This window comes from Hippoglossus hippoglossus, chromosome 10 (genome assembly GCF_009819705.1).
Source record: "Hippoglossus hippoglossus isolate fHipHip1 chromosome 10, fHipHip1.pri, whole genome shotgun sequence".
Classification (NCBI taxonomy): Eukaryota; Metazoa; Chordata; class Actinopteri; order Pleuronectiformes; family Pleuronectidae; genus Hippoglossus; species Hippoglossus hippoglossus.
In genome coordinates, this window is record NC_047160.1 from 9,481,909 (window position 1) to 9,770,266 (window position 288,358).

Sequence of the window (288,358 nt, forward strand, 5' to 3'; positions counted from 1 at the left end):
TTTCTATTTCTTGCTGTTTATTTGCGTCACCGTTGATGCGCTAAGGCCTTAAGAGTTTAGTAAAGCACAGCAGCAGCAGACTGAGCTAAATGCTAACATCAGTATCCTAACAAACTTACATTGATAACTCTAACACGCTGATAATTTGTTTTCTATTTAAATTAACATGTTAAATGCGGCTCCACAACAGTCACATAGCAGCCACACACACACACACACACACACTCACACACACTCACACAGACGCGCACAAGCCATGACACCATGTCTAAGTGATTCTCCACAAGATGCCAGCCTGAGCCGAGTCCTCCTCGCTTAAGCATCACATGCTCTGGCCGACATCACTGATCACAGCTGACTGGCTGGGTTGGCTTACTGCTCAAGCCGAAATCTCATGTTTCTCATCGAAACACGCTGGCTGATATCAAAGCCGGGGCAACCACGTGAAGACATGGCCCCACATCAATGAGACTTCCAAAGGCCGCACCACCATCCTCTCCTTTTTCTCCAAGAGGTCAGGGTTGAGAGAAACAGAGTGTGGGCTGACGTGGTGAAGATGAAGGAAGGATGGATAGATGCTGCTGCCAGGACCTGTCAGCGGTGACAAATGGATGTCGCAAAGATGAAGCAAGTAAGACATTAGAGAACAGTGATGTGGTGAATCACGGGTATGAGCGTGTGTGTGTGTGTGTGTGCGTGCGCGTGTGTGTTTTATGTACCTGTCTGTGTGCTTTACTGACTGTAGGGGTGAAAGCGGGAGAAAGTGTGTGCGTTTGCAGAAAGGTGTGTCTGGAGCTGCAAGGGGCCAGGCCTGACAGCGGCCCTCCGAGATGGGAGAGTGCTGGGAAATTGATTTAGGTGCTGTCTGAGGGCGACAGAGATGAATCTGTGTGTCTGATTACAGGAGAGAAATAGCAAACACCATGAGATAGGAATGGCAGGTCAAATAATACCGGGAGGGAAGGGTGGTGAAAGGCAAAGACAGGGAGGGAGAGAAGAAGGCACAATTCTCCACGTGTGCAAATAGACAAATGGATGAGGAAAACGTTAAAAAACAATCTTTGTTGGTCAGGAACATATTACTTATCTGCAAAGTAATCGGATTACTTGTTCCAATAACTTACTTAACTTCCAATCATTATTGTTGATACAAGAATACTATCTTGTGGATTTTTATTCATATTTCAGCTTAAGACTTGACTCCCCCATTGCAACACTTTAGATAAATGCTTTATACATGATTATTAATGTCATTTTCATTAATATCGCATTTTATTTATATCCTCCACAGCATCTGTTTTACTTCACTCTGTCATATATGGTGATGGTGGTGGGCTATGCATGTACATAAAAAACTGAAATTGCATCCAGATAATATACATATATATAATATGATCAATAAATATATACAAAAATGTATAAACAAATAAATACATATATTGTGCCTTTGTTTGTATACAGAATACAACACTACTGCTGTGCAATTTGCTGTGTTTTGTCATTCACAGTGATAGACAGTGGATAGTATACATGAGAGGGTTTCTTGATGCGTATCAGTGAAAAGAGAAAAGAGAGAGAAGACTACAACTTCCCTATCAGTAATCTCTGCTCTTATCGGAGTCTTGTAGGAAAAGTAAACGATCACATATCTGTCACTTTGTGGTATCTCCATGACGCAACTTGGAAAACAAGGCTCTTACTGAAACACTATCTTTCTAGTCCTGCAATACGTTAAGTGTTGTTATCTCGTGCAACAGTAGTGAGGTGATTTCGATATAACCTGTTCTGGTCAGTGATTTTAATCCAGTCCAGAGAGTGGATGTGGGATTTTTTTTTACAAACTCCCTAGTATCTATTTACATACAGAAGTTTTCAGGCATCTTCCTGTAATCTACATCCCGTCTAGAGCAATAGGATATAATTCTCATATTTATGTTATAGTAACTGTAATGCCCCTAAAATGAAAACCAGTGTTTTTGTTACATAGAATGAGCCTGTTTACATGTACCGCTGGTCTAGTTCCCATGGACATTGCCATGTTGCTACAGCAGCCCAGATCGGACAAACCAGTTAGAGATGGCGTTTCGTGTTTGTATATGGTTGCAGTAGCATGAATTCGCCAGAAGAAGAAGAACGTCGTCCCTAAAAAACCACAGAAGAAAAAGTCAGACCTGTAGGTTGGTATTAAAAGCAGAACAGAAATTACACTAAATGGAGGATCATACATGTTCTTGTTGAGTTGTGAGTAATGAAAAGTGATGTAACGTAAAGAGTACTGTGAAATGAAAAGGTTTTTCATAGATTATAAAAAATTTAAAAAATGATTTCCGTCCGGCATCTTGTCAGTGCATGCTTCCCCCCCCCCACACACATACAGTATAAGCAATGTCTCTCCAGAGAAGTGCACGTCTATGAATATTAATACAATTCCACTGCGGGATAAGCCTCCTCCTCTGCTTGTGTGGACACATATGACAAGCATTAAAATGATTTATCCAATAATTAAGGGTGCTAAGAGAGTGAAATGAAAGATGTCCGCTCCCTAATGTTATCACACTGTTGACTCTGACAGGCAATTTCGACCATCTGAGTTTGGCTTTGTTGTGAGCACCCGCTCGTTGGTCAATATTCGCTCTTCCTCTTTTATCCCGTTCCCTTATCATCACTTACTGTCGCTCTCGTTCAATCACTCTCTCTCTCTCTGTAGTCTCATGCATTTTTAAGTGGATCTGACTAATCATCTCTTATTAAGTCCATCACTTACAGTAAACCATATTTAAATCAGGATTGACTTCTGGCTTGGTATTTGTAACCATTTCCTATTAAGCACTAACATTTTCCTCTGCATGAACACACCACTGGAAATCCTGGGGGGGCAGTGTGGCCTATAGTTTCAGCGTGCGGACCATATGACACGAGGAAGAAATTCCAACAATGGCGGAACTTTGGTATGAAAGAGTGGAAGAGTTGGTATGAAACTACAGGCTACTACACAGAAACAGAACTATATGATGTTTCTTCACCCAAACACAGGGACAAGGACTTAAGAGGCACATTAACATATCCCTCTCCGACATCGCCATATTTGTTATTGTCAGAATCTCCCAACTCTGCGCCCCCCTCTAGTGGATGAATTGGAGTCTGTGGGGAGTAACCGTTACATGGATTGAAATGGACATCTCCCATCGAGCAAAAATAAACTTGAATCAGTGCAAAACAAATGTCATTATAGATTTGTTGTGAAATAGATTTGAGTAGATAAGAGTTTTACTTAGGTCGTATTAAAGTTCAATAAAACTTCCAATCCCCGGTGCATTGCCAAAATAAAGTTCTCAGATACTTTATTCATTATTCATCAAGGTTAGATTTACTTCCACACCAGCCACCATCACCTAATAATATAGGACCCTATTTGTTTATTCAAGAGAGGCACAAAGTTATTTTTCCTTGTTTTCTTAAATGGGGGGGTGTCACTTTGCCACATTTATCATGTTGATTACACACGCATGATGAATCTCTTGCTCAGTTTTGCAGTCTGCCCAGCCAAAACTGCATCTCTTTCCTTCCCCAGCCTCAGGCAACCCATCTGGGGAGCGCTGCTGTCAGCTGTGGGGTCTGTTCGGATCAGCCAGGGCTCCTCCAGATACAAACACAGAGTGTGTGTCCTCAAACTGTCTGCACCACATGTTCCTTACATGTGTGTGTGCACCAGTTTGAAAATATCAGCCCACATTTGAAAACCCTTTGCTTAAGATTTATTTAAAGCTATGGTACATTTATATATTTTTTTATAAATATACATTTCTACACATCGTCTTGCCTGATACACAGCAATGGACGTTTAAGCTTGTACCTGTGCTGATCAAACACCTTTAATTTGATCCACTGAATGTAGCAACATAAAAACAGAAACAGGGAAAGGGCTCGAGATTGAGACATAATTTGTTTTCAGTACAGAAAGGCTCCTCCTGGCCATGACATTTATCGACCTTTAAATGTATTTGCACTCCGGGATCAAAGCTGTAGGCTGATCTGAGCAAAGCCAGCTGTTTAATGCCACTAGCACATCCGCAGTTTGACAAAGTCACACTCAACCCCCGAGACGAGCCAAGAAAGTGGACAACACAAGTTAACACATGTAAAACCGAGCTCCAGCAACCATTTATAATTATATGTAAAGCTCGTCATATCACTAATAATGCAGATTTGACAGCTGTGAAAATTATATTACAAACCACATTCACCAGGAAATATGACATGTAAGAATGTGGCCCACAGGCATTAGTTCATATCAAGAACTCGAAGTGCCAGCAACTTGTGAAAAGGCCTACACATCGCAGCAAAGGTCACGGCTTCCCTGAATACACATATAATACCATGACCCCAAAAATTAACAAAGAAATTGTTTGTCCAAGCTGAAGAGGGGAGAGATGATATAAGGCAGCTCAAGGCCTACATTCTTTTTATTAACATGAAAATGAAGACCAAGCCTTGCATTTGTGCTTGTGCCACTCAACACATTAGAAAAGAGGGCACATCAGATTATTTCTAAGAGCCCAAAGCTGGAAAATAAAAAGCCACTTAATTTGGAAAGAGAGGAAGAAAGGAAATAGACAGAAAGTCACAGGTCTTTGACATGAGCATCAGCATTAAGACCCACCCAGTCTGTCAAACCAGTCACCATTATGAAACTGCTACAGACGAACTGTATGGATACGTGTGACTTTGTTCCCGTCATTGATACAGATACACAAATTAAGTGCAGAGAAAAGTCAAGGAAAAAAGACAGTTAAAGATAGAACATGGCAAATATGATTCTGGGATCCGATGCAGATAGCTAAACTAGGGAGACAAAAATTTACAATATCGATAAGAACTGTCACTTTTTTTTTCGAAAACATTCATTGAGACGGGGGGGGGGGGGGGAAGGTTCATCATCAAAGTGTAGTGATCGCTTCGAATTCAAAATATAAAGTCTGGATGCCAATCAGACCTTCTCGCGATCCGGGGGTTGCATCAGCTTGCCCTATTTCATTTGCTAAGAAAATGGAGGATACCAGCAAGCAAAGCTTCCCTTAATGGACAATTTCGCCAAAGCACCTGAGAAGAAGAGTGTGGAAATATGTTAGTTTCAGCACTGAAGAAGGTAACGAGCATGGTGAGACTTTGTCGTCTTTGTGAGAAGCAGCTGTCCTACTCTTTACAACAACAAATCTGCAGGCTCACCTGTCAGCTTTCCTTCCAACTGAGGCAGCGGGGGAGGTGCCACAGACGAGCAAAGCAACGTCAAGTGTTCCACCTCATCTGAATGACTGGCACGTGGGGGTGGAGGCTGGTGGTATTCCCAAGTCAAATTCATTTGGACTTGATTTGCTAAGCCCTAATACTAAAACTTTAAAAAGAACAATTGTCACTTATTCCTGAGCTGTTGTTATCGAAACCTTATAACAAAGAAATGTACTGACTGATATTTGATGGTTTAACCTTTATTACAACTTTATGTAAATGTATATATTAATAATATGATATTATGCAAATATGAAAGAAAAAAAATGTATCTGCTTATTTGTTCTATAAAATATATGTATTCATATTGTCTGATATCAGCAAACATAAACGCAGATACTGATATATCTCTGAAAGGCTCATATCAGCTGATTCTTTTCAGCCAACCGTAAATTGGTCGAGTATTTACAGAATGAGTGTGTTGACATTGCTGAGCATTAAGTTTGTGTATTAATATAAGGGTTTCAAAGGCCAAACTAACATTTAGATGCAGATTTATCTTGGAGTTTTGATTCTGGGGTTTGTCTTGATTTTAATTTGATTATTCACTTTTCCTTCTGTGGGTCTAAATGAACATACACTCCCCCTCGCTGCTCCTCTTTGACCTGAACTTAACATTAATACACTATTGTTTCTTATTTCTCACACAAACAGCTTCTCTTTAATAATCAGCGGTGTAAACACTCATAGCTGATACCATCCACAGGATTCAGCCAGTGCAGTTTCAGGCTACATACATTTTTGTCTAGACTCATATGAGGTCACTGCGAACTTTGACCACTGAGATCTTATCAATTTATCTTTGAGTGTGAGGGATGAGTTCAAAATTTGAAGAAATTCCCTCAAAGCAGACTTGATGTATCAAAAACATGTTTTATGAGGCATCTGTGACCTTTACCTACCAAATATAATCCGTTAATCCTTGAGTCTAAATTTATATTGAAAGGATTCTCTCCAGACATAAGATGACATATTCACAATGCAAAAAGAGGCTTTCTGAGGTCAGAGTGGCCGTGACCTTCAAGTAAAAAAATTATTTTCCGCATGAAATGAAAGTCTCTAGGGGTGTCACTGATATATCACATTCAGAGAACACAAGGTAACAGTGACATTGAACTTTGAGCACCAAAATCTTATAATTTCCTCTATGCATCCAAGTTAAACTTTGAATCAAGTTTGAAGAAATTCTCTGGAGGTATTCTTGAGATATTGTGTTCACAAGAATGGGACGGACGGACAGATCTGTGTACCGATGTACCCAAAATGTACCTAAATACCTTCAGCTACTGGCTACCCCTTGCACTGGGGCATAAAATATATAAAGCCAGCAGCTGCATTCACTATTATATTCTGAATTTTTTACTAGTGTGCAGTAAAATGAATTACTGCACATCCTAATTTGTATATAAGTGAGGCTCATTTATATTATTTCATTTATATTTAAATCAGAAAAGATGAGCAAGTATATTTTCCGCAAGCTCTGTAATGACTATTTGCGTTGTGACTTTGACATCTTGACTTCATTGTTCACAAACTGCTCCGGCCCTTTGTATTTATAGTGTCCTGCCTCTCTCTTTCTCTTTCTCTTTATCTCCCTCTCTCTCTCTGGAGTGTCTTCATTATGCTGCCAAGAAGCATATGGCTATATGCTGACATAGTAATTATGCATGTTTCCAACCCCATCTTTTATTTTCACTCCCTGCTTCTTTTTATCCATTGATTTGAATGTAATGCACCATGAAGAGTATTCATGTTGCAACAGGGAAGCGTCAAAAACATTAACGCAATCTGCAAATTCTTCAGACACATGGCTTCAGGGAGTGTTGCAGCCAATCAAGACGGATATACACTGATCTGTTTTCTATGAGCCTAATACTCGTATAGCAAATTAAAAGAAAGCAGGAGAAAGCGGATCATTTTGAATTGTCAATATAGAGTTTTGTTGTTTTCGTGTATCCAGTATCCTTGGAGGAAAAGGTAATACATTCCAATTGTCAAGGTTAAAAGTGATAGCATATGCAAGTAGAAATTGGGATGACATTTTTGTGATTAAAACTTCACATGGGAAATCTTCAAAACAACCACTTTGTTTTTGCTCATTTGTTTTTTAAATGTAATCCGCTCTCGACATCCGTTCGTAGTCTTTTCAGAGGAAACTTCTCCTTTTTGAGAAGGAATAAGTATCCGGACGCGTCGTTCTATATGTCGACAGGAATGCTTGAATAAGTAGAGACTTTGTTACATCTGATCCATCCAGAAGGTGGTGAATTATTCACCGTTCTGTTGGCAGGAGGCCTGGGCAGGGATGAAAGGCCTGGCTTCCGCCCCAGGAAGGCTGAGGGGTGGGAGGGAAAACAGCTCGAGGTGCCTGCCCTCCACCACTTCCAAGCTCTGAGCTAGCTTAGCATAGTTGGAGGCCTAACAGCAGTTTGTTCATTAATGCTCCCTCGCCGGTTGACAACATCCAGTCAGTGTCAATTAGACGGTAGTGGCTGAACAGGTGGGACTGGGACTGCTGGGAGGAGAAGAATCATTTGGGTTGATTTTAATTATTTCAGCTCTGTTTGTGTGAAATTATATGCGGTTATTTGTTGTTGTTGTTTGTTTGTTTGTTTGTTTGTTTGTTTCACCACCCCGGTATGGAGCGGGGCTGTAAATCATATCTTACACATGAGCCTCAGCTACAGTTGCTGTGGAGAAGAAGTCAGCTGGTGACCCAAAATCCAAAGTTCATTTATACTACAGACTTTTTGGGCAACTTCAACCAACATCCATGTGTTTGTTATATTCTTTATATTTGATCCAGTTAGTTTTAGCTTCAAGTTGTAATTTAGGGCGAGCACTTAAGACTTTTGCATGACGCATGTACGTTCTGTCGTCATTATCTACGTGGGCTGCATCTAACTATACTTGACATTGGTTGGTTTGCAGACAGGCGTGCGTCTGACATTGGCAAGTGGTCGGTTCACTAACTTTTTTGAATAAAGTGCGTAGAGAAAATGTCGTCTTTCTTTTGAACTTTCTTTTCAAGTGAATGAACTGGTTCACATTGTTAAATTCCTCCCCAGTGTAATATCATTATAGCATTACTACCAGCAGCATCAACATCCTCATTATTAAACATGATATCGGTGGAGGCAAAGACTACAAGCAACCCTGTGAGCCGCTTCCTGGATTATACATAAAAGTCTGAAAGTCCAGACCAAACAAGGTAGTTGTGAAAGCTCCATAAAAATCATTGGGCTAAGGTTAGGATCAAATGCACCTTTGGAGTTGTAGTTAAATTATCCTGGTTTGTTTTTTTGTACTCAAGGTTTCTAGTTTCCTTTTTTTTTACCCATTGCCTAATATTTTGAGCTGACTGTCCAACTAGTAGCATTTCATGCCCATTTAAACCATGCAAGTACTCCAACTGCAGGAGGAGAGAGATAACGAACGTTTCCTTTCCTTTTCCAGCCACAAACAACTACCACAGTGATGAGCCATTGATATGTACTGTATGGAAATTGGCTTTTGAAGAAGCTATTTTCAAACCAACAGTTACATTTCCTTATATTCCGATGAGTGTCAAATATTTGTAATTCCCCTAAAACAATATTGTATAGCTCTAAAATGTTTGAGAAGGAGCACATCCTGGACTCTAAGTGAGTTAGTTTGATACATGTGGATACAAAATTACAAAAAAACTCCAAGCACTCTCTTTGTAGATATTAAAATACTGTTATTGTCATTGCATGGGCATGTAACAAAGCTTCAACACGTTTCGGCATGTAATTTCGGCACCAATTCCTTACATCATCTTTTCATGGTGGTTCCAGAGAAGTAAGAAACTGTAAATGGTGCCGTGCACATAGTATTGTTCCTCTATATTGTTTTAACCCGCTCACGTTTGCTTGTAATGTATGTGCATGCATCAAAAGAGAGCTCAGTGGAATATACTTAATGATCTGAGGATGTGCACTTGCAGGGAAACAGCAACAGCTGGATGAACACGGTGTCTGTCAGCGCTGACAGCTGTTCTCTTGCTAATGGCAGAAAGTGGTGCATCCAACAGTTTACCAGTTTAATTATACCGTGTATAAAGTCCCCTCCACATCGCTCTCTCTATGTGTATGTGTATGTGTGGGTGTGTGTGTGTGTGTGTGTGTGTTTGACGTGCATGTAGGTAAATGGGAAAGCTCGCTGAAGAAAAGTGGATTATGCTGTACTGTGCTCTATGCTTTTCAATGGATGGTGGATCCAGGAAATGTTTTACTTTCTTTAACATTACGTAATAGTTTTTTTCTTTACATTATCAACAATTTACCAAGGAATAGTTTCCGTGTCTGGACTGATATCAATGAATGTGTACAATTGAATGCAACCTTTGGGCCTTGGTGGAGGCATGTGCTGTTGAGTGCTTTCCTGGTTTTATATTTTCTCACAGAATGTATCTATTTAGCCCAATTTCGAATCATGCAACTCTTTTTAAAATGTGGTGACTGTGGTATTTTTCAGTAAAAACTCTGTAGCGAATAAAAAATGGGAGTCTTGACTGTGGGTCACAGTTTAACCTTCAGCGCAGTCTTTAAACAAACAGCTGAAGACAAACATGTGTATCTTACAACACCCAGGTCAAACGCTCATGCACTCTAACTTGTACATTTAAACTAAACACACTCAAAGCCTTAACCCCCACAGAGAATCTAATCATTATCAGTCGAAACATGTAGTTCACCTCCTTTGGGTAAGAGACAACCTCCCCAAGTAAGAATGCCTCCATAATGAGATTTTTTTTCTGATGGGTCTTTCACGTTGAGACTGACCTTGTTCAGCACCTTACCCTCATTTAAACCACAAAATTCATCTGCGCGATCAAAACGGAAGATTTTTAATTAAAAGTGTGATAGCAAAATTGGAATACTTATCTCAGTATATATTTTTTTCATTTTCCCCTTTGAGCTTAAATTCCATTATCTCTGTCTCGAGAACTGACAACGCATCAAGATTTCACCTCATGCGACAGCACTTTAATGCTCTCTTTAGAGAGGCTGACTGCTGCTAAGTTGAGGAAATGAAATGCTCCGAACATCACGCTGTGATCCCAAAAGTGTATCGAGAGAGACAGAGTCAAATAAACTGCTCCTCTCTGCACTCGCAGGGGCACTGTTTTTTATGAACCAGAAAGAAAGCACGAGTATGACATTTTCTACATAGTTAACAAGCTTGGCTACATGTCATCGCCTTTGGTGGGAAATGTCCTTTATGTCGACAGAAGGCAGTCCAAGGCCTATGTATTGTACATCCGCTCCTAATATAACCATTAATTCAGAGCTAGAGGGGGATAATGTTACTGATGTTTGCATGATGACCAACATTTCCGTTACATAAAGGAGGACCTTTTTATTTCTTAAAATATTTTACGTAGAAATAATGTTTGAATTAGGCACTTATGTAAATATGCTCAATTTAACCCTTGCCTTTTCCCCACTTTACTTATGATTTTGCTTGTTGCACCAGTCCATGCAACAGAGGGAATATGTAATTGTATATATGTATATATTTATAAATTATCTAATGATGATGAACGCCAGTGAGTCTCCACATTCTCCCATCCTCACCACTCCTCCTGTAGCCCGCTGTCCTTCAGAGCATGTAAATCTCACCAGTAAATATTTCATCAGGGTTGTTCAGAGGTTCCCCCCCTTCTCCGTGCTAAGGTTAATAGAATTCGGAGCATGTCTTAACCATCAGGATCGGTCTAATTAAATCTGGGGGTAGGGTGGCGGTGGGGAAGGGGTGCCTGCGGTGAGCACTTGCTTACCTGCTGCCATACTTTCCAAAGATACTGGAGGAGAAGACAAAGAGGGGCTGCCGTGATAACTGATGGGACAGGGTATCTGGGTAGATTTAAGGCTGTTTTGCCCCTGAGAACATTATTAATTGAGCGAATCTCGAACAATGGCTGAAAGTAGTCGTTTCGACGAGATGTCTACCTGGGTTACAAATTCAGTTGTGTTATTTTAAAATAATGGTGCTAGAGTTTTATAGTTTCCCTGTCCCCTCAAACCTATCAATGGTTTGGTCATCCGTTATCAAGGCTACTAAAGGTTAGGGAAATGAGCGGAGTGAAGGAGGAAATACTTCAGGGAATAATCAAACTGCTTTATTTTAGTAGGAATAATCCAAGCGAGACGGTTTTAATTTCCAAATTCCCCACAGCGGTGACCCAAAATTAATTGTTCCTTTTGCTACAGAGGGAGACCCCTTGAGACAGACAGAGGAACATAGAAAAAGAAAATCCTAGGTAATTACACAAGTGTAGAGCACTTTTCTATAGAGTGGGAACCTCAGTGGCTGTAGATTATGTGAGTTTAATGGAAGCGGGAGTCAACCTGAGGCTGAGCAGGAGAGAATTAGTGAGCTGACATGAAAGAGTGCTGAGGCTGAGGGGGCTGTCACAAATCAGGGGTGGCAGCGGCCCAGAAAAACTCTGCCTGTTTGTCACAATGAAACATGGCTCATGGGTGGAGTATACGTGTTGTGACGGTGTTGAAACTGTTGAACTTTATTTTGTTTTAAACAGAATAAAGGTGCCAGGGACCCTCGGAACCCATTATACCCCTGAAGTTGGTTGAAGCACGCAATTTATTATATTTATTTGAACTAGTTTGCAAAAAATGACCTATGTGGACGTTTGTCAGTGTTTACTGTGGTGCTGTAAATTGACCTGCTGCAACTGAATCTGTGCTAATCTGTGATAATCACTTTAAAGGGAAATCTGGCTGAGGTATTATGAAGGAAAACCACACTGCTAGCTATTTGTATTGGTCACTCGTAATGGATGATGATTATTCATTGTCGTTTACAACAGTAAAGCGCAAACGCACCGGGCAACCGAGTGACCAAAGACGATTGTGGGACAAGAACTGGTGGTGAAGGCAACAAGTCCCATGATCCCATGCTGCTTCACGACATCATCAGACTCTGCCTTTGTTATTGTTTTGATTATGAGATCCCTAGCGGCAGAAGTTACATATTTGACGTTTAACTGTTAAATTCTTTTGTTACACCTATGGCTAAAATATGCTATTTTCAAATGCTTTGAAATGTTATACAATTTCTGGAAGTCATCTTGCAACCCCCCTCTTACCACGACCCCCTGTTTTGGGAACCACTGAGCTAGAGGGGTCCAATGCACAACACCAGTGTTAAGTTCAATCCCAAGGCTCAGGTGGAGCACTCTCGAGCTCAACCACAGTGATTTTTTTATGCAGGTGCCTGGCAGAGGTATCTCTCAAAACAAGACTATTAACTGCAGGAACTTTTCCAGGAGCTCAGCAACCAGTTTAGGATCTCAGGAGCCTTACTCAACTTTAAAGCGGAGGAAGCGAGGTCTAAATTTAGAGCGTCAGCCTCGGTTCCTGGTGCCAGCATAGAGCTGACATACTGTAAACAGAAGTAGAAACAACCGCAGAACACTAAGGGGGATCATAAGCATCACATGCTCGGGAGTTATCAGTCTCCCTCCACTTCTGCATTTCTCCCTTTGCTTCCATTCATTACATCTATTCAAACATTATATTACAGTAAACAGTAAACAACAAAGGACAACTCATCGCTATGTTGTTGTTTCACTGTTTGTGAAACTGCATCTCAAACAGTCCTGTTGTTTTTAGGCTCCGTGTGCCTGTAATCCTCTCAGTGGCTCAGATGTACTGGGAATAAAAACTAGAATGTGAAAAAGGGATTTTGAGTCATGAGTTCAGTCCCTTAGAAACTGAAACTATTCGGTCAAAAAGAGGCAAATGGTTCATTTTAAGGACACACGCATTTCTAACATCCATAGAATTCTTGTTTCTATGAAGGGACCTCTGATTGAATCACATTTTTTCAGTCACGTTTCAGTCCCAGGTATTTAAAAGGTGTGTTACTAAGACTGAATAAGCTTCTAAACACTGTTAGCAGTGGTGAAAGCTATTTATTCCCCTGTATTGTGCCATAATTGTTAAATAGGAATATTTCACAGTATTATTTTAGCCAACGTGCAACAAGAGGTAAAGAATATTATCTGCATTACAGCTCATCATATGGATTTTGGGGGGCTGATGCCGATAGTGATTTACTGAAATTTCAATACTGATAGTATAACTAAGGCTTGATAATTTACAGTTCACCCATAAACCATTGAACTCACCAATCCAGAAGTCCTAAATGCAAATGTTCATCTGTCAATGCAGGAAGCAGCGACAGCATCCTCTAAGTATCAAGGGGAAAAGGATCCTGTCACACACCTGCAAATAACATTCACCTTAAACACTCACAATTATCTTCCCCTTACCTCCACCAATAGATTCTACATGTGATGCAGAATCTGGAGACAAGCGTTATGAGCTGGGAGTCTCCTGGGTTCTGTTTCTAGTTTGACCAATCACGTTAGAGCAGCCTTTGGTTGCCTGCAGGTAAACAGTCCATGTGGAGAACAAAGGAGGAACACATTGACTGATATGCATCGGCTCTCGGCTTTTTGATTTAACTGCATTCATATGCAGATAGACGTTACTAGAGATTAGCCAACACCTACAAAAGGTATGTGTTTCTTTTTGTGTGGAGAAAAATTCAACCAGAATGATAAAAGAGTGTAAACTGTGTACGGTAAACGGAAGACTGAGTCTTGGACCAGATATCCACTGTCTGCACCGGAAGGTATGAAATGATTGGCTGTTGTAAAATGGTCTCCGAGATTCATCTTCCCCTCACTTCATCCAAGTGCTTTATCTTCCTAGACTGGACCATCTGGCTCATTAGTCACAACTGCAAACTTTCCCTAACCACACTTTATCACTGTTGCCATGTGTAGATGGCAAGAATAAATAAAAAAACATTGACATGGGACATAAAAAGTAAAATGTAATCTCAGATTTTGCAGATTCTCTAATCATCAATTCTATTGTGTAGTCTGGGTTGTAACGAATCACACAAACAGTTCATTAGTCCAGTCCATTAGTAAGACTAATGGACTGCATGGGGACCACCGACATTTTATCTTGTGGGAATGTTGTATTGCTTCTGTTGATTGTCTGGTAGCCGAGCTTAAACTTCAGCTGTTAGAGTGCATCGCAATATATCAACAGCATATACATGGGGTCTGATTATATAGCGAACCTGCGACTAACAATGAAAGAGCATTAAATCTAACTTTATGCACTATTGTGAGACGTGAAAGGGGGGAAATCATGGTGAGATTTAAAAATTTTACATGGTACCACTTATCTGATTACAGGTTGATTTTTGTTATCATTTCATAGAAAATAATTATTGAATTGATAATAAATCCATGCAGCATTCAAAAGAAGATGATAACACCCACAGCAGCTCTCTACACTGAGACATCATAGCTCTGACAAATGACAGTAATTCCTGATCATCCGTCATATCTGATTAGCAATCAGGGAGGCTTCAGCTGTATTTAATTCACACACTGCTCTTTCTTCTCGCTGCGGTGCAGGGAGCCTGAGTGGAAACTGAACGGGAACATAGTAGTCATCCTCTCTTCCTCTTATTGCTCCGGTGATGAAATTTCCTATCACTGGAAAAACGGATGGCCCCCCATTTCACATACGCACACACACCCTGCTTCATTCGATTTACTGTGCCATTAGCTTCCACAGGCAGCTACTGTGGGGCCATTGAGGAGTGATTTTCTATGTGTGTGTGAGCATGCATGTGTGTGCGTGAAAGATTTAGAGTTGGCTGGGGACCCTATGCTTACTGCTTCTGAGTATTACTCTTTTTAAGGAGGCCTCCTGGAGACTGGAATGTGCTATTGATTTGTTTAGTTAATATTATTCCTCTTCCTTCTCATCTTTCTTATTTCAAGATGTTGCCGTAGTCCCGCCTGTCTCCAGCTGGGAGCAACAAAAAACACTTTGACAAAGACGTGAAAAATTGTTGAAATCTTTTTTTTTTTTTTTAAATCAGGGTGCAATCTGGTGAGCAGTCTCACTCTTCATGCATTTCAGCAGGAAAAAAATCGTCATCCTCTGGTGCTGTATAATCAAGTCACATTCCCTTAGTCTCCAGTGAGTGACAATCTATGTTGAAGATGGTTGTACTAGCTCACCTATCATGTCTTAGCTTCAGGGCTTTGGAGACAATCTGTTGTCATTTAGAAATTTCTAAAAGACGGCTCAATCACACACACCCCAGTCAATCCCGTCTCCCCTGTGGTGACATGATGTAAGAAAAAGGTTGCGCCTGTGTTAATAGCTCACGAATCTCTGTCTCCAAACATTAAAATGAAATAACGTCGATTAGTAGACGTCACTGGAATGTGCGGATTTCCTCAGGATTTCCTCTATGAGCTATTTTTAATCTATCAGGTCAGAGTGTGACAGAGTTGGAGCGAGAACAGTGGACTGTAACAATAATCCTTAGATAACAAGTTAGTAGCAGTGACACACCATTAATCCAATGAGAACTCATTACCACACATATCTCCATGTGCATCTGCATTATACTGCACCAATTAGGGGAACAAAGAGATTCTGCCACATCCAAACCACGACAAAAGAATTAAGATCATCTGATTACACTGAAGCGTGTATAAACGTGTACTGTCAGGCTTCCAATGAAATGAATACCCAGCGTTAGTGCAGCCGTATGAGCTGTGGCTCTGTAATTCTAGAGTCACTAATAGAGAAATGAAGCTCCACCACTGCACAATATGACAAAGATAAATTGCATAATAAAAGACTGTGTAGGCAACTACCATCCACACATTAGTTTTATTGATAATCAAATCTATGTGTTTAGTCTGCAAAACATACGATCTTGTCACTTGCCAAGATGTATTTTACTTGTAATTAAATGAGCTAAAATCAAAGCTGAGATTTTTGCACTTCCTTGTATTATGTATGTATTAAACTATACATACAACTATACGACTTGTTCGTCGCCTTCACACCACGTGATCAAGCTCCATTGGATTGTAATCTGATCACCGAAAACACATTTTAATAACAGGTGTAAATGAGGTAAATACAGTATGTTAGGAAACCTTTAGTTGAATCCAGGCAGTCAGTGGCTGAAGAAGTATATCGAAGACAAAAAAATATTATGATAAATGCTGAAAAAATGTTATTGTACTGTACATACCTGAACCTGTGGCAGATTTAGATCTTCAAGAAACAACTCTCATGTCTTGTTGTCACATTTGTAGCCTCACTCCAGATCCCCTCTACTCCCAACAGCTCCACCCAGATAAATGCAAAGTGAAAGCTAAAGTAAAAACTTCTCATTCATTTCATAGTGTCTCGACTCATCAGGATCAAGTTTAGGACTTCCCCCGGTGGCTGCGGCTCAAATGAAACTGATAGGCTAATGTGAGGTGGGGGGGGGTCATCGCAGAGCCTTCAAGGAGGCCTGTCTGAGGGGTTGAGGAGGAGTGAAGAGGGTATCGGGGCAGGTGAGAGCCCAGTGGAAGTAGCCACGAGTGTGGAGTGGCCCACTGACCTTCATTAACGTGTCTCAGCGAGCTATGCCTATAGCAGCTGAGCGCTGTGGGATTGGAGGGGGTGGGGGTGTCGGGGGGTTAGACGGTGACAGATTACACGGAGAAACAGAGATAAGACTGTTATTAAAGCTGTTAGAATCAAAAGTGGGAAAAATAGACAAACGAGAGAAGAAGATAATTGTCTCGGAAAACATGGAGAAACTGACAGTGATGCATCTACCATCTGCCTCATTAAGAGGTGATGTGAAGGGTTAGTGTAACATTAAGACTTCCATTGTTAAATTGTCAAACTACAAAACATTTACATGAGAAAACTAATTCCATTTAATGTTAAGGTACATTTGTGTGTGTGTGTGTGTGTGTGTGTGTGTGTGTGTGTGTGTGTATGCATGTACTCATTTTTGGTACCTCATTGGGACCTTTTCCAGTAGACCCCATTGTGGGACAAACATGTGACAAAACATCATTTCTGAGGTTACGGTTAGGTATGAATTGGTCAGGGTTAAGGTTAAGCTGTCCACATTGAATGGAAGTCAATGCAAAGAACAAGGATAGCTGTCCATGCAGACTCTCTGTGTGTGTGTGTGTGTGTGTGTGTGTGTGTGTGTGTGTGTGTGTACTCTGGAGACTCCATTGGAGCAATGAGGTGTGGGTAGGAATCCAACTTCATTAGGTCCACAGGCAGTGAGCCTTGTGGCAGCCAAACAGGCGACACAGTAAAATGGAATCGAAATAATCCACAGAAAACTTGATTCTCTCCCAAAATCATTCACTGTGACCCCAACCTTGTGAAACTTTATCTCGGTGATAACTGCAGCATTTGCAATTTTGATTAGGAACGCATTCTCGCAATTTGTCAACTGTCACTATCATTTCTTTCACTGAGTGAATTGTGCTTCATGTGCTTCAGACTCTATTTATATTTTGTCAATTATTGTCTCATATTACATAGTACAAGCATGAGCTACATAGAAGGAGACAGCAGTGCATCAGTGGACTGTTAAAATAGCAGCATCTTCTGTGATGTCTCCTGTATGTTGCTGGTATTGCTTGAGTGCATTAGATTGTTTTTAGCACTTGCTGCCATCCTCACAGTTACTGGAGCCATGAGGTCCATGAGGTCTAATTATAGTCAAATATGGGGCTACCTGGTCACTATCCTGTCTATCATGATAACTGTGTTTTACAGTGTATGGTATCCCGTCTTTTGGACAAGAAGTGAGGCCTGTGAGAAGATGAAAAGCCAAGAGGAAGCAAGCTTTAAAGGTTTCACACTGATGATCCTCGACTCATCAAGCAAAGGGATGGGTTGAAATCCAGGATTCACAAACCAACCTGCAGGTTGCCCAGGTAGAGCTGCATGACTTCAAAACAGAGTGCGTATACATAGGGATGCTGCCGGCTGACGTTATGAGAGATTTCTTCTCTATGAAGGAAATCATCAACAACTGTCAACTCAAAGTAAAGATGACTACCTGGAGAATCAATTCAGGAGAAACATCATTGGTATGGATGGTATTCCCAAAACAGTCAATAAGCAACTGGCTGAAGCATAAGAAAAATTCAGGAAAATCATCGGAGACAAAATGACTAAAGATAAGCAACAGAGCTAGAACCATCACATAGAAAAGGGTAGCAAGGTTGAAAAAGCCCAATTTACGGCAAAAGGGGAAGCAACCAGGAAAAGGCAAAGTCCCTGGAGGGGACCAACGGCTTCATAAATGAGGACTACTCTGAGACTGGGAAAGGAATAAAGACCTTAAACCAGAGATGGGAGCTGCACGAAGGGGGAAGTATTGCCTGTCTGCGAATTGACAGGCTTATAGTGCATGATCCTACAACTCGCAAGACACCAATAAACAGAGACAGCCTCGGTTGTCTATTGCTATTGGCTTTCTGTAATTCACATTTCTTCCAATACTGCTGTTCATCCACAGTGCATGGAACCAGTTCACCTTTCAGCATTACAATGACCCAAAGCACAACACAGAGGAAAAAGCTGGAGCAGTTTCAGGAGAAGAGTCTGACTGATCTCGAGTGGTCCAGCCAAAGCCCTCAGTTAAACATGCCAGTGGAGAGACCTGAAGATGGCAGTTCACCAACACTTCCCATCCAATCTGAGCTGGGAAGGATCAGCCAGGAAGAACAAGATAAACTGCCCGAATCCAGGTGTGCAGAGCTTGTAGAGACTTGTGCCCTGTCCACATTAATGCAGATATTTTGAAAATCTAACTTTTTTCTCCACGTTTGGGCCTCGTGTTTTCAGTCTCTAAAACTGAGATTTTTTACATATGCATTCCAAAAGTGCAGTTTTTCAAAAACTCTATTTTCTGTGTATCTGTACTTGTAAAAGGAATCATTTGGGTAATGATGACATCACCATTTACTTAACAACAACAATGGTGGCTATATACCGGTTTCTCTAAGTTTGGTTAGCACTGCTACGTTACCTGCATTTACAGCTGTCTACTTCAACTACTATAACCCGGACTGCATCATTCTTTGTTTTTTGCCTGATAGTTACACACTTTATTGCCACCTACCGGCCCGGGGTGTTTTTTTTAAGGAGGGGAAAATATCTGTTCAAAAGTATTGGTCGTCAAAAAGACTTGAAGCTGCAATTGTTGCCAGGGACTTAAGGATCTGAATATTATTGTAAATGAGGGATTTCAGTTTCAAAATTTAACTCATTTCCACATGATTCTAAAAAAATACATTTTCCAATTGTCCTCATGGACTATTGTTATGTTCATCGATTTATGATTAAATCTACATCACATTAAAGGATGCGAGAAGTGATAGGCTCTGAATATTTTCTGAAGCTGCTACATATTCATGCATGAGAGCTGCAGAAAACCTCTCCTGTCGATGAGAGGCAAAGAGACATGTGCTGAGACTGAGCCAGTACCCAACACAAGCTTTCTGATGGAGTCTTGCCCACAGCCTTGGTTTGCCCTCAGCCTTTCTGACAGACGCCAGAACTCTGATCAGAGGCTTTGAGCAGAGAAACAAACAGATGTCTTCAACCAATTATGGGTGTGTAGTTTTTCTTTTCATGTCAAATTCTCATCGGACTGAGTTGCATTCCTTTGGGTATTAACTCCGACAAGGCAATCTCTTTTTATTAGTCGCAGGATGCTTACTCTCTCGACTCTGAACAACAATTTGAAGCTTTAACTTTTTAATACATAGCATGCAAGTGCTGTGGCAGTCTGACTGCCAACAGACCCATTTGGAAAAAAATGCACATCCAGAGCAATACACGTAATTCCACCTCCTCACTACCATTGATCTGTCAACGGAGTCAGCATATCATGTTAAGTATCTCTCCCCATTAAGAAATCATGAACCATCTGCCTGCTCAGCTGACACTGAACATGATGTGAGGGATGCCTATCATGTTATGCTTAATTAATGAGGCATTGTATGCTTGCCAAGGAATCACACCGCAACAAAGAAATAATATTATGCAAATGTCCCCTGTATCTGTGAAACGGGAACTTCGCAGCAGGTTTGCACGGACTGGCTCAAGACTCGAGCAGAAATGTTGAAAGGGCAGAGCTGAAATGGTGTCCAAAAAGCAGAGAAGGTGTTATGTGGCGATATTCCATAGAAATATCAGTTTGACTGATGATACAGCTAAAGGATGCAGCACTCAAACCTGCAAGGGTCTGTGGTTTCCAAGAAACCAGAGAAACTGGCCAGGAAAAACACGGGTGTACACAAAATCCACAAATCAATCAAAAGTAGCACATTCAATGAAGTGTAATGACTTATTACTAAAGAGAAAGTATCAAAGGAGGAAATTTGGCTTTTAATTTTGTAGCTGAAACAATTGGTAATACTGGTTTATATGAACCAAGGTAACTGCTAAGAGTATGACTTGCTTACCACTCGTGCTTATTCCCACATTGGACCTATTTTTGCTGGCCAGGTTCCAGAAGGGTCAATACATAAAAATGGGGGGGAAGTGGTGACGCAGTCAGATAGGTTGTAAACAAGCTGAGAGTTTACTTCAGATTAGCTGCGAGGTGCAATATCTATTTTTTGAGCATAAACCGATAGCACTGAATGCTACAGAAATAGAACCCCAGGTATCTCCTTTGTAAAGAGGTAAAAGCAAAAAGTGAGAACACCCAGAGTATTGCATAAAACCTCAGACTGCACAGGAGAACTAAGATCAATCGGTCAAAGTTAACCCAGGAGGATAAAAGATAGCTGGGTTGTACTTTTACTCTTCGCCTTTATTGTCCTCTGTAAAAGAAATCTGAAAAATAATGGGTGTGTTTGAACATCTGACTATAACTGTTTAAGTATCACTATTATTATTTTCATCACAACAACCAGTCTGACAGAGCTTAACTATGACGGTTACACAAATGTTCCATGGTCTGTCTTCTGTCCCCCTGAAAAAGTAGCCAAGTTTGCCTTTAATCTTCTCAAACATTCTACAGTAAAAATCTTCTGAAAACTTGACATTCAGACAGTGGGGGTCACCATGAACAAGAGTGAGGTGAAATATCTGTGTCACCGCTCAAGGATTCTTTAACAAAATATCTAATATGAGCAAGTTATGAGTGCCGTAATGAAAAAGTAGACCACTTTGCTTTTAATTTTCTGAAAAAAGCTACGGTAAAATGTTATGAATGTTGAAATACAGACAGTGGGAGTCACCATGAACAAGAGTGAGGTGAAAAAGCCAGGCTTTCCATGTCTCTCTGGCTGAGCACTGTGTGCGTGTGCAGTGAGAACACGGGTGTGAACATGCAGGCAGGTTAATGACAGACTGCGAGGCCAACTAATAATTTAATTTGGACCAAATAAAATGACATTTTCTTTTTTCATACAACTTCATTTAATTCAATTGATGGCTAGTGGCACATGAAGAGGATTTCAATAAAGAAGATTGTTTCAGAATCAAATTATTAACCCTACCTTTAAAAAGGAGTTGTTTTTTCTCCCTCCACTGCCGCCAAGTGCTTCTACTCTTCGGGAACTGTTGGGTTTCTCTATAATATTTTCTCGACCACGATGTAAAGTGCCTTGAGATAATGTATTTGGGGATTTGGCCCCATACAAATAAAATTGAATTGAACATTTTAATTGAACATAAGATAAGAGCAATGTCGCAAAGAACATAGACTGCCTGACCCTTTTGAAACTTCAAAAGGATGACAGTGGAACAAATACACCGAAGAATTATAGGCAGCTAATGTTCTCACTCCGAGTAGACCTATGATTAAACAAGACAAGTCTATAGCTCCAGGCTATAGCAGCTCACTGATGCTGGAATGGCTCAAATTCAAATATTAAGACAATCCACAGTGCCTGCTTTGCATGAGTTGAAACCATGGTGTCAAGATGAAAAACCAAAAAAATCACACATGCCCACTACCATAATCCACAGAGCAAGAGGCAGAAACGGGTAGGTTATAATATATAGATGATATAAAGCAAACAGGCAACAACATTTTACTTCTTTTTCAAGAGAAAGCCAAATAACAAAGTTTTCAGGGCAACTGTAATAGACAAGTTCAAGGAAATAACTTCTTCTCCCACATGCGCTCAGTAAATAGAGAATTCAGTGACAGACAATCAGATTCCCTCCCGCCCCCGCACACACACGTGCTCACACACATCAAGTTAATGCAGACTGCGATGAGCCTCTCAGGAAGGAAATAGTCAGCTTGGTGAGAAGCGATTAAAGCTCCCTTTGGTCGCCATGGTGTTACCGATGATTGATGTGATTAATAAAGCTGTTGTCATGGCGCCCTCTATGCTTCTGAATGTAGGCCAAAAGACATGGAGAGCCAGAGCGAAAGAGAAATAGGTAGAGATAGAGACTCCAAAGGCACTCATGTTTCTAACAACTGTGATTTATCTTTTCACAGCTCTGGGACAAACTGCTCTCATCAGATTATTATTTTACTCAGCACATCACCCACTCTTAACAGGGCTTAGCTACAGCTGTCTTCACAGTGCGGTCACAAGTCTTTCACCGATGACTCTGGGAAATCAAGTCAAGCAATTTGGTTCATCAATTAATTCATTGGATATTTACTTGTGTCAGTGACGAATCCTCCACATTATTCAGGCGAGAGGTGGAGCAGCCGGGTGCAGCAGGCAGAGGCAGGACGTGACGTACTGCGCTGCGGAGATCACATGATCACACACAGACGGTGTCAGCTCTAATCACCACAAACTCTCTTGACATCTTCTGTCTTCTGCGCACATGACACCACTTTTTCACCGGGAGATATTTGTTTTGTTTTTGTATTTTTCATCTTTGCATCTGTTGCACGTTTGAAGTGTCATCGACCCGCCCACTCGCTCGCGGTGAATCCAGCGGGGGGATCCCCTGCTGTGTTCACACATCGACTTCTCCTGGATTTCTACAGACTAAACTTATGCTAGGAGGCCAGGTGGAGAAAGTTCGCAGAGACTGTGGAGGATCTCACTTGGACATTTGCGAGTTTGGCAGAGACAGCTTTACTTCACTTTTACTCTTTACATTATCCAACAGGCAGTAAAGAATAACCACACCTCAACATAGAGTAATGCCTCACTTTGGTTTCCACTAATACATGTCTGAGTGCAAGAAATAGGCTAATGGGCTTGGTCAGGATTCCTGTCTAGGCATGTATAATTTTCACTGCGTAGCTCTCTTGCACAGTGCTGCAGTCCACCATTTATTTATACATTTTTTATTTATAAACACTTAGGTTAGAGTACCTCAAAAGTGCCATAGTAAAAAACGAAAGTCAACTCTGACCCAGGTGCTTTTATATGAAAGCACCTCACTATATACAAGAGTGGATTTTCTAAAGACATGAAAATACGATGAAAAATAAGCAGCTACTAGATGTTTACCTATTTTTTTTTACATATATTAGGCTACTTGAAAACTCTTAACACATCTATAAACCCAATATGAACATACTACCTCTTTATGGAGGTGTAATACACACTATTTGTTAGCTCAGCTTTGGTCTCCACCATATCTGGCTTTGGTGCTCACCAGCTAGTCAGTAACTGTGTCTTTGTGCTGGGCAGGTAGCGTACAGAGGGTTAAGATTCTGAGCTTTTTCACTCAAAACATCTGCCGGCTGCATTTGGCAAAAATAGTGATGGCAGCAGTGACAGTGAATCAGAGGAGAAAAGTTGCAGTTGGTAAAACCCAAACGAAAGAGTGAAAATAGAAATCCCTCGAGGTGACCGAAGCGGAAAGGAACATTTCACATGGTCATCTTCAGCTGCATCAAACGATAATACGTTTGTTACCAAAAGAAATGACACCTTCCATAATAATGAATGAAGTTAAAGCTCAACTAGACTGGAGATGCTCTGCCAGCGTCAAGGAGATTCAGTGGAAAAGTACTGAATGCTTTATTTCACAAAAGCAGGAGTTAAAGATGAAGAATGTGCATTTATACTCGCTTTGTTCTATTTACAGTCGCTATAGCCACGACCTTCTGCTATTGATCTTCTCATAGCTTTTAGCAAGAGAAGGAAATATGTGTATTTCCCTGTTAAACAATTCTCTCTCAACGCATGATGGCCTGGGGCCTCTAGGAAATGCGGTTCTCTAAAATGCCTGATTGTTTACATTACCATCTTTGTCTAGATGCACAGAATAAAGCACAATAAACAACATGCTGTTGTGTGCGGTTGCTTCATTAAAAAGTCAATGTGGTTTTAAATGAATTTTTCTTACACCTGGAATTTTAACCTGGAAGTATTGGTCTTAATTCAACTCTTTATAGAAAGCCCAACCATCGGTGAGATTGTTCCTCATACCTCTGCACTAGTTTACATGATATATTGATTGCGATGCCGCTCCTAACGCCTCTGAGGGGCTTTTGTTGCAGGTACTGTTTTAATGGAAAAAAAGATACAAACCTTCAATAAAGAAAAAAAGAGTAAATAGAAAGTCTTACTTGACTGAGCAGGATGAATTGGAAAGGGTTTTTAATTTGGTTCGTATGTTCTTTGACATTTCAAAAAAACTGGATACCTTTTTTTTTTCCTCAGATGCATTTCAAACGTCTGAGGAGACCTTTTCCTGTTCCCTTTTTTTTTTTCAAGCATCTCTCCGCTGAATTTTACAACACAACGTTTTGATTGATGCAAGTTTGCCTCTGTGTATCAACAGCACAGAGGCGAGGGAGATAACGTCATTACGCTTCATAAATGGTGGCACGCGGTGTAATTAGGGGGGATATTACCCAGAGGTCAGCTCACACCTGGCGGAGCTGAATGGCTGAGATAACGGTGGGCTTGTTTTAGCTTTAATCTCTGCTGCCTGTTCGACACTATCCCCCACCCCCCTCTGTGCGATTTTGGGTTAAACTGAGAGGAAACAACGACATCTCGCTCCCATTTGGAGCCTGAGAGTCGGCTTTTTGGATTCACCGAGCCAAGATAATTTCCATGTAGTTTATCTGTGACGTGAGTTTTTCCTCAAGGTTCATGAAGGATCGCTCAATAGACAAAGAGTTTATTTTACTCACAGCTGAAAGGTTTCCATTATACCTCTTCTATTGAACGTCCTCCCTCCAATTCATTAGGGTTTCTTTTTTTTTAAGGTTTTTTGAAACATAGAAATCGAGAAAAGCTTGGACGCATTCATTTGAAACCACACTGGAGATGACTGTGTGACAAGCTGGGAAATGAACAAACAAAAGACACAGTGTGGGTGGATATGACGCGTCTTTCTCTCACCAAATCGAAAGACAAATATCCTCTACAATGTACGACAACCTGGAAAGACTCAACAAGATGTGAAAATCTTCTCTGTTCCCCCCCCAAAAAAAACTGAATCCATTTAAGCTCAAATTACACTGACGGTGAGAAGAGATGTTTTCGTGGTATTACCATGGCAATGATATCTCACCGCGGGGAATCGAGGCGGACAGAAATATTGTAGCTGGTCCGGTTGTGACACAAAACCAATGAGGCATAGCCCTGGAGGGGGTGAGGTTGTCAAGCCCGAGGTCCACCTGGCTGTAAATGTGGGCCACTGGGTGAGAAGGAGGGAAATTCTCCTCCTCCTCCTCCTCCTCCTCCTCCTCCCGTGCTCGGAAGTAGAGCTAACCATCAGTGATTATTGTAGGCAGCGTGGTGGGCTCTGCTCCTCTGCTCCGACATGTTAATATTACATGAAACTGTTAAGGATGACAATGTGCCTGGGGCGAGAGGGAGACGTTGAGATTTTTCTTTTCCCTCTGAAAGATTTGCCTGTTTCTTTTTACCCCACCATCCATCCCAGTGATTTTAAATAACCAATGACCTCATTATCCAACACAGAGGGGGGAGTATAATTCATTAGATTTGTTTGTATTTATTTAATATCCTGTTTTGTTTTGCTATATACACCGATTGTTTCCATTGCACTTTCGAACAGTGTCCCTGAAGTGTTTCTAAGAAATGTGCAGTGTTTACTGGCAAAAGCACTTGAGCCAGATGCCAACTTTGCACATTCAGCATCTCCATTTTTACAAACGGCAGAAAAGGCAGATGAATGACATCATCTGTCTGCTTTTTGTTCCAAAGGAGGAAATGAGAGATCATTTGTCACAAAAAGAGACAGTTTTATTGTGGGTCTAAACAACTAAACTGCGAGGTGTTGTGAAGGAGGGGACGTGGAGGTACAGACCTGAGGCAAGAGGGACAGGTGTATAGTGGTGTTCAAAATTAAATCAACATGGCAGCGGGTGAGAACTAAAGTATGTGTTTTTGGGGGGGAGAAAAGACAAATAAGACAATTGTGCAGTATTTGCTAACACCTAAATAAGCTTTTAAGAAAGGATTTGTTTTATTGTGAAAGCCATATGACACCACCATTGACTTGGAGCGCATAATGAGTCAGGTCCGATGCACTTTGGTGCAGTTGCAGGTTTGCAATAGAGGACGCGTGACTCTTTATTGGAGGAAGAGGAAACGTCCATAGATCCAAACAGAAATCAAGGAAACACCGGAGTTTGCCTGTGAATGTATTTTTCATGCAGTATCAATGTGTTCTAGAGATAGTTGTCTTTGCATCCATTAATTATGTAATTATAAACTGCCAACAGCTAATTCAGCTTATTTTCCTCTGGTGCCAGTTTGTGATGTCACCGTGATTTTGTGCGAGTGCAGGTCCACAGTGTCAGACTTTGAAAAAACCTCGGGTAAACACCTCAGAGAATCCGATCAATTCAAAACCACTTCTAATGAATTGATGTTTGCTCAGTATCCCTTAGAATCTACAAACTGTTGCATAAACAAGTGGCTTCCTTTGTTTCTATCCAACAATTCTCACTTTAAACCACCTCTCAGCTGTGTATCTCCGGCATGATATCCACCAACTCCTCCACCTTCCCCCCCTCACTTTTTTCTCTCTGTTCATTTCTCCAAGGACACATGCACCGGGTCATTATCTTCGTCCCGGCTTCCAAACACACACACTGAAAATGCTTACTTGGCCGAGGGCATGCATTTGATGAAGTCAAGCAGGGCCAAATTGATGGTCTTTTTTTCTCTCTCCGAGCCCGCGCCGCTGTTTCACAAAATTGCGAGTGTGTACAAACATGTCATTTTCGCCACGCCGTCCACCTGAGATTTCCCCGCATCTCCGAGGCAGCGCCACAAAAGCCCGCTCACAGTTGAAGAGGGGCGAGCAGAAGGCATCGAGGAGGTGGCTTATGACAACGAAACAAAAGCAGCAGTGTTTAGTGAAGGAGGTTGTATCCTACATTAGGTTGCTGCATCGGCCTGCCACTGAGCTGAGGTAACCATGGCAACAGGCTGCTGGGAGACAGAGGAGCGAGAGTCAGCAGGCTGGAGTCAGTGGGCCTTCAGCTTTTGAACACCAATAGAGATTAGCTCAGAGCAAAACCCTAAACCTCACGCTACATGCAGCTCTGTGACGGGCATTGATGTTGGAGGAAGAGGAAAGTACACAAAGTTTTTTTTCTGGCAAGGATCCAAACAAATAGTTTACATCAAAGCCCTTTTGCAAGTGCATCCTCTTGAACCCAGAACTCATGTCAGCATGAAATGTAGAAATTATGCAGAGAGCTGCGAGCAGCTGAGAGCATAGATAGTGAAGCAATGAAGATAAAATATCCGATGAAGTGTCTGCAATCAGTACATATTGCATGATTTGTGAGCAGCGGATCAATCCAGGAGACTGACTGTACTGTTAGGGGTTGTAAAACCTGTCGCCGTGATGTCAGCAGCAGATCGCCATGGCAATAGAAAACAATGAGCGCGAGGCAGATGAAAAGGAGGCGAGCTGCGCTTATGTAACGAACCAAGGGCAAGACATGAGAAGGCTGGACGAGCTGCAGAGAGAGAGAGAGAGAGAGAGAGAGAGAGAGAGAGAGAGAGAGAGAGAAGAGTGAGAGGGCTGGAGGAACAAGGAGAAATAAATCGATAGGAAGAAATCTAGACGGGAGGTAGAGAAGAGACAGGAGATGAAGACAGATATGGGAAATGTACAGAAGTAAAAACAAGCCATAGACCGACTGATATCTAATCTTCAGAGAGCTTTTAGCCCAGCCCGAGAGGTCAGGGATAAAATATGATGAGATCTGTAGAACAGGAGCACGAGGCAGACCGGGCAGGATGTTGTGCTGGTAAACGCTGGAGCAGAGACTATTTACTGAAGAATTGTGCCATGAAATAAATATGAGGAATCATCAGAGGGGCTCGCTTCACACTCCTTCTTAATCCACCTACTCAAGTAGGACAAGACACCCCCCCTTTTCGTTTGTGTATTCTACTGGGAATAAACTGAGACTCTGTCCACACTAATGAAGAAAAAACTAAAAACACTGTTTACATGTGCAAAGTTTTCAGGCCACAATTAGTGCAAGTTTTGAGACTATTTTTGAAAAGAAGTCTTCCACTCCAAAACAGAAGAGAAATATAGTTAAATATCATCCTTACATCGAGTTGCTGTTGGCAAATAAAATGCTGCCTCATGTCCCCATCTGTCACCTGATTCCTGTGACCTCACCTCTTCTTTGAAAGGATTTGCATCGCAGTGTGTCATGTTATTCCTCAAGTGCTTTTCCAAGACTAACACTCTCACCATATTGAAGTTCACTTGATCTCTCACAGGTGCTGAGAATACACGGAGACATGTGTACGGTGGGCCAGAGAAATAAACACACTGCGACTTAATACAAGCCAATAGATTAAAAACACATTTACTGTATACATACAATAAACATTATAAAATGTAGAAACATGAATGGGAACACAACCAAATAGATAAAGACAACAAACAACACAAACAAATGCAAAAATGCAGAGTAACCAAGTTTGCTTTTCAAATTTCTAGAACGTAGAGCAGGAGATTTTGTGGATGAGACACTCTGTTCTCAGTTTTTTTTTTCATTTTGCATCCATCACATGTTTGGAACATCATCAACTCGCCCGCTCACGTGCTGTGAATTGTTCGGACATTTTCCTGGTGTATTCTTACATGGTCTCACTTTGACAGTTTCCTGACATTGTACCAGGGGGCTGGCAGGAATAGGTCCACAAAACGTCTCGGGGGCAACTGACTCAGACATTTGCGTTTTCACATACAGTCCCTCCAGGAAATTTCAGGAAAATGTCCAGAGTTCAATGCGTGTCTGAAAACAGCTTTAGCGACACAGACAATAATGGAACCATTGACTGGGGACACAATAAAACGATGAACCTGGCTGGGTTGCTGACATTTGAACAAATTTTCCAACACACCTTTAGTCATAAACTGAACAACAGCCGTGTCTGAATTTAAGGGCAGCATCCTTCGGAGGACCCGGTCTACGCAACAGATATCGGCCACGTCGGCTAAATCAGTAGATTGTCCCGCCTTAACAGCCGTCACCTAGTAACAGAGCTGCGCCGGAAAAGGGTCTTTGGTTGATTAAAAAAATACATTTTTGTCTACCGTGAGCTGTTCGGTTGAGTACTAACATTTTAAAATGAATTCCTCGAACGTTTTCACCTCGTTTGCTGCCGCCGTTACCTCTTCGAAAAACAGTTTGTCACAGAAGTGGAATGAATCATGGGATGTGTTGGGCCGGGAAGGATCGACCTGGTGGAGCCTCCGTTGCTGGGGTGGAAGGACGCATTTGTTGGCCGCATTTGAAGGAGCCTTCTAATTGGGGTAGTCTAGTCGGGCAGCTGTGACGCAATCGGTCTTCAAATGCAGCCACTGAAGGATGCGGCCCCAGAGTTGAGACACAGCTAACAAGCGTGTCCCAGCCGGCTCATCACTTCCCTGTTTCCCCTGGAGACACTTCTGTCGTCTTGTTTTATTTGGTGGCGTTGTAAGTATTTGCAGTGCATGTGTTCTTGTCAACTAATAAGGATGTTTTCTTAATGTGTTAGCTTCAGCGGGGCCTCTGTTTGTATTGTGGATTGTCTTCTGATGTGATACAGTCGGAATAAAATTGTAGGTCTGTTCGGCCGGTCCTCTTTGGTCCACAATGAAATATCAACTGGATGGATTGACTTTAGATTCTGTTCAGACAATTGTGTCGATTAATTGTAATGAAGCTATAAGTTAAAGTTTAGTCAGTAAGACAGTCTTCTCGTGAATGCCTCCCAAGTCACATGCACCTTTTCCTTCACCTCTCATCTCTCCAGCTCCACCAGCTCAGTCTCCCTTTTCTCCCAATCCCAACCTGACTCGCTCGCCTTTAGCCAGTCGCCCATAAGCTGACAGAGTAGAAAATGTTCTCTCTCGCTCATCCAGCTGTCAGATCAGTACAGTGATTACTGAGTAAACCACCTTTAACCTGCACCACCTCAACTCTGGATACCTGGACGTCTCCCTTCAAACCATCCCACCAGAAACCTCCATTCCTCAGCACCACCACCAGTGTCTAGGTCTCCTTCATAATGGTGGCCCATCACGATGTTCTACTTCATGATGGGTCTGGAGCTAAAGTGTATTTTGTTCATTGTAAATTTTTTTTCCATTTTCATTCTAATTTATTCATTCTCATTTGTGTCTCTAAAAGTCTTTGCAGATTGAAATGACTTTGGTGACCTGATTCTTTTTATCTGTCATCACTTCCAACTTTGAACTTGTAAAGAGTGAAGAGGTATTGTGTGAACACTCATGTGTTATTGTATTAACTTTAACTTTTTAAGTGATTAAGATTAATACAATGCAATTATATATGAACAAACTTAAAATTTGTATTAATATTTTACCATTCCACGAATATCACCAAGCAATATTTATGTCCTGCAACCTTTTTCAACTTCTTTGTTGTTTGCAGTTGAGACGGGCAGAACAGTGGGACAACATTGTAGTTAAAAATACATGCGCTCTGATTTATCTTCGTCGGTGGTATATAAATTACTTGTGCGCCAACAACTAATCTGCTGAGATTGTTTGTGATAGATGACGGCGATGAGGCATTTTATTAAAAAAAATAAAGAACAAATGGCTGCAGGTAGCTGTGCAGTGTGCATACAGCCAAAGAATGAGGAATCGCTTTGATTATAGTAAACATGTGGCTGCACGCACACACACACACGTACACACATTATCAGTACCTTTGAGGTTCACTCTAGTGGGGGTGCCAGAGGCTTTACCTACCTGCAGGCATCAGAATTAGAGGAAGGTAGAGTCTATGGCCTGGAGCTGTTTTCATGATGCTACCTGCTCCTCCCAAACTCATGTAGAGAGGGAATATCATATTTACCATCTTTCCAAAATAATTTAAACTACAAACACCATCAGAGTACATTTCCTCAGAATTAAATGTGAGGTTTCAAGAATAAATAAGAAAGTACGTAAACAAAAAGCCAGAGCCACACATGCATCTTTCCACAAGGTAATTACTTTTGCAGATTTCTTAATTGCTGTCCAACGTATTGATTACTGAATTCATAATTGGCTTTGCTAATGGCCCTTCATTTCCCCACTCTTTCTCTGCCCAAATCTAGCCGAGACATTTTTTAATTGCAAGGTTTTTTGTAGGGTTTTTTTTGCAAACTCTAGTCGAGCCCGGCCCCAAAGGAGCTGTGCTTTCCTTTCCCCAAATATCAATCACTTCAATGAGATTGTCCCATTAAAAGAGCTTTAATGGGCCTAATCACTGAGGCGGGAGCTGAATGGTGAATCACTTAAAGAGATTTGTGAGAGAGGAGTGACAGTGTGACTTCAGGTTTCATACATGGACTCTCTTAAAGATGATTGGCAGGCCTTTGTTTACCGGTGAGAGGTTTTGGGATGTGTCTGCTCGACGGCTAATAACCCTATGGGCACAGATTACGCAACAATGTTGTGAGTAGTAATTTGGTTAAAAGCAGTGTGAGAGGATACAAGTGCATTAAACAGCCAGGTAGAGTCATTATAGCCGAGTGTCTGCGTGTGTTAACAGAAGTTCAGAACGATTTCTCGCTCCCTTTCTCATACTTTGCAATTTAAATCTCTTCGCTGACCCCTGACTTGCTGCAATTAACCCGCCTCACTCATTACACCGAGCTGCCTCCCGTCTCTATGGTAATACAAACTGGTCAAGTCACACTTAATTGTAGGCTACAGATAATAGGGAGGGAGGACACTTCTCAGGTGGTTGCCTCCTTTTATAAGCTGCACCTTCTTATACAGTGAACCAATGTCACTGGCCTTCCCAAAAACCCGCTGTCTTCTATTATCAGTGAAAATAATGATACTGTTTTGATTTTTCAAGCTTGGTGGCTACAGTAGAACAGTAAAAGTACAACTAATTGTCAGAGTGGAACAAGGAAAGTGGACAATTACATTTCAGTCCTCTGTAGGAACTCTGAAGAAATTGGGTCAGAACTGTAACAATTTGAACTTTTTCAAATCCATGTTGGATTAAATGTTCAGCATCAATCTGTCCCTTGAACAGTCGCTTGACAAAAACAATCACTGCTCAACGTCAGCTTACTTTCTTTTTCTGAAGGTTTTAACAATTTCCATCGAAATGTATTTCTCACTGTATTGTTATTCCATCGCTACATTCATAAATAAGTTCTTAAAAATTGTAGGTGAGGTAAGAGATCCGTGGCACTTAAAGAATGCACGGCTGTCTGTGTAGTTTTCTGCTTGACCACGGGTGAAAAGGGGGAGGACAGAGAAACAGGGGGAGTGGAGACAGCTGATGCATATTTCATCAAGGTGCTGTGGACACTGCAAGAAGCCTGCTGAGAGAGGGGGGGTGGGGAAGACACGGACAATGTGAGGGCTCTCCATATTAGTGCTTTTCTTATTCATCACTAACCTCAGTGGAATTCCATAAGTGGATTTGCTTTCTCTAATTCCAGCCCACATTACTAACCAAAACAGACCTTAGTTTCACAGATTCACGCAAACAACAGCTCATATCAAACACACCAGCAAAAAAAACCTGTTCTGTGTGTCGGCAGGGAGACGGGCTGCAAATGTCAGAACCACACACGACATTATGAATTATACAGCAGTGATCTCGTCACCAGGTGAGGGAAGTGGAATGTGTGTTTGAGTAAGACGACCCAATATGGCTCCATACATCATCAGATACTATGATAAAGGTTGAGTAAACTAGAAACAATGTGATTAACAATGCTTTTTGAATTTCTAACCAGAGACAGATACACTACTTCTCTACTGGTAGAAGCTATTGACAACTCAATCAATCAACCAACCAAAGAAATCATATCATTGATATAGCACTTTTCATACAAACAAAATGTAACACAAAGTGCTTCACACACACACACACACACACACACACTGGAAACAATCTCTAAACTGTTACAATAAGTATTACAATATGTCTTAAAAAGCAATAACAATTTCAAGATGTGTGAAATAGTGTTTAAAGAGACTTCTGGTGCCCCCAGGCAAAAGGAACCTGAGGGACCATACATTGAACCAAACCAACTATTCCCAAAGAAAGTTACACATGATACCAAACCATATCTTTCCAAACTACAAAAAAAATTTCTATTATCAAAATTATCAAAAAATTACAAACTGTGCATACACATAAATAACATTTGAGTAGTAAATTAACTAAGATTTTAAAGCTTTTGACAGCAAGGTAGTGACATGGGGCCTCGTTAGGAGGTTTTCAACCATGGTGTCCTTGTACATAGCCGATCATGGAATTGAATGAGGTTCTCACAAAATGTTCATTGCTGTGGACTAATGACATGAACCTCAGAGGCCCCCGCTCAGCTTGCTTTGCGCATCCTGCAATGGAAGCAATTGCATGATAAATGAGGAATAAATTACAGAACAATGTCGGAACAGTATGGGGTTGCAAACACTGTCCGACCAACACAGACTTAGTTTCAGGCCCACTAAGGTCTTTGGTCATATTTAGTCATGTTGCGGTTTTCTCATCTGACCATAGCGTGACCTCTGTGGCCTCAGATACCGATAGTGACGTTGCCAAGTGGTAAACAAACATCCAACCTTCGAATCTCCCTCAGGAAACCTCCATGGTGGCCTTGAGATACCACACACAGGGGGTTTTTTTTCGGTTTGTGCTCACAGTCTAATTTTATTTACCGCTTAAGTGGCCTTTGTATTTGCCGGGCAGAGCACTCTTCCGCAAGTGGACCTTTGGCATTTCTCAGCGCTGTACAAGGCGCCACTGAGCAGCAGAAAGCCTCTGTTCCGGTTCACATCCTCCGTCCCCTGCTCCTCGGGGGGATTATGATCGCTCTGCGAGATGTCAACAGGAGTTAATGAATATCCCCTTTCACAAAGCCTGGGTAATCCTGCCAACAAAAGGCCCCCCCTCATTGATAAGATCTGCCATAATACCAGGAGGGAGACCACTGGCATCCAGCTCTCAACCACAGAGGGATTTTTCACGCTTTGATGCCTAAGCTGCACTCCTTTATTTCTTTATTTCGCAACACTCTGATGAAATTGGGTGCAGTTATTATTTGGGGATTTGTTGCTGGTGGTGGCAATGAAACAGTCTACCTCCTGCTTAATCTACCCTCAGTCTATCAGCACTGTTTCTGTCTCATTTATCAGCTCTCTCTCTCTCTCTCTCTCTCTCTCTCTCTCTCTCTCTCTACACCCGTCACTCTCCACTGTTCTCTCTCTCTCTCTGGTCCTCATCTCCTCTGAGGTGTGAACACGTAATTGTCAAATCTCCGTCATATAATCCCTTTGTGGTGGGAAAATGCATTCTTTTCAACATTTCATAATAAAAACCCGACATTTGCATATTAAAACACGGTCTTCATTTCCCCAAGACGTCGAGAGAACAGGATCATTCACTCGACAGTGGATCTTCAGATTAATTGACCTCTGCCCCCTCAGGTCCGTGCATGATTTATCCCAAAGTGTTCAAATCAACCACATCTCAATCGGTCAGGCTACTGGAATCACTCTGTGTCCACCTGTTTGTTAGAGACAGGCATTCAAACAAAAATCCACATTCACAAACTCATTCACAAACCAGTTTTTTACATGACACTTAATGAGAGCATGTCATGGAGCATTTACTTTGAAAACAGCTTATCAGCTACAGTTTACAGCTGCAGGCAAATTCAAGCACACTGTAAAACACAGATACTTCTTACTACTAATGAATAAGGACCAGAATTAGTATTCATTAAAGTGACACTCAATTGAGCCAGTGGGCCAACGTCACATCACTGGTGAAGTTTCTGCCTAAATGTTAAACTAATTTAACCCAGTTTTGAAAATTAATGTAAAACTTGGAAAAGAAAATGTATGAATAAATTTGCTACTGCTATGTGAAAATTGGCAGTTTGCTTTCATTGATTCATTGACACTTTTTGCACATTTTCAAATGCACAAATTGAAAATGCACACAATACCAGGTGGGTGAAATCTGCTTGCTTTCTTGTGATCTTAAAGCAGCTTTTGTTTCAAATGACAATACCAAATAGGAGTGCACCTCATGATTATTGCTATTATTGATCAATCTGGTCAATTGAGTAGTTCAAGTCACAGATGTTCAATTTACAATGATACAGCCTGAGGGAAATGGCCACTTCTCACATTTGAGAGGCTAAAACAGTAAATGTTTGACATATGCTGTCATAAATGATGAACAACATCTTTGACGATGATTTTCTTGTCACTGCACTAACAGACTGATTGACTGTCACAAATGCCAATATTCAAAGCATTTATCACAGTGCCATGGGATTTATAAGTTGATTTTGCTGCAGATAAAGTTTGGGACTCTTTACTTTAACGTAAATATTGTCTGTCACTGTTCAAACAGCCACATTCTCCTTCCTTTTGAAAAAAAAGCTGCTGTTGTGAAACATATCACTTCCTGTGTGCCACATGCTCCTCCCACAGATATGTGGATTTTATCCAATATTGTCCAAATGGAAAATCTTTGTTGAACTGACGTCGACTATTAACACCACTCGTTTAAAGACCATCCTGTCCAGCTCGGTGTGCCTTCTCGTGTGTCATTAAGCAAAAGGCTTGACCCTCCTTCAGTTCACTTCATCATGTGGATGGGAATCTGGTTAACGTGAGCAGCAGTGACTCTCCAGCTCTGCCATATTGATCCCAGCTCTAATTTTGTCATTTAAGTGTCCCTTCGTCAATTAAATCACTGTTGGAGCAGACACTAATGTCCATGATACTAGATCAATTCTAGTCATTGACATTTTGTATTGGTTCTCTGCAAGTCGTAAAATAAATTAATGCAGCTTTTAGACTCTAGATAGGAAGTGTAGTTCCTCTGAGACACTGGGTGAAAGGGTAATTAGTCCACTTTCTTTAGGACACGTTATCACAGGTTCAGACTTGCTACGGTGCTTTTGTCTCCCTCTTCTGGCAGTGAGAGTATTACACAAACACGGCCTGATACACTGACATTTCTAGTTCCAAGATAGGAATTCATTATTTAGGTAGAGTAAATGCAATAGCTAAATAGCCAACTCCAAATATTTTAACGTGTCGAAGAGCAGTAAGGGGTCATCAGTCCCTCCTCTTCTGTCAGGGAATCTGTGTTGGTCCTAGCCGTTGTTCACTTCCAGTAATTCTTACTCTGAACGCAGTTTGTTTTCTGAATTATTACAAACATTTTCTTGTATGCTTGGTTTCTGTGAGGCATCCCTGTCAGCTCACTCCCATTGGTTATTGTGTGTTTCTGCTAGCTGACCCAATTCTTCATATAGACAAATCTCCCCGATTGTGACATTCGTTAACATGTAAAAGTCCTGCAACCCAGCTTCAATCAGGTGAAATGATGTTGTCGTTTACATGTGGCATGCAAACAGTCAACCACGTGTTGTTAAATTACATGCAGCGAGAGCAACAGAGAGGTGTTTTGTTTTTCAGATAAGTGACATCTCCTCTAAATTAACAGTCTGTCTCATTTGATGAAGTCTCCAGATTGTAGGTTGCGTTTCATTGAACATAATTTCGGCTCCATTGTTTTGTTTTGAGAGATGCCTGGCCATTTACTGTTTTTAGCACCGAATCAGTAATGTGTAATTAGTGTAATCAATATTAGTGAAATGAATCCTCCCCATGTGGGGCCTCTGGGCTCCCCGCACAAAGGGTAGAAAAACAACATAATGCTTTACCAGTCCCACACTGACGTACATAGAAAATAACATTCTCAGTTTTAGTGAAGTTTAAAAGACTCCAGTTATTAATCCTCTTTAGTTTTTCCATCAAATCAGCTCTGACTCTTAACTATTTTTGCACAATGTACACTCCGCTACCCTGTGAGCTTTCCTCCTTATCCTAAATGGGACAAAAGCTTGTTATATTTAAAAGGCGCTTGTCATTGCTCTGTGCTTCCTGCCACCGCTGATGCCACAGTGGGAGTGATCTGAGTTTGAGCATTGTCTGATCTGGCGTAGGCTGGTTTCCATCTATCAGTAATAGCGCATGATCAGAGAGAAATTTCAAGTCTCTCCCTCACCCTTGACGTCAAGTGCTAATTCATTGGCAATTTGCTTCTAAACATCTCGGAACAAATTGTTTGCTTGCTTGTAGTTTTAGCCCTCTGCGTTCTTGCTTTCAAAATGTCAAAGAAATTTGCTCTGCATTAGACGAGAAGACATTTCCTCTCTGCATGTTTTCTTAACCTTGTTTGCTTCTGTTGCTGCAGTTCAAGGATACTTAGAAGAGAATGGAGTGAGTGAAGTGCTGGGGCGATATAAAAACACCCCCTGTGGGCTAAGACCTGTGGTAAATAGATTTGACTGTGTTTTATTAAATTTTTTTGGGGGGGTGGGGGGGGGGGCATTTAGTAACCGCCGGTAATCCAAAGAGAAAAGGAAATCAAACGGAAAGCTAAAGAAGACAGAATGGTGTTAAATGTAAGGCAAATGAAAGTTTTTAGATTAGAATTTTAGATATGTATATTCTATTTTAAATCTTAAATTTTGATTGAGCATTGTTATAAGAGAGCCTGTGACCCAAGCATTTCATTGCAAGCGACTGCTTAATGTTATCGTTGTGCATATGACAATAAACTCTTGAATCTTTAATCTTGTTGGACAGATACCATATCTCAGTGGGTTTTACCAAGGTGTGGAATGTGCTTAGCAAATGCCTACCTCCACATCTCCCCTCGAATCGGTCACACCCTGACTGACAACTGCAGACGTCTCCTGCTCCTGTTCCTCATGTACCAGTAAGAGTTGCCCGCCCTGCTGCTCTGGCAGCAAAGAGCCGCTGAGGCAATCTGAGCAAAGGCATGTTATACTCTTATCTGTCAGCACGGGCCAGAGACAGGCGACACTTTCCTAACACGGAACCAACTGATTGCAACAACTCTTTATCTCCTGCAGCCCCACAGCCACAGAGATCCAGACAGCAGAACCAGAGCCCCTGCCCTCCCTCATCCCCCCCAGGCAGAAACCAAAACCCCATAGTTGGATTTTGATAGATCTGGTCCTCGGCCTTGGGCGAAAGCAGCGATGATTCCTCCAAGCGCTCATGTCAGATATATATGGGAGTTTGGGCTCTTAGTCACAAGAGTAAAGTGAGTACAGTGGATACAAATGTGCACACAGACACATGCACGCTCCTGTATAGATGTATAGATCTACAAACACCAATACAGTGGAAGGTTTTCTCCCCGTTTTTCAATAAAAAGCACCACTGGATATAAACTGTGGAATCTGGACCAGCCAGACTAACTGGCTCGTTTCATATCAAATAAAGATGGGGATCTAGCATTAGCACCTCTCTTCCATAGGTCCAGTGAGGATGTTTGTTACAGCCACTTCATTACATGTCCTTGTTTGGTAAAGTGTGTTATTATGACGTGCTTTGTATACGCAAATATTCAGTCAATGTATGTTTGAATGGTGGACTATGCTAAATTATGTTTCTATCATTGTTTTAATGTGTTAGAATACATTGAAATTGTTGCAGCTTATAACAGGTGATGTGCTGTAATTGAGTTTGGTGCACATGGGTTAAAGGTTTTGTGATTGAGAGGTCAGCGAAGGTTACGATCGATACAGATTTTTGATGATGTGATATTTAAAAGGATATAGCGCCAAGTAATAGAACATTAAATCAAACCCTTGTTCAAGTGTTTCTGCCTTAAACTAGAGTACACTGGGTTTTCACAAGAAAGTTGACTTTAATTTACTGGAACAACAACAAGACACGAAGTGGACCAATAGGAGCTGGGATCATAATAAACAGCCAACACCACTTATCCTTTGAGGGTCCCATGGGACTAAGGCCAATCCCAGCTGACAAGAGGCGGGGTTCACCAGTATATCACAGGGCCAACATACGTAGACAAATAACCATCTCTGCTCACATTCACACCTCCGGGAGGAAGCCGGAGTACCTGGAGGACACCAACACAGACACCAGGTGACCATCAAAGTAATAAGCCAGTTTCTGCCAGACGTACAGATCATAGACGAGACTGAAATGCTGTTTCTCCCAGACGGCGGCGTAAACATACAAATATACAAGCAACACAACGGATAAGAGCTAAAGCGAAGCACACAAAAGAAATACACAAGCAAAAAAAAAACTGTAGGCACAGGTGAGATGCTGATAGCAGCTGCAGTGAATAATTACAATGCAAATGGGATAAATTGTGCAAATACAGCTTAATGCATGGGTTTGCAAGTTATGTATATCCACAGGATGAATAATTAGCAGGAGATGTATTGAGTCTTGAAAGTGACAACTCCACACATGCACAACCACCTTGCGCGTTATAGATTGGAACTATTACTCTGAATCACAGAGCAGCACAGCCTCAAATGACAATGGCATGGCTAACAACATCTGTCCCCCAGCTGTTACCTGTCTGCGTGAGCAATTTGAGGCAAAAATACACTTTCAGCGCAGTTGAACTGACACCGTCATTTATTATCCAAGAGAGATATTAAGCTGAGCCTTTAATAAACTGCAGGTTTACTTCATAAAAAAAATCATTAAAGGTTAAAATGAGTGCAGGTCTCATTCACACAACAGCTTAAACAACCAAAGCATTTTTCAGCGAGATTGTATTTCCTCCCACCCACATTTGTTTCTGATGAGGGAATTTTAAGGAAAACTCAAATCGATTCATTCCCACACATGGAGCTCCTCGTGCGTCAGTTCATAATTTACAACCTGCCTCTAAAAGAGAGTATTATTGTACAGAGAGAAGGAAACAGTCCCGATCTTTCTGTCACCGCGTGTTTGTCTCTAAACGCACATGTAGTAAAATAATACAAATACGACTGAGTGTGTTTTGACAGAGCTATAACTGGACTGGAGATATTAAACCTGTGTGTATTCTCCTCAGGTGGATGTGGTGACACGCCGTGTTTTCTTTCTTGAAAGCTGGAAGCATGCAGAGGCGTCTGGACCAGCGGTGTGACATCTATCACCATATTTCATTAGCTGCTGGCTGTGTTTGTATAACCCCACAGCTAAATGCAAGCAGAGGAGTCGGCGGTGAAAACAAACCTTGCACAGATGGCCGACAGGGAAGGGAAGGAAAAATAGCTTTCAGGATGTTGCTGACAAAGCAGACATAATTCATTAATACGTATCGTGTACTCTTTCCTCTCAGTTTCTTTCTCCTGACACACACATGGCGGTAGTGGAGGGGGGGGGGGGGGGGGAGGGGGGGGGGGGGGGGGGGGGGGAGACACAAACATTTGTCTTTGAACCCAGTGATCAATTAATTTAGACAATACAGCTTTCATTAAAAAAAAAAGCTGGCCAGACTACTTTATTTTATTTTTTCTGTCTGTATAATAGCTAAAGTGCTCTTTGGCTTGTTTGTCGGTTTGTGGAAGAATGAAAAAAATAATAAACATAATAATAATGTTCTAAGAGCTCTTTGTTTAATTTGGTTTGAGGATGAAGGTGACTGCAGGGCTACAACTCATGATAGTCACTTTTAATATGCTATTTGGAAACAGACAAGCAATTAAGAGTTTAATTGTTTTTACCTGATGAGAGCAAAAGACAAATGATACGGTCCAACAGTGAATACATGGTACGTGATTTATTTTTTGTCTTATGAGGCAGTGATAAGCACAGGCAGATAAGTACTTTGACCGGTACCAGGGAGTACATGGGAAATATTTGAATGGTGCAATTAATTTGACAAAAAAAAGAAAATGATTTAATTGAAAAATATGTTAGCTGTAATACCTGAACTCTGTGCCAGGGTTGCGGCCTGTCCTTATTTGAAAGGTTGGTGGTTCGTGACTGATAGACAAAGCCGTGGATTTTGTTTTTCTGTTTGTTTAGTTGTGAGTTATCAGGATTACGCAAAACCTACAGGGCAGATTACCACAGAACTTGGTGGAAGGATGTGGTATAGATCAGAGAAGACCCCAATCAACTTTGGTGCCGACCTGGATCCTGGATCAGGAGGCAGATCCAGGAATTTTCTTTTACTGTCTTCAACTTAGGGGATTTTTCAATATTTGCGTTGATTTCTCAAAGAATAAATAATGGATCTTGATGAAAATCAGGCATGTCTATGGGACTGAGATTTTGTGCAGATCCAAAAATCACATCCATGGATATGTGGACACCTGTGTATTTTTTGCATGACACTTTTTTTTTTATGTTTTGTGTTTCTGTGCAAAGGACCATCTTGAAAATTAGATTCACCTCAAGGTGTTTATCTTACTAGTAAATAGAAATTGAACACATTACTTTTAGAGAACTATGACTGACATGATGCAAACAGAGAAGAGCTGCACACATTAACAACAAACCAAAATGGTGTGTTTACACTTTTTGTTTGATTGATCTGTTTCCAGCACCTCAGTGTCAAGGCTGGAGCACTTTCAGTTTCTTATCTCTCTGGTTTACATCGTCACTCCACCTCGCACCTCCTTTTATTTCCCATCCGGTGATTTCGGAGTCACTAAACTCTTGGGTTTTTATTAGCCGCAGAAGCTTTTTCTACGATCTCATTCCATTTGCTCCATCACCACTATCTTCGTCTGTTCCACCTCTGCTCTATAGCTCTCCCCCCCGCTTCTCCATCACTCCCCTGCCTCCCCCTCCCTCTATCTGTATGAAGCTGTTCCAGTATGTGATCAAAGCACAGTGTGCTAGAGTTCTTTCCTCCTTCTGTCAGAAGCAAAGAGACATGGGAAACAAAGGATCCACAGTAGTCTGCCACAAATAACCTCTTCCCAGCACAACACTCACTCACTCACACACTCACACACACACACACACACACACACACACAGACACACACACGCAAAAACGTACATACCACTCAGCCAAAGTGGCAGCAGCAAAAAAAGTGAGTAAGGCAGATCAGTTTGAAAGCAGCAAGTGCACGCTGCCACTTGTTGGGTCTCTATAGTGATCCCCGGCATAAAAGGATGCAGCTTCTAATTATCTCCTATTCACACCAAACTGACACGACACACAAAGAATGACTCGCCTGGTAGGGGAATCGCCCGCTGCTTTGTGCTGCAGAACGGGAGTTTAAAATCTGTTGCAGCCTAAATAAGAACATGAGGAAATTAGAATACAAGAATATGCGGTTGTGTTCAGACTACTCTATTATCATTGTCCATGGGTTGGGTTTTTTCCACGAGGTCTGCTGTCATTTGACCATCTATTTTCTGAGAGCCAATCAGGAGAACTCTGAATGATGTTCCAATTTCCCCTTGAGCCAGGTCCCATCGAGCCTGTGGGTAAGATCTTTAAAGCAGCTACACTGCAAAACCACAATGTTTGCATCCCTTTTCTGCCTTCCTCCCTCTGCACTCACATCCAGCAGCACTCCACTTGCCCTCCATGAAACTCTCCAAGCTCCCCCTTCACACTTACATACCACGTTATGCAACGTTTTTTGCATTAATCAGAAGCCAAGTTAAGTCTTTCAGATCAGATGCCTCGTTTTTAAATGAGACCTGCAGGTCCAACAAACCCCGTGACTGATGTTAGATCTGAACAGAGCATCAGAGAGGAGGCAGCGGGACACTTTGATATTACTTGTCAAAGTAATATCAGAGTTTAATGAGAAATGTCTGTTGTCCTGTGTGGATGCTCGTAGATCCGGTGGCCAACAATGAGGGTTACTGCAGCCAATCTCTGGGAGAGCAATGCAGGGACTAGACTGTGTAACTATGGTGAACAAAAAAAGTTGTGTTATGATAAAGAGGTCTAAGTGAGACGCTCATAACCAGAGTCATCATATAAAAGCACTTTATAGGGATGAAAAACAACTCACATCATCCACATTCTCCTTTTCACATCTTTCTTTGCTGTTTCTTTTTTTTCGTCTGTATCGACGGAGGGTTGTCAGGGATTGCGGCACCGGGACTCTCCAGTTACCAAGTCCCTGCTCCATGTCTGCTAGGCAGCGGGGGAAACTGTGTGGCTCATTATCCTCCATTAGGGTTTTTGGCTCAATCAGCGTGGAGGCAGCTCTGGGACGGATAATGAGAGTGGCTGAAATCACAGAGGAAAGGCTGCAGCTAACAGCCTCACAGAGCAGGTGCCGCTCGAACACAAACCACACTGTGCCCAGTGCATCTCCGCCAGGACTGCAGCGTACAGTGACACAGACATGCACATATACAGTATGCGTGCTATATGCCCACTCATGCACATCTCTGCACACACAAACAAAAGCAACGCGCCTACACACAAATCGATGTCGTCGTTCAAAGAAGAAAAGCAAAACAAACTCCCTCTGACAGTAATGAACAGAGCCAGGCTCAGTAATGAGGCTGATGCTAGTTGACATATTGTGTGAGGACTGTCGTCTATGCACTTTTCTCTAGAGCAACACTGTCGCCACAGAGATCTCACTTGCCCCCACTTAAACACTTGTGTCACGTATTAAAGGTAACAAGGCTTTCACTCATACACAAAGTTCATCCATCTTGATTTCTGACTCTTCCATCGAGTTTCTGCTTCACAGGCAAGAGGCTACGCTCGAGTTGTTCTTCAGGGCCACTCTGGTACGTCTGGAGTGACACTGACACGTGTTTACTGTGTAGCTCAGAAACGAATGTAAAAGCAGTTGTTTCTCTGTCCCTCTCATTCTGTATCTCTCTCTGCAGATGGGCCTATTGCCTCCAAATATACATGGGTGACAACAGCGAATAGTCCTATCGCACAATTTCACACCTTCAACGGTGGAGATTATGCTCCATTAACCTTCTCAGATTTTGAAATGTTATCAGTAAATTGTTTTCATGCTATGGATTAATCTGCCCTTTTTGTTCATAATTGGTGTCTTGTCGCCCATTTTCTGTTTGAACAGATATTTGGATGCGTCCACAGATATTGTTTGTACATCAGCTCTTCATTTGGATGAAACACTGCAGTTACAGTGTTTGAACTACAAACATAATTGCCTGGGGAACAACAGATTGACCGTTGACAAAATGTTTTACCGCAACAACCTATTGTCCAAGCACAGTTTAGCAACCATCATTAGGCACCGCATAGCTGTCGAGCTGTGGTGGTCTCAACAAGCTGGAGCAGCCTCTGGTAACAGCGAATCACATATAAAGTGAGTTTCTTTCTTTCCCTCCAAAACTTATCAGAGCAACAGTGAAAAGGAATGAATAAAACAGTGTGTTTGTCTGCAAAGCTTAATTAGATAACCAGCCAGAGGTGATCATCAATCCATCAATCCATCCATCATTTATAACACTTATCCTTTAATGCAGCACTCACACGTAAGTGTTGGAAGCTTCAGTAGATACGCTGCACATTCACTTTGAATGACGTCTTGCATTGCGGTTGCATTGCTTTGCTTTGCCTGTGCTGTTGTGCAGTTAATGTTGGACAAAGCTCCACTTTTCAAGCGGCAGCCCCAGTAGCAGCCAACCCATTAGCATTGCATTGACAGCTAGCAGGAAAGCCGGCTATGTTGTGTGTCCCGAGCAGGATACTATAAGTATTGTCGTCATGACGATCACGCCAGTGCCAAGCATGGAGCAGGCCCACCATCCCTCTGTAAGGGTTGCATGGGGTAGACGCTAATCCCAGCTGACATTGGGGTAAAGGCGGGTGTAGATGACAGGCCACCAACCCCATCACAGGGCTGACGTATAGAAACAACATGATCAATTTAACATGTCTTTAAACTGTGGGAGAAAGCCAGAGTAAACCAGACACACACAGAACATGCAAACTCAAATTACTTATGTCACTTCAAATTTTGATTGGTAATCTGTGCTCATCATCACTGTAAAGTGCCTCGTGAGATCAGAAAGCTTGACATACAGTAATCAAGGAGGATGGGGATGAGCCAACAGTCTGTTGTGTATTTTCTTGCTGCAACAGGCAAAATGGCTTTTCTTTAAGTCATTGAAGTTGTCAGGACTAAGTGCTCTACTGCCACAAGCACAGATATGTACGGTTCACATGATACACGGAACATTTCGTGTCAGTGGACTCTACATCCCCTTCGTTTCTGAAGCCACCACAGCCGATCGCCACACGGCTTCTTCACTGTGGAAGAAAACCCATCATCCGCCGCGATACCTCCCTCTCTTTGTTGGCTGCGGGCTCACAGACTGAGTCAGAGTCTGAGGCTGCACTCTGTGGAGGGCTTAGGCTGAGATCTGCTCACTAGCTCAGCCATCTAAGCGCTACAAATGACCCACAATATGCTAGAGTGCCCACAGGGGAAATAAAGCTTCCAGACATGAGACTCCATCACCACTGCGCTCAAGTGCGGGAAGTGGAGGGGCAGAAAGCGTTTAACCATGCTTGCTTCACTGGCCTCCCGCGTCTTGTTAAAGGCCTATGGCCACTTATGACAGAAGGGATAGGCGAGATGATGAAATGCAATGGGCCAAGAGGAAAGGGTCTCGGCTGAAGAGGTCTGGGAAGTGAGGGGGAAGAGGATCTGAGAGCAGATGGGAGATTTGAATGGTCTTAATAAAGACAGGGAAAGTTATGCTGCTGCCCACACGCAGCTTGTGTGTGTACGTGTGTGTTACACACTGGAGCCTGAGGGGCTTTGTTCTGGGGTGGAAGGAAAAACATCAGGGCACTTACTTTACCTGTTGCACTGTTGTACCAAAAGTGATTCAGCACTTATGTTGCTGTAGATATCAGATCAACTTTCAATTACATTCCCCTCCTACCAAAAACTACTCATCTACTCACCAGCAGCTTCATGTTTATTGTTGTGGGGAAACATAAATCCAGTCTCTCTGTGCTTAGCTCCACCAACAATAGCAAGTTATGAATAACAAAAGTATCTGTGGTGCAATTTTCAGGTTGTAGAGATAATAACTTCTGTGCTAGATGTGCTTTTATGATAACTCTTAATAATGAGAAAAGCCCAAGTGTCACGAACAAGATTTACAATGACTGACTTATATTCATGGCTCCTAGTAAGTCATGACAGGGTGACAGTGAGCCGACATCATGCCAAGATCTGGAAACTGAAGCAGATAAATTGTGTTGATCTATCAGCCAGTTTATTATTAATAGAACGGATTTACACGAAACTTGGTGGAGGCATAGACCCTATATGCATAAGATGGACGACATGACGGCTCACCAAGGTGAAGCCAAAGCATCTCGATCCCCACGTGGTATCTGGCTGCAGTATAGGTCACAAATTTCTGCGAGAATAATTCATGGATCATGATGAAAAGTCAAGCACATCAGGACTGATATCTATGAGTATGTGCAAATTGGTGCAGGCTTGATTCAATTTAAGGGGACTGTTGGACCTTGGCGAAGCTATGTGATCTACCGTGTGCCATTCTAGATTACTCTTGTACCATTCCTGTTGTGACTTCAAAATGGCCCATATTACCAAAACTGGCAACCTCACTGCGCCTAGCAGACAATGGGAGCCTGTTGTTAGTCCTAAAACTCCATTTTATTCTGCAATTTACAATAACAACCCTGACTGTTTCCTGTACCTTTTTTTATAATAGAGTGCTCATTTCAGGCAGAACTGGCTCCCAGTGAGTTTCGAATGGGTTCCATGCAGTCAGACTGTCAGGATACACATGTTGGCAGAGCCTCGTTGGTCGTCACCCTGCTGTGAGAAGGTCAGCGCCACGCTGATACAGAGAGCCACGCTGCCTCCCCTGGAACCACTCCCACCCTTATCAACGTGCATGACGGCTACCATTTGTGACAGGATGATTTACCACTCGTGCCATGCTGACCAGAGAAATATAAGATCCAGATTTTCCCCTACCTGAATTTACTGCCGGTACTGTTGTTGTTCTTTAGGAATCAAAATCCTCTCCAGTTTATGGAACGAGGCAAAAGACCCATTTGTGTGTGAAGTGGCTGGGGCAATAACGACACACAAAGATGAGGCCTGCACCAAATTGCATACGAGTTTAAACACCTTTGAGTACTCACAACTGCACTGTATCTTTTAACATGCTGCCCCTGTGTCCTCACTCATCCTCCACCATGACCAGTGCTCAGGCATCCAGAGGAAATTACATTCTTGCAGCAGGAGATGTCCTCTAGCGAACCATCTTCTCGTCAGCCTTTGGCCTTAGCTGTGTTATTCTCCCAGGAAAAGATGAGGAAGTCTTATCGCTGCGTTTCTCGAGTGAAATGCTCGCAGCGTATGTCCAGGATTAGGATGATGGGAAAAAAAAGTGCCACCATCTCCCCTGAACTTATTTTGAAGACATGTTTCTGCAACTAAAAGTCAATTTAAGATGTTTGAGGCTTGGAGTAAATTCAGCCATTCCCTCGATGAGATGTTCATTATTGTGAAAATAAGATACAATCAGGCAGAAGACTTTCTTGTCTCGGTCAATTAGTTCTTATAGAGGCTGATGTAAATTAGCTTGGAGATCTGAGCTCTGTTAACTAAACATGTAGCAACCCATTAAGAAGCCGATGCTCGACTGTTAAATGCAGCAATTGACAATTGCATGTCGTCGTGGGCCCCGTCTGGAAGAAATAAAATCACTTTATTAACAAAACTGATGTCATACTGTCCACGTGTGATCTGGAGATTCAGTTAAGTGTCATTTTAAAATAAGATAACAGCAGAGAGTGCAACTGGAAGAATGTGATTTGACAGGTCACAAGAATGAGAGACTCTCCGAGAACAAAAGCACGTTTAAATATGACAGATAATTTGAACCTTGAGATCAGAGCATTCATCAGAATTTGTCTTTGTTCTAGTTTTTTTAATCGAATACATTCGCTCATTACAGACCATGTGAAGTAAATGACTTGTTAAATTTCAGCCGTGACTTATATGTTGAGATTTTAGATTTCTACCGTGTTTCATTAAGTATTTTCTGGGGAAATGTTGGATTATTAAAGTCAAGCTAATGATCTGTTAATATGCCATCCTGTTATGGCTTAATGCAGGGGCACATGACGAATAACTATGGCTGTAATGATGAGTTGATTTATTAAGACAGAGTATTAGGGCCATTTAAGGGGGGAAACATTTTTTGTCCCAAGAATAAAGTTATAATTTTAGTCAACATGTCATTTTACAGGAATATCATGTTGCCTGTGTTAAAATGAGGAACTTGGCACTTCTTGATAAGTTTTAGTCTTAACTCTGCAGCATTATCAGTAGTACCAGGACTCTGAAAAGAAAGAAAATGTTTGGTAGTGGTCGTCTGGTGGTTACATCGTGCTATTTAAAGGGGTTTCGTAATTACTTAAGAAACAATGCGGTTTAGTAATCCAGATTTTGGATCTGGGGTGGGGGAACTAAAGTGAGCTGTTCTCCTTGCTGTTCTCCTTCTTGAAGTATTATAACTTTTTTTTCTCATTAACTCCCAATTTTCTTTTCTTCAATATGATCGATTTTTCAAGCAAAAGCTGCCAAATAGATGATGGTTCGGATTCTCAAATGTGAGGCTCTCACTGCTTTGCTTGTTTGTGTTTTCTGATATTAAGACAGTTTATTTGTCGACCAAATGATTCATCGGGAGAGAGAGAATAATCATTAGTCGCAGCCCTACTACTGACAGACAACAAAACAGCTATTATACAGTAATCCTAAATCCCAGTTTCAACACATCATCCACAGTGACGCATCCACAGGAGGAGTGTTTGAGTGCAGTGGATTAGAGGTGATTCAGTGATGTCAGTTTGTCGGAGGTGTTTGGAGGAGGCAGGCAGAGCGGGGACAGCGGTGCAGCAAAGAGATCACGAGTCCTGACCACAAAATGAACAAGTGAGACCTGTGCTTCTCAAACAGAGGAGAACCCAGGCATGGATGATGTCAGTCTACATACAGAGATCACTGTACTTAATAAACATCCATAGAGCATAACAATGACTGCCCACTTTTAGAACAGCTCTGGTTCCTGAAGTACATTTTCCCATTCATTTTCTCCATTGACGTTTCAGAAAATCCTTATATAAAGAGTTTAATACCTGGAATGAGGCCGACCAGCTACGAGATGATTCACGACCATAAAAGACTTGATTCTGGGCAAAAGAGAAAAGATTGGAAAATGGAAAAAAGGCAAAGGTAGAAGACTGTACATCATTAGTTCAATAGTGAAGAAGCTACGTGGTTGCTCTGTGGTATACGTATTCAATAACATGATTTTTGCGGTTGTGCTAAACATTTCCATTTTCCGCGAGCTCAATCAATGCTTTGATGTAAGGCAGGCCTTGTTTATGCCTCTTTATTTTTCACAGCTTTTATTCTCAACGTCTACACTTGTATGGCCTGCAGATGAAAATTAGCCTCTGTGGCTAACTCTGTCATATTTCAGAAATGTTATTAAGGTGCATTGTCAGATAAATCAATAAAGTAAAGTAAATTCTCGGACTTGTTGCTTCCGACATTGTTTCCCTATCGAGTTGCTCTACCTCGGATGATTGAAATATAATGGCGGATAATCAAAATCTCTATTCAGAAAATGAATGGGATTTATTCCTCCACCATCACGCTGTTGAGCTCTATTGTCGAATGGTTCTCAATTCAATCAACGACTTTTACCTTGTTCTTCTGCTCTGTGACTCAAAGCCTTTCCTACCAGCTGTTAATAGAGAGCTGGTCTATAAAAGCAATTACATGACTCGCATCATTCCTGATGATGCTTTACATCATCGTGACTCCGTATGGATGTAAACTGATTCATGCATTAAGCGTTACAGATTTATCATTCGGGCTCTTTGATGTTTCTTAAAATAAGAATGTGTGTTATGCTGTTGCCTCCACCTCTGTTCCTGGCTCCAGTGCCACCTCCTACCCTGTTCGCCTCAGGGGGATTTATGCCATCCTCCGGTTTGAGGAGAGAGCTCGGGGACTCATAATCTGTGTTCAGCTGTCAAGATGATTTATCCAGCCAGCTGCAAACATATGGCCCTGTGTGTGTGTGTGTGTGTGTGTGTGTGTGTGTGTGTGTGTGTGTGTATTACATGTATATTTGTGTGCAGCGTTGTGTGCTTGTAAGCATATGTCAGTGCAAAAAAAGAGGGAGACGGAAGAAAAAAGAGAAGCTGGTGCTGGTGAATGTGCTCATCCAAAATACTTTCACTTCACATGAGCATGATTGTAATTTCAAGCCTCTCAGGGAGTCATCATGTGGCGCATTGACTGGAGGAAGATAACTGGCCGAGGCAGCCTTACACATCCGTGTTCTATTCTATCTACACATAGAGCCCACTGCTCCCGTTTCGGTGTGCGTGTGTGTGTGTGTTGTCTATAACAAGAGGAGCTTATTGCTGCAAATGTTTTATGCACTGCACATAATGACTCTGTGTCATATCTCTCCCCCCTACTGGATACCTGCTGTCACATCTTCAGCGGGTGTGCACACAGATACCTGCCGTCCCTGCAGCGAAGTCCGCTAAGCCAGCTGCACTTGCTCGCAAAGATAAACCGCTAAACCTTGAATGACACATCGAGCGCTTTGGCGTGCGGACACACACACAACCTCATCCACGCAGGTTTGCACAGCTATCCTTAATAGGACTATGCATCAACTTCAATTCATTGTGGACAACCTAACCAAAAGTTTATGCCTGACCTCTACTACAGTATAACCAGTTCATGTCTAACCCTCACCTTAAAGGTTCAGAGTGTAAGATTTAGGTGAAGGAGATCTATTGGCAGAAATTGAATATAAAATAATCTTAGTGATGCTTTCACTAGTGTGTTTCATCTAGATTGTACCTATTGTTGTTTTCTTTACCCGAGAATGGGCCCTTTATGTTTAAATACTTTATATTTACATCAGGAGCGTGTCCCCTCTATGGAGGCTGCCATGATTTTTACAGTAGCCCAAACTGGACAAACTACACATCAGTTTTTATGACAACTGAAGCGAGGTGAGGGGTATTCAGCTGCAACATGCAACTTCACCACTAGTTGTCACTAAATTCTTCACACTGAACCTCCTACTTACCCTTAAACTTAACCAAGAGCTCAGAGATGACCTTTTGCCTCATTGACATCAGGCTTTGGTCCTCATGAATGAGGTCTAGTTGTCCTGAGAAGTTCATTGTTTATGCTGGAAAAAGTCCCAAAGAGGAAACAAAAGTAAGAACACATACTCTCTCCCTTTCATCTGTCATTTTCTATCTCTTTTTTCATCTTTCAATGACTCACTTTTGTCTCAGCTGGGCCACTTCTAATTCTTCTAATGCAACAGAAGCATAGCTCTCATTTTGTCAAAGCAATTGTTTACAGATTATTGCCATAGTCGTAGCAACTGGAGTTTTCCCTCACATGTAAATTGCACAATCAAAAATCGTCAATGTTGATAGATACGTCAAACTTGTCTCAAAACTGTTGTCTGCAGGATGGCAAGGATAAGAGGCTGCAGTGATTACAGCTGGAAACACACAGCTGATGAAACAGTGGGAGATATAGCAGAGAGGAGATGAATGGGGTGAGTGAAGCAGACCTGAGCCTCTAAGAGAATTTTCAAATATGCAGACGTGTGTAGGCGAATAACAGTGATCAATATACAGGGTTAGGAATCGTGTAAACATTTAAAAAAATGTATCATTTGACATTATTTCCATATTTTCTATGGGCAATAAAGTTTCATTGCCATCTGCAACATACGATACAGGCGATTCAAGTGATTTCATCATGTGCTGTACAGTTCATATGTCATATAAACCACAAAATCCTGAACGAGAGAGTAAAAAAGGTACATGACAGGAGGTTTGTTATTATATATATACCATCAACAGGGCTACGTTTTGTTGAAGTCAACATCAAATGTTTGTTTCAACACCAATAGTAGAAGCGAGTTAGAAAATAAACATGCGGCTCCCACATGTAGGAAACTGAAGCAAACAGCAGCTGGTTGATGAGATCAGGACGAATCCACGTGGGAGTCAAGCAAAACTCCAAACAAGAGCAATAACTTGTGTTTTCCTTCTCTTCACACACGACCACATGATCTCAGTCTGCCGAGATTAAGCATGAAAAAGGAGCATCAAGCCATCGCTTAAATACTACAGCAGTAAACGGCCGTGACAATGGCAGCTCAAGATGTTTGCCTTCAAGGATGGCTTCTGCATACGGAGCAGGTTGGAGTGGATGACTGTGTTGACTTAGTATTTTCAGATATCTTTGGTTTATTTAGATTTTTCAGTTTTGATTTGTGCGATATATAATCAGGTTGCATTTCTGCCAGAAAGCCTGGAAGGCAAACGTCTCGCATGTGCCATAGAAAAGATCCTCTGACATCTCCACCCTCGTGGTTTCACAACAATTCGCACCTCCATTCATGTGGATCTGATGACTCTGTTACATTACTCCCACGTGAGCGCAACAACTCTCATGTGACACTGAGCAGCAAATCAGTCATTTAAATGATCACCCGTTGTTCAGTCAATAGAACTGCACTGGCCCTCTCACTGAATCGTATTACATGATCTGTGGGACATGTACAATTTGTCTTCTGGCATCTGGAATGTCTTTTAAATAACCTAACTAGGTTTACATGGACAGCAATATTCAGACTATTGACTTTATTAAGAATAAGACATTACTCAATGATATTTACGTGTGCTGCTAATATGAAAATCCATTCATATTTATAATCATATAATTTTTTTTCTATCTTTATTCGAGAGTTTGTTTCTTTTAGTTTAAGAGTAGTTGCTCTGCTTGTGCTAATACTGTGCGTTACACTCAGATATTTTGATATAAAGAAAGGGTAAAAAAAAACGTGCATATTCCCGTTTACATGTTACATAAACATTACGGCCACTACATCATATGTCCAATGTTCCTGCCAGCACGTTAAAACCACAGCCTGAAACAGCTTCTTGGTGTTTTCTTTCAAATTTTATAAAAAGGCCTCAGCACCTTGTTATTGTTTACACTTGAACCCAGGGCATATGTTGTCAATCAGTTGGTAACTGCTGTATGACGATGTCGCAAAATACTGTGAAAACGCCAATAGGACGTTATAATGTGATTAAGATACATAATCTGGTCTCCTCATACATAATGAGGTCAGAACACTCCACATCTCTTAATTTGATTATTGCTCATTCTGGGTATGACCTTATTCAGGTTCAGGTCATCAGAAAATGCTGTTTGCATGTCAGTATCTAATTCATATTGTCTCAATTAGGTTACTATCAGAATATTGGTGTCCATGTAAATGTATTTGTCAAATTAAAAAAAATAAAGATGAAGGAGAAGTTGCTAAAGCGACGAATAAGAAGATGATTGAGGCTTCTGTAAGTTAAGCAACATAACTGGCAGTGGAAGCATTGAATCACTGACAAAACAAACTGTCCAGGGCTGCAATGATTATTTTCATCATGGATTCATCTAACCCTAACCCCTGACTCTAACAGAAAAAACACCAGAATTTAAGAGCCCACAAAAAAATTTGCTTCAATACAAGTAAACAGAAGATGTGATTTCTTAAAACTTTGATCCTGTGAGTGAGTCAGTGTGTCAGAGGAGGAAGGGGGGGGATGCAGGAGACCTGGGGGGGTGGATAGGTGAGCCACGCTGTGGGTCAAGCATGGAATCACACCCTGTAGCACTGGCTACTGTGGCTAGAGAAAACACTGCTAATCTGATCAGAGTAGGTCAGGACACATATATGCGCACACTCACAGGCAAGTACACTCCAGCAGTCACATGCGCACGCACACACACACACACACACACGCACACAACCACACACACTCTCTACACTCGTAGCTTTGGCAGAAGCGCACAGGCTCCTCAGAGTGTGAGCAAAATGACATTCAGTGGCGTGAAAGAGAGGGAGAGATGAAGGGAGGTTATCAACGGTCCATTTGGAAACATCTGGGTCCACACTCAGTATCTCCCTCCCTCTAATAAACTTCCTCTGCATCCTAATTTTCCCTCCATCCTGTCTTTTCCATCTTTCTCCAGCAGCAAATCTCTCCTCTCCATGTCACCATCCATCCTTCCTCCCCTCTCTTCCTCCTTTCCCCCCCCCTCTATCACTGCCCCCAGAGGCCCATATACCCCTCTGGTTCTGCTGTAATGGCAGCAAATGCAGAAGCACAGCGCTCCAAAACACAACAGGTACACACAAGTGCACACACGCATGCACACGGTTTGATGTGAGGTTGGTTTCTAATGCCATCGTCATGGTAACACTCCCTCGCTCGCGCAGACGAACACAGCGCATATCCCAGGAATCTGTGTGGATTCTTATGTAACTACATAAACCCCACGCACATTCGCAGAGACAGACAGACAGAGAGACCGACTGACGGACAGATAGATGGGAGTGAGTCAATGCAGCACAACATAGTGAGAGCATCTGTCATCAATGTTATACCTTTGACAAGAACAGTATGTACCACTGTTTTACTTCAGCCTCATTATAAGACACACTCCAGCACACACACGCACCCACCCACCCACCCACACATGCACATAAAAGAGGCTTCTTCAGCGCTCCACTACGTAGTGAGAGGTGGAAATAGCTGTTTAACTAGTTGTGGCAACACCACAGGTTCATGTATCAGCATAGTAATTAGTACTTGTCCTCCCTGAAGGCGATGTACATGGAGATGGGGTTGCCTAAGTGAGGGAGCGGGGGAATGGAGAAATGAGAGCGGGGTCAGTAGAGGCATCACTATGGATATAATAAAGTGAATGGTAATTTCTGGTTTTAGAGCAACATGGGAGTCATGGAGGAAACAAATGCGGAGATAAAGACTCTCTCTGGCCTATTAATATGCATTGTATGGGTTTAAGTGCAAAGGAATGAGCAAAAGTGCAGGTGTGAACGTGCATAAGTGAGACTGTTTGGGGGAAAAGGGAAAACTCCTGGACGCTGCTCTCCACCTCCTCGACTGCAGGCACAGAACATTTGTATGTGTGTTTGGTGATGCTTTGTTCTCCCCAGTGCACAATAAGACCAGATGCCTGGCGCGTGATTTATTGATTTATGAATAAAAACAGGACGCCAAAGGGGTGAACATGGTTTGATCCATGCCTCGTCTTCATTGAGTCCGAATTTTTCCGCCAGGATGACCTAAGAGGACGAAGGTCAGCCGTTTATGTACACAAGTTAACGTCTGCACAGGCTCCACATTTAGCAGCCTGCAGAGTTCCCTCAAGAGGGAGCTGCTCAGTCATTGATCAGACAAGCTCTACACCTGTAACACCTGTGGGAGAGGAGAGTGACAGCAGCAGCTGTTTAGACCTGCAGCTATAAGGCAGGTTTAAAGCTGTGGCTTTAGGGGATACAGACCTGGTGTTTCTCCTCAAAAATGTAGCTTCACATCAGGGCCACTGTGGCTACAGGGGGGGGGGCTGTGATTGGTCAGCATGGACTTCCTGTGATTTCTCTTATTCTATCAATTCTATTATTATCAAAATTATATTCAAAGTTAATACTGTGCACACACATAAATAACAGTAAAGTTGTGAAATTTAAGTGCAAACCTCCACATCCATCCCAGGCCCATTGAAAATGTTAACGTTTCAACCAAACATAGCCAATTGTAGAATTTAAGGGGGTTCTCACAAAACTGTCATTGCTGTGCACTCACAAACAATTCCCTCTTTGGCCTGCCCTGTTTCAATACTCCTAACTTCGCAGGTAACAAAACAATCTCCACCACAGCAACAGCTCTCTGTGGTGAGTTAAAAATGAAATGCGCTGGCACAATGAATCAGTGCAGACCATCCCACCACTGAAAGTATACAAACAGTTCCTGATGGGAATTAAATGAAAGAACTATTTTATGAAGCATCTCTCCTGTGTCAAGGTGGACAAATCCAACGCTCAGCTATAGATCAGAGTTTACAATACTCCCATTCCCCCCTCAAATCTACCAGTAAGGAATAAGTATGCCAGTGTCACCACCTACAGGTAAACATTTTACAACTACTGTTATTTTCATTATGTGTCTGTGATTGATATTTTAGGCAATTTATTTTATACAATCTGAAGCGAAGTAACTGTGTGAAACTATCGTCAAATTCATGTGAAATAATCAAACAAATCTGATGTAGAGTCTTTGAAATATCGGGCTTTAAAGAATTTTGAAAACTTACTTCGCTCTCTAATACCACAGGGCTGTTTTTTTTTTATTCAAAATTTGAACTTTTTATTAATAATGATCTCACCAAAGTTTTAAAATGAAGTGCAGCAGACTGTGTCTTGTTCTCTGATGGGGGCCTGTCTGTAAAATGCACTGTCACTCTGTTTTTGTTGCCCTATCGGAAAATTAGGAAAGTCCTTCATGCAAATAAACGAGAAAAGACACGATGATTGGAAAAAATCGTGACACCAAAACCACGTGTGTGGACTGAACATCATATCGTGGAGAATGAATAATAATATCTGACAGAAGCGTAATCAAAATAACAAAAATGAAATCAGTTCGATTTGTCAGAACCACGTCAATTCTACAACGTACTTTGGGATGAGGTTCAAATTGAATTATTCAAACTTTGGCAAAATAATACTTTTTTCTGTCTTAATATCACATAATTGCTGAAAGTATTTACCGGAGACTCCCTCTGTTCTAACTGGCGAGTGTGTTTTCTTATTGTCAGCGAACGAGCAGTTCAGTATCTGCAGTTTTTATCTCAAGTTGCTTGAAGGAGGTGAGGTGAGGAGGAATGCTAATCAGCGGCCAGTGGCTCTGTCACAACTGGCTCCTCTAAATCATCATGTTTGCTTCCCAGAGGAGCTGTGGGCCAATCATCCCCCCCCCCCCCCCCATCACTCCAAGAAAGAGTGTGTGTGTTTTGTGGCACAGCCTATGGTGCATGAAATCTGACTGTCAGGGTCTGCTGACTCACCTGCCTGCAGACACGTAGAGACGCATTTGCGCGCGCACGCGCGCGCACACACGCACACACACACACACACACACACACACACACACACACACACACACACACACACACACACACACACACACACACACACACACACACACACACACAGAAGCTGGTAATTGGGCTCATGAAGCCAAAAGGACAAGAACGGCAAAAAAAATCTCACTTCCCCGTCTTTGTGTAAGTGTGTGTGTTGAGGGTGAGAGTGCTTTTTTCTGTGTTTCAGTTCAAAATGCCCTGGCATACGCTCGCCCTCCTAAAACCAGACAATTTCCTGTGAAGCCATCGGAGTGTGACAGCGGCAGGTGCCTAATGGGCAAAGCTTTAGGAAACAGGGCATTACCCAAATCCAGCAAACTCAATTGTATTAATCCTCGGGATTAGGAGCTTTAATTCTCAACACGTTTCCAGTTTAAAAGTCTTATTTCCTCTCTGAAAATGGAAGCCGCATGTGAGGTGAATATTCAAATGTTTCAAGTGCGGCAGAAGAGTTTTTCTTCTTGTTTTTAGTTAGTAAAAAGAATGTTGAAACTTTGGGCCATGACAGCACATTATATATTTCCTGGAGAAAAAGCAGAAGCACAAGTCTGGGAAGTCAGGACGTCGTTTTTCAACATGTCCCCTCAAATCTCTGGTCCAGCTGTCAGTTTCGTGACGACCATGGTTCTGGCTAATTAACCCTGCGATCAATCCCTCGTTGATACTAAAGACCCATTATCGTAACCCCACTCTGCAAAATAACCCTCAGACTACTGAAAACTGTCAGAATTAATCTACCTTTCTGCCTTCCGCCTGTCTCTCTTACACACACACACACACACACACACACACACACACACACACACACACACACACACACACACACACACACACACACACACACACAGCTTTCAAATAACGGATTTAGATTACAGTGAGCAGCCCGAGCGTCATGACGATAAAGTGTGTGTGTGCTCCGAGGGCGAGCCTTATTGGAATTCATATGATGTTTGTTGACTCCCTTCATATAAACAGGTGGCTGTGTGGAGATAACGTGCAGCATTTTGTGCCGACAATGATGCAGCCGCACGCACGCACGCACGCACACACACACACGGTGTTGTGTATGTTTTTTAATCCTAAAGCAGTGACAGGGAGTTGTTTTTTTAATCTCTCTATTTCAGAAGAGAGAGAGCGCCGAAGCCTTTCAGGTGCATGAGCAGGGATTCCTGAACAGATGTCACCTTGTATCCACCCGGTGTGGAGCTGCAACGGCAAAACAAAACCAGGTTTGTTTTTGTTGCCGCCGCTGCAGAAAAAGGTGAATAATAAACGGCTCCGTCGCTCTGTTCTCCGTCGCCTGCCTCCTGCGTCTCCACAGACTTACGTTCGGTTAACTGTCGTGGCTCGATTTCACCTATTTAGACAACTCCCCAGGTCGCATGAGTGGACAGGAGGCCCCTAAACAAAGAAGAACACATTGTTTTGAAAAAGAAGAGGGAGTGAGCAAGGTGGAATTGTGTGCATGTGGTGTCTTCTTTTGTTTTTTTCAAACCTGAATACATTCAAACACACACACACACACGCGCATCCTTTATTCAACTCCTCATTGTCAAGGTAACAAGAACCCAGGCATCATCTTATTGATCCACAGCTCCCTTTGAATTGAGGATGAGAACAAGACAGAAGCCCAGAGAGCGTGTGCGTTTCTGCTGAAAGTGTGTGTGAGCGCGTGTGTTACTTTACTTTCCCTGTGTGTTATTTCACTGTTATTCTACCTCTGTGTATGAACTGTGCTTTATAAATAAAATTGCCTTGCCTTGCCTAAATCAAACAGACTTTCAGACGGCGCTGGAATGATTTAGAACCCTTGTTAACGCTGCTTTATATAAGTCTGTGTTTTTTCTATTTATTTTACCGGGGCTGCGGTTCACTATCTATAACTGTTGCATAAATATGTATTTTCTCTTCGGATGATAAAGTCAGGTCTCCAATTAGTCTCCTCCCTGGTTCTATTTCTGTCCAACATGACCTGTTCCAGAGACGTGAAGACGTGGCACTTTCTCGCTCACCGCTCTAGACGTTTTAGACAGTTCGGTTATAAATGACCAGATGCCCTCGCTTTTGAAAAGCCAGTGTGACTCACACGGCCCACACTGCCTTTATGTAAAGTTACAGTAAACCACTAATAGCCCTCTTGCTGTATAAGTTCACGAAGGACTACATGATCGCTAGCCATTGACAGATCGATGGTGTACGGCAGAGAAGCATGAAGTACTTTGAGCTTAACGAAGGACTTCAAAGCAAAGGCCTCAGCTTGTGTCTGCGTCATCACAACTGTCAGACTCCGAAATAACAAGGAAACTGATTGAGCTGGAAGACCGGTCAATACCAGTTGCATGGCAGAGATTGTGAGACTTGACTCTCGCTGCTATGGAAGTTTTCTGGAAGCTGGTGAAAGGAGAACCCAGGCAGCAACTGATGTCTTATGCAGAAGATTTTAATGTAGACTTGATGCATCAAGGAGACCAGAAGGTGGAACAATATACAAACGCTAACAGAGTAACATGAGCAATTGTCACCTCCAAGTCTGAAGATGTCTCCCACAGCATCCCAGTATATCTCCCTCACCCTGCGTCACCCATTCCAACAGCACATCCATGAAAGGCTGATGTTACATGTAGGTGTTGGCATCCTATTGGATAGTTAAGCCTAAAGTCTGTATTCCTAAATCACATTGTGTCCTTACGTCTTGCCACTGGTGAAATACACAAAAGAGTGGGAGTTGGTGCCTCTCTGTCTGGGAATCTGAGTTAGATATGAAAGTCCATTAGCGTAGACACTACAATGTTCTGTTGGTTGGTCCTTTATCTGTAACCTGACCTTGGGTACTGCTTGGAGAGAGAAAGGAGCATGTGTGGAACCAGGAAGGCCCCCACTCTCCTTATGGTGTACAGATGTAAATTGTAATATACATAATATATCGTGGTATATACAGTATGTGTGAGGATGGTAAATATTCCTCATCACACACTTCTCCCCCGAGGTGAGAGCAGAGGGACCCTTTAAGACGACAGTGATGTGTTAAAGCACGATGACGATCAGCTGCTGAGCATTATCCCATCTGTGTTTCTCTATAGGACATAAAGACATCCTCAAAACAAAAAGATTTGCTGCAGAAAAGTCCTGACACACGAGTGCTGTTTTAGCATTTATAAGCCCGTTGGATTGTGGCACCGTCCTGGCAGGAAACAGCAAAGAAACTTTGTTTGACGACTGCAAATGGACTCAGGTTGATACGAGCAGCTGGCTTGTGTTCATTTTGTTTTAAACTTTAATGGGCATTTGGGTGGATTTTTAATGTTTCTGCAGCATGCCTTTGGCCGGAGGTTTAAAAAAAAATGTATTGCACAAGCGAGACTTAAGTTACACGGTATTAAACATTCATGTGCTGAGCGGTTTTTACGATCCCAGGTGAATTAAGCAGAAGCTGTGCACAGCGTTTTAAAGCTGAATACAAAGTGTTGGCCGGTGCTTGCTCCCGGCTAGTTTAGCCTGCAACGCTATCCCACCATCCCCAAAGTCACGTCTCTGTTACCATAACCAACTCTGAATCATTCATTGTGTATTTGTACTTCATACACTACTATGTAAATGTTGAAGTTTGCAACTGTTTAAAATGGAAAGCAGTGGGCCTGTGCTCATTATCAACAATGAATGATGGCTACTAGCAAAAGCACCGAGAAAGACAAATGAAGGATACTAAAAAGCTATGGGCTGACAGCTGGAGAGGTGTTTGATATCCAATGTGTATTTCCCTGCACTTGATGTGTCCATGTGCTCAAATACCACCAGACCTGCTCCACATTCGCCCACCCTACTTCCTTTACACTCGCGGTAATCTATTACTATGTCTGTGATCATTTATTACCTACGCCAAGGAGGTTATGTTTTTGTATGCATTTGGTTTTTTGTCTGTCTGCTAGTAAATACAAATCCGGATCTAGTGAATTTAAATGTGGTTTCATTCAGGGACTGTTGGGTGTAAGCAGAAGTTAGCTCCCTACTGAGTGACGTTCTACTTTCTAGCTATTTTCCTCTTTTCCATTGCCAACATGTTTATTACTATGTATTACAGATGATCAGTGTTAGATCAGTGTGTCATTCTATTCTACTCTTCCTGCTGTTGTGTTACGAGCTGCTGTTAAATTGTGTCATTTCAGCTCCCTCTACTGTTCATTTGCATGTCCTTGTACTTTTGGATTTATGTTTGACAGGCCTGTAGATGTCAGAGCGTTGGAGTTACAGTCTGCCAACACGACTGCACCAAATGAGACAAGCTTGCTACACTGTGTGAGGTTTGGTGGATGTAACCCAAAATCTGATATTCAGACATACATTGAAAGGGAGAATTTAGAAATTTTGGAAATATTTCATGAACAATAATCACAGAACAAATGTAAGATTTTATCTGGAAAACAAATCCCGACTCAACACAGACATAGCTGACATCAGATCCTGAAGAGAGACACTGACCAGCCACTGTCTGGACATTAAGAGACAAATCCAGAGAAGGTCCCTTTTACAGCAGCAGAGACTAAAACTGAGACATAAAACTAATGCTGCAAAATACAAAGAAGAAAATAGAACTGAAATGATGGAACAAGCAAAACTGTACAACACTCCCACAGTGTCTTAACTTAGAGGATTTGCAGGTTTGCTATGAAGGTCGTCTGGCTTTGGACAAAATGGGACATTTAAAACTTCACCTTGTGCCTTTGGAAAAAAGTGATCAGTATTCTCCCCCAAATTCCTAAAATGTCACTGATCAAATTGAAAAATTAAGAGGTTAATCTGTGATGAAATTAACTGTTAGTGGCAGAACGAGCAGATATTTGTAAAACACAAGTTGTGTGAAATAAATTAAACTAAACTAACTTAGGCTGGACTGATGTTGATCTACACTGCAACATGCACGGCCTTAAACTTAAGGACATCATTTGAACCCATCCTCAACACTCTGTTGCTTTTTTTTTACTAACTTCTTACTGTAACAACTTACCACACTCAGTTTTGTTCTCCTCAAGGCAAGAGATCACTTTTCATACTGCTTTTGGGTTTGGTTTGAACAAACGAGAGAATCTGTTTGTCTTGCACCTCGTTTGCTCATTTAATTAAAAGAAGCAGGGATTTAAAGGACTGATCATTTGCGTAATCCTTTCAGGCCCTCACTTGTGCACGAGCTTAATGTATGGCAATTTATCCCTGAGAGAAAGAGTAGGAAACACCAGAGGAAGGAGAGGAGGGAGGGATGCTGTTGAGACAAGATGTATGGAGGATATTTACTCTGATGTGTTGAGATTCGCAAACAAAGCCCTAAACACACACACACACACACATTACTCTCTGATACCTGATAAGATGCATCACAAACATGTTTTGTATTTATAGCAGCGCTCTAATCTTCCATCTATGTCTCCCTCTCTCTCGCTCCCTCGTCCCTCATCTCAGTCTCCATCTCCTCTCCTCCCTCTCCGCCGCTTCTGTCCTCCTCTTTTCATCTCTGTCACTGTCCTCCAGCTGGCTAGGTGAGATAACTCCTCCACGCCGATATACCTGCTGCTCATTGGCCTGCTGATAGAACACGGGGCACCAATCAAAAACTGCATCATTAGTCGTGGAGAGATCATGAACGGAGGGAGTGTTCTTATCTGGTCTTGTGCACTTTCCTAACCCATCTTACACAGGGGGAGAAGTTAGCCTTCTTCCTTTCTGCTGGTTTAAGGCAACTCTCCTAAAAAACCGACTCCACTGTTCGTCTGCTCCATTTTTCTGAACAGCTAATTCTTCCGTGAATACAGACTAATCAGATTCATTTGAGAGATAAGTCAGCACTCTTACTATAAGTGACAAAGTAAAAAGACACATTCTCTCAGGCCTCTGCATATCAGAGTTAGACGTCTTCCATTCTGTTGGTTTAAGGCTGATTAAAAGTGCCGGGCAGGATTTAATTTGTGTGAATGTGGTGGGTAATTACACTTCAGCCACAAGTTCTACTTGTGGAATAACAATGTCTCGTAGCCCACTCTAGTGCAAACACTTCAACTCATCTTCTGTCAATTTGGATAATGGAAAGTAACTTAAGCTGATGGAAAGTGAGCCTTGAGATGTGTCTAAGCCTGTTAACAGTTCACGAGTTTCCCTTATAGAGCACAGCCAACGCTCTGTATCCAATGAGGGAAACTAGAATAGCACATACCTCCATCATGGCCCAACAGTCCATTAATGAAACCACATTTAAATTCACTAGATCTAGATTTTTATTTGGACCTGCACCCAATTGCCCACACTCATAAATATCAGTCAGATTCTTTCATCAGGATCCATGAATTATTCTCTGAGAAATAAACAAAAATGTGGGAAAACGCCCTACCTCGCAATGTGAAAGAAAGTGAAAAATAGCCCTGGATCCGCCCCCTGATGCACACCACCGTGGTATCCCGACCAGTAGTTTTTGCATAACCTTGTTTACAAACCAACAAACAAACAGACAGGGGTAAAAACCTCCTTTGCAGAGGTACAAATTAAAGAAAGAGGATAATTGATTGTTGAAGGAATAGTTTGACATTTTGGCCGCAGTCGCTTCCTTGACCAGAGTGAAATGGAAACACTGATACAACTCCCATGTGTGAACACTATGAAGCTGCAGCCATTTAGCGGATTAGCTTAGCATATCTTATCATAAAGACTGGACACAAGAAGAGCCTGCCACTGCCCAAAAGGTCACAAAATCCTTCTCCCAGCACCAACGGAGACAAAGAACTGACACATTATCTAGATTTTGAAAAGGGGGAGTCGTGGTTTCACAGGCATTTATTTAATTGTCTATTTCTTGAGAGTGTGTTATTCTATAAATTAAGCGTCCACATATACAGTATGTTTATCCATGTAGGGAAAAAGCAGACCATTTTCATAAGTAAAAACCATGTTAAATCCAAGTTATCCATGTTGACAAGAACATGCAATAATAGACTAATAACATCAAGGTGATAGTGTAGGTTACACTGAAGAGGACACATTATTAATTAGACACAAGATCCTAAATCATGAGCACGATTGTGACTCCTCCTGGGCTCAACAAAGCACCTGGCAATAAATCCATACATTTATAAATTAACCTATTAAAGCACATTTCCCAAAATGTCAAACTATTCAATTAAACCTCCACACTGGCCAATGTGCATTAAACACAAACCCCACAGAGACCTGCGCCTGAATATTAAACATGGTGTGAACTTATTTAGTCACTTTATAAATGTAGAAAGAGAATCCTCATATCCTCTGTAACCTGTTAATTTTTAACATGAATTAAAAAGTATAGAGAAAACGTGCCAACAGATCAAAGCCACGAGTGCGGTGCAAGAAGGACACTGCAGGTTTAGTTTCCATATGAACAACAATAAATGTTCATTTACTTGAAACAACAATATCTGGATCTCTTTGCCCAGTTATTTGAAATACAGGAACATGACATTAGGATTCAAGCTGTTACAGGCAGTTATGATGATATACTGGGGAATGAGCTCGCCCTGGTGGTCACTTAGAGACTGTTCACCTCATTGCGGCGCTCAACCAGAAAAAGTAAAATAGTCCTGTGCTGCCATCCAGTGTTTACACCACATGTGAGCATGACTCTTTACTGTGCACTAACAAAGCCTCCATAACATTTAATGACTATAACAATCATCCATGCATCTTTAGAAACATCTTAGACTGCAAAGTGCTGCCATCCTGCGGCTGACAGCGCCTCAAAGTGTGCGGTCGTTCTTGACACCACTGTTACTCTCCACACTGTCAAACAGCACAGATACTTGATCCCAGGAAAAGGTTTACTGGTCGATTGCCATCCGCTGACAAGCAGCAGGCCGGAAGATTTTTTCCGACAGGTCATTTGGCTGCAGAGTTTGACCTTTGTTGCCGTGCGTCTCCTCTCCGAGCCTCAGATATGCTAACATTCCCAACAGAAAGGTTAATAGGAGGGCTCGGCTCAAATTTAGAGAAGGTCAAAGATTTTCTCCCCCCCTCCTCCCCACATCCCCACAACATTACAAAGAAACAAACCGCTCAAAGGAGACGGGTCTGAAAGGCTGAGTCAGTGAGTGATTTGGAGAGCGCTGAAATATAATTAGCTCCACTGGGCCGACACATATAGGTTAGCCCGGATGATTAGGTGTTGTGTGTAGCATTTAGCGAACCTTTTGTCGAGTTCAAGTGTAACAAGGCAGCATGTGATTATTCATCTTGTTTGTGAGGCCCACGTGCTCAATGGCCGCTTCTCAATGAAGCAGTTCCACACTTCAGCCAGCAGGTGGCGATGCAGGCTTCTTTGCAGAGCACTCACAAGAACGAATGACCTCATCATGACGTGGGGTGTAGTCCAGTAAAACCCAAAGTCATCCAGGAATAAGAAGCAACACATTAACACAGGGATTAATGGGCACCCACTTGCTTGGCTCACTGGATCATTTCAGAGGTTGATGTCATGTTGACTCATCATCTCTATTCTGAGATGAGCCGTCTGCTGTGAGATGCATGTCCTCAGTGGGTTGGCATCAGCAGCCTGTAACTGCACCTCTGAGGGAGACTAAAGAGGGAAGACCAGCAGGCTTCATGATGTCAGGGACGGACCAGGAGCTCCACACATCACATCTTTATTAGAGCCTGATGTAATCAAGAGCCGCTTGATCAGTATGTGACAAATTAATGCTAAAACCACGGTCACACACACTATTAACAGCTAAAATGTTGCCAAATGTTTGTATTGTTCATTTGTTAAATCTTTAATTCTGTGTTTAATCAAATTGTGTTTTTTTTTCTTTATTTCTGTGTCAATGTTAACTATAGCAAAGTAAGAATTTCATTGTGTGGTGTACATTTGACAATAAAATAAATATAATGCAATAACTGTTGTTTAATTATTACTGATAGTGTATATAATACTTATATTGTAATAGGTGGCGATAGAGCTGCAACTATCATTTACTTTCATTTAGTAATCTTTATTATATTTTATTATTTATTCTATTATTATTTATTATAAAAATTAACTGTTTCATTAATAAAACGGCAGAATAGGAAGAAAATATCCCCAATACAAATTCCTAAAGCTCAATGTGATTTGTGAGTGTTTCGTTTGTCGTATCAAGACATAAGTTTACTATCATAGGGGACTAAAGCAGCAAATATTCACATTTGAGAGATTGAGTGAAGTTCATCTTTAATATTTTTTGCTTGAAAATTGTGAAAAAAAGTTTGAGTGAATCTCATGGTCAATTTGGTGTGTCACTGTGGTTTGTTCAGTTTTGTGAAAATGTTAAATTTGAATTTTTTGTATATATACAAAAACCCTTCTAAGGAGAAGCATCTGCTTGGGCTATAAATGCTGTGGTATCCGACAGCAGCCCATTTTATATATTGCTCCATATTAAAAAGAAAACATTACCCATGATTTTTTCCGCATGACTTATAGAAGAACTATACACATTCATATAGAGCAAATACGATTAACTTCATTAAGTTTGAGCATCATGTATAATTGTTTTCATGCTGTTGTGTGTATGTGCGTGTATTCGTCTTGTGTTGTCTGTATGAAGGCCCTTTTAAGGACGAACACTGCAAACAAGCTCAGGCTATAAAAGCTGAGGTATGTGGCATTGGTCCATGCCATGTGCTCGTCCTGGTAAAAATAAACCTTATAATATATAAAGAGACTCTTGTGCAGTGCTATCTTTGTGCGACTCTATTAAATACTCACAACACTTCACATACTGACACCATACTTCGCATTTTGACACTCAGAATTCACAGTGTATGTGGATTCTTGTACTGGTCATTACGATGACAAATGGTCAAAATCGTCCTTTTCTGCCATCTCATGCTGTTTATGCCTACTCAGCAAAAACACTATATGATAATGATAACAATTACCTGAATAATTTAACATAATCTAAATGAGATGATATACATGGCACAGCTGTTTCCTATCTGGGGCTCCTTCCCTCTAGTCTCTTCCCCTGAGAATATTAATATTGATGACAGGGAGGAAGGCTGACCAAGCTCTCAGTAATTCTCTCTCTCTCTCTCTCTCTCTCTCTCTCTCTACCATCTCTCTCTCTACCATCTCTCTCCCTCTGCCTCCCCCTCCCTCCCTCTTATACCCACACCCTGGATGCAGGCAGGCGTGCACACACCGGCAGATTGACTCAGCTTCCGCATCGCTCTCCCTTCTCCATCTCTGCGGCTCTATCCCTCCCTGCTAGCTCTCCTCTCCTGGTGGATTTTTAGCCCAGTGGCTTTGTGGAACACCGGTAAGAAAGACTTGTCCGTGCTTCGGTCTGTCCTTCGTCTGTGGGTGTCTGTGTGTCTGTCTCTGGACTGTGTTTTTCTGGGAGTCAGACAAAGGATTGGGGTGTGGCTGGATGAGGAGAAACTGACTGCTGATGACAGCAGTAGAATGTTTTGAAAGACGAATGCTGCGGCGGATGATGATGATGATGATGATGATGGTTGTGATAAAGAAACAATAGAGCAGATGTTTGGATGAATAGGTTTACGTGTGAATTTAAAAAGATCAGATTCTGACTAGTGTTGTTCATGTCAAGGCTTGGAGGAGGTGGATGCACAGCAGGCACCATTTGCAGCTCAGGGTAATCGAGAAACGATTCGCCATGCCTCTTTCCAAGAAAAGGAAAACCTACGAAATCTGACCATGAGCCCAGTGTGGCTATTTTCTATGTCAAACTGATTTTATTAGGCTCCTTTTTAAATTCAAAGTGGTGAGAATGATTTTACAGCGGCTTGGTTTGCAAATGACCGGCTGCAGGCTAGTGAGGGCTTGTCCCATTTGCACAGCAGCCTCTTTGCCCAGCGGTGGTTCAAACAGGCGTGACCGGCCCAGACTGTGCAAGACAGACGAGTAAAAGACCTGAGGCTAGGTCAGGATTATGACTGCAGAGGAGCCAGTGGAGCATCGCCTCCATCCAGGAGGCTGCAGGGGTGGCTGCAGAGAGAGAAGGAGAGGGAGAGGGAGAGGGCGAGAGAAGGTGGAGAGAGAGAGAGAGAGAGAGAGAGAGAGGATGCAGAGGTAGAGAACAAAGACCTCATTCTAACAGAGAGGGAAAAGCAAAGACAAAAGAATGAAGAGACAGCCTGAAGAAACTAGGCACATGTTAGCTGCATAGCCATTTTGTAGAGAAGATGGAGCATGTGTGGGAGGCAGCCACCACTCACAGGCATCCATGTGGACGTGTCTGAGCTGCACAGGTCGTAGCCACTCCCTTTAAGTGCAGCTGCTTGAAAAAGACCATTTCGATTTCTGACAGCTCTTTTGATCACCTCAACATTTACAGCGCGAATCTAACACAGATTTATACACTCCTTTGTTATTTCATGCTGCATTATCAGAAATATGTCTGACAGGAAAGGTCAAACCCATGTGCTCAGGTATCATTCTCATCTTTCGCAGCCAAAATGTCTGACAAGCCCGATATGACTGAGATCGCCCGTTTCGACAAGGCAAAGCTGAAGAAGACGGAGACAAAAGAGAAAAACCCTCTGCCCACCAAAGAGAGTGAGTGTCCCTCCTGCATTTATGAATGATGTTTAATCCTATAACTCTTTTCCTGTCAGTAGCTCCTCATCACTTCCCGCGCCGCCCCAAGCGACCACATGCTCAGCAAGCAGAGCAGCGAAAAAAGACGCCACATTGCTGCAACATCAGCACGTTGCTGATGTTGCAGCAACCCAGAAATCAGCATCCCCTCCCTCCCTCTCTCCCTCCCTCCCTCCCTCCCTCCCTCCATATTCACTGAACATGTGTCTGCTGACCAACACTATCCTCTTCTCGTCTCTTTCAGCCATCGAGCAAGAGAGGAAAGGCGATGCCACACCTTGACTTCTGAGCACAAGAAGAAAAGAACGCTGAGATGCCACAGCAAAAAAGCACTTTGTTTTGATTATCACAGTATTTCAATCACTTTACTTTGTCTTCAGAAAAAAAAATGGGTGCTGTGGAGCTCCCTGGGGTGCTGTAATGGTATATGGCACCCTCACAAGGGGGCTCTCTTGCCACTCAGCTGGAAAAAAAGCTTTAGCCTGGGTGCTGGTCTTGCACCGTTAGCCTACAGCTAACATGTCTCCCTAAATTGCCAAACTAGGAGGTGGTGTTGTGATGTAGCACAGAAAGAGAGGGAGAGTAAGGCAGGCATCCAGGCTGAAGTGGGGGGTGGGGAGCAATCGGAGTTTAATCATGTGGGATGTTTTCTTAAAAAACTTTTTACTTTTCTTTATGAAATAAATATGAAGACGTGGAACCAGTCGATCCTGTGTATGTCTCTGTCTCCTATATGTCTATGATGTGCAAACTGCAGAACCTATGGCACACACACACACACACACACACACACACACACACACACACACACACACACACACACACACACACACATTAAATAAAAAATTGTGATGATTCATCTAGACTGTTTGCTGCACACGTGTCACATATGGTGTAACACTTTAAGTTTTCACCAGATTTGTGAGGAGAAGTCAAAGCTTAAAACACGAGCAGGGTCCATATTTAATAATGGTTTAATATAATAAGGGTTCGCTACAAACTGTTTTACACCTTAACTATAATAATAATAAAATAATAATGTGCTCCATGAGGATTGGCTAAAATCATACACATAAGCGTATGCATATAAACCTACACATTAATAAATTAACTACATAGCTGTACAATGCAGGTTTCAATTTCTCAAAATCATTATGAAAAGTAGTTTCATCTTCTCTTGTAAAATTGGATCAACAAGGCAGCTAAGAATCGAGCTGCTTAGCTCGTGGGTTTTCACTTGGCATTAGAGCTGGAATGATAACTATGATTCATTATTTGATCATTATTTAATCACCTGTGTTATTTTCTGGCAAGAACTCCAAAGGTACTGTGTTGTCGTATTGAATATTTCTGATTATTCCTGTAAATAAAGTAGCTTTAGGTGTTGAACTGATTTGGACAAGACAGCCAATCTAAAGATGTCACATAGGGCTCATGAGCTACTGGAGTTTTCACTATTTTCTGACATTGTGTTGACCTATTAATCAATTACATATTAATGGAGAACTGCGGATTAACCAGTAGTGAAAACAGTCTCCATTGTAGCCTTTCCCTCGCCATCGTCAATAACTGTATTGTAACAATTATGTCAACATATAATATTAAACAAAACTATCACTGAAAAAAAGCTACACCACCATGGAATAGGAAAAATAATGTATCACTGTGCTTAATAAACTTTTACAGTAAAAATACAGAGATAACATAATAAATACTGATAATACAATAATATGCAGTTTTTAAATTATTTATTACAGCTTATCCATTTATTTTAAATCCAACACCAACAGATCACTCTATACTGATCATTTATGGCCCTGAATCTCCACCTCGCTGCTTGCTGGTGTGACTGACTGGCGTCACCAGACCTGCCACCCTCCCTCCACTCTGTCAAAACTGTCACCTCCTGCGCCTTTACTGCTCCATTTCTCTCACTCCGCGCTGCCATAAATCACGCATCAGCGCACCTCGACGTGTCCGAAATGTCTGTTACAACAATTTAATTAACCTGCATGTTTAACCTCATGTTATTGTAAGCACAGTGTAACTCACAAAAGGGCCTGACCCCCGACGACAGGACTGTCAGGTTTGAGGCTGTGCTGGAATTCACATCATGGAAAAGTGGCATGTAGGTAAAAATCCACATGGAGCGTTTACATTATTAGAACTGATTTTTTTTTAAATGGTGACAATAACATTTACATTAAATTATTATTTTCACAGTTGAGCCATTTTTTTTTCCTGATCACCTTGGAATTAACGATGTGAAAATAAACCTATTTCTTTAAATGCAACCTAACAGCCCACTTGGTGAGAGTTTCGATGTTTAGCGGACCAGTGCAGAAACACGCCCAGCTGCAGAGGCTGCCATTGTTTGCACGTTGTTAGCTCATTTAACCCATTAAAATAGTCACTCAGGGACAAATTATGAAGCGTCCCAGATTGATTTTTAATCGCTCCGTATTATTTGTCGGCCAGGTGATGAGGGGCTCTAGGTTTCAGTCATACCGCAGAGTGAATGTGGGTGATATGTAATTAGTGGGGATTATCCTCACCTCCACTTCAACGCGGACCTCGCCCAGCCCTCCGCCTATTGTCCACGGCGCTGAGTGGAATTGTTGTGTTCAGGGATTTTGAGTGGCTAAATGGGGGATTTGACAAATGTAAGCCATTTAATAAAAAGCTGTAATGTTAATCACTAACGTGTCAAATCATGGTATATGGCAGAAACCGACATGATGACTGGCTGATGATGAGATAATCAGCAGAATTAAACGCTGGATGATCCTGGATTTCTTTTACGCACATGATCAATATGAAAACCAATCTATTCTTGTTTTTAAATTTGAAGTCTGCAAATCAAACCCCATCGTGCACAAACATTTTACAGCGCACCAATAAACCAACTTACTGTTTAATGGCAGAAACATTAAAGCTCTTATGTGTTTATGCTCTTGTAAATTCCAGACTGTTTTCGCACCATGTTGTTTCTTGGGGGAAACATCTATTATCCTATTATCACAACGATGCCAATGTCGCCGATGTGTGAGGGAATATTTACATGACTATATACTGTCAGGCCCTGAAAGACTTTATGGCTTCTCAGTCACCGTCTCTCCCCCCGGGACGCTGGTGCCATTTCCCAAACGCTTCCAACTACACATGAGGCCTCAGTGCTGCATTCAGTGCGCCATGACGCGCAATGCGCGGGCCCGTTTGGAGAAGACAGAGTTATGCAGTGTCTGTGGCCTCTGTGCAAAAGCCAGCTTCACTGAAAATCCTCACATCCTCTCACAACAATTAACTCGAGGCTAATTTTCCAATATACCTTATTAAAATAGTATAATATCGTGTGTCCAGTGTTTGGTGATAGATTTTCAGAGACACAGTGTTGTTTGCCCTTAATAACCTTACAATTAAATGATTGAGGATCTGTTGTATTTGTCCAATATGTTCCCGCATCATCAATATACTCATCCACTAGATATATGTTTCCATTCATGGGGAAATTGTATAAGGCTTAAAGCCTGGGAAAGACAGGTGAATGAATGGGTGAATGAATGAATGAGGGGCTGTTAAACCGTCTGCGTCATTTCTTTGAAGTGCACTTATGCACCGACGGCTCCTATTTGTCTATAGGACGCAGCAATCAATGTCGTCGTTGGCGTATTTTCACAGTGAAACGTTACCTGCAGGACAAATCTGTCAATCAAAGGGGCAAGGCCATATAAATATCATCAGCGTGGGGTCTGGCTACAACTTCAGTTGCCTTCTTCGCTCTTGGCATATTCACATCTGGGATACGAGCAAGCAGGCCTCCGCTTGGAATACAGCTGCTATGGGACCCTTCTATCTCCTCACAGCTGCGGTTCTGTGCATGTGCTGTCACCTTCAGTTTGCATTAGCTTGGTATGTTGTTTTCTTTTGGAAGATTTAATTCAAAATACTACAGTGTAGTGTGTGTGTGCGTGTGTGTTCTGGTGGCATGGTGATCTGGGATAAACCTGGATGTTTTGTTTCCTTTATAGGACGGTGAATAATTTCCTCATGACTGGACCAAAGGTAAATACATTCCCGTCCTTTTTTTTTTAATTTGGCACGTTGTGACTTATAATATCCAGCTCAAATATATCAGGTGCTTTGCAAATGTAGATGCATATTTTTATACAACAACAACTAACAACAGAATTTGCTTTCTCTCTCAAGGCTTTTCTGACCTACGCCAGCAGTGTGCAAGTGGGTGCGCAGAGTGGAATACAGGAGTGTAAACACCAGTTCGCCTTGGAGAGGTGGAACTGCCCAGAGAGCACGCTCCAATTGTCCACACTCAACGGCCTCAGAAGTGGTAAGACATTTTTTATCTGCATATCTGTATCATGTGCATAACATAGTGCTGCGGGGTGGTGCGGTGATGAGTTGAATTCCAGCATCGCGCAGCTTGTCTGATGCGCTCTCGCGTGAAGCTTATCCTTCAATGCACAGACGGTGCTGGAACTCACCGCGCGCTCTAAGCTCCATGGAGAAGAGCCACAAACATTAAGTTAAATTCTCTGCGGAAATACACTGCAGAAACAGCCAAAATACTAAAAAATGGTTATAGAATTCGTCTCCAGAAATGCCTTTACGCATGGTTTACGCGCCTTTTACGCACAGTTTATGAGCAGCTATTTATGGCGACAAATATGATTTGACAGCAATGTGTAACATCGGGGTTTGCTTTCTTTGTCAACTATTGCAGCCACAAGGGAGACTTCTTTTGTACATGCCATCAGCTCGGCCGGAGTGATGTACACGCTCACCAAGAACTGCAGCATGGGGGATTTTGACAACTGTGGCTGCGATGACTCCAGAATTGGACAGACAGGTAATTTCAAGCTGGGTCTGTTTACTGTTAGAAATAATTGTGTGACTTTTTATTTGTTTGAATTGAATAACAGTGTGTATTTCTATTCACCAGGAGGCAGAGGATGGATTTGGGGAGGCTGCAGTGATAATGCGGCGTTTGGTGAGAAGATCTCCAAACAGTTCGTGGACGCGCTGGAAGACGGGCATGACTCGCGCGCAGCAGTCAACCTGCATAACAACGAGGCAGGCAGACTGGTAAGATATGATGTTACTGCTACTGGAGTTTCTTTAACTTGACATTAATTTAATTAATGATGTAGTGAACCTCGGAGGAGGAAAAGTTTTATTTTTGTAATATCGATATAATAAATATCTCATGTTATCAACATTTAGGCACGAGTTTACACACGTAAAGAAAGACAAGAAAGGTTGTGCAAGTCTGATAACTACATTCTCTTCCCTCACTGTCTCTGCAGGCGGTCAAAAGCACAATGAGAAGAGCCTGTAAGTGTCACGGAGTGTCCGGGAGCTGCAGCATCCAGACCTGCTGGATGCAGCTGGCCGACTTCAGAGAGGTTGGGAACTATCTGAAGATGAAGCACGAGAACGCAAAGAAACTGGAGATGGACAAGAAGCCCGCGAGGGCTGGGAACAGCGCGGACAACCGAGGAGCCATCACGCACGGTTTTCGCGGAATCCCACGCACGGAGCTCATCTACCAGGAGGATTCCCCGGACTACTGCGTCAAGAACAGGAGCGTGGGCTTCCAGGGCACCGAGGGGCGGGAGTGTCTGAAGGGCAACCAGAACATGTCCCAGTGGGAGAGGAAGAGCTGCCGCAGGCTGTGCTACGAATGCGGCCTGCGGGTGGTGGAGAAGCGCATCGAGGTCGTCAGCAGCTGCAACTGCAAGTTCCACTGGTGCTGCACGGTGAGGTGCGAGAAATGCACGCAAACTGTTACCAAATATTACTGCGCGCGTAAAGAAAGCGGGAAGAAACCACATAATAAAACGAGGCGCAGGCCCCGTGGGCGCAGGCAGTGATCGCCATTTGTTACAGAGACTTCTGAGTCAATGTGCTCATCACTTTTCCGCTCTCACAACATTATTGACACCAATAAGCTTTGTACAGATTTATAATAATGTTATTTTCAACTATCACATTGCTGAAGCCTTTTAATGCACTTTATCTGTAATGAATTGATCCTGTATATAAATCTAATTATGTATCATGAGAGAAAAACTTCCTAACTGGTTTATGTTGGTGCTTGGGGGTCATTTCTCGGATTTGTTGCGTTTGTCTTTTGTGATGTCTAAAACTTCTAATATTTTGTAGGCCTATGTACTTAAAATGAAATAAATATTTTTGTAATATGTTTGACTCCGTCTGGTATTTCAGTGATTCCGTTATTTGTGTATTAGTGCCCTGGTGCCATATCCTACAGGGGTAGAAAATAAACTGTCCCCTATAACGCCACCCTTTGAAGTGCGCATAAAGGCGTTTCCTGAACCCGTCAGCCAATCAGCTTCCTCGGACCAAGAGCGAGAAAGCACAAGAGTCCCATTTGTCCTTCATTCATTAAGAGAGAAAGTTTCTCAGCGCAGGGTCAAAATAACTGGATCTCTCTGCTTTTGAGGGCCAACAGATGAAAATGGTGCAATTATTACTTTGGCTGATTGCTCTTTTATGCAAAATTTGTCCAGGACACACTTGGTAAGATACTTTCTTATTTGCTTGCATCTTTTATATATGTTGTTTGAGCTGAATGTGGGCTGATCCTTTTTTATCCTCTATCTCCATCGTCTCAGGGTGGCCAGTAACTTTCTTATGACGGGCCCTAAGGTAAATAGAGAATTGTTATTATGCTGGAAGGTTGAGGGTAACAATTCTAAATGTGTTTCGATCATAAAATAAAAACGGTCACTGCCTCCCCTGCAGGCCTATCTGACCTACGCCAGGAGCGTGCAGGTGGGCGCTCTGAGCGGGATTGAGGAGTGCAAGCAACAGTTTGCGTGGGATAAATGGAACTGTCCGGACAGCGCCACGCAGCTCAAAGGCCTGAGACGCGGTAGGTTGAGAAAATTAATTTCCAGTAAATATGGAAGGTGATTGGTGAGCTGTGTTTGCACGTCAGTAAGTTAAAGGAAAAAAAACAAACATTCGTGCGTAAAATGTGTCTTATTGTTTGGATAATACACAGGAAACATGTACAGTAGTACAGTAGGTTATGGAAACACTAACATTGGCTGAATACGGTCCCATTAATATGAATGTAGGTACATTACAGATCTGCATCACATTAATTAGACAATAAGACCATTAGAAATGTGTGTATTTTTAAGACAAAGTTGCAGTAACAGTATTTGCTATGCTTGCAAAACAAATTAATTATTTTTTTTAATAGTAATCTAATTAATTAAAGTTTAACATGTCTTTGACCTTCATTCGATAAATATATGACTGTTCATTTCCCCTCACTGACAGCCACCAGAGAGACTTCCTTCATCCACGCCATCAGTGCAGCAGGGGTCATGTACACACTGACCAGGAACTGCAGCCTGGGAGACCTGGACAACTGTGGCTGTGATGTGTCAAAGAACGGAAAAATTGGTGAGGATTAAAGCCCATATTAATCAGAATAATTCAAATGTATCGAGCATGTTTAAACACAATTTTGTTTGTGATAATTGTATGCATTTCAGTTTGTGCTATGTTCTATGGGGTTTTAAGTTGGTGATTTGATTTCCAGTGATATTATTGTGTGTGTTCAGGTGGTCGTGGCTGGTTGTGGGGTGGCTGCAGTGATAACGTGGATTTCGGGGAGAGGGTTTCCAAACAGTACGTGGATGCGCAGGAGACAGGTCAGGACTCCAGAGCTGCTGTCAACCTGCACAACAACGAGGCCGGACGACTGGTGAGTTACACTTACACACACACACAAACACCACAATCACTCATCTGACACTGCAAAGTTTGAAGTTGTCTGCAGTCATTTGATTTAGTGTCTCTGATTTCCTACAGGCTGTGAAGGCAACAATGAAGCGCATCTGCAGGTGTCATGGCATGTCCGAGAGCTGCAGTGTCCAAACCTGCTGGACGCAGCTGTCAGATTTCAGAGAGACCGGCAACTACTTGAAGATGAAGCACAGTCAGGCCCAGAAGCTGGACATCGACAAGAAGCGCATAAGGGCCGGCAACAGCGCGGACAGCCGCGGGGCCATCGTGGACGCGTTCGGCAGCATCGACAAGACGGAGCTCATCTACCTGGAGGACTCCCCGGACTACTGCAGGAGGAACGTGAGCCTGGGCCTGTATGGCACCGAGGGCCGGGAGTGCCTGCAGCACGGGGACGGGCTGACCCAGTGGGAGAGGAGGAGCTGCCGCCGGTTGTGCCATGAGTGCGGCCTGAGGGTGGAGGAGAGGCGCACGGAGGTGGTGAGCAGCTGCAACTGCAAATTCCACTGGTGCTGCAAGGTGAACTGTGAGGACTGCTCCCAGGTCATGGTGAAACATGTGTGCGCCCGGAGGGAGGCTGGGGACGGACACGGCTACAGACGGAGACACCGTGGACCCAAATGAACAAAACATAAATCCTATGAATGCGTTTTATACGTTACAGTTGTTTAACCTCTGTTTGCACTTTTTCTATCATTTTTTTCCATGTCCACTTGTATAAAGACTTGAGTTTCTATTTATGAACACTTTATATAAATAAATAAAAAAAATCTAAAACAAGAGTCCTGAGTGCAACGTTTCATTCCAGTCGACAGGAATTATTTTACTTAATAAATCCCGCATGCACACAACTCGTCTGTTAGAATAAGAATGGACTGAATACACTTAACAGAGGATTACATGGATAAACATGGTGCATTTCACACCTTCACCAAGGTGTTGATCCAGGGTTGATCCACCACTACCACTTTGATGTCAATGTGTATTGATTTCATTCAAAAGAGCAGCAAAGCTTTGAAAGACAAATTAGGGGAAGTATTTCCACCTTCCAGTTGGAGGGTATTTGGCCTGATAATCCGCAGACGCGGTCACATCCCACAGGCAAATGCAAATCACAACACATCAAAGCTGGAGGGGGAAACACATTGACAAACTGTCACAGGAAAAAAATGCCCAAACAGCAAAAAAACAGGGTCTTACTGAGGTCCAGTTATTACACTGTATATCCAAGGGAAACAAGCCTGACTCACATTCCATGGATGGGGTTTATTTTCTAATCTTATAATTTGCAGGGAATTAGGTCTGAGAGAAGCCTCCTCTCCGCCCACCATCTGTGTCTGAAGGAGCCATTCATTCCCCCTCCTACTATCCCCTCTACCCCCTGTATCTCCCAAAAATCTTACTCTCAGCTGGACGTGTCATAAATCTGTCACTGACTCAGCTAAATGAGTGATGGCATGGATATTGCCTTCATCAGGGGGTCCATGCCTTGGGGGGGGGCGGGGGGGGGGTCTAACAGACAAGGGGGGAGGGGGCTGGTTACAAGTCTTTACAGATCAGTTACTGTGGAAGCAGTAAACAACAAGCTAAAGTGAGAGATTACAGCATGAACTAGAATTGCACTCTATAGATCACATACCTCTACCAATGCAGAACAATGCCCAATAGTAAATATAAAGAAAGAAATATCATATATTGTCTGTATTGGTCTGTATAGTATAACAAAGGCACCATGCGGGAGCCTGTTACAGCAGCTCCTGTTGAGCTCAATAATTTCCCAATTTGGGATAAATAAAGTACATCTATCTTTTTATATAGACAGAATTAGTCTCATAACATATATATAATAAAAGAGAAAAAAATATTGCTGGATCTAATCCTTGATGCACATTCACACCAAAATAGGCCTATTCTCTAAATACACCAAGTTTGATGGAAATCGATAAGTAAGTAAGAAACAAACAGGGCACAGGGGAAAACATAACCTTTGTGATTTAGGTGACCAAATTATACATCATCTTGAGACACCATATTGAGAACTGAAGCATCGATAAAGTCAGAGAAGTCCTGTTTGGGCATAGTGACTCAGAGTGCATACATCCACCAAGGCCCAAGAGTAAATTCAATAAAGCTGCACCAAATCTCACACACTCACAGATAAGTTCCCTAAATGTGCCTCATTTGTTTCACCACATCCATCTGCAACGTTTTGCAACAATCCATCCAATAGACTGACAAAAAACCCCGGAAAATTACACCACATAACCTTTGGTGTAATTACAGCATAGAATGGTTCATATCTCAGCCAAGGCCGAGCAATCCCACACGAGTGTCTCGGTCTTATAGTAGAAAGTTGAAAGAAAAAAGGTCTGGTAACAGTATTTGATTTATTTGTTGTAAAACAGTTAAAGAATCAGTATCCACACCAAAATGTAATTGGTTCTTCCCAGGCCCCCATCCAGCCAACATGGGTGGAAATCAATTCAGTCGTTTTTGCCTAATCCTGCTAACAAATAAACAAACAATCGAACAAGAACAAAAACAAACGCGACACAACCACTGTTATCATTTCATTATAGATCTGGAGTCAACACATCCCTAAGAATAAAAGCAACAATTTGGTCGAGGAAGCTCCAGTTGGGTCAATACTGCTTGTGGTCTTTAAAAGATGACATCAGTCCACAAGCACTTGTTTAAGAAAACACATGAACTGTATAAGAAACACACCAAACTCCTACTAAACGATGAGTAGAGGGGTGAATGTATTTTGAAGGAGCAGGTAACACTCTCACAGACCCTCACTCCCATCCTTCTCCATTTGTCTGTTTGCTCCTGGGGACGTCCTGTATTTCCCATGCTATCCTGCTGTGTGTTAATGAAGGTTTAGCTCCACTGGAGGCCCCTCACCGCTCCGCCCCTTATCTCTGCTCTCCACTGGGTACATTATTGGTTCCATATTGGCCCCATATGATGCAAGTGAGATGACCACATCTGTTGTGTCATTAATTTCTGCTGAAAAAAAAACAGTTTCCTAAAAAGTAGAGACATTTAACAGTAACAGTTCTTTAGGCAACATTTTATAAAATGTTCTGCTGCTTAATATTATAGTTTTAGGATTATTTAAACCTAAAAGTGGCTTTACAGTGATACCATAATGTTCAGGCCTCCACTACAGAGGCAGGATTGTTGTCTTCCATTGGGGGTATGTTTCCCAATCAGGACAGAAGAGGAAAACAGTGGGAGGGTGGATGATCGCCTACAAGGACCCCCCAGGAGGAGTCATGTATTCACCCAGACATGCCTGGGGGTCTTGGGGGGATCTGAGCGTGATTGATCATCCCCTCTTCCCCTCTCCCCTCCTCTCTCACCTGGGTGTGAGATGCCAAGAGGCCTGACACGGGACAGGCTGCGGCTGGGACACAAGATCTGACGCGGCCTCCAATGTCGCCTTGCTACGAATTAGAATAAGAAGCGCGTTTGAAATCACAACACCACTCAGAAAAGCAGTAGACTCAGCAGAGCAGACTCCACACAACCACCACAGCTTTGCGCATGTGGTTGCATATCCATGTGAAAGGAAACCATGTTTAGATAGACATTCTTTGCAGAGTGCGCACACACTTTCATACATGGTGCATAACACGATAACACAACACAAGTGTGATTATGTAGAGAGCAGTGAGGTCGCTCTAAACTTAGCTTTTATAAAGATATGTTCAAGACTACAAGATGAACAGTTTTTTTAGCCTGCAGCAAAACAAAAAAAGGCCCCGCTGTCAAGAAGACCCTCGTTTTTTCTTTATATGAAAGAAAGCAAGAGTTTAAACAATGTTCCCTCTGAAGAGGAGGTGATGCAATGGAATCCACAAAGTCTCGCTGACTACAAGACAGTGAGTAGAAAAGATGTTTCAAATCGAGACATATCTAACTAGAATGTCACTCAGTGGAGGCCAACAATCCCCTAGAATTCAATCAAATTGCACCAAATTACACACACACACACACACACACACACACACACACACACACACACACACACACACACACACACACACACACACACACACACACACACACACACACACACACACACACACACACACACACACACACACACACACACACACACACACACACACACACACACACTTTTTTTCTCCATCAAGATCAATTAATTATTCCCTGGGAAAACTGTGACAATGATGAAAATCGGCCAATTTTACAATATTAAAGAAACTGAAAAAAATATTCCTGGATCTGCCCCCTGATCTGAATCCATACAAATATTTACTGGGTTCTTTTCTGACATAACAAATCCGTGGAAATCCATTCAGTTGTATTTGTGTAATCTTGCTTATAAACAAACATACATATGAACCAACTAACAAACAAACAAACAAACAGACAGGGGTGAAAACATTGCCTCCCTAGCAGAGAAAATAAAATCCCAGTTTTGTGGTTTAATCTTTTAAAACATTCATCTTAAACAGTCCCGTACAACATGTCTTCTCTAAGTGTCTGACATCTGGTGACCCCAGCTTAAATTTCCAGGCTGTGACAAAGTACTGATGAAAGGAGACAGAAGAGGAGTTAAGGGTAAGTCTATCTAAACTTATTTCTTCAAACATGTTTAAACTTGTTATTCTACGATTGTAATTCAGTGGTTTCTTCTATTTTTTTAATAATATTATAATCTGCATTATGCAGCAAATACCTGTGGGTGACCTTCATGTGTTCTTTGTGAGTCTACCTAAAAATATGTTTATACCATTGATACCAAACAGTTTTATAACAACAAATATTGAATAACCAATCAGCCAATGTCTGAAGGCATAAAGGTTCATTGTGAACATATGGATGACATTACAGACATGGTTGTTTCTAGTCTTTGGTTTTGTATAATAGGCACTGGGCTGCCAGAGTGGTACTGTCATAATTAATAATTGTATCTAATGTTCTTAATGGTCGAGAATAAATACCAAGATCCAACATGAAATCAACAAAAACGAGCACAACTATAGGACATATTCATATTTATTCACATGTATATTTTGTTCAGAAAAGCACAAAGGTCTCCACAACACAGCAAAGAAGACTTAAATCCAACTATGCCACTGAAATACAATTTTTGTACTGTGTATTTTACAGTATTTGTAAAGGATGAAGAAGTTTAGGAGTTTGTAAGTAAAAAGCTACAACTATTATTAAACTGGCCATTTATTTGTATAAACTCAACACATTTTTAAATTGCAAATTAAAGTTAAATATTGCTCTGTATGCAACAAAATGAATTATTAACAAACCGCATTCTATGATAGTTGCCTTCACGCTCATCACTTGTGCTGAGGACAATAATATCGATGCTAATGACTACGAGCAGGAAGAAGAGGAAGATGACTACTTGAAGCCACCTCGCCCCCTAAGAGAAGCCTGACATCAGGGCTTTCCCTCCAGACGTAACAGAAAGAAATCACGGTGGTGTGCACAAAGAACTGCAGTCATATGAAGGAACATCTCTGTAGATCTGCTGCTTTTCACTTCCAAACCAGACCCAGTGTGCATTTTGCCAATTTATTTGTTGTGTGCAAGAGGATCCAGTTCATGAAACATCCTCTGCTGAAAGGACTTCAAAACATCCAAATCCTCTCCTGCCAGGAATAAACTTTTTTTTAGCAGAAGCTGTGTATTGAAGGTAATAATGCTCTTTGGATTTGTTCTCAGCTCAGATATTTGGTTTGGTTGCGTTAACACCAGCCAGTCAGTTCCATCTGCATGTTGACAGGAGCAAGAAGCCTGGACAACCAGACCAAACCATTAAAAAAAGAAAGACCCTTTAAACTTAAGTAGATGCTGCTAATTATGTTGTGTTTGAAACAGATAAACAACTAAATCTTCTCAATATCACCACATTTCTGTTTCACACAATCCATGGTTTCCACAAGAGGGCAGCGCTGTCAAGGCTACTAGCTCAAACAAGGCCCTCCAAACCCAGAGACATGTCTAACTGGCCATTTAAACAATTTATGACTCAAGCAAGCAATGCATCCTGGGTAATGCAAATATGCAAGTTTGTAAATATCTTTTTTTAAGTTTTCAATATTGCTGTATTTTAGTTATTCATCTGTCTGCTACCAGATCAAATAAACTCATTCCACCTTCTGCAGTGCCAACACAACCTGCTATGATGAACAATTCAATATCAGGAGCAAAACCAGGTGAGAATCAAAAGCTGAACCACAATTTCTATGTATAGTTCGCTTACAGAAGAGTATACAGGATTGTTAAGGGTGAACTTGACTGTGCAATCACATGTTAAGCATTTGCGCAAAGGAAACAACAGATGGCGACGTTGTACAGAGACGTAGACGAGCCCTTTTATTGGCTGTGTGAGAAATCAAGAGACGGCATTTTATTCCCTGGGCTGAGTAACAAAGAATATCTGAGTAACATTTCTTATACAACAGCAACTTTTTAAAAACACATTTCTGTATTTCAGAGACAACCTTGGAGTTGTTTTAGTCCTTACTATGAATGATTTATGCTTCATCCAGGGTTTGGGTTCCAGTTGGAGAGGTGAGCAGACATCAAGCTGGAGTTGCTTTCAGAGAGTTGAACAAGGTCAGGAGCTGCCTCCCACAGTCTCACATAGCTCATCCTTCTTCTGCAGCAGAATCACAAACCTACACATATACACAAATGTGCTGTTGGGACCACAACTGATTGTGTGTGTGTGTGTGTGAATGTGTATCTGGGGCAGAGCATTTGTGGTTAGGGAGAGCTCTAAAGGCTCTGCTAAAATCCCCCTGAAGTCAAGGTTTACAACATTAAAATCCGTAACCAAGAGAATCCCACTCCTTTGGCACTGGCCTCAACAACAAAAAAGTAATTGTGAAAAATTTACTGTGTATCTACATTGTTAGAATGAGGGGAAAATGCCAGTGAGTTCAAAGTAAACTTTAAAGTTCATATGTTGTGAAATAGCCTCGAAGAGCGTTTGATGCAGACTTGCTGCGCTGCGTCATTAGGCCCCTGTCATCTCTTTTTGTATGCCGTGCTGCAGAGTTTCCCTGGGGTGCAGGAGATGATTACCCATCACACACCCGCACACGCACACGCACACACACATACTCATACACCGCTGCTGCTCACTGATGCCACAGACCGGATCTCTAAGGCGCAGAGCCAATGTAGTCTGCTGCACCCTGCGGGACTCTGACCAGCACCAGCCCTAATGTGGGTGTTTGTGTGTTGTAGTGTTTCCGTTTGCTAATTTGTGCACATGCATATATGTGCCCTGTTCGGAAACCTTTTTAAGAATATCCCCCAAAAAATGTCTAAATCGTAAAAGGTTGTTGTTATTTGGGGTATTTTTGGGTAAATAGAACTACAGAAAAAGAAAGGCTTTTTACGCAGGTGATGATCTGTATAATCTATGAAACTATGTCCTCCTGACACACAACATTACCTCTGTTCTTCATGCTTCAGTTTCAGGTCAAGCTGGCAGCCGCTGCTTCGGTGCCGCCTGGTTTTTTCAGACAAGGCAGCTTGTCAGGAGAGCCAACACAAACGATCAGATCACACTGCTTCAGCTGGGTTTTCACTGCAGGCGGAAAACAAAGATCATGTTTTACAATGCTGTCACTTCTCAGATGCCCAAAAGGCACATTGCAAAACATATAAGGTTTTGCAATGTGATTATAAACATCAATGATTATAGCACTCAACAGCAAACAGCCTGAAAGAAACACGTGCTACATAATCTTTTTGTTGTGTTCTATCATATTTTGTTTGTTTTATCCGTCTCTGCTTATATTTTAAAACAAGAAACCTATATTTGCTGACCATTTCTTGACCAGGTCTCCCTGGCAGAAGAGGTATGCATCTCAATGGGACCTATATTGTTACTGTACTTATGTCAGATTATATGTTTGACTTAAATAAAGGATAAATAAATTGAATTAAGTATGCTGCGTTCCTCTGAATTTCTTCAGTTATTTCAAAGAGAAAATATGTGTGACTGATACACAATACATCATTGGGATATTGGTAATGTATATTATTTCCCTGAAACCATCAATTGTGCTTCTGTATCCAAAAGTAATCTGCCAGTTTCATCCTGCAAACTAACTGAAAGTAAAACAAGCAGCAACAGATACACTGGTAACTGTCAGAGAACTCCTTGTATTGTTTTGTCTCAGTACAAGTGAGAAGATGTATCTCTTTTGTAAAAACTGCCAAGACAATAAACTGTGAAGAAGAGACAAAGCATGAAGTGTCACAGTAAATCTAATCCTTCCCTTTAAAAAGTTGTATTTTGGACCAAGCTCTGGTGTTTGTTTCCAGCCTGTGAGTTCAAAGTGAGTGCACAGTTATAATTACGACAACATGATAAGAAGATTGCTCTGACTGCCTCTTTGCCCACATCTGTCCCCCATGGCAAAAAAAAAAAGAAGTTGCAACATCACACCTCACATCAAATGGCATGATGGAAAGCAACGAGTGTTAAATCCTACAGTTACTCCTATCTACCCATCAGCAGGGTGCGATCTGACAGACATCATGTAGCATCATGTACGTCTGCGCCACTGACACCTACAAGAAAAGGCTAAGCTGCGCAGCTGTACAATAACTCACTTTTGACTATCATGTTTCAGATCTGGGATAACATCATACGCTTTGCATATTTGTAAATCATCACGGTCATCTGACTGACAATGTTATAAAGGGCGTGGATGGGGATAAAACAGTTTATACATACATGCCAGTTGATTCATACAGTTAGACATGGAGTCCAGCCCTTTCAGTATGATTTCCACATCGATGTAGGCGGAGGAGGGAGCTTGTTCTCTGGTTTTCTCCGTGTTTTCCATCTGAAAAATAATCACACAAGAACAAAACAGGTAAAAACGCAATTACAATAAACATTAAACTGCATAAAAAAGGTCAAACATTCAAATTTTAAGTCAAATATACAATAAAAGGGACATTAGCAAGGTAAAAGTAGAGGTCTATCTAAAAAAACAACAGTCCACAGTCGTAATTTTATGTTTTTTATTTATTCACTTTAACAAGGTGCATAAATCAAATGACTTAGTTACTTAACATCAACTGTTTGTAAATCAAAATACTACAGTCTACATTACTGAATAAAACGTGTTTTTTTAAATATACATTTATTTGAATGTAGTCAGAAGCAGTTACATCGAACTTCCTGCTTCCCCCTTAACAATAAGATCGCCACAGCAATTACAATATTTACTTGAACAAAACACAATAACATTTGAATCCAATTCTGCTTTGACAGCTTCACTCCCTTTGTCTCAGTTCAGTTCAGCAGTGAGCTGGAGAACAACATCAGATCTGAGCCCGGTCCTCCAGCTCGGGCTCCTGGCTCCGGTCTCCGCACACAGCGGCTCTGCAGCGGTGATACGCCTCCTCCTGCCCCCGCAGGAGGGCCCCCAGCTCGGGGCTGGTCCGCAGGGCCACCAGGTCGTAGGCCATCCAGGTCAACTGCACTGCAGGTGGACGACATCAATGCGAAGACTCGTCAAATACACCCGAATCCCCGTAACACGACACGGAGGCTCACGCTGACGCTGCGGTGAAAGCAGCGAGTCACTCACCTGACATGTTTTCAACGCATTCTGTCATCTTCTCTAAATCGTTGTTCAGCTCCAACACGTCGTCCTTGTCCGCCTGAAGACGCTCGGGGGATGAGTCGGCCATCTAAATTACAAGCCGACATGTTTTATTTTGTATCAAGCCGTCAGTCCATTAAACAGGCTACTAACGAGCTAATCGAAGCTAGCTGACAGCGCCGCTGATTAGCCGACAGTGACGGGTGAGGGCAGCCGTCTGTTAGCTATGGGGGCTAGCATTGGAAGCTAATCTAAACTTCGGAGTTTAACCGATTAAACGTTGAACCACCAAGAACCACCCGCGTCCCCATGTACAGGCTGGAGTTTGTATGAACAGCCAGGGAGGCGACGGGTTGTTATTTCATTCAAAAGTTCATCCAAACTTACGTTACAAAGCTTTTCTTCGGAGAAACGGTCAAATCTGTGGAGCGGGGAGTTCTCGCGAGAACCTGAGGGAAATCACCGACGTGTTGCGCGTTCTCTATTTCAACTGTAACCGGATGTAACGTGTCGTGATTTCAACGCAACTGTTTAAATCCATTCACCCACAACCAGGACTGTTTAGAGGTAAGAAACACTGTATTGGCAATAATATTATGATCAAAATGTATTATTTCTTATCGGCTAACATGTGGAATTCTGTAAAAATATTATCTAACATATATGCAAGTTTAAAAGTCCCCTACATCTACAGAGACTATTGTATTAATAAAATATTATACCCGATGATACTGAATAGTGTAGTGACAATGCTGTTCCTACTGCGCTCAGCTTTTCCTTCTTCTGTCATATTTCTCCTGCCATAAAGAGGTCACAATAATATCTCTATAACTTTGTCTTGATAAAAAGACAAAGTTATATAGATAAAAACTTGATAAAAACTAATAATTGTTAATTTATCATAATTGTTTTAACTAGATAAATAAAAGAAGGAAAGACTGGACAGGTTGTGCACCTTTATGGAGACTAATCTGTATCTCCATTATAGCAGGGCTGACATGAAAAAAGGGAAAAAGTATACTCTTTTATTTTTCTTTGGAAAAAGTCCAAACCTACAGCCTCCATTTACAGTACACCGACTAGTAATTATTAATAATGTTTGAGTAACAGCATGTTGTGGAAAATAATTTGATTGTGGCTGAAAAAACCTGTGGAGTGACTGAAGTAGCTGACACAGGGGAAAAACTGAGAGAGCTCACCTGAGAGAGCAGCCAATCAAAAGAGATGGGGCGTTTCCAGGGAAACAGATAAAGCCGGTGTGACAGGTGACATCTTGACATAAACCAAGGGCAAACAGACAAGCAAGGGCTGGGGAAGATAAGTCTACCACTGGGAAGCTTTCAGAGCATTACTTGGATCAACTCACATTCAAATACTCACAGAGGAGTGAACAAGGAACTCTCAGGGGCCACAAAATCAGTTTGATATCAAAAGGAAGAACATCTGCAGCAGAAGGGTGAGAAAGAACTTGACAATGTCTTCATTTGAAGCCCAGGGCCAGTCTCCTCCTCGGTGTGGCCCTCAGTTCCCCAGCCTCGGACAGGAGCCCCCTGAGCTCAGCATGTACAGCGACTGTTACTACCCTCCTCCGTCGCTGCCGAGTCCTCAGCGCACCACTCCGACCTCCTACGACCTGAGCGACTACGCCACCTCCACACCGAACCCTTACCTCTGGTTCAACGGCTCCGGGATCAACACGCCGCCATACCTGGCCACCGCCGGCCCGTCCGGTAACCCCGGCCCCCCCTTTGTGCCTCAGCACTACGGCATGCAGAGGCCTTACCTGGGTCCGGCCGGAGCTGGGGGCCCAGGAGGGGAGCTGAGCTGGTTCTCTCTGCCCTCACAAGAAGACCTGATGAAGCTGGTCAGGCCCCCGTACTCCTACTCGGCTCTCATTGCCATGGCCATCCACGGAGCGCCCGACAGGAGACTGACACTGAGTCAGATTTACCAGTATGTCGCCGACAATTTCCCTTTCTACAACAAGAGTAAAGCAGGCTGGCAGAACTCCATCAGACACAACCTGTCACTCAATGACTGCTTCAAAAAAGTACCCCGGGACGAGGATGATCCAGGTAAAATTTTATAATTCAAACGTCCTTTTTTATTTATTCTGATGTTTTAAATAATTCTCTCTAACAGAAATTGGTTTATATGATTAATTCACTTCATTTCAAGTGCTGTGTGATTATATTGCTGTAATTTCCATGGTGTGATGTATCTTGTTTGCCCAGTTTTAAAATCTTAACTGAATCTCACAACTCTCCTCCTTGATATCACAGGAAAGGGCAACTACTGGACGCTTGACCCAAACTGTGAAAAGATGTTTGACAACGGAAACTTCCGCCGCAAGAGGAAGAGAAAGTCTGACATCCTCCCTGGAGGTGAAGGCAGTTCGGGGGCTCCAGAGTCAGGTGACAGTGAGAGGGGCAGCCCCAAACTTTCTGGAAACCCTGCCCTTAACATCTCCGCCTCACCGGACAGGATCCCGTCCCCCTCGTCATCGGGTCCCGCACCGTGTCTGAGCAGCTTCTTGTCTGAGATGTCTGGAGTGACCTCCGGCGCAGCTAATGAGGTGGGAGGTGACGGGTTGAGCAGGCCGCTGCAGATTAACCTGCCTTTAGATGGGTCTCTTAGGCCCACACAACCCGGAAGCTTCAGCAGCTACTCCCCCAACTCGGTCGGCTCAGAGTGGGTACCACAAGTGTCTGCTCCCCCTGTGCTCTCCTCCTCACCCACCCATTCCTCCTTAGGGTACTCAAGCCCCATCCTCAGCCAGTACAACAGCTCAAATGGGCATTTCTACCCTATGCTGGGCTCGTCAGGGATCATCTACCATCGCGAGGGCACAGAAGTTTGATCAGACAATTAAGAGGGGGAAAGTTTGTTTTTAAAAGACACTCAATGGGAAAGTGTACCTGTCTGGTTACTTGTGTTTTTTAGAGCAGTGAAAGACAATACACACACACACACACAAACACACACACACAGAGTATGTTTGCGCTGACTGCGACAGTTGAGATCACGACAGCGTGTGACACCGGAGTAAAAAGACTTTGATTCTCACAGGAACAGCTGAGTCAGCCGCGGCGGAGCAACGAGTGTCACTCCCTGAAACCGCACTCAGCCTCTCTATCAGATCCTCAGTCAGCTTTTATTCAATCCAGAGGCGCTCTCTATCAGATCTGACTCATTATTAACAGATTCCAGATCTGATCTGCTGACACCAGGCCATTCCACACTGTTATCTGGGATTCTCTGATGCTATCTCACACACAATGCTCAGGCAGCACATTTAGAGGAGTAGTTAAATTACACCATTGTCTACGACATGTTGTGTAGTCAGTGGCTTCCCTAGAAATATAACAAGGTGAAATAAAAATGAGTTCTACTGCTTAGTTCAACTATCCGATGAACTAACAGTCTTGTAGTTTGATATACGAATAAGTGTAAATATGTTTATGTGTCATGTAACGTTATACATTTGTATTGTTGTTTTCTTGGTGTACAAAATGCATTGTTGATGTATACTGTTCATTTTGTGTTTTTTATTATGAATAAAATCTTTTAGAGGTCAACCTTTGCATTTTTTGCCTCTTTATATATTAAGTATTAATAAATAAACAGGAGCAGATGCTACTCTAAGATTTATCTACAACCAGCCCCCCACCCTCCTAGAGAGAGACAGTTACAGACAATAAGTTCTTACTGACAGAAAACAGTCCTGCTAGAAAAGCGATGACCAGCAGCGCAGATCCTGCGTGTCGGTGAAACCTGATCCGTGTGTGATTGATAGTTAACTGGTTCTGCTCAACAGTGAAAATCTACATTCCCATAGAGGCTTTCCCTCTCTCTCGGCTAAGCTAAACACAGAGCTCCGTCTCTGTCACACGATCTGCACAGAGATATAGCTGACTGGATGCAGGCGGCTTTATTTGGGCGAAGGGACCAACTGTAAAAAACAGAAAGGCTGTAAAGATGCTGAAGTGTGAAATGAGTGCTGAATAAACACAGCGACTGAACATGACTCACAATATGTTGATTCATAATTACTCGATGAGTTTCACCATTACATGGTTATGTGACAGTGGAGAGTCCAAACTGTGCATCAAATACCAACATTATTCAGCTCAAGCAACAGGAGTGAATTCAGCCAAAAGAAATAGCTATATTGTCTTATGCACAGAGAAACGTGTGTATTGTACAAATAGGGTTATAGAAGGAAAATATGTAAAGTAATATGCAGTATAAGTTCAATCTGAATTATAATATACATTTGTAAAAGCAGACTTGGAGAGTAATGTAAATTTCAGGTGCACTTTAAGAAACTAGAACCTGTACAATATATTTGAATGTATCCATGTGGTCTGTTATTCGTTTCAATGTCTTTATTGTCATCATGCAGATACAGAACTTAACATACACACAAGAAGACACACTACAGTCTAATACATAAATATGAAATCACAAGCAATAAATAGAATAAAACAAAGGGTTTCAAAACAGATAGGTATATGTTTACAGTACCATCGCACATGATAACATTGCACAGTGGGTTATTATTGCACTTGGTTTAGTTCTCTTTTAGTTCCCTTTTAACTTGGACAGAAGATAAAGGAGTCTGGAAGTTTTTTAGGACCTGAGGGCAGACGCTACAGGCCGGAATGAAAAGTGAAATACTGCACTGCTCATGTCAGTCTACTTACTCTATTTGCACTATTTTTAACAGAAAATAACTTTTAGCACTTTTGTGTTCATGTAAAATCGTTTTTTCTTATGTGAAAAACAGATTCCTACTTGCTCATACAATCATCCTGTGCCACTGCCCTTTACTTATAACATTTCATACAAACCACTAAGTGAAAAGGTGTATATAATTTACATACTTAGCATCTTTTTATTTAAAATTTTTTAATTCTATTGCCTTTTTATATTTCTTTATCCTCTTGTCTATCTCATTTTGACTTGCCTGGTGCTTTAACAACTGAATTTCCCGGATGTGTGGAAAAAATTAAGTTTATCTTATCGCTTATCTTAAAAAACTATATGTTGTGATACAATTATAATCTAACGTTTATCTGTAATCTAAACATTATATTTCATATACTTGAGTCCCGGATTTCACCACTGAATAATACATATTGGGTATATTTACTCATCAACCAACTTTTGGTATAGTTTAGTTCTGCTTTGGTTACTGTAATAACCAAACACTTATTAACTGTGACTTTCACTTTTCTGCAGCTTTCCTTCCCCTCAGTTCTTCAGTTATCCTGGGCATGTTATTGAAATAAATAGAAATGCTTGGATTGGTGTCAGCCTTAGGCCTTTATTTACCCTGAAACACGGGCAGCATGACAGCCATTTACACTAAACACAGAGAGAGGGGACGAAAGAAAGAACAAAAAAAGAAGGGGGGAAAGAAAGAAAACAGAAAGTAAGTAAGTAAGCACACTTTAGAGCCAGACCAAGTGGAATTTGACATCCTGGAAGAAAATAAAAAGTGTATTAGTCGGAGATTAGGGGGCCAACCTGTCTAAATTTGCATAACTGATTTCAAAGCAAGTGATGAGGTTGAATGGATCATAAGTCCTGCTTTATTAGCCGATGCCAGACTTGCAGACATATCTGATTGAGGTGTTCTGTCTCAAACTGTGCCATAAATCTCAGAGCTAATTCAGGTAATTATGTCTATGCCAAATTCATAAGCAAATACAATATCTTTAGCTACAGATACTTGCAGAGCGGATCAGGGGAAGAAGAAAAAAGGGGGGATTACTTTGAAGAGGGGAGACAAAAGAGAAAGTACAGTAAGTACTGGATTTCAGCTTTCCAGCATATCATCACTCCATCTGAAGTAGTCTTGGTACTATGAAACGTGAACAAAGCAATTTACCAGTCTTTGTTTTTTTCTATATATATATTGAGACTTTTAAGCAGGTGAAAAATTTGACATTAAGAGCAGGGGTGGCCTCTGGCCTCTGCCGATCCTGGAGTGTATCTGCCAACAAAAACATCACAGGGCTTTTGTCTTCATTAACAGCAGATACCACCTTCTGCTCTCTTATTCAGACAGTTTCAGATGGATGCAAATTTGTAACTGTTATCACGCCACGAACGGGGATGACAAGGTTTTAGGAGGGGGGCAGAATGCTGTAATCCAGATGGAGATTTGCAGATAAGACGTGGAAAAAAACCTGAGGGATTTACTTTACCGACTCCTTGAAACCAAAGTCAATTTGCTTTTCTTGTATCTCACAACACAATGCACACTTCGATGTTTCGGGAACTTCCCTTAGTCCGTTTGTCGGTTTCTTTGCAGCAGATCTATTCTTCATGTGGAGGGTTACCTTGTCCACCGATTTCTCACGTTGTTAAACTTGATAGAAAATCAAGGTATTGTATCTCTTCTTCAACCTGGTATTTCTTCTACACTCTCTTGTCTAGACAGTCTTACCTGTTACCAGTTCCCCTTTTAAAGCACTCAAAAAGCATTCTAGTGAAAGCTAATACTCATGTAGCGTGGAGCCCACAAGTGTCTGTATGACTGAGGGGAGCCCAGCACAGCATCCATCAATCACATGTTGCTGTAGCTATAGACCTTCCTCGCCTCGGGCAGTGGAATTATTGCTCAACAGGGTGATACAATTAAAATCTATAAATTCTCATCTCCACCTGCCGCCTGGCTCGTGGCGGTCTTCCACACACCTGTCGGACTAACGGAATGCGCCCTCACTCTCACACACACACACACACACACACACACACACACACACACACACACACACACACACACACACACACACATATTCGTTTATGTGTGCGTGTGCGTACGCGTTGGTGCAGTGGAGGGCGTAAAAGGGTTTGATGTTTATAATATAAACTCAGACAGGGAACGATTATACCAGAGCTCGTTCTGCATGAGGGATATCTGTGTTTTTAAGTGATTATATCTCTGTAAGAAGAAGAAAAAAACATGTCACACCTCGCTGTGTGTCGGATAAAGACGTTTGTAAATCTGTTCCAGTTGATTCCCCTAAAAGTGATCGGAGGGCAATCCCTCACTCTTTGGATAACTGCTACCTGAACGGAGAGCTAACTGTTCTGGTACCAAATCAACCCAAAACACACACATACACACACACACACGCGCCTTCTGTATTTACTAAAACAGTCATGTCCTATCAAGGCTGTTTAGTAAACGGCAGCAGAGAACATCAAGCCTGGAGACATGTCGTCATGCCCAGTGCTCCAGCGCTGCATCCCCAGCATGCTGTTATTGTATAAACATCCAGACACACGCATGGAGGTGATGAAAGAATGAAACACCTTGCTCTTGGTCCTGAAGTCATTGAACAACCTTTTCTTTTTGTGTGTGTCCTGTAAAGGTCAGTGGAAAAAGCTGGAATTGGTACATTTCCCCTCAGCTATGCTGGCTGTTAAACACACATGAAACGCTCTTACTTTGAAAATCGCCAGATTGTTGAATTAGCAGCTGTCCAATCAAGAAGCTATTGATCCTATTAAAACTGCTCTACAAAATATTTCTCCACAATCCCCATATATTCAGACGCTCCCCTACGTTTCCATCACGAATGTCGAGCAGCCGTTGTCCAAAGAGAAAACGTCCCACTTAGCACCACATCTCATCAAATCTCTCCAGGTACAGGTACAAATGTCTCAGGTCCTTCTTTGTTCAATACTGCAGAGCATCCCAGTGTCCCACAGTCCAGACAATACGGCAGTGAGTGATCTCCCCCTTTCCAAACATGGCTTATATACACGATTTGGAGAAAAGTGAAGTTTAAAGACAAACACAGGGCACAGTGAGAGTGTGTGTATATATGAATCATTGCTATTGCACCCTAAAATATTTTCCATGTCAACATGCAGTAAACATGGCGATATGAGGAGGGCTTTGCAGTGAGGGAGGGAGAAGAAGGAACAGTAAGAAGGGGGGTATAACGTGTCTTTACGTCGGAAACCTCTTGTTATGTAAACCCCTCTCTTTACTTGTTTTATGTTTTGCATTTTCCTGTTTACTGACGAATGGTTCTTTAGAACAGCTTATATGGAGCACTGAAGTAGGTCAGAGGTGTTACTCTGTGTCAGTGAAGATGTTATTTAGAGAATAGAGTAATTTCTTTAGAAATGGTGGCAGCGTGGCCATGAGGATGTTAATATCAGTCGGTTATATCACCATGATCCCCAGAGGATGAATCCTATCAACTTTGGCTGTACCCCTGGTGCCATCATCAGTATATCCACATGTCAACTTGTTGCATTGTTTTTTAAAAATGTCATAGTCACCAGAGGATGGATCATAAAACCCCTGACCTTTCCTCCAGCGCCACCTGTAGGTTTACATTTGTGGTGAAGAGTTCTGTCTACATTTCGCTGTCGACTCTTTTGTTATAAATAACCTTGGTCAGAGTCCTGCACGGGTCCATTTTTGCAAACCTGCACCTGCAAAGCTCCGTACTACACCCGACCGTTACCCACTATTTTATCCAAGTCAAATCCGAATCCGCCCAGACCTGTTAACATATGACCCATCATTAAATGCTACGTACACTTCAAATGGGTTATGTCCTCCTTTTCCTCCCATTTTGGTGGTTGACTTGTGCTCTTGGAACAGTGTCTGTGAATTATCAGAGCACCTGTTTTCTCAGCGATGACGTGCCTAGCTTGCGGCTACGAAAAGCTAACACATGGTGGCAGTTTATACAAGCAGGACAGCTGCTGACAACAAATTCACCGCTGGCTGTCTTTGTCTTCATGTGATCCATTTTGATGTTTTCTGCTAGTTTGGCGTCAGTTATTTGAGTGGAAGTGAAGGGCTCAAAGGTGGAGTCATAGGCTCTCACAAGCCCTGCGGCTGAATAGATTTCATATAAATGTTAATTTAGATGTTAAAAATACTGCACAATAATTTTGATTTCAGATTTTTCCATGGAAATCCTGGTAAAGGCAAAGTGGAGATATATGTTATTCCCAGGGAGTTTTATCTAATATCATTCCTCCTGCATGAAACCATGAATGAAATGATTTTATCAGATTTAAGCCTGCCGGATTACATCAACGTCTTCTAGATGCCAGCTGAATCCCACAGACTTTATGAGGCTGTATTTTAGCATGCAGGGCAGTGTGTGCACTAACACACTCTGTATGGAAGAGACTCACATTTATTTCCATTGACCAGGTCTGAAAGTGGATCAGACAGCATCCGAACGGTGTCCACTTTGATGATAAATTACTTAACAGCAAACTGAAACCAAAAAAATGAAAGCAAGAAAAACAGAATCGGCTCAAGTTTCTGTCTGCAAATGTGGCGATTAACCTTCAGACATCGAGGCTGCTTCAATTCTGCCTCAGGCAGCATACGAATGGCTGTTTGCATATTTTAATAGAAGCTGATTTGAAACTGAAAGAAAGTTTCTCATGGAATTGTCACATCGGATCACTCATAGCTGGATGATTATGCAAAGCGGTGGAGTTGGACCTGTTACACAAAAATCACTGTTTCTAATGTTTTTTGTTTACACAAGTGCCTATTTAGTTTGTTTGTCTTTGTATTTGGGTAAATGATCATGATTGTGTTGCACATAAAAATGTCAGGCAGTCAGACACAGCACAAGTCAGTTCTGTTTATGATACAACTAACCAGGACATTTACAGCTCAACACTGTTGTTCCATAACTAAAAATCCGATTCAATTTTCTGAACCGAGAGTTTGATTATCAGCCATAATATTGTAACCATCCAAGGTAGACTTACCACAAGCTAGGCGATTGTGAGACAATGTTATATGCTCCTGTAAAAGCCCCAAGTCTGTATGATATCAACTGCGTTTTATGAAAAACATGTTATATTTATGATGTCAAGGGGAAGTAAAACACTACCCACAATCCTCAGGTGCATTTGCAATGTCTGTTACCATGGAAATGTTTACCACAACTTCGAATATCATGTCAGCTATTACGGATCATTCAGCGTTACATTATGTTTACTACAGAGCAGCCATGATTTCCCTTTCTACCCTGCCAAGGGGGTGAAAATCACCACAACAAGGTTGAATTAAAGATGAAGTCGTTGAAAAGGGATCATTCTCAATGGTTTATGGGATTGGTAGTTCTTTCACTCTTGAAATAATTGTGTACACACTCTTAGAACTTTACCCTTTTTCCGTTTCCCAATATTTTTTTTATTTGCCCTGAATCATTATTCATCTCATTGCTAGTCAGCCTGGAACTAAAACTTATAACTTAATATGTTTAAGGATTTTCTGGAAAAAAAACTGTTAGAAAAAAGAAAGAAAATGAATGGGAAATGAACTCGCCGAACTAGAGCCGTTCTAAAAGTGGGAGGTCATATGCTCTATTAACATTTATAGAACTAGTTCACATCTTACTCATCGAGACATGGTTAGGTATAAACTCACACAAACTCTTATAAAAACAGATTTAATAGTGTAGTTGTACTTTGCTTCAGGTGTAAATGCCGCCCACACACATACAGAAGATATATTGGCACAGACTGAGGCTGGAGCAGCATCAGCCACAGTGAGAAATCTGAGGACGCAAGAGATCATTTGAAAGCACTGACACTCCATTATGTTGTAAACCGGTGCCTTAGTGCCTTTAGTTTGTTGTTGTTTACCTCTGATGGATTACATGTCACTTATACTGTATATGAATAACAGCAGAAAAACAGTATGAGACAGAAACATCTTCCAAACCCGCATAACCTGTGTGTTGTGACACACTGCTCTGACTCCAGGGACAAAAACAAGGGTCCTCACTCCACTGGTTAGATAGGTGCTGTTAGGGATTTTCCGGTTGCTATTTGGAGTCTTGCACAAAGAGTAATTAAGGTAAATACATCTTTGATACTTAAAGGTTCAGTGTGTAAGATGTAGGTGAAAGGGAACTATTGGCAGAAATTGAATATAAAAAAAATCCTAGTGATGTTTTCACTTGTGTGTTTCATCTAAATTGTACGAATTGTTGTTTTCTTTACCCTAGAATGGGCCCTTTATATTTTAATACTTCATATTTACACCTGGAGTGGGTCCTCTCCACGGAGGCCGCCATGCTTTTTACACCTTTTGAGTTTGTATGACAACTAAAGGCTACCACGAGTCCTTTTATGTTTGGAAGGGGAGGGTGACCCTATTCAGCTGCAACATGCAACTTCACCCCTAAATGTCACTAAATTCTACGCACTGACCCTTTAAGTAGTTTGCTTCATATGTGCAGCTGCACAAAGTAGAACCAGAACCAGGTCTTGTTTCAGATATGAGAGAAAGTGGAGTTCTGAAGGGAAGATTTTTGACATTTGCCCACAGTTTTTAGCTCAACTGGCAAAAGAACAGCAGCATTGTATGATGATCTGAGTCTGATGCAGTGGATACAGATTGACAGGACTTTATGAGCCCATATGAGGACTAACAAGGTGGCAAACTGTTAAAAGCTGAAGATGATCAATCAAGTCTGTCTCCTGAGTTTTACCTGGCTGCAAGACACATTTCCCACTGCCGACAATTAGGTCAAAACGGACACTGATCAAACATAATGTATACAAAAAATGAGTTGCAAACTTTAATAACTACAAAAGTCCTGGGATTAGTAGCAATATGGATTTTAGTTTTGTTTCATTCACAATTCAAATGTTTCTCAACTCAAAAAAACCATGAAGAAGGAATATGTTGGTGCTCGGTAGATCCAGTTAAGGCAGCTGTAAAAAGTCTCTGGGATCCTGGTTACTAAGAAAGCATCATGACAACACAAGTTAATACTCGATGTACTGCGTGCTGATCTGCTGTGGTGTGTGTGAGATGTAAATGTCAACGCCCCTGTGCGGATGTCCACATGCAGCCCAGCATCCTTGACCTCCCTGAATGTACACAAATATCAGGAACACCAGCTGGGTGTGCACTGGATTCTTGTTTTGATGGTGATGCGGTTCATGAGTTCAGTTCATCTCTTCTTACAACTGCCTCTTGCCATGTGGGTACAGCAGCTCCTTCTTGCCTTTCCTTGCGGGAGTAGCAACCTGACCAGGTGAAACATGAGCAGGAACAAGTATCGTAAAAGCAAAGGGTCCATCTAGTGGTCGCTGACATTTACAGCAGCCACAGTTATCACAGCCGTCCGGTGGAGCACACACATATGCAGTGGTGCATTTGTGCATCTCTGACATCTTTGACTTAATGAAATGTTGTCAACAGCGTCAGACAGGTACCGCACGACAATCCTGTAGGTCTGTTAATGAAGATACAAAAGCCAACAACCGTTTTTTTATTGCATGTCCATCAGATTTGTCATTACTAGGCTGATCTTTGCAGGTCAAAGTGAGAATCGATGGTGAGTTAATTACCCACTTTGTCTGAGTGAAGTGAGGGTTTTTATTCATGACTGAACACCAGAGATAATCAATCCCCTGGAGGACTGTACTCCTTCGACAGTGGCCACTTAGTGGGTCTATGAACACACCCCAATTTCCAAGGTATATTTTTCTGCTTTTATTTGGCGCTATGGTGCAATTTCTTCATGTACGATTGAATAATTGAACGTAACTTTGTCGAATGGAGATGCAGGATTTGACTCTGCAGGTACAGCGACTGATGTTATGCTTAATTATCTCAACATCCAGAGAGTGTCTGGCCGAAATAGCTTGCGTCAGTAAAAATTGCAGGCACATACTTGACATGTCCACATCACATTTAAAGTGTACCCTGAATTATCATCCCCACATGCACACACTTGGGCCCATACTCATTTCCATATACATGAGGCCCAAGAGAACATGGAGAGAACAATACAACCTAGGTGGGCTGTCTTCCGCTCTGAGGGTTTGGACGAAGCAAACAATGAGGGAAATTAGAGGAGAGGGAGACAGAGGAGGCTGGAGGAATAACAAGTGTGGGTGTTGGAGAAAGAGTTATTCACGAGTGTCCAAGATGGGGGGGAACAGAAAAAGAAAACAAGGGGAACAGAAGATAATTTGTTTAGAGAAAGTCATCGAAGTGTGACCACTTGGTGGATCCCAGGGCAGGAATAAATGAATTTACCTTCCACTTGATAACCATTAAAACAGAAAATATTTTCCCAAGATGCAAATCCAACAAGGACTCCACTGCTCACCTAGGTATTACAGTATATTGTATAGTTAGCCATCATACTGTGGTACTTCTGCATACAGAATGTCCTCCATGTTGTTCATTAATATGAGATTTGTCAAAACTGTACACAATCCTCCCCCATTAAATTTGAAAGTTAGAAAAACTACATGAGACAATTAATTATGTTATATTCTATATATGTGGGGAGTATATTTCTCATTTGCAGGGTGACAATTGGTGTCAGAAACATTTTATAAAAATTCACTGAAAATTTAAATAGAGTTCCATTTGCTGAAAAACTCCATCGAACTTTGGAATAAATTATGAATAGCTTTCAATTAGAAAATAAGGTTTTCTAGGTTTTTTCCTCAAAGGCTAGCATTTTGTTCAATAGCGAGAAGATTACACCATCTGTATGACCTAGAATGTACCTCTTCAGCAAGCTGACAGGGAAGGACTATAAAGAGAAAACTCATTTGTTCGTGTCTTCACGTGTGCATTCATTAATCATCATGAAAACTAATTGTGGCTACAATGAGCATTAAAGCCACAACGGGTACTATGTGAATTTTAAATCCCATTATACCATAATTGGCTATTTAGCTGAAATTGCCTCAGAAGTCATCACACATCCAAGAAACAACTGTGCGCCTAATTATTCCTTCTGCAGGCTCAGATCCTTCATCTTCCCACTGGGCTTTTCTCCAGTTCCTGGTTAAATCAACTGGCGCGCAGTAATTGGTGTGTCTTTAGCCCTGTGGCAAAAGGAGGACTAGTATGTGTGTGCATGCAAGCATGTGTGCACACGTGTGTGCGTATGTATGTGGGTGGAGAAGTCTCCACTGGACCATGCAAATTAGTTGGATCTTACAACTGCTGCAGGAAAAATCCTTAATTTGACAGAACAGTGGTTCTATTTAGACACCTTCCACTTTCGAGCACATGCACACACTCTTCAAAGAGGTAAATACTATGTTCTAAAAAGGCATTTTATTATAATTTTTCTTTTTACCATGTGGCTTTTGTTTTTATTGCTTGTATGTTTTCATGGTTTTTATTTTAGATGTTTATGTATATGTGTATATGTGTTTATATATACATGTGTATACATGTGTGTGTGTGTATATATATATATATATATGTATTTTAGATGTACATGTATTATTATTCTTATTCTTCGTCTTATTACTATTATTAGTCTTCCTAATGCAGCTCGGGCCTGAAATCCACACTAATTTTTCAGTAATCATATGAGGATTTTTGTCGCTTCCACTTATCTGAGCCGTGCAGGCTGTTTCCTCCTGTTCCCTGTCTGTCAGAATGTGCTATGCTAAGCTGTTCATCTGCTCTCTTCAAGAAGAGGAATAGGAATATCTGCACAAAATAATCCTTTTACTAAAACTTAGTAAAGAAATAAAAAAGGATGCACAACTGACCCATAAATATCTGTTTGACATAGTTGCCACACATTCATCTTTGAAGCAGCTTTCCAGACAGCCCCACTGTGAAATATGTCGGAAAATATCTGAGTGAGCCCATTTGAAAATACAGCAGCATTTCTGGAAAAAATTCACAGCGAGCAAGTGGGAGTGATGATGACGTTTCTAACACGCAACAGACGCAAAACTGTATTTCACTTTCGATTCTTTCATTCTGAAGGAAAATAAACATTACTGCTGATCAGTAGCTTTTTCTCCCACCTTCCTCAAACTCTATGATTTCAGCAGCAGAATTTATAAATCATGTTCTGCCTCCTGTGTGCGTTTTAGTGTTCCGAATATTTTCCTGTTTTTCTGAACGCGTCCAACCCAGACAATCTCCAGCTCGCGTTCTCATATGTGAAAGGCAAACTCATGTCTGAAAACATTAGACAATCGAGATTTTCTCTAAAAAAAAGAAAACGGTCAAAAAAACTATTCTGGTAAAACATGGAACGTATTCCCCGTCCATCTCCTCCCTCCTGTGGAATGAAATGAGATGTCACCCTGATCCAGACGATAACCACTCCTGACACTTCACTCATTTGAATTTCAAGCAGGGGAGGTGAAGGGGACAGGACTTGCTCCAGGGAGACATGGTAATTCTGGAGGGAGGGACCTCGGGTGAGCACACTGATGTGACGAAGGCAGGAGGTGCCATGATAAACAGAATACAGCCAACAAATTGCATAGGAGTGAGAGGTCGTTGCCGAAGCTAATGCTTCAATAGCAATTGAAACATAATGTAATGAACCTGAGAATCACAGGGAATTCACATGCACTGCTTTGCTGCACAAACTGGGAGTGTTAACGTGTACTTATCCCCTTGACCTGTCTTTTACCACGGTTACGGTCAATTAAATGACCTGCATCAGCAAGAGATCTTAGGGACCTGCAAGCCTGCTTAATGGATTCACACCTCAGCTGCCCGATAGACTGGAGCACTTATTGAAGAACGACTGACCGATAAAGATGGAGACACTGAGAGAAGGAGAAAGGAACGCAGAGAGATGGTGTCAGAAAGGAGGGTTTAAAACAAGAGGTTCAGAGCAGGCATGAAGCTTCGGAAATGTTCAACAGTAAACAACAGTAATGTTGTTTTTGCCTTTCAAGCAGAGGTTTGCCATTTCAGGAAATACAATGATTTGCTTTTTTTAATAAGAATTACATGAGAAGTTAAATACCACTCTATTATCTCATGGTAGCTTTATTTTAACCTTGCAGAAGTAAGAGTGCGGTCAGATTCTCTCCAACTCTTCACTAGACCAGTGTTTCTCAACCTTTTCCAGACGTGACCCACCAATATAACCAGGCTGGACATATTAATATGGAATGTTTTTATCTCCACGACAATCTGGCAACCCCCAGAAACTATCTTGCGACCCCTGGGGGGGTTAAGACCGCCAGGTTGAGAATCACTAGACTAGAGAAAAGCATTTTCCCAGAATGTTGACAGTCAAACTCCTTTTACAGGGGGTTGTATCTTCAACTGGAAGAGAACATGAGAAAAGATGGTCCTCATCATAACCATGACAACGGTCAATGGTGGAACCAAGAAGAAAAAGAGGCAAGACAGAAAACCTGTGTCCTGTGTGGCAATTGTTTTCCAATGTGATGAAACAGAATATTCATCATCAAGACATAGTTGTCATATTGACTTTCAGAGTGTGTGAGGAAACACTCCATTTTAAAAACAGCTGTTAGCTGCCTTTGAGCTGCATAGAGAATAAAATAATTTTTTTCCAACTAGTCAAGATGAACAGGGTAATTAACAAAATAAAACAGGAAGTGAGCTGAAACTGTGCCAAAACTGAAACAAAAACATAACTTTGCTTGAGGAACGGACGTGAGCCGTTTTGTTCATTGACCTGTATGGTTGATGCTGGTATGCAGCCTTCTACATGGTATCATCTAGCCTACTTCTTAGCTAGATGTTTAGCTGACTGCTATGTAATATTCTCAACATGATGAAACTATTCAAAAGGTCACTCTTGTATTTGTGAGTTTAATTAAAGTTGACTGATGTATCTAAACTTGCTTTAGCAGAAGCATTTGTCTCACAACCATCGAAATGAACCACAATTGACCAGCACATGACATCGTGGGTGTGCTCCAGCATAGCACAGCACCTCTAGAGATTATCCTCCACATTATATCAAAGCCTCGATGTTTTCTCCTGCCCACGTCCCACTAGCGCCTTATAGTTTATAAATGTACACATGCATTTAAAAAGCATTTCCTTGCAAACGTAAAAACCCTTGTTCCACCTTTATCTCTTGACAGAAATTGAGATTGTCTGATTGAAATGAAAAATCGCGAGCTCTAATTGGTGCAGCAGTGCCTCACATTCCCAGGTGAATTGGAAGTGTGATGGCTAAGGGAGTAGCGAAGTCCCACAGCTATGCTAGTGGAAGGTAAAAAAATGACAGTAGCTTTCAGTCTTCTCTGCCACTAATAACAGCCCGGCTGGACCTGAGGGAAGAGCAGGCAGGAGCTCCATGGCCAGGAGAGAGTGGCTCTTACGGTTTTTTCTTCCTCCCAGCGTGCAGACAGAAAACCTAAATCCAATGTGGATTAATGTAATACAGCATGAAATCCATATTATTATTGTATCAACACAATATTTGCCTACTACAGAATGTAAGAGTTTATCCCTGAGGATAAAAAGATTGTTGTTGGTTTGATAAAGACGGGATTGGAGGCAGATATGTTCGTGGGTGTTATTATCTAGAGATTAACTGTAACAGCCTGTTGAAGTCATGCAAATTTTCTCTGCCCTGCCAGCTATATTTTAGATCAAAGAGTTAATGACTGACTGACTCAGGTGGAATTATACAGCACTTCCCAGTGTCAGTTTGCTCAAGAAAATGATCTCACAGCTTTGGCCACAAAGCTGAAAGAAAAAAAAACTTAACTGTAGCTACTTGCAGAGGGTATACCCCGCCACACAGGATGTTTTCCAATTTGCGGGGATACAAAAGTTTGAACCTCCCAACCATTTCAAGAAGCAGCTGGGTGAAGACGGAAAATGAGATGTTAACATCGAGGGAGTAAACAGATTATTTCACACCGGATTATTTGATTTTCACCCTCTGTGGGATCCGCTCCAAATCCCCAAGTCCTCATGGGAAAGTGGCAAAGCAGCTGCTCTTCTAATGACTCCAAAATATTAGTGGTGTGGCTCTGACTGCTAAGAGTTACCCTAATAGGACTAAAAGGAAAAAATCATCTTAGACAGACTAATGTGCATGCATGTCTTATCACTAAAGAAGAATATAATTCATTGTGCACACAGGGATTTAGGGTCAAAACATGCAGTGACCTTTCTTTAATTTATTCTCAATTTTCCTCAACTGTGGTGTTGCTGGGCCGATAAAGGATTTTCATGTTTAATACTCAATATTTAGAATCAAATCATCCTTGGGAGTTCAGCCTTGTCATTATATTTAGTGTGTGTGCAATGGATAAAGCTTGATTTCGTGAAGAATACATATTTTCTATTTAAATATTTTGCTGTTGCTAGATTGATGACACCTGATTTACCTACTAATTCCACAACTGTCTGTATGTATGCGGAAATGTGAGCCGTTTCATCTTATTGGCTTCACGCTAGGCGTCTGTATCGTTAATGGCACAGGGAAGTGTGGTGTACAATTTGGTGTGATTTGGACACGTGATACATTCAATATTAATAAACTTTAAAGCGCTCTGCTCTTTAAAGACTTAAAGATTTGACATCAGATCGGTACATAATACTCACCAATGCCCGACCTGGCATTTTCTGCAGTATTAGGAGCATTTCGGATGCTGGTCTCGGTATTGGAACTCACTATAGATCCTTTTGCCTGTATTGGTTCAAAAATGAAGATTTATAGCAATATAAGACCTAGTGTGAATGCTCATTGGTTCTAGCACAGAGCACTGATCCAATACAAATAGCCTGGGGGCGTCTGAACCAGACGCTCCCTTCAGCTCTTATTTGGTCGTGCTGTTTCTAATCCCCCGAGGCTCTGTACCTTTAATAAGGTACTTTCCTAATGTACCGTGTGCAGTTGTTTGTATTCCTAAAGGTTTCTGCTCCCAGTCCCACACAGAATGCTGTGTCATGCTATACGAACACTGCCTTCAAAGCATTTTAATTATACTTTAGTGGATACATAGTTCTTGAGAGACCAGACACCTAATATCACATTAGAGATAGTTTTAATTATTTAGAAAACAGATAAACACACTTAAGCAAAACTTTAATATCAGAGAAACTGTAGGAGGATGTTGAAATGTAGAGGATGGTGATACGACAGTCGACTGCTTTGAGATCAGCAAGTTCAGTGGCGAAGGGGGATTTAATCTGCTTTATCCAAAAGTCTGCTCAAAGATAAGAGAGTAAATAAAAGAATAACTGACTTAGGATATACCGCAGGAAAAGCCTCAGGATCAAGCCAACAGAGCCTGTGGGTAGATCCACTCAGAAACAAAGGGGGATGATAAATTACACTTTTATGTCGACTGCATCTGCAGAAAGACACTTCACAAGTAGACACAACAATCACTCAGAGATATGACAGCTGGCTGAGAGCGGGGTCTAGTGCAGGGGGGCTCCGATTCTAGGCCACGTTGATTCATACTCGTTCCTTCTGGACAAGGCAGACGTCACTGTCATTTAGGAGAGATTTATCTCCGTCCCTCTCACGGGCAGTCCTGCGGCAATTCCATTTGCTACATGACACGAAATCACCAGGCCGATCCGCAGGCACATGACGTTTCCGTTTTCTGGTCCCTCCCATGGAGATGAACACTGAGACATGGTATTGTCAAAATTGATGGAGAGAGGGAGAGAAAAGATAAAGTGAGTTCAAGACAGAGGCGAAGAGATTTAGAGAAGTAGGGGATTTATAGGAAAGAAACAAACATAGAGCATGGGGTGATTGGGGAGGATGTAGGAAGGAACATGGAATTCTTGGATGGATGGATGGATGGATGGATGGATGGAAGGATGGATGGATGGATGGATGAGAGAGGAGGCTAGAAGCTGAAAGATGTAAGGTTGATGAGATGAGTGACATGAAGGCTCTTACAGCACTAAACAAGTATGTTCATACCTAAAGAAACCAGCATTCAATGCAGACATGTGTAATGAGGAGTCTAACTACTAGGTTCTATTACAGTTCCATCAATACTAACTACTTTAAGTATTGATTTTCTAACTGGGGTTTCCCAATCAAACCTAAAGCAGCTAACCGATAATCATCTGCTATGATATTAGCGAACAAAGAAGAAGAATCCTCTGAGTCTGTAGCTCCTCCGGCCTTGTAGTGACAATCAGCTCATTAATTAGCTATCTGGTCCTTGACTTTACTGTTCCCTCTCACTGCTCTTGAAGTTCTCAGCAGTATGAAGCAGCTGCCTTCAACAAAAGAAACCTCTACAACCCATCATACCCCACAGCATCAAACAGACACTGCAGTTATTAACCAACAGAAAAAAAGCAGAGCCTAAAGAGAGAACCACTTCCACCACAATGACTCCAAATGAATGCTAATGCTTCATTTATAACCTAAAGAAATGCCCAACTATGAGCTAAGTTTCTAACTTTGCCAAAACACTTTTGCTCCCAATTGGTCATATTCATATATATTCAACATGAGAAGATTGATAACAGTCTTATTTCAGTCAGTTAAATAAAGTACAAGGGTATGTGAGCAGCTTGGTAGCGAACTGGAAACAAATGTTCATTCAGACATTATTGGTTCACACTTTATAATTTGAGGTATGTTGCACGATTATAATCAAATGTCAGATCGTGTGCTGACTATATTGTTCCTCATTCAATTTTGCTACACTGTGGATTTTTTGTAAAGCTGGCAGCCCTCTCCTGGTCCAGAAGGCCATTTTGTTTGGTTTGGAAAACCAACTGGTGCCAGTTGTGTCCCAGCCAGGCTCAGCCAGGCTCCATCGGCTTTTGGCACATTTCTAAAAGACTGGACATGTGGCTAATAGATGAGAAACGGAGAGGTGGACAGATAAACAGGAATATCTTATGCATGCTGTGGTGAGAGAAAGGAAAACCTACTCATACGGGGTTGATGAAGGAGGCAGTAAGACAGAGGCAGCCAGGTGGATGCTGACTAACACTGAGTTGTCTGCCTCTGAGACACTGCTGCTCCGAGTCTAATTATTCTTTAACCCCCTAACTCACATATCAATCATTTACACCCCCCCAGGTTCCTCACTAAAGTCTACATTGGTCTCATTCACTGTCATGGACGGTGTGTGCGCTCCCATGATTCTGGAGGTGGATGCATCTCTGATTATCTCATGTTCTTTCAAGTTGCTTTTCAGCCTTTTAATCCATTACGACTAAAAGACCCCAGTTATTCCAGAATATAACCATGCCGCGCCACAGCAAGGAACTGAGGATAGAAGAGCTTAGTGAGAACACTGTGCTACTGCGACACTGAATAAACCAGTAAAGCCACATATCGGCTTGTTAATGACCAGTTAAATCATTATACTGGGGAATGGGCTGCAGCAGGTTGAGTGGCTGCACTGAAATCTAATAAGGTGTTATGTGGCACTATACCCCCAAGGCTTTCTCTACACATGCTGCAGCCCCTGCCAGTGGACTGTTTGGGGTCAGGCTATATACAGTGCAGTTGAAATTGAAGCTTGAAGCTACCAAGCCAAAAGAGAGCAGAGAGCTAATAGAGATTAAGACTTAGTTAAATTCACCATTACAAATATCAGACTATTGCTCCTGTCCAATAATCAGCATCAGCAACAAAAGAGACATTAGATTTGGAAATTACACATTTGGGACTACAGCGGAGAAGCAAGATAGGAGACACATGGGGGTTTCATGAAAGTGAAGACGGAGGCAGGAGAGGAAATTTATCCAGATAAGCTGGAGGTGAGGAGGGAGAGGGCATGTCTGAATGGGAGAGAGTGGACCTTTGAAGCCCAGAGGGAGGTGCTGGTGTCGGTGCAACCTGGAGGAAAAAGAAGGTAGCTGGAGATTAAGGGAGGGAGAAGGTGTGGGAGGTAATAAAGAAGTGGTGAGGGCAATCCAACTTGACGTTAATGTGTGTGCATGTGGAGTTGGGGGGGAAGAGGGGGATAGATGCAGCGTAAGTGAGAGGGTGAATGGCATAAACAGAGAGTGAGAGAGAGCGCAAGAGGAGGAGGAGGAGGAGGAGGAGGGGAGTGGGGTGGGGGTGGTGGCTCTGTGGGGAGATGAATACAGATGTGCAGAGAGTCAGAGGGAGACGCACAAACTGTAAAACAACCAGTAGCCACTCACACCAGGACCAAATAACAGAGGCAGCTGTGATTTATTGGTGGATGGGAGCAAACGCTGAGATTTAATCGGTGAGTAGAGGAAGGGGAACAATCCCAGCCACTGGCAAGATTACAGGGAGAGGGGGAAAACAGAGGAGTGTGGAGGAGGAAACAAAGGAAGGAGCAGAGACAGAAGAGGAGTGACCTGAGGTGGAGAAAGAAAACCAGAGGACTGAAACAGGTAGGAGAATTAGACAGAAAGAAAAATGTGAAAATGAAAGGATGGTGCACTTGTAAAAAAAAAATGTAAAGCTGCAGAGAAGATGGAATGTAGAGATGGTTCTCAGTGTGTGCATGCCACTTGTAGCCAAAGTAAAGAAAAGAAACAAGATACTGCAGAGAAATATGCTAATCTGTAGTTTGCCAATACATGACTTTCCAACAAGTGATTGATGAAGTGTGGACTCAAAGAGGAATGAGAGGAAACGAAGCACAAACCAGTGAAGAACAACAAAATCTCCTGACACCTTAACTACAAAGCAGTACACAGGAAAATGAATGAAAAAGGAAAAATATGTTGGCATGAAATAATCATGACTGCAATGTGTAGAGAAATAAATTTAATGATGTTCTGCCACTCTGAAACTGTCATTTCCTCCATTAGGATGGAAAAAACAATCAGTATTCTTCTTGTGCTGTGTAAATAATACATTGAATATTTAATGGTATGGCTTTTTCTAAGGTTCTGGCAACATGTCAATACAATGTTTGGATACAGGATTAGTTATGAGGGAGGCTTTGTGAATAAATCATGAGGAAGTGGACATTTTCATCAGCAGGTGACGACTCTATACGACACACTTGTGTGGTGTAGGAAACACACAAAACACCTCTGTGTCCTTATCTAGACACTGCGGTTATTACCGTGTGTGTGTCCAAGGTATTCTGTATTCTGTGGGGAACTACACTTGTTAACACAATCTAATTACGCTGATTTGTCTTCCATATCGAGACAACCCCCATAATGTAAATCATTTGGGTAATATTAGGATATAGTAAGGATAGGAATAACATATTAGGATTAGGGAAAATTTGGATTGGGGTGAAATTGGTATTAGGGTAATATCAAGACTAGGGTTAAATTAGGATTAGGGTAATATTTGGATTAGGAAAAAATTGGGATTTAGGTAATTTGGGGATTAGGGTAAAGTTACGATTAGGACAATAGCAAGAACAGGGTAATGTTAGGATTAGGGTAAAATAGGATCATGTTAGGATCAGGATTTTGGTAGAGTCATAGTTAAGGTTAGCGCAAGTTAAGAGGAAATAAATATCATGTCCTCCGGAGTCATGGAGTGTGAGTGCAGGTATGTGTGTGTGTGTGTGTGAGTGTCAAATAGAGCAGTCATTCATAAAGGCAGGGGGGAGTAAATCAATACCAGCTTCTGGTAAATTTGACGCGTATTGGTGCAGGGAGAACTCACACCATGGCGACACTGCTCTATCCCATTAAAAATGTGCTGCAGTGTGATTAGTGGTCAGTGATTCATGTAATGCACCTGTATCCCCCGGCCAGAGCTGCTGACCTCTGCCCTGCTGATCAACAATGTCTGTGCAGCCGCTCACGCTGATGATCCTCTGCCTGACGATCACAGAGGAGTGAGTGACCTTAGGTCCAACACACACACACACACACACACTCACACACACACTGATATTGATATTGACAGGAAATATAAATGCTCTACACAAACAGCTTTTGTCCATTTTCCTCCTTCACCCTCTTTCTCTTTTGCATCAGTGCTTGTATGTTCCATAACCACTGGGGCGAGTGGAATGACTCTCAGCTTCAGCCAACCATTCAGAAGCTGATGAAAGGATACAACCGCTACCTCAGACCTAATTTTAATGGTAGGAAGGAGCTTGAAAAATGATCGTTATATTAACATTCTTTGAGTGGTCTTCTATTTCAAGGCCCTAATTGAAAATTGACATTTGATCTCTCCATATCTTTGATAGAGGGTCCTGTCGAAATTGGAATGAGCCTCGATATCGCCAGTATCGATGCCATCTCCGAAATCAATATGGTATAGGACCCTGGCAGCTTTTCTGTGTCACTGGGTGAATGAGGGAAAATGAATGAATGAATGACAAATGACTGGTGGTTTACGTCATCTTCTCAGGACTACACTGCGACCATCTTCTTGCGTCAGCGCTGGCGTGATTCCAGGCTGGTGTTTCCTGGAAACGAGAGCGTCAGTCTGGACGGACGTCTGGTGTCACTCCTCTGGATCCCGGACACCTTCATCCCAGACTCCAAGCGTTCCTTCCTGCATGACGTCACGGTGGAAAACCGCCTCATACGCATCTTCAGCAATGGGACTGTTCTATACGCACTTCGGTACTCTTTTTTCTATGAGGTTTAGATTTGACATTTACTGACATTTGCTGCTTATCTCACAAAATAAGCTTTTTAGATGAGGCTTAATTTTCAGAATAGAAAATGAAAGGGGACTAGTCACACAGAAATGTTGGAAGATAAGAAGAAATTTGAAGATATTTTCTTACGTGATTGTCATACTAATCAGCAGTGACTTGGCCTTGGGTTTAAAATAAACTCTTATGTATCATCACTCGTCATACAGTTTAACTTAAGGGAATTACTCTGAATTCCTGTCGCTCAAATAGTTCAGATTGTGTGAGGGAATGTTTGCAGAGTCGCTCCCGGCCACAGAAGAACTGTGTCATGACGTCCTATCGGTCGTGTGTCACTGACTGAGAGCTTTATTGTGACTGAACAGCTTTATTGGAGGACAGTGAGGTCAATTCTCTGCAGGGTCATTTTTTAAATCATGAGGGATGTAGGAAAGCATTGTGATTCCTAACTTTACTGAGTCTTTTTCCTATATAAAAGTCCAATTCACTACATTAGGACACATATACATCAACAGAAGAATTTAGATTCAAATGCCCTGCATCTCTATTACATCATTATATAATTAATTCTTCATGCACAGAAATGTTGGCACTTCAGATATGAGTCTTTATCTGCTCAGGGGCAGAGAGTTTTCCATGCTCACTAATTATTAATTACCCTGTTCTACATCAAACGACTTAGAGATTTTGAAGGTTGCCAACGTGTTTTTTTCTTCTATGAACACACACACACAACAGCATCACAGCTACGATCGCCTGCAACATGGACCTGACCAAGTATCCCATGGACAGACAGGTGTGCACTCTACAGCTGGAGAGCTGTGAGTAATACCTGTGAGGCTCCATCAGCCCCCCCCCCCCCCACCTCATTATCATCACCATTACCATTTTCATCATCATCCACATCAGTTTCGTGAGTATCAATCTTTAGAGACAATGTTTTGCTCGCCAGGTCAGATTCGACATGACTTGTGTGTGTGTGTGTGTGTGTGTGTGTGTGTGTGCGTGTGTGTGGGGGGTCAGGGGGCTACAACCTGCAGGACGTGGTGTTCTATTGGACCAGAGGGAATGATTCAGTGAAGGGTCTCAACACGCTGCGTCTGGCTCAGTACAGCATCGAGACCTACTATACATCGGTGTCGGAGGCTGTGTACGAAACAGGTGCAAACACTTCAAATCCCAGAATTCACCTCACCTGTGGAGGGAACCTAAGGTAGAGCACAGATGTAACACACTGTCTTCAACATTTCATCGTGTGTCTTCACAGGACAATACCCAAAGCTGGTGCTGCATTTTGCGCTGCGTCGAAACGTGTTGTTCTTCATCTTGGAGACGTATGTTCCCTCCATATTGCTCGTGGTTCTTTCCTGGGTCTCGTTCTGGATCAGCCAGTCCTCTGTGCCTGCTAGAACCTGCATTGGTCAGTACTATCCCGATTGCTTTTACTATGCTGTATGTTCATGTTATATCATTTTGACCCAAATAGAAGAATAACTTCCAGCGTACAACATGAAGCTAATTAGGTACTGATTCACACAGTGTCCCTATATGATCATATATGATTCACATCAGCTGATGCCTCCATCATCTGTACTGCTATACTGGAGGAGCTGGAGCCAATCCCTGCTGGCATTGGGCGAGAGGCGGGGTACACTCTGTTCAGAGCCGCTATACAGAGAAACAACCGTTCACTCTCACCAGCTATTAACCATGATGCAGTTCAGTGAATCAAGCTCAGAGATGTATTATACTATCCTGCATTGATTGAACACACATCACTACCTCAGAGCAACACGAGTTAACCACACACAGCTTGATGATTAGATTGTTTACTCAGACCACTGGCCAATCAGTAACTGGAGGTCAAATTAGTGAGCCGCTAGATAATTAAGGGGCTGCACAAACATGTTTGAACCGACTTCCGAAGGATTATGTATAAGACAACATTATGTGTTCTACAGGCGTGACTACAGTCTTAACCATGACCACTCTGATGATGGGCGCCCGGACATCTTTGCCCAACGCCAACTGCTTCATTAAGGCTATAGACGTGTACCTGGGCATCTGCTTCACTTTCATATTTGGTGCACTGCTGGAGTATGCCTTTGCCCACTTTTACACCATGCAGAACCAGACCATCGAGGATTTACACAGAGTAAGCAGCATATTTGTACTGAAAAAACGAGATGAAAAAGCAGAACTTTCAGTTTAGATGATGAAGACATTGTAAGTACATCTTTCTGTCCGTCTGTTAGGATCTTCTGAAGGAGTTCATCGAGTCCAACGGAAACAGCTCCATCCCCTTTGTCAGATCCACCCAACCCAAGCAGTCTGTGGCGATCAGCTCCACGGCAGAGGAGCCAACGGAGCGCTCGGAGAATGGCGACGCCATGAGCGACACTGGACCCAAAGAGAAGGTGTCGGGACAGGGGTGCGGCCTGTCCGCGGTGAAGGATGCGTCTCACAGGGCTGCATCTGCCTTCACTGTGGAAAACCCACACAACATTGACCGCCACGCCCGCACAGTCTTCCCCACTGCGTTCCTGTTTGTCAATATCTTCTATTGGCTGTACTATCTCTTTTTCTGAGCGCTGGTTCCAAGCTGCTACATTTAGTCAATGTCACCATTGTGAAGCTGATCTACCTCCTCATTCGAGACCCAATACCAGTCACCACTGCCTGGATCACAACTGACCAAGCAACCTTTTTGTACCATACATAGAAAACCTGCTTGTCCCACAGATAGGGCTACAAATTAATGAAAATCAATCGGCTCGGGCTGAGGAACCAGCTTTAGATTATAATCAGTATTGAAAGCAGTTTGGTGTGTGGATGGATGGCTACCTAGAGATAAACATGTAAAAGTGAGGATTGCTGACAAATCCATATAACAAATAAGGAAGTTACCTGGCTGCCTGAACTGCGCCACACTATACTGTGCTGCAATGAGTTGCCTTCATTAAGTGACTGATGTAGATGTGTTTTTTGCTTGTTTTGGCTTTCATACGCTGCTTGTATGAGATCATATATTGTGTACGTTCTTCACAGCATCTCATGTGAAATTAAAAGTCAGTACCTGAACATACGTAGGTGAATTTTAATGAAGAAATCTCTATTGTAATGTATGGCGGAGGAAAGACATTTTTTCTCTTATCCAGGTAGAAGAACGATAAAGTGCAAACGACATCCACAGGTTCAGAAGGAGAAGTTGTTAAAATGATAGAGGGCAGATTTTCTCATTCTCAAGGATGGTTTGTGTCACTGCTTTGTTAGTCACTCCGTTTTCTATAGCGAGGTCAAGTAGATGTAGGGTTTGGTTTCAGCCAGATCATTAAGCAGACGATCACTGAACAGCTTTGAGTGTCAGAGAAGCTGAGTGCAATCAAAAAATATTGACGCGCCATCGATCCACAGCACTGCAGCTGAAAACTCATATCGGGTAAATCATCATGATGATGAGAAGTAAAACATTGTATATTAGAAAAAGAATAAAGTATATAAAACAGTAGTCATGGCTCAGTATGTACAGGCAGAACATAAAGACGTTAAGTCACATAACAGGCACATCATGGCTTAAACTGCCCTCTAATCCTCTTCTTTTCCAACACATCACATGTCTTAGTTTAACTTACCCATGTGGCATGTTCACATTTCACTTAATGCAACACTGGTTCCAACACAATCCTCTGTTGCTTTTCCATGACATTGCATTCTATACTCTCTTCAATACACTTTTCATGAGTCTTTCTTCAACACAAGATTTCTCTCTGTTTCAGTTTGAACCACAGACAATGAAAATACTTGGATACGGAAGATGTGAAGTCCTCTGAGGAAGATAGGAGAGGATATTCAGTGGGATGTACCTCCACCTAGTGGCGGAATTCTTTCATTACAGTCAATTTATGTGGAGGAAGGTTGTCCTTTGTGGGATTACAGGTCCCACCTTGATACATCAGTCCTTTTAACGATGCTTCTCTTAGGTTCCTTTCTTTGACTCCCATTCCTGAAGAAATAGAAAGGTTAGGAGATTTAATTATAATGTGAAAATGAGGCAATTACTTCAAGAAATTAATTTCAAATAACCACAGATGAAGAGTAGTAATAAGCTATACTGAATATACATGCCAACAAATGAAACAAGTTTAGTTAACATAGTCTTATATAATAGAGAAATGTGTCTACATACAACTAAATAGAAAAACACAAAACAAAAACATCGATCTAAGTCAGTTGAGTAATTTGTAATTTACAGTAATGTAGCAGAATGGCTGTTCTAGACACTATTGTTAAAACAAAAATAATCAGCAATAACAAATACAACACAGCTTTGTAAACAACAACATTTTTCCGAACAACTTTTTATATAAAATAACAAACAAAGGCGAATTAGGAGGCTAAATAATTTAGGTTATGGCTGAATGACTGTGTAGCACTGCAAGCTACAGCCACTATCACAACACTCAAAGTAATGTCTACAGCAATGATCACATTAATCAATAATGAGAACATATAAATTATAAATACATTTGGCCTCCACTCAGACAGTTGCAGAAGTTATTTTGTTTACTCGTACTCAAAACCCCAAGTAGCAAGTAACACAATGTACTAGTTTATCACACTGACTTCTTTTCACTTAACAATTAATGTAAATCAAAATCCAAGTTAACATCCGTATAAACAGTACAATCCCTGCTAGCTCCAAAAAAAAGACTTCTTATATTGTATTCAAACATCTAACATCCACGTGTAGTGACCGAATCCAATTTGATCACAATCACATAAAGTACACTCACATACAGGTACTTCAGTGTAAATGTCCAAAATGACAAAGCACCAACACCCACAAACACCCAGACAGATTATTTGTTTGTGTGAAAACGCACTCGATGATAACACATTCTGCTGTCGTTCTATTTGTCGTCCTCTCTGATAAAGAAATAAGAATAGACCAATAGGAATTGGATGATTGTTACCTTTGCTTTCTGCATGACGGTTCCTGTAGAAGCATAGACAGACGGAGGTCTCCGACGTATTTCTGAGGCACAATTTACTGGTAGTGACTCACTGTAGATGTTCTGCCTCTTTTTGTTGGAGGCCTACACACAAAAAAGTAAGAAGTAAATAGAAGTATGTACTCACAGGTGTGCATGTAAGCAAATCTTTCCACATGAAACAACAAAATATACCTTAACAGGTGGTTTAGCCTCGACTGGTGCACCCAGTGCTCCACCTGCCTGACTCTTCTTCAGGTTTTCTTTGACCTCTGAGAGTCGCAGCTCCAGGTCCACCCTCTCTGCCTCCTTAGCTCGACACACTTCCTCCAGATGGGACACACGTTTGTTCATGGAGGACTTCCTCTTATCTGCAAACACATGGACGTATCAAACATATACACAACACAATGAGACAAACTAAGACTACGACAGCAGCATTTGTATTTCCATGTCCTCTAAATACAGGATGGCTTTCTAAATAAAGTATATTAAGTATATTTGCTTATTTACAAATGTTAAGATTACAACTCAGAAGTACCTAAAATTAGCTACAGCTTTAAAACGCTGCTTACCTTTTTATGTACGGTGGCAAAAAAACAATTGCAACAAACTTATTTTTATGATTGATTACTTTGCTGATAACTTAATCTAGAAAATAGTGAAAACTTCTCCCCACATCCAATGGTAACTTATTTAAATTGCCTGTTTAGTCCAGTCAACAGTCTAAACCTCAATGATATTCAGTTTACTATCGTATAAGACAAATAAAAGCATCATATACCTACAACTGAGAAACAATTTACTGAAAAAATCTAATTAATAGAGCATCAAAACTTATCTGAAATGGAATGTGTGCATGAGTATGTGTGTACTATGTGAAACTAGATGAAATTAATTAGATTTAGAAGGAATTTAGTTTTAATAAGAGCAATTAGGTGGTTTATTGAGGCCTGTAGGGAAACTCTCCGCTCACATGGCCCTTTAATAACGGAGGTCAAGGTCACATACAGAGCAGAGATGTCTGCATTTGATATCCAAGCCTTGTGTGCAGGCTTTCTTCAATACTAGAGTATCCAGCAGTTCAATATAATTTCTCAATAAACATATAAAAGACAACAGTCGACACATAAAAAGGTTCAGTTACATTTTTCTGATTTTGGAAAGTCTGGAGTGAAATCCACACATTACCAAAAACTATTTGAGTAGCATCTGCAGTTGTGTTTTAAATCTCCGTACCAGAGGCCGTCTTTAACTCTTCCTTCAGCTCTCTCTTCTCTTGTCGTAGGGTCACCAGTGTGTTTCGTATCCCATCTCTCTCCCTCTCCAGCACCTCTGTGTCTTTAAGGTAACGCTTGGCATCCTCCTCCGCTCGTGTTTTCCCATACCTTCCATACTGGTTGGCATCTGGGCGGGAGCAAAGGTGAGAGGTCAGACGTGCAGGGGTTATGGGAAGAAGACAAAATGTCTCACAGTGTTCCGTCTTCTCATCTTGTTTAATATCACACTCTTCGCACGAAGGGAGTGACACCAGCTCTACAAGTCATACAAAACTGCAGCACTCTCATGTGACCTTATTTCTTAATTCAAGAATGTTTGTGAGGGAACAAGGATACGATGCACAAATAAAAGATAAACACACAGACTCCTGTAGATCAAGGAGGCAAGACAGCGGATCTAATGCGAGTGTCCAATAAATCTCAGGTTACATCCTGAAGCTTTCAGCCCTGGAAAGCGCCGGCTCTTTGAAGTGTCAGGACGTCACAGTGAAGGCCTGTGAAACAGCGCAGAGAAGAGCACGGAGCTGTCCGACCACACCAATATCACTTTCCTAAACCCTGGACGCTCAACTTCTTTATTTGTAATGTTAGAGTCCGACTGACATGGTGGAGCAAATGGGAGCGGACAGAGAGAAGGGATAAGATTATAGATGGAAAATAACAGGATGATTGAGAGGAGAGAGAAGAGGGAATATTGAGCCGGATGAGAGCTCAGATTTTACGACTGTCAGTGAATTGGCACACCACTGAAGTGACTGTATGAATAGTATAAGTTACAATAAAACTAGAGCTTTGGAATATATGACTGCTGTGTGACACAATATATTATAATGGACCATCTGTAAAACTAGTTGTTTCCTTCGAAGGGCAGCAGGCTGCTATAGTTTCTATTTATTTATCTATTTATTTTTCAGAGGGATAGATGGAAATGGAGGGGTGCAAAGTCGAGAAGTCAAATCTGATAAGATTTCATTGAACTGTATATGTATCTCAGCTGCTTGGCTGCCTGAACAATAATTTAAAAAAGATCAGATAAAAACTTGCATTGTGCAGGTGTGTTTATTGCTCTGTCATAATGTCTTAAATATAATATAGATGCCAATATGTGAGTGAAGTGACCTACAGATTTTCGTATGTTAAAAATTACTTGCAAAACAAATCTTAATGTGTTGTGGCTGATGGTGTTTTACCTAAACTTCTTAATGTTAAAAAAAGGTGGTCCACAAGGATCAATTTCAGTTCCTCTTCTCTTCACAAACTATAGCAATACCATTCATAGAACTGCAGTATAGTTTTTTTCACTTAACAGCTTAACATTGTTGTTGAAGAGGAAAAAAAGAATAGATTGTTTTTTCTACATCTTATAGTCCTAATATAGAATGTAAATTCACCAGGAAATGGAATTGTTTCAAAATACAAAGTTACACATACAATGTTTAACTTTGGCCACTGGGGGTCTTTTAATCAAAACTATCTTTGCCCCAGAAGCTATAGCAGAAACAGACAAAACCATGAGTACGAAATATATAACACAGGTTTTGTAATTTTTTTACATTTGAAAGACGAATTGTTACATATTATATATTCAAACTACAACTTGCCTCATTTACAAGACACAGTCCGTTTAAAAAGGGCAGAAAACAATTAGACCAACAAAAATTCATGAAGCTAGTAGACACTGTGCCCTTCCTTTATTCATTTGTGAGAGCCATCAGTGCATTCTTTACAAAACATCTATCCCACAGGTGAGAGTAACACTGTCCCCTTTTCATTCATAAAATATATTCGCAAAAGCTATTTGCATATTTAAATCATCTTCTAGTATAGAAGAGTCAAGGCTCTAAACCCCATATGTGCACGCTGCAGTCTGCTAGAACAAGCTCAGAGAATTAAGACCACCTTAAGTAAATTGGCTTTTAGATTCTATGCACCTTAGATATAAAATACATTTCCCTATAGAACTAATGTGTTTCTCACAATTAGTCTCTTTAATTGAAATCCACCAGTTGAATAAGATGCTCATGTAATTACTTAGTTGCCTTTTCAACAGAAGACTTTGAATAAGCTTTGCATGAGGCTTTGCTAAAGAACAGACCAATAGAAGTACAGCAGTGTAACTTTGGAAAACCAACCAATCACACTTACTTGAGCCAGTCCGCTTGAGGGAAACTAATGGTTTAGTTCTGTCGGAGTCGCTGCTTGAGAAACTTGAGCGCCGCTTCCCTTGATTCCCAGACTGCGGCCTGTGGCTCTCCCCTGACTGGGTGGAGTGCAGAGGAGGGGAGGGAGGACATGACAGATGTGAGAAGGATGAAAAAGGACGAGGAGAGAAGAGAAAAAAGAAGGCAAAGCAATAAGTTTATCTTTAGATTCATTGGCTTAAGGCCGCTGAGGTGTGTATGTTTGTGTCTGTAGGATGTGAGTGGGTCAGTGTTTAAGTGTGTGTCAGTGAGGTTAAGAAAGAGGTTTACAGGCTGTAAAAGTGCCCTGACCTCTTGCTTTGCTGTCATCAGTTTGATTGCTTTTTTTTGGAGTCTTTTTTCTCTCCTGTGACCACACAGTACTTTGTCTCTGACCCACAAAAAGCCGTCATTGATAGGCGTGTAACAGAGCACTGTCTGTCTGTGGGGGTGACTGATATGGGGCGTCATATTCAGACGGGGACCATCCCAAACAGCTGCACACACAGACACACAGCCTCTAATCTTGTCATATTAAAGTCAAGCATTACACAGGAGATTTAAGTGAACTTTGGGAAAGTGTGTGCAGGTCTGTGCACATGCAACCCACCTGCATGTCCTCATTAGAGACCTCATCATATGTTCTGGAGTCTGGAGAGGCACCGCTGGAGGAGGTGGCCCACCTAGGATCAGAGAGAAGGGAGAAATTAAGTCAGAGAAAGGTCAAAGCATCCCCGCTCTGGTCGGTGGCCTTGCACTGACCTTATCCAAATATCCCAAAACCCCATCCCCCCCCATTTCCACCAGACAGTCTCACTCACAGGAAGGAATTACGTGCAGCGTCACGGATATTAGCAATGGTTTCCACATCAACATAGTCGTAATGCAGCGACTCTGGGTCTGTGGTAGAGCCTGTTTCTGCCAAGAGGACACCCAGCCACCGTCCAAGTTCATCAGAGCTGGCAGCCTAAAAGGAGACAGGACGAATCAGTTTTGAAATACCAGAATTTGAACATTACAGGTGGTAAAACAAGCCGTAAACACAACATTATTTAGCAATAGTAACCTCGTTACACCTTCAGATAACACAGCAAATACAGAATTAATTTGAAGTATCTCCCCTCTAAACTAATGCAAGTAAAACATCCACTCTTCTTTGTGCTTTGTTTTTGGTCTCCACCACCTCCTGAATCTTAGCAGCTAAAGTACAATGACTTATCATGCTGTTTGGTGTTGGACAGGAAGCTTACATTGTGTTTATCAGAGCTTCAATGTTGAAAGCCGTTTGCTGATGCTGCTCAAGATAAGGTTGATGAGAGCAATAAAGTTGAAGCCTTCTAAAGGGAAACGATGAGCTGAAAGGTGATAAAATGCTTCGTAAATCTGAGGGAAACTGCAGAGTCCAGTGATAATTCTCTGTTATTCACTAGGTGCTGCTCTCATCACATCACACACAGTCCTTTGACACTAAGTTATATAAAAATATTGAGTAGTGCAACTATAAAGTAAGATAATCAAGGTACTCTACCTCCATAGCAGCCACCTCTTTGCCGTTGCGTAGGATCCGAAACGCAAAAGGGTGTTTGGGTCCAAGCCCCGGCACCACCTCACAGCTGAGGAGAGGAAGTGAAGGCAGAGAGGTTCGAGTGTCTCCCTTGTCAAGGTAGAAGTACAGGAAGCCTCTGCTCACACAGCACCACTGTTCCCGCCACACCTGGTTCACCAGCACCGACAGGTTGCCTGTGTTGTGAGGAGGGAAAATAAAATGAGGCGTCTACAATCTTGTGAGAACTAAAGAGTGATGCGAGGCAGGGTCTGACCTTGTCGAGGGTCGCCTAAGGACGTCCGGGGATCACCAGGCCGAGGGGGCTTCTTCTTGGAGAAGCTGATGATGCGAGTGATTTTTCGGCCTGCAGCGATAGCTCCTCGTTTCACCTTCCCTACATGAAAAAGTTAAGGATTCCACTGTTGATCTTTCGTCCAAATTCATCTTTAGAATATGACACTTGACATTAACTTAAAACATGAGAGAACCCCCTTGAGGAAATTCTAGATCCTGACTCAAGATAAAACATACTAGCATTTTTTCCCAGAGCTGCATCTCATGGTCTTCATCAGCAAATGCTCTGTTTTCATGGAAATAACTCAACTGTGTTGAACTTTGCTGTGACCTAATGCTGCATTTATCTTCCTGACTTGTAAACAGCCCACACATCCCAGTGATAATTATGACTGGGAAAGTCAGAGGTTTCTGAAAGCCCTCGTACATCCCATAATAGAGATGTGGCTGAAATCCAAATAAATATGGATGCAACACAGTACAGTTTGCCATTCACACACATATTCATACAGTGCATCTATTAGCAGTACTTTTTTAAATGCACAGACTACATAACTGTCTCTTTCATTTTTATAGACATAAAAACTTGTTTGGTTCATCTTGTGTATCAGTGGAAGCACCAACATCACCAGTTATCAATACTTGTGAAAGTGTCTTCTCTGTATAGCAGCTGTGTAGAGTGTAATTTGGGCAAATTTTTCTGGCCGACCCGAGCCCAACCGAGTAGTGACCGAGTGACTGTTCTGTCCGAATCCAGCCCGACCCATCAGAGTCACATCACAGAGTAATGAAGTCTTATCACATGAGAGAAAGTTTGACCGAGATTAGGATCTGCTGTTAAAGGTAAATCAAACGCTGGATGTTTTGGCAGAGAGTGAGACACAGAGAGAGAGAGAGAAAGAGAGAGAGAGAGAGAGAGAGAGAGAGAGAGAGAGAGAGAGAGAGAGAGAGAGAGAGAGAGAGAGAGAGAGAGAGAGAGAGACCTTCTTTAAGATCTTTTATATTATTATGACACATCTTGTTTAATGTCCGGTCTAATTGGTTTATTACCCAGTGGGAAAGTTTAAATTTTTCATTTATACATTGTTGGCACAACTGTCAGTGGAAGATCTGTTTAGTGGATGACCCACTCTAGGGGAAAAAGCTGGTAAATGGGCCTTTTAGTGGAAGTTTATTTTTCTTTTGCTGTGTAACTGGTGTACAGATTTGAGGATGTGCGTGTCTGTCTCACCATTCTCTCTGCAGTGATCTCCAGCTGACACACCCACACTGTCTGAATCAGATGTGTTCCTCTCTGCTGATAACCTCTGAGGAAGACACACACAAACACAGTTTCAGAATTAAACTAAATTTCTATCCCTGAGATGAGCTGGCACATGTACCCACCTCTGGATTCTTTCATTCTCTTACATACTGTCTCATAACCACAAACATCCGCTGCCTTTTCTCCTACCAAATTTATGGCAGCTCTGCTCTACTCTCTCTGTGCTTTTTGCAGTTTAAGTTATGACAGGTAGAACATTATAAAAGAGGATCTGCCTGTTCCAACACTGACTCACTGCCACCCCTATCATTTCTTAACACCCGATCACATTAGATCTCCTCTTTGTTCTGGAGGCCAAACACAGGTATAACTGTGCAGTATAGAGCCAAACTGTTGTTTAAGGAAATTTATGGTGACAACACAATTGCAGCCTGCTACCTACTTTTCCTCAGCTCGGCTGTGAAAATGAATTATTGTCTCGAGGATAAAAACGACAGGATCTAACTTACACAAACATCCTCTCTGCTACACTTACCTTGTCAAGTTCAGTTTTTCTTGGACTGACGGGAGATGCAGACTCCTCAGGGCCTGTGCTCTGACCGCACACCTCTCTAACAACCTGCAGGGATATTTTACATGTGTCAACCTCCATTTTACAGTGAATTCCTTTAGACGTTTGCCAAACCCACTTCCAGTGATTGTCAGCATGACTCCTGGCTGTGTTACTGTATAACTGCATACATATGTATCTAAGCTGGAATACAGAGCAGAGTGCAGCTTACTCCAAGCCATCTGTGGGCCTGTTCCTTGCTTTGCACCGCCAGCACCAGCGCATCGCCATTAGGCAACGTGAACCGGAGCTCATGGTGTTTCCTCTTGCTGTCTTTGGGTGCATAGACCACAGTGCACTGGGGCAGCAGCAGGTCCACATACGGGCATGTGTCCTTGGAACTCTTATAGCACTGCAGAAAGGAGGACAAATGTTTTTCAAACTTTAGGTTTAAGGAGAGAAATATGAAAGTTAAGAGCTTTTATCCTTTAATGAGTGTGTGAATTCTAACCTGTAGTCTGTTCTCCCGTATGACAGTGAGCTGTTTGGCCCACTGTCCGAAGCGTTTCTTGCGCAGCAGGAAGGCACAGATGCGACAGTCTCTGGCAGGAGGCATGGAGCTCTCATCCGACGGCCACTGATGAGTGAGTTGGACGCCGGGGCTCCTCTCTTCCTCATCCTCCTCGTAAGACTCGTATGAACTGCTCAGAGCGTCAGAATCATTGTCTGTGAGAGCAGCAACAGAAAACATGAAGTTAACCTATTCCTTTTGTCTGTTTTTATCCTGTAATCAGATTATTTTCAGGGTTAGTTTCTTATAACTCACAAGAGTTTTTACGGTGTGAATTTATGCAGGTAGTGGGGTAGTTATTTTCAGCATCTTCATATCCATCTTCTATAGAGTTGGGAGGACTTGACCTGACTGTAAATGGGAGAAAAAAATATATAATAATAATTAGTGCTTGTGTTTCATTGTGCCCTTGATTGTAACTTGTACTAGTGCTGTATGTCAATGTAGTTGCTTTCAGACATGCACTGAACTCCGGACAATCTCCTGAAATTATCCAGAGGGGCTGTATGTGGGAACGTAAATGAGTGAGAGGCTCCAGACTGTCTGTTGAGTTTCTCCGGCCAGGCCCAGAATAAAAACTTGGTTAAACTGAATAACGTCCAAATGAGCCCATGTGAGAAAACAGATGGAGATCTACCGGAGGATTCCGCGCAAGTGAGAGGGCAGATTCAACAAACAAACAGAATACAAATATCTCAAGATGAAAAGCAGTGCCATTCACGTCGAAGACAGTCACAAAGATGTCATAAGACAGCTTTTGGTAATAAGGGCTGATGCCAGTGTCGAAGTGCTGATAACAAAAACATGTTACAGACCCAACCTAATTTGTTACATCCTGCCTCTGCCTGCTGCATCACCCGTCATCTGAACGCTCTGGAGATTTCTGTGTTTTTGTGAGCACTTCTTATGGAAGTATCTCCTTTTATGTGTGAAAGGCAAACTCCGGACCTCATTGTGTGGGTATTCTCCAGAGTTCAAGTCTGAAAACATCTTGTGTGTGTGACTTAAATGCTGAGCAGTGACTTTGAGGTATTTACACCAAAATGACATGATTGCTGTGAGTTCAGCGGAGGCGGGAGGATGCTGACCTCGAGTGATGATGTACTCTGGCAGTTTGCCAGGACTGAGCGGTAGCGCCTCCTCGTAATACTCCTCAGGAGGCGGTGTGGTGGGCAGAGGGGGAGGAGAGTCCGCTGAGTGCAGGGCCGAGGAATCTGCACAGCTCTGCCAAAAGGAGACACACAAACATAGCTCTCAAATTTCCACCACAACCACTCACATTTTGTTTTCACACCCAAAGAACTGCATCATCAAAGAGATAGAGTGTAAAAGCCAAAAAATGAGATCCATTAATTAGACACATGCACTCTGAGTGGATCCTGACGTTTTAACTCTTCCAACAGCTGGCAGAGTGACGTGTACACGGGAAGCCCCCACAACAAGGAATATACTCCCAATGTTTCTCTTTGCTTTGCCTCCATAAGTCATTTGTTTAGAGGTGCAATGGTTCCTTACAAAGCTGGATTTGGATTTGAGTGCTGACAGGATGGAAATCAAACAACACACATCCCACACATGCATTTAAAGCCAGTATTTCATTTGTAATTGATATTTATGGTAAAGGAGAGGGAGTGTGGAACTTTTGGCAACTTGCCTGATTTAAAGTGTCAGTTTGGGTGTTGTTTTCTTCTTTGACATCATCTGCATCATCCTTCAGGTCTCCGAGCTGGCAGTCTATAAATGACAACAGCACACGGTTACACTCCCACTTCTTTACTGTATGAAGAAGGCATGACCAGCTGTGCAGCTCGTATGACGACAATGCTGTGCGTTTTACAGCACTGTGCTGGAACTCAAACTCACCAAATGTCTCAAAGAGGGACTCGACAAAGCTGGTGCCATTTCTGTAAACTGCTGAGTTCATGTAGATGTAGTCTGTCCCTGGCACTGAGAGAGAGGAAGAGGAAAATGTGAAATAACTTCCTGCGTGGTAACAACATGCTGAGCGTTAGAGGATAGGATGGGTGGAAATCTAAATGAATGGATAAATGATAAATCCAACAAAAAAAAGTGGATGATGCACATGCTGCAATCATTACCTCCTCCAAACAGGAGGATTTGTTTGTTAGTTAGCAGGATTATACAAAAAACTACTGGATGGATTACCACAAAACTTTTCTTTAACATTGTGTGATAGTGTGTTTGTCCACATTTTGTGAGTTTCTCAAAAGTCTCTTAACATCTCTGACTGGGTGAAGTATTTTTGCTGATCTGGATTTTTGTGAATCATATTAATTATATTGTAATGGTAACTGCTGTAAATACAACTTCAGTACAATGAAATGCACCAACATTTTCCATGATACTGTATGAACAGAGTTTAGTGAACAGTCACTGTGTCAGTGATTTCTCTCTGACCTGACGGCTGTAGCTGCTGCAGGAGGTTCCACACTGATGTCTTCTTCTCCTGGGTGGAGGAGCTGAGGTTTTCCTGGTCCAGCATCTTCAGCAGAACTCCCAGCTCATTCACCAACACCTCCATGGCTGCACAGGGTCAGGGGGCAAATGTCAGAGGGGGCGCAAGTTCAGTGTATCAGCAGAGAGGGCAAAGGTCGGGCTGACAAGTCCAAACAAACCCAGGAGTAATGTCAAAGAGGCCGATTCTGCTTTGCTTCCCGTGTTTTCTGTCACTTTGCTTCACAGGTTGTCGATATCAATCTGACACCTTATCACGGTCTGCCTGTTACTAACCAGACTAAACAACAACACCAGGGAGGAGTGACAGGAAGCAGGTTTGCTAATTGCTCATTAGCCCAGAAGCAAAGACAAGTGAATACAAAGCCACCAAAAACAAGAATCTTTAGCAGAACAGAACATCCTGCATGAATAAAGTTCAGCTGCACCTCTGACATGATGTTTGCTCAAACACATGATTGGCACAAACCCCAAAACTCCAGAGCAAACCAGTGAGAGGTTTAATTCACAGGGACGTGATCTTTATCCAACAGTTGAAGTCATGAGCTGACTCAGACCCCCCGGCCTCCACATCATGTGTTGATCTGGGAGGTGGGATTGGTCCACTCCCTGTTTTCAGAACAGAACTTAAATAAACTGTCTCCCTCTGACAGCAGTGGGACACCCTGAGAACAGAACCTCTGCTGCTGTTGTGGTGTGTGTCTGAATTCCTCCTTTGTCTGATTTCTTGGCAGACGCAAGCAAGTGCCACCAGTCCCTCTCCTTATCTTTCCTCCATAATTTAATTTCTTTGTATCCTCTTTCTTTTCTATTGCTGTGTCCTACTATTCATTTTTGTATGTCTACTCCCTCTGCCAATTTTCACAGTTGAACCACATCAGAGCCACTGACCCATGAATCTTCCTGGAGTCAGCCACGGGACAGCCACTGAGTCAGAGAGCTTTTTTGTTTGGTGTGCGGTCATTTGGAAACAAGAACTGTTACACTACACTAACCAGTGCGCACGCACGCACGCACACGCACACGCACACAGTTGTGTATTTAGTGAGGTGGTTTGAAAATGAACAGTTGATCATTGTACCTGTCTAGAAAAGGCACTTAAGTCCTTATGAGTCCTGGTTAAAGTTAGTGGTAAGATGTGTGTGTTCCAGTTATTACTCATGTTGTGGGAACCTAAATCTGTTTACGGTCATTTTATGGGGACTTGTCTTCCTTATGGGGACAAAAATAAGTTCCCATAACATAGAACATTAAAGTTTAAGGTACAGACATGTTTTAAGGTTGGGTTTGGGTAAGGGTGAAGGTTCAGGTTAGACAAGTAGTCCTCTGAATTTATGGAGTGTGTGTGTGTGTGTGCGCGTGCAAGGAGTGGGAGCACACAGACTGCTCCCACTCCTTGAAGACAGACATACTTTCCTGAGGTGGGTCTTCCTATGGGCCGACACAGTGCCCAGCTAAAGCTACACAAAAGGTGTGTGTTTGTCTGTGCATGTTTGTCTGTGTCTTCTCAATAGAGCAGCTTCCATCCATTGAAAAAAATAATAAATATGCTTTTCATGCAAGGATCTGTAATGTTACCTAATTAAGATCTGATTCACAAAGCAGAAATAAGTAAGTGGAGTTCAGGGAGGGAAACTCATGAGCGAGGGATGTGTTGGCCTAGTGAACGCTGTCTCTCTGCCAGAGGTTTCAGCTGTTCAGATTCTGGCTCGAGTGCACCACTGGGCTTCCCCTACCCTAGTGGAGGAAACTTCTCCACAGCATGACTCACTCCCTGCACACAGAGAGCGATTTACACCATTCAGCACTAAATCAAATAGTGCACAGAAATCAAGGCTGCAGTGCTTTTAAGGAGTCAGCATGAAGTAGGACAACACACTCATAAAAAACAACCCACTTGGGCTGCAAGTCCAAAAAGCTGATTATCTACATTTACAGAAAAAAAGAGGAATTACTTTGCAGTATCTGGCATGTGAGGAACTTAAGACCACCCTTCAGTCAGCAGTCATGCCTGTATAATATAACACTGCTCTTCTCACATGGGCACTCACACATCTCAAACAGCACATGATCCCTTAAATCTCTGCTGCAACTGTTCATAGGTACTCTGTGTGTGTGTGTGTGTGTGTGTGTGTGTGTGTGTGTGTGTGTGTGTGTGTGTGTACACGTTTCCCTCTGATGTCTTTCAAAAGCCAGATAAAACAGATTGTGAGCCCAGCACCTGAGGGAAACTACAAGCCCCCATATGATGATAACACTACATAAAAGCAGGTTGGATAAGGTTTAATCAAAGACATACAGAGGGGAAATTGAAACGTTTGCAGCTTCAAGAAGGACAAACCATGACATTAATCCGAGCTCTGATTACAGCTTCTTTTAAGCATTGACAAAAACATTATGAGGGGATATTCCAGCCTAACCCTACAAAAGATGGGTAGGGGAATGTAGAAAGCTTTTCAAAGCATTGACACATTTCCCTCCTCACAGTTCCCTGACAATAGCTGTTAAACACCACACACATTCCTCACCTTGTTAATAGTGCAAGACTCTGCAAAGTGCATTTGTGTGTGTGTGTGTGTGTGTGTGTGTGTGTGTGTGTGTGTGTGTGTGTGTGTGTGTGTGTGTGTGTGTGTGTGTGTGTGTGTGTGTGTGTGTGTGAGAGAGGGAGTAGTTAGTTTAACAGTGCAGACTCAGAGTTTTAAAAGAGGCTTACATTAGAAGACTTTCAGAGGGAGTGAAAGAGAGGAGGGGGAGGAGGATAATGTCAGTGAGTTGAGCACCTGCGCTAACACAGCCAATAATATGACGCATAATGCCACCTCAATCAGATGTGGCTCTCGTGCATGCTGAGCTTATCTCTTTTACACAAAGTTTCCCATGCGTGTCAAAAGTGACAATTTGTTCATTCCGCAGCCCTGTTTCACAATAATGTTGCTGGCAGACCAGCTAACCACACATAGAATTTGCAAACCAAAACGAGGCTTTAGAGGCTTAAAAAAAAAGAAAAAAGAATCACAATACTGCATTATGAAGTCTGGGTGGCAAACTGTTGCTTTCTCAACAATTCAGGATTACTGCCTTTCTTGGCATTTCATCAATCTGGCATGATGGTTAAGGCACAAAGTAAACATCACCTGACCTCTCAACAGTTTCTACGTGTTTAGGTTGTTGGGTATACATTTCCATATCTTCACCAATCCTTCATCAGCTTAATCTACCTACAGCTCTAATCTGCTGATGAGTTATAAAAACTTTCTACACTCACCCTCAACAGCAGTGGATGACAGTCCCACCATTTTCCGGAGGTGAAAAAATAACATTCACTCATAGACACACAGATACTGCAGGAGATGTTCCACATTCAAAGCCTTTCACTGTGTGTGTGTCCTGTTCAGTCTTTGTATTGAAGCTGAGCTGCCTACTGCTGCATACACACTCCCCTTTAGCTCTCTCTTCCTCCCTCTGATCTGTTATCTCACTCCATCCCCTCCCACACTCCATCTCCCCTCCTCTCTTTTCTTTGGGTGGGGTACGAAGGTGGTGGTGCTCTGTGTTTGTGTGTGTGTGTTTTGTGTAGCTCTATTGAACCCTCCCCCTCCGCTGTAATCCCAGGGATCGTATAGCACCTGGGAAAGGCCTGCTGTGTAAACACACACATGTGGACTAATAGCTAACTCACATTCTTTATTCCTTCACATTCTTTCCCTCAGTGCACATTATTAACATTTAACTAGCTGTACACACAGTCTGTCGTCCACAAGATGCCAGCGAACCCACTGACACAACCAGTAAGGCGTTGGTACAGAAGCCTTATCACCATAATTTAAATCAAGCTGCAGTTGATCATTTCAGTATATAAATGTTTTTCAAAACACAAAGTGAATGATAAAGGAGTGAGTGAAGGCTGTGCGATGTAGGTAAAGGCAAGTTGAGACTTTTCAGGAGTTCCACTCGGTTGACTTGTTGCCTCAGGGCAGACTCGTGTGTCCCAGCACGATGTGACATGCTGCCTTCAATCACACTGGCACCAGCGTTGCACAAGCAAAGCCTCAAGCGCACATTGACAAATTAAAAGCAGTGTGTAACAACAGTGCAAAAACTCACACACACACTGACAAAACACACTGCTTCTCCTGAGTGGAGACTTTTACTATACATCAGCTGCATAGTGGAAACAGTCAGCTGGTGGTAGCACAGGTGTGCACGACATGTATGAGATTTTTTACTTTAGTGAGAGACGGCATATCATATATTAATGTAATTATCTCTGTAATTTCTTTACACAATTTCAGTTCATGTCAAAGATTTACATGATGCAACAAAAACTCAATTTGTCGCTCAGTTATCAAAGCCTTGAAGGTCGGGTTGGTAATAATTTTCTGAAAAGCCTTTTATCTTATTGGTTGAAATCCTTTTAATGTTCCGATAGCCATTAATAAATAAAGTTGCCTGACAGAAAAAATAAAAAAAGCAGGTGTCTGTGGCCCTCACAGGACTTTAATAAACATGAACAATCATTTCTTTCAGTCCTGGCGTACCTGTCTGTCACTAACCGACCTGCCTGCCTGCGAGGACACTGAGAATGATTGGAGGCTTCACAAGCTGAAGAGTCATACACTGCTGAAGCCGAGACGATGGCCAGAAGTTAGCGAGTGAGTCACAGAAAGGTCTTCTAACAATTGTCAGACAGTGTACAGTCATGTGTTACAGTCATGTGTTTCGGGGCGTAGCCTTGACAAGAGAGCTGATGGGGGGTGGGATGTATTGATTACATATTTTGTAAGTGTAGCCTGCGCTTGGTAGCTTTTCCAAGGTTTTACTATCACTAGCTTTATTTTTCACTGATAAATAAAAGTATAGTTGACTATACGTCTCTATTTAAGGAAAGTGCATTTAGAAATGTTTTTCTAACCAATAACGGACACCTGTTTTTGCATCTTAGGGAAGCATACATCTGCAAAACATTTAGCTTTAGCTGTGCGGATATGCGTGACAGGCATACAGTCACTACAATGTGCATCAGAATAAACTGCGTACATGCAACCCCACTCACAGGCCAGGCCTACTTAGTCCTCAGCAGACATTTCTGGTTTTTATTCAGAGATTGCAACATGTCCACATGCTGAGGGGCTGTAAGGTTCCAACTGGATGAATTACAATTAAATAAAAAATAGCAAAGTTGTCTCCATCCATTGTTTTGTGCCTTTCTTTAATGATGCCTCATTTTGAAACCATAAACATGTTTTTTCTGCAAAACCCTTTTATTTTACTTCACAAAAGACACCAAAGCATTTCAAAAAAGTAAAAAGAGACTACAAATGTGACCAGACCTTCCACATATTGGTACTTTAAACTAAGGTTTGACATCCTGTCCTACTATACTTAGACTAATTATAAAACAAACTTTTCAAAGAAAAGAGACATGATACAGAACTAACCGTGATCATTGAGAAGAACAATGTGGAAATACCACCATAGACAGAAAATACATTAGTCATACAGAGGATTAAAAATATATTACTCCCAGGGTTGTCAGTGATGATGATGATGGAAAATTCACTTCCTAATTATGTACGCAGGAAGTCCTCCTACTGTCTAATTTCATACACTGATCAGACCTTCCCTGAGGCTAGTGTGGTGTTTCCCAACTTCTCCAAAACCGTGATGCCACAGACACACCCTGACAAACCTCTCCTCTAAATGTGATCCTGTCAGCAAAGCTGTGAACTCACACAGGACAGTAAATACACAGAGGAGACGAGAAAACGCAGAACTCGGTTAAATACACATCACTTTACCTCTCGTTACAACTACTGGGTAAATACTGTAGAACTCATGAGTAATATTTAAGTATTCCGGATAGGTGGTTGGTAAAAACACATTTGAAACTTGGCAATTTCTAAAAAAATAGATTCATATTGAGTTTTAACTGTAATTAAATGTCCTTTTCTTGAATCTCTTTGCCATTGCTCATATTGCATTGCCTAGCTGACCTTTCCTTCTTCATCCCCCCAAGTCTGAAGATGTCTCCCACAGCATCCCTGTATATCTCCTACACCCTGTGGCACCCATTCCAACAGCACATCCATGAATGGCTAGAATTGCTGTCACTCTTTGTTACATGTAGATGTTCGCATCATATTGGATAGTTCAGTCTAATGTATGTATTCCTAAATCACATTGTGTCATTACGTCTTGCCACTGATGAAATACGCAAAAGAGTTGAAGTTGGTGCCTCTCTGTCTGGCTCATCTGAGTAAGATATGAAAGTCGCTAAGCGTAGACACAACAATGTACTGTTGGTTGGCACTTTATCTATAACCTGACCTTGGGTCCTGCTTAGAGAGAGAAGGGACTTTCTGTGGAACTAAACAGGCGCTATTCTCCTGTACAGATATAATATACACTATACATAATATATAGTGGCATATACAGTAATGTGTGAGCATGTTCAAAAAGTCCTCAACACTTCCCTGGATCATGCTCCCCCCCTCCATAGAAATCGGTTGAGTATAGTTTTTGCGAAATCCTGCAAACAAACAAACAAACAGATAAAAACAAAACCTCCTTCATAGAGGTTAAAAAACATAAATATAACCATATAGAGGTAAATCCTGTTTGACAAAGCTGCTGTGAGAACCTCAAAGTACCATCTGTGAATCCACAAGAGATCAGTATCTAATGAAAACTGCTGGGTTTTTCTGGGAAGTCTCCTCTTCCTTATTGTCTTTGGACACGTTGGGTATACAGTGCAGCCATTTCCCAACCTGATCCGACATGAAAGAGCGCTGCAGGTTGAAGACTCTGAGGTGTCCACAAACACAGTGTGGGACTTTCTTTGTCTCATCACTGCAGAGGCCAGCTGAACAATACCACCCCGCAACTTTCCCATCATGTTAACAAGTCACAGGAGAGGTTTGAATGTTATCTTCATACCGTGTGAGAGTTATCTTAATACCACCATCCAACTCAGTCATCAAAGCTGGGCCATGAAGCTGAATCACAGCTTTAAGAGACACAGATGAGGAGATGTCATATCTCCGGTTCAGAAACCACAGGCTTTATCACACCCCTCCGGCTCTGCTTAGATCACTAAGGTGTGTGTGGAGCCAGCACACTAACAAAGGTGAGCTAAACCAGATGGCCACAGTCGTTTAATTATATTAAGAGCTGTGCCAACGATGTCTTCTCTCACCAGCCTGTGCCCCATCATGATGAAATCTCCTCCCACTCGACTCCTCAAATTCCAGGCATTTCCCAAGTGTGACGGTTCTCCTCTCCCCCAGCACTAAACGTGTCTGGGCATTCTGATATCTGCCGAGCCCGTGAAAGGTAAACAGAGACGGTTCTGGTTCATTGGTCAGATGATAAAAATCAGCATGATGACTGCATCTCTGACCTGACTGATTAAGCTTGGCTACTGTTTGCTCAGTGTAGTCATCAACCTAGCCTGGATTTAAGTAGGATTATGAGAGCCAGATGCTATTTTTATGAACGCCTCAGATTTCCTAAACCTACTACATTCAACATTCTAATTATAACAATTAAGAAAATTACGACATGTTCGTGAAAGGGCCTGCTTGCAATAATAAACCCACCAAGAAATATCTATGCTCGATGGAGCATATTAGCATCCTTCAGCTTATTGTTTTAATTTTAATGCAAGTAAATTGCCTGTTTTGCTCCACTGCCCATCCCTATTAGCAAAACTGTTTTAGGATTTCGATAAAGAGTCAGACAGTTCCCTCAAAAATTGGTTGACAGCAACAGTGTTAAAACAAGAGAATATTGGACATACATCCATTAGTTGGACAGAATTGACAAACTTGAAGGTCATCGGCAAACTTAAAGGACTCGTCTCCCCTGTTCTTCCTCTACAGTTTTACAAAAGTATCATCCAACCCATCCTGCTTTACTGTTCCACCTGTTTCTTCCACACACCCTCTGTCACAAACTGAATAAAACTAACTAGATATGGTGCAACAGGGTCCTCTTCGGCAAAAGCTTTGGCAAAAGCCTTGTACCTGCAGCCATAGCAGCATGTTCGACTCTAACCAAGCACTATACTGTCCCTTTACTGTCCATCAATGTTTAATGTGAGATGTTTGTGTTTGTTATTGTCGTTATTGTTCAATGATGATGTGTGTTGCTGTTTGTTTCATGAGACGTGTTTAGTGAAGGTGAATATGAAGTGTTGTGAAACTGAATTTCCCCTTCCAGGACAATAAAGATGCTTTCAGACCTGCACTGAACTCAGATAATCTGAGATTATCATGAGTAAGTGAGATCTCAAATGTCAGAGTCAGTGCAGCGGACATTTTCCATAGTTTTTCCTGCCAGTCCCATAGCAAAAAACTCTGGAGAATGTTCAACTGAGCCCATGTAAGAATCCAGCAGGATTATGTCCAGACGATTCACCATGAGCGAGTTGGCGAGTTGATGATATTTCTAACAGGCGGCAGATGCAAAACAAACCAAAAAATGAATTTAAGGATGACAAAAGAGGAACCATTCACATAGAAGACGATGTCAACGTGGAAAGGCAACGAGATTCAAGAGCTTTTGGAGATAAGAGCTGATGCTGGTTTTATGTCCTGCTACCTGCCTGCTGTACTACCTCGCCTGAAAACTCCGGAGATATTCCTGTTTTTGTGAACTCGTCAAAGTGGATAATCTTCTTTATATGTGAAAGGCAGACTCTGTTGTGCAGACATTCTTGGGAATTCCTGTCTGAAAATGGCTCAACTAACCAGCTTGAGATACAACTCCGAGGACAAACTAATGTTGCTCCACATCTGCTAAAATCAGTAAACAGGCAACTGACATCACATTGACTAAACATTTTACAATATGGCAGGTTTGTGTTTGCAGCTTGTCTCCATTGACCCCAAACAAACAGTTAATGCTGGTTTAAAAACAACTCATTATTATTACTGGCACTTTGCATTTTTATTAATGTATTTTTTATTCATTTGATTGTCTAGGAAATTACAGTGATTCCCAGGAGAATGAAGAAATAGGAAGCACATCAAAAAATGGCGAACACATGTGGATGGAGAATCACAGTCTTGTCAAACAAGCAAATATACAGCGATAAGGCTGAGACCATCAGAGTGGACATTTAAAAGGCCATGCTAACTGTGATAAGCCAACAGCTGAAAACCCTCACAAACTGATTTCAGTCTCATTGAGCACGCTGCCAACAAAACTCGTTTCCTGTCCTACATTAGTTAATGGGCTGACCAACTTTACTGCGATGCCCCATGTGCTCCCTATAGAGAGGGAGCTTCCTCCCTCTGCTGATGACATCACCTATCACCTCCAGCCTTCTGTTTCCTCTTCCTGTCAGCTGACCCACTCCCACTTTTACTGTGCCGTCTCTGGTGACCCTATTCTCAACGCATTGTCTACATCCTGCGCTCGATACAATTGACTGACTACTTTTACAACTGTATTTCAAAGGTGTGACAATATAATGGAGCTCTTAAAACGAACCATTATTACAAAGCTTTATTTAGCTACTGCAGTATAGTCACCCTCGAGAATGTGAATTCCATTTTCATAGCTTTGACATGGATATTTATCATGTGGGTGGACATTTTAGACAAACATACAGAGCACATTCCCTTTACATAACATGCTGGAGACGAGCAGCAGGTGAGGGGCACATGTGGAAAAACTTATTTGGTTTGGAGGAGTAGTAAAGTTACACAAATTGAGGCGAGAGGTGGAAAACATGTTATGCCCACTGTTTTTATTGTAGACGGTAAGATGCTTCAGGTTATCATAAAACAGTCTACAGATCCCGCACTCTATTTTACTCAGTGTAGAGAGGAGAACTGCCCATGGATATATATGCTTTGGATTGTTTTGTGGATACTGCAGGTAGTATTCTGTCCTTGTTTTGACTTCAGACCCAAACTATTGAGTGGTACAACTGATTTCTTAGATGAAAACATCAAATTCATTATCTTAAATAAGGCTGAACTTAAAATAATTCGGAGCATTGTGTCTTACTTCAAATATTCCTTTAAAAAAAAAAAAAGTCTGTTAAATGCAAGCATGGATTTTTACATATTAGTACGCATCATGTAAATGAGGTGTGTAAGTATCCTGCAGTCAACGTCTAGAACTAATTTCTAGCTTGAACGTGCATCCTCACTCCCTCTAATTAGGCCGCTCTAATGAGCTCGTCACAGGGAGACTAATCTAGTCTAAGTCATTAGGCCTCTCAGACGGCTGGGACGTTTCCATGGTGAGTGGGTGGGAGAATTATGGGTTGGTGCACTCCCTGATCACCTGTTTAAGCATTATCAGGCTTTTGAAGGCCAGCAACGGAGCACTGAAGCTTTTGATGTGCGTACACACACAGAAATGTTATCAGCTCAATTATAGTCAAATCTGACAAAAACAGGCAGTAAGGAGTCTTTTAAAGCTCATAATGCCTTGAAACAAAGACATTTGGGTCAGAATGTGTTGTTCCATTGCTTGTGCTCATTTATCCCCCCAAAATCTTATGCCCCCTGTTAATCCATTACTTCCTGCCTATCGTGTCAATAGCTGGTCAGTGTGCCAATTTAGTGCCCCGATAGGATCAGGAATTTTCCAGGGGATTTCCTAATCTTTCTTTCCTTTTCCCTTTTCCCTTTTCTTTTCATTCATTCATTCTGGGACATACTCATATTCCCACAGACCAAAGAAAAGCAGGTAAATCATGGAAATAAGAGTAGAGGTGGTGTAATCATGGAATAGTAGCACACAAGACTGTATATATGCACAAAGTGTAGCACTGGTCAGAGTGCTACGCTCTGCAAAATGTGCATCTGCGCTTCTCTCAACATGGCTTTCGGTCAATGGTCAAAGGTCACAAAACTGCTCATGATGGGGGCGATGTCCGTCTGTTCTACTGCTCTTCCTTCTCCCCCATTTTTCATCTCATTTATTCAAGTCCGGGGTTGGCACAGAGGGCTTGACTCAGCCTGCTGCCAGACAAAGGCTCTACAGTATTATTTAGATCCCGTATCTGCCCTGAGTCCTATGAGATCACCACAATGCTATGTCTCGCTCACACTAAAGTATTCACACACTGAGAAAGATGCTATTCTGCAAGTGGAAGTTCAGCTCTACACTGATGTTGCACAGACTCTGGTAATTTACACAGAACACACATGCACACAGGCCAGGAAGCACACACTCACACACACACATTCACACAAGCACAAAGGGGAAAAGGAACTGCTTTGTCTCCATTTGGGATTTTTTTGTGTTAATGGGATTTTGACCGGAGTAACGTCTTCCGTCTTTCAGCAGAAAACTAGGACAACTCTTGAAATCTTATAGCTGTTGTCTGAATTGTATTCTTCATCCAAATTCTCAGTGATTATCTGAGGTACACTTTGTATTTTGTGTCAACTAGTAATATGAAGGGGAACCACCAATATATGAGCAAATTCTTAGAAAGAAAAAAGTTCCACATCAATGCTGTGCTAGTTTATTGTTGTGGTTTCATATATCTGCACACTGTCTTAAGACTAAAAACCATTTCACCACCGTTAATAAATCACTTCTGAGTTAAAGTAATTTAATTATCTCCAGAATCAATAATCACATATACTGTCACTTTTTAAAGAAGCGTTTGATGAGGGAAAAGGGGATATATAATATGTCACAATTTTCAAATATCATGACAACACAAGACAAATAATGAAGCTGAAAGGTAAGTTGTATATCATTAATTGAAAAAGATGAATGTAACTTTGAATTAATACAAAACAGCTACAATGCAAGCATTAAAATGTACCACAGAATTCACTCAGCACAGTTTCACTACCAAATGGACATTAATTGTAGTAGTAGTAGTAGTAGTAGTAGTTGCAGACTACTAAGTATTTAAAGTTTGTGTTAGATCATCAATACTAAAAATGAATGATCAATTATTTGTTAGATCAATAAGCTAACAACATCAAGAGAGTTCTCTGCAGATTAAAAGTAAAGAGTGAGTGTAGGCAGTGTGAAGACCAGGGCTCAACCATTGTCTGTATTTAACTTTTTAAACAAACTTCTTGTTGATGCATTTAACACAGTTATACCTGTGGGATAAGTAGAGAGATAGTTTTACAGACTCGATAAAAGTCCAGAATCACATTGTCAGTACAATCTGTGCACTGTTCTGTTTGAACCTGGATTCTCCCTTACGCTTACAAAATACAATTTCTATACATGTATAATAACTAAATCATATATCAGTGCTAAAGTATAGCTGTCAAGTAACATACATTAAAACTAAAAGATAATAGCTCTTATTCTATCCAAGAGTTATATATTCTGCCAAGTTTCTCCAATAAACCTTCCCTCTGAATATACTGCTTGTACGTACCTGAGTGCATATGAACCCCAGGCAGCGTCACTTTTCACCCTCTGCAACACAAGAAAACACCACATTTGAGTGTCACACACACTCTATAGACCCCTGCTGTAATGTTGTGCAGCATATCTCCATGGAAACTCTACATAAACAGCTGTGCAGAGAATGACCATTGTCTATACATGGTGGACATGTGCACGACCACACACACACACACAGAAACGGACACAAATACAGTGCACACACCTCAGACACATGAATCATAGTGATCTCCTCATTATTGGGTTACAGAGGGGAATTCCACTTCTTATAGGGCTGGTCCACAGCGGTCATAAATGATTTACAGCTCAATGTCATGGTGGGGCATATAGAAATATATAATAATGTAAGTAATAAAAAAAAGTACTGTATGTAGGAGTGTCAGTGAGTTTGCACAAGTATTTATGTCTGAATTTCTGATCTGATAGAGAAATCAATACAATGAAACTTATTAAGCTTAGGGGAGATTCCCCTTGTTTCCATACAAGGCAGAAGTAGTGGACAGTGCTCTGCTGGAAACGGCTTTATAACAGAGCAGGAGACACACAGACACAGAAGCAGATAGATCAAACTAAATAAAAACACACAAACACATCAAAATTAAACAGGAGGTGTTTTTAAAGCTGGAAAGGTCAGTATCGGCCTCACTCAGCTGCATTGAAGAGTCTCTTCAAGGGCTGGTCAATTTAACTATGTCAATATTAATCGTAACATAATTTATATAATAACAATATAATAAATGTCCGATATACATCAATATAATGATAAGGAGGTACATAATTGATCAACTTCAGATTTGTAAAATGTTTTGCTGTTTATCATTCTCTGGTCATAAAGAAGAGTTAACCATCAATCAGGACCAAAAAATCAGTCTTTACACCTAAAATAAATAATAATGTAACACTTAGTGATGATTGATATGAAATGTTTTACCTTGATATGATATTTGGTCACATTGCCCAGCCCTAGTTTCTTCTGACTGGAAACTTTGGTCCACAATCAGGACAATGACACCATTACATCATAGTTAGATTAGCTAAAACTGCTTAACAGGCTGTAACATACTGGAACAGTCTTTAAACAATGTTATAAACCATTTCCACAAACACTGCTTTTGTTGCGTGAACATGCAGATTGCAGCATACATAATCAGAAATGTGTTACACGTGCACACACTGTGAGGTCACTGACTGACCACCGGCTAGATGACGACAGCACAGTGCATTTTAATCCTACTCATTTGACCTGCTAATCTAAACCCAGTGAAAACAAGTTTTAATTCAAATGCCTACAAGGCAAATCATTGTGAATGTTCAAAGAAGCTCTCAACAAGCCTTAAGACTCAGCGTTATGCCAAATTAAAAGGAATTCTCTATGCATCTTAAATTGCATGCACAGATTCTCTTTTTACAGATTTCTCAGAGGAACGTCGATATGTGGAGCACTTCAACCATCTCATTAGAAGATGGTCACCGATTGAAAAGGGATTTCTCGAGCATGCAGCCGACTTGTGCTTACATGAGCAGTATGGTTCATTTACAAATGATTGCAAAGTCCACAGCAGATCACCGTTTTGTTCACATATGCCAAGTATGCTCCTAAACAATCCGGACAAAAGCTGCAATTCATAATATCTGCTGGACTAAATCACAGACAATCCCAGCCCTGCAATGCATGTCAGTGGGGACAGCCTCTCCCCGCTCACACCCACCTGATGCTCAGCTTCTCATGAGGTGACGGTGGAAACAAAACCTTTATTACGCTGCTGCTCCAGCTGGCTTGCACAGCGCATATTAAAATGCTCCCACCATTCAAGCTCATACCTGCCTCTTATCAAACTTACCAAGCTTGAACTTGTACAACTCCACACAGCAAGCCGATAGAGTCGGAGACGTAACCTTTGAGACAAGTGCTGACGTAGGTAGTTACAAGGATATTAATTTCAAACATCAGTAATCAAGATTTGATTTTAACGATGTGTCAAATGGGTGCTACTTGTAAAGACAATCCTTAAGAGAACTATTAACTCACATTATCACTCCATCTCAGCTTTTGTAGCTAAAATCAGACAGAGATTACAATGGAGCAGAAACGTGCGTTTCAAACAATGCAACCATCACTGCTCACATACTTCCACATGTTCTTTACGTTGGCATGGCTGTTGAGCAATACATCCTTTAGAGGGCCTGACAATAAGAAACATGTCGATGGTGGAAGAGGTTGTGATGATGCATCTCTTAAGAAAGAGACATCAGTGGCTGTTCCCTTTGCCTGTAGTTTGTAAGCAACTCACAAAGTCTCTACTCAGAAATTTCATTCATTGTTCAAATTTTATTCTTGTGTTTTATAGTTGAACTATTGGCTACACTCCCCCCTACTATTTCCTGTGGTACTACTACTCCATTTCATCTTTTTGGTCCATATCTTTGAGCTTTCAGAAGATGAGCACAAATACGGGCAAAATGAACACAGAGACTGGACAGAGGGCCCTGTATGTTTTCATATACATATTTAACGTTGAGCATAAATAAGCTTTAAGAGCAACACTTCTATCAGGTGTTAGTGAAGAACAAAAATCTAAATGGAGCATGAATATAGGACAAATATCAGGTTCATCAGGTTGACACAACAATGAATGAAAGCTAATGTGCTCTGCTTCCCAATTCTGGAGTCATGTCCTTTGGAGGATTTGGTCTACAAAGGAAGGGTCTTTGTAGGAAGAATAGACTGCAAAGGCCAAAGAAAAATGAATCAGTCTGGTCTACAGAACATTGCGTCAACAGCTTGTCCCAACCTCGCTGTTGAATTGTTAGCTACTTTGAGCCCCTGCACTAACCCGCAGCTTGGTCCCCTGCGTAACTAGCTTGTTAGCTTTGCCTCTAATGACTCCTTGAATAAGTTGGCCAGAGAAAGATTAATCTTTTGTATCCTCCTTCGTTACTTTGAAATTTGTCAGATGCACTTCAAGGAGCCTTTGCAATGGGACAGTTTAGTTGCAACACTATAATGCAATCTTAAATGCAGCTCCTTAGGTTGCAGCCACTGAATTGGGACACAGCACATGTTTGCTAGGTGTATATAATGCTGTCACATTCACCATATCATTTAAAATGTTTATAAAATGATAATACAATATGTCAGAGTCAAGTTTCAGCTCATTGTGCTGCCCCCGGGTGGCTACAATGTCAATGAATGCTGCTTTAATTTAAAAAGCACCATTTTGAGCTTGCCAAGAGTATTTGTTATTGTTTGCAATTAATTTATACATTCGCTGATAACTAAACTAACCATTAGTCACTGTTCTATTGAACAAAAACAAAGGCTAAGTAGTTAAGCAATACACAATCTGGTCATTTAAAAGAGCATACAAACAGTTGGGTGCTCCCTTGGGATCACCAGCCGTCACCAATGCGTTTTCTCCTGCCGGGTTTAAAAAACAAAGCTCAGATAGACAGTCGGTCAAGCTAAATTCCTGCATCTGTTTGTGTGTTGACAGGGATGAGAGTGACAGACTAAGGTTTCTATCAACATGGACAACAGCTAAAGACACATCCTCCTTTAGATACTTTGTGTACACACTGAACAGACGGGTAACATCCACATACACTGATGAGCCGAGGAAGGATGGAAAAGAGTTCAGTCCAATGCAGTTAAGACAGAAAATAAGCAACTACAAATAAAGTCTCTAGCAACATACTTTTTGCATGTATGCGATGAGACTATTAAACAGCTGCAGGAAATAAGAAGACAGAAGATAAAGAACCATGTGCGGTTCATCCCATTTCCTTTCACCTCCAGTCAGTCGAGTTAAACTGTCCATAAAGTGGATTCCTCATAATCACGATCACATGTTTACCTGCCGGGCGGCTCGCAGCAAGTCAGTGAGAGGCACACAAGTGTTTCCAGCTCTGTGAGCAGTAACATGATACAATAACATCAGCTGAAGTGTAACAAAAAAAACTGATCGGACAACTTTAGATCAGCTGTAAACTGAAATCCTCATAAATGCTGCGTTGGGCCACACCTCGTCCTGTAACTGCTGTCATTTCCAATCTTACTGCCAAAAGCCCACGAGGGGGCTACATCTATTTGTTTGCTTTGACAATGTGGGAAAATGTTGTGACGTACCCCTCCCAGAATAAAAACCCACATGGAGCAAAAAAAAAAACATTTCTTATTCCCAGCTTTTAAAACAGTGTAGATGTCTGCATGGGCCTGCATGAACGATTCTCTGCAAGTGGTGTGAAATATCAGAGATTACCATGACAACCTGATCTCCAAATATATCATGCATTACATATAATTTCATCCAGATATCGGAAATTGACTCGGGGAGTGGGATTCACTTTTTCAAACAATAAATCAGTCAAGGATCAGAACGTGGCTTTAGGTCTTCAGCAGAAGCAACATTGACATTTTAAAATGTGCACCACCAATCAACAGACAATTGATTTGATCGAAAATGTAAATTTCGAAAATATCACTTCAGCAAATTGTGCAATATGTCAGAGATTTTAAAAATGCTCAAACTTTGAGATGAAAAGTACAAACTGCCAGCTCTCTCCCCAGTAGAGGGTTGGGGTGGGGGGGCTACAGTCACAGGTGTGAGAGGAAGGAAACACACGGTGGGTGTGTGAGAGGGTCTCACCCTGTGTGTGTGACCCATTAACACGTAATGCAAGTCTCTAGAACCACATGAACAAACTGTGTAGAGACACGAAACAGTGAAAACACACGTTTAACTTTTCTGCAGCAGAGTTTCAGGACAAGAAAAGTCAACTTACATCTGTTGCCGCGCGTGTCCATCCCGCCGGTGAAGAAGTGTGAGGCTGTTGAAACGCAGCTCCCGGACCATGTGTGCGTGTGCGCGCGCGCGTGTGTGTGTGTGTGCAGTAGTTACTGGAGGCTGTTGCTTCTCTGCTGGGTCCTACAGTCTGCCGTCATTAATCCACCGCCATGTTTTACTACACTGGCGCGCGCTCTCACTCTCACACACACACACACAGGTGTTTTCTGATTACATCTCGGCCTGGTTATATGGGCGTGGACATGTTGACTGACAGCTGTGGGCGGGATGACTTCGGACCTGTCGTCTCTCTCATTGGTGCTTAGATTTTCGTGACGTCGGAAATTCACATGTGGGGAAACCATAGACTGTACATGGATGAAGACGTAAAGAGAGTTTGTTGTGAGGATGGCCGACACCGGTGTCGATGGGGTGTCAACAAAACCATGTGATCTCTGCAGCGGAGTTATTACGTGATGTACAGCCTCTGTATATTTTGATGCAGAATAATAAGCAGAAAAACTAAGTAAACATACCTTAGTTAAGTAGATACATAGTCTGTCAGTGTCTTTCAAAATAATATAATTAAATCTAATAAAAGGATAGTGCTGCGGAGAATGTGTGTTTTCCAGCTAAAATACAAAGGAATAAAATATAAATAGATATTTAGTTTTTTTTTTACATATAAATGTTTGGTTTTCATCATTTTGATTGTGGACCAAACATCAGCCACAGCGCTGGTTGTCTATTTATTCAAAGTTTATTAAAAAAGAAATCACAACAGTCACCAAAACTGCTCTTCAATCGGCCTTTGAATAAACATGTGTGTAGCTGATAAGAAGAACAGTTCTTGAGATATACAAGTCACATACTGACAGAGCTTTCTGGAATCACTAGACAGAGGAAAGGTCACTGTTATTGATAGATCGTTCTTTTTTATTTTCTAACACATACAGGTAGATGGAGGGTGAGGAGGGGAGGGGAGGGAAGAGGGTAAGGAGGGGAGGGGGTTAAGGTGTAAGGTAGTGGGGGGAGCTGGGATGAGGGGATGATTGACAGGGCAGAGGGAGAGAAAGGATAGGAGAGGAGATTAGGAGGGTTAGAAGTTGAAGAGAAAACAGGGGAACCTCCTCCTCGTCGTCCCCTCATTCTCCTCCTTCTCTCTCTTCTTCCTTTCTTTCTTTTTCATCTTCTCCTCCTTCTTCCTTTCTTTCTTTTTCATTTCCTCCTCCTTCTTCCTTTCTTTCTTCTCCATCTTCTCCTCTTTCTCCTTCTTGACCCTCTCCTTGTAGCTGTCGGTCTTCAAGGCCTGTTCCTGAAAACACAGAGACAACATAAGTTTCACTCTTTTCTTTTTCAAAGTCTGAATCGGAAACAAATCAACAATCCAATATTATTCAATCAGAATGAGTTGGTGTAACGTACCTGAAGCACAATGTTCTGCTGGATCAGGAGTTTTATGTCGTCCTCCAGCTTGATTTCCTTTTCTAGGGACTCCTTGTGCTCGGTGGACCTCCTTTCATCTAAGCCTCTAATTTTTTTTTGCAGCTCCTCTATTTCCTCGGACCTGCCCTCATCTTTGAGGATGTCGTGCTGCAGCTTGTCCTGCTGGAGCTTCAGGTCTGCATTCGGGGAGACGACCTCTTCCTCTTTTACTTTAAAGCTCATGTTCATGTTCCTGAGCTCCTTCTCTTTGGCTTTTTCAGACTCCACGAGCTGAATCAAGCTGGTCAGGTTGTCTTTGGACTTCAACAGAAGTGAGGCAGAAGACTCCAACTTCTCGAACATCTTCTTCCTCTCTTCTTCCCAGGAAATATGGTAATGGAAATCAGCCTCTAGCTCCTCCAGACGGGCGTTTTCAGCCTTCAGCCAGGCGTTTTCAGCCTCTAGCTCCTCCAGACGGGCGTTTTCAGCCGCCAGCTCCTGGTTCTCCCTCTGCGAGTCCTGGAGGGCTCGGCGGAGCCTTTTCTTCATGCTGCACTTGTGTTGCTCATCTCCTGAGCTTTTGGTCCTCTCCATGTCAATTAACAGGTGCTGTAGTGTAGCAAGAAGGTTTCTGTAGAGTACTTTCTTCTGTAGCTGTGTACAAACGTTTTTGTAGAGTATTCTCTTGTCTTGTGATGGTCGAAAGTCACTGGAGAGAAGTTTCTCGTGTGTCTGACGTTGGCTCACGGTCGTCGTGTCTGGTTCCACTGACAAATGTTTCTCTTAAATAGGTGAGCTAATTTGCTATGATCTGTTTCATTCTACAACACTAGTATGAGTTTGATCAAAGGAGGATTCCTGTCAAAGGAGGATTCCTTTGATCAACTTCAAAGTCATACTAGTGTTGTAGAATGAAACAGATCATAGCAAATTAGCTCACCTATTGTGCAGAGGCTTTATAAAATGAAGAGTTTGAAATGTTGCTAGCTGCAGTCACATAAGTGATTTAGCTTTGTGTAGTGCCATAAAGTAATTTTTTAAGTAATTTTACTCTTTTTTTTTACTACAACTGCTGCTATCTTTAACCAATATTTACTACTTCCTCTGGATGTACATTACATTACTTTCGTCTCTCTCAATCCATTTTCTCTTCCGGTTTGCTCCACTGTCATCCTGTCCACCATGTGCCTTTTGACTGCTGCTATGTTGAACTGTGTACTATGTTTTAAGTACTTAATATGTTGCGTACTTATATGTTCTGTGTACTCATATGATCAGAGAGAAACAGCATTTCAATCCTGTCTATGTCGTGTACGGCAGAATTGACAGTAAAGTTGACTTTGACTGAAGACTGTGTGTAACACCATCTATAACACAATGTGTTATAGATGGTGTTATTAATTAGAATAATGATTCAATGTGCTATTTGCACACATGTTTAAGCTGCATATATAATAAACAGAGCTTTAAAAAATACATAAAATGCGCCTGGAAAGCTCATTTTAAAAATGGAGACTGCACATCTCCAGCCTTGACTGGGGAAAACTGCACTTGAACCTACTTGGGGATACAATAAGATAAACAATATAAAATGAATGTATGCTATGTGAGTGGGCAGCCACTGTATCCTATATATCTAAAATTACATCAGAATGACCGAACTTGGAAAAAAACAACCACAAACATTTAAAATAAAATATTTGACTCCTCCATATTGTAGTTGGCATGAATCTCTCCAAAGATTTCCCCACCTTATATAATGCACAGGGTTTCATTTACTTACCTTTAACTACATTATCAATATCTGCATTTCTTATTCTCTTTTCTCCTGTGTATAAAATGTCTTTGTCTTCTCTCTACTCAAACCAACCAAATAAACTACTGCTCGGTAACCTTTTGGGTAAACAGGTAGGATGAGAGCAAAGGAGTATGTGTGTGTGTGTCTGATGGATGTGGAGATGTAAAGTGAAGATACTTCTAATGGACACAAGCACTAAATCTCATAGGAAAGAACAGGTGATCGTGTTCTCCAAAGACTAAACTGAATAATTATTCTATGTCACATAAAACATCTGCAGTTATTATCTAATTGCATGTAACGTAGACCAAAATTGTACTCATCACCACATGGACTAATAACTATCAACTGTAATTAATGTTTGATATTAGTTGTCTATATATATAAATATCTCATGTGTAAAGTGAATCTGTATTGCTTTTTACCAGAACATGCTGAAAGATGATGAACTCAGATTCAGTGAACCCTGGTGTAACAGCTGAGACTCTGTGCCATCCCTCTCCACCCGCACACAGAACTTGTCTCAACAAACCCCAGGAATGCTCCCACATTTCTTTAGTGTTACATTCACAGATGAGCCAAAGGTATTACAGCGTCCTCCTTGTTTTCTGTTTTAAACAATGATGTTGTGAACGTCTGCAGTCCAGCAGCCACTGCGACTCCTGAACTTTGTCTCTATTTCTGAGAGAGCATGTGAGGCAACACCACTGTCTGTCTGTCAGTAGGTCTGGTGTTATTTTGTCTTCATTCGATTGGAATCTGTCTTTTATGAAACAACTTAAAGGTCAACTAGCACAAAGACAAAATGTTTGCAAATATAAAATGCTTTCTGAGCAGATTTTTAGAAGTTAGGGCAAAGTAGGCAAATTACTCCTAATGAGAGCTGCTATGTTTTTACAGAACTACTGTAAACCCTCCAAATTAATTCAGAGTTGTCTCATATTTTATCCTGCAAACCCAGAGAATCATCATCAGGTGATATTGAAATGTAAGCACATTCATTCACACAGGATTATGTCATTTATTGTTTGAAAACCACAAATTGGTTATAATTCATTTCAATTTTCAATAAAATTGTATTTGTATAGAGCCAAACCATAACAAACATTATGCAAAAGCCCTCTACATAGTAATTATCAACGGAAACCGGTTGGCTTATAAAGTTATTTACTTTTTGGAAGATGTAATCAATATCAATAAATGTGGCTTTTCCTCAAATGGACAATATCAAGTCTTTAACACATAATGAGAACAGTGTGAGCTGTGGTAGAGTTGCATAATGCACTGTGGGATGATGGAAAGCAAAATATCTGTGGCCATTAAAGATTCAAGCAGCCTGTAGAAGTCAGAATTCTGTTTATAGCAGCAACTAAAATAACATAGAGGTGTGAAATATGCCTAAACCAGAGCCAAACTAAGGATCCTATGCGATGCTGAAGAAGAAAAAATGTTTGTATCCATCAGTTTGAGCTCAGATAATTCTGTCTTATGGAAAGCTTGTTGATTTTTCTTTGGATAAAATGTAAAAATAGAGTAATAGTCTTTTTTTACACTCCTCATAAGCTGCTGGTCAACAAACACATGGAACAGTGCACACAGTCAAACATCATGTCTTTGTATAATGTTGCTCCATCAATATTTCTTTATCTACTAAAACCAGTGATGTTTGTTTATGCTACACTGCCCCCACCTGGTGTAGAGGAGTAATGACCATCAAGCATTAAACATTTTGTTTTTATTTTTCAAACCAGAATTTAATTTAGAGATGCAACTCCTGTGCTTCATGCTGTCTTAAATATTCAATATGAAGTACAGTGTTGGTTTGTTTTATTAAAGTATTAAATCTTTAACTTTTAAGCTCAGGTCATGTAATTAATTGACAAAATGAGTATTACTATAATTTGACAATTTAAAGAGGGATGCAGATAGTGAAATAATTTATAATGTTATACATATATAATGTAATATTATGTATTTATTTTGTGAGCGTATTTGTGGTGTAGCTGTGGAATTTCAAAATTGACCACAGGAGAAAACTGAACCTGGAGGAACATCTCAGGGGAGTCATCCAGGAGTTGGAGAAAAACCAGGCAGGTAAGACAACTTTTAAATTTATTCTGCACAGAAGAGTCTGTCACCTTATGGTGGGTTAGGGAGGCTCTTCAGGCAGATACACACACACACACACACACACACACACACACACACACACACACACACACACACGCACACACACACACGCACACACACACAGAGTCATTTTTCACCACTTCTTATAGTTGAGAAATCTTCCATCTATCTGTTTATCTCTGTCTATCCGTCCGTCCATAAATCCATCTCTCTATCCATGAAATATGGATTCATTTACCTTGACATGAGAGTGGTCTATATAAATATAGTAGAAATGAATGGCTCACAAATATGAATGAGAGGAGACAGATTCTGATTCAAAGTTTAATTTTTAGTGACAAAATCAAAAATAACAGTATTCAAAGGAAGTAAAGTCTTCAACAACCCTGGATCTTCATCAGTGTGTTAAATACCTTGCAGAGCGTTTTTTAATGTGAGTGAATATAATCTCTGAAGTTACAAAATTATTGGATTATCATCATCCCAACAGAATATAAATAATAGTGAATTAAAATGTATGAATGACTACAGTCCTCATCCTATAAAACATTGAGCCAGAATTGTATTGCAATGAGCTGGAGAATGTGGAACCGGACTGAACTGATGTTTCCTTCATCTATTACATCAAATGGATTTGCACATTCTTTTAACCACACAGCTGCACAGTGAACTGCATCTACTCATGACCCTTCACTACTGGACCAGAACGTTACGTGGAAGTGATCTGCTAATCCATTTATTTGCATCCTAACTTTGTTTTTTTTATTTGTTTTTTTCACACAAATCTATGGAGGTCACACAAACATTTGTATACGTTCACCTCAGATTGCTTTGTGTATTTTGTGTGTGTGTGTGTATCAATTAGTCTAAACCAGAAGTACACAGTATTAAATGTGGGAGAGCGAAAGCGGGGGAATAGGTAAACAAAACGCATCCTTATAAACCAAAGCAAAGTGATGCTGTAGGCTCACATACTCATTCCTCTCATCTAATCATTCGCACTGATAAAGTGTCAGAAATGATATGCTGTATCTACATTCTACTCATTCAGATTGCTGGTGCTGCACACTCATAACTAAGAGAGCATTACAAATAAGGCAAAACCAAAATTCTCCTCAATGTGTTTTAGGTACTGCGGCTCTGGTCACAGACGTCCCCTCGCGACGCCTTCCTTCATCCTGCAGGCTCAGGAAAAAGCACAACACTACAGTCTCTATTGCAAACACTCCACCCCCGGCACACAGCCACAGTTGCACCACCTAACAGTCTGTGCATCAGGTCTCTGTGGCCCTCCCTCGGCATCCCACAAGTCCACGCTGCTGTGACCAGAATTTGGTTCGTCGTATGAGGAGATCTAGAACAGGTTCTCAGCCATGGCAGTGACAGTGAGTAGAAGTCTTCTTCTCGCTCCTTCCTACAGTTAGTAAAGTCTGCGGCTCTGCTTATGGCGGCGTTCAGTGGATGTGCGTACATCGCTAGAAGAGCCGAGCCTGTTTCTTCAGCTCGTTCCTCTTCCACAGAGCCAGGCGGTCGAAATCCTCCACTGTCATTCCAAACACTTGTACAAACTCCTCTGGGGACAGGTGACGCTGAGAACACAGGGACAACACACAGTTATAGGTCCAACATTTATCTATTATACACTCTTTTATCAACAGGTCTGTAGACACTATTGAGAACATCAAGGTTAAATCCTTGTTAATATTTGTTAACATTCAGTGATACATTCACACATATCACCAGTGTCGGGCAATAACTGATGACTTTAATACGTTAATGTTTAGTGTGAGGGAGTACAATTTGAAGTCCAGTAATAACACAACAGTTGCTCATCCCAGTCATGCTACATTTGGGGCTCGACTTGTTCACTGTGTTAATTTCAAAGTTGGTTGATTTGCAAACGTTGCCACATGACTCACTTATCTTTTAAAGATAGAGGGTGTTTCTCCATACTGGGACATCTGGAGTTGTGCTACTGATGGTCAATCGTCCATATTGTGCGGCGGCCTACTAGTTAAACTGCAATAAATTACCTAAGGTAAATAGTCATTACCCCAACGAGGTTATGATTTCATTTGTGTTACCTTGGCTCTCTGTCGGTTATTTAGCAGGATTCTACAAAAAACGCTGAAAGGACCATCACTAAGGTGGAAGGATAAAGTGTGGGTCAGGGAAGAACCATTTCAATTTTGGTGTGAATTGGGATATTTAGAAGACTGATATTTATGAGTTTGTGCAATTTGAGGCAGACCCATAAAAAAATCTGGATCTAGTGAATTTAAATGTGGTTTCATAAGGGGACTGAAGGTATGTCCTCTACTGAGAGTCATTCTACATAGTTTTTCTCCATGTGTCTAAACATGTGGAGAATTTGACCGGGGCTGACGGCTGAGTAAAGAAAGTTGATTTAATTTAATTTAATTCCATTGCTGCACACTGAGTACAGTAATGTAATATATTTTTATATGGGTAAGGAGTAATTAACTGAATGTTTTAAGTCAGTTGTCTTAGGCCAAAAACTAAATTAAGATAAAAAAGAGAATATATAAAGGTGTCTGTATGTAAAAAATCTACAAAAAATATTAATAAATATATGAGTTAAATTTGAATTTTTCTGATTTCTTTTGAGAGACTTTGGCTTGGGCTTGTCAGCCCTTTATTACATGGGTGCGGTTCTGCTGGGGACTTCAGGGTCTCTAAAACCTTGGCAACCAGTTTGAAACTGGACCCGGGCCAACGTCTTCTCAGCACAGTTGAGCCTGAGGACCCATTCATAACTCACCTCCAGTCTGGCTCTGTCCGCGTCTTTGGGCAGCCTGTTGCGCCCCCTGGTGGTGACAATGAGGGCTTCATAGGGGTAAATCTGCAGGGAAGGAGAGGCAGCGATGCTTCATCAGATTTCAGGGACAAGGTTACAATAAGACTTGGATTATTCAACATAGAGGCTGACATGCTTGCATGGAATTTATTAGTGGAGTAATTATGTTAAAACCTCACCTTGTACTCTGCTGGGAGAGAAAAAAACAGAGTCAAGTCAGTACAAGAGAAGAAAAGCAGCTTTGAATTAATTGCTTCAATCTAATAAGTGTTAAGCGATTTAAATGTATATTAAATTACCTCTGCTTCCCCAGTTGACCTCACTGCCACTGTCGTACTGGTACTGGTAGCAGTCTGCACTCTGAGGCTGCACAAGCAAAAAGGGGACAGTTAAGAACAGCCAGATGTAGGACAAAACATTCAGTTTTAAAAGTAAAAGTTGAATCAGAAATACATTAAGACCATGTAAGACACATAAAAAGCTAAAGTCATGTCATGTGTTACACGCTGCAGTCTTACCCTCTGGAGGCCATTGCGTCTATATCCTGGTAGTGAGGCCGACTTACTAACGAAATCTAAAACACAGAAAACAGATATAAAATAATACCAAAGCAGTTGCTAAAATCTTCATCCAGTTTGGTTCATTAAAATCAGATAACAGTGACTTGACAATGCCAGAAGATGGCGCTCATGACTAATACAAAAATCCCAATGTTCCAGATGTGTGCACACAATACTGTGGTAACAAATTCATCAAACATTTAAAAGCAGCTGTAGAATATTAATATAAATGATAAACTCACCAGTGTCAGTGCTGTACTGAGAGCGTGGAGCTGTGACATAAAGAAATCATACAGTTATGTATATATGGCATCTTCCTTATTGCACAACAACACAAAAGCTGCAGCATCTCTAATCTTCCCCGCTCTCCCCATCTTACTCTGTAATTTTGATTAAACTCCCTAAAATATATTCAGAAAATTGCCGAAGAGATTTGACAGCCATCTGTCGAGTTTGAGGCTTAACAAAGAAACAGGAGAGGAGCAAGTTGGGCTCCCGTCAAGGCCTGGGAGGAATACAAAACATCAAAGTGGCAATAAGGCAGAAAGAGGCCAAGACTGGTTCAGGGGGAAAAAACAGAAAAACATACAATCACACCAGCACAAAAAAAAACAGACCACACACTCCCACCATCTAATCGCACCACACAGCTTGTCTGGTTACAAGCCTTTGTTGCCTTTCAACCGCAGCCAGCAGAGTCCTGGTTCGGTTGTGTTCCCTCCCATCTGAGAAACAGCTTTAATGAGAGATCTTACCGCTCATAAATAAAACAGGATGTGGGACACCAGCTGTGAGAGCGAGAGAGCGAGGAACACGTAGCTACACGGATAGACGGATGCATAGATGGAGAGGTAAGAAAGTAGAGGGCAATTTCAGGAGAGGGTGGAAGGAGAGAAAAAGATGAGACATGGGGGAAAGAGATGGAGCAACGAAGTATGTAAAGGGGGGGACAGTTGGATGGAGATGAAGATAGACCGGTGTCTGAGCGTCAGAGGAAGAAATAACTCCGCCACTACGCTGCGAGAGCAGCGGAGCTTACGAACAGAAACAACTCTGGTGGATTCACATCTGGCATGTGTGAACACCTGGTTGAACGCTGTGTCGCTTAAAATGCTCAGAATGATCAGATATCCTCAAAACGATGACGGGACACATCTGGTGCTGCTGCCGCTGCCGGGGCCACAACAGGTTTGGCAGCAGCTGTTCTCCCCTCACAGCATCTTTCCACGTCAATAAACCACCGGCCTGCAGCAGCCATGACCCTCTCTGACCTGCATCCACAACCCGACGCCCTTGCCTCAAACCCAGATGACAGTATACGTAGAGGCTCATAAAAAGGCTGCACATTAAGACGTGGTGTTCATCAACTTGCAGGAACAGACAAAAGAGGGAGAGGCATAGGGGGCAGGGTGGATCCTTACAGCCGTTGACAGTGTTGTTGTATGCCGTGGTGCCGTAGCCTGTGGTGTTGAGCGCTTCCTTGCTCCCGCAACGAGAATTCCTCGCGCTGCCCCAGGGGTCATTGTCATAGGAACCAGATCTGGCTTTCATCTCCTCCTTGAGGATCAGCCTCCCGATGCCACTCCCAATCTGGGTGCAAAGGGAACAAGGAAAAGAAGCAGATGGAGGGGGGAGAAAAATGGAGGGAGACATTAGGGAAAACTGCTAATTTAATGTACGGTGATTGCAAAGATGGTGAGAGAAGCAAATAAAGAAAAGGAGGGTAGTTTAAGCATCATACGAAGAATAGGAAGTGCGTTACTTATGGGTGTTTCTGCGGAGGGGCTCTTCTTCATGTTGGAGAAAGTGAGACATAAAATAATGAAACTCTTACTCTTTGAAGACTGTGACTCCAACTCTCTTCATCTCCTCCTGTCGAGAAGCGTCTTCTCGGCACCCGATAGGCTGAGCGAGCAAAGAGATGAAAGAGATTCCCTTGTTTGAATATAGAGCTCATAGTGGAACGCAGTAACAGAGTGGGCGAGTGAATAAATATGACAACACAGACGTACAAAATCAACTGCACTCCTACAGTATATGTCTGTGTTTGGTCCAGTGGAAAATGCAAACAAATAAATGGGAGATAACTACGCAGCTTGTCGCTCTAAACTCTGTGAAACGATCCTTCCTACCCCTGGGGGAGCTGCTGTAGGGGTAGTAGTCACACTCTGACTGGGTGTATGGCTCAGGAGAGTAGGTGGACAGCCTGGAGGATCTGAGGATGTCCTCGCTGGTCCTGCTTTTGGTGGCTGCGTCCAAGTGATTGTCTGCGAAGAAAGGGATGAGTTAGGAAAGAAAAGAAAAGCAGACAGGAGGACCAAATTCTGGAAAAGAATAGCTGGGATTTTGGGAAATATGATGAGGAAGCTGGAGCAAGGGGAAGGCTACTGTAAAAGGAAACAGGGAAACAACTAGCCTGTTGCTGTACAGGTAAAAATAAAATTAGCCGATACCAGCACATCTGAAGCGCTATAAATAACGTCATAATGTCATCATGTTTGAGTAAAGGAGAAATATGATGCTTTTTCAGTTTTTCTTTCCTCCTGTGCGTCATGTAGGTTCTTGAGTAGGTAAATGGTCTGAAAAGTATTAGAAAAATGTAGGCCAATTAGCACGTCTGTCATTCTTTCGAACAAAGACAGGTAAAGCAGGAAAGGAGTCGAACAATTCGCAAAGTAGGGAAAAGTGAGTGAGTGGGGGATTTCGTACAAAACCCAAGCGTTTCAGACAGAGGCTGAAAGGAGGAGCTGCAGCAATGGACAGCATGAGGACAGCAATGTGTTTTCTGAGCATTAGAGCACACAAACCTTTTCAAGTAATGACCCAAATTAATATAATGAACCTGAATATAAGAATAATAAAAAACAGGGGGGGAGTAGCGGTCCCTTCTCTGATAACTGACAACGTCACAGTGAGAAAGTTACATGAAGTCGCTGTGCTCGATGTTTGAAAAGATTTTTTGTTTGAAAACAAAGTTAAATAAGGGCATGCTAGCTGTTTCCACATGCTCCTAGTTTTCATGCTAACGGACAGACGTGAGATACAGTTTTACTGGTGCTTATGTGCCAGACTATTTCAAATAATCCAGGTTATTAATCATCACAAATTATCCTGTTTTTTGTATGGATTAAACAAACAAGATTAATCAGTGAGCATTACAAGTATTGCTAAGTGGTTCTTGTTACAGGGCCGGATTAGTTGTATTCTCTTGTCTCCAGTCTTTATTCTAACCTTATTCTGACTCATTATTAGTTCCTATAAATGGAGAGAGATGAGAGTGGCATCGATCTTCTCGTCTAACTCTTACCAACAAGTTTATATCTCGTTGGTTTAACTTGTACAAAAATGGTGAAGTTGAAAAATGAAAAGATTTATGCAGCATAATATTTCCAGTCACCCTGGTTTTGTATAACAAGATATAAAATGTCAACCAGCAAGCATCACAGGTATTGCAACATGGATTTAGTTACTATTTAAAAGGGCTACACAAGCTGTTTTCCCTTGCTTCCAGCCTTTATGCGAACCTAAACTCAACGTATCTTGACTCCATATTACTTCATATTAATGGAGAGACATGAGAGTGGTATTGATCTTCTCACAAAGCTCTCAGCAAGAAATCGAATCCGTGTATTTCCCAAAATACCATACTATTGCCACAAGACTGTCACCGTAGTGTGTTCAGGAGGAAAATGTGTCAATGAACATCACAACAGCGAGAGAATTACATTCACTCGACCAATCCACAGTCATCATTCCACCATTCCTGTCAGAGAAGATCAATATTTCAGCCAGCAGCATGAAAATAGTCAGTATTAACATGAGTTCAGTTACTGCTCGGCCCGCGGCACAAGGTGGCTTCATGAGTGGTGTGAGGCGATGATATTGATGCCTCTTTTCACTAAAGCACAGTCAATGGAAGTCAATGGGGGTGACATGCAGTGTAATGTCAGATAGATCGCTCTTCACTCTGTTAGCCATTAGCCATGCGGGCCCCAGTCCGTGATCCATTGAATTCCTATACACATGATGCACCATGACACCAACGGCAGATGTTCTCATCTTCCTCTGTCACTGGACGTATGGTTATACAATATCCTGACACATGGGATCACAAACACCGAACACGCACAGACGGACATATGAGATGTCTATTCCACGGACAGTGAGTGAAACAGCGAGAGGAGGGAGATACTTACAGCGGCAAGGTCACCGGGTAAAGTGGAGCAGAAGGTGAAGGGAAGTGAATAAAGGGATTGGGCGCAATAAAAAAAGAGGTGAAAAAGAAAAAGGGAAATATTATTGGAGCATCCCAGAGGGAGATGTGACAATGTGAAAGATTTGCTACCTGTACGGAGCTCAAGGACACACTCCAGCAAAACAGTGGTGGTGTTATACAGACTCTTTTCTATACAGGTAGCAAACTTGTTAACTGATTAGTACGCAACGGGCCATTGATGCGCACAGCAACTCCACATGTCTGTTGTGAATTTAAATCAATCATGTTTAGTGCTGAAACAAGAGGAAATAATAATCAGGATTGGTTCAGGAAGACATTAAGTACGAGCAGGGATCAATATGACTGATGGAGAAGTGTTGGCTGAATGTCAGAGTTTTAACAAGGTTTGCTGAACTTGCTGTGTGCAGCAGATGCTGAAGGTTCATTACTTCCTGTGACACATTATGGCCGGTGATGTACTAATTGTAGCTGACTAACAACGAAGGGTGAGCGTGTCGAGGGTAACTGACCCACAAATACCAACACACACGGTACAGAGTAACATGCAGGACAACAGGAAAGATAAACTATCCTCCATCAGGGGATCTGAAGTCTTGTGACTCGGAGCTGAAATTCCCACTGTAATGTGACGAGGAGATAGTGAAGATTTTCTTATAAATGTCTATACTCAGAGCACGCGATCCAGACTGCCGAACTGCATTTAAGTTTAATGACTTGTAAAAAGGGGAGAGGCAAAAATAGCGTCTTGTGTTAGCAGCGCTGCCATGCTAACTGACTGAGCGACAACATAAATCCACACAATTAAGGAATCAGACTTCCCCTTTCGCACACTCTCGTTTGTTTTCTACAAAAGTGAGCACAACAGTTGTCTGCAAAATCCACACAACCACACTATCCAGTAAAACACACACTGGTCGCTGGCTAACCAGGTTAGACTGAGAAAATAAAGAGAAGTCTCCACAGTAAATATAAATTCAAGTGGTAATGCATTTTTCCACTGTGCTTTGTTGCACTGCTTTGTTCTATTCTGCAGAATTGTGTGTCCTCAGAGCCCAAAGTACTCAACACTTGTCACGCCTGAGCAACCCTTCCTTCATTCACGGCCTCTTCCAGCCCTATTTGCTGACAAGAACCTGTCGTGCTGTGTGGGGTCTGCACGCAGCAGCAGCAGGCAAGCATGTGTGTGCTTGTGGCATGCACGCTAAACGTCGCTCCTTTACATTACTAGTGCAACAAGTCCATTTAATCATCAATTTTAGAACAAGTCGTACGAGTCGAACTCTATTTCCTTTGTGCATTTTAGATCGTTTCCATTGATCACTTGTTTGGCGGCTTCATTTTGAACCATAACTGGGACATCAATACTAATCAATGCTGAAGCACGAGGGGCTGTTGAAGAACATCGACAGGTCTGTGAACACATCTACATGGAGAACTCAAACACAGCAGGACTAAACTGACAGCAGGACAGGCAGGCTAAGGCGGGGCTAACTGCACTGTACCCGTTCTCTTATAGATAGGAGGCTTCCCGTAGATGTTGGGGTCCCCTGAGGAGAGAAAGAGGAGATGAAGAGGTGAAACGGGGAGGAGTGAGAGGAGGAAGTGATGGGAGTTTTTGGCGTGGTGATGGGACCAAAGAAGGAGAGGCGGTGGAGGTCTATGGTTGTAAAGGAAGGTAAAGACGCAGTGTAAGGGGAAGAATATGCCAGAGCAATTATGAGCGCTATAAAAATACGACATAGTCACATTTGCACACCCCCGCCTTCCCACAAAACTAAAAGTGACCTTTCTGAATAATTTGCATTAGTGAGTAATGGCTGATGTAATCTTCCCAGGGCAGTAAAAAGAAAAGTCTACATGAGAGTGTGTAAGGCGATGAGGGGATGAGGAGTTCCTACCTGGTACATGAAAATGTTTAGGGGGCTGGTTTGTGGTGGGTGTGCTTGACCGGCCCTCTTGGCTGTAATAAGGTGAACTCCTGCCACTCTCAGAGCCTGCAGCCAGCCACAGCCAATCACAGCAAAGGAAACGTGAGCGTGAAAGAGAGGACCTCGACACATGCAGATGAAAACTAAACAGCCGAAAACATTCATTCATATTATAGAAGGGAACTTTTCCACTTGTGTCATGACAAAGGTTATTGACTTGCCTGTGGTTATTACAGTGTCAGTGCACATGTGCAAGAGTTATATGAAATGACAGCAACTGAGCGGATGCGTTAGTATTTTAAGGAGAAGTGAAACAACACTAATGTGGCAGATTTGTTGATACTGATGTAAGGGCATACTTGTTGACTATATATAAAAGGGGCAAACTCATGGACATGAAAAGCTATTTTAACCTCATGGTTACGACACAACTTCAAAGGTGCCGGCAACTGGATTTTGTAACCTTTAACCAGAACCATATTAGCTTCCAGTTCAATTTTCAGTCATTAATTAGGCTGAGATAAATGGCTGCTGACATTAGCTTCACACTAAGCAGACAGATTTTAGAGTGGTATCAATCAGCTCATCTAATTCTCAAGCAAAATGTTAAATAATCCTTTAATTGACCTCTTTTACAAAAAATAATTCCTAAAATTCAAAAGACAATTATCAGCTCAGAAACGTGGTGAGTGCTGTTGTACATTTCACATTACAAATGTCACGATCCAGTTGATTTAGCATGTTTATTCAACAGACCCATGCTAAGCTCAGAAGTTACAAGCAGGAATGTTCCTCGACTCACCAGGGTAGACATAGTGCTGCGGAGAGCGAGGCATGATGGGTGACATGCCTTGACGACTAAATGTCGGCGAGTCTATGTAACCTGGACTGGAGCACCGCCTCTGCTTGATATCCAGGCTGTCATAGTCCTACAAAGACAAAGAAGATATATGAGAGGGGAGAGAAAAAGCAAGGGGCAGCGGGGAGACAAATAGCTTAGTGACAGGTCAAAATGAGCTCACTTGTTTAAACTCGTCCTATAAGTGCTCTGTTAATTACCCAGGGAGGAAGAATGCTTACCTGAGAATAGGGAGAGAGCGTCCCGAGCGACTGGAGAACCAGCAGAGAGAAGAGAATTGTTATTTGTTCTGTAGCAAAGGAGGGGATGAAATATTATACATCATGTGTCATCTTTATTAACAGGAGAAAAAGAAAAAAACACAGTCTTCAATATATCATTTGTGGTGGAGTTTGCTGCATGGAACAAAGATATATTATTCTAAGGTCTGTGTTAAGTTCACTACTTAACTATTCAAATCTCCTTGGTTTAATCAGTGCGTAAACCAACAAGTATATTTCACCTCATGCTAGGTGGTAAAAATATTTCTTGTTTGGGCTTCGTTAGGGAGATTTAGAGGTCATGGTGGGTAAATATACATTTTTTATTTAGCAGTATTTTTCCCGAAAATGTCAAATTATCCCGTTTGTTTTTATCGTCTGCATATTGGCAGCAAAGTCCACCATCTGTAAATTCGAACAAAGACTACAAAATGTACACTAAAATGTCAAGCACATTATTTATATTTATTTAACAGACCTCTCTTAGAAATACCCACAATTTGAACAGAAGTTTGGATAAACAGTCGTCTTGATTTTATGTCCCTATAATTATGTCCACTATAGCAAAAGCACCAGGTTCACCATGTTTTATGGACAACAAGATCCTCAAGTTTGCAGCTGACTAAATACTTCCAGTAACAGTTGTACCTCAGCAAATCATATGCTTTCAATCCAGTTTTCCATAAAAATTTCCAGTTTGTCTGAATCGCAATTTACCAAATAAAAAAGCAAACAAACAAAAAAACAAAAAATTCTTAGATTTTCTTCTCAATAAATAACAAATATCACATGATTGAGTGTTATGAACACATACACTTCAACTGCACCTAAAAACCGTTTCTTCTGCAGTGATAAGACCAATGTTTGGCCTGGAGTGTGTGACAGTAGTACCTCCCCATAGCTGTAAGTGTCTAGCCTGTCATCAGACGTGTATCTGTGGTAGGGCTGGTATGAGGAGGATATGAGGTCTGGCTGTTGGACCTCGTATATGGCCTTGATCTTTGGCAGGGCAGCTAGGTCCTTATAATTTAGGATCTCATTCTCCACTCTGGCCTGGAGAGAGGACAAATACACACATACATACACCCACCACAGACATAAACCACAGCAACAAGACCCAACATCAACCACATGGACAATGCACAGTAACAAAGTACAATGGAAACTCCAGCAGTGGCCCGATCATGCAGCAGTAAGATGAGATAGTGATGAAGCGCACGCACGTCTGCACATGCGCATGCCAAATTGGCATGTGTGTGCACTCATCACAATTGCACATGTATGCTGCAGAACCTGACAGCAGTGTAAGCTGTTGACCTTCGGGGGCTCAGCATGTATGAACATGTACTATAGCAAAGCAGAGTGAGGAGAGGGTGAGAGCATGCTTACACTGCATTCCTCCCTCATCCATCACCTTAAACAGAAAGGTCATTGATTATGAGACGAGAGCAGGGCAGGGCGAGGCAGAGAGCGCCGACTCCTGCCCGCATGCAGACAACACTTGACATGCTAATACTGGAGATGTGCAGCAACACTCATCCAGCAGAATACAATTAGACCGTGTTCCACTTCTGACTGAAGCTTTGTTACCGCCGCCAAGGAGGTTATGTTTCCACCCCTGTCTGTTTGTTTGTTTGTGTGTTTGTTTGTTTGTGTGTTGGTTGGTTTGTTTGTTTGTCAGCAGGATTATGCAAAAACTACTGAATGAATTTCCATGAAACAAGGTTGGAAGGATGGGACATGGGCCAAGAAAGAACCCATTCAGTTTTGGTACAGATTCAAACCAGGGAGCAGGTCTAGGATTTAATTTTTCACTTTCTTTAACACTTTTTAAAAATGTTAGTTGCGTTCCCAATAATTCAGTAATTTGGTGCGGATCCAAATACAAATTCTGATTTATTGTATTTGAATGTAGTTTCACAAGTGGACTTTTGAGCATTGGCGGAGGTACGGACTCCACCGAGTTGCATTCTAGTTTTTGAAATGGAACTGGTCTAACTGTGGAGTGATGATCTTCTCATAAACACTTATATAGACATTTATTCCTTTTCACACACACACGCGCGCGCATGCACACGATGTCTAGGTGAGTAGGTTAAAACTGGGAAAATTTGATGACATATGAAAGTTAAATAAAAAAATAAAAGACCTTTATCACTGAAGCTTTATAATTAAAAACAATTCCACAGAGTTCTTCATCAGAAGTTCAATCCTCAGGAAAACCAATTAAAGTTAATAGCACAGGACCAAAACCCTGAGGAAGATCACTGTAGACAACACATGTTGGTCTGGTAGAATTGGTAGTGTGTTAGTATTTATTTATTTCTTGCACTTTAATGAAGCACCCTAATGTGATTTCATTCCCTTCCTTATGGACAGTGTTTAAACTACAAGTGCATTGGGAGTGCCTACTGTTCCAGCTTGGTGTATGATCAATTTCACCAACTGGTGGCACTGATTGCAAACTAAAGGGTTTAACAGAGTTAATAGGAGTCATCCTCTGGGGACTCTGAGTTTTGGTAGAACAATAGTTGTAGAGAATTCTCAGTCTAAAACCATGCAATCAGAACTTTAAATTTGTATCCAAATTGAGCCGAGTTTGAATCTACATTGTCTGAATGTTTTACGACTTGCAAATATCAATACTTTTAAAGGCATTGATGATCATCAGTTAGTGAATAACACATGAATATTGTGTTATTCTTGATTTGGTGAAAAAATGGTAAAAAGAAGGAGACCAATATGTGTTGGTGTGTTTGAAATGTTCCCACATGTTTTGAACTCCCGCCACATCACCGATGACAACAGAGCAGGGAGGACACAGACAAGTGAACAGGCCAAGGGAGTGAGCAGTGTTTCCAGTTGGTGCCTAACCACTCTGGCCTATGGGCAGTGCTCGTGTCTCTGGTGGAGCAGTTGCGCTTTTAAGGGGAGGCTCGTGCTGGTGGCAGCTGTACAGAGGGCTGAAAGCTGCAGACTCACAGGTTACTTACACATATAACCCTGCTGGGAGAGCCCACTGACGAGCCCGGTGGAGAGATGGACGTCTCTGACAGGCGCCTGTGCTGTGAGATACAAACAAACAAAAGTAGAGGTGGGGGCACGGGTTTGAATTTTATTCTAACATTTTAATTTCAAATTCTGTCTCACCCTCAGTCTCCTCTCTGCTCTGGCTAGTTGCTTGCATAATGGGTGCCACACCTCAAATCCTGAAAAAGAGAGAGACTTATTGGTGTTGGGTGTTCCTAAATACCACACATTCATCTACACCGGCACGTGTGTGTGTGTGTATGTGTCAGAGCGTGGATGTATTGGCATCGAGTTTCACCTGTCAGGTACATTTCCTCTCCCTCTTTAAACATCATGTTACAGCGGACGCAGCGGGCGCAGGTCGGATGGTACTGTTTCCCTCCAGCCTGAAAGACAAAAAAAGAGATGAGATGAGAAGAGAAGAGAAGAGAAGAGAAGAGAAGAGAAGAGAAGAGAAGAGAAGAGAAGAGAACAGAACAGAACAGAACAGAACAGAACAGAAAAGAAGAGAAGAAGAGGGTGTGACTGAACCATAGGACTGAACAAGTATTATCATTGTAAACAGCAGGCCAGCATCTATATATCTTTTCTTCCGTATATCACCTGACCACCATTGGCCTCATTATATATACAGACATCATTGTGTAGCCTGTAGCTGTTTCATCAGCATGCAGCAATCACATGATTGCACCCACCATCCTCTCTCCCCCACGCCATAATTAGAGCAAAGATCCCTGTAGGTCAGTCACATGAAGAAGAGTGCTGGAGCGTATGTAAGAGTGTGTGTGGGAGAGACAGAGGGATGTAGGTGGCCATGTAAGTGAAGGACACAACAGTCTGATGCATGTCCTTGGACATTCAGCGGGACCCCGAGGGACCACAAGCCAAAAACAACGGACACAGGGGAAATGGACACATGAAATGAGGCAGTGTGATGTCACGGAGACGGTGCCTGTCCATTAATCTGCTTCCCTGTCGAAATGTCTCACACGTGTCCGACGACTGAGGCGTGGCCCCCGTCCCATCACCTCTACCTTCCCTGACACACCATTAGAGATTTTCTATTTATAGACGCACCGCTGACAAGAGGCCCGCGTCAAGGGGACCTGAGCGGCTTCATCCGAAACACACCCAGCGTGTGAGTCTGAGTGTGTGCGGTGGTGTTATGTCATTTTCAAAGTATGTTTCCTAATACTGTGTCTCAGCTGCATTTTAAACAAGCACCGCTTCCCTCTGTCTGTCTCAGGTTACCATGAAAGGAAAAACCAGCAGAGGATGCAGCATTTCCGTCTCCTGTCTTCCGAGCAGCAGCGCGTTTACCGACTGTGGTCGCATAGGTATCAGCTCGGCGACTGCTGTTACCATTTCTAATGAGGCGCCCATTCTCCCCGGTGACATTAATAGGCTGCTATATTTATTGGCAATGAAGGAGTGAGGAGGAGGAGGAGAAAAGAAGAGAAACTAAAAGAAAGAACGGTTCTGTGCTGCTCTGCCTTCTGCTTCCTCTCTTTTTGTCTCCCTGTCTCCGCCTTCTCTCAAACAGCTCGTTACACTAACAACCTTTGGCTCAGGAAAGTTGGACAGAAGAGGGAACAAGTCTAATCATCAACACAGTCACAGACACAGACACAGACAGATTAGTCTGGTTTTCAGTGATGCAAAGTAACTGAGAGCATTTACTGAAGTACTGTACTTTAGTACAACGCAGGTACAACTTTGATAATTTGAGAAGTGACTTTACATTTTAAGTTTTTTTTCACCTAAAACATGAAAAGCTTAAAAAAATGCCACGATTTAAAGTACTGTCACTTCATGTAACAATATACATGTAGAGCTAAAACAATAAGTTGATTTATTGATTTGACTGACAACTGTTTTGACAATGGTTTGTTTTATTTTTCAAGCAAAACGCAAAATACTTAATAGAGGAGAATCCCCTTCTTCACATTGGATTTTGACTTCTGCCAAGGAGGTTTTGCTTTCGTCTGCATTCGTTTTTGTTAGTTTAGTTTGTCTGTTATTTAGCAGGATTACGAATATTTACCTCAGAACTTGGTGTAAGGAGGCAGTACGGGTCAGAGAAGAATCCATTAAATTTTGGAACCGACTCAGGATTTCTTTTTCACTTTCTTTAACATTGAGGGGTGTTTTTCTGAATTTTTGTTGATCTTAGAGAATAATTCATGGATTTTTATAATAAAAAGTCTGACATGTTTAGGGGACTGATATTTATGAGTGTGTGAAATTAGGTATGGATCCAAACAAAAACCTGGATCTAGTAAATTTATTAAGTTTCATAGGGGGGATTTGGCGGAGATATGCCTTCTCTGAGTGCCATTCTTGTTTCAATAAGTGAAATGTATTTTTTATATTTATGGGGTTTGACTGATGAAAATAAGTCAAAAATGTTTTTAGTTAAAATATGCAGCTGTGAAAGTGCCAACCCATGAAATCTAAATATTGTTCTTATCCTAAATGTAAATGTCTGGGGCGGGAGCGTGTCAAATCAATCGCACGCTGGCTCTTAAAGAAGTGATATCATTATGATATCACAAATTGACAGGCGAAAAAAAATGAACGCCAAGCACTCAAGCGTTTGCACGTTGAGTGAGAGAGCGAGAGAGAGAGAGAGAGAGAGAGAGAGAGAGAGAGAGAGAGAGAGAGAGAGAGAGAGAGAGAGCAAAAAGAGCGAGAGAGAGAGAGATAAAGGCTGAAATGTCCCATGTCTATAAATAGTCCAGAGAGGCTGACAGTCAGGAACAAAGCACTTTACACCAGACATTCTGACAAGCTAGAGCAGCACAGGGACAACAAGGCCCGGTGTGTGTGTGTGTGTGTGTGTGTGTGTGTGTGCGTGTGTGTGTGTGTGTGTGTGTGTGTGTGTGTGTGCGTGTGCGTGTGCGTGTGCGTGTGCGTGTGCGTGTGTTCCTGTCTGTCTAGTAAGTTTTACTATGTCCGCTCCCTATTCTCAGGACCCAGTTGACATAAGACTCCCTCCAGAGACTCTTCCAAAACATTTAATTAGCATCTGCACTTTATCCCTCCACTCATTATTTCCCCTTCACTTCTTCCCTTTCGTCCATCCTCTTCCTGAATCTTCCATTTAAAATTGCTTCAGCGTAACAGCATGCAACGTGCAAATGTGATTTGTTTTTATCAGCGTCCTCCCTTTTCCTACAGTTTCCCCATCACTCTTTCCTCTTAATTCTTTTTTTGACTTTTCTTTTCCTCTCAACCTCTTTCACATCTTTTTGCCTCCTGTTACTGAAGGTCGACCGTGGTGTTCGAAGCAATAGGGCGGCCGTGGCTCTGGAGGTAGAGAAGGTTGTCCACTAACCAGAAGGTCGGTAGTTTGATCCCCGGCTCCTGCATTCTGTAGTGTCCTTGGGCAAGATACTGGACCGCAACTTGTGCTTTAAGACTGTAGTCCATTTACCATAACAGTGAAATTGTGGTTGTGGGCCTCTGCTTGATCACGCCAACACACTAGCTGAACTTGTTTTGGTTTAGAAAAGTGGGACAGACGTTTTTTTATCACCCCCTAATCTTAAGTCGCTCCCTCCCCAAAGCACAGCGAGCATTAGACTGAGCTGAGGATGAAATGCGACTGCTCATTTCTGATAACACTATTTACGCTCAGTTACCACAGTCCATGCAGTTTGGATTCCTGTATTTTTGTGCTGCTAAATCTCTGTTAGCACGATCTCATGTAGGAATCCACGCTCACCTCCAGAACCCTTCCACTGATGTATCTGCTGCAGGTCTCACATTTCACCCCGTACTGGGCGTGGTAATCTGCCTCGCAGTATGGCACTCCATCTCTGTAATGTAGAAAATATGAATGAGGCTGCTGTAGCGTGTCTAACGCACAGTTTACCTATTCTGGAGAAAAAACTAGAGATGAAGAATATCAAAGACAATCATTTTAACAACTCACTTGCTGATGTATTCTCCTGTGAGGACCATGTTGCAGGTCCGACATCGGAAGCAGCTGACGTGCCACTGTTTCTCCAACGCCAGGAGAGACTGACCCTGCTTGATCTCGGCTCCACATCCAGCACAGTCTGGAGAGAACAAAGATGAGGGTTCCATAAAAAGAATAGCGACCAAAAGAGAGAGGTGGCAAAAGTACACAATTCTTTACTCAAGTAGAAGTACAGATACTTGTGTTGAAAACGACTCAAGTAAAATGATAAACGTAGAGGATCTGAAATGTACACCAATTGTAAAAGTAAAAAATTCCCCTTTCTACCGGCTGCATGTGTGCAACGCAAGCTGAGACTCATGTCACATTAATATGTTCGAACACTGTTTAACTTACAGTGCTCTCACTTCAAATAAAATTAAAAACAATAACTTAAAACAGGGTTTCTTCACTTTCTTCCATGTTGTTACTCCTGGTCACAGACATAAGAGCCACGCCTCGTCTCCGCGGTTGAGTCTCACCTTGTCTTTTTCATTTTGGTAGTGAAAATGTAGAAAGTACAGATATTTGTGTTAAAATATAGGGAGTAAAAGTAGAAAGTCGTCAGAAAAATAATATGTAATTCCTGAAAAATCGACTTAAGTAAGGTAACAAAGTATTTGTACTTCTTTACTTCCCACCTCTGCCAAAGGAGGAATGAGTTAAGAGAGGTAAAGGGGAAGGGTGCCAAGAGAAAAGAGGAAATATAGAAGTAATTTTGTGTGCCACGGTGTAATTGTACATCTTCAAACAGCCCCTGTGCTCCGAAGTGTAGTTTTCTTCCCCTTTGGCACAACCAGCCCCTTAATCAATAGCCGGTCTAATGCTGGAGATTGCTGAGCTGTGTGTTCTCTCCACGGTAAGCACCGTTAAACATGACTGAGTGCAGGCAGGAAGCAGATATCACTGGAACAGCTTCAGGGCTAAACAGTCGCATGAATTCCCCCTCATGTATGAGTGTGTCTCTGTGTCTACACACACACACACAGACACACACAAATTCTTGCACCTTTCTCTTAGTGAGGACTTTCATCGGTGTGCCTAAACCTAACCGTCTTGGTCTGGAACCTAGAGATCCTCATCCTCGATATCAATGACCCCTAAAGTGACACAAATTAGACCATTTGACTAGAGTTTTGCTTTAAATGTGTTATATAGAAAGTGCATGGAATTCAGGACCAAAATAGACATATATTCTGTCAGTGTGTTACTAATGGATGAATCCCCTTTTGGCCACAAGGACCCTTTGGGGTCCCTGGACTGTACTTTGAGCAACCCTACCCAACAAGAAAAAGCTTCAAGTCAGACATATCTCATCTAAAAGTTGAATCAAGATGGCACTTCAAATACAGGAATACAAATCAGAGAGAGACAATCCAAAAAACTGAAACCACAAACTTGTAAAACTCACGGTGGCTCCAACCTGAGAAGCTGAGCCTGAATATCAGAGATATGATTTTGTATGTTGGTGATATGGGGTTTGAGAGCTATTGACCATCGTGCGTCGGCCAGTGCGGTGCCTTCGGCTCCCCATTTCAACAGTCAATGGACGAGACAGGGGGGAATCATCAAGATAACTTAATACTCCCTTACCCCAACATTACAACTAAATGTCTTACCCTAAACTAAACCTTATTCTGACCCTAAAAGTAAGTCTTAACCCTCAAACAGCCCAGAGGAACAGGCCACAAATTATTTCCCCTACTTTCCCTAACCTTAACCATTCAGTTGGGTTACCTATTTGTTTTTACATATACACCATGTCATTTTTTTCTAACCCTAATCCCTTCCCAAATTATACCCCCACCCCTCACTGTTTTATCATTCGTGTTTTCCTTTTATGGGCTCTCATATAATTTTAGAAAACTAGAAAGAATAAATATAATTTAGACTTAAAACAAAACAATAAATTGTTATATATGAAATAATTTGTGCCCTAACCCAAATTCTAGCCTCAACCCTAAAAGCAAGTCTTAAACTTCAAACAATGCTTTGAAAATGCGAGGACCGGCCAAAATGTCCTCACGTCACAAGGCCTATGCTCAAAATTACCTAATTATAAGTACACACAGGTTTGTGCAGCTATCCTTGTTAGGACATTGCATTGACTTTGATTCATTGTGGACAGCATAACCACAAACTTATTCATGACCAATTAATGTATAACCCTATCTTTAACCTAATCACATTTCAAATCTGACCACTAACCTTAACCACGAGCTTATAAATGATGTTTTGCGTCATTAGGACCAGGCTTTGGTCCCCATGAGGTGTACTGGTCCTGACAAGATCAGTATTTATGCTGAAAGTCATAAAGATTTAACAAGAAGTGGACACACAGAGGCTCACTGTATACAAGTACACTCCACATTCCATTTCCCTCAGAACGCCGCCCCGGCAAGATTTATTGACCGAGGACAGCGACGAGGCTGAAAATGATGCTCGGCTTCAGGGTGTCAAAATGCTGAAAAGAAGAGTCCATTTGTTTCTATTTGGAAGATGTTTGGCACAGCTCAACCTTTTCTGACCCGGTCCACTGCCCCTGTGAGAAGCCTGGGGCCACAAGGGAGGCAGCCCATCACTCTGCGCTGTCAGCCAAGACAAACTGTGTTTGCAGTAAAAAAAAAAAAACTGCAGTGTATTGAGTAAAGTTTGCGCAGTCTAAATAAATCTAAGTGTCACTCTGAGGTGACGGTGCTGAGTCTATGGGGACGAGGGATTCAGCTCCAGACTGAGAGACACTACTGAGTCAGTATTCAGTTCCTATTTTAGCCACAGAATGATATCAGTATTCGATCAACTGCAGTTATGCAACAAAGCTTGTGACCAGACATTATTGGCTTTGGTACATAAAGATTCACATTGAAGGAGAGAGGACAGAAAACTGCTGGCCACACCCTAAAGGCCCCATGACATGAAAAATAACGTTCCCTCAGTTTTACTCTTGTGTCCATGTGTTTATTGTTCATTTATCTGTTATATGTCAAATATGTGAAGAAAAAACGAAAAAAACAAATGATAAAGTATTTTGACATCAAAATCCCTGTATTCTTCCTTTATTAAACACAATAAACTGTTTTATGACTCATCCTGTTCTCAGGGGTGTACAATGATAATCCTCCCTCCCTATGATTATAAATCCTGATCCCCTGGCACTCCTACACTGTCCCATTCATTGATTAAATCTGCAGGCAAAGGTGGCAGCGAGAAAACAGGTCGTAATGACTTCCACTGTCAAACTGCTAGTAATTGTCAACTCTGACACACATCCAGCACTATTGGTTGCTGCTGTGAATGCCAATCAATATCTGTGACAATTCCCTAAAGCTTCTTTTTTCTTCCGAACACACATAAATATTCAGAATCATATTGCACCCTGATATCTATTTCACAGGGTCCTTAATCTGTGATGTTACATCAGCTGTTTTCCTTTGGTAAGGGGCGTGGCCAGATGTGGAGCATGTTCAACCTCTTAACTTTCAAAATTAGCATTGGGATCCATATTTATTCATTTGTTTTCTTTATAAATATAAAAGATATTAATACATATGACTAATAACCAATAAGACTCCGTGTATTAATGCAAAAACTAATTTGGTTGGTCTCCCTTATGCAACGTCCTTTCCAACACTGTTTTCAGATGCGGAAACAACATTTTCCCAAAAAGAGATCTCAGAAGTCACAGTAGTGCAGATATAAGTGTATTGTTTTAAAATATAGTTTCAATATCCTTTTCCTACTCACTGGTTCACAGCTTTATCAAACCTGTAAGTTGCTCTGTAAAGGTTTAACCTGCACATGTCTTTGCAACAGCAGTAACTTCCTGCTTTTCAAACATGGAACATTTAGGGAAAGTCTAGCAAACAGCTGGTTAGCTTAGCTTTAAAGGCTTTAAAGATGTTGGTAGGTGGATACAGGTAGTTGAATTCAAACATGTTTCAGTTAATGCCACAGTGATGCCCCTAATATAAAATGTATGATGTGGAATGAGAAGCATTCCGTACATTTTTACAGATTTACTACATTTAGAAAGTCATTATCCATAATTTCAAAAATCCATATATTTTTGCATTCATTTCGAATTGAGATGAGAGTCATCCTTAGTACGAGCACATGAACGGGACATGAAACTTGATTAGGGTTATAAAATGTAATTCCTCTGCTTCATCAGTGCGTAAATGAGCAAACTTCGATTTTTTAATCTTTTCCACCAGGACAAAAATCAATTTCAATATGTTCCTTCCCTTCAAATCCCTTCAAATAATAACTTCGCACTTGGCAAAGTGCATTTCCACCACTTTTCTATCCTCGGCGTCTATTTGCATTCTGCTTGTTTCACAAAATTATGGAGGAGCAGGCAGTGCCAGCCGGTGCATTACATTAAGTGTCTGCACTCTGTGTCCCGTCTCATCGACTGCCTCCTCATAAGTCAGAGTGCTGAACATGTACCTGGGGAGCTGTTTGGATTTTATTCTCCTGAATGGAGCGATCGTGGAAGGACAGTTACTCACTCGTCTCTCTGCCATCTGTTATTACTGCACAGCTAGTGAGCGGCAGCCTCCTGTCTGTGTGCAGCACTTCACAAATGATTCACGATTAATCACTATAGCTCTTTTATGGGATAATACTTTGTCATTTTTCCTGCTTTGCACTGAATAGGAGACGTCTGTGCTGCACATACCGGTATTATAAGGATTGTTTGCTTCATTATGTGACCAGTTGTGCATCAGATCATCTGCATGTTTAGTGTTGACAGTAATGAATGAATGATGTGTCTGTTTGTGTTGCGTAATTGTCAGCTGGCACATCAGCTCGACGGGTCCGACCACTGATCTGACAGACACTTGATTAAGCTAAATGTGCTAAATGGGCCCCGTGGACACATCGCATTAGACTCGGCGCACTGCAACGCCTGGTGGCCCTAAACAGAGCGGACAGAGCAAGGCGGACGTGGGACTTACGGCTGGGCCCGTGGATCTTGATCGGTTCATTTGGCTTGACGAGTTTGTGCGAGCACTGCTGGCACACGCAGTTCTTTCCACTGAACGTCACCCGGTCTCCAATGGGGAAGGGTTTACTGAGGAGGGGAAAAACAAATCAAGAGAGAAAGAGAGAGAGAGAGAGAGAATTAGAAAAACTGTACACAATAGGATGTAGAATTCCCGCGGCCATTCTGCGTGTTTACATTAAATAGAAGTGCACACATGGAAATAACAAATGGGTACTGGCAGAAACATGATTGGGTGACAGACAGGCCACAATCCTGCTGACACAGGCTGCACACAGTCTGACTCCCTCTATTAACATGAAAATCTATTTGCAAACATTTGAGTCGACGGGTTAATAGGACGTTGACTGTCGCAGGAGCACCTGGCTGCTCTGTGATTAAAGAGACGATAATGTGACGCTGCCACGGGCTCCTGAAAGGAAAACTGCTCTCTCATTGAGAATGATAACTTATTAGGAAGACTGTGTGGCATGCATACTGATCCTAACTGCCTCTTTCTCTATCCGTCTGTCCGCCCAGCTCACTCCTCACACAGCTGTTGCGACCAGGGCACCGTTTTCCTCATCGCTTAAAAGCTAAGATACAGTAAAGAGGAGTAAACACACACACACACACACACACACACACACACACACACACACACACACACACACACACACACACACACACACATACACACACACATGCAGACAGGGAGACAACACGACAGCGAAGCAAACATTTAATTTACCACTTCGTGGTACACTGTTTTGCCTCTCTCCTCCCTCTGCTTTTTCGCGACGACAGATTGATTTCTTTACGACCGGGGGAGGATGTGGGAATGAATGTGGAGCTAAAAGGCTTAGGGAAGGCTGTTTAAAAGACATAGATGGCAGTAATCCTTTTATTCCCCTGCTGAGGCCTGGAGCTGGACCCAATGTCCAGAGGGAGGCTGAAGTCTCCAGCAGAGCTCACAGGAGAGCAGTACAGACGTGTACACACTGAGAGATGTACATACGCACGCAGGGTTAAAGGCTTGGGCAATATATACAGTGCAGGCAACTGTGGAGGCCTTAGAACAACTGTCTCTGTCTAAATGTGTGTGGTCCCAGTATTACTAATGTTGTTGGGACATAAATCAAGATTAAATGACAAAATCAACTATAATGCAAAAGGTGACAATGTGTTTAAGGCTAGGGTTAGGCTTAGGTTTAGGTTTAGGTTTAGGTTTAGGTTAGGTTAGGTTAGGTTAGGTTAGGTTAGGTTATGGTTAAGGTCAAGGTCAAGGTTGAGGTTAAGATTAAGGTTAGGGTTAGGGTTAGGTAAAGCTTAGGTTAGGTTAAATTGAGGGTTAGGTAAGGTAAGATAGTGTTTGGGTTAAGGTTTTGGTTTAGGTTAAGGTATGGGTAATTAGGCAACTAGTAACTATGTTAAAGGTTAAGCATCCAGAAAATCTATGTTAGTCAAAGTAATGCCCTCTGAAGACGTGAGAGTCTGTGTGTGTGTGTGTGTGTGTGTGTGTGTGTGTGTGTGTGTGTGTGTGTGTGTGTGTGTGTGTGTGTGTGTGTGTGTGTGTGTGTGTGTGCGCCCGCTTTCTTATTTTAAAGGAGAGCCACCATACATAAAACAGAAAGCACAAAAAAAAGAGCGGAGACATTTCAGCAGCTCACAAATTATACAACAAATAAAGCTCTGGTTTTACTGCTTCTTGTCAGAACACTCTTACAGACCCCGGGCTTCAGATGCTCTGTGGAGGACAGATGTCCCAAATCTGAGCCAACGTTTGAGTTAACATATGCTGAGCATCCAGAGACTCCGACCACCAGCAAAGTCATTACAATTTCATACACAGAGTGAATATATACGTACGTCGTATGAATGTTTGCTCAATGAAAACAACTGCTGACCCTACTTGTACTCTTGGTCCATTGAAAGTCAATGGTAGTTATCTTCATATGTTTGTTTAGATTCTGGAAGACGGTCGCCTCTTACCTCTGCAAGCTGTTTGCAATGGAGCTGCCCTGCTCACCTGTTACACTCATTCGGAATAACTTGTCAAATCTGGGCCTTACTTGAACAAAAAAAAGCGAGCAGTGTAAGCTGGCCTTGCAGTACCGAAACAATTGGTTTGCCATACATTAGAAGACTCCCAACTCCCTCTCTTTTCGTTGTTGGGTTCTGACGTACTTGGACATTGTAAACTTTTAGTTGTCAATGCTTGGGTTCCTGAAGTGAAGGAATCAGCTCTAGAGGCCTGGTTTCACTTTTAATGAATCTCAAGGACCTTTTTGGGGTTTCCTTTTTTTTCCTTAGCAATTTTTTAATTTATTTAAATTTTTTGTTTCTTTCGAAAATGATAATGAATATTTGATCATAAAACCATACATCACATAAACTACAGTCTACATATTTGTTATCTAGACTGATACTGGTACCAGTAACCTTGACCTTTGACCTTTGACCACCAAACTCTCATCCGATCATCACCCTTCAGTTGTTTGTAAAAAAAAGCTAAACATAGAAAACCAGAGCAGTCTGAGTTTATTTTTGAGGTTTGTATCTGTGTGCACTTTCGACCATGACATGCTAAATCTTGTACATGTCTGAGTGCCTGATCGTAGCTATCGCAGCCTACAGCTCAAACTGAGGGCACAAAACACCACGATGGTGCAGAAAAGTGAGTAAGGTCTGTATTTGAACTCGTCTTTACCTGTGTGCTGCTCTCACTCCCTCAAGACCCTCTTGCCTTGTCAGCCTTTCTCAGCTCTTTAAAAATTCACACTGTTTACATATTTAATGCATGCTTTTTTTTTTAAACTGTTCACAGGAGTGAAGCTATTTCTGGGTTTGGAGATATGCCCCATGGCTTTGATCACAGCCGCTTCTCATAAACACAAAAGGAAAAGTAAGACGCGCTTTCTGCCTTCGTTAGGAGCTGAGGCCGTGATGACAAAGAGAAAAGGGGGACGATGATGGAGACGTAAAGGGAAGGCGATGGGATGATGATGATGATTAAGAGCAGGAAGACGATGACAGGAATAATGAGTAGGATGAGGAAGGGGAGGAGAAGAAAGACAGGAGGGGAGGATGAAGGGATAAAAAGGAAAAGAGGCTGCACAAGAAAGGGCTGTGAGGGATGTGACGGGGGGGCAGTCGGAGCAGGAAAGAGGAGATTCACCCTTCGGCACCTTGCTGTCTCTTCCACATAAGCTGACACACACACATACACGCATGCACGCACGCACGCACACACACACACACACACACACACACACACACACACACACACACACACACACACACACACACACACACACACACACACACACACACACACACACACACACACACACACACACACACACACACACACACTGACTGTCTCCGGCCAGTTGGTGTCTGTTCAGTTTTCTCTGCCCACGGCTGCTGAGCATGACTGTGTGTTTATCAGCCAATGTCGAGCAGATACACAACAACAGACGAACACTAGCCTCCTGGGGCGAGGGAGGGAGGATAAGATCACTCTTATGTAAACCTCATGAGACAAAACCACAGACAGACAGGGAGGTAGAGCACGAGGAAGACGGGTGCATGTGTATATGTGTGTGTGAGTGTATACCTGCAAACACTGCAAACAAAGCACTTGGGGTGGTACGTGCGTCCCAGTGCCGAGACCACCTCCCCTGTGATGAAGCTGTCACAGCTGTCGCAGCGTGTACCGTACAGACGCTGATAGTCTGCTGTGCAGATGTACTCGCCCTTCTTCTGGAAGAAGCCAGATTGTGCAAGATCACAGTTACACACTGTGGAGAGAAGAGGGGAGAGAGAGTGAGAGAGCAGGAAAGTTGAAACATATGGACAATCAGTGGGCATCAGAAATGGTATTTTTAAGGCATTAAAATGTCAAAACACATCAAGATTTTCTGTCGTGCTCTTAAAATAAAGTTTAATAACAGAACACTCAGTAATATAAGTGTCTTACTTAACGTTTTTTCAGTTTTTTATATTCTGTCTCAGACCATATGTCTTGTGTTTTTTCAGCATGAACACCTTCCTTTTAACCTGTTTGTGTGTGCACTGGTGCTTTTTCATGTGTGTGTGTGTGTGTGTGTGTGTGTTTGACGTCACACGCTAGCTGCTGGGGAAGTTATTCAGCTCCAGACAGTGGTGAGCCAATTTGCTCTGATGAGAATATAATGATATAATCAGTGGAAAAGTCATTTTGTGCTAAACAATGTGGAGAAAGAGACAAAACAACAAAACACAAGTTCCCGGCATCATCAGAACATCGACACCAGGCTCATTACGCAGCAATGGGAGAGGCACTGAAATCATTTGCTGTGTACGTGAAAGGTGAGCGTGTAGTTTGTGCACTTGTGTGTGCGTCTCTTTATTGTATACCCTAAGCAGACAATGTGAGCTACAGCACTTTGCCGTGTAATTGAGAGTGGATTCCAGTGACAGTAACAGTATAGCTAAAAGGCATTTTCACGGATCACTGGCCAGTGTGGTTTCTGGTCTCTGGTTTCTACCTACACGCTGCGGTTACCAAGAGGAAGAGTTGACAGTTATTGTGACCTCCGGTTGGAGAAAAGGCTGTGAGCTGACACACACACACCGCCCTGATGAAGGTCATATACTGTGTTAAACAAATCCAGATTTCCGTGTCTGCATGCAATAACCATCCAAGTCTCAAAAGGAGACGTATGATAATTTTTCAGTTTTTCTCCTTCCTCTGGTGTGTTTTAGGTGTTTGTGTATTTAGTAGTTCAGCAAAGTTAAAAAGCCCAAAGTCTGGGCATTAACGTGAAGTCATGGGACATCATCTGCATAATGCACGTTGAGCTGCTAGTTTGTTTAATTACAAGGCCAGGTAAAGAGAGAGCGGAGGCCGACATTTCCTTTGCGCACTGGAAGCGGTTGACCAATCACAGCAGAGTGGGCCAGCTTTAATTGAGCCAAAAAGTTGGTTGGCTTAGCTTCGCTTAGCATACATACCGTAAACATGGGGATACAATATAGCCCACGGATCCAGATTTGTTGGATCTAGATCGTAGATATGTGCAAACTAGGGGACTTTAAAGATGCTATTAGATTTGAGCTGGTTCACCCTGCTTCCATTTGAAGATAAGTAAATCTCCTCCTCTCCGGCTTACAGTGTAGAACACAACATGGAAAATCCATTACTAGCCCTGCTGACCCTGTTGTCTTTGATAACAGATGTTGTTTTGTTTAATTCAGCGTTTTATACAACTGCTTACATGCATAGGAGATGAGCTATTGTTTAGATGAATCTGCTACAGGCATGCCCAGTGTGTGAGTGGTCATGTGATATGTGTTTTCAGTCACGTTAGTAAAACGCTCTTGTGGACAGAGATCGCTTAAGTTTGAAACAGTTTTCAAAATAAAATGTAGTAGTAGGGATGTAGCCTGAATCTGCTTGAATTTCCTCAACTGATTTCATCTTTTTCTTTTTTCCAAAAAGTTGGACTCTAATAAAATCTCACATCCTATATGGCAACAAACAAATCCTGAAAACTGTCTCTTCACTGAATCCAAAGTATTAAAAATGGGAATATAATAGACAGAGAAAAAAATGTTATTATTGAGATTAACACCAGATTCACACTCAACACACCACCAATTAATGAAATTAGTAAATAAACACAAATCATCATTCTGCTTGTCGTGGAATGAATAACCTCGGATATCAACAACAGACTGCTGATACATGGCTTCATACTGGTCACGTTTGAATGGAGCTGCTGCTGCTACAGGCGATACTTGGCTCCCTACGGCCACCAGATTTCAGTGTTCGCTGGCAGGCCGAGTTTAAAGACACACGCACGCACACAGAAACAGACACACGCACATAAACCCTTCAAAGGAGCTCATTTAATCTCAAGCTGTTTATGAGTGGAGCATATTGACTTAATGGCGTAATAAAAGATCAATGGGCCATCACTTAAAAACAAAACAATCTCAGCTCCCACAGGAGGACGGAGACACATAAATCCATCCCCGATGAGATGGCACCGAGCGTACGCAGAGATTGGATGATGAAATGAGACAGTGTGTGTACGGTGAGATATGATGATGGATCTTTATCATTGTGACGGGTCATTGGCATCGAGGCGAGGCGGCTGCAGGAGTGCAGGAGTAGGTGGGAATGTGAAAGACGATAGATTAAAATAGCTTGTTTATAAAAGTGGGTGTGTTTGTGCACATGCATGTGAGTGTGTGCATGTGTGCCGACCACATTTCCAGATCTGCTGAACAATGGCACAGAGTTTGAAAAAGTGGCTCTGCTGCAGTTTGAACCAGACTAACTCAGGCTCTAACCAGAAACCCAAATCACATGCTATCTGATGCTTTCATGGAAAAGGGGAATGGAGGACTAATTATTTCCACATATACTGAGCTTTTTGCGATGATAAAAAAAATCCTATGACTTGAAATGCTCCATAGTGTTCTTTAAACGAAAACAATAATTTGTTGAAAACTAAATTGTGGTCAGATTTACCACTATGATTTTCTCTGGTGTCTTTTTTCTCTTTCCTGTCTCTCTCTCTCTCTCTCTCTCTCTCTCTCCCTCTCTCTCTCTCTCTCTCTCTCTCTCTCTCTCTCTCTCTCTCTCAGAATTACTTTTCAATCTGCGCTCGAATTGATTTTCAAATGACAATCTGGCTCAATTAGCCTAATGCACTTCATTAGCATTCGGACGCCTGACCACATCGCAGCCGACCGACTGGACCTGCTCCGGCTGGATGGTTCACCTGTTACGGCTAATCGCATTGTTTGCTTTTGACCGGATGATTGGATGGATGCATCGCAAAGGACGTCCCCCTTCCTCAGTTGCTATAGGAGACGTAAACCTTCCACAGTTGCCCTAGAGACAGCCAGGTCCCACTATGAATGATGGGGTGGTGGTGTGATTAAACTGGCGGCTGTAAAAACCAAATGTTTTCAGGGATGATAACTTCAAATGTTTCATGTGTTTGTGAGAAGCACTACAGTCAAGTTTTTACTTGAAAATGAATATGTCATCTACAGTATATCTACATATGACTCATTTGATAAGAAATAATGTGGGTCAAACGTAAAAAATTCTCACATCTGAGTACATAATATTACCCTATGAAGTTTATTCCTAAATATTAAGGTATATGTATAGTAAGCTGGTTTCAGACATGCATTGAACTCTGGGGATCTTCTGGAGTTTCTCCAGAGGTGTATGTGTGATCACACATGTCTGAGGGAGAGCCTGCGGACTTTCTGTGGACTTTCTCCGCCAGGCCCCCTAGTTTAAAGTCAGCAGAATCCAATGTGAGCGCACAGCAGGGGATCCCCCGCTGGATTCACCACAAGCAAGTGGGGGAAAAAACGAACCATATCATATCTTCGGATTAAAAAGCGGGGCCACACCCGAAGAAGACACAGATGAAGATATCAAGAGAGCCGACGTCTGTTTCAATGTGATATAAACAAAAACATGTGCTCTCCGCAGAATAATTTATAAATTAAATCCTGCCTCTGCCTGCTGCACCACCTGAACAGATTTCCAAATTCAGTAGTTTTGAACATTTCAGTAAAATTAAAGAATAAGATTAATATAAATAATTGGAAAAAATATCTCATTCATAACAAAAAAAAGACATCATCACAATCTAGAGAACAACAGTATTCATTTTAGGTTATGTACAAGTTTAAATCTGCTGTATGTGCGACTACTGAAACCGAGTGGATCAATTTCCATATAACTTGAACAGTTATTCATTACATAATTTATATTTTGTTGTGCACCAATATGAATGATAATGAAGGTGAATTACATTTAACTGAACAATTGCAAAGTGACTTGTAATTTATGTGCCAGAAAAAATAATAGTGCAATATTAATTAAGTAATAATAAAGGAAGTAAGAAATCTATATTTGCACCCTTTGAAGATTTACTGAGCAAACTTTTACATTACATTCTTCCAACCTCCCTCAAAGAGCCTCCACTTTTTGAATCCTGCTTTCAAACACGCCCTCTAGTTTTCAGCTTGTCTCCCGTCAGTCCCAAGCATCAAGCAGAAGCTTTAAACTAATCCCTCCACATGTTGCAGTTGCCAGTGCAGAGGGTGGAGTCGGGTTGAAGCTCGGTGTCTCCTCCGCTGCTCCAGAGATGTGGTTTGGCTTGGCTCTGAGAAGAAAGGTTTTGGTTGCAGCCGCACAACCAGCACCACATGATGCGGACACCCGCCCATAAAAACAACAGCCCGATGCAACCGATGTAGAGTCAGAAGAGTCGGTTTCACTGTCCCATGATTGGCTTTCAGGGATTTATACTGTTGCTACTCGTGGGAAAGCGCACACAAATCATAGATACGAAGAATTTCAATAATGAAAAGTTTTGTTTGCATGAGAAATGAATGTTACAGAGACACATCATCCTAAACTAAACATAATCAGCTTTAAAAGACTAAACTGAAAGACTTCATTTCATCTGTTTGCTCATTTTATGATCTTTCCCTGAATGCTGCTCTAATGAGAGAAACGAAAAGATGCTGATTCTCCATCATATTGGGATTTTTTTTTTTTTTTGGCAACGCAGGAAGTTAACATCTAAAGATTATAAGTCTGGTGATTAGAGGCTAGCATGTAGGCTGGTGCCTGCAGCTGTGGTCATTAGAACCACACTGATTAGACACCCACAGGGGGTCTGCATGATTGGGTATTTATCTCCAGCCAACAGACGCAATTAAAATTCCCATCTCAAAGTCGGCCTGGGCCGGAACCCCAAAATAGTCCTGACACCCCTGTCCCCTCCTCCCCTTCTCTTTCTCTGTCCTTCCGTTTCAAGACGCCTTCCAAGTCTTTGTGGCTCTGAAGCAAAAGATGTCCACTTAATCTTAATTTGCACCGTCTGTTCTCACTATCACAGCGCGCACCTCCATGCAACCTCCCCTTTCTTCCACAGTCTCCCCTCTCTCCTTCAGCTCATTATGATGCTGTTAGGTCTTCATCATGTGCTATTAGGTAAATGGACATGCTTTGTATAGTTCGTCAGCGTAGCACTGCTGCATATCCTCGTGGTTTTAGTGCTGCTGTCGACATTATGCTAATGTTTAGTGTTTTCAGGGTAATAGAGGATGGTACATACAATTTAACAGAGGGGACATGTATATAGCAGAGCAGTGACAGGTTTCAGCAGGGGAGGTGCTCACCTATTCACCCCCACATCTGCACTACCAACATGGGGCCCGGGCTCCTCTGAGCTCCCCTGCCCCCCCGGTTCTGATCCCCTCCGACAGGAGGAAACACTCCAAGAGTAAATAATGTGTTTTCTCAAGTTGTGCCAAATCGCAGGGTGGGATAAGAAGTGGTCAGACCGACAGGAAGAGGAGAGAAACAAAAGTCCTACAGTCCACACTGCAGCAGCCCTGTGAACCTGTTCAAGCTGACATAGTGCTTTGACCCTGATACTAACATGTTGGTATTATATTATCATGTCACCAATTTAGTTTAGCATGTTAGCATAGTAACATTTGACAATGAGCACTACAATGGAAGATTTAAATTTCATTAGTTAAGTGTAGTTTAGCCGAAAAGCCAATAATCCATTTAATAGATATAAATGCATTTTATAATGAATCCAAATTATGAACTTGCTGGTGGTGCCAGAGGGAAAAGTCAAAGTATCAATGAAGTCAGTGGGATACATCTTCTGGGGACCATGAATGTCATGGCTGTGTGCCATTGTCATTTCATGGTGTATATGTCAAGCTAATATACAGAATTATTGGAAAGTTTGACTTGGTGATGGTGCTACAGCAAAAGTCAGAGGTTCAACAAAGTAATAAGAATTAATCCTCAGGGGAACAAGATGGTATGCCCTAAATTTCATGGAAATCCACGTAATACCTATAAAGACATTTTGCTTTGAATCATAAATGTTTACTTGCTGTTGTCGCCAGAGGAAGGGTCAAAGGATTGATGAAAGTCAGTTGGATATATTGTCTGGGGACCATGAATGTGATAATTGTGTAAATCCCTCACATCTATGTGAACCTATTTTACTGAATTACTGGAAAGTTTGACATGGTGCCGGAACTACAGCAAACATAACAAAGTAATTCGAATTATTAAAATGTGCACCAGATTTCATTGCAACCAACTTAATGCTTATTATACTGTATATTGTATTTTTTATTTCAAATATATTTTCAAATATTTAGTATAAACATTTCAATATTTCAATCAAAACTAAAAAGGTCAACATCATGGTTTTACTAGGTGGTAGAGTTCATCCTCTGGGGACCGATAGTTGTTGAGATCGTTTGGACCAAAGTGGTGGAGTGACTGACACTACCCTGAACAGTGACACAAGGCATAAGGAGATGTGACCGTAGAAAAGAGCAAGAGGAGAGAGAGCGGGGGAGCGAGGCAGCTAAAGGCTAAAGCAGAGAGAAGTAGTGCATGAGTGACAGGGTTACCCCAGCATTTGGCTGTGGTGGCTGATGGAGACAGATGGTTGCCCAGTGGAGTCCCTTCATACCAGCAGACCAGCCCTGCTGCTGAGGCCTTCGGCTTTTAACCCTCTGAGGGCTGATAAGAGACTCAGCTGAGGGAGAAACAGGCGTGAATGAGATCACAGACACACAGAGATAACCAAACTGTGAGAGATGGGGCCTTGTGCAGCTCTGGATCTGCTGTGTACACATGCACTGTGTGTTTGTTCAACACTGCACGGTTTGTCACTTAATGATCCTCTTTATCATTCAGAAATCACTCCTTCGCTGAGCCAGACACTTAAGCGGCTGCAACTCACCGTGGCCCACACACACACACACACACACACACACACACACACACACACACACACACACACACACACACACACACACACACACACACACACACACACACACACACACACACACACACACACACACACACACTTAAAGACAATAGGCAGTGCATCGGCGTCTGAAAACCCCTGAGGACGGTGGTGCTTCAGAGAGACAAGCGGAGGAATAATCCCTGTCATCTGTCCTGGATCCCGGAGAGTTGTCGGGTAAAAGCACCGCTGCCCTCCGCGCTCCCTTCTCTGTCTGTCGGAATCTCTCCCTAGCAACCAGGCGCTGGTGTGGTGATTGGACCAGCGTACCAGCGGTTGCTATAGCTACAGGAAGCTCCCCTTTCCCTGTAACCCCCCACTTTTTCTCTCTGTGCTGTGTCTTTCTTTCTGTTTCTCCTCATAACCTCTCTGTCTTTCTTTTTTCTCTTTATTCTTCATACTATTTGTCTTCTCCCTCCCTTCTTCCCACTGGCTTCTTCTCTATCCAACCCCCCTGCCTTCAGAGATGCTGTAAAGCACAGTGGGTTCATGTTATTAACACTGAGGATGAGTGATGGGGCTAATGGCATCCAAAGGGAGGCTGGACTGACTGAAACAGGTCCACGGAGGAAGAGACAAAGCTGCTGCAATTTTACAACAGCCCTGGTGGGAGAACTCAGCTCAACATATAGCATTGGCGGAGCAGTCAAATATTTATCTGACCTCTGTGCAAATCTGTGATTCCCCTTAGAACTGTTTTATAAGACATGATCTTTTCTGTCTAGGGTGCTTGGAGGTTTACATATCTCTGCCTCTGTGTTTTCTTTTTTTTTTGTTGGAGCATGTGAGGCAACTTGCACAGGGGACACGTGTCTATATTGCCTTCGGTTTAAGCGAATTAGCCACTGACAGACCTCGCCGCGTCTGCTGGAATCCTCAAGCTCCTATTATGCTTCAGAGGCCGGGGTAAGTGTGGTCACTATGTCATTGGGCCAGTATGCACGAGTCAGCCCGTCTGCCGGTAATACAACACCACATTGTCCGTACGCCACGCGCCCGTTGCTTCACTGAGAAAGTGCTACGGGGTCTACATAATCCACAAAATACACCCCCACTGCCTTCTCTGTGTCTGGAGTTGATGCATCAAGCTGTGAGGCGGCTTCTGTCTCACAGCTTTTTCCACAGACTTCTGAGTTGATTGCGCGGCTGCTTCTTTTTTCTTTTCCGTGCTATGATCAGCTGCTGTATAATGGGTTCAAATGGGAGGTTAAACGCACATGATTAGTGATCTGTTCTTCTTCTGACTAATGCATGAGAGGGAAATTATGATAATGTGGCATCCGGAAGGCGATGTGGCTTCAGAAAGAGCGCGCGCGATGGATGTAGGTGTTTTTTACTTGCTAAGTGAATGTGTGCGCTCACAGAGTATCTGTTTTAGGCAGAGTGATCATGATGTATCCTGTGGGGCAGAGTCAGCCCTTTTGAGAAAAAAGGAGACAGAAATAAGGGAAAGAAAAAAGAGGAGAGGGAGGAAAAAGGGGGAAATAACTACGATTTTACACCATGGTGGAAAAACCATGCATGAATGAACTGTGGCGGACACAATATCATTGGTCAAGGTCAATAACCCGGGTAGAAATGCTGATCCCCAAGAACGAAATCAAATGCTGAAACACACCCCAATCACAGAGTTCATAAACACATCAGACAGATAAGGCAATTGATGGCTGACAGCAGATTGTCACTCTGGTGCGAGTGTATAATACAGTTTAGCCATTAGCCTCCAAATCGCACACCCTGCATGCCAATGTCATCCTGTCCTGAGATGAGAAATTGATTTCATGCTTGGGTGACTGTCACCAGGAAAAGAAGGAGGGGAGGGAGCGACAGAAAAAAAAAGCTGAGGGAGAGGGAGAAAAACTGAAAGAAAAGCAAAAAAGAGAGATAGAAAAGAGAGTAATCCTGCTACTCAGCCTCAGAAAATATACAAGAGGAGCTGATTATAAGCAGACAATAGTGACACAGACAATACAGAGTGGATGGAGTTTCTGAAGTTCAAAACAACATGCAACACGTTTGTGTGCGTGAGCGTGGGTTTACAATAAAAGCTTTGGAAAACTGCTGGCTGTGCAGAGGCCCATGCCGGAGAGCACATTATGGGCAGGGATGTGGCAGAGCCTGGCCGCACAATAACGCCCCGTTGCCTCACGGGACGAGGAGAGCTCTCTGGAAGATGAGAGGGGGAGGGCTGTCTGATAGGTGTGTTTAACGTGATGCTCGTCGATGACAGTTTTCCATTACTTTAACGAGGCTGCGAGCGAAGAGGCTGAGAGGAAGAGGAGAGTCAGACTGGTGTTACATTCGAGTGATGATGTAATGTTTAGGCGACAAACAGCACCCCCATCCCCCCTCTTCTTCTCCTCATGTCTGCTCGCTTCCTGTGTCCCCCCCCCCCCCCCCCCCACGCACACACCCTTTTCCTCCAGGGCACAGAATACAGCCTTCTGATTGGGTAATAGCACCATAGAGATGCTGAGAATATCCACCAACCAGGGCCCGGGTGCCCCCTTCACACCGTTACCACAGCAACCCCTCACAACTCACAGTGAGCGTGCATGTACGTATGGATGCGCATGCTCGTATGCATGGGTGCATGTGTGTATGTGCGCACTACGAGCTTGTGTTTTCATGTGTTGCGGCGACACGTAGGGAGCATGTAACAACAACAACCCTCCAATGAATAGACTTCAGTGAGTTTGACTGTAGAACAGCTTAGTGGAATGATGCTCATACAATGACAAACACAACTCACTCAGCTTCTTCTCCTCCAACAAAAGCTGCCGAAGACATGACTTATATAAAAAATAACAGCTTTGAAAAATAGCCCACAATAACTGAGTAATTTTAAGTTTTATCTACAATAAGTTTTTTTTTAACTAAAAAATTTGTTTTGTGCCTCTCCCCGGAAATTCAATGAATGCCTTTAGAACACAGTGCTGGGAGGCAGCGCAGACACACACACAGACATCGTAAACAGCTTGCTGGAGCTAAGTTGTCTAAGGTGTCGAGCGAGGACTCCAGTAGCAGCACACACACCTTTGCGACAGAAATGTCATTCCACGGCCGTCCTGAGCAATTTGAAACACTACACAGGCAGCAAGTGCCGAGAGCGCTGGGGCTAAAGTGTTTAAGTGGAGCGGTGGTCTCGAACCATTCGACCCGCTGGCACAGGCACCTGTCCCAGCCAGCGGTTCAAACCACGTGTGTGTATATGAGTGAGAGAGTGTGTGTGTGTGTGTGTGTATTAGTGAGAGAGTGTGTGTGTGGATGTGTGTGTTTGTGTGTGTGTCTGTGTGTTTGTGTGTGAGAGACAGCCGAGACAGCAGGATAGGATGGTGGACGTCCGTGAATGGTACACGATGGGAAAATGAGGATTCCCACTCATGAGTGATCGCTGGTGGCGGGTCGAAGGTGCATCTTTCATTAGACAGTGTTAACTTCTTTAAATACAGATACATTTTAGGGTTATATAGCGACATCCCAAATGTTTGCCTCTGCATAAGAATTGGCCCTGAAAGGTTCAAAACGGTTTAAAACTGCTATGTTTATGTTTAACCCATAAATGTTGATTTTAATACCTTTGGAAATAAATGCGATGTTAAAACGAGAAATCAATGTATTTCATCGAAAAACAGACACGCTATTTAGTTAACAGCTCAAAAACACATTTAAGTCTGTAGTATCGGTTTGATATAAAGCTGTAAACCTGTTTATTTGTATGTATGCACTAGGGTTATTTTGACACACGTGCGTTAGGGATGATACATTTCAAGCAAAAATATGGTTCACTGAGAACAAACCAACCATTCTTCAAAGACGCCTGTTGAGTCCACATGTCCTCGTGTTTTTTTCAAACTCATCTGAAAAGTACCCCATGACTCTCCTTCCTTTAGAAATAGCACGAGAACACTTGCCTCGGGCCGCACAGCAGCATGACAAATAACATTTCTCGATTCTTTGATTCACAATTTGGAAATGCACAGATACATGACTGTCATGAGCCCCTTTCAGACCGGCAGTTAACTCTGTGCAAATGTCAGCAATTTTGCACGTTAGCTCTGTGCTCACAAAGGACCCCAAGTTATTATTTCAAAAGTTTTTCCTCGCTGTACCAAAACAAAAGAGCATCTCATCCACCAGATCACAAGCTTCCTATAATTTACTCCAACAGTCATACTAACTTACCATAATCGCAGCATGAAATACATCTGGCCTACAAAGTCCACAAATGTGAGCAAAGCTTGATTTAAAGTTCAAGTTATTTTAACCTTTGCCATCTTGGTCACAGACGTCCATCGTTATTTCTAGTCAAGTTTTATTTCTCGGACATGTATTTCCTACAGTGTTCAACAGATACACACATCCACATCCTGCACTTTTCCTGTCATCAGAGGATGTACCCCTATGACACCACTGTCCCCTGCTCACCTGTAGAGCTGCAAAGACAGTCTCATTAGACCATAGCATACAAGGGAAAATCCGCTGTGAGCTGGCAGGGCAATAACAAGCTAACCTAGCAGGAGCCTAAGTCCCCTGCAACGCACCTCTGATCCTCTCCAATCCCCACTGTGGGCTAATAGTAGCACTCAGCGTGTACAGTAGGAGACGGTTGAATGAGGGCACGCTGAGTATATCTGTCAGTGTGTAGTATTTGTAAAGACCAAGGTAGTTAGTTTGCATTCTACTACTGGAACCTGAGTACCATGTTTAACATGTCTGACCAGAGCCACCCAGGCCTGAGGACTTAGCGAGACAACACCTGTTTTGTCTGATCACTACAGCTGTTTGTCAACTCTAGCCTTTGCTGTGTTGTGGTGTCGGGGATCGAGTTGCTGTTTCTTACCGGTGCAGGTGAAACACCTGACGTGAAAGTGGGTCTCTTGTACTCGCACCACTTCTCCTTTACAGATTTCCCGACATCGTTGGCACCGGATCGGCCCAGAGCTCCGCTCACCGCCCGTCGACCCTTGGTGATGAGAGAAAAAAAAGACATTTCATTTTCTACAAAGAAAAAAAAACAACATACATTATAAGCTGCTTTGTGTTCAGCTTACTAAGAGATCTTACAAAGACAGAAGTTAGAGTTATGCTTCATTGTTTGTTTTTTGAACACAAGGTTTCACTTTTACGATGAGGACTTATTCGTGTGTCTGGCAACAAGTTGTGTTGTTGAAAAGCGAAGTTCTCCTAAATAAATTGACATGGACAGAGCTATGAACATTAGTCTGTAACATAGACTGTATATAAAGATGGATGACACGTCTCCACTTCCTCCCACCATCCAGAAGTGAGGCCAAAACATCCAGCACATGAACGCTGACGTCTTGTGCATTTGGAGTCAGAGTCTGCTCAGTAGCCAACGAGGGATGGAGCAGTGGTAACCAGGCCCCGTCGATACATGTGCTCAACCAATCACGAGTCAGTCTCAGCTGTCAATCATAACGTTGATGCCAGTTTTTATAGCATCAAACAACTATTTAAAACCAAACTTATTAGAAACATGAGCACTTGAAAAAACATCAGTGTGATAAGAACATCTGTTAATTAAACAGATGTGAACCTGATAAAACAACAGCGTGTTTCCAAAAGAAATAAACACATCATCTATTCTCAAAAGACAGAATGGATTCATTAAGCTTAACAAAACTGAGTTTCATTTCACAACTTTTCTCCAATGAACGCAGCCGTACAATACACTATAGACCGTGTGCAGTTCACACACTGGGATCAGTGAATAGCTCTGTGGACACTTCTGAAGCGGAGGGCTAACACCTGCAGTACGTAAGCTGGGTAAGCTCCAGGCTTTCGCTCGCACTTTCTCTATTCATCGCATACTCATTTGGGCTAACACAATTACACTAACACACATACACACACTGCTGCATCATGTCAGAGAGTGGATGGATCCACTTACCTCATCATGCATTAGACTACATGTCAGACTCCTGCATTTCATTGATTTCACATTGTCCGGAAGGGAAGTTCTCACGTGCAGCTTTATCAGTAGGCTAATGGTATAAATGCGATCACAAGGTGTGAAGGTCAAAGTGATTCATTTGATCTTGAACGAGTGAGGGGAAATGTATCTAAGACTTCTTGGGCTGTTACAGGCTCTTTAATAGTTCATCTTCTCCTCATGGCAAGAAACCGATTCTCCTGAATAAACCAGCAGAGACAACCAGGCTCCCAACGTCTCTTATTCAGCCCCTTCTACTTGAAGGAGCATCTGAGTGGTCCTACACATGGAGGAAGGGGTGTAATGACATATCCTGCTTCATCCTTCTGATTCCCTTTCACTGGACTAATCTCAAAGGACTCTCTGCACTTAAAAAAAGTCTGAGCAGCCTTTGCATGCTCCGAGCTCGACCACATTATACGCACGGTGTAGGCTGAGTGTGGGCATACATCCATGAGAGCAGGGGAAAATGTGTGCATGAGTGTACTTGTTTACTTTCCTGTACAAGACAGAACTGTGGGCAATGGAAATATGCAGGCATGATTAATTCCCACTTCCAATCTCCTACACTCAAGTCTCTGTTGGTTCATTGTTTCACCCACAATGCTGGCAGCACCGCTGGGACACACTGCCCCGCCTGATAAGTGCCCGACCACTGGTCCCAATAATGACACTCCCTTCAAACTGCGTGTTTCTCTATGTGTGTTAAAGGAAAGCAGTCTTTTAAAACCAAATGAGCAATACTGATCCCATCATGTATGACTGACTTCCTGTGTGCCAACACCTAGTGGAAACACACATGACATGTATTTGCAATGCTGACCTTCTGAAAGTGGGTAAAAAAATAAAAAAAACTCTTCCATTTTCACGGCCGGGCAAACTTGTATTGGGAAGAAACATTCATCAAAACTGGCCGAAGTGTTGAATGTAGATTATGAACACATGGTTCAATTATACAGGAGTGCAGTCTTCAAAGCAAAGCTATTTTTCTATTTTCCAACAAGTAACTTCTAATTAATGAGATGCTTATGTAACTTGTTGAACCCACATGACAAAAGGCCATGACTAAGCAGAGAATCCAGGTACACAAACAGCTCAGGAGCTGAAGCATTACATAACTCTGTCTAATTGTGTCAGTGTGGTTGTTCTCATTGAACGCAGCCAAGCTCTCTCCATCCTATTAGGGAGCTCTCGAACGAACCATCCATCCCCGGCCCAATGCTGAAGTGTTAAGTCATTCCTCAAATGTTAGCCACCAGACTACAGGTGTTATCCACTGACTCCAAATCAGTGGCGATTGCCCCCAGAGAATACAGCCTCCAGCAGACAGGGGATAAGAACAGGGCCGGGGTCAGAGGGGCCGCCAGCGTCCCTCTCGGGACTGAGAGGGTTTGCTGCTATTTCTGCCCCTGATCTGACAGCCCTGGGGAAGAGCACGCCGGGAGCTGCAGTCACAGGGGATGCTGGGAGATTGGTGGTGACGAGTGAGATGAGAAGGGCAAAGACTCAAAGGGGAAGCAAGGCAAAGGCCATGAATTATCAGAGGGAAAAATGTGTTGCTTTCTAACCCAGGTTTGCTTTTCTCAAGTTTTGTGTTGTTTCTACTCACATGTCCACACGTCATCAGTTATAATAATTAATTGTATGAATTCTAGACACAGGGATCTCATGTGGAAAGATTTCACCAGGTTTAAATAATGTCTTTTACACCTATAGTCACAGTAATTAAGCTCAATAGGAATAAAGAACTTACATTTTCCTAATCTAATGTCGACAATCCAAAGTGGAGCAGTTCTGCCATAAAGGCTGCTTATTCATAAGACTATTACAAAGATGTGACTTATTTAAAGACTATTTTGTGACAACACATGTTCAGCAGTAGGGCTGTAGTTTTGGCAACATACCACTGATACCCAATGGGAAACACCCCAAAACGTATGGAACTTTGCAGGTTTGAAAAATGGACCCGTGCAGTACTCTTGTAAATGGTAAATGGTCTCGCACTTTTCTAGTCTTGATGACTACACAAAGGGAAAGAGAAAGGGCAATTTGGGGTTTAGTATCTTGCCCGAGGACCCTCTGGCATGCGGAATGGGGAAGGCTGGGATCAAATCGAATCGAATCTTGTACAAACTGTCACAATCTCATTCATTGCTGTAAGTGCACATTTTACTATTCAAAATTCCTCTCTGAAATATGCATCTTATAATAATGTGTCTTGGTACCAAGTTAAAAACAAGAAGGATCACATAATAACCTGACCCACCCAGGGTCAAGCTTAATGTCAAAGTTCACACTTTGTCTCCACAACCCACAAAGTGAAAGCACAACAATAACAGATCAGCAACAGCATCATCATTCCTCCATCTGTGTCTGCACACAGGATAAGTTCAGTCACCGTATAGGTGTGTAGGCAGCGTTCAGAGCTCAGTACACAATCACTGTAATAACTTGAAGTAGAAAATGGACTAAAGCAGACTTTAGCATTACTACGTGTGAAAAGTAAACATAAAATACAAGTAGCCTGTGTAGACTGCAGGATTGATTCGAACACACAAGTGTATTTGATTAGTCATACGAAGATGGATGACTCAACACAACGGCCTGTGACAACAAACCTTGAGGTTTATTGTCTCCAGTGACTGAGAGATTCAGTCAACATTCCTTCAGAGAATCATGGACGACACCACTGATGCTGCATCTATGGGGTCAATTGGGCTAAGAAGAACTTGTGTTTTTTGTATTTTAGGTGAGAATCCCCTAAATTTTGGCTGATCAAATACTACTCAAACACTGACAGGCAGCCTGAACCAGAGCAGGAGCATGAGATCTGCTGCACAACAACATGTCCTCCCTGTGTGCAATCTAACAAAGCCAAAGATCAGCTCTCCTGCTGCACTTCCCCCTGTCCCTTCTCCTCTCTTTATCTCCCTTCATCTCTGTCAGGACCTTGGGCAGGAACATTCATCAGAGCGCTGGTAGTGTCCAGCGGCATCACAAACATACTGTCACTCTACGGCGAGAGAGAAGGGTCAGACTGCTGCTGACAGTCAGAATGATCACTCAATCCGACCAGAAGCCAAGGTCATGGAGACAGCAACCTCGAGGACACAACATACAGTATATGATGAATGGCGGCTATAGTTTGCGCGATTCACTAGAATAAAAACAAATCCTTGAAGATGAAACTGCCAATGATATTTCGATGCACTCTCCAAAATTTAATTTCCATAACTTTGGACAAAAATCTAACTGAACACCCGTTTAGTTACCACAGGCCTGTAGCTGCAACTGAATAACATAAAAACAGATTTTATGATGGTGTGTAAATACATAACCACTGGTACGAGCCGGCATGAATATTCATCCCAGCATCTGTGTTTGCATCTGTGCATCTCCCACCTTTTCTCTCTGTGTTTTTGAACAATGGCGTCAGGCCGGAGGAGTGATACATGGTGCTGCAGCTGTTTGTTAGTGGGTCATCTGTCCATTCACTCACATCCCCAACTACTCCTACTAGATTTCCATGATATTCAAAATGAATATTCATGATACCCAGAGGACCTTCTCTGGTGATTTACTGGACTCCCTGACATCTTGTCCAGCACCATCATAAAAAAAAAGATTGTATCCTTGACAATCACTTTGTTCATGACCGGGCATCAGGAAAACCAAAGGCCGGATTTCCACCAACTTTCAATTTGTATACTTATAGTAGGCAGAGAATCCTTCCACTTTTGTTTTTTTCCACCAACATGTTAGTCAAAGGTCAAAGGTCACAGTGACATCTGCATTCTCACATACAGCCACTCAGAGAATGTCCGAGTGAGCTCATGTGACAATACAGCAGGAAAATGTGCAGAACATTTCACAGTGATCGACTGGGCAGCTTGATGACGTTTCCAACACGCAACGAATTCAAAACCTCTACCCAACCACATGAATGTTCCCGACATTTTCCTGTGGTTGTGAACACGGCTGACTCGCAAAATCTCCTGCTGTCTTCTCCATATGTAAAAGGCAAACTCTGGAGAATGTCCAGAATCAATTGTCCAGACATTTTCTGGAGATCATGTCTGAAAACGGCTTTGGTGTGCTAACATTTGCTAAATAGCTCTAAACATTGAGCACAGCTCAGGCTGATGGGTCTAGTTTTGCAGGTATTTGGTCATGAACATCTCTGGGGAAATTACATATCAACCTCAAGGTGGCATTTAAGGGAAAGTGCTGGTGATCAATCTTGAAGAGATCCACAATCTACTTTGCAAGAGTTCATGACATTTTATGACATTTAAACTTGGTCTACCCTAAAACATGGATCAATGCTACAGCCTCCAACCAGTAGCATAATACTAAAATAATATTGTACTAGATGGCTGTGCAGATAGGTCAAATTATATTACATTATATCAATTCAATTTAATTTTACGCGTCAAATTCCAACATTAAAACATCTCAAGGTGCTTTGCATCGTAAGACCAAGACCTTATAACATTATGGATAAACCCAACAGTTCCCTCAATGAGCAAGCCAATTGGCAACAGTGGAGAACAAAACTCTCTTTCATATCACATGTCTCTATCAAAGGGTCTCTTTCATGCAGGACGCATCTGAAACACAGTGAATAGCAGCATGGTGGAGAAGGAGCTGGTGGAGAAGGAGCTGGTGGAGAAGGAGCTGGTGGAGAAGGAGCTGGTGCCAAAACAGGACTCAATGTGTGGCAGTGTTGGGCCATCACAAATTAGACATTTCTCAATTTATATGTAAACTTTTTCAGGCAACTGTCTGCACCTCTGGAGGTAAAACCAAAAATCAGTTTGTGATCACTTAGTAACACAAACAATTTATAGTAACACCAGCAAACAATATACAGAGGTGATAGAGGGGGTCACATGTTACTTCAGTTGCTAGGGGTCTCTCAATCAAAACAATAACACAAGACATGGTTTGATGATGTCATGAAGCAGCGTTGGATCGTGGGATGTGTTGATTTCCACATCATTTCTGAATGAAATCTACCTTTTACGGACGAGGATGTGACGCAAGTAAAAGGCGACTAAAATGAAACGTTCCATTACCTTGGATACAATTGTGGATTTCTCTGGGTTTGAACATTAGTGGAAAGATTTTAAATAATGTCAGTACACAAGTCAACAAAAAATAAAACAGAGGTCTCGTTGTTCTGAGACATTTTAATGAAGAAGTTTTACATGTTGTATTTTTACTATGTTGTGATTTAAATGGTGGAAATAGAAAGGTAGCATGGTTTGAGTCTAGGTATCAATCTTAATGGCGATATGGCTTTTCTTGTAAGCACCTTTAAAGTCTTGACTTACTGCTTTAAATCTCTGTGACACAGAACTCTGTGCTCTACAGTGAGAAGGAGACAGGAGGAGAGAGGTGTCGGTGCTGCCTCTGATCTATGGCTCTGGATTTCTCCTTAGGTCCCTGAGCCCAATTATCAGTATATTGATCAACATGTGTTTTATCAGTCCCCTGAAACCCACTTTCTGTACTTTCACTGTATCACGGAAACACTCTGATTCATCAGTTTGGCCAAATTTTGTGAAACAGTGTCTTTCAGTGTTTCTTAGTGTGGGAATATATGAGGATGTTAAACCAAGGTCCTTTCAATCTGTTCTGTCTTGTTTGCCAGCCGGGCGGAAGAAGAGAGAGTGACCAGACACACACACGGAAACACACAGAGAAAACCCAGTGACCATGAGAGATAGAAGGCCCAGAAGATGAAGACAGACAGTCAGTGCTGTCTGTAATTACTCTGTGCATGTCGGTGGCCTCTGGGCTATCACACCCAATGCAGCGGAAAACGCGGCACACACTACAGCCTAACAGGCCAATTCATGTCCAAACCTTGAGAGCATCTGAGGGGAACATATGTTTGCCTGAGAGGAGAGGAAGAGGAGAGGAAGAGGAGAGGAAGAGGAGAGGAGGATGTTCTTTCCTCAGCTGTGTTGCCTCTAGCCAGAGTATGGACACATGTCACACCACCATCTGCCTGCTGTGACACACACACAGCTTCACACACACTGTAAACCACAGGTTGACGCTATGTTATTGATGTGCGGGGCGTGTGTGTTTGTGTGGAATCCTGTTTGAGCACATGCTTTTAAATCATGAGCGTGTGAGTGCTCTCCACACACATGGCTCCATGTGCTCCTCCTCCTCCTCCTCCGTCGGGTGTCAGCTGAGAAAAGCGTTCTAAGGCTTAACAAAAGAATTCTACACATTTTCCCTAACAATCCTGGAGCTGCGACGCCACACCACTAGTCCCCGGTGGCACGCACAGCGTGGCACCGGGGACCCGGCAGTCAGGCGAGGCCTCTGTACCAGAGGGTTAAGAGCAGCGGATGAATAATGTAGTGCCAAACAATGACAGGCGAGATTATGAATGATGCAGTGATACCAGAGTTCTCTCCTGTTGACAGAGACACGAAGGACAAGGAGGGGGGAGGATGGGAAGCGCCCTGACACCATCAGTTCCTTGAGAACCTGGAAGACATCAACTTGCCTCTTGACAGCTGAGGGACAGAGTTGGGGGGGGGGTACGGAGAGTAGGATGGTTCTTAAAAAGTCAACCTGGCGAGATCCAAGCACTCTGACGTGAACCAACCGGTGATAAGTTGTAAGCACAAGTGAGAGTGGAGGCGTGCATGTGAGCGCACACACACAGCTGAGCCAGACAGGCCTGCAGGGGGAAAGCCCTGATTCAGCGGACAGAGGATCAGGGTCACAGTCAGCTGATACAAGGTCAGCTTAGCATCACTACAGCCCCCACCCACCACCCACCCAACCCCAGGCCGGTATAGGGTAGAGTATGACAGGGGCCCTCTATGACAGGGGCCCTCTCGGCTACCATGTACCAAAACTCCATGAGAGGACGGGACAGACAGGTGGACTATTATGCAGAGGCAGCGGCTAAAAGTCTGGGTGGTTTCACCAAGAGAGAGAGAGGGTGAGGAGGGAGGGACGAAGATGAAAGAGGAGTGATGGAGAAGAAGAAAGAGACATTTAGAGGGCCTGAGCAACAGCTGTCATATGTGGAGGAGGAATCCCAAAAATCTCACCTGGACTCAAATGCTACTTTGACCTCCAGATATTCTTAGCTCCCCCCCCACCCCCTGTCTCCTCACTAACCCTGCTCCACTCGGCACACACGGATTCTCACATCAGCCTCGTGGATTTGTTTTTGGATAAACTGGTAAATTCTATAAGATTGTGAAACCCAATAATTACATTTTTCTTTTAAAAAGGTTCATCATCTCTAGCCTGTCGTTGCCCACTGGATAATAGGCGTCTATTGTTCTGTAGTAGTTCTCCCCTCTGCTCTCACCTACACTGTATTGTCCCTGCGCGTCAAGTGGAGAGAGGAAAGCGCGCACGGATGGACTTACCTCTGGAACTCATGATGATTCTTATCTCAAACAAAGCGGCTCAGGTGGAAATAATCCCATAAAGCAGGAGCAGATCCTCGCGGAGCACTTTGCTCCTCGCAAATAACAAGGAGGCTAATTATAAAGGGGACATCCAGCAAAACGCAGATGATGCTCCTCACTCTGCTCCCAGTCTTTTTGTGAGGAGGTGCACGCATGCAGCCACGCACACGGTTTACTAATATATATATATAAAAGAAAAGAATGAAGGGATATTTCCAGAGGTGGTAAAATCCAGATAAAGCTCCAGTTGTGGTGTTTTGGTCCAGAGGTGCGGATCCACACATCACAACACAACACACCAGCTCACAGCGCCGCTCACTTCCACCTTCTTCGCTCCGGGCTCATACCAGCTCCGCCGCGCGCGCGCTCTCCCTGACCGTGTGCGCTGTCACCGCGCGCCCCGCACGCGCCGTCAACACACTCACAGGAAACGCTCCGCGGCCTCCCCTTTCAAAATAAAACACGCTCAAGTCGATCTCATAGTCGACTTTAACCCTGACAATACACAACCTTAGTATGTGTAATATGTGTACATAAAACAGCGAATAGTACCCTGAAATAAACACCTTTACCTCAATCAAGATAGCTATGTTCAGTAGATATCCCAGATTTGTGCATTATTTTGAAAAGGCCAAACCGAAATTTATTAGTTTGAATACCCCCCATTTATATGATTTGATTCCATTTAATTGATACATTAATGTTCCATAATTTACAGATTAGGTTTTAAATAGTTGATACATTCATAAATATTTATCATCAGTTGTCATTATATAGGTTAAGCCCAATTTATGGATACTCACAAGCCCATGCTTTTTACTTTACATTTATATTTGAAATATCTAGACATCTACAATTGATTATTTGGTTACAAAAAGGGTTACATTCAAACTAACTCAAAACACCCCACTTAAAATACATAAATAGCAATTTATACTCATTTTATATATAGATTTAGGTTGCATGACATTTGTCTATTTAGTTTACAAATTGTGACTAAAAAATGCAATGTTAAGTAGCCTAGTAAAGAAGTTGGCTATGTTTCTCTGCAAATATTTTTTTTCATTTATAGTTAAAGGTGTACATCATGTACATATTCTCTGTACTTATATTAAATTGAATTGCTTGATTTTCATTTCATTTCATTGCCTGTTTTTATTCTATTTTATACTTTAACATGTTTTCTTGTCAACTTGATTTTATGACTGTCTGCTGCTGTAACAAGTGGATATCCCCAGCATTGGATCAGTGAATCTTATCCTAAATTATCTTATCTTATCATATCTTATCTTATCTTATTTGATCTGATCTTATCTTATCTTATCTTTACACTTTTAATGTCTTATTTCTGTCCACAACTTGAATCTGCATTGCAACACCAGCCACTGGTGACAGCAGACAAGTCAAGTAAACGCTTGTACTCATCATGAAATATGTCCTTCCATAAAAGTGACAAAAAGTAATCTACTTGATGTCAAGCGGCTCCAGAGTGAAAGTACTTTGAAAAGATAGACGGATTATATTGTGAAAGTAAGGCTGCTCTACTTCCGGTAGGGCTGTGTATATCTGTGGTTACCTTGACTACTCTCTCTAAATCCTAGAGTAGGCGACGTCACTCTGGGCTGCTGAACGCTCTGAGGACACTATGGCCTACATCACACTGCAAGAAGTGGGAAGTGCTCAAAAGTCATTAGTCTCAGTGTTAATTCATATTTGACATGAGGTGAGAGCTGAGACACATGTTTCACAATATCCGCAGCATTCTAACTTCATTTAAAACGAGTAAAGACACCGTCATTTGATATGTCAGCATAAAAATACTGACCACACTGGGAACCTTTAAAGATATAGATTGTGTGAGTGTGGGCAGTCTTTTCTGACTGGACAATGTGTTTCTGTTGTGGCGCTTGACTCGGCTTGTTGCTAAAACTATCATGACACCGCCCCCTTCAGGAAAATCAGCGTAAGCAAATTAGTTAATTGGATTATGGGAGCAGCAGAGGTGGTGCTTGGAGAGCAGAGGAGGTGAAGTCAGAAAGTGTTAACGGACACGCTCCGCTGTTCTTCAACAGGGAATCACACCGTCACTCTGACCCTGTGACGAACTAAAGACCGGGCTGTAGTGTGTAGTGGAGGAGCTCAGTGGCATCAGTGTGGAAAGATCTCCATCTAACGGTCAAACACGCAGCTGCTGTCAGTCCAGTCGCACCACGTTTGTTCAGGAGGACGAGAACCTGACAGATGAGAGGAGCAGAAACCAGAAGAACAAATATTAAGAAGAACATTTGAAAAAGAAAAGATTTTTAACAGAATATTGTGGAGTCTCATTTTTATATTTATGTCCATATTTATGTTTTATGTTGTAATAAGGATGATGAAATGCAGTTTAGTAGCCTTTATTTGCACTGTTACGGCTGTTTAATTATTTTTCTCTCTCTCTGTTCAATCAATTTTAATGATAATAATAATATTGGAATAAAGGAAATAAAATATACATAGTGAGTAATATAAATATACTCTGCGTGTGTGTGTGTGTGTCTGCAATTTGTTCTAACCTCTTAAGGACTTAGGTTTAAGGTTAGGGTTAAAAATGTGTTCAAAATAAATGGAAGTTAATGCAATGTTCTAATAAGGATATCTGTGCAAACGTTTGTGTGTGTGTGTGTATGTGCACGTGTACTATTTTAATAAGCTAACCAAATACCTTGTCCCGTGTCCTGAGGAAGCCCTGGTTTTGAAGCTTGGAGGAAGCTGGACAATGGCGGGATGTGATGGCCGCCTCACTCTCTCCCTCTCTGTCCCTCTCTCTCCCTCTCTCCCTCCCTCTCTCTGCTGCCCTGCTCAGTCTTACCTCCTGACTTCTGCAGCGTCGTGGATCAAGATGACCTCTGTTTGTTCTTTAATCTGATTTCCCCCCTCACGGTTTCATACTCAGCTTCAGCATGGAGACCTGTGAGGATGAGGTGTGGATGTTACATAGGAAAAGCGTATTTATGAATTCTTTCATCACAGCAAACATCATTGCCCTTGACAGTCTCAAGATCAAGTCATCATTCTCTCATCTATTAATCATGCCGCCAAGTAAACATTAAGTATGGGAGGATTTGTGTTCTGTTCTGTGAACAAATGACACCAGTCACCTTCATGAAAAACTAAATGGTATTGAGTGTATGTTTACTGAGCGGTGCCCTGGTCAAAGATGATTATGGTCAATATGAATAATGATTGACCGCTTTCTTCAACTTTCTTCACCTGGGTGTGGGCAGGTGTGCGTGAGAGAGACAGTGTGCATGTAGGTGGGTGCCCTGTGGGGCTGACGTGCGCCGGGTGCTGATTGTGCTCTTGTGTCAGCCCTGCGTTGTGCTTTTGTCCTCTGAAACTGATGGGGCAGAAAAACAGGAAGCTGGCTTTCCTGTGCACTGGAGGCAGGAGGCCGCCGGGTCAACGCAGTGTTGTCGCCGTCTGCGGGGGCGCCAGTGCCCCCTGATCGACAAGAGAGGCAAACATCTCCTGGTGTGTGTGTTATTACTGGAATAAGCTGCATGGCACAGTGTTGACATCACCCCATCTCCTCCCAATGGAAACTGTCTGATTAACACTGACAACAAACATTATAAAACAGCAACACTCAGGACAAATAACAGCCTTTTTTTTTTGACCCGCTGAGCACATGATACGATGATGTTACTGCCACACTGTGCGGCCCAATCTTCCGCTCTGTGTTTTTCTGCTCTGTGAATTGTTAAAGTGTCTTTTTGATTCGCGCTCAGGCCGTGTGTCCACTATCTGTTGCAGCGATCAGCAATAGGCTGCATTCTTCACTAACCCTCTCAATCCATGCCCTTTGTCCTGCCACATGGCCTGGGGAGGTACGGACACACACACGCACAAATCTACCGTCCACCCTGTAATGCTAGACTGCTATCTCCACCCATTCCTGTCTATATGTAATTTGTAGCCATTCAATATAGCCACATTCCCCTGGCTTTCTCTACGTCACACACACAGACACACACCAACACACACTTTTGCAAACAGAGCAAAAGTAACTGGTCTGTGTCCGGCAGCCTTGCATGGCCAATTGCATGATCACATGTGCAGCGCGGGGCTGGTATTCTGCGTTCAGGGTGACTTTGTCACGGTGCACTGGAGGCTGGGGATACACAATCAGTTCCAGAGTTTATATTTAACTAAGTAGAGGGGGGGGAACCCTACCAGAAACCAAAACACCGCTGGCCTTGGGATTTTTATCTCCCCCCAGATAGGGATGAACTTGTCCCAGAAAGAGTGTCAAAGATCGAAAAAATGGGGTCACTGCCATATCCTGTTGTTTTGTGCTGTCATTTAGCACATAGGGTTAAACTCTTTTAATACATGTAGTGGAATGCTAGTGCTGTGAGTGTGACTCTCTGGGCAGGACTGAGGCTGAACAGGCTCTGCACCTTAGGAATGAAGAAGTGTGGTTCCTCAGGTATGGACTGAACAATTATAGGAACCAGCTGATTGTTTGTGGCCTAGCAGTGATCTGCTGCCCTCCCCTGCAGTGCGTCAGAAAAAACTGGTGTGACTGGTGTTGTAGAATGAGGAAATACACTTATGGTGCTTTTGATTCTAAATGGGAAGAGGTGTCACATGCTTACCTGGGTTTAATAGCTTTTATGAGGCAGAACAAAAAGGTAACAATAACCTGACCTGTTTGCACCACTTCAGTCCAATAGACTCATACGTTTCCACATTTTGACAGTGAGAGGGTGTGTGTGTGTGTGTGTGTGTGTGTGTGTGTGTGTGTGTGTGTGTGCGTGTGTGTGTGTGTGTGTGTGTGGAGTGAGAAAAACAGAGAGAGAGAGAGGGGGGAGAGGAGGAGGAGGCTATACCCTAGTCCCAAAGAAATGATGGGAGGAGTTAACTGCAAAACTTCCTCAGTCAGTGACATGCTGTCTGGGATAGACTCTGAAGCGCTCAAAGGGGCATACACACACACACACACACACACACACACACATTCACACACACTCACACACTCTCACTGCCTTACACTCGTATTTTTCTGGTTCTGCTTTTCCCCTCCTGTGCTCTTTTGGCTGACAGTGGAGAATGGCGACAGTTTCAGCAGCTGTCATGAGATATTCACCAGTTAAATGGTGACACACACACACACACACATACACATACACATACACATACACAGAGATACACAGATGACACACACATTCTGCCGCACACTTGAGGAATGACTTGAGAAGGGAGAGCCGAAGGCAACACAGAGGTAAGTGTTGTTTGTTTTTTGCTCCTTTTAACACATGAACTTTCTTCTATATGGTTTAACACTGCTGTACTTTGTACTTAGTCACATAACCATAAAGTTGCTGTCAGGCAACAGGTTACAGGATGGAAGATATCATGTAGTTTCCTCATCAGGGACCTGTTAATTTGTGTAAATGTCTCGAAGGCTCCTTAGTTATGGTTCTAAAATGTTTCTCTCAGTTTTGCACGAATGCCGGTAAGCAACAGTGTGGGAATCTCCCTGCAGGGAGCTCAGCCCTGGACACACAGGCATGTGAGTGAGCTAACAGGAGGTTCGTCTAAACTTAGAGCCCCAAACCCCAGTCTCATATTACTCTCCACTAAGTCCTGCACTGCATATTCCAAATCGAAAAAAGAATAGACTGCACAAACACACACACAGACCCACACATACACACTTACAGAGTCACAAACACCTCAAACAATCCATGCGTGTGAACACAGGCGGATACTGCTGACACCATATGTTTCTTATTAGGGTTGAATGTTATTGTCATGGACGGCCGAGTGTCACAACTCCAGTGCAGGCTTTTTGCTGTGGTTTCAGACTGTGTGGAGGTCAGTTGTGGTATGTGGTGGCAGGAACTGGTCAACCCGTACTGTGGCTTCACATGTCTGTAATCCCATCTAGGGTTTCTGTGAGACTTTAGGAAAGCATCAGTCCTAGAGAGGAAAGGTTTCGATGCTCCAGCAGCAGGGAACCAACAGGTAGAGCCACAGGTGTTCAGCCAAGAAGTTACTGAGACTTACACAGCATCACCACAAATCAGACTGCACTGTTTGCTCAACAATCTCTGCATGTTTGAAAGTGGTCGTTACTGGAGAAGCATGTGACCACACATATCAGCCTTGAGCGGTCTGTGTTTATTAGATTAGACAGAATCTGTTTTTCACTATGAGAAAACAAGCAGGGGAGTCTGGCAGAGTGTGGGGAAACACTCCGACACGCCTCCGGCCTATTTACAGCTCAGATTCAGTCATGGCCATCCAGCCGACAAATAAACAAGATGAAGAGACTGGTCTCAGACATGATTTGAGCCACTTTGTTCCCGCCGCGCTAAAGCAGCAGAACGGCCAGGAGACGGATGAGGGAGAAACTTAATGCATTTTGTTTCCCAGCATGCTCAGTGCTTATCAAGCAGTGGGCGGGGATGCAAAAAGCCTCATGCGTAGAGCTTCTCTGTCTCAGGGTTAAAGGATGTTGTTTCTAACACCGCATCAAATCAGTTGGTTTGTATTGAAAGGTTTTATTGCATGGATTCATGAGGTCAACTGATTTTGGATGAGCATGTAAAATTCCTTAAAAGTGATGGAACTCTCTAAAATGTTTTGACCTTTAGTTGGAAGATTCGATTTTATAGGCAAAGTGCTGCAAACCTAGGGTTTGAAATTTGAAAGAAGTGGCCTTTCATTAGGCAGGCTGCATTATAGGACCTCTAGGATACAGTGTTTCTGTTGCTTGACTCATACACAAACCTCATTAAGAGTTTTTCAGATCATTTAAGTATCAGTCCACCACTGAGAATGACTAAACTTAACAAAAGAAAAAGCTAATTATACATCTCCTTAACAGAAAAATGGAAGAAAATACTTATTCTGATTAAACAAGGTCTGTTTAACTTTAAAGCTGGCTCATCAGTAGTATCAAGAGAAATCAAAGTGACTTATTCATTCTATTCCACTTTTTTCTTACAGCTAATATAATACAGCTTTATGTTCAATATTTAATTCTGTGTGCAAATCAGAGGGAGATGTTTTCTCTGATACAGCAGCAAAGATGCAGCTTCCTTCTGTCCATCCACATTACATACAAAGCAAATAAGCTTCACCTGATAGTCTACTGGTTCAATTTGTGTGTTAGATGCCAGAATTATGATTGAGGGAAATAACTTGACTGGACGATGTATTGAAATATTTAATAAAATTGTTTCCTCTAGAGCACAATCAGCTAGTTTATGACTTTAAGTCAAATCCTACAAATTTTCCTACAAATTGGTAAAATGCAGTGACATAGTAGACAAGGCTAAAAGAAAACAACATTTCATATAGGTTAAAATAATCCTAGAATAAAGCCACTAAGTATACAGTACAAGGTGAATCACCCAGTATTGTAATTATAACTGTTTTATCTTTTAACTATTTTTATTCTTTGATAAAATAACATAGTTTTCAACTCCGTATGCACATCCAGATTTTCTTTAAAATGGCTGTAACCGATAATCTTATCATACGAATAAATTAAGTGAAAGTGTGAGGGGCTAATTCCTGAAACTGCAGTTCCTTTCCGCTTTAGGGAACTTTAGTGATTTTCAGCTCAGTTGTTTAACTGCCAACTTAACTGCTTGTGTTTTTCTTACCGCACTCATAGCGGGTTTTTTCGGCCGCAGCAGCAGTCAACATTCACTGGACACATCTAGTTCAGGATGACACTGCGCATTGACAAATTTTGCGACTAGTTTGTGACCATGGGCAGCTAAAGGGCCAGGGATTTCCTTCATGAGAGGGTAGGGACCAAAAACAGAGCAAAAAGAGAGTGAATGTTAGATTTACATGTGGTAAATGGTCAGGAACAAGACTTCTCTGTGTAGGGATGTGTAAACAAGCAACTGTTTCCTAGTTCTAAATGACAATTTCAAAGGTGATGATGTGTCATTGCTGTGCAAAAAAGTGAAATTCAAATTGCCTGGGTTGTAATACGTTATGGGTATGGGTTGTAATACATTAGCTAAACATGGATACAGTCTGTAATTTATTATAATGACACAGCCAGAACATAACACACTGCTCGCAATGTGCTATCACTAACCAGATGATTTGTTACTGCCTGAGTGAACACATTGTGCTGGAGCAGTACAGGCCAATTACAGTGGACTGCCATCAAACCACAGGCCTACACTGTGTGTATCGAAGAGAACATGCTAATATCAGCTGTTTTTATCTCTCTTAAATAATACTCAGACATTTACTATATGAAAGGAGCCATTGTTGATAAGGCTGTTTCTTTTGAGAGCGAAGGGTCACATAAGAGAAGCGACGGCACATTTTGCAGTCATGTGAAGGTGCTGACCTTCGTCATCTACAGCATAAAGGATCCATACTCCTTTTAGTCATGGGGATGGTCTCCTGGTGTGCTGATGTCTTAACATCTCTCTGTATGTGTCCCCTCTCCTGGCAGAGGGCAGAGTTGTGTTGAAGTGTGTGATGTGGATAAATTGATCCTTGATCTGTGCCACAACTCTCATCCCCCCCCCCCCCCCCCCCCCCCCCCCGCCTCCCTGTGACCTTGCAGCCTGTCCCTGCGTGGCATTGCCTTACAGTGGATCAGCAATACATTCTACCAGCAAAAGACTCACTCATTGTCTTTGTGACACACATTCTGTGCATATTTTCCCTGACCCGCATACACACACACAACACAACTCTCAACGAGGCCTGCCCCCCACACACACACACACACACACTCATACCAGTCGCAGAGAGTGCTTTATGCATTGACTGACTAACTGGGCAGCTACTGAGGAGAGAGATGCTGGTGGGAGGAGGGAGATGCAGACAGTGAGAGACAGAGGGATTACAGATAGAAGCAGACTCAGGCCGATATAGAAGAAGAAGAGATAAGGCTTGCAGAGGGACAGAAGAGGAGACTCATTCAGTAAACACTAACTGGTGGAGTGAGCAGGGCAGGAAAGGGAATGCAGAAATAGGAAGGGAAACAGGGCTTGTCCAGCAGAGAGGAAGAGAGTGAATTGTTGTTAAAGAGGCTGGGGGGGGACTGATGGGATGGCATTGATCTCTGGGAGCTGCCGGCTCTTGGGCCAGATGGCGTCTTGTTGCTGCAGACCGCTGCTCAACTCTTCCTGCTGTGGACCGCTCATCAAAGTCTGCCTCTCCTCCTTCACAGGTCGGTCCCAGCCTGCTCTCTGTGCTACCACAGTACTGTCATGACACGGACCCCTGCGCTCAGATAGACAGGAGCGCAGGTCTGTGTGTATATACAACATGGGTAACACATTTAGCCAAGAAGGTAAACAGGGCATGGTGTGTAACTGTACCGTAGCAGCATAACTGTGCTCGTGTTGACCCAAGCAGTCCTGTTGGTGCTAACTGTGCTCTGTGTAGTAGGATGGACAAGAATAGGCTGTTGTCTTCTCCAGCCCTAATGTCATGTTGCACTGTGTGGCCAAGTTGTACACCCCATTGTCTTGTTGTGAATGCTTTGCCTCGAGATAACACTGTTCTGTTGTGGTTTTGCACTTACAAAGCATGTTGACAATAGAGAAATGTGCCATTTAAATGAAAATTATTATTATGATTGGCATCATTTGATGGACAATGTTGCCTTTTCATATGAAACTGTATTTCTGAAAACATGTGACTATGCTCTCAGGAGTCAGGGGCAGGACAGCTGTTTGAGCCTGGACGGTTTTCTGATGTCATTGCAGTTGTGGGTGTGTGTGTGTCTGTGCGTGTGTGTTCAACGTCACTGTTTTACCCCCTTTACCCCAATAACACTCACACTAACCAGTGGCTCAGACCTCCAGTATAAACTGCTACACCCATCTCCCCCAGTGACATTAACTCTCTCTCCCCTACCTGGATATTTATTTTTCTTAAAAAGAATAGTTCAACATTTAAGTGTTTTAAAGAACATGAGGAGATTAATGCCACTTTAAGACAATGTGGGCTAAAGCTTTGAATAGGAGCTTTACTCTAGCTCTGCTAGCATAGTTTAGCTAAAGACTGGAAACAGCCAGCTACACCCGATACAAGAACCGATAAATACCACAAGTTAAAGATATAATATGTAACAATTCTTTATTAAAAATGTCAAAAAATTACTACACCTACATTATATATTTTGTTGATATGTGTATTTACATTATCCAAAATGTTTCCAAATGTTTTCTAACCCAGAGAAATCTCAAGTTTTATTCAAGGTAACAGGACGTTGCTCTTGTCTGCTATAACTTTGGACAAACGACGCAAGGAAAAACATGATGCTAGCTAGTTAGTTAGTGCTAGCTATTAGTCACTTGTAATGGATCATGATTATTCATTGCCGTTAGCTGCACTAAATTAATAAAACTTAAACAAATTACCAAATCTCTGAACATGATTTGTGCCGAGTTGTGTCCGGTTTTCAAAGTTCCTCATAGGCGATGGTTGTGAAGACTACTCGCATTATCCTGCGCTGCTTCGTGACATCATCGAACTAGGTCTTTTGTTATAGCTTTGATTGAAAGTTCTCTAGCAACTGAAGTTACAATGAGTAGGTTTATATATCCTACATTTATGTATCCTTAGTTGTGAAACGTTTCGGCATTCAGCAAAGAAACAGTCCAGCATATAGGCTAACCCCCATCGAGTGACATTTTGACACTGTGTTTTTAAACTACATGGCTTTAATGAGCTTCGGAAGTTCCGTGACCTTTGGACCCAGTTAGGTTCCTTCTGACTAAAACTACGCCAAGCCAACCGGTTGGAGTAAAGCAGCTTTAGTTTTGTTTTAAAGTACAAACGTTGCAATGGTGTCAATCTCCTCATTTAAATATCTGCAAGACAGTGAATATTTCCCCAAATATTGAACTATTCCTTTACCATATTTACACAATATTTGAACCGTATGGAATTTGATGTATGTCATGATGTACTGATTAAAAGGGAGTAAATGCGCTCTCTTTGTCCAGGTCCAAAACTGATTTGCTTTCCTTCTGACAGACATCTCTCCTGCTGAGCTGGACGCTCTCTGGAGGGAACCACCGTACACTCTTGGGGGAACAAATGATCCCTTCTCAGGGAATGACATCATGACTCAAGGTAACGTGGGCTGCACAGTGAGGTTATTGTGGAACCTCTGTCACTCTGAAATCATATTATCACAGACGACTCATCTATTAGTTTGGATCACAAACAATATTTTGAGGCTGATTTAGGACTGAGCTGTGTTGTGGTCACAAACCGAGGAAGTGTTTGGGACATCCTCCCTGCACAATGGAACAATTGGGGAAGTTCATCGCCTCTTTACAGCTGTAACCATATTATAGGCATCCACCTGACTGTTATTTATAGATTTCTAACTATTATGATCAAGTGCTGAGGTAAAAATCAATAATTGATGAGATTCAACAAAACCACAGTGACAAAGTAGTTAAATTAAACTAAGTAGTGCAACTATCTTGACCTCTGCCTGGGAGGTGATGTTTTCATCTGCATTTGTTTCTTTGTCACTGAGCAAGATCACACAATATTACACACTGGAAGGTTTATCCCAAAACTTGGTGGAAGGATACGCTTCCAGTCAAGGAAGAATCCACTAAATTATGGTTGCATTTTTTGATGCAGATCTAAATAAAAATCACGATCTAGCGAATTTACACATGGTTTCATACCGTTGGGACTGGGCGGAGGTATGCGCTCTACTGAGTGCCAGTCTGGTTCCTTTATACATTCAATAGTGTTTAAAAACATTCAGGTTAAAATAGAATTAAATGAGAACCTTGTGAATGTAGCATTGGTGGATTCAGTGAAAGAATACTTGAGTTTATTCCCCAGGGCTGTGTAGGTACATCGGACGAGGAAAGTTGGGAACCACTGATCTAATTCATATGTTCAACCTGCTCCATCCGACTAAATACAGACCACAGATTTGTATGTTTTCATAAATGCAAAAACAACGATTTCCACTTTGTGTCATCTGGTAACATTTCCAGTTAAATCTCCTCACCAGTCTGGGACTTTCACATACAGTTTGCTGTTTAGGAAACACTGGCTTAACCAACTAAGAGTGTGAGTTTTCTACCTCAGCATGTACTGTATGTTCTCCTCTTGCCCTTGAGTCAGAAAAGATGACAATCTTAACTGGATCCACTGTCTTTCCTCTTGAATCTGTCGTCCTTCAGGTGGAGGTGAGGAGGAGGATGGTGTCGTGGTGGAGTCAGGGGAAGGAGAGGTGGAGCCTGAGAGCTACTGGAAGAAGAAAGAAGCCTTCTTTAGAGGAAGTACTGTGTCACTGGGAGATAAGTTCTCCTCAGGTACATCTAATGACGCTCTCACCACAGTCCATAGCCTCATCTATAGCGTACATACATCAGCCGGTCTAAACTATATACACTTTATACCCGGAACTATTCCCCATGCATATAATTTTTTTGCATAATGATGAAGCACATTGCTCTGTCTACTAATGTTTTACTCACTCAGCAGTTTAGCTCCATCCATCACGTTCCCCCAGGTTCTTCCTCTCAAATGGATTTAATTGGCCACACTGAGAGTCCAGTTAGAGCCTAATAGCAACGTTATTCCTCCAGGGACCAACATTGTGCTCACAAAGCATCTCAAGGAAACATGAGTGCTCGTAGGAAATCTTTATGAACTCTTAAAAGTTTTGTCTCTTCTTTTAAAAGAAGAAAATATTTCATTATTTCTGTGTAATGACAATGAAACAATGAAAATACAATAACTTATTTGTACAATTGTATTGAATTAATAAAAAATATGATTAGAATCATGAGTATTTTTCTATGTATTCTCGTATTCTTCACACAGTGGATGATGCAGCCCTCTGTCTTGTTCTCTATGATATTTCTTTTTTCATCAAAGATTATTCACATAAAAAGTATGATTACCAGAGGTGTTCTTGTCTTTTTCCTTAGAAATTGTGCTGTTGTTCACTGGGCGGAGGCGCTCCAGCGTAGATCCTGACCGAACCCTACAGGAGGCGCTACGCACACGACTGCGAGTGGTGGAGAGCAACAGCCAGGACGTGATCCAGCTCTTTAAGGTGAGTGCTGACTAGTTTCTCGTTTCTGATGTCATAATAAAGAAGTAGGTGCACTATGATTTGATAAGAGCCTATATAACACCATGTGATATACAGTATATACTGTGTGTGTATTGTGCTCTTTATGGAGATGGATTGTTCTTCAGTACTTGAGAAATGAGGATTTGTCTCTGCAGGACTTGTCTGCACGTCTGGTGTCTGTCCACGCTGAGAAAGACAGCTTTGTGCTCACATTCAAGACTGTGGAGGAAATATGGAAGTTTTCAACGTACCTAGCATTGGGTAAGAAAGCTTTGTCTTTGCTGTTCTCGAAGATTGGAAGTGCGTTGAGAAAAGGTGACATACTTTTGGCAAATAAGCATTCAGAAAGCCACTGTCACTCAAATCTGTGTATCTTGTGATAAACTTTCACCTTAACTTTGATCGATGCTTATTTGATCACTATTAAGTGTTGTAAAGGAAAAGACAGCGTTCAAAAGTTTTCAGGACCTTTAAGGACCTGGTACAAATTCCCATTTGCATTCATTGTCTTATTTCTGACATATTAATCATCACATTGGTTGTTATATTTATTGGTGAGTTGTGTGTGCTCTTTCTCAGGTTATGTGGCTCGCTGCTTGGAGAACTTCTTGAGTGATCAGTCCTTCTGGCTGGACCCAGAGCTGCTCAGCGACCTGGAGATCAATGTGAGCGTGGATGAGGAACATCTGGCTACTCTGTACCTGGGACTTCTACTGCAGGAAGGTCAGTAATACTGGTTCAGATAATAAATTGAAGATCAATGAGCTTTATATGGACAGTTTGAATGAATTATTGTCACTGAATCTGTAATCCAAACATGACTCTCTGACTCAAATCTGAACAGTGTCTCCTTTTGCCTTGGCTTTAAATGCAGACAACTGACGACAGGGACACTCCAGCATTTAACAGAAACCAGCTGCTGCTGTGATCCCATTACTATTAAATAGTTTTTCACTGACCCCAATTAACACTGCTTTTTCTATAAACTATTTTGAATGTCTTTAGTCGGGTCGGATTATCCGTGAGGTCAGAGAACGATTTAAAGCAGTCAAGCTAGAAAAGCCTATATTTAGGTGGAGGGGGAGGAAACAGAAGTGGAGGAAGCGAGCCGGGCTACACGCTAGGCTAAAGGCTACTCTAAATCTAGGCTCCCTACATGTATGTTTTTACAATAGGGGACATTGGAAACACTACCGCTTTTGTCCACAGAGGTGCAAAAATCAACGGAAAAAGTTACTTGTTAGAGCTTTAATGTATAGCCCATGCTTTAATGAAATGTGCTTTATTTTACTATAAACTTCTAATTACAAGTAAGGTATGCGATTCAATTTTTATTGTATTTCTATGGTTGGATGATTAAATTAAAAGTTAGAACGGGATGTCACTGAATTTGAGTAATTTGTTCTGTTTTCTGTTCTATAAAATTAGCAGCTAAAGCAAAACTATTATACCACTTTGCCTCCTGGAATGTGTATTGATTTCCTCCTGCTTGGTCTACACAGACATGGCTTATTTCACCTGAGCATTTCCCCCAGGCAAAAAGCTTCATGGAAAGGTATAAAGGACTGCAGTGCTGGCAAATAGTGATGGGAATTACATTAAGGGAGGTTATAAAACATCCATCATTTGCAAGTGACGGAATGAGGGCGCAGCAGTTTGGCTGTTGCCGTTTTGCTGATCTTTAACTTAGGTGCGGCGACTTTTATCAACACAAAACCACTTTCTGAAAATACTTCAGGTGTCTGGGTAAGCACGTGTTTGCTTGCATGTGGCTGTGTCTCTCTGCTGATGCGTGTTCACGTGATTCGCTTCGCAGGATCCTTCTTTGCAAAGGCGCTATTTACGAGAAGCGAGGAGTATGAAGAAGAGGAAGAACAGCTGTCGTTCAAAAAGAATGACTTGCTCATGGTAAGGGACACAGGGCAGGACAACATGCGGGAGGGCACCATGCTCTCTACAGGAAACCACGGCCTGGTGCCAGTCGATGCCATGCAGCCACTACCCTACCCCTTCTACCAGTGAGTCACTGTGTTCCGTACATTCGTTGATTTAGAAACAGTAAGACTAACACGTTCTCCTGTCAAAACGTTAGGCTGATTGAACTGAGCTCAAGAGGGATGTATACACTTCAATCGGAACAGATGTGTTAATCTGTACTTCCTGTTTGGCCAGGTGGTTCCTGAGGAAGTACCCAGGCTCTGCTGGATGCTCGCCAACAGAAAAGGAACAATTTGAACATCCAATCGGTAAGGTCACACACACACATACAGAACTATATGTTTACATAGAAGACTCACTGTACTGGACAGGCACTGCAATGTAAGCTGGGACATGGACCAAACTAAAAAGCAAATTACTTTTTTCAAAGATGGATTTTGTCAATTTCTGTAGTTCTTATCACAATTTTGGTTTTAATATGTTTTTTGACTCCATAAAAATGGGTTGAAACTTCATGATTGACAGCTGAGACTGACTCATTATGGGTCAAACGTGTGTATCAGTGGGACCTCGCGACTGCAGCTCCATCCCGTGATCACTGCTGTGGAGAATCTGGTTGTGTCCAAAATCCCCCACTCATCCGGCTGATTTTCTCTGTGCCGTTAATGACGTCATTGTCACAGGATTATGACGTACAACAACAACTGCTTCAATTTACATTTATAAATATACATTTACACTATACACTATACACTATACACTATACACTATAGTGATTAGATTAGATTTCGGAAACAGCCTCTGGCTCCAAATCTGCAAGATGGCAGTGCTTGTATCTGGGATGTTTGGGTTTCATTTCTGGATAGAGGGAGGAAGAGGAGACACAAAGTCCATCTTTATATTAAGTCTATGTGACAAACTCACAGATGGTGAGAATGTCACAGAACCTTTGCGGTTCCCCTCAATCATATAAATGTGGCACAGTATAAAGGCATTGAATCATGTCCACATATTTATGATCAGACAATCTTTTTACATGATGATTTCGAAAGTCTCATAGCTTGTGTTTGTCCTCATCTCTGTCTCCTCATCATATATCTCAGTCACAGGTTCCTGTGTGGCAGTGGTTGACTACTGTCCACTGGGGCCGGATGAACTCCAGCTGAACCAAGGTGACATCGTGGAGGTCCAGGGTCTGCTGGTCCGAGGTCTGGGCGTGTTCATAGGAACGCACACATCCACAGGACGCATTGGTTTTATACAGAAGGCCCACGTCAAGCCTCTGGACACCATGGCCCTGTAAGAAGTTTTTTTTTGTTGTATAATACATGATGCGGCTTGAACACAGTGATCTGATGAGGTTGTGCGTCATTTTAACTCTGAAGCGCTTTATCTTGATCGAAACCACATTGGCTACCACTTGGTTATTGTCTCCCACAAATCTTTGATGAAATCCCATTTACTGTAGCTGCAGTCTGTACATGGTGGAACAGGCGAGGAAGTCGGGGGAGACAGCTGAGATGATAATGCTGTCTTTGTCTTTCCTGCACAGAGACGGACAATTGGTCTTTCTGACGGCGGAGGAGAGGGCCAGCCTGGCTCAGGTTAACCCGTGCAGCTCTGAGTCAAGGGACTGCGGCCTGCTGGAACGACTCTTCTCCTCTGACATCAGCTCTGTGTACAGGCTAGGTAAAAACGACAACTGCGCCGATCAAGAGATACTCAAGGGGCTTGTGCCAGAACCTTAACTGAATTATAGGTCATGTTTTGTATTTGATGGGCAGCTGATGTTTGTTTCTTACATAGCTGCTGCATTTATTCTGTGAGTAACTGAAACAGGACAGTGTTTCCAGCCCTACTGCCAACTGGAAAAGTGATGCTTAAATTGATTTACCTTGTGTGCCTCCAGACAGACTGGACGAGACTGACTTCCTGTACATCAGGAATCAGCCAAAACACGGTAATGCTTTTAAAATCATAGCGGTTAGTAAAAACCTCACTGGACGTCTTTGCTCTGCGCTGATATTCATATCTACTGTTTCTGTCCTCTTCTCACAGAACATAAGGTTTCTTCGAGCACGCGTCAGAGTGTCTTTTCAGAGCAAAGCGAGAGAAGTGGAGGGACGCCCCCGTCCCAATCCTCCCCACGTGCCTCTCTGTCTCTCTCCTCCCCCCGCTTGTCCCTCTACCGCTCCCAGAATCCTCTGCCCTATGAGGGCGAGCACCTGTGCTTCGCCCTGGAGGACACGTTCAGGGAGCTGGATGAGTTCCAGGAGGATCCACCTCTCTTCTCGGAGGAGAACAGCTGGGAGGGGGAGGAGTCTGAGATCAGTGACCCCACGCTGACCCTGCTCAATCGTGAACACTTCCAGGTCAGCAGACTCTCAGTTCATCACTTCATTAATCATTGAGGCCCAAAGACTTTTCTTTCTTGCTCTCTAATTTTATGTCTGTGGTAGATAAGGGAACATTAAAGCTGCTCTCAGACATGCACTGAACTCCAGACATTTTCCAGAACTAAAGTAAAATGTCCAGAACATCCATCAAGAGTGTAAGGGTGTTTTGACTGTGATGTCCACAGATTCAAAACTGAAAAATAAGATTACAAATATTTCAGGATGAAAAAGAGGCGCCACTTAGAAGACGCAGACAAAGATGTCAAATTTGCAGGACAACAACATTCTAGAGCAGATGATGTAAGGTGATGTAAATACGTTTGTGTCATAGAGAGATTAACATTAGGGTTCACAGCAGAATAAACAGAGAAGATGATCTTTCAACAGATTTGTAATGTTTATCTGATGAATTTATGTCACAAACAAATGGTTGCAACACTTTCTGTATGCCTTTTCAAAATAAAAGCACTCGAGCGTTTCTGTTGATGGAATCCATTCCCTTGTTTAAAAAAGGTTTTTTATTGTGAAATATTTGCTGGAGCGGAAGATGCACGGCTTCATGCTGTGTAGTACTGGTATTTATTTGATGAAAAGGGACTTCTTTCATACAAGGAAATAATCATATTTGTGGCCATATTCAAATCAAAGCCTATATTTAAAAATATTGTGCTGCAGTGCAGAACATGTTGTGGAACTGAGAAGCTACATATTTTGCATTGTAAATATGAATTGATATTAATTTGAATATTGTGCATTGAATAGAACAATTTGCACAACTGCCTTTCTTTGTGTATATTTATTTCTTGTACATTCAGCCTTTAACAGAAATTGCAAAAAATAATAAGTATGACCCTCCTAAGTGGGTTTTTTGGAAGATATCAACTAAATCACGACTGTTTGCTCCTAAATGGTGGAATGAGCTCCCCAATGACATCAGGACAGAAAGTCTACACATCTTCCACCGCAAACTAAAAACTCACCTCTTCCGACTATACCTTGAATAAAAGTTTAAACTAACAATTTAGTAGCACTTAAATGACACTTACTTATAGCACTTTGTAGTTTTGCTTTTTTGAAGAAATTGTACTTTCTTGATTCTTGTTGTTCTGGGTTTGTTCCTCATGGTTGATGCACTTATTGTAAGTCGCTTTGGATAAAAGTGTCACCTAAATGAAATGTAATGTAATGGTAGATCTCGGCTTAAGTTTGGAATTAAAAAGTGATCTTGGGCTCGAAAAGGCTGGTGACCACTGTTCTAGAGCTTTGGTGATAAGGGCGTACGCCGATGTCAATGTAATGTAGACAAAAACATGTGATTTCTGCAGCAGATGTTTTACGTCATGCCTCCTGCATGTTTTATTCAGATTTCACCCCTCGCCTGGATGTTCTGGACATTTTCCTGTTGTTGTGAACACGTCTCCTGCTGCATTCTTCATAAGTGAAAGACAAACTCCAGAAAAGGTCCAGACCCAGTATTCTGGAGTTCATGTCTGAAAACAGCTCACGTAACCTTGATTCTATGGCAGATAAATATGGTGGCTTATGAAAATTAGGACATGAACAACTTCTCCTTCTTGCTTTGTTATGACTACATTATCAAAATTAATTATCACAAAGTAAAAATGTGTGCACATTTGCAACAGCCTCTCCAGCACCACCTTCAGTCATAATTTTCAGCTAATTCATAATTTTATGGCCTGTAACTCCTGAACCTTTTCAATTTCCAAAATTATTTTCCAAAGTTATTTAGGTCCTAAAAGGGTGCTAGAATATTATGTGGAAAATTTGAGTGAAATAATTCAGCTTCTAATCAAATAAAAGCATTTCCCTTTAATGTGTAATTGAATTGTGCAGTGGAAAGCCCACTTCTATTAATCTAACAAAGTCATCAAACAACTATCTAGTTACTTTTCCTGTTTGTCAACCAGATCACATTTTCACAATCTTAAAAAGAAAACCTCAGCTTCACCACGGAAATCAACCACTATTTAAGTATAGGTATAATTGCACGAAAGTAAGTCACTGCCTTTTTGTTATCTTTCCAGGAGGACTTCCTGCCTCTGTATGACCTGCAGTATTCCTTCCTGTGGGTGACCTTCAGTGGTAAGACGGAGGACGAGCTCTCGGGTCACCTCGAGAGTGTCAGGGAGTGCGCCAAGAGGATGGGCATGCACTGGGCACATCGCCGGGCATGCTTCCTCCTGGGAAGGCTCTGTGCCAGGAAACTAAAGCTCTCACAGGTTTGAACTTCATCTCTTGTATTAATAGGTGTTATATTTACACACTTACTTCTGGCTTGATGTTATGTAAGTGATCAATATGCAATAGATTGTGATTCATATCACTGAGGTCATAGTATTTAAGTGGATGTGTAGTGTATTTTAATGACTACTGCAGGTTATTTTCCCTTTAAGCGACAATAACGTGAAATGAACTCAGGCCTGCATATTCACATCTTCATCTACACACTGGTCCACATCACATAAACACATATTTTCCTTTTGTATTGAGAGCAGTGTTGTTGTTGTTTGTTTTTATTAGGCTATAATTTGCTGGGTCTCATAGGTAGTCATAATATGGTCTGCATGTCAACTTTGTATTTTCTAGTTTTGTAAAAAAAATTGCTTCTCAATCTGTGCTAAATAAAATAAAATAAAAAGTCTCAAATGGAATTCAATCGATTTGAGACTTTTTTCATCACAGACCCTACATGTGTTTCCCTCAGGCACGGGTGTACTACGAGGAGGCTCTGAGCGTTTGCGTGGACAGTTTCTCTGACACGCCACTCCTCGTCGCCCTCTTCACAAACCTCACCTCCATCTACCTGAAGCAGCGCATGACAGACAAACTGCCCCAGACTCTGGAGAAGGCCAGTGCTCTGCTCCTCTGTCTCCCCGGCCACACCTTCACCTCCATGGACGAGGTGGAGCTGCTAATGCTGCTCCTGAGGAGATCTGTGGTGATGGGGGACAAGAGCCTGGAGGCTCGTGTCTGCTACCTCACCTCGAGCCTCTTCCTGCTCCTCAAGAAGTCAGACGACGCTCTTCCCTTCATTGAGAGACTCCAGTTTCTCTCGGTGACTCTTTCTGCTGCTGAGGGGCAACCCATAGTTCCCCTGGACCTCAACTGGCTCTTGAGCCGGCTCTATCATCGTAAATACATGCCTTACTTGGCGCTGGCCTCTCTGAGCCTGGACTCCAGAAAAGACCACTCCCTCCACGATGCCTTCCAGAGGATTGAGTTGTTTATCAGGAACTCTGTTCGCCTGAATCCGTGCTGGAAGGAAGGAACCTCATTGCTCCCCGCCCAGATTGTGGTTTACCTTCAGCAAGCCTTGGCTCTAGCTGAGCAAGGAGAGGACATGAAGACCCAGAGGGACCTGTGTTTGGGCTTGGCCTCAGTCTATCAGCAGTATAATGCTCTGGACAAGGCGGTACGCTGTGCTCATCAAGCTGTGGAGATGGGCGGCCACATTAATGAGGAGGAGGGCTTTGAGGCCTCTGTGCTGCTTGGGTCGCTGCTGGTGTTGACAGGACAGGCTGAGAGGGCCCAGAGTGTCCTGCAGCCACTGCTCTCATCACTTCAGGTACAGCTGACGAACACAAACATTGGAGAAAAAGTCGTCTCTATCTGTTTCTCAAATGAACGTCATGTGTGACGAGTGTCTCTGTGTGTGCGTCCCTCTACAGGGTACAGACAGCCCCACGCAGCGCGGAGTGATCCACAACCTCCTGGCTTTGTGTCTGAGGCGACAGGGTCGTGTCCCGGAGGCAGGATGGCATCTGCACTCAGCCCTGATGATCTCCAGGGAGAGTGGGAATCAGAGGAACCAGGCCCTGGCTTTGGCCAACCTGGGCTGCCTGGCGCTGGATGTAGGGGCATCATGGGTAGCAGAGCGTTTCCTCGTCAGGTCAGATATCTGTCTTACTGTTTGTGTGAGTAAATGTAGACAGAGGGCGCAAACACTTATTTACTGTGATGGTAATTGTATCACCAGATCACTGCACCTTTTTCATGGGCTGTGGGAGAGCCCCACAGACGAGGAGCACGTTCAGACCTACCTCTGGCTGGGGCGGAGCTACAAAGACAGGGGGAGGAGACAGGACATCAGGGCGTGCTATGAAATGGGACTGCTAATTGCACTACAAGCCAGAAACCTGCACAGTAAGTACTGTACATGTAAAGTTATATTAAAATGATCTTACTGAACGTTATTTCTCCTTTTAAATCTGACGTAAACAGTGGCCTCCCCTTAAACCCTTTGAAGGAAATTTTTGGTTTCTGGTGGAATGTAACAATGTGACTGTGACACCATTTCCAAAAGCTCTCAAACTAAATTTTCTTTACTGCAATTCCATTTTAAGCATCGAGTTGACTTTTGAGTGTAACGACCGCACACTCCTCTTACTTGTTAACTATGGACTCACGTGCTTTGTACGCTGATGATGATGCAATTCTCAGGTACCAATGATGACACGTTTTCTGTACGTCTCATAGGTCAGATGTTGGTGGCCAAGGTGCTGAGTCGGCTGTATGCCGACATGCTGCTGTACGGTCAGAGCATCGTCTACTACGAGCACTGTGTGTCCGTGTCCAGGCAGCTGAAGGACAAGAGACTGGAGGGGGAGTACCTGGAAATCCTCAGCAGCCTCTACCTGTCACTCAACACAGAGAGGTGAGTGTCTGCCTCTCCTCACTCATCCTTTTATCTTAGATTTTTATCTAATTTTTGTTTTGTTTTGTTTTGTGTGTTGCAGATCATCACGTAAGTCGCTGGACTACACCAAGCAGAGCCTGCGGATTTCTATTGATTTGGGCAAGAGAGAGGAGGAGTCAGAGACCTGGTTACAAGTGGGACGTATATATTATCTCATCCACGAGGACGAGCTGGCTGACATGTACCTGCAGGTGAGGAGTAGGGAATAGATGACAGTCTGTATTTAAAGGTGGATGACAGGTCTCCAATTCCTCTCATTGTACAAAAATAAAGCTAAAATATCTCAGGTGAGTGCTGCCATCTTGCACTTTTGAGCTCACTTGGAGCCAGAGTCTGCACAATAGTGATCGTAGTGTAGTGTATCTGCAACGAGGTCCTGCAGATACGAACGTTCACTTAGTCTTAGCTGTCAATCATGACGTTTCACCCAATTTAATAGCATCAAATGACAAATAAAACCAAATTTATCAGAAAAATTTGGCTGTCCCATGTCCCATATGCTAACATGGAGGAGGCAGGGCTCATGACCTATACTGCAGCCAGCCACTAGAGGGCCATTGTGAAGATTTGGCTACACTTTTGTGAGCTGTCATGTTGTCCATTTATATATATACACACTCTTTGAATGAAGTTACATGAAGGATGGGAGCATTGTTCATACAAACAAGTGTCAAATTCTAACAATAGACATCCAATCTGTATTGATTGACAGTGTAATGTGATTGACAGGCAGCAGTGAAAACAGCCCTGAGGATGAACGACCCTCACTTTGCCATGAGCATCTACGAGGAGGCGGGAGACGTTTACTTTAAAGGCCACAGAAATCACATGGCTTCCCTGCCTTTCTTCAGGGTAAGAGGACGCGACATATTTATCTGAAACCTGCAATGTCAAATGCCTCTTGACACGGCTGATCTGATTCAACAAATTATTCATATATCATTCAGGACGGCAGTCTGCCATTCGCACGCAGCATCAAGGACATCCACTCAGAGTTTCGTCTGCTGAGTAAACTGACTGAGCTGCTGATGAACCAGGGGGAGCAGGAGGAGGCTCTGCAGTACGCCACCTTGGCCGTTCAGGTCGCCAGCAACACAGGTACAGAACAGAAGCATGGCCTCAAGAAGAGTCAGCACATTATGTCTGTTAGTAAAAAGAAGATGTGAAGCTACCTTCAGTAGCTGATATAGGCCTATTGTTGTTTTTCCTTAGGTGTGCCTGTGAATGAGAGGACAGCCTACCACCGACTGGCCACAGTCTACTACAGCCTGCAGCAGTATGAGATGGCAGAAAACTACTACCTCAAGTCCCTGTCCCTCTGCCCCCCGGTCCTGCAGCACCCCACACAGGCTCACTATTACACCAAGGTCTACTGCAGACTGGGAAATATCACCCTGCACAAACTGAAGGTACAGGGGTCCATTGAGCTAGAAGTGTATGAGCAAACAGAATACGTGCGAAATACATTCCTGTTGTTGCACCAATATAAACACAAGAATTCATATTTGAGAAATCAACGAAATGTAATTTATCTCAGGCATTAGATGCCTTTAATTCAATGTCAGTGATCTAATACAATCTTTAGAAAATGCTTTCTGATACGGTGGCTCAGTAAAACTAAAATGATCAGATGTAAAATATTCATGATAATTCTTCAAGTCAAACTATTCAGTAACAGTGTAAGTGACTAAAAGTAAATACATTTAATTCATATGATTAAAAGAAAAATATAGTTTATACCACTAAAAATATTTCCTTTTTTATTATCACAACACAAAACTACTGAATTACAATGGCACTCAAATAGCATATACCTACGCCAAGGTCCAACAGTCCTGTTATGAAATCACATTTAAATTCACTAGATCCACATTTTTTGGGGATCTGCACCAAATTGCACACGATTTTAATTAAATTTAAAATTATTACGATAAATTATTCTCTGTGAAATTGCCCAATCCTGCAATGTTAAAGAAATCTGCAATCCGCCCCCTGATCAGAAACAACATTTTCTGGATTCTTCTTAGGGTTATTCTTCACCCCTCCATGGAAATTGGTTGAGTAGTTTTTTCATAATTCTGCAAAAAAACTAACAAACACACACAAAAATATAACCTCCTTGGTGGAGGTACTTAATAAATTATCACTAAACTGTGAGCTGTTTTTTGTTTTAAGGGTTCTTTTCCTTATTGATGCATTCATGAACTTTTCTTTGTTTGCCAAAAAGAAAGAAAACCCTTTGTTCACATGTTCTAATAAAATGCTTCAGATCTTGGCAGAGAAACAGTGTCATTGTCTTTACCTTCATCTGGTTCTTTTAACAGAAACCATTAGGGATCAAAACCTAAACCTTCAAATGTGAAGATGAGCATTTGATTTCAATGGGACCTGTTCTGACCACTGCACTGTGCTCTCTGTCCAGGATGCTTTTGACGCAGTGGGCTACTTCCATTTGGCTCTGGCAGCAGCCCTGGAGGACGGCGCTCACCCCGAGGCCCTGTATGTGGTGTACATGAAGCTGGCGGAGATCCACGGCAACCACATGCCCGACGCTCAGCTGTGCCAAGTTTACAGAGACAGAGCCCAGAGTCTGAAGAGAGTGCTGGCCGGAGAGGGGGGAGGGGGAGACCATGCAGACACCGAGGCCGGCCAACAGAGGGAGCAGGACTTGGGACATACAGACAGTTTGAATAAGAGAAACTACATCTTCGATTCTATACCTGAAGATGAAACGTATGAACTAAGCTCGGCCCCAAGAACTTGCATGAGGCATGTGGACAGAAAGATCAGTTGTATAGACACTAATATCGGAGATGCTCATGGGAAAGACGATCACAATCAAAATCTCCCTGACACAGACGGCCCTAACCTGGACGGGTGTGAGACAGACACCATCGCCAGTCAGTCGTACAGCGACAGCACCTTCACTGAGTCGTTTGATACGGCGAAGGAGCAGATCTCTGACTCCAGCAGCTCCACCGACACACTACAAACTCAGAACTTTGATACTGACCACAGCACGACCAGTCAAATGCCTGCTAATTCCACCGATGACATCACGGGACACATGGATGCAAGAGACACCGATCCTGACATTCAGGATGAACAAAACACACACGCTTGTGCAGATCCTGTTCAAAAAGATGTCAGCGTGACAGACATGCAGCCTGATGCTGACCACACGGAGACTGTCAGCATGAAACCAGATCTGACTGTAAGTGTGGACGACTGCACAGAGAAAGATCATCCTGAGACTGGAGACACAAACACAAGGGCTTAGATGTCGTCTACATTTAACTGCACTTTCTCTTCTTCGCTGACATTTCCTTCGTCTGGTCACACGTACCCCTGACCAGCGACCTTACTGCAACGTTCCAGCCACATGGCACTTATTGTAGGATTCAAGATGATGTCAATACTGTAAACCTGTCAGAGATTTAGTCGATCCAAAGCATGTGCCTTTTTGTATGAGATGTACTGTGGTTATGACAGTGCACTGTGCTGTTAATATATGATTTCTCTATTTTATTTGTATCTCTGGAAGATATGACTCAAACTGAATGCTCTTTGTTCATTTGAATGTGACACAAATATAGTGGCCTTGACGACACTCACTAAACAAATAAGACCACACAGTCAATCAAAAACAATCTTACTGGCAGCTAATATAATTAATAGTGTTTCAACTTTGTGTAGTTTTAAATGGATTTTACTAAAACTGGTTCATTTGTTGGGGACTGTATTCTTCTGAGGATTCATACCCATTCGGTGTGTGAGCCAGTGTTTACGGCAGCAGGATGGTGTATGCGGGCTCGACTTAAAAAAGTAAAGTCACATCCCACATTCAGAGTAATAAAGGAAGATGTCACCTGTTCACTACTGTGTTTTGAATCATATTGGACAACAATGGCAATCTATGACACAGAGGCATGAGCTATACCAGACTCTGAGATCAATTCAATGTTTAATTAAAATGATATATTATATATAATAATATATAACCATAGACTGGAAATAAAGAGATTTATATTAAATAATTTACATACAATCTACAGTAACAATGTTTTAAAATGTAATTAATAGCTGTATATGTCGCGATTGAGATGTGTTGACCACTAGTAGTCAATTAAAAGTCATTTTATACTTGACACACATTTAACAGGCGTTTCCTTGGTGACAAATCAGAATATGATATGAGTGGTACTTTTAAAGTCACACACTCTTCAGTTGTGATACACATTAAATAACAGAGTTTCTTGAAGGACGCACCGGAGTCTACAGACCCATCATGGAAGGTCGAGTTGTTTTACTGCAGTACTGTAACTAAGTATTTTTAATTTTTTTAAGACAAAAAAAAACCAAATCAACAACATTATCTTTTATTAGGTCAAAAGTGATGTTTGATACACCAATATATGATCAGGATCTGCAGACTTTCTGCAGATGAGAATGCTGTAGTCATGCATGACTACAGCCCGCATCACTGCAAACTGCCAGATAAGCTTCAGCAGAAAAACGCCCTCTCAGGCGACTGATGCAGACTTGATCAACCTCATTTTGGAGAAGAGCAAAAGAACACTGAGAGAACACTGAGTTACTGAGACACAAACACTCCAGCACCACACCCTGACGTCTGCTTGTGTCACATCAACCTGCCTCTAATGAAATGAGCAGAGCAGTAGAGATCATGTTTTTGTTTCTGTTTGAACAGGGGGATTTTGATGTGGAGGACGTTGTTAGAAATCTGATCTCCCAGACTGTGAAGCAGAGACATTAAGGAGTCATTAGTTTAGATTTGTCTGACATGAACCTTCAGGCAGAGCCAGGTTAGTTTGGTCATTTCTTCAAAGCACCACATGAGAGAGCCATTACATTGATTTTGTGCTTTGCTGTAAAAGCCCTAATGTGGTGTTGTTCCTCATTTGAGCCAGAGGTGGGCAGTGAAAGACAACATCTGGCTGCGGCCTGCATTACACAAGCTGCAGCGGCCTCTTACAACAGGTGAGAGAGAGAGAGAGAGGAGCAAAGAGGAAACGATGTGGACAGTCACATTTTGTTCCTGGGTTCACATCAACATCAACAATGACGCAGAGCTTTCCATTGTGCAGAAAGCTCTTTGCGTGACACTGTTAGATGCAGTTTTTATTAAAATGTTTCACAAATTTCCTGACGTGGGTGATTTTAGAATATAGACAATACGCAGCAGACAACGGTCACGACTGTGATGTTGTTTTCACGTCCAATAATGATCCAATCAGACCCTCTCTTTCAAAACATTTATTGTTTAAAAAGAAAGAAAGAAAATAACAAATGTGTGCTTCTTTTTGGGGGAAAATGACTTTTGATTGACAATTTATTTGGGTTGTAAAATGGTTGTGATCCAGTCAGACGTTTTTACATGATTACCTTGAAAACTAAACGTTAGCATAAACGTCCAGATCAAACAGGACGTGTGTTACACCATTCCAGAACATTTTACAGATTAAATCACACTGTGAACATAAACCAGCAGAATATATCACTCACAGTGATGTCATATTTTGACATCACCAGAACGTCCGGGAAGGAAACTTTCACATTGGAACTCTTTTTGAACCACAGGTCTATGTGACGTCTTCATAGGATGTACAAACAACAGTCCCTCAACGTCAAAATTTATGCTGGGATATCACGATTAGAAATGGCAGAGAAGAGCAAGGAAGTAAAAGTGAGAGTTCAGGCGGGGGCGAAAAGAGAGAGACTGCTGAGGATTAGATTGTTGTAACCCAATGAGCCAAAGGAAGGAATGTTTGCATGCATGATCTGCATGTTAATGTTGAAGGGCTCCTGCTTTCAGCCCACAGGCATTAGTTTAACACAGGCTGAAAAGTCAGGCTGTGCCAAAACAAGCACTGAATTATTCTTCCTTTGTAAGTCTTCACATGGTTACTGTTAAACGATGTGTGGAGACAGGTTCATGCTCTGCTCTCTGTTGAATACTTGCATGGAGCCACAGAAGCTCATTAACATCAGTAGCTAAAAACGGGAAATTCTCTCTCGTGATCCCAAAAGCGACTCCAATAAACACTATGTGTGAAACCCAGAGTGCATACAGCTACACTTTACCTGTCCCATGTGTTTTAGTATAGGAGAGAGCAACTGTTAACAGCCAGGAAACCTAATAGTTAAGTAACTTCATGAATGGTCTGTTTCATGACAGTTTTTCCTATGACTTCCTTCTAAAACAAAGGGATGGTTTGTGCCCTTTTCTCTGAGATAACATTGTCAGATAAACAAATTTTGAAAACAGCACCACATGCGAGAGAGCTACAAGCAAGGAGGGAGCATGTAAGGCTTAAAATATATTTCATGAAAGTACATGAGGAACTTTACTTTCTCTTTATTCCTCTTTCGTGCAAAAAACACGTTGAGCTCTTGTGACAAAAAGTTATAAAGAGTGTTTGAAAGAGTACAGAGGAAAGTAATTACTGAAGCCAAGAGACTATTTCAGCCTGGGGTACAATGTGTTTTAATGTGAATCCACTTGTAAAGCTCATTGACTATTGCGTCCAAAGCAACTAAGGATACAGGGAAGTCTTCAGCATAACTGTACCAGCTTTTTAAAAAAAAGTGATGTAACTTTTAACTGTACACAAAAACAATTCATGTATTACAACTTTTTCATTTTGGCTGTGTAAACCTTCTAATCCTACAAAAATGGCAGAGTGAGACCATTTTCTGTCACATCCAAGAACAGGTCAGAACCCAAATGCAGATAACTCAGAAGGACAGGAGACAAAGTTTTCAATTTGGACTTGGCAAGTGGGCGTAAGAGTAAGGCAGACAAAAAAGGCAAAGGTTCCAAAACATGAAAAAGCAAGGTCAAAAACACAAAACAAATAAGGGGGAAAAACACACACTGGAACACTCAGAAAAACTGATGAGGCCAACTGGCGAACAGGAAGAGGAAACACATGGATACACTACTTGACAAGACTCAGGTGAAACTAACACGATTGAGGAAGGTGATCAACAAGGGAATGAAACCAGATAAGGACAGCAAGTAAAGTGAGAAGGACACACAGGGAAATAAAGCTTTAGAGTAAAACAGGTACTCAGGTAAAGAACTCAAAGAGCCAACAAAGATATGAATGCAAAAACTAAACACAAGGAAAACAAGTAAAGAAAGCCACAAAATAAAAAGCCCATAAGGTAGAAAGTCTTTCTGAAAGTTCCAGAACAGAAACACAATTCCAAACAAAGACTCGCAAGTTTCCAAAAAAGGTCCAAGAAGTCTCCACACTGGGACTTAATCATGTAAATTTTCCGGAGCTATGTCCCAATTCAGTGGCTGCTTCATTCAGGGGAAGCACAGGCAGAGCTGAAATGAGACATTCTCGTCTACAGAGGTTTTCCGCGATCATGTCATCAGCTTGTTGCTGTCGCTTGGCAACAGACCTGCAGTTGGACACGATGAGAAAGTTTAAATGCCCCTTGTTTTTTCCCCCCACCAAGCAACGAGGTGCAACGAAGGTTCCAACATGAAAGCAAAGACCTGGTGACATCAGTGAGTTACAACAGTGCTTCACTGCATAGTTTGCCAACAATATAAAAACAAATTACAAAAAGACAGTGATCACACCACATTTTTTAGCCACTACTGTCTGGAGCGTGACAGAAGGAGAGTAATATCAGCACGGGGTGAAGAGGTTCAAAAAGGAAAGAGACAAATGACAGAGGAAAAAAAGAATAACCTTTGATCCAGCAACAACAACATGATGGAAAGAATCAAAGCCACAGCTGGCTGTCTGGATGGACTCGAAAATGGAATGTGCAAGATACTAATACTGACTTCTACAATGCTTCGGTTACTGTGTTGAAGTGTCCTGTGACTGATGTTTGGGATTGCAAGACAAATGCTTTGCTGCACAGTTTAGGACCATAGAGGGTATATAAATATGGACAAAGCATCTCCACTTTCTCCTGATGTACAAAAATGAAGCCCAAATGTCTCTGATAGAGTCTGCGTTGTAGTCATCGTTGTGTGGAGCAGCAGTATCGAGGTGGTGCCAATACACATGCTCGACCAATCGCAAGTCAGTCTCACCTTTCAACCAAGACATTTCACCCCATTTTTATAGCATCAAATAACTGAATAAAACCAAACACATCAGAAAACATTTGAACAAGAACGACCTAAAATGACATAATCCGTCTTTGAAAAACTTTAATAAATGAATACTTTGACTTTTTAGTTTGGTCCATGTCCCATCCCCTAACATGAAGGAGGCAGAGTTTACAACCTCTACTGCAGGCAGCCGGGGAGATGGAGATGATTTGGCTTCACTTTATTGGGGCCGTCATGTCGTCCATCTTTATATCCCATCTGTTTAGGAGACACGCTCTGCCACACTCTGCCCTGCCCTTCTCCATCACTGCTCTCATTCCCTGACAATAATAACTGGCTTCTTCATCCTTCACTGTGTTAGTACATAAATGATTTATCACATCCACCCTGGCCAACACACACTGCTTCGTTTTTAGTTCATCCTGTCATGGGTGATTGGAGAGTGTGTGTGCTCTGTAATATTAAGGAAAGGTTACTGTCTAAACAGTATATATACGCTGGCCAAGCCCTTGTATAACCTCCATCAGATGGAGGTGAACAACTTCAGGGGGCTTGTGATTAATGTTTGATGGCAGTATTAACTGTACAGATCTTCACCAGGAGAGGTTCACGTTGATAGCATATGTCTCTACTCAACAGCCTTGACCTAAATATGAAGCTGTAAAAGTCAGAGCTGTTATATGGGTTTGATAATGGCTCTTTTAAGTAGTTAACCTTTATATTTTATCTAAAAAGTGGTTATTAATGCTTATTAAATTTAATCAAATTTTCTTTGATCAAATTTGATCCTGTTTGAACCACAGGCGTTGCAAAAATACTGCAGTCTGGCTTTCTATTGGAAAACTAATAATGATAAATGGTGTCATGACAAGTATGAGGAAACACCTCATCGTATATGGAGTAATTTGTGTCCATTTGTCTGATACGGCGGCAGCTGCTGACATGAGTCTGATGGAAAGCACCGGCCACGCTGGAGTAAGATATGTTTTAAACACAACTCATAGCTTCCATTTCTCATGCTGCGCTCCTCTGTTGAGTCAGGACTTCACTGTTGTATACTTCTTTTCTCACCGGACATTAACCATAAGCCCACAGTGAGACCACACACACCTACTTAGACACATTTGTTGTTGGTTTCCTCTGCCCTCCAGCCTCCCTACATCCATATCCGAGGCGCCATATTAGGTTTTCATTTACTCAACCGACAAGCATCTCTGTCTCCTATTTGGCAAACAGCGGGAGCATGACAAGGAATTCTGGGGGAAAGGACTGTGGTGTCAAAGAGATAAAGAGCATTTACATGGTGGTCGCGAGCAGTGACGAGGCCTGACAAGTCTGGCTGTGACGGGTCAGGACGAGGAATTTCCGCCCTTGATGGGACACTGCAAAAAATGGGACTATCGTTAATCTCTGCATTTGTGTTTCTTTTCAATTAAAAACTGTACAATTTCCAGTCACATAACAAAGGGTAGGTTTTTCTGATTGAATCAGCCCATGTATGTTTATTTATGAGGAAGTGAGGACCCAAACTGTTCCCGTCGTAGTCCAGCAGTGTTTGGAGTTGCGAGAACAAAGAAGGGCACGGTTAATGTAAGCTTTCCATTTAAAGACTCCCATTGGTTACAGTACTTTAAAGCAGCGATGGTGTCGGTTGATAAATTCGTCAAAAGTCAATTCCTGACTCTTTGTGCACAATATGCATCAAGTAGTAATCACACCTTAAACCAAACAGCCCTATACTGCAGTATTACATAAGGCACTAGGTTGGCTAAAGAAAGGTGCAAAAATGACAAAGCCATCAACAAATAAAATTGTTCACCATTAAGAATACAATACACTGGAGCTGGCTAAGAGTCACTGATTACTTGTAGGCAAATTACATCAGTTATTTTGTCAGATAATTGAGCCATTATAGGAAAGAAAGAAGATGACAGAGCTTACAGGCACATTCTAAATGGTGTTATTACACTGCAAACTCGTTGTCTCATCTGTGTTGACGTGCCCATTTATTGAGACTTAAACAAAAGTCCTCCACTGGCAGCAGCAATATGGAGAAAATAGATGAATACTTTTAGAAATATGCGGTTGACACTTGAAATTAAGCAGTAGCTCACAACAGTCCCTGCTGACTGTCCGTACTTAGCGTATTCTGTGACCACCCTTACACTCTCGTCACAAATCGTCTTGACCTCGTGCAAACCAAAGCCAGAATGCATTTTTCATCATAGAAAACCACCAACAGATGTATGCAGTTATGAGTGTGAGTCTGTTCTGAGTAGCTGTACACACTCTACACAAATACACTGGACAGCCAATGTGTTATCCTCCTTTGGTCTCAAACATCAGGAGCCACTTAGACCTCATTAACTTCTAAAAATGCAGCAGGAACAAGTGGGTATGAGATAAGTAGACTAGAATTACTGCCCTGTGGTTACATGCCTCTGCCAACCAGTGCAGGCTCTGTCTAACTACATTTCTTTGCCGGACTCATATGAGGTCACCGTGACCTTTGACCTTCGACGACCTAAATCGAATCACTTCATCTTCGAGTCCAAGTGACAACTGGTCAAAATGTGTAGAATTTCCCTAAAGGCAGACCTGAGATATCAGGATCAAGAGGTTTATACATGTTTATGATGCCACCATGACCTTTGACCTCCCACAATCGAATCAGTTCATTTGTGAGTCTAAGTGAACATTTGTGCAAAATTTGAAAGGATTCTCAAGAGGCGTGCTTAAGATAACGCAAAAGAGTCGGTAAGGTCACAGCTTACCTTACCCTTTGACCTCCAAATTCTAATCAGGTCATCATTGAGTCCAAGTGAATGCTTGTGCCAGATATAATGGAATTCCCTATTGGAGTTCCTGATATATCACATTCACAAGAACATGAGGTCACTATGACCTTGACCTTCAACATTCAACAACCAAAATCAATCAGTTTATCTTTGAGTCTAACTGAACATGTTTACCAAGTTTGAAGAAATTCCCTCAAGGTGTTCTTGGGATATTATGTTCACAGAGCAAACATGTGCTTTTTAGTTCCTTGAAAAAAAGTGCCTGAGTCGGAAAGTTCTACGGAAGTTCCATTTGAGCCATCATCTGTCTTTTTAGTAAATACCCCAAAACAATGTTGGAAAATAAGTAATGAAGCCCTTTTGTAGCCATAGTAATTGTGACAGGAGCAAAGGAGGAGGTCAGGTGACACTGTTATATAACAGGACTACCTTATCCCTATCAGGGCCATAAACACTAATAGCAATCTATGATTAGTTGGGCGGTCTGTTGTTTCACTGCAGGCCAGCGGGAAAACTGGAAATTCCTTGTGGTGTCCTTATCTGTGTCATGTGTGTCCTCCTCAACAGTTCTCTGGGATAAACTGAAGCTTTGGAACAATTTTCTTTTGTGTGGTTTAGCTGCTCCGAAGCATCAACAAATCAGGCATAACATATTCCGTGACTGAGGTTTCGAGTCATCATCTCACTCGAAACCAACCTTGCCTGTGTAACATTATCTCTGTTAGAATGAAGACTTGTGAAAGCTGCTTGTTGGACATGTTATGACACATTTGTGCTTGTAACTCATCCAGTATATTTGCTTTTTCATCACTGTTAGTGCGTCCCGCAAACTGCAAACATCGACTTTTCTACCAAAAAATAAATAATCATTTGTCCATTTCTCTTGGAAACCACGTCATTCCACATCTACTAGGGAGTATTTCATTCACCCTGACTCTCTCTGACAGGGATATAGCCTGAAGGGACCACCCTGAAGGACATGTCAGTCTACTGACAGTCTGTTATTTCATTTTATCACCCAAAAGAACTACTGTTAAAAGAAATTCATATTAGAGTTTATTTTTTTGTATTTATGAATTGCCTCGTGGGTTGTAGGACAGATGTTCTCCATCATTGTTATACAGCAACAAAGGGTCAGGTTGGATGGATGTATTGGGATTGTTGTGTTTTTTGGGAGACCGCTGTTCAATTCCCATTTCCACCAGTCAATGATAAACTTTTACCATGACCACGATCGTTAACCATGTGTGTATTATTGTAACCATGGAAACAAAGGTTGTTGAATAAAATGATGTAAAATCTAGAAAACAAAATACAAAGAGGGAACAAACGGCAGAAAAAAGAGAGAAGCTCAGAGAGTTATTGTGACTGACTAGATTCAAGATTCAAGACCTTATTGTCATGTGCACAACAATTACATTCAGCAGTCGCTGGCAATGAAATGCTTGGGTCACAGGCTCCTTTCTAGCCAAGACTAATTAGTCTTGGCTAGAACACATTCCTGTAATGCTGGCATGTGAAATGTTAGATGGAAAGCTATGAGCCAGGTCTCAATTCAGGGGCTGCATTTGAAAACCAATTGCATCACAGCAGTGCAACTAGGCCCATTTCAAAGGCTGCTTCTAATGTGTCCGACAAAGGCATCCTTCCATCCTTGAGGAATGGATCCTTCCAGGCTCAACCTATCCCATGAGTCAATGTGCTACTGTGACAAATCGATTTCCAAAGAGGTAAGGGTGACGGCAAGTGAGGAGACGTCCGATGCTTCAGTATCACGTTTCAACTCAACCACACAGCGGTACACATGTTAAAAGTTAACAAGTGGCATTAAAACTTTCTCATTGTGTCCAATGTCATCAGTTGTACAGTCCTGCCTTTAGACGACTCAGCTCAAATTAGATGTCACTTACTGTTGTGACTGGGTCTTATGATGCTTAAGAAGAGGAGGGGAAAAAAAGGAATGTGTGGAATGAGTTTATCCTGCTTTTGTCCCAGAGGCCTCATTTATTATATGATTAACCCTTGATCCCTCCATCCCATATTGGGTTCAAATCACTAAAGTCACATTTATCTTATTGATATCTTGATATTCGGTGAATTGATTCTCACTGCATGTCATATGACCATAGATGTGTTTTTTTAACAATAATGTATTTCATTGCCATTATTTTGAGAAGGACGTCAGGGCAAAGAACTGACACTGCACAATTCACTCAGCAATCTTCAAGTCCTACAAAACAGAGCATAAATCAACTGACAAGGGCAGTGTCCTCATATATTCTGAGCTTACATACGGCCGACTGCAACAAAAATTAGCTTGACACAATGATAAATGCGAACTTTGGGATAATTGCGATTGGTTTGTGGTAGCGACGAATAGCATCAGCGTTGCATGTGTGAGAAGTAAAATATTTTTGAAGAAGTGAAGACATTTTCTTTGGCCTTAAAAACTGACGTGAGCACATCTCTGGAGTACATAGTTGCTTTGATAACCTCAGGTCGGGTGGAGCTAGTTTTTCAGATGGGCCAAGCTACGATTTGAGATGCGCATATGCGTGCGCTTAAATCCACAGACGCATACACATGATATTAGGCCCTAGGGAGTGAGGGGACTGCAGACATTGTGGTGCCTTGGTCCATGTAGTCACTAAAGGGACTTAGTGAGTCACTAAAGGGACTTAGTGACTTACCAGAGACGACATTTTCACATGCTCACACCCTGTATGCAGCATGTCACTGCCATGCTTCGCATATCTGAGAACATACTACCAAAACAGGCCCCTTCATTCCAGATAGCGTCCCCCTATTTGTTGCTTTTAAATTACTTTTACTATGTTTGAGTCAACATGTTAGGTGTACGAGAATATAAAGCCATGAGCCCAGAGAGGTTGCAGTTTACAGGGATTTTAGCACGCTGTGAAGGAGTTATTGCCTGTTAATCATGCTCCCATAAATGGTACTCCTTAAAGTTTCATGATAGATGTTACCATGCACGGGCTTATTTGCAGGGATGACACTCCCTCTTGTTAGTGTAATAACATATTTCTGGAGTACATTTAAAATTTATTTCACTCTCTTAATATAAGGGTTTTTTAACTTGTGGATGAAGTATTTCACTTTGATACATTTAAGTCGAAGTCTTTAGAGTAAAAAAACTAAAGGACATAGTTAGATTTAGGTAGTTAAGTATTCGATTTAGATCTTTTTCAGTTTGATATATTTCCACATGTAAAATAAATTCAAAAGATGCAAATCAAAGTTTCTGAGGGAGGGTTAAGGAGTATTGCCTATAAACCCTTGATGCAGAAGATTACAGGAAATAGGTTACAACATTGAATATGCAAAGAATGTGTCTCACTAGCTACATTTAATGGGAAAAAACATAGTTTAAGATAGATCAACAAGGTGTCCCATGAAACCCCTTCTACTATGTAAGTGTACTGAATCAGACACAACAATAATACAAGATAGATCAGGGAGGAATATTTATAATGTGTATACAATATGAAAGGCCATAATACTTGTATGACAAAGGAAAGTATTGTTTAACCTTGTCATAATAAAACAAACCATAAGCAGCAGCAGCAGCAGCAGCAGAGAAGAAGCTGCTGGTGGTTCTGCAGCATCATGATGTGTCGCTGCTGGAGGGGCCGCTCCTCTCTGGGGAGGGCACGACCCTGGTTGTATAAACAGAATGAAAAGTGCCAGACTGGTTTCTTTTAGTGTCATTATCACCTGGGATCAGCAGAAATCGATGCATATACACCTTGCAGCCTGCAAATGTGCTTTGATTTAATGTTTTTAAAAGTGTAGCATATGATATTGACCACATTTTGACTGATGTACTTATACTTACTGCATCTCTGTACATATCTACACAAGTAATGTTACTTATTCTTTGGTAAAATATCTTCCTAGCAGCAGAAGATGTATTTTAACTTTGATACAATTTCCCAGTACTCTTTTCTCCCCTGATTGTTTTAAATCTATTTAATTCTTCAATACTACGTACAACATTTTCTGTCAATATTGCTGCAGACAGCATGTGACAGATCTCACACACTTATGTCTGCACACGGCTCTTTGGATCAGACTCAGTGCACTTTTAAAAGTAAACAGCATTATGGGAAACCTTGCACTTTAGATGATGAAAGTGTAAGGGGCAGTGAAGAGCTCTTGTTTGCAAAAGTGGATGCATTCACACTGCAGGTACGTCTGCAACAAGGCTATGTTCAGATGTGAAGTTCAACTGCAGGAGGGAGGCATGAACAATGAGCTGCTGTTTTGCTGTGTAAAGAATCAAAAAAGGGCTTAAAGCTGAACCTTCAATTTACAGTTTTCATAGGCTGCTTTCTCTAATTCACCGTTCACAGTTGCGGCTGCTACGTCCGTCAAGCTTTCGACTCTCGTAAAGCGAAACTTGCTGCGATGACGGTGAAAGATTTTGAAATCTGTCAAAATTCATAGTAATTTTTTAAATAATACGTCTTCGATTTCAGACAGAGGCCGAAATAAGCAGTCTTTTCAGCCAATAGCTGCCAGTTTCATTGGCTGAAATCGCAACTCTTGTCTGGCAATGCCATCCCTGCGCATAAAGGCAGTCCCAGTCCAGACTTCTTGTTTTGGTTTCGCGGTGGCGGAATGAGCTGCCAAATGCTGTCAGAACTGCGGTGTCTCTCGAACTTCTAAAACCTGAGAGCACCTCCTCTTCCAACACGCTAACTAGCACTTTGTGATGCACTTCCATCCTTGAGGGATGACATCAGGACTCCTGTAGCATTCAAAAGGTCAGTTCTATGCTTTATCGTTTATATTTCAGAACAACATGCTTTACTTTTAACATTATAAGGCGACAAGCGTTAAGGATGAAGACTACAGACGGTATGTAAAGATGGAAGGCGTGTCTCCACCTCCTCCCCCAATCCTGAATAAAGCCAGAACCAGAATCAGCACAGTGTTGATCAGGGGGATGGAGCTGCAGTACCGAGGTACTGAAGATACACACGCTCGGCCACTCGCGAGTCAGTCTCAGCTGTCAATCATGGCGTTTCAAATGGAACAAAACTTACAGGAAACATTTTAACTTGAACAAACATCAGTGTGATAAGAACAACCTAAAATGAGGTAAACCATCTTTGAGAAAAATTTGCTTGATGTGTACTTGGACTTTTTAGTTTGGTCCATGTTCCCTCTGCTTACACGGAGTAGGTGAGGTTGATGACCTATACTGCAGCCAGCAACCAGGGAGCGATCTAAACTCTTTGGCTTCACTTCTGGGGAGCTGTCATAGCATCAGTCTTTATTTACAGTCTATGATGAGGACTTGCTGTACCAGGTAGGAAAATGTAATTGTAGCTGAGGTTGCTGGAGTGTTAGCTGTTCATATCCCCCCAAAAAATGCCGAAAGTTATCTGACATTATGGGAAAATACTAAGTAAAGCTATTTTACATGAGTCTCACTTATCCTGACAGCAACATGCAAGTGTTGATGGTCTAAATGCACAACATTCTGTTTAGTCTTGTGTGTCGAAACTGTAGGAAGAGTGGGAGATAAAAAGAGAAAGAGACAGAGAAATATTACAGAAGGTATGTTGCCCTCCGACATACACACAGTCATCACTTGTCTTATAAAGTCATTTTTGCCAAAAGGCCTAATTTTTGGACCCGTGTCCTTCACGTGAGGAGAGAGAAAAGAGCAGCGAGGCTGATGGAAGCAGATCAGAGAAAATAAATACTGTGAGCTTTCATTATTGTCTGTTCAAAATTATTTTAACTCACTTGCAAAAGTCATTGGCTGCTCGTGGTCTTTGATCGCAATGCGTTCCTAAGCACACTGCAGTCAGACCTGCTCTGCAACACGGAATTTGTCAAGACATTATCCGGGAAATGCTGCATGTGTGACACAAATGTCAGAATCAAGTGAACCAGACATTAAACAGACTTTACGTTGCCATTTCCCTGACAAGCAAACACACAAAACCAAAGGGCGACGACATCCTGAGGATCTTAGTGTAAAGGCCTTTTTACAGCACATTTTAACATGCCACAAGTGTTAAATGAAACAAAGTACTGAGATGTTTGAACTACAAAGAGCCACCATTAATGTTATCAGTAACACCTTTATCTTTAATACCTGAATGAAAAGGGCCCAGCCAAGCTCCAGCCACACACTAGGCTGTGATCTAGTCTTGTTAATCCTTAGATTGCTGGTGTTCATATTTTATGCTTGAAATAAACATTAAAAAAGCTTTTTACTCCTGCGGCTAAGTGCCAAACATCAGGAGATTTTTATGGCTCTGTATATCTCTACTGTCTCCAGCACTTCTGGGGTAGAATGAGGTGATCTCCATAATCTATGGTTATTTGGAGCACTGCATTCCAGTTTCAAAAGGAGAATGGAAACAACACAGGACCGTGATACCTGATGGCATTGTACAGGCCTGATGCTTTCATGGAGCTGCTTTCAGATATGTACTGATTTTGCGGAGTGGCTTTAGTATTTTCAGGATCTTCTCCTGCCAATCCTTATATTATACTCGGGAAAATGTTTGGAAAATTCACAGCGAGCTAGTGGGTCTGTTGATGATATTTTCTAATGTGAACATGTGTTAAGGGCCGACGCCGATGTCAAAGTGCTGTAACAAATAAAATCAAACATGTAATTTACGCAGTGGAATTTATTCGTTATGTCCTGCCCCCTGCATGCTCTACACAGGCACAACCCCATGCCTGAATTTTCTGGATATTTTCCCATTGTTGTGAATGGTTCTGCTGCATTCTTCATATGTGAAAGGCAAATGACCCGACCAGAAATGTATCGACATTATGTGGATTTCATGTCTGCAACCAGCTTTAGTGATTTTGTTTTATATTTTCCATATTTCTGGGTACATGTATCTGTTTGTAATTTAATGTCTTGTCAGTAAGATTTTGAAAAATAAAGCACCCGCAAATGTGCAGACACAATTCTTTGGGGCATTTTCCTGATTATGTTTTTTAATTTTATTATTTATTTATTTAGTTCATGTCTGAAAACAACTTTGTATTTTCCTCACTAACAGTCATAAAGGACACATGAATGAGGACGTTACATGCAACATGTACATAATTTATTTCAATACAAATGTAACAGCACATACACATTTGCTTTTTCATAAATACCACAGGACACCACATGTTGTAACAGGTTTTCATCCCCTTAACAAACAGTGAAAAAAAAAAAAAACTTGTGCGAAAGTAGCTTGCGAACATTTAGTAAACATTCAGCTGAGTGATGACTTTTTCACTCTTGCCAGGAAAAAGGAAGTTCACATATTAAAGGTTTGACTTGTCATGTGACGGCTGAAGCGATATTTAACTTTCATAGAAGATTCACATTTACATACATCCATTTATCAGAACAGTCCAGAATCCACGACACCCGCGACCGTTTCTCACGTTACAAACAGGGAAAAATATTACGTTACAAGTCAACCGGCGTAACTCTTCAGCCATTATTTATAGTTCAAACATTGTTTTTTAGAAATACCACAAATGTTTCATGAAAGTGCTACACAGTGCTGCTGTAAGTGAGTGAACCTTCTGAACTACGTCATGGGGGAGCTGTTCCTGTTCAATGGGAGCAAAGGTGAATAAGTGAGGATTGCATTAGCATTAGCCAACCTGAGCCGTCATCATATCAAACTGTCAATCAATGACATAGATCAAATTCTTTTACAATGACATATGTTCCACATTTAAATACACTCTCTAAGACTTGTCTGTAACAGAGAATCCACTTTAGAAAAACATTTTATTTTAGCAGAGCAGTTGTTAAAAGGGCTAATCTGGGGCAAGACATTGTTGAGTGCATCTGTAGGCACCAAACCATCAGCTGTACTTGGAATGTCGTAGTGTAAGCTAATAATTCAGGACTCATTGCACATAACTACGCTGTGTCCTCCAGCGAGAGGAGGCGAGAGACATGAGTTACATTCCTTATTATACAGGTGTATCGATGAAACAGTAACCGTGAATCACTGTGGGACAGCTGAGATGCGAGGAGAGGCCACTGCCAGGAGGGAGCAGTGTGGATTTATAGTTCACAACCGGTTCCACTTGGACGACCACAGATCACTTTTGAAAGGAAGCGTCACCAAAATCCACGAAAAACACATCACCACAAATATATAGCAAGACATGCGAACCATAGCTTGGGAAGTGCTTCTAAAAAAGACGGATGGTTTAAATACAGGTCTTTTTTTTTAATCCTGTGACTCGTTAATATTGCGTCAATTCATCGATTAATTCAGTGTGAATAAATACAATGGATCTGGGTCTAGAATCTGTTTTGTGCTTCACTGTACAGTGGAAATGCTGGAAGGGGTAAAAAAGAGCCAGAGAACATTCGCTGTGACTTTCAACCCCTGCATTTACTTTGCTGTAAATCCATGCAAAAAAAAGATCAACATGCTGGAAAGATGGTTTTTCACAGAGCAAACACTGACGTATGATGACACTGTATTTACGTCTGTCCCTGAGGCCTGTGACAACAGCGCTGACTAACAGTGATACAGTAAATAGAGATTCCTCTGAGGGAACTAAGTTCACAGTTTTGACAGTGTCAGCTGATCTAACTCCAGAGGCACCATGGACAAAAACACAGGTCACTAACACCGATTTAGACTTGCAGAGAATCCCTGCCTGCCGCCCCCCAGCCCCCAACTCCAAGTACACATTTAGCATGCTGTCACTTTAATCAGAACATACTGGAGATTGCCAAACGGACCAGGGGGGAAAGGGGGTCACATCTACAGCAGCACCTTCATGACTCCTCTGGAGAGTAATGTCACTGCAAACCATTTAGTGTGAGAAAAGCAGAATGACTTCTCCAAATAAAGCCCTGCATGCTAAGTACCCATTGTTTGCCGGGGTCGAGAAGCCACCTTCCTCGGAGCCTGAGATCTTAAGCCAGGTGATTAGAGAGAAAGTCTCATCACAACCTGCAAATCATTGTTGTTTTTAATCGGGGACTTATCTGATTCTCCAGCTAAACAGCAGAGATAATGGATTTATTTGTGTTAATTTGTCTGGGCTCAGCTGGATTGGGGGCATTTCCTGAAGACTGCACACAGAGAGGGGTCTGCTGTAGAGTGACTAAAACAACTGGAACAGCTGCGACACTGCTCAGCGGACTCCTGAGTGTCTTACGCAAACGTTAAGACGAATTTCGTAAATATCCAGACATCCGTTTACAGTGAGGAGACTCTGGGAAATATCAGGGAGCAGTGACAAAGGTGCACCGGTTTTTGTCTGCTCTTCTTATTTTATGTTTTCGCCACTGTGTCTCGGCCTGGAAGTTTGTTATCTCTTGGCTGATTCGACACGCTGTTTATTATTGTTTGTGGTTTGTACCCTTGTGCCATAGCTAAGGAAGGAGCTACTCTGGTTTCAGTAAACACTGTAGATGCTGAAACACAGCAACCACAAAATCTAATAAACAAAAATGGTTTGTGCAGCAAGAGGAACAACTGTTACTGTTACTGGCACCAAGTGAGGACAGGAGTGACTATTAGTTTGCCTTATACTTATGTAATGGCTTTATAATCTACCAAATATTAGTTTTACTTGATGCACAGAAGCAAATGCTCAAGAAGGGGGGGGGGAATGCCTGCAGCAGTTTTCAGCTTGCACCAGTGAGATGTAGATAACTGTGAATATGCATATATCTGGTACTATCTGCTGGCAGCAGATGCTCCCGCCATGCAACAGGCTGGAAAACACCAGAGGCGGGCCGCACGACATTACTGAACAGTGAGGAAGGGGAGCGAGAGGGAGGGAGGGAGGGAGAGAGAGAGAGAGAGAGAGAGAGAGAGAGAGAGAGAGAGAGAGAGAGAGAGAGTGAGATAGAGAGAGAATACAGGTTCTGCCACACCTATTGTTGATCATCTTTTTCTCAGAAAACCCATGACAAAAAAATTTACTTGGAAAGTAAATGAAGCCAAATTATAGTAATTGAATCGGAATGTATTTCTTCAAAAAAACGAAAAAAGCACCAATAGTACTAAATTTGATCCTTCATTACTCCTCCATCCATGCCTACTTGGCGTGCTCAAATGGATTTTACAGAATCATTTCAAAATATTTAAAAGGTAACTAAATTGTCAGATCTTTCACCGAGAAATCGGAGATAAAAAAAAATACTAATTTAATTAAAGCTAGATAATTGGCTATTACATAACCCACAGTCCAATTTATTTGAGTAAATTAACATTTGAAAAACTGCCCTGGTATAAATCCTGTGGAGTTGTGTGAAGTAGTTTATATAGTCAGTTAAGAAAGAAAAAGAAGAAGTGATGAGGTAGATGTAAAATGTAACTGATAAATGTAACAAAAGAAAATGTGATCTCCTACAGTATCTGTTTGCTGTGTTCAAAGAGGAAAAGAAGTTTCCTCTGCAGAACATAGTTGTTCTGTTTGGACTGTTTAGAGCAGGCTCCACATACTCTGCCAGTTACTTTGACTGGCCTTACCTTCATTGGTCAATGGGAAAAGTTTATGAAAGCAGTGTAAACATGTCTGGATCAACTGACGAGTTAGGGCTCCAAGTTTACAGGACAGTCGTAACAGTCGTTGGGCTTTTGCTGCAATTCCCATTCGGGTCCATCACTCTGTCCATAACACTGCAGACCCCCGCACCTTGCCCCACACACCCTTCATTTGCGTCACTGTCTTCCAAGCTGCCTTTACTCCTCCCTTGTTGCTCGCTCTGCCAACTGTGCCTGTTGTAGATGTATCCATTCACGGGCCCAGGGCTGCTGAGACGGTTCCTCTTCATGCAGAGGATTTCCTTGAAGGCATACCTGAACTCAGGGCTCCGGCAGTAAATGAGCGGGTTGAAGGCGGAGTTTGCGTAACCTATCCAGTTGAGTATCCTGAAAGTGAGGTCAATGCCCTCCACCTTCCATATGGCCACCACCACATTGAGCAGAAAAAAGGGCAGCCAGGACAGAGTGAAGATCCCCATGATTATACCCAGTGTCTTCAGAGCTTTGTGTTCACGCAGACAAAACTTAGCCTTCTTGTTGGCACGTCCATTATTGGCCTCCAGAGATTTGAGGGTGCTGTTGTCGCTGTTATGAAAACGTCCAACGCTTTGGTCAATCTTCTTCAGCTGGCGCTTGGCCTCCTGGAAAACCCGGCTGTAGACAAAAACCATGATAACCAAAGGGAGGTAGAAGGAGATTATGGAGGAGGTGATGGCATAGGCCATGTTGGTATGGAACTCGCAGCAGTCACTCTGCTTGATGCACTCCTTAGCTTTGTCATCGTCGGATATCCACCACTTCATGTGGATGGGCAGGAAAGATATCAAAGCAGCAATCACCCACACCAGCACGACCACAATGCGAGCTTTGCATTTGGTCAGGATGGACTGGTAGCGGAAAGGAGAGGTGATGGCTAAATAACGATCTATGGCAATGACACACAGGGTCTCGATGCTTGCCGTCACACAGAGCACGTCCGTCGCTGTCCAGAACTCACACCAGAAGCTACCAAAATGCCAGGTGTTAAAGATGATGTAACAGGCTCCGAAAGGAACCACGATAAGACCCATGACCAGGTCGGCACAGGCCAGGGACGTGATGAAACAGTTGGTGACATTTTGGAGACGCTGGAAGCGGCCGATTGCCGTGATGACCAGGATGTTGCCAAAGACTATGCACAGGACGAGTAATGACATGATCATGCCCAGCAGGATCTTTGTTGGCTCACTGTAACCACCCTCATGCTCAGCAGACCCCGACGATGAGTTGATCATTTCAGCACTCACATTGAGGTACACTGGGGGGGTTGTGCTTCCCATCTGAGGACACCATGTGTTAACACACACAGACACACACACACACACACAGAAGGAGGTGAAGATCTAAATGTAAAAATGGCCTGATGAAAACAGATATCAACACTGTTCATACAGAACTTAAATGCTCATATAAAGCTAGGAGTAACAAATGTGCAGTGGTCTGTCTGTTTCATTTTTCAGAATAGAGAAAAACAAGAATTACACCACAAAAGAAATAAATTACATCCTGTTCACAAAACGTGCCAAACTAAAAAAAACTACAAACCTCCACAGGTTGTCTTGACTCGTGCCTCCCATATAAAGTAGAAATGTGACTGTTCAGGTCGTTCCTGTAAAGTATTCCATGTCACATGTCCCTTCTTTCTACTTCACCTTATTTTCTATCCACTCTACTATGACTTTTTCTTTGAACTGGTCTACTCTCCTTTCTTAATCTCTGGGTGCCTCACTCACTCAGTGCCTCCGTAGAGCGGTGTTTCCTCTAATGTGTCTCCCAGACTATTTGTCAGAGCCCTTATAATGTGCTGTGATGACATCACGGCCAGTGCTCAGCCAATCACACAGCCAGCCTGCGGAGGGTGCTGAGCGCTCCCGACAGTTTGAACACACTGTCCCTGCAGCTGCTGCTGTTGCTGCTGCATGGCTGCATGAGACAAAGACTGCAAACACAAGAAAAGTATTTCTTCTTGACTTCTTTTTCTTCACATCTTAAAAAAAGCAAACATATGCTTAAAGGTCTTCATTTAGAATGCGTGTGTTATGTGCAGTTGTGCAGCCCAAGCAAGGGAATGGTACAGCTCTTGTCTGTTGGTCTGGATCTTATTAAAAGACTTGCTTTGACTCTGTGAGGAAACTGTTTAATGCACAAGTGATCCAACTGGCAAGTTAAACCGTCTTTAGTCTATAATCTTTTAATGAGAATTTAACTATTACCATTCATGTTGTTTAGTAGTAAAATATGTACTCTAGCACACATACAAATAGAGAACGGTTAAGCCTTTGCAGATGCTGTAAATGGAATCAAAAACATAACCTTCAAGGTTTATCCAGATAACACACTTTGAGGAGAAATTAGCATTTTTATAAATACAAAGTCCATGCAAATTCTTCAATATGCAGCTATTCATGTGGATTCAATTTGTTTATGTATCTGAAATCCTATTCAAATTGTTTGACAGACTGCAAGAGGCAGAGGAACGAGAACAGATCAGCCACTGTGTGATGTAAATGTTTTGTTTTTGTCCCTGCATCTTTACTTCTTACTTCTACTAAGTCAGCAAGATGCATCCCCACTAAATAGCTATCACTATGAGTATGTCTGGTCACAGGCTTTTGTGTGCAAACATTAACTGAGTGTGTATCTAAAAACCACATCATCTAATTTAAAGTGAGATAACAGACTTCACTAGAGAACCTGCCTGTGGAAAGGCTCACATATGCCACAAATTGAACTCATAGATTTACTATGTTGACACAAACAAACATTGGACACAGGGGCGGACCCAGGGCTGGGGCGCTGAATCTGACTGAAGTGTGTTTGTCCTATTTTCTTGTTTTTCTACTAAAACTAGTTAAAAGCAATAAATGACAATTTGATAAGTAAGCAAATTTCAAAATATATTCAGTGATGTGTGGCTTTGTTACAGAGCTAACGGTTACCAAGGAATGACTTCAATGTGCACCTTATTGAATCAGGAATTGTGCGGGGATGTTTGACATATACTTGGCACCTTGGTAAATAATGGCCCCTTTTTGGCCCCTGATTTAGAAAAATCCCAGATCTGCCACTGAGTTAGGTCCCTGACTTCTGACACCATGCAACAACTGTGACTCACTCTACTGCAGTAAAATGATCAATACTCGTCAATCGTCATCAACCAATAAACACATGTTAATTATTCATCTGGTTGAGTTATGATTTTGGTGACGTTCCCTTTGATAACAATCACGAGACGCAAACTTTTATTTGAAATACAGTTTGTGTGGGATCAAGCGATGTTGGAGAATAATGTCTTCATTATGGTACTGAGACTAAATCATAAACAAGCCTTTGAGATATATAAGTAGATGTTGTTAGTTCTCTGTGGAGGCTTTACTGTGTATGTGTGTGTTTGTGAAGACTTGTCCTAACCTCACCTAGGGGGCAGTGATAGTTCCCAGTGCTCTGACCTTCAGTGGATGCAGACGCCACCGGCACTGAGCCTCACCGATGTAACTGCACAATGAGCTCTCACACAGTCCATATGACCAATGACGCAACAACAAATATCACCAGTAAATCCACATAGGATCTCAGTACTCAGAAGTCAGTTACATGTTCCGGTGCAGATCATTTTCTATGATGCACTTTTTAACAGATAACTGTTAAATACAGCTGCGATTCATCTATTGCTTCCTGTTATGATTTCTCATAAGACTACTAATTTGGGGGGAATTGTGACTTTAGTTTACCCTTAAGACAGATTCTTCAAGCTCTTTAGTCAAAGTCTCACTGTAAAATGCATTATAGAGATTCATTGTAAGGTTTCCTACTGATGGTGACTTTCGAACCCTCGGAAATAATTCAAATGTTTTGATGACCCCTTGACTATTCCTGTATCCTAACCAGTAGACTGTGATTTTCACACGTGCCTAAGAAATATCAAAATCGACCTTTTTCCTTTAGGCCACAACTAAAACACTCCTTTAGCTTACTCTTGCATCAGTGAGGTGAGAATGTAAACACTGCAGCCAAGATTAATGTGGTATTCGCTGAGCGGCCCCCCCTTGATCTTGTGTAAGTCTCTCCTGTGCAACCCCACAGGGTAAACCCAACAAGCTTAGCCTCACCCTGACACTTGGATTGGAAAGATTGCTGTGGGGTCTTAGTTGTGCTTTGCAAACCAAAATTTAGGATTTACCTACTTAAAAAAAGAAAATAGTATTTTTTGGAAAACACCTCAGTCGACTAAAAATGATGCATGCACCTTTATAGTGATATAAATGTAACTTCTCCACAGTGTCCTGTTTTGGAAAGTGGGAGACCGCATTTTCAATGAATCACGACTGGCTTCCTCAGTCTGTGACATCTGTCTTCCTGTATCCTGTCACTCCCAGAGCAAAACCATTTCACTTTTGTATAACCCCCCCCCCCCCTCGCACTGTCTTGGATCCTGTCTGCTCTTAGATATTGTATATTGCTCTGTTTAGTCAAACACTGCAATAAATCTATCTCCTCTACACAAAATCTCCTGTTGGACTCCCCCCTTTCTTCTTAAAAGACAGCTGTGATGTTGACCTGTTGACCCATCAGCACCTCCCACCTCCCCTCAGTATATTTTTCCTGTAATCTGAAAGGAACAATACCTGGAGGCATTGTTCGTCCAGGGAAAGGCTTCAGGAGCCTGAGGGGAAATGAGAAAATCTAAATACTCAAACTTGTTTTCTCCAATGTCAGGGCTAGTGTAACCTTTGCTGCAGTGCCACATTTGTACAAATAAAGATAACCCCAAAAATAAATAAAAATACTTACTCAGTTTCATGCAGAGCTAGATGAGAGTATTGATCTTTCATGTCTGTGCAGTCGATATAAACCTGGGACTAGCGGCTAACTAGCTTAAATTAGCATAAAGCCTGGGAGAAGAGTTACACTTAGTCTTTGTCTCTGGTTTGAAAAGCACATAAACATAAGAGTGGCATCAGCTTTTCTGGGTAAGAAAGACAAACTCTCAACAAGACACAGATTGTTAAACTAGTAAATTAAAAAGGACAACTAATACATTCTTACACTGTAAAAAAAATAAAACGGTTATATTAAATGCCAGAAGAGTTGATCAAACACATTTATGTTTGCTGAACTAATACCGAAAATATCAGCTGTGCGACAGCTGTTTAGTTCACTAGTAGACGTGAAAATATCCTGAGGTATTAAAGTAAAACCCCGGAAGAAAAAACACACACAAGAGTTTGTTGGTGCATATGCCATTACTCTCTCACAACTAAACATCTTCTTCTACAATTGATAACATTTTCAAAAATCGATTAAAAACATCAGAAAATGCTTTTAAAATGAATTGTGATTATAATTTTAAGATACCTCTCTGCTGCTAACTGATCTGTCAGCTATCCATTCAATCTCTGTCCAATTCAAAGAGTTATTGTCCCGGCAAATCATTGCCTCATTGAAACAAAGACATTCCCCTTGGGATTAATACTGAGCCTGGACCACTAATTGGTTCTGTGAAACAGGCCCCTGGGGGACTGTGGGTGAGGTCTGCCCAAAAACAAATGAGTGTATGACCATCAAAGATCCAAAAGGTTTCTCGAGTGATGCAACAATAGTGCGTCCTTGTTGCAAGTGCAAAGTAGTGTTGGTGTTGCATGTAATATGATAAACAGAAAGATTAGGACAAAACCATTTTGTGTATTTCAATAAAGTGAAACTAAGCAGTTAAGGATCAGGTGAACGAGTCATTGTTCACTCAGTTTGCCCCTCATAAAGTTCAGCCGGAGGAAAAGGTTGTAAAAATACTTTAATGTACCATTCAACAAACTGGGCTGTGGCTTCCAGAAAGAGCTCAACATATACAAAAAATAAATACAAAATATTTGTATTGGGTGTGACCAATGTAACACATGTGTTACAAAGGACACTGCCATGTTTTAGTGTCCTAACACAACAGATCAAACTGTTTCGCAAGGTATGAATGTTTGAGGGTTGAATTTGCTTCATCATCCTCTTCTACTCTCCTCTTTTAGGAACAGCGCTATATTTCAGCATGGAAAACTAATAAACATTTCCCTGCGTGGCATTGAGGACATTGAAAATAATATCTATGCCAAGGGTCATAAACTCTGATGAAGTCAGTAAGAGAGGGCAAAATCCCAAAGTCCTTGGCTTGACAGACAAATGGCTGGTCTCGTGGGAATCACTTTACTTGTCTGTCTTATTGATTGTGACACACAAAGAGAAACACTCATAGACAGAATTAGGCTTATTATCAGACACGTTTGAGAAGGTTAAAGGTCAAATGCTGGAATTGACCCAATGACCTTTTTGGTTTAGCAGAATTTCCTGTTGGACGAGACGGTAATTCTGAAGATTTATGTGCAAGGCTTGAGCTGAATTTTTAGATTTGCTTAACCCTTATGGGAAGTAAACTAATGCATTACTGTCCTTGTGAGGATTTAATTAATGCGTACAAATCTGTACCATTCAGCAAAAAAGTCCCTGTAGTCCTCTGCTCAGCACTAAAGGGAAATATAATCATCATTCACCAGTCATTCCACCGTGAACTACTTTAAGACAAGTAAAAGGTAATAAATCCTGAGTCATCATTTCTCTAATAAACCTACACACTTCTATAGCATCTTGATGGATTTATACTCCTTCACGTCTTGGTGCCATTTCAATGCAGATGATTGTGGTTTCCCTTTGACTCTTGATGGGGGACAGACGATGGCGGTGGTACAGTAAATAGAAATATGAATAAATTAACAGCTGCCTTTTTTATCTCCCTGAGTGAAAGTGGTGGACTATATATGCATATGTGGACCAATCACTGAGCTGCCAATGTTATCAGCCGCCTATATGAGTTTTTGATACCATTAGTATTCATGGGATGGAAATGAGGATGCTTGACCATTTTTCTCATCACACCTGCTGCTTTAGTCCTCAGACCATGCTGCTCCTTGCACATATCTGAGTTAAGAGTATGCTTCATCCTTTATGGCTTCATCACTGTAACCTACCAATTGTTACTTTTACATTTCATTTTCATTTAGCTGACGCTTTTATCCAAAGCGATTTACACTAAGTGCGTTCAACCATGAGGGCACAAACCCGGAACAACAACAATCAAGAAAGTACTATTTCTTCAAGAAAGCCAAACTACAAACTACTTGTCTGTGTTCATGTGCACTGCTGAATTACGAATTATTGTATCTCAAGGAGTGTGCAAATCTGCAAAACCAAGACAACTGGGAATAAGGGCTGACCCCCGGAATTACAGTCCTTTGTTCTCCCCACTTCTACGGTGATTTATGTCAGTGTGAAGGAAGCTTAACCACTTAAAGAAACGACTCCATCCTCTCACAGATGTTTCTCGCTGTAACTTAAACGTACATACATCTTATATTAATAGCCGCTTTCTCGAATGGTTTCTGTCCACTGACGCCGCGAGCAGGGAGCCTTTACAGTGAAAGAGAGGGGGACAGAGCTTTCATGAGATCTTTATGTTTTAGTGACACACTCAAGTGGAGGGGGTCACCATTCCTTTGGCAGTGTGTAAACGGAACACAGATGAATGGAGGCACAAGCGCAGTAACTTATCACGCTGCTAGAATGTATCACCCCTCAGTCTGACTCCAGCAGTGATTCACGCACACTTGCACACAGACACACGCACACACAACTGTGAAGAACTGTGTCAATATCCATGGCAAATAAGCTGAGATGGCAGCGTCAGCTATCCCCATCCCTGCCCGTGTTTTGTCTACAGCCTCAGATTATCATAAAAAGTGACAAAACCAACAATGAATTTTTAAAGTGTGTGTGTTTAGGGGGGTGTACATGTCTGCATTACAGATGCATGTGTGAAGACATTAAACTCCACTGTTATGCATCTATTGACATTCTACTCACTGCTAATTACGTATATAGATTGGCAGATATACTCAAAGATTCATTGTTATATAGTCCAAAGCAAGGTTCATGTCTTTGTTTCCATATTTACATTTGATCGGGTTAGTTTTGGTTCCACATTGTACTTTAGCGAGCGCACTAAAGACTTTTGTTTGACATATGTACTTCCTCTCAGTCATCATCACCTATGTGGGCTGTGTCTCAGTCTCAGTATGGTATTACAGTATCACCAACTTGAATGCGCCAAATGAACGTCCTTGTCTTTCAAATATGATATCATAGGATGTGAAAACGTGAAGCAATCCTGCTGCTTCTGCTTTTTTTATTCATCTATTGTTTAATGATGTCCCAACTTCCCGCAATTGGTCCGAAAGTCCTAACTATCCAAAAACTATGGTTCAGCCTGATCTGGACCCAGACCGCCTATTTTAGTTGGACCAAGTTTTGGTCGGTCAGTCTTGACAGTGGTCAGAGGCACCATTCATACATGTGATTTTGGTTTGGACTAAACTGAAAAGTCAGAGGGTCCAGGCCAAACAAGGTAGGTGTGAAAGAGACCTTCGCCAAAAGGTGTAGTGAATCTGCTATCACCAGGCCTTTTATTTTCTGCATCCCTGCATTTTTCATCTTACAGCCATACATGTGAGGTACCAACATGAACAGGCTTAATCTGAGAGCTGCTTTCTGAGTATTTTGACACTTCACCAAAAATCCAGATGGTCAAAGACAGTGGGTCCCAACAGGCCAGGCTACATATCAAATTCAAAATGGTTTATCTTTGCCCGGTCATTCTTATGAGATCTACAGTAAGCTGCATTTTATTATTGTTATACTTATCTGGAAGTTATTACAGGCATGTGGAAACACATATTCGCCGTGATACAAAGAGCAGAGCACTGTGAACATCAAGTGGACTATTGAGTTTGAAATATCTCCCCCATGCTAGATACATTGTGTGCATTTATGACATCGAGCCTATTCATTTCAGCAGCTGTTGTGACGGCTTTAAACATGCTAGCACAGCTGTCTTGGATCATCCACAGCACTGTGTGCGCCACATTGAAGAACATCCATGGAATCCAGAATGGATTTACTAATCATATTTAAACAGGCAAAGTAAAGAACACTTGTATTTTTATGAGAATAACTTCATTCTTTCACTAAAAGCTCCAAAAGACTAAAAAAAAATATTTGTTTCTCTGAGCTACTGAAGCACCGGATTAGCCAATGTTTGGTCATATATCAAACAACTGTAGGTGAAGAGCGCTTTGTGAAAATATGCATGGAAATCTGAATTACGTAAACTTTTTCTAATAAGAAGGAGAGAAAAATGATATCATGGTATTCATCTCAAACAGGTTTCGTCCCTTCTCTGGTTTCATGTTACTTTTATCGTGGATATATGATTATATAAGTTGTGTTTTTAGTTGAAGAATTGTAAATCTTTCAGTGGACAACAAATCCATGAGATTAGCCCCATAACAAGACATGTTTAGGACACTCTTCTCCCACAAGAGGTGGTTGGATAAGTTTTCAGGAATCCCTCAAGATGGAACCCATAGAGAACAATGACCATGTTCACTCTCTTTTTGACTTCATGGATTTATCGATTCCCAAGACGACACGACCAGACACAGAGCCATCACTAAGGTTTAACTCAACAAACTGAAAAACAAACTGGTCAATCAATAAATTATGAAATGTATTATGGATTTTCTTAGTGTCAATCACAGCTAAAGATAAAATCTGTTAAAATGACAAAAGATTATCCTCTATTAGTCCTACTACAGGGAAATTTGCCATGTTACAGCAGCAAAAGGAGACGTGATGTAAAATACACAGTAACAAATAAGTAGAAGGAACTATAATAAAATAGAAAGTAATATATACAATGTAAACAGTATTGCACATATGATATAGAAATTCCATAGATTAAAAATGATTATAACACAGTTAGATTAGTTGATAATCTGAGTGAGATATATAAGGTGCATACTGCACACACTACACTTTGATACTATATCTATAATGCTACATTACAACACTATAAATAATACTACACTTTACACTGACAGATGAAATTAATAACCCCAATTTCGTATATATTATCCCTTGTGGATGTTTGTACTGTGTTGAGTGAAAGTCTCAACATCATTGTCGACAATATTGAGAGCATGAGTGATTTGACTGAGAGTCATAATGCAAATTATCCATGTTAACCAGATCTAACGGCAATTTGCCAGCGGCTGCAGCGAGTCTTTTGATCATATCACTGTTACAGGCCCTTCCAACGATAGCAACACAGAAACACACATGTGTGAGGTCTAAGCACACATGTAGCAAAGACACACATGACAGCACATGACAGCACATGACAGCAACAACAGTGCGACATAAGACAGAATTTTAAAAACATTTTCACATGTACTTAATGACCATGGACATCATCACAGGGTCAGAGGGTCCTCTGTGCTGCGTGGTTGGGCGAGCAGGCAGTAACAACGGTGACAATGTGTCAAATCATCATCTCTGTCACTGGGTTTTTCCATGCACAGGTACAGCCACTCAATCTGGTGACTAATCAATTGCACCGAATCTTCTGACTGAGGCCTGAATATTCATTCTAAGATGTATTGAGAGAGGATTTCTATGCCTGTTTAAAGATTGTAAAACTCACTGAGTAACCAGAATGTTTGATTATTTTTAACCGTGTGCTCTAGTGTCGGGTTGCAAGGCAAATGTGCTGTCGTCACAAACCATCTGCCGTCTGCGTTTTTGCATCCCGCTGGGTTTATATTTCAGATGAGAATGAGAGGGACATTATGTATCGGTATTGTTTCCACGCTGTTAGTCCTGCGCCGACTACGATTGAGATGCTTGTCTGTCCTCCAGGTCAGCGGTTACCGTGCACGTTTGTGCACGAGGGACAGAATTTGACTGAGCAGCCAACAGACATAAATGAGCACCCTGACCCCAACTTTGCAGGTCGACGAGCCCATGCAGCTTTTGAGGATGTGGTTTATCAGCCGATAAAAGCCGACTCACTTCAACGACATGGCCTCTGCAGCGTAAAGGAGATAAATGTAACATAGCTGTTTCCCCACTGCTGAACCTCTGTAATCTTAGCCTGAGAAGGATGCAACCAGCCTGCAGGAGAAGGCTAATTAGAGGCCATTATCACCGTAATGACTTCATTGTACAACATCACAGGTTAAAACTAGAGAGGGCTTGTGTCTATCCCTGAGAGAAGACAAGCGTTCTGGTGAATTTATGCTAATGCTTCCTGTCTGAAAAAAGACACAGCTTTGTTAATTTCCTTGTTAGTTTAAGCATCTGAGCAAAACAGAGGGAACATGTTGTCTTCCTCATCAAAAATAATATTTGACCCATCAAGACAGCAGAGACACTCAAACACATGCACACACATTTTGTTATATTTAGGACAAAAACACAGTCTGGACCATAATGAAAAAAAGAATGAGAGAAAATAGCAACCGAGTTCAAAACAAGTGGAGCATCACAGCCAGGAAACCTACTGGCTCTACAGGTCCCTGCACAGATTTACGTTTTATTTACTGTGAGCTTAGCTGATGACCACCAGACCACCAAATATCCTTAGACTACCTTTTCACTGAGCTTTCCCAGTTCATGGTTCAACTGCTGAACTTTTGACATTTCTGTAAAGATGTCTTCTCTCCCACCTTGTAAGCCAGCTGTGACCTGACTCACTATCAAACAGAGAGAGGCAGGAGATAAAACTGATGAGCATGTTGTTTAATGTGTGTTAATGGTTTCTGCAGCAGCTCCAAGCCGCTCTCTTTCATCCTGTGACTTCCTCTATATACTTTTCAACAAATGCAGTGTACTTGTTCAGGAAATTGCTTTAAACATTACAATTTTTTTTTGTTGTTTGCCAACTTCTCAATGCAGAAGTTGGTCAATCAGATTCTATGTTTATCTCCAAGACGTTTCTATTTTTTCATTTTTTCATTCGTAGCTACTGAGGTCTACAAAGATGCATCAGGCTGGGATGAAGCATAAAATGTGCACTTGGGCTGAAAATGTGTTTTAAAAAATTATATACATAATGTTATCATCCTGATGTTATAAAAATATTTTATAAATATTTTAAATAAGTGAAAACTGTAACTCTGATGTTCTATATTTACAAACTGCTACAGCTAGAATTTTCTCACAGTGTGCTATCTTATCAATGTGGTCTGAAGAAATCGACAGAAGCAAGAAGTACCACAGAGGTGTTTTGGATCACTTTATCAAGTGTGTATATGTCGTCTTACTTTCTATGGACAGATTTTGTCGATGCCAATGCATCATATATGAGCAAGATACAAATTTACAGGTGTGAAGTTGAGAACAAGATGTGTTCTGTGCCTGTGTTCAAACATGGGTGTGGTCCTACCCATAATGTAATAATGTAGTAATGATCCCACCTCAAGATGGTCTAAAATCTACATCTCAAACTTGTGGGATGTCTCATCCCTTGTTTCAGGGTTCAAAGTACAACCTGATCTTAAAACATCACATTTTTCACTCACTTCCTATGTGCGTTTGTCAAGAAAGACTTCACTGACCTTCTCTGACATGTGTGTCTAAAGAAAATCAAACTTTGTTCCCTCTCAAAGCACACAGGAAGTGTTGATTGCTAATCTTAGACTGCTAAACCATACCACTGGGAGGTGTTCTTTATTTTTTCTGCCTCGCCTTCACTTCTAGTTCCTCTTTTCTGCTGCAGGGAGACAGACTGTTCGGCACTTATCTGATACCACCCAGAGGAAGAAGCAAATTGAGGTTGCATAACCACTTAGGGGCCATGAATGAGGTCAGTGACTTGCTGCTAAAGTTTGGCTGGTGTCAATCAACTGTGGCTATTTTTTACAATATTAATACTTAAACTCCTTCATTCATCCGACAGGTCAATGCAGCATAATTATATTAGGAAACTGTAACTAATGCAAATGTGGTATGTATTATTTATATGGCTCTGTGTGTTTCAACACCAGACCAGAGGTACAATGGGGTAAATCTGAGTGTTTGAAGTCTGTCCCACACAACCTCCGGATAACCCCTGGACCACAGGCTCCTCACCCAAATTACGTCAGCTCACCGGCAGCTTGCTGCTTGGTAAAGAACAAAACATACATACCACAGTGTCATGCTCACCTCGCTTGCAAAGCGTCTCTTCAGTAACTCACAGGAGATTTACTGGGCAACACAAAACCATAGAAACAGCAATTATGTGGAGTGAAGCCCAGTGTTCTCAAATCACCTATTTATGGAGCATGTGTAACATCTGCTATCTACAACACATGCATTGTCTTCCAGTCTGGGCATTTGCTCAATGTTTCTCTATTATGCTGTGCTGAGAAGACCTTTAACTTTCTGTTCTGTAGTAAAATCTAATATTTTTCAGACAAACATGTTCTGCCTTTTATATATGAAGAACACAGCAGGAGATTGTTGGGGTCAGACTCATTCACAACAACAGAAACATTTCCATAGAGGAGGCAGAACATGACATGCAAATTCCACTGTGGAAATCAGGTGATTTTGTTTATAGCACATCGGCAGCAATGTCGGCCCTTATCACCCAAAAATATCTAAAAATATATTATCTCTTGTCACCTCCGCTTCCACTTTGTCAAAGCCAAGGGTAAGAGAGAGAATTGTGTTTGAATAGCTGATAAACATTGATGCAACGAGGACAGCAGAATGAAATGTTTAGACAGAGTTACAAGGTCAGCCCATCTTCCGACTCAGGTGTCTTTTTTTTATTGTCGTCACATCTTCTTTATTTGACCAGATGATCATATAAAAAGGTAAATTACCAGCAACATAAAGTGATGTACTGTGTCCAGCTTTTCATCTTGTTAAGAAGAGGATTAGTAAACATCTGTTCCAAGAACGTACTGTTCACAATGTTCGGGTTGAGGGCAATAAACAGTTTTTAAACATAATGAATAACAAGGCTGAGAGTTAACAGCAATGTGAGTTGCTCTGTGAGGGTGTCTTATGCACAGCAGCACTCAGGCTGATGGGATTGTCATTGGATTGGCAAGTCATAAACTGAAGAATGTTTTAGAAAATTTGACCTATTGATGGCACTAGATGAAAAGTTCATATAATAACAAATCATCTTTAAGGGAACATGAATGTGTGTATTGAATTCCAATGCAATTCATCCAATAGTTTGAGACATTTCACAAAAAAACACATCTGATGGTGACTATAGAGAAAAAGCAGGATTCAACATCTGGAAATCAGGAAAGTCTTGTATAAAATTTCACGTCAATCCTTCCTACAGTTGTTGGGATATTTCCCACTGGATGACAGCACATGATTTGATTGTTTTTGTGTCCTCCATGATGGATTTTCTAACCCAAACTTAACACGTCCAATACAAATGTACACTCAAAGGCAGGAAGGAAGCATCATATTTTGACATGACAGGTGAGAAGCACTGGGAAACAGTTTTTCAAGAGGGAAATGAAAGACATTTGATTTGAACTGAGCTGTATGGTACGGGGCCAGCTGGGGACAAGATTGGAAAATGTGAGTGTACATCGTACATTTTTCAGATGACCTTTAACTTACTTTTTTGCAGGGTGCATTTGTATGATAAATATCACCACATCACTTTATATATGGTGTGTGTGCATGTGTATTGACATAGTGTGTGTAACTTGATTTCAGATCAGATTCTCATTTCCTTGTATCTACACCATTGCTACAGAAGCTCTTGTACGTGACTATTTTTTCTTTGGTCAGCTGGTCAGCCAAAAACATTGTATGAAGAAGTGAGAACCCTGGATAGTATTGGCTTTGAGGTAGAGCTGTGTGTGTGTGTGTGTGTGTGTGTGTGTGTGTGTGTGTGTGTGTGTGTGTGTGTGTGTGTGTGTGTGTGTGTGTGTGTGTGTGTGTGTGTGTGTGTGGGTGTGTGTGTGCGTGTGTGAAAAACACAAAGACAATTGGAAGAATAGAGAGACAGAAGAAAGAAAGGACCGATCTTATAACTTATGTCAGGTTTTAGTTAACCAACATGTGACAACATTCCCTCCTTCCCTGGGGAAAGGGAATGAACACTCATTATCTCAATGGTCTGCCATACATTGGTAACACGTCAACCTGTTTCTCTTGTTGTGCAGCACCATCTGGTTTGCACTCTGACCACAGCATTGATTATTCTCCTTGTTTGGAGAGAGATAGGGTGCAGTTGGAGCCTCGTATTAAACTCCTTCCTGTAGCCAACAGCCTCGGTAACTGGAAACCATATTTAGCAGAATGGTGACGTAAAACAGTTAGTACAAACGCTCATGTGCCTGGGAGTCGGAAATATTCACACATGACACGCAGGCAGACACACACACACACACACACTCACACACACTCACAGTTGTAAATGCTTCCCAGAGGATCGCAGTTAGCTGCTAATCTTAGCTCTGGTGCAGTGAATGGAAATGTGCATTGACTAAGACCCTAGACAAGGCTTTAAAATGTCACTTCCCCTCAGTCATTCTGTTTCACACACATATATAGTAACAATTATGGGATGTTATTATACAGTTATGATACTGTCAGCTCCATATCAGTAAGATTAACTTAATGTACGTGTTCATCTTAAGAGAAATGCAAGGTTCTTTTAAAAAAAACAGGACACTTGATGCAGTAACATATTAGTAAAAAACAAATGTATGCTGCCTTCACAGGATCTATAACCCAAGGACAACTGTGGCGTTATGTTAAGTTAGTTCAAACTAGTTTCTGTCAGGAAACTGTACCGTCATGCAATTGTTCCAACATGCAACTTTAAAGCCTCTCCCTTATCCTCTCTTGAGTGTTTAGAAAAAAAGCTTGAACTGGCTCAAGACACTCAAGCATTTCATTTTTGACAATGATACTTTAAGGAAGTATAATATAATATATAATAAAACCTTCTCAACCCAATCTTGACCCAAATACTTAACATGCAACTGATTTGCAGGAAATGGATGTCTAGGTAATTCTAGAATTTACATGCTACATCATAACGTTTAAAATGATTTAAAGTAGAGGTTACAAATTGAACTCCATATTGAGTATGTGTTGGTCAATTGACTAACTTTACATCAGATTTCACTAACATGTTATCGTCATATTAGAGTTTCTGTAGTTTTTGATAAATAATTAAAGTCAGAAATGATACAGGCCCTTGAATAGATTCCTGTGGAACTCCATATTCGATAGCAAGAAGTTTCTTTGTTTTCTTTGCTTAAAACCATTTGCAGATGACAGCTAAGCTCGGTCATCCTCAAACAGTACACACAATGATCTGGTGTGTGAGAAAAGTGTGCTCTGTGATTTGGGTTTACAATTTGAGACACAAAACAAACACTCTGCAGTCATCCTGGACCAGAGATGTCCATAGCAACACATACAATGTACAGAACAACTTCATTGTCATTAAAAGACGCATTTCGGCTTGTGGACTTTATCAAGGTCTAAACTGTAATCATGGACACCGAGGAGAAAGCACAGCTTCGATCACAAACAGCCCTGCTGAGAGGTCCTCTACACTTTGTTTGCTCCTGTGGACCTCATTTAGCACAGGTTGCAGATGGAAAAGATTGCTCCAATTTCAAGGAACAGCTGAGCCCCGTGGTTTTACCCACTGAGAGAGTCTGCCATCCTGTACACCACCACACTAACAAACATGATCAATACTGCTCTATGAGACAAATCATAACCGGGCATCAGATACTGTGGCCTTTTGTGCTCCCCTCTCCTATTACCAACCTCATCTCTCCTCATTACAAACACTATCTGCATGAGCTTGAACCTTCCAGCGATTAGTCTAAGCATTGTTCCTATTGACGAAACTGAAAGCTGTTAACAAATAAGCACTTAGTATCCTCTTACCCTGATGAGCTGGGTTTGAATTAACAGATGTTAGTTACTTTATATGTTCACATAAATATATGAGGGTTGCCAACATCAGTGCTATTTATAAGAGATTAAATTAAATGAATGGCAACCAAAACAGTGACATATTATTTAGCATAGCCTTCTTTTTAATATTATATTTTTTGGCTTGTTATATAAAGCAAAAGATAGAATTTACATTTTTTATCCTAATATAATGTGAGGGTTGCATAGTAGGACACCTGAAGCAGGTTCTTCAAGTGTTTCAGATGCATGTTTCTCACGCAGGAACACACAGTGCAAACATGACTGTGGATGGCAGGATGATAGCAGCAGCTACAAATCTGTGGAATGTTAAAACTTTAAAAAAAGGCTGCACTGGTTAAGCTTAATAATTTATGTATGCACTCTACACCAAAGCTTTTACATTGAGGAGTAAGCTTGTAAACTTTGTAAATTATTATGTATAGATTCTGTCTCAAGCTGTTTTTCAAGTTTGCCTCAGAGGAAGCACATAATCTAAGCATGGGTGTGTCTGCATGCTCACAGGCTTACGACATGTTTACTATGCTGCATAGTGTAGTACACACTGCACTGTAAATGCAAAATATTCACAGTTATGATTTTTAGTCAACTTAAAGGTTTTGACCAAAAAACTTTGGGTTATAATCTACTTCTGATCTGTATCGTTTTTCATGTTGAGTAATGTGGGTATTTCGCCTCACAGTCTGAGCAGATAAGATAGAGCAGGAATGCTTAACTGCTCCATTCTAGGTGAAACCTTTTTTTTTTTTTTTTGGGCCACCATAGCAAAACCAATGTATTCTTCTTAAATGCTGAACTGAGCTAAGTGAACTATGCTTGTCAAATAGGATTAAGATTTTTACAAGGCTTGTGCTTGAGGTTGCAGAATGACAATTTGTAGCACATGCATTTTTTTTTTTTCACGTGATAGGCGTGTCTTTCACACACTGCAAATTGCAAAAGCAGGTAAATGTCAACACTTCATCCGTCAGCAGTGAATGAACTCCATTCCAAAAAGCATATCTTAAACTGACTTTTCAAAATGAACTTGATTGTCAATACCTGTACGTGCAATGTGTGCACCACCTCCACCAACTAAATGAATATCACCATAATGGAGTATTTATCACATCAGGTTGCAGATGTTGAAGGTATAATTTGGAGAAATAAAGTATTAGTGAGAAAACCTTTCATACATTTATTTCCCAATGTCAGATACTTTCAGGTCAGAATTCTATGTTGCATGTGCTATTACTGACTGTGCGAATGGAGTCCACCCTTTTGCTAACCCCATCATTTTCTCATCAACTTTTCCATAACCCTATTTCCTTTAGGCCACACTCAGTTCCTCGACCCACCCTCTTCTCTTGTTTTCTGGCCTTCATCATTCACACCCCCGGTAAGGTCACAGTTCCTGTCTGGTCAGACCTTGTGAATGGGAAGCACGACTGGAGTCTCTACTGACTCTGTGCTACACATCCACAGGTCAAACATTGACTGGACAAGATTTTTTTTAAATCACGACACATTACAATGTTTTCAACCACTTTGTTTGAAAACAAAAAATAAAACAAGTCCTAATGCTCTGTGATCATGTCATATATGAATTTGATTTTGCCCCTAGCCAGCTAATTATCATTCTGAAAAGTATGAACATTATGGACTAATGCCAACAGAACTCTTCTCAGGGTTACTTGAAAACCTTTTTTGTTGCGAGCTGTATTTTCCTCAGGCAGTGTGCCATTGTGCTGAGGATAAAATGAGGGTGATGCATGTGATTAATCTGTTACAGGCAGTGACTCACTTTCTCACCAATGTGATTATCTATACAATGTAAAGCTAGGCTCAAAATTAACTGATGATAAGGAATTATCCATGAGCTATAACACTTGATCTGATCAAGGACGTATTATTAAACAGGCATATCAGGAAAACAACTTGAAAGAGATGAAAAATGACCACAAAACCACCAAAGGAGATGCTATATAATATGATTTGAGGAGACACAGAATCAAGTAATATCTCTTTGGTCTTGCCCCTATGTACGCCTTTCTTTATCTGTGCCCAGGGGCCCATTGCCCATCCATCCAGCCATTGCTATCTTATTATATATTATATGATTAATAATAACGAGTTAAGGAATTGTAGAGACAGTTTAATACTTGAGAGAAAAGCAGTGCAGAAAGAAACAATGAAAATTAAACTACTAATATTGTTAAAATTATTGATTTAAGCCTGTGATGGTTTATCTTCATCTAAAATAGGAGAAAACAGATTATGTCTTAACATGTTAACACAAAGAATTTATCTTAAGGGACTCTGTCTCTTCTTCTGTTGTAGTTACGTGATGACTTTCATCATATCCTGACTGTAATTAACAATTACATTTCATTAACGTCTTGTGTCCATATAAATCATCATTATCTCTAACTCTACCTTATGAATCCAATAGACTTATTGTGATGGGGGAGCAGGGAAACAGCAGCTCGTACAACCTCACCTCCTCAAGTGTTGTACAATTTGTTTCATATATCATTAACCTTTTCACTAGTTTCACAGCAAATGTCACCGCCCGGCAATTCACAATGATGCAGGAAACACTTGATCAATACATGTGCAAATTAATGGCATCTGAACCTCCATAAGAAACAGTTATTACAAGTCAAAGCATCTTTCCAATGACTTAAAAAGTGTTGTGTAAATATAATTTACAATTATTATTATCATGAGATGCCCACAGGTGTATTAAACCTTTTAGAAATTTAGATAAATGTAGTCTGTTATGCTAACAATTAGGAGATCAAGGTGATCATGAATCTAGTGTTTTTCTTTTTTTACATTTTACACTAATTACATTGTTGAAGTGGCAAATAACACGTATCAATTTTGACAATTTTCTTTATTAAAGTGTGAATTTAATCTCATTCATATAAAAAGTATCCCTTTATGGCTTCATAAATTTTCCTTCAAGCCTTGTCTGTAACTCTCTTGGCTGTCACAATTTTTTATTTCAATGAGGGCCAAGAGGAAGCCCACCCACAAGCCTTTCAGCAGATTGAAATAACCTTTCCAGATTGTCCCCGCTGGAGCTATAATTATCACAGCAGCCCTAGCTGTTAGTGGAAGGGCTCAATCGGCCCCTGAATACCTTGCCAGGTCCCTGTGTGACGCTGGTTTCCCATGGCCGCCCATCATTACAGAAAAAAACAAAACCTTGTATAGGAAAGAAAATAGATATGGCTCCCGCTCACAAATGTACAGGAGGTGAGTAAAGGTCAACCTACACATTGGCAAGTGCAAGATCTGCCACTGATAGAATCTGGTCACTTTTTTTATTTATTTCTTTACTGATTTGCTGCTATGACTGCATCACACTGGTCTTTTACTTTCTACAAGGGGAAGAATAGATTTATTGACCAATTCACTTAAGTCTATAACAAAAGAGCAAGTCATACAGTATTCCACCATTGCACTCTGGAGCTGGAAGAGAGGTTTTGTTGACAACAATGTGTCAGAAAGCTGGATTGAAGCATGACAAACATACACAGGAAACAGGCATAAGAATGGGCAGCTTTCACTATCACTCTCTCAGGTCCCAGGCGTCCTGAAGGAGCCTTGTGTCGGAACTTTGTGGAAAGTTAGTTTGGGGAAAGAGAGAGGGAGTGAATACTGTGTATAATGTACCAACTGACTGGATTAAAGTAAGCAGAAACTCATGTAGACAGCTTTCTTTTTGCTTAGGTCTGCTGATGTTGCTGGTCAGAAGAGTTCATAAGAAATAAGAAATAGAGCCATTTAATTTGTGTTTTGCACGGATCAACAGTAAAATTGGTTCTTTATAGCCCGTCATCATCAGCCCCTCATGATGAGCATGATACAATACTGCACTGTTATACGTTTACTGCTGGCAGATGCCTCTGGAGCAGCAAATGTGTGCTATGAGTGTGCTATGAGTTTGGGCCATGCATCTAAAAGAAACACGGTGTACAATCAACATAAAGAAACGTTTCTCTCTTTACAAAAAAACTTCAAATGGTTTACAGGAGTTCTGTTGCTTTATATTCAATGCAAGCTTTCATGTAATCTAGGCCAATGCCATATGACTTGAACCCAGTGGCATGCGGTTCATTTTACAGATAGGCAAGTAGACCAGAGAAACCAATTACCAACCCCCATCAATCAACCCATTCTGTACTCCTATCTGGCTGAGAGAGTATTAGGGTCAATACTTGGAATGTGTCATTGGAGTGTTTTTTGAAGATTACCATTGAATTCTCAGTTCAAACGACAATGCAGAATCTTGTATTTCCCTGCCTCAATATGCCTCAACCATAACTCTCATTAGGAAGACAACTTAAATCCATTCAGTGTTTCCTCTGGGATTTTTTTTTTCCAGCGGGGTCGGTGTGGCCACCACCCAAAATAAATAAGATAATATAAAATCAAAAGTGATGTTATTATTTTTGAATGTTTCAAATCAATGTACTTAAGGCTCGTGTGGTGAAAAACTCTGATTGTAGCCTTTACTGTATCCAGGTGGCCCTAAACTCTCGATCGAATCAAATATACATGAAGTAAACTTTAGGTACTGTATGTGTCCTAATAACTTCTGATTAGTGTTGGTGTTTATTGTTAATGTGTAAAGTGAGTGCAGGTCAGAGGGAGAGTTTGGAGGAAGAACATGCAGCAGGGTAATACAGCACAGTACAAGGATACCGGGTCGACGATGTGTGTCTGCCGTCACCCTGAAGCAGCGGCGGGAATAATTTAGCAGTGGCTTGATAAGCACACTTGTCTTGCAGCTAGCTAAAGCTGGTCACTCATCAGCCCATGCAAAAAAGTGCAAAACTAGAAGTACTGCCTTGCGCTTGCCTGCCTCCCCCGACCAGTGTTCGTGGCATATAGCTTTCACAATAATACAAAGTCACCTTAACCTCTGACCGATGAAATTGAATTGGTAAATCCTTTGTTGCCACCGTGACATTGACCTTTGACCACCCAAATTTAATTAGAACAGTCTCAGGGAAAATTGTGCCAAATGTGAAAGGATTCTCTTGTTCTTGAGCTTGACCAAATTCTAATCAGTTCATGTGTCCCAATGAACATTTGTACGGAATTTGAAGAAATTCCCTCATGGCATTCTTGAGGTATCATGTTCAAAAGAATGGGACGGACATATGGGCAGACAGACAACCTGAAAACACAATGCCAGGGGCCACTGGCTGTCTCCACCGTGCAGGCCTAAAAATGTGACTCCTCCCCTGCTTGACAAGCCCCTGCCTTCATCAACGAGACACAGTCACACCCACAAAAATGACTGATATGACAGATGAAGCATCATCTGGTAATCAAGCTAGGTTCCAGAGACAATGCTACACCCACATGAGGTCGGTGAAAAAGGGTTTGCATTGTGAGGCAAGGCTGAGGAGCAATGCTGCATGTGGAGCTGTGGCTGAGCCGTGTGAGAGTTTCATGTGTGTGTGTGTGTGTGTGTGTCTGATACTGCAAATTCTGTACACATGCTTGGCTCCTGGTTGGGTGTTGGTATGTCTACGTGTCTACACGCCTGCATTTGAGTGGTGTACAGCTTCTTATCTCCAAATATCTGGGCACGTGATACTAGTCCGTCACTAACACATACCGTATGAATTTCAATGAAACATTGTATACTCCTGAGTGTTCCTGATAGCTGGCAGTTCAGTCCAGGACGGCATGGGGCCAGAATTACTCACAGACACAGACAGAAAGCTGTACTATTTATGCCGTAGGCTACTTCCCTCCTTATCACATGACAGCACTGGAGAAAATCTGGGCATGTATCCTCTTTTAAATACTTTCTGTAATTTATGCACTTTGAAGAGCAAATGAAATGGTCAAGTTTATAATTCTTATCATAACTGTTTAGGGTTAAGCTGAACAGTTATGATAAGAATTATATCAACTTAAATAGTATAATATATACAGTATATACATGTGCGCACACACAAACACATGTATATATAGTTATATTTCTATACATACTGTATGTATATACATTTAAATATGTATGCATGTGTTCATATATTAATATATATGCATATATTATATATATATATATATATATATTAACACGTGTATACATATATACATATAGGTATATACACACATATTAAATAAACACGTGTATATATTTATCTTATTATAATCATTTATTTGTTTATGATAGAGGTGAAAAATAGACAAGATCTCGACGCTCAGTTATGGAAATGTATTTTTTTTTTTTCTTCCTGAATCCATTTCTAAAAGCAATTTATTAGTTTGGGGTCCTTGTTTATCCACCTGCAACAAAAGCAAAAATGGCCATGAAATATTAATAGAAATGTCTAAAAGTAAGTTTGGCACAGCACGAAGACATCTGCTCATGGTCTAAGGTGCACTTTCACGACAAATGTTTCACAACACATTTTCTTTTACTGCAACCTTAAGTACCTTGAAATAAAGGCAGAACCTTTTACTGTTTGTCTTAGACCTAGGGGCCTTGAGTGTTGCTTTCCTTAATAGGTTTTTAACAAGAAAGGGTCTGACTTACATCTTATATCAGTGTATTATTGATAAAAATATATCTGTCAGTCACCACCTCTGTCTGAAGGCTTCATTTTAGTATTTATAACCTGGAACACTATGTGAGTGGCCAGCAGGCAGGAATAGAAAGGTGTGAACAGGTCTGGCTGGTCTGACGAGAGCCAAAATACTACAACAAAGCTTTCAGGAAACGTACATCTCTGGAACATTCAACTGTGTGCACATGGGACAGGTGTGCAGAGGCCATGTGTAGGGGCTTGTGTACAAACTGTACATATTTGCGCACATGTACCGTATGCACTGCCACCAAACGTCAACTAATTTAAACTGTGTTAAGCACGACATTGCTCACAAATTCATAAACAGCTGCAGCTCCCAACTGTGAGGTTAAATTTAAAAAAAAACACTGGTAACTGCACTTGATTTAATGAAGCCAGCTTTGAACGTATGCTTGAGTGAGGCTCTCAAATTGGAGAGTGCTCTGGTAATTGCGTTACAGAGATGCTCTCTTACTGCCTGCTATCTGACTTCCTGCAGGTGTCAAGCAAGGAAGCTTTAGATTGCTCACATTTCCATTCAACATTGTAATTTATAATAATAATAACTTTAATTCCCCAAAAATAAAAAACTTATAAAGCGTCTTTCAAGAGACCGAGGATTCTTTACATGTGTCACTAGGAAGAAGTTTGCCAAATGAGAATTAGGAAAACCTCCATCTGCAAATAAAGGTTTTCTTAAAGGTTCAGTGTGTAGAATTTAGTGAAATCTAGTGGTGAAGTTGCATGTTGCAGCTGAATACCCCTCACCTCACCCTCCCCTTCCAATCATGAAAGAGAACCGGTGGTAGTCTTCAGTCGTCATAAAAACTCAAAACGTGTTTAGTTTGTCCAGTTTGGGCTACTGTAAAAAAACATGGCGGCCTCCGTAGAGAGGACCCGCTCCAGATGTAAATATAAAGTATTTAAATATAAAGGACCCATTCAAGAGTTAAGAAAACAACAATTTGTATAATTTCGAAGAAACACACTATTGAAAACATCACTAGGATTAGTTTATATTTAGTTTCTGCCAATAGATCCCTTTCACCTAAATCTTACACACTGGACCTTTAAAAGATGTGAGATGTGAGATATGAGTCATAAAAGAAGAAGTTAGTTTAATGGGGGTGTTTTATTCCCAGACACCCCGTTGTGCTCTTTGGTGTTTCTAGCGAATGTTTAATGATCAGCTGCAGGAAATTCTTTCTTTCTGCAGACATTATTGTTGACACAGTATAAACAGTCCAGTAATGACTGGAAATACAGATACGCCATTTGGAGGTAAGTAAAATAGGATATGCAGGGTGACTGACACACATGGGAGAATTCAGAGAGGTAGAACAGTGCACTTGCACCCTCTGATTTTAGTAAAATTATTAAACTGTGTGTAAGCATACTGTTTTCTAGGGAAAGTGTCTTAAAAGGGTTTATACTGGTGTTGAGATCTCTTCAACTCTTCCACAAGCTTTCTTTAACATATTTGGATGTGTGTTTTCCCATGAAGATGACTCACTCTTTTCATTTTCACTCACCTTTTCTGCTCAGTTGCTGTCTGGTTGCCATGCTCACACAGATGCGCCCAGAGAGCAGGAGGTTCAGAGAAGAACAGCTTCGGTCTTTTTGTCCTTTACGTAGTGGGGGGGCCTAAAAAGCCAAATGAAAAGAGCTACAATTAAAGACTCCCTGGGCAGAGAAGACAGTCTGTGCAGAGTTGAGGAAAAGGGGGGCTCAGCCAACATCTCAAGGTAATATTCTTTTAAATGCTGCAATCAGCAGCAGGATGAGGGGCACAACATGATTCACCATCTAGCTCTCTAACTGCCTCATCATCTTAATGTGTACGTTAAATGAGACACTGGTGAAAAACCACCACCAAAGAAATAATAAAAGCCAAGAATGATTTTCATTTTCAAGTCATAGCCCAGGACAGCAACAATTACCAGAGAACAGACGACCTGTGCTGCCGTGGTCCTCCGCCTCCTTTTAATTACCACAATTACAGACAGCAAAACACTGTTAACTCAGTAGTGAAACATCAAATCCTAATCACATGACTTTACCTCTCTACCTCTTTACCTCTATCTAAATACAATATAATAAATCCAATACAGTCTAAGATTGAGAATCTTACTTAATATAATTGTATGCACCTTGGTTACAACTGTTATAACAGTTTACTGTAATACTCAGCACATTTAGGCTGTGATTTCTTGCTCATCACAATGTGCAGCTTTGGATTGAAACGGAATGTAAATGAAACTAGAATAGCACTCAGTAGCATGCACATCTCCACCAAGGCCAAACAGACCACTTAAGATGGAATTGCACACATTCATACACATCCGTCCCCTAAATGTGTCTGATTATTTCCATTAAGATTCATCACATGTTTGCACATATTATATTCATATTCATGTTTTACTGCACATCTTATAGTCATATTTATTAATTTTAGTCATGTTTCAAATACTGCAATTTTGTACGGTTGTTTTTTTTTGTCGTCTTTTGTATTTAGCCCTTTTTCCTTGCTCTTTGTGAAATTGCCCTTGACATGCTGTTGTAATACAATAATTTCCCAAATTGGGATCAATAATGTACATCTATCTATCTATCTTTGACATATATATAGAAATCTATTTAAATGTGGAAAAATGCCCTATCTCACAATGTTAAACAAAGTCAAATCCTGCTCCGCACACAAAATCTAATGGGTTCTTCTTTGGGTCATGCCCCATCCCTCCCCAAAACTTCATTAAATTCGGTTGAGTATTTTTGTGTAATCCTGCTTACCAATAAAAAAAAACAACTGACAAACGATAACAAAATGTACAACCAGCACCAGTCGCTTTTCCCTGGTTAATGTAATTCATAGCAATGACCTACGAGCAGAGTACTCAGAAATTACTCCTTTGTGCTGTAATGAACTTTAAAAAGGGGAAAGTCACATTCAAGAGAAATGTCCAATAACAAATTAATTCAGTGGACAAATCAAATCAGTTTATAATCATTTTATAAACACTGGCTACATAAAGGACCAAAGACATAAAACAGCACACATTGTTTTATATCTGCTGCAAAAATATCAAAGATAGTTTTTCTGTAGTCTACTATTTGAGTGAGATAGAGGTCAATTTGGCCCTTTTACATGTACTGAAACTTCTTGCCGGAAAGGTTAATTTATTTATCTTTATCTTGAAATCAAAAGCTATGGGGCTACACAGCCTGAAACAGGATATTTATGTAGCAGATAAGAGCTTGACTGTCTTCTGATCTGATGATTTGTAAAAAGTGCTAGAGAAGTACATTCCTCCATTTGTCTGTGTAAACCTGACAAAACAGCATCTATCAAGATCAAAATGTGGATTTAGAGCATCTTTGGTTAAGCCCCGAGTTAGCTCTTTGAGTACAACACGCTGTATCTGGAACTACTTTACACAAAAAGCCTGACAGAGAGGTCTCCTTCTTTCCTGCCCTTCTATTGAGCTAACAAAGTAGTCAGGATATCTAGTATGCACCAGTCGGACGGAGCACAAACACGAGGACATGGGATAAATATGTGTTTAGTCACAAAGGTCTAATCTTTGCTCTTTTCAAATCCGGTCTAGATCTAGATCTCTTAAATTTCCTGTGCACTGTGATGCCACTTAAAACAATTGCATAACGCACATTTCAGGACAGAATGGACGTCAATAAATCTCTGACAAAGCATGACCAATGGGACATCATCAAAGAGGCCATGCTCCTATCTGTTTGATGAATAGCAGGAACAGTAACGTAGGAGTAACCTATAGCTACACCTGGATGTGGCCATTGTTTGAGTCCTCATCCAGTGTGTTGGAATACAGAGTCGCAACAATAGAGAATGCGTCACCGACCAACGCTGCACTGTTGATCACTTATGGGATAATTGAGTGTCATTAAAATGTGTATTTTGTTAGTTTTGGTTTTCATTCGTGCTAATAACACTAATGTTCCAACGTTATGACACATGGCTAACAACAAGTCTGACGGGGTAAGAAACACATGAATTTAAATAAATAACCAGGTTCGTCAGACTGATTTGGGGGAGCAGGCAGACAGACAGACTTTCTGACTGTAATTGAACATCTGAACATCGTTTTAGTGGCTTACACTGATCTTTACCAGAACATTAAAAGCACCTTCCTAATATTCTAAGGTTAGCACTTGGGCCACCAAAATGTCTCTGACCCACTGGGGCCTGGACTGGCTCTGCAGGTGTTCTGTGGTATCTGGCACCAAGGCATTAGCAGCAGATCCTTTAAGTCCTCTAAATTGCTAAATGGGGCCGCCATGGATCAGACTTGTTTTTCCAACATATCCAACAGATGATGGGATGGAATGAGATCTGGGCAATGGCGTATCGTTCTTATCTTGGTTGGCATATTTCCAAGTTTGACCTATATCAGACTGTTGTGCTGATAAATTAAATACTGTCCGGCCAAGAAGAATTAGACCCAGGTTGTAATAAATTGATTCATGGTTTAAGTATTACTCCCATTGCTGGCTAAAGAGGATGAAGCTGAGGTGCAGTGTTAATTGTCCCCTGCAGTTTTAAAACTCATGGTCTTCAGTTGGTTTGAGTCAGTGTTTCTTTAAACACAATATATTGCCATGTTTTCTGCCTATTTATTGAAAGATCATGATTTGAAAACAATCATAAAACCTCTTAGTTCTGCTCTTGATTGAAACTTTTTGTAGCCACAATGTAGCAACACTATGTATGGCTAGAGAGACAGAGAAAAAGAGGTTCAGTGTTAAGGTTCAGATAAGCAGAGTCGTGTGTTATTAGCGATGAGGAGCTGTTTTATTATACTGCCTGTCACTTTACATTAAATGTGATGGATGTGACCTTGCTGCTTGGACCAGGTGCCGCAGTGTGTGCAGCTGTGCACCATTCAATGAAAATGCACTGAAGTATTCTCTAATCTTATACTGTGAATACCATGATGTAAATCAAGAGGATTGCTTTTTTAATGTATTATTTTCTGAAATTAGTCAAATAAATTTGAGCTTGACATTCATGAAGTTGAACAATCTAGGCACTAATCCATTTGAGTGTTAGTAATTCTTTCATTTGTCAACTTAAATATTAACGAGTTCAGTGACCTGGCAGTGAAATCTGTCCGTGGCGTATCTGCTGTTGCATTTGTGAAGTTGTTTCTCCTCACATTTAGTTGGTATGTAGACATTAGATACTTCTTCAGTCATCACATGATATTCTCAGTTAAAATATACTACAAAGGAGATGGGAGTACCAACATTTTAACTTTTTAAACCACTCCAAAGACAGTGTTAGGGGATTTTACCTTTACAATTCAGCAGTTATATTTTTACAATGTAACAGATTTACAACTGTTTGCTTTAAACAAATATAATATATTGTATTTTGTTTTCATACATTTTGCTTCATGTGATGAAAACCTAATGTCATCTAATTGCCCAAGCAGAAGCCGTACATAACATTTTATTATTCTAACTTCTCTCTTCTATCGGCCTCTTTTAGCTGGAAGGTGCAGGTAATCATCCATATCTTGACTGTCTGTCTCTTAACCCTCTAAAGGTTCCAACTATGGCTCTGCTTCTTTTTTTAAACTCTTAACTCACTCACTCGTATCATTCACTTTAAGCTGAATAAGTGAAGCCCATCTCATGCTAAACATGCTTTATCTTTACAAAAGTCTTATTCTTTTTATGGCTAAAATTTTAATTAAAATCCACAATAAATGCAGCAGTGCAAGTAGCTAAAGATAAATGGCTGTCATAGCCAGTCTTGACTGCAAAGAAAGTGAAGTACTTAAAAATGTCAAATTGAAAAATAAACTGCCTCTACCACTAGCTAACGGCCGCATATGTAAGAAGGGCAGCCTACATGACCGGTTAGCTGTTTCCACCACAAACCCTGTCTAATGGGATGAACCATGTCATCACAAGTTTTAAGCTATTGGGGAAAGCTACAGTTTACAGACAAGCCAAATATTTAAACTCCTGAATGTATTACCTGGTATTTACAGAGCATAAAAACAAGCAAGCCTTAAAGCTTAGGTTGTTATTCCTGGAAAGCTAGCAAATGCAAGCTAGACTTATGAATAAAATGCAACCGATACATAACAGCCACTCCCATTGGCCCTCTTGTCAAAGCTGCACACTCTCTGACAACTGCTAAAGGCCGACTTTACCGTGACTCACCAACTTCTGGCTATTTTCTCTGCTTCAGCAGGGAATGTCTCTCCGGCAGAAGACTCAGTGAGAGCACAGGTACACCGACCAATCATTTCATTCCGACAGAACGCTTCAATACTGTTGACTCTATTAGGAAAGTTTAATGCTGATGTAGACTGATTAAAATGTTTGATGACACATCTTTACTTCCTCCCACTATCAAGAAATGAAGCCAAAATATCCCACATAAGAACACCAGGTGGTGATCAAGATGCATTGCCTTCGCTTTTGAAAAGCAATCATCTCGTCCATCTTCATATACAGCCTCCACTCTTTGCCTTGGTAGTGCTCCACCAGTCACCTAACATTTTAAATGAAAGCCTTCCCTAACACACTAGTACCTTCGTACCGTGCTATGAAGGGATCGGGCCCAGTCTACATCCAGGACATGGTCAAACCTTACACACCAGCCTTACACTCTGCTCTGCATCGTCTTGCTGTACCCTCACTGCGAGCTAGCCACTCAACATAATCACGACTGTTTGCTGTCCTGGCTCCCAAATGGTGGAACGAGCTCTTCATTGACATCAGGACAGCAGAGAGTCAACACATCGTCAGCGCAGACGAAAGACACATCTCTTCCGACTACACCTTGGTTAAGAAGATGATGTCTAATAAACCTCGGTCAACTCTGGTGTTTATATAAAAAAAATTATATATATATATTCACTTTAGTTGCACTTACATGGCATTTACATGTAGCACTTTGTAGTTTGGCTTTTTTGAAGAAATTTGTACTTACTTGATTCTTGCTGTTCCAGGTTTATACCCTCATGGTTGAATGCACTTATTGTAAGTCGCTTTGGATAAAAGCGTCAGCTAAACGAAATGTAATGTTATGTAATGTAACATCTAAGAGTAAAGCATAAATATATCTCGCTTTGTATAAAGTTAGGCAATCTGCTTTTATCAAGCAATGAACGATAAGCCCCCGTCTTTTCACCCAGGTCGCTTTGCCCAGATTGCAGGTGATAAATAATGCAGCTTTTCAATTCTTAATTCAGCTGGAAGATGCATTGCCAGAACCTCTAATATTAACGTTGTGTTCCGGAAGAGAGCTAATATAATTATAGCATCTGGTTGCTCCCCATCTCCACCATCATCTCTGACGTGGTGTTTATGAAAAAGGAATGAAAGGGATAATAGATCCGAATCCATCTGCTCGCTCACCTGCATATAAATGGGAATATTTAGTGAAGAAAAAACTGCATCCCAAAGACCCTGTGAGTGGCAATAATGACAGAGGTTGATGCACCAAGTCCTTTTCTTTCTCTAATAACATTTAGAGCATTTGACCTGGAATAATACTGAGCCAAGTTTACGATTTAAAATAAAAGTACTGCATTATTCTCAGGATATATTTTATCTCTGTATGGGTAATATTTGGGCTAAATTGGGCTAACCCAAATATTGGGCTAACCCAAATATAACAGGAAATTAATGCTGGTTCTGATCAGTAATTACAAAAAATTAGACAACCAGATCCTCTGACTGTAATGGTCCACTGATTGAGCAAGAAATCAGACAGTAAGCAGGAGGTCTGAGTGTAGTTTGGTATATTTGGATGTTGCACTGTGTTGGCGTAAACAAACACAGCTCAGACAAATCTTCCAGTAACATTAAGTAAAGAGCAACACCTTTTATGATATACCAGAGTCCAAATATCTGCATCTGTTTTTCCAAAAAAGGAGTGGACAGTGCAGGGCATATTTTCCAAGCTTGTTAAATGATACCAGTTGATATGTATGACAATAGTAAAATAAGATAAAAGTAGATGGCCTAAATACCAAAATATCTTACACCCACATTACATCTCACCAAATATGCACCATCATTAAAATAACTTTTTGACTAACATTGCGTCATTTTCTTTAAAACACTTCCACAATAATAATGCATCATGACATTGGATTTATGCACCGCCCAATCACTTCACCATTCCAGCTGGCAAGCAACTAGCATCAAGCTCACTCATGCTGACTCAAGCTCATCCAACACTTGACATTTGCAGAAACTCTTCCTGTGTTTATAGTTGGTCAGTTATGTAATTTTGATCCAAGAGATCACCCATCGTCACCAAATATTAGTCATAGGTATTTTGCTGTCCTTAAAAAGGACACTGCTGCTGTATGTGCACAGCCAAGCTGTTCACTGGATGGGACCCAAGTTCTCTGACAATGTGCAGCCCTCGTCTTGTCTGTGAACAAGACAAGTGGACATTTCAGCACTTGCTTAAAACAGGGCTGTGAACCATACCAGATCCAGGCAACTAATCAAAAGTGGACCAGAGACCATGTAAGCAACTATTATCAGGTGCCCGTATAATGGAACCTGGTGCATTCTGTGGACCAATTGTGTCATAACTTTGGAGGAAGTGGATGCATGATGCAAGTTCCACGCAGATGGACATACCATGCAGTCAGAGGCAAATGAATGGCCATTGACCAGAAGTAATTCTACATCTTCATGTCTATGCCAGGACAGGACTATGGCATGTCATGATATGTTTCAACCGGTGTTGAAGAAGGTGCAGATTTGCCAGGATCCTATACCACAAGACTCTGTTTGGCAAGTTTGACTTAAATTATAGGTCTCCACCTCCTTGTGTTGTACAAAACTGAAGCCAAAATATCCTGGATACAGGTGTTGCCATCTTGCATCTTGGCCTCTGTATTTAGGTCCTGCCAACCGGGGCGCCGAATGGGGGGAGGGGTTAGGACGATTCCAAGGCCCAAAACTCCCAGTGGTGCCCCTGCCTGCCGATACACGCACTCTCGAGTCAGTCTCATTTGTCAAAGCCATCTTTGAGAATATTTTATTTAACATGTAATTTCACTTTTTAGTTTGGCCAATGATCCATTTGCTAACATGGAGGAGGCAGGGTTTATAACTTATACTGCAGCAAGCCATCAGTGGCCAATCATCCATTGTCCATCTTTATATACTTTCTATATGAACCATGCTGAAAGTTGCTGTGCAATCAATTAGACTGACAGAGCAGTGGAACCCCATCCAACACACAGACTGTGTATAAAGATGGATGACGTGTCTCCACCATCTTGCATATTTGGAGGCAGAGTCTGCACAGTATCAGGGGATGGAGCCACAGTCATGAGATTGCATAGTACACACACTCTACCAATCATGAGTCAGTCTAAGCTTTCAATCATGAAGTTTGACTGAAGATGACTAATTAAAACCAAACTTACCAGAAAAATAAACACATGAACTTACATCAGTGTGATTAGAACTAACTAAAATGACAAAAGCCATCTTTAAGAAATATTTATTGAATGTGTATTAACATGGAGGAGGCGGGGTTTGTACTGCGGCCAGGAACCAGGGGCCTTCAAGATGATTTGGCTTCACTTTTGGGAGTTGTCATGTCATCCATCTTTATATACAGTCAATGGTCTGAACCAGGTTGCTGTTAAAGTAGTCAGAGCAGAAGCATCCCCATGTCTAACGTAACATCACACGTTTAAAGCATGTCTGTTTTGGAGATAACAGTCCAGGACCAGTCTGAGAGGAGAAGACATGGATATTCCCTCGGTGGGGAGCGCTTATGCCTGATTGGTCAGAGAGTACGTTGATCTGGGTTCGGAGGCAGAGCGCTATTGGAAGAATAAATTAACAAACTGGCAGAGCAAATAAGAAATAGAGGTCCCGCAACATATTCTGTAACTGAATAAATATATTTCCCACCACAGTGGGATGTATTCGAGTAACAAAGAATGCAATAGGAAAGAGGAAGAATAATAAATATTGACATGGTAATTAGCTGAAACGGTCATGAGCAGAGTTCATGTGAGGGAGTTCCTCAGAACTTGCACGAGTTATGACCATGAGAACATTTGATTTTTTTTGTCTCAATGTCCTGATTGTTTGAAATACATCACATATTTAGTTTTATTTAAAATATTTTAGTTTTTCACCCTCAGCATTTAATCTAATCTAATCCTGACATAAACACTAAATGGATTTCCATGTGAAAATTTGATAAGTATGACATTTGTGGTACACATGTATAAGGTGAGGTTTAGGACATTATTGTAGTGTGATATTTTGAAGATGTAATGTGTGAAGCCCATGTAGTTTCCCATGTGAAACATGTGGGATTACATGTGATCACATGAAAGGAAACGCACAAATCCACGTGATCACAGGACAAATGGAAAATGTGGACATGCAGGAAACATGTAACTGGACTAAAATGTCAGGCCTGTGTTTATGTCCGGCCCATGTTTATGGCCTTGGTACAGCACTCAAATCCACTCTACAGAGGTCTATTAGTTGCTGTTGTCAACATGATGAGCAATTGTTGTATGGTGAGTCACATTTGCCCACCATAACCACGTACTTAATTTCAGGGCTGGACATTGCAAGGTAAGGAAATGTACTGGGTGGGTGGGTGAACCTTTGTCAGATACAGTCAGTATCAACACTTTGGGACTTGTCACATGTTCAAGTGCCTCTCTCCATATGTTTCTTTACAGTTACCTCAATGGGATGTTTGACCTTTGCTGAGCAGAATGATGTATTTGGAGAGTTTGATTAGTCTGTTCTGAGGGATAAAGTTTAACACGTGCCGGATGTATGACTTCATGAGTTTGGGGCCAATCGTGGGCCAGGTTACAACACAAGTGTGAATCAAAACCCCCAGGACGCACATACACACACACAATCATGTCTCTGTGACTTAAGGGGACATTACATTGATTTCCTGGACACCTTCTCTTAACTTACCAGTTGTCTAACCCAAATGTTAGAAGAAATAGAGAAGTCCCCATGATGTGACTGTGTAAACAGATGTAGGAGTAATACCTGGACCACAGTATTTTGTATATGCTTGTTAGGACTTTGCATTGACTTCCAATTGTGTACAGTCTAACCAAAACCATACCCTTAACCTTAACCCAATCACAATTCACCTTCAGAAATGACATCACCATGCTTACGTCTGGTCCTCATGAGGTCCACTGTACCTGACGAGGACACACACACACACACACACACACACACACGGACACACATTTCTTCCAATAAAGACGTTTGGGTTAGATGTCAGTTTATGGAGTTTTTTTTAGCAAAGTCAGATGTGAATTACTTTTTTACTTTACTTTTATATCAGGAGATCTTTAAAAATCCTTCAATATGTTAAGAAAAAAAGATGATGTGTTGGCGGTGTTGTTTCTTTTAAAACATATTTGGGATTGAAAATTAGTGACATATCTAGAAGACAGCGTTGCCTAGCTACTGATGTTTGGTCTGGATGCACAAAATAAATTACATGTACTTCACCAGTCTATTGAGCAGATCCTGTAATTATGCTGTTTGTTTTGATGTCCACTTGTGTGCTTCTATCTCAGTTTTTGAACAGAGTTTCCCCTTTAAGCCCTGTTTATTTCAAGTTGATTGAACAAAAGAAGAAAAACATGTGTCCTTTACTTTAGATTAAATCAAAAAGCAAACTGCACGTGTAGAAATGGTTGGTTGAGTCCAGGGTCACTGATGTAACTACTGTGAAATCTTTCCTGGAAGGTCCTGAGTTTTCAAATAGTTTGGACATAATCCACCAGGACCTCTAATTTCCCCGGGTTGAGTCTTTCTTTCGCCGTCGTCGCTCAAAGTGTTCGCGGGGCAAGAAAAAGAAAACAATACCCAGGCATGACTCTGGCTTTGAAGAGGCTGCCTCGCTGGACGTTCGACATTCCACTGGCACAACATCACAGCTCTGCTTCTCCACATATCAGCCTCTGCAGCTCAGATAATACAATGTGACCAGACCAAAATAGTCCATTACATTGATTGTGCTCGCTCACACTACCACCATTTGCACACCGCCCCCTCTTTGATCCCAAATTGCACCTGATTGCATCTAAGATAGGAAATACTACCGTTAATCAAATGTAGTGAGTCACAAAGTCCTCTATAGACCCAGCTTCTTACTGTGTTTCTTTCTGCCATGCAAACCAAACTGTCTCTCAAAACATGTACATGCAGGGTGTTTGGCATCACTCAACAGGTCTGTCTGACAGGATTGCTTATTTCACACATGCTTGTCCCACTTTATGCTTATTCAGGCTTTGGAAAACCCAGCATATCGTTTAACAGCACATATTGCTGCTTTAAGGATTCATTTCTTTGGTCCAGCTGACATAAAACACATAACCACATCCTCTGCATGGTATAAATCATAATATGTATTTTTCTACATTCAATTTCTCAAAACAGCTAGCTGGCTTATATAGCTATTTTCTCGTCTTATTGACCACTCAATGTGCTTTTCACTACAAGTAACATTCACCCTTTCACACATATTCATGCAGCGTTACTACATGCCCAACTTTTCTATCACACATTCACACTCTGATGGAACAGCTATCAGGGGGAATTTGGGGTTCAGTATCTTGCCCAAGGAGCATTGAGCCGCCTTTAGATTAGTAGAGGACCCGCTCTATCCACTCTATACCAATGCATTTTGTTGATTTATGTTTGTCCAAATTATTTCCAACAATGTTCAAACATTGAGAAATAAGGGATTTTATTCAGGGCTATGGAGCGATGCATTTGGTTGCCCCTCTCTGGCGTCATTTCCCTTTTGCCCATGTGTCATGGTTGTGGCTGCCAGATGTGTTCATTAATGGACTGTTGTTATCCGATCTTGGTTGTATTTGTCTACACAGTGTATTTTAACCGGATAAAGAATTTGAATCATTCTATCTTAACATCAGGGGAACAACCTAAGTAAGCATCTTTCAACCCCTCTGGGGCATCTATTTTTAATGTGAAACAATATTGGTCTCATTAACACATTTTTTAAATTTCTCCACACTATTCTTATCTTTTTATAATGTTATGTTTTCACATGTTATAACACATGCATGTTTTCCGAACATAAATAGAAGGATGAAACAGTATTTTGTGATTCTGACAATGTGATCAAAACAACATCCACTGAAAATTACACATTAAGAGAGACACAAACTAGGGTTCAGTAGAAGCCTGATTCTGCATACTCATACACAGGAGAACAAATAGGGAGAAACAACCCCAGGCTACAGATAGGATTACCTTGAAGGCAACATTGACATGAACCGAAAAACCTTTTTGTGAGGCTGACTTTATAGCCCTGACAAGACATTTATGTTCCATTTCTCTCTCTGTGTCCCACACGACTCGTACAAGCAGAACATTGGTATCAGCTATGGTAAGGCTGTGGTATGATATTCTGCACATAGTGGGATGAGTAGATCCATTTTGTCTCAGATTTCTCTGGCTTTAACCTGACTTCCACTGAAAAAGGGTTCCCAGGCAGGGCGCCAGGATTCCCAAGGAGAGTCCAGACATTTGCCTTGTGCCACTAGGACCCGAAAAGACAGAAACACATTAATCACAGAAAAATTACAGGGGGAGAAAAAAGGAAAAGCGATAGTTATGTAGAGCTTGGCTTCGTGCCTATTACACTTGGCGATAACAACCAGGCCAGAGGTGGAGTCGTTGGAATTATGACTCCGTCAACCGGCTGAAGTCACTGTTATGGGCAGATGCTGAAAATAACACTTTCGGGGAAGTGATTAGTGAGGCGCTTAGATTATTTGTCCTCTTTCCATTTTAAGTGTGCATGTTTTATGCACACACACAGTCGCTGACCTCATGAGACAGACTGATAAAGTTGTCAGACAGAAACAACCACATGTGGTGCATGAACCCGCTCCTCTTAATGCGACAGTACCACCCACAGACTGAGGCAGAAAGACCAAACCGAGAGAGAGAGAGAGAGAGAGAGAGAGAGAGGGGGGGGGGGGGGGGGGGGGGGGGGGGGGGGGGGGGGGGGGGGGACTATCCACAAAGGGAATAAAGAAGGTTATTCAGACTTTATAATAAATGGCTCTGTATGTGTGATACACTGAAACTATCCAACAATTTTTAATATCACCAGTCTTGGCTAAAAGCAGGACTGGAGTAACCTGATAGTGGTTAATGTAAAAAGTATAATGTTAATGTAAATGAGGTTATGTTTTCTTTTTCATCTGTGTTTGTCTGCCCGTTACTTAGAAGAATTACACAAAAACTACTGAATGGATGCAACTCTTTGTGCTATGGGTCAGGGAAGACCCCATTCAATTTCTGTGGGGATCCAGAACAGGGGGCGGTTCCAGGAATTCACCTTATTTATAACATTGGGAGGTTTCTTACGATGTTTTGACCGATTTCTAAGGGAATAAAAATGTATCTGGATGAAAAAGAATATTGAGGTATATGTACTTCACTGAGTGCAATGCTTGTTCCGATTATTTCTACCTGCCATTTAATTTCTTGTAAAGTACAAGGCTCTTGGAATTTATGGCAAGTAAAAAAGGAAGAAGGTTCCTTAATGCTTCATTCTTCCTCCTCCAAGCAATTAGCAAAATACCAATTATGATTTTAATGCTGTTGTCATGATCAACAACAGCATTGATGTTGACATGTCCCAGCTTCAGCTACTGAGTGCTGGTGGCCTTTTTGTACAAAGTTTATTAATCTTGAAAGCCCAAATCACACCAAATTTGACACTGCACTTCCTTGGGCCCTTAACAATATACATGTCAAGCGTGAAGCAGATAAGATGAACGGTTTTCAAGAAATCAATTTCACACCCAGACAGATTCCTGGAATTAGTTGATAGATTTCTCCCTGCCATATAATTTCCTGTCAAGTAAAAGACACTCCACAAGAAAATGGAGGAAGGCTATTACATACTTTGTCTTCATTCCTCCTCCCCAAGCCAATTCTAAAATACCAATTATGATTCATAATATGTTATAAGATATCAGTCATGGAATAATGAACTCTTCTCCTCCCGGTCTTTATGAAAAAGATTTCAGTGTGCACGACTCCCCCTAAAAACCTCTTGCTTCTAAATGCACAATAGAAAAATCAATTCCCTAAACATTTCCTATAGTGTTTCTGTATTCTTCACACGATTGTTCTCGTCCTTCTCTCTATAGTCCGTTGAGAAAATCGTCACTTCTCCTTGAGAATCCTGGGACAAAAACGCTTTGTCAGACACAAAGGCCGCTTTGTAGCCACACTATCGGGCCATGTGACGGACACTTTGATCACATTGATCCTTCTCAAGCCTTCCCCTCAAGAAGTAAAACTGTATATTTGCAGCTATAACTGTAGTAACTTAAGGAAAGTGACTTTGCTCCAGTGTGTGGTGAGAAACTTTACAGGCAGTCTGGGGAAAGGTGATATAACGCCTCAGAAATTCCCTCCACCAACCCCTTCTCTCCGGCAGGCTACCCCTCACTGACCCTGTTCTTCTGAGGGGGGACGATAAACTGCGCAGCACCAGCCTGTATTCTACCTGAAGGAGGATGATAGAGGCTGTGACTCAGTCAGTAATTACTCCTCTGCAAGGCTCACATTAAAAGTTGGTGAACTCGCTCATTCACTCTGATTCCGGGGCTTCAGGTGTTTGTCCCCCTCTTTTTTTCTTGCTCTATTAATGATTGAATCTGAAGTGAAACACAGGTATTTTATTGAGGATGTCCAATACAGTGTGAATAGGACCTTTCAATAGAGGTGCTGGATGCATCCATTTATCAAATCTGTCAAACAAAGGACATAGAGGCGATACTGTATAATTGAAATAGATTTTTGAACCCTTTTTTTGTTTTGGCGGGACAGGATAGTTTCTCATTTTATTATTATAACTATAACTTATAATTAGAAGGGCACTCAGTAGAGCACATATGCCAAGGCCCAACGGTCCTCTTATGACATGACATTAAAATTCTCTAGATCAGAAATATCAGTCTCCTAAATGTCTGATTTTCATCAAGATCCATGAATTATTCTCTGAGAAATCAAAAACACCCCATCTCGCAATGTAAAAAAAAAAGGTGTATTGTAATAATCATCATATAATTTCGTTTCTGTATTTTTTCCCTAGATACCAGCCTGGCTGTTAGGATGGCAATGACACTCTCATTCAGCCAATTGGTTCACCATATTGTCCCACACCAGTTGATAGCAATGATGTATATACTTGAAATCCATAGTGAGAGTGGAACTTACTGACTTCCTATTGAGGCCCTGACTTTTCCTCCAGTGCCACCCTGAGGTCAGAATTTCCATTTCTTCCATTGTTTGGTTCACTTGCACAACTCTTAACATTGGATTGATCTAATTAGCATAATATTAGCTGCTAACCATTAACCTAAGATGTTGAAATTGATAAACCTTATACCTCCTAAGCACGTCATTGTGAGCAAGTTATCTTAAATCCCTTTTCTGTGTAATAAGTTGTAAATTAAAGACTTGTCGACCAAGATTTGTTTGTACTAAAAACTTAAAACACGTCTCATTAGCACTTCTGTCAGGAGGATCGGCCTCACAGAGCTGCTACCGTGTCCGCAGCCTTTTCCTCTTGGATGAGGATGAGGACACATTTCTGCTCAGAATAAGAACAAGACGTTCATTAAACTAAACATCCTGTATGTAGCATGAGAGTGGAGGAAGAATGAATGGGAATTAAATAGAACAGTATCATTTACTGACAAGAGCTCTTGAAATTATCTGCTGCTATTCATCCTCAGGATCCTTCAGTCAAGACACCTCCGCATTTCAGACGAGCACGACACGGGAAATTCCTCACTCGAGTTTAAATTCATTGTTATTAACACAATAAATCTGGATTTGTGTTGATGGACGGCTCACCGCTAGGAGGAATGTAAAGCCCGGGAACTACACCAAAGTATGACTTCCACAGGCAGAAACACCATAAATCTGTGAATCTCCATCTTTCCTACAAATATTTCAAGAGATTCCACACACACACACACACACACACACACACACACACACACACACACACACACACACACACACACACACACACACACACACACACACACACACACACACACACACTCAGCGTCAAGACGTCCAACCAAATCAAGTCAAATGCCACTGCGGTCTGTTCGTACTGAATCTGCTGATGTTCAGAATCACAACTGGCTCAGGCAGTATAGGGGAGAGAGAGACGTGCTTGTGGCTCAGGGTGCAGACTCCACCACTTTACATGACGTGCACACACACACATCACCATCTTCTCGTTTTTCCCTACTTTCTATCCCTCACACAGATGAGATCATGGCGCTGTTTTCATTCCAGCTGCTCCGGTTTGAGGGCATCTGGGAGACGTTCCAGTGAATAGCCACAGATCACAGGCTCATGCGGAGCCTGCTGCCCAGCCGTGTAATTCTGTAACTCTCAACAGCTGCACAACATCGAATTATGACACTTGACCAAGGACATCAGCTGCACTGAATTAAATGTGAATCTGTGCTCTGCAACAGTGCACATGTTCAACAGTATGAGTGATGTGAAAATATTGCTCAGATATTGTGCTGACTGCATGACTGGTCAAACCACAAGGATTTAGGAAGTGTGATCTTTGAACTATCACTTGAACAACAGGGCAGCTTTTTCACTTCAAATGGAAACTTCAAACGCCTGTGATCCTCTGGGGACATCTTGTGGCCAGAAATTAGTACTACATAGAACAGATACACGCAATAGTCTCCATAAATATATTTTCCTTAGATCATATTAAAGATCAAAGTACTGATGTGATCCCAAACAAAAGTAATGCGTAATGTAAGGGCTTCTGAAACATTGAATATGTTTAAGTTGTGTGTTTATAAGGTATTCAGAAATGAAATGTTAAGTATTTGGAGCTGAGGGCCAGGGGTGTTTCAGGACCCCAAATGAATCATTGACGCTTTTTCATGAACTTATTGCTATTTCATTTTTCTGACTTTAAAAAAATAGTATTTACCCATATTAACCAAATACAAATTGCATTCCTTACCCATTTTATACATTACTAGTTGCTTTACTTGACTGTTTGAAATTATTGATCTCAGCTGAAGAGTAAGGGGGACAGAGCTTTTGAAATAAGAACACCCCGCCCAACGAAATACGGCAGGCTGAGTGACAAGTCTCCTTTGAATTAAAGCTGAAAACATACTTGTATTTTACTGCATTTCATACCTAATGCTAGTTTTATCATTGTAATGAGTGGTTATGCTGAAATTTCTGTCACACTTTAGTGTTTTTAATTATTTTATTCTATTATGACTGTGATTTTATTAGTTTGTATATTATTATTTATGTGCTTTTACTCGTGTTTTTATTTGAGAGGTACTGAAGCATCCAGTTAAAGGCGTGTACTTTTGTACTTTCCTTCTCTGCGAAATATGTGAAATCCTTTTCAATGTGCTTTTTAAAATCTATTCATATAATACACAAATCACACAATTAATAATACACGTGATAATCTTCCACAAAAGGGAACGAGAGCTTATGTTCCCACTCGACTCGGACTTTCTGTAAAAGCCACCACAAACCAAGGCCAAAAGTTTCATCACTGCACTGCAGTACAATTCAGAAGTGATATACAGTAAAAACAGTGTGCCCTACAAAAGGTAATTCTTGATTATTTAGCAGATAATACAATGAATACTTTAGTGGAAAGTACAGACAGAGAAATTCTAACCTAAAGAACGTATAACCTTTAAACCTGATGTAATGGTTGGACACAAAGCAAACAGTGGTTCATTCTGACTTGTAAACACATAAGGATATAATTACTAAAGGAAAGCTGTTAGTGTGTGTTTTCCAAACTTAGACGAGGGCATGGCTTAAAATCGCTACTGACATTCGTGCCAGTAGTTTTGCAGTTTTTAGTTTCGTTTTGTCGTGCACCTGCGTCTGTTGATGTGCTTTGCAATCTGTGAGAGTTGTAGAATGTACAGTATGTTGGGTCATGGCTCCATTGTTGGTCTGTTCTAAATAACTGCTATTTAACCATTATAAAGAAGTCACACAGGAGTAGAGGATCAGAAATCCAGGGCTTTGTCTGAACACCTACTTGGCTTGAAAACTTCGTCTGACATATTCACGCCTCCTTTCATTTTTCTTATCTCAGTACATTTCCCCTTTTGCCATCAGCTTCATACCGCTGCTGTGTTCAATGGTTTCAATTTTAGGTTGAGAAACTCTCAGGATGACAGGTGTGGATGTGTTCCATCTTTCATAATCATTGTGTTTGTGTGTTTATTTTCTTTACGGTGCTTTACCCCACACATCACCTTATTGTTCTCATAGAGAGAGAGTTTTGTGTGGCATCATCACACCTCATCTTTCAGTGATGACACACACACACACACACACCACTAAATGGCATGTGGACCAACAGGTATCTGTGACATCATGATACTATAAGGATAAACAACATGGTACCACATATTGGGATGATGTCACAAATAAAGTTCCTATAAAGAATACTGAGAAAGAACTGCACATAGCTTTTACTGTTTCATCTGACATGCTAATCTATTTAAATCATAGGGAATCAAAGAGAAATTAGAAATTAAACAAAGAGGATCAGTAAATCACAGAAATAACTTCAATGTACAAACTTTTTTTTGTTTAACACCTAACACTTTTCATTTAATATGATAACTCCTAAATAGGACATTGTTTATTGTGAGGGAAATTTCCTTATTTTTCTTAAAACAAGTGTCTTAATACACATAATAACCACCCTGATGTTTCCAGATAACAATGGGAATGCACTGACATCATTATTTTGTATTAGAAAAGCAGCTGACATACCCACACACACACACACACACACACACACACACACACACACACACACACACACACACACAGACACACACACGTCACGTGTTGTTGTCCATTGTTCAGTAACGGAGGAGGTTAAAACATAACTGAACTGTGTGATGTAGGGAAATGGCTCAGGGGACAAATGGGGAAATAAAAAACTTAAACAATACAATTAGTGTTGATGCTTTTATGCCGTGCAGTCTTTGTTATTATATGGCAGCATCTGACGATCTGCGGAAAAATCAAAATGATGCTTTAAAATCTATGAATGCCAAATAACCCATGACGAACAAACAGTAGTTACCATCTATATAGTGGCATCACTGCCTAAATTGAAGGTCAAATCTATTTAGATCTAAATCTACTTGCTTATATTTTTCGAATGGTTTCTTCCAAAGTTCTGGAATTGGGTGTTTGCATTAATAATGAAATAGGCTCCATAGGGCATCACTGTTCCCATCGTGTCGTGTTAATGACAGTTTAGCTAGATATTAAAGTTAATTGTTGTTTCTCACAGGTTATTATTAATAATAGTACAAATCTACAAATGTGCTGTTTATTGCATTCAATTACCATTTGCACTGAATGAGCTTTCATTCTGAAGAGTGTTCTTGTTGGTGGGTACGTGCAATAAAAGGCTGTGGTTCAGGGAGACTGACCTTTGACCCTGATACTAAAGAAGTCAGGTTTAGTGTTTCTTTTGAAAACAGGAACTTGGAATTGATCTCAATATTCTGTTGTTATTGGGGAAGTTTCTATTTTATTTTTGAAGGTACAGAATACGTATTCTATTTCTACGATAGAAATTCTGGAGTATCTGAAATGTGTTAAAAACAAGAATATTCTTGATATATTAGTTACTAGATGGATTAGAATTCATTTAAGATGGTCATTTGTTATTTTCCTATTTGTCATCATATTTACTAGAGTTGACTACAGTTTGCAAGTGTTAATCCAAAAATTGATCGCCATTGCTTTTATGCTTTGTATTGCTGCCTTAAATATATTTAAACTTGTAAAAAGTGACTGGATTTACAGTCTAGGGCCTGAGGTCAAATAATATAATGTCGTAAAAATAATTGCAAAAAGATCATTTCTTCATTTTTATATATTATCCATGCACAAATCATGTTAATTATATTATTTAGTTTCCAGATATAAAGAAGGACATTTGACATAAGTTACCAAACCCATTGGAAACAATAGTTGCTGCAATCGTAGTCTGAATATTGTGCCTGATCACGCTCAGGACTGCAAACATGTGATCATTCAGGTAAGATTTCACAACGACATAACTTACTTAACTTAACTACATCTAAGTGTGAGTATATTATGGCTGTTTGATAAAGCAATACAAACTGGGCAATACAGCTCTAAGAGCCGGTGCAATCACTTTATGGAAGATGATCACTTTTTGAAGGCAGCTGAATGTCACAATTCTTTGTGCTGAGGTGGCTTCAGCACAAATATTATTACTTCTGTTTTCGTAATGAAGTGCAACAACGAAATCAATCCGTCACGGGGACAAAAGCATCTGTGTCATGGGGACAGCTCAATGTGATGGACTTGGAATCTAAACCAGGTAGTAGCCGCAAATAGGTCACGTCTGAACCGGTTTATAGACCTGCGTAACGAGAGCTCCTGAAAGTGAAATTAGACGTGTCCGTGCCAACATGAAGGTAAACACACAAGGTGAGATCCAGATGAAACCACAGACTGTGAACAGGCTCCAGTTGAAATGTCCAGTAACAGACGCGTGAGTGTGTTGCGCGGTGTTTTAAGGGACGTGTTGTGCGTCCATCCGCCGCAATGTGGAAGTGAGGACAAGTGTTGCTGAATACCTTCAATGGACAGTGTTTGCGGTTCGAAAGTGAAGTCTGGACTTTTCTACGCCAGGAGAGGTGGGGAAGTTTGCGTGTGAGTGTGCCACTCATATAAAAGTCACCCAGAACTGACAGAAGCGCCATTGGTTCCGGACATCAGTGATCAAGGTAAGACAGTTGTTTCTAACTTTAGTCGTTTATACAGATGTGTTTCAAATCAATTCCTCATGTAGTTAAATTCATATAAATTTAAATAAAAATAAATATAAATTCATGAGTAGTAGCTAGATATAGCTTCATTGTGATATCATGAAGTAGATGTGGCTTCATGCTGATATTATTCATCAGCTGTTTCCACTTCTATCCTTGTGTATTTTTAGGATAGTTTGATGAAACGTATCCTGTAAACGTTCCTAAAATGTCTACTTTTCTGGTGTGTAGCCTATATGCAGGTTCTAGTTAAAGTTCATTTTCAAATCTACATGGATGAAAGCATAACTCGTTTTTTGTCTTTAACCTTGATATAGGCTATAATATCTGCTGTAACTTTCAGAAATGAACATTTTGTGTTTTTTATATTGGTTTTGCTTCGTTTGATAATTTACTGTTGCTTTGACAGTGTTTGTGTTTTTGCATTGTTGAATTTATGGACTTAAATAAACTCATTGCAGCAGCAGTTTTATGAATTTTATAACAGAATATTTATTTATTTCATTTGAGGGTCAAATCTTAACTGATTTTCCATTCTTTTATTTCCTCTCCTCTTCACATCTCCTTCTTCCTCTCATTCAGATGAAGTTCTTCACTTGCAGCATCATCATGTCTGTATTTCTTAAAGTCTCCAGCCGAAATCCTCTGGACGTTTGGACTCTGCTCCCCAACAGTATGCTTTTTTCCCCCCATTAGAACACATTACCCCAATGTCATATAATATAACATTAACCTTTTGTTTAATGGCCTTTGGTAGTTCTGGTTGTGGAGGTGAACGGCTCTCCGGGCCAGCAGCCCCTGAGCTGCTTGGGCTCGCCACAGGAGGGGTCGAGGAAAGACAACAAGAGTCAGGACATTATTTGGAAGAAGAACGGAGTAGTGGAAGAACAGAGAGGAAACTCGTACTTGGTGCAGCTGGAGGAAAGTTTAGGAGGGGGCAACTACACCTGCCACAGAGAGGACGGATCACTGGTCAATCACACGGTGGTTCTGATCCAGGAGGAGGAAACCGAGAGGGGGACGATTCTTGTAAAAAATGATCAAGGTACAATCTTATTTAGGATCAGAACATTTTAAAATATTTCATCGGACTAATCGCCTTTGTCTGACTTTTTCTAATTAAGGAAATTACTTGAAGTGCTTGGCTCAAAATTACAACGGAGAGTTTCACTGCTCTTGGACCTGGCACACAAGTTGTGTCGGCAAAGTAGAATTTATCAAAGTTTGGCGGTAAGTTTGCAAACTCTGTGAATGTTTTCTGTTTCCCTCTCTGGTGTCAATACAGGGACTCATATCAGAGCCGAGACTATATAATGACAGCCATTAAGGAAAATCACCTCTTCATTGGGCTGAGCAATTAAACAATATCAATGATTAATCATCTATATCAATAGCTATATAACAAAAGTTGAATATATATCGATTTATTGCATGTACATTGTGCAATCACAGTGAAGAGGAACAACACATTGGATCTGCCTCAGATTTCTAAAATGGTTTCTTTAAACTTAAAAGAAATAATAATGTGACATTTATGGTGATAATTATCGATATGGACTGATGTAAAAAAAATTATCTTTATATAATTTTGGCCATATCGTCCAGCCCTGGCTCCTCATGAAAGAAAACAAAGTATTTTTAAGGTCTTGGGAACAAGATGTTATATAGAAACGATACAGCTGTAAATCATTTTGAATGGTAGATGTTTTGCTTCGCCAGTGCCTCTATCAGTCATCTGTTTTTCACCAGAAGTTATTAAGAGTTTCATCCATTTTCTATTTGTTGCAGCATTTCTGACGACAGTGACAACCAGTGTTCTTTGGACACCAGTACCCAGCGCTGGACGTGCTCCTCAGGTCAGAGGAACTTCAGCTGCTCAGTCGATGAACATGGACACGGGATCTCCTGCCGGGACGACCAGCACTGCCCCTACGCTGAGGAGAGCCAGCGGATCTACGTCGCTGTGTACGTGAGGACCCAGCACTTCCTGGTGGAGATCTACTCTCAACGGTTTTACCTGGCAGAGATAGGTGAGACATCTCTGAGAGACGTTTTCTGCAAGATGCTTTCTTTTTGAGCTGTTTTCATCTTACTCAATCTTTTCTGCTGTGTCCCTCAATAGTGAAACCTGACATGGTGAGGATCAGTAAAGTCAACACTACGATGATAGAGTGGAGTTACCCGAGCTCCTGGAGCAGTCCCTACTCCTACTTCCCTCTCACGTTCCAGATAGCACAGCTCAGGCGGGGATGCAAATGGTGTGACAAACCCTGCACTGAGTCAAAACATGCAAAAGTAAGAGGAACCCACTGACTCTGATATCAGGCCTACAAAAGAGAAGTTAAAGTGGTTACATTTCAAACTTACTGCACATAAATGCATCACATGACAGGAAAAGCCCTGGATTTATAGCTGAATTACACATTTGAAAGAGTAAATATGGAATCATGTAATTGACTGATGTATGATTTTTATTTCGTAGACACTGACAGTCCAATCCACAGACATTTGCCGATTTAAAGTCAAGCACCGGGCCCAGGCTGTGTGTGTCCGAGCAAAGGATGCTCTCTGTAACTCCCAGTGGAGCGAGTGGAGCCACCTCAGGTCAGTGGCCCCTAGTGGTGCAACACGGCACATTCAGCACTTGCTTCCCCTTTACTGTGTATACCTTCTGTACGTAGCTGCCGTTCTCTGCCATAGTGTCATAAAGAGACGTTTCCCTGCTGCCTCTGCTGTGGTTTGATCGTAAATAGTTCTGTTAAATTTCTGTTAAACTTAAGTGAGTCTTGCTCTTCGAAAGAAAACACCATTCTAACTTGTTTTACTGATCTTTCTCTCATTGTAGGACTTTGTACCCGGTAAAGTCACAGCAATAGGCCAGAGGGTTTTAACTCCATTTTGTTTGCTCGGCTTTTGTTTGGGAATTAAGAATTGATTCAGACTAACTTCCTTTTCTTGTCTTCTATTACAGATTGAGGAGAAAGAAACAGAACAAACGTCGGCAAAACGGTGAATAAGCCTAACAGAAGAGCGAGGATCCAAACACTGGACATTTTTGACTTTGTGTAGTTTTGTTTATTTATATGATTTTATATATTCCTATTTATCCTATAGTACATAATTATGTTTTTAATGTATTATAAATTATGATAAACAATGAAATAAAGGGAAATTTAACAGAACCATTTTGCTTCTTGATAAATGTACTATGACACATACCCCTTTTAATGAATATCGGGTTATCATTTGATTCACAATCAAAATCCTTGTCCCTGTCATAAGTAATTCAAGAAATCCAACGTGAGCGTCTGTTCATGGAGACTTTATTCATACTTACAAAGTTTTCTATAGCACCAAATGTGTTTTCACTCGTCCCTTGATGAGGGTTCTGCTGTACACTCATAACGGCCTCATGGAGAGAACAGAGACCTGAGCAGTTGTTTCTATTTCGCCAAACAAACAACAGGTTTAAATGTCATCAATTGTCCCTGAGTTTTTCAGGTTTTTCCCCTCAACAGTCAAGTGAGAGTGTGGCTTTATGTGGAAGAAAAAAAATAACTTGACAACAATAGCAATTCCTCTTTGATATTTCATGTTGTGATCCCCTTCAATCTTGCTCTCACTGTCATTCACACGGTTGCTACCATTTGCCAGATGTACCACCAAATCCACCTTTAGAGGAACAGTATCATCCTGCACCTGTTTTTATGTCATAACCACTTCTTGTTGTGGATCAGGTGACAAAGCTGTCTTTGAAATTGCAGCCTATAAACCAATGCCAATGAGTAACTGGTGTAGACTGCTCATGCTCCCTGAATGTACAGTAATATGAAAA

At 41.6% G+C, this 288,358-nt stretch overlaps 11 protein-coding genes and 1 long non-coding RNA gene across 24 annotated transcripts; 8 read left to right on the forward strand and 4 right to left on the reverse strand.

Moving 5' to 3' along the window:
- Positions 1-67,653: 67,653 nt before the first annotated feature.
- Positions 67,654-69,585, forward strand: tmsb2 (thymosin beta 2). The gene is made up of 3 exons (XM_034598205.1): positions 67,654-67,814; positions 68,972-69,076; positions 69,363-69,585. The coding sequence occupies exons 2-3, from the start codon at positions 68,977-68,979 to the stop codon at positions 69,398-69,400; spliced, it is 138 nt and encodes a 45-aa protein (XP_034454096.1). The 5' UTR covers positions 67,654-67,814; positions 68,972-68,976; the 3' UTR covers positions 69,401-69,585.
- Positions 69,586-73,064: 3,479 nt separating this feature from the next.
- LOC117769342 (protein Wnt-8a-like) lies at positions 73,065-75,201 on the forward strand. The gene is made up of 5 exons (XM_034598202.1): positions 73,065-73,180; positions 73,325-73,463; positions 73,857-73,982; positions 74,076-74,218; positions 74,440-75,201. The coding sequence occupies exons 1-5, from the start codon at positions 73,127-73,129 to the stop codon at positions 75,004-75,006; spliced, it is 1,029 nt and encodes a 342-aa protein (XP_034454093.1). The 5' UTR covers positions 73,065-73,126; the 3' UTR covers positions 75,007-75,201.
- A 515-nt stretch (positions 75,202-75,716) lies between these two features.
- LOC117769343 (protein Wnt-8-like) lies at positions 75,717-78,416 on the forward strand. Its single transcript, XM_034598203.1, has 5 exons — positions 75,717-75,805; positions 75,902-76,031; positions 76,448-76,573; positions 76,735-76,877; positions 76,985-78,416. Exons 1-5 carry the CDS (start codon positions 75,791-75,793, stop codon positions 77,540-77,542), a joined length of 972 nt encoding a protein of 323 aa, XP_034454094.1. The 5' UTR covers positions 75,717-75,790; the 3' UTR covers positions 77,543-78,416.
- Positions 78,417-86,055: 7,639 nt separating this feature from the next.
- On the reverse strand, positions 86,056-87,092 carry syce3 (synaptonemal complex central element protein 3). The gene is made up of 3 exons (XM_034598204.1): positions 86,944-87,092; positions 86,542-86,644; positions 86,056-86,433 (listed from the first exon to the last, which is right to left on the reverse strand). Exons 2-3 carry the CDS (start codon positions 86,642-86,644, stop codon positions 86,273-86,275), a joined length of 264 nt encoding a protein of 87 aa, XP_034454095.1. The 5' UTR covers positions 86,944-87,092; the 3' UTR covers positions 86,056-86,272.
- A 729-nt stretch (positions 87,093-87,821) lies between these two features.
- On the forward strand, positions 87,822-93,340 carry foxi3b (forkhead box I3b). 2 transcript variants are annotated; one of them, XR_004615194.1, is made up of 3 exons: positions 87,822-88,631; positions 88,839-89,532; positions 93,296-93,340. XR_004615194.1 is itself a non-coding variant. In XM_034598201.1 (2 exons), exons 1-2 carry the CDS (start codon positions 88,031-88,033, stop codon positions 89,414-89,416), a joined length of 1,179 nt encoding a protein of 392 aa, XP_034454092.1. In that variant the 5' UTR covers positions 87,822-88,030; the 3' UTR covers positions 89,417-89,602. The 2 variants fall into 2 exon arrangements, 1 of the variants encoding a protein (XP_034454092.1); XM_034598201.1 differs by lacking the exon at positions 93,296-93,340 and having other exon boundaries at positions 88,839-89,602.
- Positions 93,341-108,389: 15,049 nt separating this feature from the next.
- On the forward strand, positions 108,390-114,277 carry gabrp (gamma-aminobutyric acid type A receptor subunit pi). 2 transcript variants are annotated; one of them, XR_004615116.1, is made up of 11 exons: positions 108,390-108,673; positions 110,009-110,091; positions 110,234-110,343; positions 110,452-110,519; positions 110,616-110,833; positions 111,607-111,689; positions 111,892-112,029; positions 112,136-112,288; positions 112,830-113,023; positions 113,124-114,078; positions 114,142-114,277. XR_004615116.1 is itself a non-coding variant. In XM_034597299.1 (10 exons), the coding sequence occupies exons 2-10, from the start codon at positions 110,039-110,041 to the stop codon at positions 113,454-113,456; spliced, it is 1,350 nt and encodes a 449-aa protein (XP_034453190.1). In that variant the 5' UTR covers positions 108,390-108,673; positions 110,009-110,038; the 3' UTR covers positions 113,457-114,106. The 2 variants fall into 2 exon arrangements, 1 of the variants encoding a protein (XP_034453190.1); XM_034597299.1 differs by lacking the exon at positions 114,142-114,277 and having other exon boundaries at positions 113,124-114,106.
- afap1l1a (actin filament associated protein 1-like 1a) lies at positions 114,155-143,430 on the reverse strand. 3 transcript variants are annotated; one of them, XM_034597290.1, is made up of 20 exons: positions 143,207-143,430; positions 138,396-138,436; positions 125,963-126,088; positions 125,408-125,491; positions 125,199-125,278; positions 124,633-124,768; positions 123,800-123,895; positions 123,485-123,699; positions 123,206-123,385; positions 122,959-123,042; positions 122,391-122,466; positions 121,140-121,259; positions 120,848-121,059; positions 120,141-120,286; positions 119,930-120,002; positions 119,285-119,399; positions 117,099-117,266; positions 116,055-116,230; positions 115,842-115,964; positions 114,155-114,871 (listed from the first exon to the last, which is right to left on the reverse strand). In XM_034597290.1, exons 2-20 carry the CDS (start codon positions 138,403-138,405, stop codon positions 114,845-114,847), a joined length of 2,247 nt encoding a protein of 748 aa, XP_034453181.1. In that variant the 5' UTR covers positions 138,406-138,436; positions 143,207-143,430; the 3' UTR covers positions 114,155-114,844. The 3 variants fall into 3 exon arrangements, with proteins under 3 accessions (XP_034453181.1, XP_034453180.1, XP_034453179.1); XM_034597289.1 differs by lacking the exon at positions 138,396-138,436; XM_034597288.1 differs by lacking the exons at positions 138,396-138,436; positions 143,207-143,430 and adding an exon at positions 129,285-129,477.
- A 5,441-nt stretch (positions 143,431-148,871) lies between these two features.
- On the reverse strand, positions 148,872-195,881 carry ablim3 (actin binding LIM protein family, member 3). Of its 7 annotated transcripts, XM_034597291.1 has the most exons (23): positions 195,456-195,881; positions 186,931-187,053; positions 174,824-175,007; positions 171,179-171,294; positions 166,191-166,317; positions 165,981-166,074; positions 162,552-162,639; positions 162,374-162,432; positions 162,217-162,288; positions 160,115-160,276; positions 159,185-159,214; positions 158,907-159,033; positions 158,075-158,170; positions 157,679-157,729; positions 154,072-154,188; positions 153,774-153,844; positions 153,361-153,529; positions 152,182-152,211; positions 151,898-151,953; positions 151,679-151,745; positions 151,559-151,569; positions 151,344-151,424; positions 148,872-150,150 (listed from the first exon to the last, which is right to left on the reverse strand). In XM_034597291.1, the coding sequence occupies exons 1-23, from the start codon at positions 195,466-195,468 to the stop codon at positions 150,037-150,039; spliced, it is 2,058 nt and encodes a 685-aa protein (XP_034453182.1). In that variant the 5' UTR covers positions 195,469-195,881; the 3' UTR covers positions 148,872-150,036. The 7 variants fall into 7 exon arrangements, with proteins under 7 accessions (XP_034453182.1, XP_034453187.1, XP_034453184.1 ...); XM_034597296.1 differs by lacking the exon at positions 160,115-160,276; XM_034597293.1 differs by lacking the exon at positions 157,679-157,729.
- A 4,549-nt stretch (positions 195,882-200,430) lies between these two features.
- sh3tc2 (SH3 domain and tetratricopeptide repeats 2) lies at positions 200,431-221,282 on the forward strand. Of its 3 annotated transcripts, XM_034597286.1 has the most exons (23): positions 200,431-200,763; positions 204,703-204,825; positions 206,520-206,618; positions 207,701-207,832; positions 208,454-208,581; positions 208,758-208,863; positions 209,182-209,325; positions 210,419-210,620; positions 210,775-210,848; positions 211,644-211,839; positions 212,093-212,229; positions 212,450-212,500; positions 212,599-212,912; positions 214,982-215,176; positions 215,662-216,522; positions 216,626-216,846; positions 216,934-217,100; positions 217,434-217,611; positions 217,694-217,844; positions 218,383-218,505; positions 218,601-218,751; positions 218,866-219,062; positions 220,076-221,282. In XM_034597286.1, the coding sequence occupies exons 2-23, from the start codon at positions 204,801-204,803 to the stop codon at positions 220,931-220,933; spliced, it is 4,710 nt and encodes a 1,569-aa protein (XP_034453177.1). In that variant the 5' UTR covers positions 200,431-200,763; positions 204,703-204,800; the 3' UTR covers positions 220,934-221,282. The 3 variants fall into 3 exon arrangements, with proteins under 3 accessions (XP_034453177.1, XP_034453178.1, XP_034453176.1); XM_034597287.1 differs by lacking the exon at positions 204,703-204,825; XM_034597285.1 differs by lacking the exons at positions 200,431-200,763; positions 204,703-204,825 and adding an exon at positions 204,137-204,702.
- A 14,369-nt stretch (positions 221,283-235,651) lies between these two features.
- adrb2a (adrenoceptor beta 2, surface a) lies at positions 235,652-240,982 on the reverse strand. The gene is made up of 2 exons (XM_034598370.1): positions 240,669-240,982; positions 235,652-240,403 (listed from the first exon to the last, which is right to left on the reverse strand). The coding sequence occupies exon 2, from the start codon at positions 240,401-240,403 to the stop codon at positions 239,147-239,149; it is 1,257 nt and encodes a 418-aa protein (XP_034454261.1). The 5' UTR covers positions 240,669-240,982; the 3' UTR covers positions 235,652-239,146.
- Positions 240,983-263,259: 22,277 nt separating this feature from the next.
- On the forward strand, positions 263,260-272,335 carry LOC117769472. Its single transcript, XR_004615239.1, has 3 exons — positions 263,260-263,369; positions 264,256-264,267; positions 272,320-272,335. It is a non-coding gene; the product is annotated as an uncharacterized LOC117769472 (long non-coding RNA).
- Positions 272,336-284,391: 12,056 nt separating this feature from the next.
- On the forward strand, positions 284,392-287,695 carry il12ba (interleukin 12Ba). Its single transcript, XM_034598040.1, has 8 exons — positions 284,392-284,481; positions 285,106-285,196; positions 285,281-285,568; positions 285,648-285,753; positions 286,312-286,553; positions 286,646-286,818; positions 287,006-287,127; positions 287,495-287,695. Exons 2-8 carry the CDS (start codon positions 285,106-285,108, stop codon positions 287,538-287,540), a joined length of 1,068 nt encoding a protein of 355 aa, XP_034453931.1. The 5' UTR covers positions 284,392-284,481; the 3' UTR covers positions 287,541-287,695.
- Positions 287,696-288,358: the final 663 nt, after the last annotated feature.

What these genes read in the sequence shown, in the direction of transcription:
- foxi3b (XM_034598201.1), top strand. Translation starts at nt 88,031, where the DNA reads ATGTCTTCATTTGAAGCCCAGGGCCAGTCTCCTCCTCGGTGTGGCCCT. An exon ending in CCGGGACGAGGATGATCCAG is followed by an intron (nt 88,632 to 88,838) that starts GTAAAATTTTAT and finishes TTGATATCACAG; the next exon opens with GAAAGGGCAACTACTGGACG.
- LOC117769342 (XM_034598202.1), top strand. Translation starts at nt 73,127, where the DNA reads ATGTTTTGTTTCCTTTATAGGACGGTGAATAATTTCCTCATGACTGGA. An exon ending in ACTCAACGGCCTCAGAAGTG is followed by an intron (nt 73,464 to 73,856) that starts GTAAGACATTTT and finishes CAACTATTGCAG; the next exon opens with CCACAAGGGAGACTTCTTTT. An exon ending in CTCCAGAATTGGACAGACAG is followed by an intron (nt 73,983 to 74,075) that starts GTAATTTCAAGC and finishes TCTATTCACCAG; the next exon opens with GAGGCAGAGGATGGATTTGG.
- sh3tc2 (XM_034597285.1), top strand. Translation starts at nt 204,582, where the DNA reads ATGGCATTGATCTCTGGGAGCTGCCGGCTCTTGGGCCAGATGGCGTCT. An exon ending in CAGCTCTGTGTACAGGCTAG is followed by an intron (nt 212,230 to 212,449) that starts GTAAAAACGACA and finishes GTGTGCCTCCAG; the next exon opens with ACAGACTGGACGAGACTGAC. An exon ending in GCAGAGCGTTTCCTCGTCAG is followed by an intron (nt 216,847 to 216,933) that starts GTCAGATATCTG and finishes TTGTATCACCAG; the next exon opens with ATCACTGCACCTTTTTCATG.
- tmsb2 (XM_034598205.1), top strand. Translation starts at nt 68,977, where the DNA reads ATGTCTGACAAGCCCGATATGACTGAGATCGCCCGTTTCGACAAGGCA. An exon ending in CCCTCTGCCCACCAAAGAGA is followed by an intron (nt 69,077 to 69,362) that starts GTGAGTGTCCCT and finishes CGTCTCTTTCAG; the next exon opens with CCATCGAGCAAGAGAGGAAA.
- afap1l1a (XM_034597288.1), bottom strand. Translation starts at nt 129,339, where the DNA reads ATGTTATTTTTTCACCTCCGGAAAATGGTGGGACTGTCATCCACTGCT. An exon ending in GAAAAACTGAACTTGACAAG is followed by an intron (nt 122,467 to 122,958) that starts GTAAGTGTAGCA and finishes TGTCTTCCTCAG; the next exon opens with AGGTTATCAGCAGAGAGGAA. An exon ending in AGAGTTAAAGACGGCCTCTG is followed by an intron (nt 116,231 to 117,098) that starts GTACGGAGATTT and finishes ATGTGTTTGCAG; the next exon opens with ATAAGAGGAAGTCCTCCATG.
- adrb2a (XM_034598370.1), bottom strand. Translation starts at nt 240,403, where the DNA reads ATGGGAAGCACAACCCCCCCAGTGTACCTCAATGTGAGTGCTGAAATG.
- syce3 (XM_034598204.1), bottom strand. Translation starts at nt 86,644, where the DNA reads ATGGCCGACTCATCCCCCGAGCGTCTTCAGGCGGACAAGGACGACGTG. An exon ending in ATGCGTTGAAAACATGTCAG is followed by an intron (nt 86,434 to 86,541) that starts GTGAGTGACTCG and finishes GTCCACCTGCAG; the next exon opens with TGCAGTTGACCTGGATGGCC.
- il12ba (XM_034598040.1), top strand. Translation starts at nt 285,106, where the DNA reads ATGAAGTTCTTCACTTGCAGCATCATCATGTCTGTATTTCTTAAAGTC. An exon ending in GAATTTATCAAAGTTTGGCG is followed by an intron (nt 285,754 to 286,311) that starts GTAAGTTTGCAA and finishes TATTTGTTGCAG; the next exon opens with CATTTCTGACGACAGTGACA. An exon ending in CTGAGTCAAAACATGCAAAA is followed by an intron (nt 286,819 to 287,005) that starts GTAAGAGGAACC and finishes TTTATTTCGTAG; the next exon opens with ACACTGACAGTCCAATCCAC.
- ablim3 (XM_034597291.1), bottom strand. An exon ending in CAAGATCCACGGGCCCAGCC is followed by an intron (nt 166,318 to 171,178) that starts GTAAGTCCCACG and finishes TGTTCTCTCCAG; the next exon opens with ACTGTGCTGGATGTGGAGCC. An exon ending in TCCTATCTATAAGAGAACGG is followed by an intron (nt 154,189 to 157,678) that starts GTACAGTGCAGT and finishes ACTTGGACGCAG; the next exon opens with CCACCAAAAGCAGGACCAGC.
- LOC117769343 (XM_034598203.1), top strand. An exon ending in GTCAAAGAACGGAAAAATTG is followed by an intron (nt 76,574 to 76,734) that starts GTGAGGATTAAA and finishes GTGTGTGTTCAG; the next exon opens with GTGGTCGTGGCTGGTTGTGG. An exon ending in ACAACGAGGCCGGACGACTG is followed by an intron (nt 76,878 to 76,984) that starts GTGAGTTACACT and finishes GATTTCCTACAG; the next exon opens with GCTGTGAAGGCAACAATGAA.
- gabrp (XM_034597299.1), top strand. Translation starts at nt 110,039, where the DNA reads ATGTCTGTGCAGCCGCTCACGCTGATGATCCTCTGCCTGACGATCACA. An exon ending in CCTCAGACCTAATTTTAATG is followed by an intron (nt 110,344 to 110,451) that starts GTAGGAAGGAGC and finishes TATCTTTGATAG; the next exon opens with AGGGTCCTGTCGAAATTGGA. An exon ending in CCATCTCCGAAATCAATATG is followed by an intron (nt 110,520 to 110,615) that starts GTATAGGACCCT and finishes TCATCTTCTCAG; the next exon opens with GACTACACTGCGACCATCTT.